This window comes from Staurois parvus, unplaced genomic scaffold, assembly GCF_062004578.1.
Source record: "Staurois parvus isolate SC_StPar_1 unplaced genomic scaffold, SC_StPar_1.0 ptg000232l, whole genome shotgun sequence".
Classification (NCBI taxonomy): Eukaryota; Metazoa; Chordata; class Amphibia; order Anura; family Ranidae; genus Staurois; species Staurois parvus.
This window is the reverse complement of record NW_028318028.1, coordinates 1282971-1571328: the sequence shown is the minus strand read 5'-3', so window position 1 is coordinate 1571328 and position 288358 is coordinate 1282971. Positions and strand designations below refer to the sequence as shown.

General features: G+C 43.3%; 3 protein-coding genes across 4 annotated transcripts; 1 reads left to right on the top strand and 2 right to left on the bottom strand.

Moving 5' to 3' along the window:
- Window positions 1–95571: 95571 nt before the first annotated feature.
- GMFG (glia maturation factor gamma) lies at window positions 95572–141028 on the bottom strand. Its single transcript, XM_089679804.1, has 7 exons — window positions 140948–141028; window positions 117825–117921; window positions 117651–117700; window positions 109384–109433; window positions 100765–100847; window positions 99402–99475; window positions 95572–96796 (listed from the first exon to the last, which is right to left on the bottom strand). Exons 1-7 carry the CDS (start codon window positions 140948–140950, stop codon window positions 96725–96727), a joined length of 429 nt encoding a protein of 142 aa, XP_089535930.1. The 5' UTR covers window positions 140951–141028; the 3' UTR covers window positions 95572–96724.
- Window positions 141029–151986: 10958 nt separating this feature from the next.
- On the top strand, window positions 151987–239156 carry SAMD4B (sterile alpha motif domain containing 4B). 2 transcript variants are annotated; one of them, XM_089679803.1, is made up of 13 exons: window positions 151987–152080; window positions 183679–184020; window positions 198751–199224; window positions 204033–204272; window positions 209454–209563; window positions 212218–212304; window positions 216481–216778; window positions 216867–216952; window positions 222251–222351; window positions 227710–227908; window positions 227991–228114; window positions 233005–233088; window positions 235608–239156. In XM_089679803.1, exons 2-13 carry the CDS (start codon window positions 183825–183827, stop codon window positions 235634–235636), a joined length of 2028 nt encoding a protein of 675 aa, XP_089535929.1. In that variant the 5' UTR covers window positions 151987–152080; window positions 183679–183824; the 3' UTR covers window positions 235637–239156. The 2 variants fall into 2 exon arrangements, with proteins under 2 accessions (XP_089535929.1, XP_089535928.1); XM_089679802.1 differs by having other exon boundaries at window positions 222251–222375.
- A 13317-nt stretch (window positions 239157–252473) lies between these two features.
- On the bottom strand, window positions 252474–270294 carry LOC149460232 (suppressor of cytokine signaling 4-like). Its single transcript, XM_089679916.1, has 3 exons — window positions 270128–270294; window positions 262629–262667; window positions 252474–256263 (listed from the first exon to the last, which is right to left on the bottom strand). The coding sequence occupies exon 3, from the start codon at window positions 256218–256220 to the stop codon at window positions 255648–255650; it is 573 nt and encodes a 190-aa protein (XP_089536042.1). The 5' UTR covers window positions 256221–256263; window positions 262629–262667; window positions 270128–270294; the 3' UTR covers window positions 252474–255647.
- Window positions 270295–288358: the final 18064 nt, after the last annotated feature.

The following is a 288358-nucleotide window of genomic DNA, read 5'->3' as shown; positions in this document are numbered from 1 at the left end:
GCAAACTGTAAAAAACAAATCAACTAATCAGTGTATTTATATGCTCATTAAATTATTAACACTTAACTGAACTTTCTACTCGCTTTGCATAAAAGCAGAAGCTGTACAAAGTCTTAAAGCTGAACCCCAGGCACCAAAACATTCATTTAAATATAATCCTCAATATAGTCCCGAGGGATATAAATCCACATTGTGTCCACCAATTGCTTTTACAAACCCAGATATAACTTTTTCAAAGTAGCAGAAAAGTAATCAAAATTAATATGTAGTCGGTACAGACAGCAGAGCTGTGAGAGGGGCAACAGTAGACCCCAACTACTACAAGGTGCTTACAAGAGAGGGGCCAGAGACAAGACCCGTCAACTTGCACAAGGAGGGAGAGCAGCTGTTTGCATGTAACTGCTCAACTGAGTGACTACATACAAATAGATCCTCTGACCGACCCTAGACTCAGACAGTGGGTGTCCAGGGACAATGTTTCTGCAGTTTCTGGTCACACATACATACTGACTACAGCGAAATGGACAGTTTGTATACTGCCATAGTATAGAGTGCAGCTGCATCCAGAGGTGAGATTTAGGGGCCCAAGAATGCAGCAAACCATCTGCCCAGGCCACCCTTGTAAATGGAACCTAAGACTTTGATTTCCTTCCTTAAAGTGTTACTATAGATCATATTTTAAAATTAAAATGATAAACATGTTATACTCACCTGCTCTGTGCAATGGTATTGCACAGAGTGGCCCCAAACCTCCCCTTCTGTGGTCCCTCACTGGCGATCATGGCTCCTCCTCTTCTTTGTGTGCCCCCATAGCAAGCTGCTTGCTATGGGGGCACACAGTGTGTGCTCGCTCCTAAGCTGTGTGTGTCTATGGAGCCGCAATCCATAGACACACACAGAACAGCTAAGCCTCACCCCCTGCTTCCTCCTCACAGCATTTGATTGACAGCAGCAGAAGCCAATGGCTCCTACTGATGTCTGAGACCCTGTGTGAAGAGGAAAAGAGGAGGGAAGAGATTCAGCACAGAACTGGATCTCTTCTCCTCTCTCTTCCTCTTCACACAAAAAGGGACGATGACAAAATGCTATAAAACTTTTTTTCACTGTAGCACTACCCCCTCAGGAACCGCTGAATTTGATTTGGGTCTCCTATGCTGTGCATGGCCAGGCAAGATGCATTTTCCACACTTTGCACACTGGAGTCAACAGTCCTTGAACTTGGTTTTGTGATTTTATTAAGGGGTTAAGAACTTGGATGGGGTTTAGGGCTATGCGGGATACCCAAGGAACTACAGAACTTGAGAACAAACTCCTTAGCAACTATGTACAAAAATGTGGATAGCAACAGTCTTTCCTTGAAGAGCTTCAAAGACTCTTTCTAGTGTACCCCCTTAGACCCCAGATGATTCCTATTCTTCACCCAGCTGCACTGAGAGTATTCTCTGGACAAGGGGGCCCAAAAGCTGTTAATTTAGAAATAGCCCCAGATGAGAAGCAAACTGGGTCTTGCACCTGACTGCCCCCTCCACTTATCCGGCCCAGGGGGTGTAAGAGTACTCACACCATCTTTTCCTATTAGCTTGGCTGGATGTTGGCTACCTTCAGGCATTATGCTGGGCTGGAGTCTTCCCTACTACACAGGCTGTCCTCCCTTGGAGATGTTAAGGCAGTGGAGATCCCCTCTTCCAGCGACCTGCCTGTAGGTGGGCTCCCATCCCTGGGGCCCCCTCCCAGGCTCCACACGCCAGCCTTCCTCACTCCATCTTCCACCCGAGACTGTACACCTCCCCCCAAGCTCTGCCACATTTGAGGGTTGCCCAGGTCACCATGCCTAGCCTCCTGCCAGGGAATTGGCCAAGGTACCTCATAGAGATCTGGGCCTCCTCCCTTCCTCCATCCCTCTTCCAGAAAGCTCTAAGGATTCTGGAGAGGTGGGAGGGCTCCAGAAGCCTTGACCTGATAATGCCTCCTAGACTGTCCTGAGGTGTACTCTTGCCTCATTCACAGGCTGACTCATCCCAGGCTGCTACTCAGCCTCTGCCTAAAAAAAAGAAAAAAGAAAACAACCTATCTAGCTAAGCTGGAGGGCATTACGTATCCTAATGCAGGAAATGCATTAAGATGAAAAGCGTTCATTAAGATGACAAACGTTTTTGCTTTAGAACCACTTGAAGCACCGAGAGTGTGTTTAACTGTTTAAACCCCAAATTTCAGTTGGGCTTTAAATGTATTTTTAAATCAAAATAATATACCTGATTATGTCTTAATAACTGCTTCGTATATTTGCCTGCAGAGCAGCACTATTAAGACTCTGATAAGTAATCCTCAGCATATCGCTTTTTTGTATGACATATGACAGGCATTGAGGAGGCAATATGCGGCCTTTCTCAGTGCTTGTTTTAACTAAAAGTTGTCATCACCACTACCCTGCAAATGCATACAAACCAGTTGTGGAGAGGCCCCATTTATTTGAATTGGTAGCATTCCGAGGTTGGTATTGCCCTATCCCCCCCCCCCCGAACCCAACAGAAAGATCATTTAACACCCCGAAATCGGTTCGCAAAACGCGGTGCGATGTGCAGACTCAGATTACATGGGTGAATGTATTGAATATGTAGTTCAGTTTTGGGCACCAATTCAGAAAAAGAACATTGGGGAATTGGACAAAGTACAGAGAAGGGCAACCAAACTGATACGAGGCATGGAGGAGCTCAGCTATGAGGAATGATCACAGGAACTGAATTTATTCTCTCTTGAGAAGAGGAGATTAAGGGCGGATATGATCAACATGTACAAATACATCAGTGGTTCATATAGTGAACTCGGTGTAGAGCTATTCACCCTGAGGTCATCACAGAGGACAAGGGGGCACTCTTTACGGCTGGAGGAAAAGAAATGTAATCTCCAAACACGGAAAGGTTTCTTCACAGTGAGAGCTGTGAAAATGTGGAATAGACTCCCTCAAGAGTTGGTTCTGGCCAGCTCAGTGGATTGCTTTAAAAAGGCCTGAATTGTTTCTTAGATACACAGAATATAACTGGATACTAAAATTTATAGGTAAAGTTGATCCAGTGAATATCCAATTTTTTCCTTGCAGGAGCAAATTGATCATGCTTTGCTGGGGGTTTTTTTGTGCCTTCCTCTGGGATTTTTTTTTGCCTTCCTCTGGATCAACTGTGGGTATAGGATTATAACTTTTTTTTAATGGTTTAACTAGATGGACTTTTGTCTTTTTTCAGCCAGGCTAACTACGTAACTATGTAAATACCCATGTGATCTGATTCTGGTGCAGGCAAAAAAAAAAAAAAAGGTCCTGCACTATATTGGTGCGGATGCTGTGCAATGTGAGCCATACAAAATGTATAGCTCAAATTGCACCTCACAGAAAATGCACATGTGAAAATCAATTGTGATGTGCCGCACCGCATCAGTGTGAACCAGAGCTTAAAGTAATTGTAAATCTCAGAGATGAAATATGAGCAAAGTATATCCCTCTATAGTATGTCCTTGTCTCAATCCAGAGCACTAAGTTTCATTTCTGTCTGATGCCTCATTCCTCAGCTATTGGCATGTATCAGGGGCGGACTGACAACTCATGGGGCCCCCGGGCAATAGGGGATCATGGGGCCCCTGTTTCCTCGCCCACACTCAAACCACACCCAAAAAAGCCTATGAAAGGTACCAGGGAAATCTACTGTCCCCGGGCCCTCGGGCAGTGCCCAAGTTCCCCAATGGTCAGTCCTCCCCTGGCATGAATCATTGGTGATGGGTTTTCCCAACACCAAGAGAAGCATGCAACTTCATCTCTCCTTCCCCTGCGTTTCAGAGCTGAGAGATCCTGTGTAAATTTTGCACTTTGAATGGATGTAGGGGAAAGATGGTTTTAGATAGACAGGTACAACTTACATAGGATGATTTGTTTCATCTCTGTGTATCACCTGAGGCCAGTCACTTCACTGGGTATATGTAAGGGGTTACAATCACTTTAAGGTGGGGGCGATAAAAACAACATTCAGCTGCCTGCTTTTACCACGCCCAACAGCAAGCGTAAATTTAGCCTTGGAGGCAGGTACAGCACCAGCAGCCAATCAGGCACATATACTTATATTCAACAGGGAACATATTGGCAGGGTAAGAGAACATAGTGAGCAGAATAATGACTCATCAGCACCTTGATTCAGCAGGCATGGGGTGTGTTCTTGAAGATGCTGTGTTGCTACTATAGTAGCGGTCCAGGACCCGGCTGTGCTACCTGTCAAGGGTGCTGGATCCTTTAACAAGTAAAACATTTCACGTGTGTATTTAAAATGCCAAACATTCATGCCTAACCGTAAATTATTTGTTGCAATTTGCACACACGCATTAATTTAACCATTTAACACCTATTTGCGTTTCTCACTAATTTCACACATTAATTGCTCACTCTGCTTACATAGTCATGGGAACCACAGTGTGAAAGGAATAATCAGCGGGCTCCATCTGCATGTGTATCAAGGCCTGTAAAGCAATCAGAGAGACTACGTGCATCGCAACGTCTGGCTCGTGTTGCTGTCAAGCTGACGCTGTGAAACATTTTAATTGGCCGCGCGGCACACCTCTGATGAAGTTATACTGCTCAGAGACAATAGGATATAATAAGTTACCGCGCCTCTTCGGAGACATTTTCTCCACAGACCGGCACGCCATCGCAGCTGCCCATATTCCTTGACCGCAATTGTTAAATGAAGCTGCTGATGTTTGTGGGTTGTTACATGAGCAGTAAGTGGAAAGAGAACAGCAGAGGACGGGGCGTAAATGCAAAATTGTGGTAACTCTTCTCTGGAACACGCTCCTGAGCCGGCCTGTTTCCAGCTATTATCCCTGACAGCTCGCTTCCCAGGCTGGCAGGACAGGCGTTCTTTCTCTTTCTCTCCGCTGCGCACAACTGACGGTTATCAGCTCTAAGACCATCTACCTTTCCCTGAGAATCATGTATTCAGCAGCCCTGGGGAAATTCAGCTTTTACTGGCATTTAAAAATTAATTTTGAAACAGATACGGATGTAACAGCTCCATTGTTCCCTTGAAAACACCAGTTAGCCGGTTACAGGACATAATATGCCTGGGATTCCGCAAGCGCTGATGCAATCTCCCACAATGCACTGTGGACACATCTTGGCTTTACTTCCTAATAGGCGCTAGAGGAGCTGGTGATGGAAGAAAAGTGACAGTTATGGCAGGCCTAGCTATTTTCAGCCCTAAGGGGAAAAGAATGCAAGTTTCACTTATGTTTACATTTTATTTAGATAGTCACAGTATTCTAAAAATAACCTTGGAATTTTATTTTTGCATATGCGTTATCTACAGCTTTCTATGAATCTGCCACTATGCTGACAAAGCAAGGCTGAAACATACAATACCTGTTTTTTTAATCATGCACTTCTTCTCCCCCGAGGATTCCGTGAGCTAAACTTTGCATGCTTGACAGTTAGGTTGGTCATACACAACAATTTTTAGCCTTCATTCATAAATTTGTCTAGACGGATCATTGCAACCTCTCTGCTATCAAAATCAGGACATGATTAGGGCCCTGTACATGCTGGTGTGTTTATCTCCAGTGAATTTGTGATCTCAGATGTTAACCTCCCTGGAGGTATTCCCGAGCAGGGGCGGACTGACAATTCATGGGGCCCCCGGGCAATAAGGGATCATGGGGCCCTTGTGTCCTTGCCCAAACTCAAAAAAGCCTATGAAAAAGGTACCAGGGGCATCTCATGGGGCCCCTTACTGACCCCGGGCCCTCGGGCAGTGCCCGAGTTTCCAAATGGTCAGTCCTCCCCTGTTCCCGAGTGTAGCTCGGGGTAAAGTTTCAGCACCACAAGCGGTAACCCCGAGCTACACTCAGGAATACCTTGCAGTATTGCTCCCTTCTGCACTTACCTTGTCCTGCGCTCCCGCGATGTCCCCCCTGCAGCGTCCATGGCCATCTCCTCCGGCCGATGCCGGCATCCGTCTTCCGGGTTCCGTTCCCTGCGACGTCGGGACGTACAGGGGACGTAACCGGCGGGAAATTTAAAAATGTCAAAAAGTGACATTCACTAAATACACTAAAATTACATAGTATAACATTACTGTATCAAAGCATTTCACATATATTTTGTCCCGAGTGCTTTGTCCTGTGCCCTGCCTGCATTTTTACTGTTCTTTCCGCCTGGAAACTGAGAAACGTCCATGGCGTCCAAAAAGCGTCCCTTTAGGTCAAAATTGGTTTTAGACCGGCTAGAGAACAGTGATAGTAAATTAGAACCACTTGCAGAATTGAGTGATAATGATTCGTGGGGAAATTCGGCATCAGACACTGAAAATGATTTTGCGACTTTGCTCAGCGATGTGCGAACTTGGCGCTATATTTCAAATTTCAGTGTTTGTTGTTTGATTATATTATTGAATTAAATTTATTATTATTATATTATTATTTTTTATGATTATTTATTAAATTATAATTTATGATTTTGTGTTTCAAATTTTATCATACCCGGGATGTTTACTAGACTCTTGTTCGGACAGATTTCAGTGAGTTATTCCTAAAAATTACAGGCCTACAATAAAAAAAACTACATATTTCCATGCAAAAAAAGTACTGCTTTGAGCACAGAAATACTGACATAATCAGACCGATAGGAAGGCTATGCAGCGTAGGAACTAGTTAGTATTTGAATGGGTGACCTTTTGGGAATACCAGGTGCTGTAGGTGCACCCAGGTTTGAAAGCCCAGAGCACAGACGTCTTGCATTCCAGGCATTCGTACCGCTTGGTGTACTGTCCAGACAGAGCTGTCAGACTTTCATAGTTTAACAAGTTTCCAGAAGTAGGGCTATTTGGTGCACTTGTACCCTCCACTCACAGCTAAACACCCAGTCTGCATGGGGCCTAAGGGCTCTTTCACATAAGTGTCATTTGTTCATAAAAAAAAAAAGAATACTGATTCAGGTTGAATATTTTTATACATTTGTCTTCGGTTCATGTCAGTTTACATCCATTTTTTTCATCAGTTTTTAACTTTCAGACAGGAATGTTTCACTTCATTCAGCAGGGGGATCCATGAGCAGATCTCATGCTGATTTGAACCTGAATGGGACAGATGTCAATTTTGTGACACCAATGCCTATTTAGTTTTTTTTCTGCATTTCGATAGTGGACTAGGTGGACACATAATGGTTCTATCAGCTGCATCTTGTAAACGGGCTTGCATCTGTTTTCAATAGCCTAACTCTGATCGGGCACATTTAGGTCTGGAAAAATGGAAAAGGACAAAGTGCTTTTCCATTTTTTGCAGAAATGGATGGACTGACAGCCTTCCCATAGAGCAAGCTATACAAAGCGTTTACAACCACCCCAAAATGTATAACTAACCTTTGCAGCATGGTACACATGGAGGGGTTTTGCACATTAGAAACAAAACATTTCCCAAAACACTTACCAACTAGCCTTGAAAATAACTCCAAATTGACCCTGTCTATCAATGCACATTAAAAACAGAGGGGTTTGTTGTCACAAAAATTAGTAAACATAAGTGAAGCCACACTGCCTTGCCAAGGCTCCTCTGCACCTCTGCTTAGTGTGATCCTAACTCTACAATCTGAGACTCTTTATGATGGAGTATATATATATATATATATATATATATATATATATATATATATATATATATTTGTGACATTAGAAGTCCAGCAAGAGCACAGTTGCAGCTGAAGTCCTTCAAAGTGTCCCCGCTCATGCGCATAGACTTGCTTGGAGCTTCCAATCAGGTCCACCTGAAAAACTGACAGGAGGACCTGATTGGAAAGTCCTTGTGAAAGGGATGTTATGCTTCATTCAGCAGGAGATCCCTTACTGAACTGGAGCAAAACAGGACAGATGTCAGTTTTGTGACATTCATGCCATTCAGCTATTGTCCGCATATTGACAGCGGACTATGACAGACTCCTGATGGCTCTGTGGGTGGTTGGGTGTAAACAAAGTTGTGTCCATTTACATCTGTCTACCTCCAATCCATCACATTTAGGTCCATCTAAATGAACAAGGACGCAGACCTGGATGGACTTGGAGGTAGGCAGATGTAAACGGAAAAAAGTCCATTTACAACCATCTAGACAGCTGCATGGAACTTCCCATTAGGTTCACCTGAAAGAATGACAGGAGGACCTTATCAGAAAACCCATGTGAAAGGGCCATAATTGTGTAGCCAACAATCTGGAGAAGGAAACATTGCCTTTTATTCTTTTCTCACTCTACTGAGATACTGATGTTATGCTGCACCATTCTCCTCTGGCCAGCAAGGGGAGAGCTAAAGCCAAGCCCATAGACTTCTATGCAGAGTCCTGAAAATCTTTTGAGTTGCAAATTGAGATGGCAGCCATATAATGGGATGAATAGACTCCTTAAACCACAGATCCCAATAGGAATTTTTCAGCAGGGGGAGTGTAGAGATGATTTTTATTAAGCTGCCCAGGAAAGTGCTTCCTCTTAGTTCTGAGGGAGTGAGAGAGAGCACCTCTGTGTGGATTTTCGCCTGCCAGCAGAAGACCATACTAGTAGAGATCCGAGCCCAAGACTGGGAGTGAAGACACCTGGGAGCAGCGCAGCACCACCCACATCACCACGCCTGCACCACTGCCACAGGGAGACTGGAGTGTTCAACTCACCGAGCAGGACCCCCTCCTTTTAAAGCAAGAGGTCATCGCAGCACCCAGGGGACTGGTGAGAGGGCTATTCACCCATTGCTGCAACTGCTAACAGGGACTGAGCCACTGAGAGCAGGACACCAAATGTACCCAATACATACTGCACTCTATAATTGGATTCCATGGCTGTGTACAAACTGCAGCTGTAACTGTAAGATGCACTAACTTTTGTATACTTGTGAGTGCAATTTTAACTTGTTTTTTTAATAAACGTGATGGTTTTCCGCTATGTATACTCTTCTATGTACCCCGAAGGAAAAGCTTGATTGGGGGATACTGATGTATGGAGCCAGCCTCTTAAAGTGGTTGAAAAGGCTGAAGGTTTTTAACCTTCATGCATTCTATGAGAGAAGGTAAAAAAAAAGCTTTCTGTGTGCTTCTCCCCCCACAGCCCCCCTACTACTCACCTGAGCCCTTCCTGATCCAGCGATGTGCATGGGAGCTTCGGCTGCCCTGGGTCCTGCTCTCCTGAAACACAGCAGTGGGAGCCGTTGGCTCCTGCTACTGTCAATTACAGGCAGTGAGCCAATGAGGAAAGAGTGAAAGGTGGGTCCAAGCCATGGCTCTGTGTGTGTTATGGAGGCATAGAGCAGGGCTCAGGAGCTAAAACACACCAGTGCCCCCATAGCAAGCGACAAGCTATTGGGGGGCACAGAGCAGAGAAGTATGAATTTATTTATTTATTTTTTTAAAAGGGACCTTTAATATCACTTTAAAATGATAACAGCCCTCTATATATACAGTTGTGTTCAAAATAATAGCAGACATCACTAACCTGATCAATCACTGTTTTTGGTAGAAATTATATTTCTACATGGCAAATAATTTACTAGCAGGTGTAGTAGAGTAATAGAAATCCAACAGACCCAACAGTCATGACATGCATTCTGCTGATTCTATGTAATTGAATCACTAATTGAAAGGGGCATGTTCAAAATAATAGCAGTGTGGAGTTCTATTAGTGAGGTCATTCATTCTTTGAAAAACAGGTGGCAATTATTGCCCTTATTTAAGGAAGGAAGACAGCAAATGTTGTACATGCTGGTTATAGTGCATTTCTCTCTGAAATTCTGAGGAAAATGGGTCGTTCCAGACATTGTTCAGAAGAACAGCGTACCTTGATTAAAAAGTTGATTGGAGAGTGGAAAACATATAAAGAAGTGCAGAAAATGATAGGCTGCTCAGCTAAAATGATCGCAGATGCTTTAAAATAGCAACCAAAACCTGAAAGACGTGGAAGAAAGCGAAAAACTACCATTCGAATGGATAGAAGAATAGCCAAAATGGCAAGGACTCAGCCAACAATCAGCTCCAGAAAGATCAAAGGTCTAAAGTTACCTGTGAGTACTGTTACAATTAGAAGATGCCTATGTGAAGCCAAGCTATCTGCAAGAAGCCCCCGCAAAGTCCCACTGTTGAAAAAAAGACGTGCTGAAGAGGTTACAATTTGCCAAAGAGCACATTGACTGGCCTAAAGAGAAATGGCGCAACATTTTGTGGAATGATGAAAGTAAGATTGTTCTTTTTGGGTCTAGTGGCCGGAGACAATTTGTCGGACGACCCCCAAACACTGAATTCAAGCCACAGTACACTGTGAAGACAGTGAAGCATGGTTGCACAAGTATCATGATATGGGGATGTTTCTCATACTACGGTGTTGGGCCTATTTATCGCATACCAGGGATCATGGATCAGTTTGAATACATCAGAATACTTGAAGAGGTCATGCTGCCTTATGCTGAAGAGGAAATGCCCTTGAAATGGGTGTTCCAACAAGACAACAACCCCAAACACACCAGTAAACGTGCAACATCTTGGTTCCAGACCAACAAGATTTACGATATGGAGTGGCCAGCCCAATCCCCGGATCCTAATCCAATAGAAAACTTGTGGGGTGACATCAAAAATGCAGTTTCTGAGGCAAAACCAAGAAATAGAGAAGAACTGTGGAATGTAGTCCAATCATCCTGGGCTGGAATACCTGTTCACAGGTGCCAGAAGTTGGTTGACTCCATGCAACACAGATGTACAGCAGTTCTCAGAAACAGTACTTATACAACGAAATATTCATTAAATGATTCAAAGAAAAGCAAAATATTCAAACATTTTTCAGTTTATATAGTGAATGTTTGAGTTTGTAAAGAAGAATACAAACACTGCTATTTTTTTGAACAGTCTAATATTCACTTTTCTTCAATTTTTTTTTAGAGGAACAACACAAATTTGATCTATTTTTCTTCATGTTTTGATTTGGAATAGAATGTGTAGTGTTCCCAATGCATTTGTGCGTATGGAAATAAAAGCTATTAGAAGGATTTTGAGCTTTATTCACTGTTTTCAACACACTGCTATTATTTTGAACACAACTGTAGTGGTGGAATCCATCATAGGAATCGTTTATTCTGTGGAGGAGTCTGTCTGGGGATACATACAGTGAGGAAAATAATTATTTGATTCCCTGAAGATTTTGTAAGTTTGCCCACTTACAAAGAAATGAAGGGTCTATAATCTTTATCACAGGTGTATTTTAAATAATAGAGACAGAATATCAACCAAAAATCCAGAAAGAAAAAATACGATACAAATGTTATAAATTGAGTTGCAATTCAGTGAGTAAAATAAGCATTTGATCCCCTACCAACCAACAATAATTCTGGCTCCCACAGACTGGCTATGTGCTCATGCGGTACACAGATTAGTCCTATCAATTTAAGAAGGTGCTCCTAACTCGTTATGTGTATAAAAGATACCTGTACAAAGAATCTCTTTCTTGGGCATCACCATGGCAAGACCAAAGAGCTGTCAAAGGATGCCAGGGACAAGATTGTAGACCTGCACAAGGCTGGAATGGGCTACAAGACCATCAGCAAGAAGCTTGGTGGGAAGGAGACAACTTTGGAGCCATTATTCACAAATGGAAGAAATACAAAATAACCATCAATCTCTCTCGGTCTGGAGCTCCATGCAAGATTTCGCCTCATGGGATAAGGATGGTCATGAGAAAAGTGAGGAATCAGCCCAGAACTACATGGGAGGAGCTTGTGAATGATCTCAAAGCAGTTGAGATCAGTCACCAAACAAACCATTGGTAACACAATACGCCTCCATGGATTGAAATCCTGCAGTGCCCGCAAGGTCCCCCTCCTCAATAAGGCACATGTTTGCCAATGAACATCTAAATGATGCAGAGAAGGATTGGGAGAAAGTGCTGATGTCAGATGAGACCAAAAGTGAGCTCTTTGGCATTAACTCGACTTGCCATGTTTGGAGGAAGAAAAATATTGACTGATGCTAAGAACACCATCCCTACAGTCAAGCACAGAGGAGGAAATATTATACCCGTTTCTCTGCTAAAGGTACAGACCGGCTTTGCCGATTGAGGGAGCCAATGAATGGGGCCATGTATTGTAAAATCTTGGATGAGAATCTTCTTCCCTCAGCCAGAACACTGAAGATGGGTTGTGGATGGGTCTTCCAGCATGACAATGACCCAAAATATACAGCCAAAGCAACAAAGCAGTGGCTCAAGAAGAAGCATATTAAGGTCATGTAGTGGACTAGCCAGTCTCCAGACCTTAATACTATAGAACATTTATGGAGGGATCTGAAACTTCAAGTTGCCAAGTTACAGCCCAGAAACCTTAAGGATTTAGAGAAGATCTATAAAGAAGAGAGGACCAAAATCCCTGCTGAGATGTACGCAAACCTGGTAAACAACTACAAGAAACGTCTTACCTCTGTACTTGTCAGCAAGGGTTTCTCCACCAAGTACTAAGTCATGTTTTGCTTGGGGATCAAATACATATTTTACTCACTGAACTGCAACTCACTTTATAACATTTGTGTCATGTGTTTTTTCTGGATTTTTGGTTGATATTCTGCCTCTATCCTTTAAAATACACCTATGATAAAGATTATAGACCCTTCATTTCTTTGTAAGTGGGCAAACTTACAAAATTTGCAGGGGATCAAATAATTATTTTCCCCACTGTACCTGGGTTGCTCATCTTCTTAAATCAATAGTTGACCTCCTAATTATTTGGTGAGGTCCACTTCAAAAGGTGAGAGCATATCCATTTAGAGTACTGGTGGTGGATGCGGGATCACTGGAAAGTGTCTTTATGATCATGGTGGAGATTATTATTATTGAAAATGGATTTATTATAGATGCTATACACTAAAAATGCTTATTTAATTGTTACATGGGATTTTGTGGCTGAATTTTATCACGTTTATTGCACTGAAAGTGTTTATTGAATTAGTGTATTGGATTTTCTCAAATGAACTTCATCACATTTATTGAATATTACATTATATAAGTGCTGTTATTGATTTATATTTACACAGTTAATGGAGGACTGAATTTGGGGAATATATATTGTATGCATTATTTTTATTTTTTATTTATTTTAACACCAGGTTATTAGGAGAGCATTACACTAATTTTACACATAGTATTTTTATTGATGTGCTGTAACCACACATTTTTGTTGTGAGCAGCTCCTGAGAACACCTCACACACATTTCTTCTAGTGTGACCTTTAGGAGTAGTGTGGGAATTTCTTTGTAATACTGTAAGATTGTACACTCAACCTGCTGTGTCAGAAGGGCCGAGGTTCTTGAGAAGGTCAAAGCAAGGGCATCACAGTGGTTAAATGTTAGCACTTCCACCTAGCAGATCTAGGATCACTGGATCAAATCCCAAACACTGCATCCCTACCTGGAGTTTGAATGGATCTCCCTGTGCCTGCGTGGGTTTCCTCTGGGTACACTGATTTCCTCCTACACTCCAAAGACATTCCGGTAGGTAAATTGGTCTGTGTATGTATGAATATGAGATAAGGACCTTAGATTGTAAGCTCCTTGAGGGCAGTGACTGATGTGAACATATAATACTTTATATGTGAAGCTCTATGTAAATTGACAGTGCTATATAGACACCTGTAATGGATAAATAAGGCAAAGAACAGAGGACCCATCCTATTCAGAACCTCCTAAGAGGGTAACCACTTGCTACCCAACAACATACCCATATGTTGTCAGATTTGAGTGGTTACACTGGGGCCATAGCTGCAGTCTAGACCCTGGTATTGTATTTTGTTCAACTGATTGTGCTGATAAATGTAAAAGCAATCCGAGCAGCTAAAAAGCTGCTGGATTGTTTTTACATGCCATATAACTCAAGACTGATGCCGGTGGTTGCACCGGCTAACCAGAGAGATGACTGGGGATCGGAACGTCCCCAATCATCTCCATGGTATAAGAATCTGGAAGCAATGAGTATTCTGTCACTTTCGGTTTCACCAGGATGTAAACAAGCCAAAACTGGAATATAAAAGCATTTGATCTTGGTCTTGGTCAGATGCTTTTAAGGCCAGAGGTGAAACCTGTGGTCTAATAGAACAACTGCTGCCCAAATACCAGGAGACATAGAAAATTTAAACACCCAACATTTTATTCTCTAGGGCCTCTGCTTAAAAATATATAAATAGAATGTTTGGGGGTTCTAAATAATTTTCTAGCAAAAAAAAAAATGTAGATTTTACATGTATGTGAGAAGTTTCAAAAACTAGTCAACAAAAGTAACAATGTTTGTTCCCTAAAAGCAGATATAAATAGAACAAACTTACAGGACAACATCCGCTTATGTCCATAAAAAGGAAAAGGACCCGGACCTTTTCATTTTTTTTTCTGTGGACATAAACTGACTCGGGTGTAGGCAGATATAAATGGACATATGTCTGTTTATAGCCACCCACCTAGGCATACATTATGGTACAGTCTGGATCCATCTGAAAAACTGACAGAAGGATCCACACTGAACGTCCGTGTGATAGGGTTCTAAATCTGTGGGTGATAGACTACTTTGATTCCTTTGGTGGATAAACCTTTGTTACAAAATTCACTTTCAATCTGAAGTTCTTGCTCACAGTACTTTTTTTTATCTGTAGATTTTCTCAGTGTAATGGCCAGCATCATTTAATCTACTTCCTCTGAGCCCAGCTCACTCTGGACCCACTACCAGCCTGTAACTGGACAGTGAAAGGAGAAGCAAAAGAATCTGTACAGGGATTGCAAGAGGCTGATTGCAGGTCATCTTCAGGTACTGCCTGCCAAATGCGACAAGGGGATTATTTTTTACAATGCTTTGGCATGTGTACACCCCCAACTGCTGCCTTTGCAGCTTAAAAGAGAAGTATGGGAATAGTTTTTTTTCTTTTGTTTTGTTTTTTTTTAAATACTTACCTAGGTGGATGCAACATCGATTTGATGCTGCATCTAACCCCCACCGGCTCTAAGGCTAAGAACTGAGCAGTCAAACACTGCTGATTACTCAGTTCTCGCCACCACTCTGAGCACAAAGCAGTGACTGTCAGTCACCAATGTCTGCTCTGCCCCCCCTCCAGTATTCATTGGGAGGCTGAGCCAGGTGCCGGTCCAGGCTCCTGGGTGGATCCTGACCTGCTCTGTGATGTCAGTCAAAATGAGTTGGCTGTCAGCTAAAAACAGGTCACAGGAGTGCAGAACAAACTGTACTCCTGTAATCCACAGGAGAGGTACAGATAGACAATCTTTAGCTGTACTTCTTTAAGAGGAGCTGTGGGGGCACTAAAAATGCAACTCAACTGCATGTTTTACCACCCCTCAACCTCAAGTGTAAACTACGCCTAAGGCAGACCTGGTTAATGAGCTCTGCCTAAATAAAGATGCTCCCCCTTAATGGAGATCCCAAGACATGCTGCTCTACCTGTGGTCAGGTGTTGGATGTCAAAGGGAGCTTAAAACAGCTGATAGATGGGTGATAAAGGAATTGATTGGGCTTTTCACTGTTTTTTTGTACTCCTTCTCCAGTATTCCCTGGACTTTAGAACTGTACCAGTGTGGGGACCCCACCTTCCCCCCAGTGGTCAAACAGGATTTTGAGCACTGAGGGTGGGGGGCCTGTACTTCTTCTGGGGTCCTGGCACTGGATTAGACCTGCAGCGAAACACCTTTGAACACTAACAACATAAATATTAGTAAATTTAGATTTAAGTCATATTTGCATGGACCTTTCTATTGTTAAGGGGTCAAAAGGTTCCCTAAAACCAGTTTACTAGGAAGAAGACGAACAGTTCTTATGGGGGACAAGTAGATGATGCATAAACCCGCAAACCTTGCAAGCACCCCCTTCTAGGCACCATGGGTGCTGAAGAGTTCAGTGCCCACCAGCATTGAGTACTAGTGCTTAGAGAGGACCCCAGTATTTTGGGAAATCATTCTCAAAGTACCCCACCACCACCACCAATGCTGAAGGGCATTTAGGATTAAGTGGAAGTGTCTTTGCAAAGGGGCCCCCCAAATCACCAATACAATGACAAGGTCATCCGGTGCCCAGGGCGAAGATGGCAAACTGCACCCCCCTCGGGTATAATGAAAGAGTCAGTGTCATTTCAAAAAAGGTAAATACTTAAAACAATACAAATTAGATTAGGCTTAACATACAAATAGAGCTTTCTTTTACTGGTATTTGATCACCATTGGGTTTTTTTTAAGTTATTATTGTAAATACACTGAACACTGGCAATTTTGAAAAAAAAACAATATTTTTTACTTTCTGCTACAAAGCATATCCAATAAAAAAAATTTAAAAATCAAATTTCTTCATAAATTTAGGCAAAAATGTACTCTGCTACATGAGTTTGGTAAAAAATCCCAATAAGTGAATACGGATTGGTTTGTATGAACGTTATACCATCTACAGGCTTGGGATATATACTGGATTTTTTTTTTTCAATATACAGTATATACTAATAATGGCGGTGATCAGCGTTTTATAGTGGGACTGTGATAGTGACAATAACTGACACTTTGTGGGATACGAATACAGTGATCAGTGCTAATACTATACACTGTCACTGTACTAATGACACTGGCTGAGAAGGAGTTAACATCAAAGGGTAACCAAAGGGTTAATTGTGTGCCTAAGTATGTGTAATGTGTGCTGATTTTTACCAAAGATTGATTTGTTTATTTTCCCTGTTTTCTAGGGAAAAGATACAGAGCAATCGTTCCCTCTGTTCAGAGCCCTGTGTTGATAGTCAACACAGAGCTCTGGGCTGTGATTGAACACAGCCGATCAGCAGGTCCCAGCCATGAATCATTGGCTGAGATCTGCTGATAGGCTCCTGCTGTGCGCAATAAAAGGGGAGTAGGTGGGCAGGGGTATGTGCATGCATCCGAAACACTGAAACAGGCAGCGCTGTACAGGTACATCGTGGTGCTTGTAGCTGCTGCCCGTTGCAGTATATGTACAGCGGCGGGTCAGCATGTGGTTAATTACCAATGGTATTTGTAATATGCAGCATGAAGAGGGTTAATGTACTGCTGCCCACTGGTTAATAATGCATGGCAGCACAGTGGCTAAATGGTTAGCACTTCCACCTGGCAGTACTAGGATCATCTGTTCGAATCCCAACCACGGAACCACCTGCCTGGAGTTTGCATGTTCTCCCTGTGCCTGCGTGTGTTTTCTCCAGTTTCCTTCCACACTCCAAAGACATGCTGGTAGGTTAATGGATCCTGTCTAAAATTGGCCCTAGCATGTGTATGTATGAATGTGAGTTAGGGACTTTAGATTGTACACCCCTTGAGGGTTAGGGACTGATGTGAATGTACAGTATATATGTAAAGCGCTGCGTAAATTGACAGCACTATATAAGTACCTGTAATAAATAAATTAAATTATTATAAATTAACCCCTTTGTGTTGCATTAGTGGCACCAGTATCAGTGTTAATTAAATCCTTTATGCTGCAGCATAACCACCCCCCCGGCCTCTCAATATTGTCACTCCGGGCAGGGACTAGGAAGCACCTGTCGGTCATAGATCGCTCCGCCTGACAGGGAAGTGAAGGGTTGGTCCTAGACTTGTGCCGGGTGCAGGAGCGCACTCGGCACAGCGTTGCAAGCTCTGGCTCTGACTGCAAGTAGCACGGCTGGCGGCCATGGTAAGCTGTGTACATTCAGTGTACTTGGCTAGCAAAGTTTTAGCAGCACCTCACCTGCGCTGCACCCCCCTTCTTCCAACGAATTGTGCCGCCCAGGGCTTTGGCCCGCTCCAACCCCCCGTGTCCCGGCCCTGCTTACCTTGCTATCACTCCCCCGTCACTCCCTTTACTGTTGCAATCAGCGACACTACTCTTCAGGTATAGGAAAGCATGCAACCTCCTCTTACAGGACAGTGCTAAGGTCTAGCAGATGGTCACATTATGGGGGAATCGATGGTGGAGAAGGATCTGGGAGTTCTGGTAGATCACAAGCTTAATAATGGCATGTAATGCCAAGCTGCGGCTTCTAAAGCGAGCAAAATCCTCTCTTGTATTAAAAGAGGTATAGACTCCAGAAAGAGATATCATATTACCCCGGTACAAATTATTAGTAAGACCTCATCTGGAATATGCAGTTCAGTTTTGGGCACCAATTTACAAAAAGAACATTGGGGGACTGGAGAAAGTACAGAGAAGGGCAACCAAACTGATAAGAGGCATGGAGGAGCTCAGCTATGAGGAAAGATTAGAGGAACTGAATTTATTCTCTCTTGAGAAGAGGAGATTAAGGGGGGATATGATCAACATGTATAAATACATCAGTGGTTCATATAATGAACTCGGTGTAGAGTTATTCACCCTGCGGTCATCACAGAGGACAAGGGGGCACTCTTTGCATCTGGTGGAAAAGAAATGTAATCTCCAAATACGGAAAGGTTTCTTCACAGTAAGAGCTGTGAAAATGTGGCTTAGACTCCCTCAAGAGTTGGTTCTGGCCAGCTCAGTGGATTGCTTTAAGAAAAGCCTGGATTCTTTCCTAGATACACAGAATATAACTGGATACTAACATTTATAGGTAAAGTTGATCCAGGGAATATCCGATTGCCTCTCGGGGGATCAGGAAGGATTTTTTTTTCCCTGCAGGAGCAAATTGGATCATGCTTTGCTGGGTTTTTTTGCCTTCCTCTGGATCAACTGTGGGTAGAGGATTATAACTTTTTTTTATGGTTGAACTGGATGGACTTTTTATTTTTTTATGGTTGAACTGGATGGACTTTTTATTTTTTTATGGTTGAACTGGATGGACTTTTTATTTTTTTATGGTTGAACTGGATGGACTTTTTATTTTTTTATGGTTGAACTGGATGGACTTTTGTATTTTTTCAGCCAGACTAACTATGTAACTATATGTCATACAGTAGGTAGTGATCCCCTAGTATCTGACACCAGCTGGCACTGTATATTAATGCACCGGAGTGAAATGGCAAGGTGGTGCAGGCAAGGTAATTATCAGTGGGTTGGGGGATCCTCATTACACAGACACTGTCACTTTGCTGAGAATAGGCATGTGACATTGTCTCTTTATGGGACACTGTATAGCTGCAATTACATGGGTCCCTGCTTGCTCTCTCTCACTTTCACTGTTCGGTACAGCGTGCACTAAACCACATTACCGTCTCCATGCATACTGGTGGATGCTGGGAGTGTGCGGCTGCTGATTAAATTAGGTCATGCAGCAGCGTTGTGAGGCGTAACAGAGAGATACCTGTGCGTTATTGAGCGTCTGTCATCCTCCACTTTGCAAAATAAAAAAATAAATAAATAAATGAAGCAGATAAATCAGATCCTCCCTCGCTACCGCCACTGAGCTCCCGTTGCCATTAATCATTGTTAGGGACCTCTGCACTGCCATGACAAGCTATGGAAATACTGGTTCATACATCACCGCAGACATTGGGACAACTCAGTTCTCTCCTAGCGTCGGCGTTCCCCGAGTCATATTCCACTGACACTCCGGAACAAAAATAATCCTTTCTTATTCTGGAAACGGAGGGAGGTGGGACGCTCGACTTCCCCTAAATAATTACCAATCTCATCTGCATCACCCCCCTCCCTGCATGGACAAGGCTGCCTGTCAATAATTAATGCTAATGAAAACCTGCAGCCAACCCTGCAGCATCAAGGCATTAGCCAATCCCCTGCCAATAATTATTATCTCCCCCGGCCTCCAAGATCTTTCTTATCCCTGATTAACAAATAATTATTTTTACATGCCGTTCTCCCCCAAGTGCTGAGCTCCGTGCCTGCTCCTGATAAATAATTATTAACACTTCACAGCCTACCCCCGAAGAGAGAGCCCCCCGAGAGCAGCTACATTAATCCCTACAACACTTGCTGAAGAGGTGATATGTCTGTCTATCCCCAAGTAATAAATAATTGCAAAGGCTTGTGTTCAAGAGTCGCGTGGGCTGGCTATCCCATGCATTTTGCATAATGTCCCACTCAGCAGCGGGGTCCGATGGTCCTAGGTTAATAAATTTTCTCCAAGAGGAAAAAAAAAGATGCATGGCCTATATCTGTGGTTCCTTTCTTTGTGGCCTTATAAATATATGAAATAAATATAAATATGGAAGGAAAACCCAAAAACAAATGACCCCTTCTTTATCAAGCCAGCTTCACAGCCAAAATGAGCTTATATCATTCAGGTCTTTATTTTTCTGGCATAGAGTGCACAAAGATTTATGTGTGATGTGTTGGTTTATTTTTGTGTTTTCTTAAAGTAGACATATCAAAATTAAGACCTCTGCTCTCTTAAAAGTGACACTTTCATTAATATATACATATACACTGTATATATACACACAACATACATACACACACATATATATATGTATATATATATATATACACACATTTTCATAAACTGGACATATCAAAATTAGGATCTCTGCTTCCTTTAACTGACTCTATTATTAATTACATTATCATACAGTATATCCAACAGTAACCAGAAACCGGCGCTCAAATCTCTCTTGCTGCACTCAAAATGGAATCTTGCACTTGCTGAGGTGCCGCCCTTGGTAGATCGGGGAATCTCGATGCTAGCAGAAAAGAACAAAACAGGGCACATTCTCCTCGTGCATTACCGTAATAATGTGAAATTTATTTAAAAAAGCAAAAACATACTCACAAGCCAAAAAGGTCATAAAAACTGAGACAAGAAGTCAAAGGATGCCAGTCAATAGACGATCTATTGCTCTGAAGAAGGGAGTTCAACTCCCGAAATGCGTTAGCACTTTACCCGATGATCCATGCTGTCCACGACTGGCATGCTTTGACTTCTTGTCTCAGTTTTTATTACCTTTTTTAGCCTGTGAGTATGTTTTTGCTTTTTTAAATACATTTCACATTATTACGGTAATGCACGAGGAGAGTGAGCCCTGTTTTGTTCTTTTCTATATGATCATATACGTAACACCCTGCTATAATGCAAGTTGCAGGATGTTAATAGAAACACAAGATGGCCGTGTCCTGCAATTCACTCGCACTCTGTAGAACAACCCCATGGACCTTGTATTCTGAACCGCAGGACTTTGCTGGCGAGCAGTGTACCACAGTGCACACTGGAGAGCAGTGTACCCCGCCCGTTTGAGCGGGGGCATTTATATACAGAAGCCCAGGAGACTGGACAGGAAATGAGGGGAGAGGGGGATGGAGAGCCGAAGGAGAGAGAGCTGTGCTGACTGCCAGAATACCGGACCAGGCCTCACAGTTAGAAAAGAGAGAGACAAGGAGGAGTTGCTGACCACCAGCCTTGCCACCCTGTTCAGCGAGACATTCTGCCAATAGGTGACTCAGAGTGCAGTGTCCAGGCGGAACGCTGCAAGTGAGATTGGAGAACCTGTGGGGGCCTCTATCTGCTGAAAGAGAGAAACCGCCAGGACCTGCTGGAAGCCACCAATCGGGTGAGAGAGTCCCACACACCAGCCAAACAAGTGAACACATTAGCAGCATAGTTCAATCATCAGACCTGACCACGGTGCACCACAGTGCATGCCTTCTGCACGCCAAACCACATCATTTTCCCTTAACCATCTGCTTACCCTCTTAAAGGAACTCTAACACCATTGCCATTAGTTACTGCAGCCCAGAAAGGAGTTGCTCTTTGCCAGCAAGTGCTTCTGCCAACTTCTGACACCTTTTTGTCTAAAATTTGCAACTTGCTCTGTGCTTTAAAGGGACACCACCCAAGTCAAGTGCCACTTAAAAGGATAGTACTTGTCCTTCCTTCATTTCCTTGTATTAATCCTTTGATGGACTGTCACCTTCATCTCTTCCCATTTAAAAGGCCTGGATCGTTGTAGTGCACCAACTGGGCCCCAACAAACATGCAGAAGATTCCTCACAGCATTTAAAGGGACGTTGACTATCGTAGTTAAAGAGCTCTTTCCAATCTCAAATTTAAACCTTGCCATTAGATCCTGGGGACCCAAAGTGAGCTAGTTCAAACTTTGATAGTTTTCCTTGCTCACTGGGGACTAGAAACACCTCAGGTTGGAGGTTTGGGTTAACTTCTGAATAGCAGACCTGCTAATATTGATTGAGATTTTGCTGTATATGTTGTTTTTTTGCTCAGAGTTGCTAAGAGTGATAATTGCCATTACATACACATTGCCATATATACCACTTTATGCTGTTTGACCAAGCTTACAGTCTAGTTTAATATAAACATCATATCCATTCACTCTAATCTGTATGTTAGTCTATTTTCATCTATTGGTCAGAAGAGTACTGTGGTGTCAGCAGGGGTTGGGCTTTCAGAGAGGGGTCCAGAACAGAACATAACTCAGCAACTCCTAAGGGGCTAGTGATATACAGTATCTCACGGAAGTGAGTACACCCCTCACATTTTTGTAGATATTTTATTCTATCTTTTCATGTGACAACACTGAAGAAATGACACTTTGCTACAATGTGACGTAGTGAGTGTACAGCTTGTATAACAGTGTAAATTTGCTGTCCCCTCAAAATAACTCAACACACAGCCATTAATGTCTAAACAACTGGCAACAAAAGTGAATACACCCCTAAGTGAAAATGTCCAAATTAGGCCCAAAGTGTAATATTTTGTGTGGCCACCATTATTTTCCAGCACTGCCTTAACCCTCTTAGGCATGGAGTTCACCAGAGCTTCACAGGTTGCCACTGGAGTCCTCTTTCACTCCTCCTCAGCTCTGAATCCCACGCCAAGATAGCGAACCAGTCTCTTGCTCTAGAATTTAGCTGCTTTCCCAGCATCCTTCTCATTCTCCAGCTTTCTGGTAGTTGTAATTCAATCAACACTCAGATATACAGTCTTTATTGGCTATAGGACCACAGGTCCCAAGATCATCAGCTGTCAAAAAAACTGCTCCACTCTGCTAACAGGAAGTGATGTAGTAGTCACAGTACTGGACACTAGGGGGGAAAAAGGATTAATCATAGTCTCATCTGTAAATGTCCCCAAATAGCATAATGATATAGTCAGCACCTGGCTACATACAGTATATATACACTGTGTATATATATATATATATATATATATATATATATATATATACACAATATTATTATTACTCAGGAGCTATATAGCGGAAACATTTTGCTCAGTGCTTTACCATCCAAAGGGAGACAGCACAGTTACACAATACAATAAAATGCAAGAGGGTTAAGATGGCCCTGCTGATAAGAGATTGCAATCTAATAGAGCGGGACAAGTGGTACAAAAGGTTATAACGGTGGGGGATAAGCTGATGGGAGAGTTAAAAGTTCAGTTATTAGTTGGCGATGATAGGCTTTCTCTGAAAAGATGAGTTTTCAGGGATTGCCTAAAGGCAATTTTATATATATATATATACAGTATATATATATATATATACACTCACCGGCCACTTTATTAGGTACACCTGTTCAATTGCTTGGTAACAAAAATTGCTAATCAGCTAATCACTAGTGATGGTCTACATGTTCGAGTCGAACGTTAGTTCGAACATGGACCATCCGTGTGTTCTGTGAACACACGAACGGCACGGTATTCTGCGGGCTGTTCTTCCGCCACGCCCCACAGTGCATTGTGATTGGTCAAAGCATAGCACTTGACTACAGGCCAATCACAGGGCATGATGATGTCACAATGGTCAGGGAGATCCCGCCCCTTGTGACATCATCACCCTATTTAAGAATTGTCATCCAATGCAGCTTTCAGATGGCGGAAGCAAGCGTTGAGAAAGGAGTGGGTTTTTTTTTTTTTCTTCTTTCTTAGCAGCGGCAACAGGCATCATGACTGACATTGGATCTACTTTGGGGGATATTTTTTTTCTCTTTTTAATAGGGGACTTGTCAAAGATTGTCTACTGTCTTATTTTACACTACACCTTTTTTTGTGAATGGGTAGCAGTACCGAGGGCACGTGGCCTGGTAAGGCCCAGGGAGGGGGGCACTCATTCAACCCCCCCCTTTCCTGGCCTGCCAAGCCTGTGCTCGGATCAAGGGTCTGGTAGGAATTTAGGGGGAGCCCCACACTTTTTTCCCTCCACTTTTTGGGAGTCAGGTTCCCCTTAAAAGTCCTACCAGGTCTAAAAATGTTTACTGCAGGGTCCCTCCTAACTTTCCTACCAGACCTACAGGGTCTGGTATAGATAAGGGGGGCCACACTGTTTGACTTTTTTTTATAAAAATTACATTTTTAATAAAAAAAAAGAAAAAAACAAGTCCTGCTGCAGCAGGTTCTTTACATTGTACAGATGTGCAACTTTGCAGGTAGTTTAAGGGGAACCCCCAGGCATCATATTTAAAGTAATTTTTTATTTTTTTTATTTTAAGCAATGAAAAATAACTGCCCCTTTAAAAACAGTACTTTTTTTAATGTTTTTTTTTCACTGATTCATGTCCCTCAGGGCAGTACCCGAGTCCCCCCTCCTTTTATGGCCAATAACGTGCATATAAGCCTTCAAAATGGGCACTTTTGAATTTACAAGTTCGAGTCCCTTAGACTTGCATTATGTTCGATGTTCGAGGTAGAACTTTCTTTAGGTTCGAATGTTCTACTGCGAACCGAACAGGAGGGTGTTCAGACCATCACTACTAATCACATGGCAGCAACTCAATGCATTTAGGCACCTAGATGTGGTGAAGATGACTTGCTGAAATTCAAACTGAGCATCAGAATGGGGAAGAAAGGGGATTTCAGTGACTTTGAACGTGGCATGGTTGTTGGTGCCAGATGGGCTGATCTGAGTATTTCAGAAACTGCTGATCTACAGGGATTTTGACGCACAACCATCTCTAGGGAAATCAAGACTCATAAGACCAGGCAATGTTATTTCAATCTTCTATTATCCAATTTTGGTGTGCCTGTGCGACTTGTAGTCTCTGTTTCCTGTTCTTAGCTGACAGGAGTGGCACCCGGTTTGGTCTTCTGCTGCTGTAGCCCATCTGCTTCAAGGTTTGACATGTTGTGCGTTCTGAGATTGTATTCTGCATACCTTGGTTGTAACAAGTGGTTATTTGAGTTACTGTTGCCTTTCTATCATCTCGAACCAGTCTGCTCATTCAGTGTTGTCCTTTAAAGGATAACAACATGCAAGAATGAAAAGGCAGTATATTGCAGTTTAAAGTCCATAGATGTGCTGGCTGCATTAGTTTTTTTTATCTTTTAAGTTGATGACATTTTCAGTAAATATGGAAAATACCTGTTGATCTAGCCAGAAATGTAATGTCCTCCCTGTGAGCTGCATTGAAGAATACTGCATCTTCCTTCCTAGCTATCTTCTGTAATCTGCCAATTGCCCTTTTCCCTATGTAATGATGATGAAGAGTTATGGATATGCTTGTAGTCTATCTCAGGAGAGCAGTGCAGGGTGAGAACCATGGCACCCTCCATAGATACAGTCCCACCCAGGGACAGGACGTGTTTTATTTGCAGAAAAAACAGGAGAAAGTAAAGTAAAAGAAGCTTAAAAAAAAGAAACTGAATGCAGCCACCATACCAAGGAGTAGTAAACTACAATAGATATAATCCAAGTTGCATGAAAGGATGCTCTAACTGCTGACCATTTTTTTTTTTTGCATTGGTACATGTCCCCCATGGCAGTGCCCAGCTCCCCATTTTTCAACAATAGCTTGCCTATTGGTCTTGAAAATTGCCAGAAATAATAACAAGCTTTGGCTCATATAGATTTCATTGGGGTTCACCGCTTAATCCAAGGCTCACAGACTTCATGCTGGATTTGCCAAACCCAGCTGAAACCAGACTGGAAATGGTTTACTCTTCCCTACCTGCACTAAATATGTAGTAAGTCAAATTGGTAAGTGTCGGTTCACATATATTTGGATTGGATAAGGTCTGAACCGCATCCAATCCGTATGACATCTGGAAAAGCATTTCTTCCTATGGTGCCTGTTAACATATGTCCGGAGCACTGGCGGTGCAGATTCAGTGCCGTTTGAAAAAGAGTCATGTCCAATTTCTGAGCAGTGTGGTTCGGTTCAGGTGCGGATTACAGGCTATCGACTTCTATGGGAACTGTTTCTAAACCGCATGTGTGAACAAGATAATATCCTGTGAGCTAATCCTGTCCTGAACCTGATGTTAACCTGACATGAACCACTAAACAACTACTGTATCAATTAGCTGTGAAACCTGAGCTTCAATCTACACTGCACATGTGTGAATCAGCTCTAATTCATTTATGAATATTTGTATACATGTTATGAGGATTGGATGCAGTTCAAACCGCAACCAATCCACATGACATGTGGAAAAACATTTCTTCCTATGGTGCCTGTTCACATATGTCTGGTGCACTGGCGGTGCAGATTCAGTGCAGATTGAAACAGAGTCCTGTACAATTTCTGAGCAGTGCATATTTAATTTATGAATATTTGCTCAGGTCTGTGACTAAGAACAAATAAAGCCTAATGATTAATAGAACAGCCAAGCAACCAGCATTTTCAGAAGAAGGTCATTGATGCCATCCATAGATGTCTCTCTCCCAATATAGGCTTCTGGATTCCTCCTCTGGATACCAGGTTCCTCCAGGTGCCTAAATTTGCTTTCAGCTCATTTGAACATTAACCCAGCAGCCTTTCATGTCCAGTCAGATCTTCCTGGATTACCTCTGAGTCTGCCTGGGTCCAAAAAAATGGAAAAGGTCTGCATCCTTTTCTGTTTTTTCAGACATAAACATGTCAGATTGGAGGCAGTCTAATGTAAACGGACACCTACACATTTACATCCCATATACCTAAGATGGGTCCAATAAGCTCAGGGAAGGGCAAAACGTAATTGACAGGAATGTCACTGAACCATTCAACTCCAACTAAGTAGGGGATCTGTACTGTACACGGATCCTCTGTTGATTGGAACAGACACAGATGGTGTGAAAGGACCTTTAAAGAAGGACTAAAGTCCATAATAAGTACCTCTTCTTCAACAGTCCAATGTCCATGAGGTCCTTTACAGATACCAGCAACTTCTCCCCAGCTTCTCCCAGGTGCCAGTCTTCAGCCATCTTGCTGAATGACACGTGATAACATCACTGCTACGCATGCATATTGGTGCAGTCAACCCTTCACACAGGCACTGTGCTGGAATATAAGCTGAGCTGTGCATGCGCATTCTACAGCCCTGCCCCACCACACTCATTTCTTCCTATTGCCAATATTATGGGTGGCATCACTGTCGAATGGTGAGGTAGACATACATAATGACCACAGAGGTTGTTTCAATCTATTGTATAGAGTACCCAGATAATTATGGCTACTTCAGCACTAGGCTAAAGTAGAACAGTTTTGTATCATTCCAATTTTTTTCCTTCAGATGTGAGTGTTGGTGACATTTAAGAAGATTTTCTGGTGCTCTGAGGGCTGAGGGTGTGGAGCTCCTGCCACTCATCGTACCAGTGAAATGTCAACCTGTAAGTTAGTTAATGAGCCCCAGCCAAGCTGATCTTCTGGGACATCTGTCATCCCACTTCTAATCAGCCTCCAAGAAAGGAAAAGGAGCAATACAGACTAGGGACCTCCATGTCCCATGCCAAGAAAGAGTGGCCAGACAGATGCCCTTTGCATAACCTGCGCCGCGATAAAGCACAGAAAGAAAAGTATAAATATCTCCTCGGCTCGACTGACCTTTTCCCGTATTTGATAAAACAAAAACCAAGGAAGGTTTTTTTCTCATGTTAACTTGTACTTGCGTCAGTCACTGGAGCACCCCAAGCAACTGTCGCCATTCACAAACCGAGCCAGCTGAATGAATGGCCTTTAAACGTTGCTGACGCCCACCTTGTTTTCTTGCAACTCCGAAAGCATGCTCTTTCTACGAGGCCAATGCTTCAACAACAACCTTAGGCAGCTGCTGTATTTATTGAAAAACAACTTGAATTCATTGTATACATTTTTTCAGATGTCATCTATTCAGCTTTCAATTCAACTAATAAAATGACCTGAAATCTGTTTTATACTAAGCTGCCATAGGCCAGCTGAAAGGAGAAATTAGGCTTTTCAGTGGGAATATCTGCTCCTTATGGGCAACAGAGGGGAGGTACTGTCACTGGACCACATGCAATGTTGTTATGTTTATGCAGCATGTAATTTATGTGACATGACTAGTGCACAAGAGATAGGCTAATCAAGACCCACTACACCACCATTTCACTCTTCACATACCACCCCTTATAAACTATCATTAAAGCACACATAACACCGATTGGAGTAAAATGGCCAACATGGTCTTTTATTAACACTTCAACTTCAAATACACAAAAACATTTCTTAAAACAGAAACACATAGTCAGAGATGTTGGTCTTCGAAGGCACCAAAACCAAACCGATATCCACCTGTGGAAAGCATATTACACTAGGCCTCCAGCAGTAACGCACCGGCTCGGAGACAACCATACCATCTGCAGTGCAGAACCACCACCTTCCAGTTAAACTTCAGTTAACTGGAATGCCCCCGGGCACACCATACCACAGATGGACCCATTTACTAAAATAAGTACCACCTCCAAAGACCAACAACCGCCACAGCACGCTGGGTAAGCCCTTACCCATGCGTGCCATGCCACCCCTGAATGGCCCGCTGTACTCCATCCTGTAGACCCAGGGACCATAAATCCGTCCCTACTGCGTTCAAGTGTACCCCATCGCTACGAAGATACCGCCATGTATCCAACTCCAACTCCAAATGCCAGACCACCAGCCCCCCATTGCGGATAAAGAACCACCCCACCTCCTTATTTACTTTTAATACGGGACTTGTTAAGCCATTCCACCGATCTAGCCAAACGTCAAGAAGTGCGGGCGACCATGTCAGACCACACAACCACCATGTCCGGAAATTCCCTACGCAACCGAAGAAAGTCCAACTTGACATCTCGCACCAGCTCCCGCATGGACCTAACCCCCAAATCGTTGCCGCCCGCATGGAGCAAAGGTACATCCGGTGACCTGTCCAAGCGAACAAAACACTGCACCTTAGAGAGCACACGACCCCACAACATACCCGGCACTTCAATCCAACGGACACAGGCTGACTGCCTAGACAACCCCAGCTGCCTGCCATTAGGCCTCACATCAGCCTGCCTGGCCCCCCAAAACACATAGGAATGACCAAGGATCCACACCAGGCACACTGCACCACCTGAAAAGAAAAAGGACAACAAATTCAACCAGAATAACACACCGGAGCGACAAACAAAAAACTCCAACCCAGCCCAAGGAAAACACGGGAACCCCCACCTAGTCCCTCAACAAATGCAGACGAATGTAAAGGCGAAATCTATGCAAATCCCACCTACCAATACGTTTCACCACGTCATCCAACAATCCCCACCGGGCAGCCTCCATAGCAGCCCCGATATGAAACGAATACGAGGCATACAATGACGCTACCAAGCCAACCGCCGCTAAACACTTTCTAAAAACTGACACAAATTGAAAGTGAGACAAGGGGGACCCATCAGCACGAAAAAGGACCCTTTCCCCACCGGACGTCGGGAGAAAAAATCTAGAACCGCACGTACCAGGCACACAGGCGAACCAGGAAGAGCAAAGATCTGAACCCGCACACCACGACCCACTCTTCAGTGCACTCAACCTTGTCCCCAAATAACCCTCCAAGAACCAATTTAGATGGACTAACAAGCTTGCCTATCCGCAATGCCCAAAAAAAGGCCACCGCAAAGGCTGCCCGAAACGAGCCCACCTTATAGTCCGAAGAACACAACGACCTCAGTTGCTCGAACAAAGTCCCCAATAACTCAAAAGACACCGGCCAGTGCAAATCCCTGCATCGATGAGCCCTACGGTAACCCCGAAGAGCCTGTCGAACCCAAAAATCCTTTGTGAAATCCCGACATCCCTGTAAGTTAAAGAAAAAGGCCAAATCGGCCAACCGGCGATCCACCGTCGCCGTCGACACACCCCGCTCAAAGTTCCTTGCCAAAAAGTACAGCACAGCAAGGCTCACCTCAGGCCCCCACGAATCAATGCCGACCCGTTGTAGCAGTTCCAGCCACTCCTGCCAGACCTTGGAGTACACAGACCACGTCCCCTCACTCACCGAACGCCGGATCCAGCCCACGACGACCCCAAGGCAATCTCCCACAGCCAGTCGGGACAAGGAACCCCGCGTTGCTCCGGGGCCGGTGCTAACTCTCGGAATTTGTCCCACTGAAAATGAGACAAAGCATCAGCCAGAACGTTATCGACACCAGGGAGATGCACAGCATAGAGAAAAACATTCAACTGAAGGCAACGCAACACTAAATGGCGAAGCATGCCAATCACTGGCTGCGAAGAAGCAGAGACCCGATTGATGACCTGAACCACCCCCAAATTATCACAGTGAAAACGAACCTTTAAATTCTGAAAACACTCCCCCCAAACTTCCACCACCAACACAACTGGAAAGAGTTCCAACAGCACCAGATTGCGAAGAAAACCCACCTCACGCCAGTAAGCAGGCCACGGAGCCGCACTCCACCGACCCCGGAAAAAACTCCATAGCCCGCGGAACCCGACGCATCCATGAACAACTCCAGATCAAAATTGCTCACCGGGCCAGGCATCCACAGAGACTGCCCATTAAAGGAATCAAAAAAACTGTGCCAGATCCGCAAGTCCTGCCGATGTTCCCAAGTCAAGTGAATAAAATGCAAAGGGGAAGTAACCTCGGCCATTGACACCAACAACCGGCGGCAGAACACCCGACCCATCGGTAGGATACGACAAGCAAAGTTAAGCTTGCCCAACAACGACTGCAAGGCCCGGAGCTGAATCTTACACTTGCCCAATACCCCAGGAATTTCAACCTGGGGGGCCAACAGCTTATCTTCCGGCAGACGGCACTCCATCGCACCCGAATCCAAAACGATGCCCAGGAAAGTCATCACCGAAGCCTGGCCCTCCGTCTTCTCCTAAGCCAGAGGAATCCTGAAACGCTCTGCAATGTCTTGCAAAGTGGCCAGCAGAACCGCACACACGTTGGGAGCTGGCGGACCCACACAGAGAAAAATCATCCAAATAATGGAAGACGGAATCCACCCCCGAGACATCCCGCACTACCCACTCCACGAACAAACTGAACGTCTCGAACAATGCGCAGATAGAACACCCCATGGGAAGGCACCGATCAACATAAAACGAGCCCTGCCAATGACAACCCAGGAAACTAAAGCTGTCAGGATGCACTGGCAGCAGCCGAAACGCTGATTCGATATCCGTTTTGGCCATGAAAGCCCCGCACCCATACCGGCGAACACAGAAAACCGCTGCATCAAATGACGTATAAGACACAGTACAAGACTCTGGATCGATAGCGTCGTTCACCGACCCCCCTTTGGGAAAGGAAAGATGATGAATCAACCGAAATGCATTGAGCTCCTTCTTGGGCACAACCCCCAAGGGAGAAACAACCAGGTCCAAAAACGGAGCGCAAGAAAACGGGCCGCCCATGCGTCCCAACCCCATTTCCTTACGCAACTTAGCCGAAACCACCTCTGAATGCTGCAAGGCAGACCGTAAGTTCCGCGCTAAGGGAGGAACCAAAGCCAAATTACAAGGGATGCGTAGCCACCCGATCTGGGTATCTATTTAGGAAAGGCCGCATCCTTTCCACCCTCACCGGCATCATCCCTCCCGCATGCTTTCCGGAAGGGCCTCTACCCTGCTTGAAACAGCGCAACAAGGAATGGGAGCCACCGCAACCGGAACATTCGTGTTTAAACTGGCAGGACCCGCCAAACCGACAGGCTCCCTCTTGAACTGCCAGCAGAAAACCCTACGTTTTGCGGCCGATTGCCCCGGGGAGAACGAACCACCGGCCCCTCCCTGAAAAAAACGGACCAGGGGCCTGCGCTGGAGTCATAATTCGCATCCAAAGGCCAATTCCTTGTGGTCCCAACGCAAAGACCAAAATAAAGCTCTATCTGTCTCAAACAAATGATAAAAATTTCATAGGGGTACAGTGTTGCATGATCGCGCAATTGTCATTCAAAGTGTGACATCGCTGAAAGCTGAAAATTGGCCTGGGCAGGAAAGGGGTATAAGTGCCCTGTAGGCAAGTGGTTAAAGGGGCATCATTAGCATGAGTCTCAGCCTACACACAGTATACACTACACACATTTGCCGCAGTCCATGTACCTTCAAAATACTCTGTAGTTACTGTGCCACAAGTGAGAGTCTTACAAACACATAAACATGAGAATAAAATATAATTTTTGAAACCTCTTCCATTACATATGGTTTTCTATCTGACCTCAGAAGAGCTTTGTTAATAAATTTGAAGACTATTTATTAACCAGCAACTGATAGAAAAATAAATCCTTTGGTCAGGTGTATGCAACATATAGCACAGCATACAGAGTACAGCGCCCCTTTAGTTTGCTGGTCAGTGGAAGGGGAAAAAATGGCCTGTTGTTGGTGGTTAATGGAAGGAAAACTTCAATCAATGGGACTGGAATGCTAATGAGAGTGACATCAATGGGAGAAAAAAGCCTGGTATCATTGTTTAGTGGGAGAAAAACTGCCCCAGCAACAGTGGGAGGAAACAAAGCCCTGAGTTTAGTGGGAGTAAAAAGGGCCCAGCATCAATAGTCAGTGGGAAGAAAAATGCTCTGACAATCATCCCTCTTTAACATTCAGATTTCAGATCAGTCCCCTTAACCTTCAAACTCTAGATAATTTTGACCCTAGATTGATCCCTCTATAACATTTAGCCCACAGATTAGTCCCTTCTAAATATTTAGTCCCCAGGTCAGTTCCCCTTGACATTCAGACCTCAGATAATTCCACCTTAACATTCAGACCTCAGATCAGCCCCTCTCAACTTTCAGACCTCAGATCATTCCCCCTGTACCATTAGACAGCAGATCAGTCAACAAAACACCCCCCCCTCCCTTAACATTCCGATCTCAATCAACCCTCCCCTTAGTGTTCAGATTTCAGATCAGTCCTTCCTTAACATTTAGACCCTACATCAGCCCCCTTTAGTCCTCTTTTAAAATTCAAACCTCATATCATTCCCCCTTAACAGTCGGACCCCAAAACAGCCCCCACCCCCTTCAGACCTCAATCAGCCTTCCACTAACATTCAGATCTCAGATCAGTCCTCATTAACATTTAGACCCCAGTTCTGTCCTTAACATTCAGACCTCAAATGAGTCCCCCTTTAACATTTAGACAACAGATCAGTCGCCCTTTAACATTCAAACCTCAGTAAGCCCTCCCCTTAACATTACAATTTCAGAGCAGTCTCTCCTTAACATTCAGACCCTAGATCGATCCCCATTACTATTCAGACCCCCATATCAGTCTCCCTTAACATTCAGATGCCAGTTCTGTCCTTCTTAACATTCAGACCTCAGATCAGTCCCCTTTAACTGTAAAACAACAAAAGGTAGTGCTATTTTCAAATTAAATATACAACTTATATTGTGATATAAAATAAATGTGAACAAAAATGTCTCTGAGATTTTTCTTATTATCAATTGTGAACGTCCATCACCAAAAATAATTGTGCAACTCCACCACCAACAGAAACAAATAAACTCACCAGAGCATATTGCCAGTTAAATTATAAACCAGCAATTGCACTTCTTTGCTCTGGGAGCAATACTCTGCAGGCAGACCCAGCGGTGACCAAATTTTCCAGTCAATTCACTCTCAGCTAATGATGCAATACTCTGCAGGCCAGGGAAACCCAGATATCCAGACACTTATTATATGTATCCTTTTTGGGAGCAATACTCTGCAGATCTATGAACTCAACAGCGAAATCCTCCAAAAGGTATTCCAAATACTTTATGCACAGGCTCAGAAGAAATAGAGAGAACAAAGCAGATGATCGTGTGATACCGTATGACACATTTATTCTTAAAAGCATCAAAATCCACTCACATGGAAAAGTGTATAGCGGACACTAGCAACAAACACATTTCGTTAAAATCATCACAGAAAGCCGGGCACGCCAACCGCTTACGGAACATAGTGACGTCAGTCCGAAGCTCCACCCTACGCGTTTCGTCACATGACGTCTTCACTTAATCGTCACACCCCAAATCAACACCCTTTAAAAATTCATACCCCAAAATTCAGCCCTTAACATTCAGACTTCAGATCAGTCCCCTTAACATTCAGATCCTAGTTCTGTCCTTCTTAACATTCAGACCTCAGTTCTGTCCTTCTTAAAATTCAGACTTCAGATCAGTACCTCCCCCTTCATCATATAGACAACATATCATTCCCCCTTTAAAATTCAGACCTCAGATCAGTCCCCCTTAACAGTCAGATCCCAAATCAGCCCTCCCCCCCCGTAACATTCAGACTCCAGATCAGTCTCAATCTCTTTAACATTTAGACAACAGATCAGTGCCCTTTAACTGTCAGAGCCCAAATCAGCCCTCCCTTAAACATTCAGATCTTAGATCAGTCCCTCCTTAACATTCAGTCTCCAGATCAGTTCCCATCAACATTTAGATCCCAGTTCTGTTGTTTTTAACATTCAGACCTCAAATTAGTCCCACCTCAACAGTCAGACCCCTAATCAGCCATCCTTTATTTAAAATTCAGACCCCAAATCAGCTCCCCCCTTAACATTCAGATCTGAATCAGCCCTCCCCTTTACATTCAGACCCCAGATCAATCCCCATTAACATTCGGACACCAGATCAGTCCCCATTAACATTCAAACCCCAAATCAGCTCCCCCTTAACATTCAGATCTCAGATCAGTTCCTCCTTGGCATTCAGGCATCAGATCAGTCCCGCCCTAACATTAAGACCACAGGTTAACCCCTTTAAACTCCCCTTCAGTCCTCAGATCAGTTCCAGACTTCTCTTGTGGCTTTGTCTCATGTACAGTATTGTAAGAAGACGTGGGGATAGGTTTTGCCCCCTCTCCTGCACGGACGGCAGTCTGATACCACCATTGGGTGTTGGAACCAGCATTCTCTTTGCAAGAAATAAGGTAAATATATTTGTTTTTTGTTCCCCCTAGACAAAATTAACATTTACTGTAACTCTTGTAGTGCAGTGAATGCCCTACTGCAAGTGTCATTTTTTTTTCCTGAAGTTCAGCTTTAAGGGCTTTGTATACACTGATGTTACCCTGTGAAGAGCGATCTGCAGTGGGCATTTGACAGGCAGTGAGACGGCATTATGTCAACAGTGTGCTTTTACTGCCCCCAACTACAATCATCAAGGCTTACAGCTGTAGAATATATACTTACAGTACACCCAGCATCCACCCAATTTGCCTAGGCAAAAGTGATGTCGTTTCAGTGAGATCCTGGGAATACTTAAGATACCAAACCTGGTAAGAGATTTGAGATCAACGTTCCCAGAATGTCACCAGGAGAATCGCGACGTCACTCTCTCCAGTGCAGAGTCTGGTGTGGAGTGCGTATATATCGGATTTTTTATGTACAGCTTTAGGCCTCATTCACACAGCTATAGAGGGCTGTACAGTGTGAAGAGGAGTGTGTTTATGTGGGTGTCAAGAACCTAGGAGTGACAGGTGTTTGCGTACAGGCTGTGGCTGTCAGAATACACTAGCAGGCAGGGGGATGATTCCATCTATCTGTTTAGAGTGGATGGGGGATCTATTGATTAACGTGCATGACTAGCCTTAGCCTTCATTAGTGCAGCCCCAGCACAGAGCTTTTTTATGAGCGGAATAATGTATTGTGTTACCTACACTTCACCCAAGATACGATGTGATCCATCATGTGACCATAATATGACCTAGATACAAAGCTATGACATGTAATCTTTTAAATATAATTTTAAAGTGTATCTAAACTCAAAAAAAAATGTATTACGAGGGGCATTCAAGTCAAACCAGGACTTTTCATTTTACAGGTATAAAAAGAAATGCTTGTGTGGCGGTACCACATGCAGTAGTAAGTGGCAAGTGTGTCCGATTACTGATAGGCGGCGCACATGCCTCTGGCCTGTCCAGAGATCGTTGATCAAGATGGCAGACAACAGTGCATGGAACAGCGTGTGGTGATGAAGTTTCTGGTAAACAAAGACTTAAACCCACAGATATCTACAGAAGACTTCAAGCAAATGTGTTGTGAGATGGGGGAAACAGCTCTCATTGTTTGGACGCTGATTGTGTGGAAGTAAATTAATGTTTTGACTGACATTCTGCGGTTTAGCCACAAGATGTCACTGTTTTTCTAACACAGCCTCAGACTGCATAGATATTTGTATATTCATGAAGAGGTGGAGTTTTCACAGAGAGTTGGAGTGAACAGGAAGAGGAGACTGCAGCCATGTTTTGAACGGTGCTGAATGAAGGGGCCGTGTGAGCTGAGAATCCGATGACATCCAGGTGTGGGAGCTTCCCTCTGTAACCAGAGCTGCGGCTAAGTGAAGCTGATCGTGTCCAAGACCCTGATCCTGTTCACAGAAAGGAAGATTGCTGCCAGTAATGCTGATGAGAGCAGAGGAACAACGCAGCATACACTGCAATATCGCAAGCTTGTTGGAGAGACATTTGTTCTGTTCAGAGTCACCGGCGGATGCAAAGCAGACCCGGGTCGGTAAGATCATTTCAGTGTTGGCACCTTGAGACTGAGTCCAGGCCTATAGTTAGTTAGTTAGGGTCTCTGTTTGTGTCAGGCCACAAGTGTTGTTACCGATTATTGGAAGGACTCCACAACTTAAAGTGACATTTCACATTGGAGAGCTGATAAAACCCTACAAACTCAAGCCAGACTGGCATTTTGCTCAGAAGGAATACTCAGGCACGTGCTACAGGACCAGTTATGGGAGGGGGAATGCTGTTGATTTGTGTAAGATCGTAAGCTGTTGTGCTGCACCGCAGGCTAGCCCATACCATACACCCATACACTGATTCCTGCTCTTTTAGGGTAATAACGGGTAAGGTGTGGCAGCTTAATTGTGCCCGCCAGTAGGTAAATTACTACACTTTCTACCTTCATCCATCAGGAGGCGCCGTGCTGTGCAGCACAAGGGTCTCAGCCTTTGGGCTGGGTGTATATAAATTTATTGTATGTTTCCAGCATTTGTGGTTGTGTTTATTTGCCACGTCTAAGTAAAACTCTGCTGTGGCAAAAGCTGGTGTTGGGGTTGCTTTCTTCGTTCGTGACTTCACTGTATACTGGGGAGCCCACCCCGGTACACGGCTTACAGTGTCTTGCCTACAGTCAAGCATGGTGGTGGGAGTGTCATGGTCTGGGGCTGCACGACCCCAAACATACCTCCAAGATGACCACTGCCTTGCTAAAGAAGCTGAAGGTAAAGGTGATGGACTGGCCAAGCATGTCTCCAGACCTAAACCCTATTGAGCATCTGTGGGGCATCCTCACACGGAAGGTGGAAGAGCGCAAGGTCTCTAACATCCACCAGCTTTGTGATGTTGTCATGGAGGAGTGGAAGAGGACTCCAATGGCAACCTGTGAAGCTCTGGTGAACTCCATGCCCAAGAGGGTTAAAGCACTGCTGGAAAATAATGGTGGCCACACAAAATATTGACACTTTGGGCCCAATTTGGACATTTTCACTTAGGAGTGTACTCACTTTTGTTGCCAGCGGTTTAGACATTAATGGCTGTGTGTTGAGTTATTTTGAAGGGACAGCAAGTTTACACTGTTATACAAGCTGTACACTCACTACGTTACATTGTAGCAAAGTGTCATTTCTTCAGTGTTGTCACATGAAAAGATAGAATAAAATACTTACAAAAATGTGAGGGGTGTACTCACTTCTGTGAGATACTGTGTATGCATGGATACAAAAAATATATAAAATTATGAATATTCAGAATATAAGTATTGATAAGGAATGGGGAAACTGATGAAATGAAGGGGATTATTAGGATATATAAAACAATGATCTATATGGGTCTGAATAAATATGAAATATCTATAATGCAGTACGGACTAAGAAATAATTCTAAAAAATCAGGCAAATGGACCAAAGTCTTCACATACAGTATGGGATTACCCATGGTAGAGGGTAAATGCAAATAAAGGGATCATAAGCTAAAGTTCTCAGTGGTGTAGGTGTATAGACCACCCAGAAGGCTAGTCAAATAGGATGCATGAGGAGGCCTAAGAAAAAAATGCAATGTCCTGTATTCCTGTGAACATTCAATGCATGGAACGCCTGATCCTGGATAATCAATACATAACCTGACGTGAAATTGCACAAGAGACTAATATTTCTGTGGGAACGGTGAACACGATGATGACAAAGTGAAGCAGGCTGTCATAGGATGGTTCAGGTCTACGGACAAATCTTTCTATGCCGAAGATATCCAGGATATGTGTATGTGACAGACCCAACCGGGACAGGGGCTTTTGGAGGGGATTAGAGGCTAGCCTTTCACCACTGATTATGGCCCATGGAGAGAGCAGATCATTCTCTAATGATAGACTACAATGTAATGAATGCTGAGAGCGAAGCTTGGATTAATTCTCTGCATAAAGACAATAAATGTTCCCTTCTGGAGTGGATGGAAAGATGTAATAATAATCTTGTGCAGGTTAATGGTCAGAGGAAATATGGTGGTCCTCATGTGGACTGGGTTGGAGAAGCTCCTCTATTTGAGACAGAAATATTTATATTGTTCATGTGGGGGCACTGCCCCTTTTTTGGGATTGTATAAAAACCTGTGTTTTCTGTTCAATAAAGAGTTCCAGTTTGGCATCTAAGCTAGTCTCATCTAATCTTGGGTGTAAGGCCCGGCTATAATACCTTGGTCCTGTGTCCCAGTAGCAAGGAAGCGTTTCTCTGATGGAATCACTCAATATGGGTGACAGGCATTCCATCACAGTGTATAAACGTAGCAGGGGAGTATGTTGAAAATAAATGCAGATTCCCCCCCTTGAATATTGTTCTTTTATTATATAAACTCAAACGTCCTGGTTTGACTTGGATGCCCCTCGTATATTGCAGCTTACGAATACTTAGTTGTGGTGGCTGCATTTGTTTTCTTTTTTAGGCATATCTTTCCTTTATTTTCACCTGCTGATCCAGGCAGTAAGACTGTTGTTTTTCAGCAGTTTTAACATCAAAACATTCATCAAAAGTGGCAGTTAGAGGGTTGAGACAAACAATTTAACATTAACGGGTGGTTAAGATGCTCGGCTTTTATTAATTTATGTAAAACCTAAAGTATCCCAAAAGGAAAAGAAACTGTTTTCTTTAACTGCTTAAAAATTGTTAATTGTACTCATGGTTTGATTTGTTAGTCACTTAAAACAGAACTATACTTGCCTTCTGTCCAGCAATGCGGCATCTCGAAGCTCCCAGCCAGCCGCTGACAACTTTGGGCGCCTGGCTTCCAGGTCTCGATCGGTCACTTTCACTGGCCAGGCCGAGATGACCTAATTCAGTCAGCTTTGCCATTGCTGAATTTGCACATGCAGCTCACTGAGCAGAGGCAGACAGGCAGAGAAGTAACTTCAATGCAGAAGAGACAAAGCATGTCATTTTATTGCTGAAGAGGCATTGTAACAATGATCGCGCCTGATCACAATTTTTTATTTTTTCCTTCAGTTCTCTTTTAAAGTGGACCTTTATGGGAAACAAGAAAAAATGGTTAAACGGCAGGATTTTGGCTCCCACTGTTGACAATCACAGCCAGTGAGCCAATCAGGAGAGGGATGGGCAGGGCTAAGCCATAGTTCTGTGTCTGAATGGAAACGCAGAGCCACAGCTCGGGAGTGCGCCTGCTCGGATGCCCCCATAGCAAGCTGCTGGCTGTGGGGGCACCCGACAAAAGGGAGTGGCCAGGAGTGCCGGCAGGGGACCTTTGAAGAAGAGGAACCAGGCTGCTCTGTGCAACACTATTACACAGAGCAGGTACATATGACATGTTTGTTATTTAAACAAAAAAAGACTTTAGCATCACTTTAACCACTTGCCCTCCAGAGGATTTCCCAATTGCGCGGTCATACAACATTGCACCCAAATTAAATTTACATCCTTTTTTCCCGAGAATAGAGCTTTTTTTTGGTGGTATTTGATCGCCTGTGCATTTTTCATTTTTGCGCCATAAAAAAAAAGGCCGACAATTTCGTGAAAAAAAAACAATATTTTTTACTTTTTGCTATTAAACATGTTGAGTAAAAAAAGTTAAAAAAACTAGTTTTATCAAAAATGTAGGCCAAAATATATTCTGCTACATGTCTTTGCTAAAAACAAATCCCCATACGTGTAAATTAACATTCTGACACTGGGGAGAACTGACTTGGTGTCACTGACATCCCCAATGACACCAATACAGTGATCAGTGCTAATAAAAAGCACTGGCACTGTACTAATGGCACTGGGCAGGAAGGGGTTAACATGTGGGATGATCGAAGGGTTAACTGTGTGCTGTTTTACTGGGGGCTGTGTTAGTGCTTTCCACTGTAAGCACACTGCTTTGCATGGCTCTGCTATGCAGAGCCATGCAAAGCAGTGTGCAGGAGCTGACAATATAGTTCTCTCCCTCCGTCGGTAATGCTCCTAGATCACCAGGTGCCGGTGATTAATTACCAGGTGGGATCCGGTGATTGACTGCAGAGGCCGCGAAAAATGGCGTGGGTAAGACGTGCACGTGGCTCACACACACCCCCTACCCGTAAATTCAAAATCACGTGTATATATAAACGTGATTTTGCGCACCCCTGCCGCCCTGTAGCAGTATATCTGCTATAGGGTGGCAGGAAAGTGGTTAAGGCTAACTAGTTGTGTCATAAAATAGTGCCGTGCATAAATCTTTATAACCTCATATAGGAATTAAAGTGTCCAAACCATGTGATTATGCAACAACGGATCCAAACCATGTGATTATGCAACAACGGATCCAAACCATGTGATTATACAACAACGGATCCAAAGCATGTGATTATGCAACAACGGATCCAAACCATATGATTATGGAACAACGGATCCAAAGCATGTGATTAAGCACCAACGGATCCAAACTATGTGATTATGGAACAATGGATCCAAACCATGTGATTATGCAACAACGGATCCATCCAAACCATGTGATTAAGCACCAATGGATCCAAACCAAGTGATTATGCAACAACAGATCCAAACTAAGTGATTATGCAACAACGGATCCAAACCATGTGATTATGCAACAACGGATCCAAAGCATGTGATTATGCAACAACGGATCCAAACCATATGATTATGGAACAACGGATCCAAAGCATGTGATTATGCAACAACAGATCCAAACCATGTGATTAAGCACCAACGGATCCAAACTATGTGATTATGGAACACTGGATCCAAACCATGTGATTATGCAACAACGGATCCATCCAAACCATGTGATTAAGCACCAATGGATCCAAACCAAGTGATTATGCAACAACAGATCCAAACTAAGTGATTATGCAACAACGGATCCAAACCATGTGATTATGCAAGAATGGATCCAAACCAAGTGATTATGCAAGAATGGATCCAAACCAAGTGATTATGCAACAACGGATCCAAACCATGTGATTATGCAACAACGGATCCAAACCAAGTGATTATGCAAGAATGGATCCAAACCATGTAATTAGGCAACAACAGATCCAAACCATGTGATTAGGCAACAACAGATCCAAACCATGTGATTAGGCAACAACGGATGCTTTAATTCATATATGAGGTTATAGAGATATATGTGTGGCACTATTTTATGACATATCTTTTGTGTGTGGAAACGCATGTAAGTGTCAGCAGCGCTGGTATACACAGGAATTTGAGGAGTTATTTGTTGTGCTGAAGTTGTATTTGTACACAAAGCTAACTAGTTGGTTGGGGTGAAATGGCCATGATACAAAGCAGCTGATCTAGGAAGGCTGTAAGCAGGGGCAGACTGACCATTTGGAATCTCGGGCACTGCCCGAGGGCCCGGGGTCAGTAAGGGACCCCATGAGATGCCCCTGGTACCTTTCATAGGCTTTTTTGGGTGTGATTTGAGTGTGGGCAAGGACACAGGTGCCCCATGATCCCCAATTGCCCGGGGGCCCCATGAGTTGTCAGTCCGCCCCTGGCTGTAAGTATATATATGACCATTTGATCAGGATGGTTACCATGCATCACAATGTACAGAATCTCACCTTCAATGGAAAACTTTGCAGCTCTGCCATATCACAGTGAGAAATCCTAATGGCACTTTATTTCCAGATTGCAAGCTTTGCAGCTCAAGCTATAAATATCTATCACTCTACACTGTGCGCAGGACAGGTCCCAGCAAGATGCTGCGATGGCACTTTTATTTCCACACATGGCACAATTAGAAGCTTGTGATGGATTCAGTACCTGGGAGAGATGTAGGCCATTGCAGTGCAGATTCTGTGGTTACTGGAGCTCTAATCTGGAAAGGGCAGTGCTGCCATCTGTCGCTCAGGCTCAGGTACCGCGTCATTGCAGTTACTGGAGAGGCAACCGGCACATAAGAGGTTAAACTGACAACGGCCCTCTTTTCTCGGCTGGAGAGAGAAAAAAAAATATATAAAAGAAAGAGACGAAAGGGGGGAATGGGAGATGGCAGGTCTATGAATGTGTTCAGTAATAAGATGAATATGTTACTTCAATTTACATGCAGCTTTTTAGAAGATGCTGGCTGGCCAACTGGCACGTTCCCTCCTTGGAATATGGTTTTTCCAGTTAATGGCCAAACGTGGCAGGAGACAAAATCAGCTCAGGCAAAAAGAGAAGGATAATGTTACTAAAATATAATCAGACTGCAGATAATATAGGAGAAAGTCCATTGGTAACAAGCTGGATTTACTGCATATCAAAATATATCATGAGCAATATTCAGGCATCGTTGCCATCTAAAGGAGAACAGAGGCAATGCAGCTGCGTGATTTGATTAATTCAGATTATAGCACGTTGCTCCCTCTGCTGCCTGTACGCGTGGAGCGGGATCAGAATAGGGAACATGCACATGGCTGTAATGAAATTACTGATCAGTTACACCGGCTCTTGATAGCAGAGGCTGTATTCTGACTCCATTTGTTGTAATAGTGACTTATCCCTTCCTCAGTTCTTTATGCCTGGCCTGAATCTAGCGGAGATGATCACTGCAGACAATCTTTATCAGATATCTGAACTCACCAAACACTTGGTATCCACAAATATCTTAACTGCATGCAGAAGAGTTCAGGCAAACAATATGATACAGTAGATGTTGATATTTGCTGTTTTTGAAGGTCAAAAGGAATATTTCTTTGCACGCCTCAATGTGCATCTTGCAGGAATAATACAGGAACTCAAAATGAGGAAGGAAGAAAGTTACATCATACAAAAAGGGGAGGCATTACAGAAAATTGAGTGTAATTAACCTCTTCACGCCGGCCTAGACGCCGAGTGGCCGCACATTTGCGTTCTATTAAAAAAGAACATATGTGCTGAGAGCGCGCGCCCTGCATGCTCCCAGCACATAGGTCCAGTACCTACGGAAAGGTCCCAATCTCCTCTTTCGATCGGGACCTTTCCCGATCCTGTGACTGCCGTGACGGCGTGTCACGGCGGTTACATGATCCTAAACCCCGCCCCACCTCCTGGCTTCTGAAACCCTTGAAGGGCTGGGAGGCACCGGCACAAAGGGGTTAAACAATGGCCTTAGGTTGGCAGCATAACCATGACTAGTTAGGCCAGCTGCTCCTAAATGTAGCTTCTGAGGCAGGGCTGGATTTAGCATATCAGATCTGGGGGTGCAGTAAAAAAAGTGAGGGGGCACAATGTCAACACTGTGTGTGAATTACTGGCAGTCTGTCACATATGGTCACAACCTGTGAAAAACTAGTATGTATTAGGCTGTTATTAGGTTATTATTATTATACAGGATTTATATAGCGCAAACAGTTTGCTCAATGCTTTACAATATAACGGGAGACAATACAGCTCAATACAGTTCAATACAAGAAGGTTAGGAGGGCCCTGCTCCTTGGAGCTTACAGTCTAAGAGGGAGGTAATACCTGTGAAGGATGAACTGTGAGGGAGAAATAGAAGATTCCATTATTAGCTGAGGGCAGGATAGGCTTCGTTGAAGAGATAGGTTTTCAGAGATCACCTAAAAGTGGGCAGAGTAGGCAATAGTCTGATAGATTGGGGTAGAGAGTTCCAGAGGATGGGGGAGGATTTGGAGAAGTCCTGGAGATGAGCATGGGAGGAGCAGACAAGGGAGCTAGAGAGCAGGAGGTTGTGCGAGGTGCAGAGAGGACGGTTTGGGTGATATTTGGAGACAAGATTGGTGATGTAATTTGGGGCAGAGTTATAAATGGCTTTATATGTTATTGTTAATGTTTTGAATATTATTCGTTGGGCAATGGGAAGCCAGTGGACGGATTGGCAGAGAGGGAACGGTTAGTAAGGTGGATGAGTCTGGCAGCAGCATTCATTATAGACTGAAGAGGGGATAGCCTGCGATTAGGAAGGCTGTTAGGGGTATTAAACAGAACCTATGCCCCCTTATATCAGGTGTCCTCATCAGAGTCCCACTTGACATTATGAGTACTCATCAGTGTTCCCCTTTACATCAGGGTTCCCATCAGAGTTCCCCTCTTACATCAGGGTCCCCATCATAGTGCCTCCCTACATCAGGGTCCCCATCATAGTGCCCCCCTACATCATGGTCCCCATCAGAGTGCTCCCTTACTTTAAGGGCCCTATCAGGGTGCCCCTTCCATCAGGTGTCCCCATCAGAGTGCTCTCTTACATCAACTGTCCCCATTCAGAGTGCCCCCTTACATCTGGTATACCCATCACTGTACCCCCTTAAATGGATTGTCCCAATCAGTGTGCCCTCTTACATCAACAGCATCACATCAGAGTGCTTTCTTATATCAATTGCTTTCAATCAAACTGTCCTATGGATCAGTGAATACACTCTCAGAGATCTAGTGGGGAGGGGCGCAGCCCACCCCAGCACCCCCCTAGATCCGGCCCTGTTTTGGCGGTTTTATGACAAAGCCCCTGAACTCAACTCTTTAAAAGCCTATGTGTCCATGCACACATGGGCTTTTACCTGAGTTTAGGAGTAGCAGAGTTTAGGGGCAGTTAAACGTTCCTCTCCTGAATGCAGAAGAATTGCATTCAGGAAAGGAATACTTTGGCCAAAAAATGCTAAATGCTAGTCGTGTTTAGCGCTTGGGCGTTTATTCATGTTAATGGAAAATACTCTGGCCAATCAAATGAATAAACGTCTAAGTGCTAACCACTCAAATGGATTGAGCTCTTCAGGACACCAGACACAATGTCCCCTTTGAACATAGCTGACTCTATCACTACAGGGATGATAACAGCACATGGTCTCTAGGATCTCTCACACCAGTATGTACTCACTAATGTCCTTGGATGATTGGCTGGCTCCTTCCAATATCTTCCAGACCAGGGGCGGACTGACCATTTGGAAACTCGGGCACTGCCCGAGGGCCCGGGGTCAGTAGGGGGCCCCATGAGATGCCCCTGGTACCTTTTTCATAGGCTTTTTTGAGTTTGGGCAAGGACACAGGGGCCCCATGATCCCCTATTGCCCAGGGGCCCCATGAGTTGTCAGTCCGCCCCTGTTCCAGACACTTTCTCTCAATGACACCAGACTAGATCCTTAGATAAAAAGCCCCTCAGTGAGCTCCAGCAACTTTCAGCAAAGTATCCTCCCCAGTTAGCCCAGCTGGGACCTCGGCGAACAGTAGACACATGGCACACTTGCCTAGGGGACAAACAGCGCTCCCAGGCTGTGATCTCCTTGGGGACTCCAGGTCTCAGAGTGTTGATACACACTTCCAGCCACCATTTGGGCAACTCCCCCTGGGGATTGTCCAGGGCTGCATACATATTCAGCTGCCACTTTGACTTTTCCAGCCCTCTATCTTCCAGAACATTTCCAAACACACATGGGGAAACAGTCAACTTCGCAGCCAGTGAAACACAAATCAGACCTAACTGATCACACGCAGCCACACTGATTGCAATGCGCCACAACTAAATTTACCTAACCTAGCACCTATCTAGGAGGGTGCAACATTGGTCTGTAGTGTTTAGCTGCAAAAAAACAAGAAAAATCTGCATCCACAGTCCAATTTAAATTTTTTTACACTGTATATAAACATTTGTGTGAATGATTTCACGTGTACAGAATTAATAGGCATGGCCATATGTATCGACAATGCCGCCTATGTAAACATAACCCATGTGTATGCAGCTGACAGAATAACATCTGCTTTCAGTCATTCTGAAGAACTGGCGGCCAAGGTGATTTTGCGCTTTTGCTTCTGCTGTCTCCTACATATTGTTGATGCTTACATTTTCCCCTGAATGAGTAATTCACATGGTGGCGGCGCAGTGCAGAATGACCTTGGCCTTCAACCATTCAGACTGACTGAAGTCTAAGGTCATTCCGTGACTGTGGTGGTGCAGGGGCAGAATGACTGTGCACAATATCCATTGCATCTCAACTCATATGGACATATGCGCAAACGACTTTTATGCAGGATCTTGCTGTCAGCAATTGTATGAGGTGCATGAGGCTTAAAGCTGAACTCTGGGGAAAAATGTATAAATACATACTGTTAATGGGAGTGAGATTTATGAAGACTTGCATGGCACTGCCAGATAACACAGCCAGGTTTGTGACCTAACTATTGCAGTTAAGCAATACAGCCTGGTCACTATCCTGCCCTCAGCCTATGATTAGACAGTGAAGGAACAGATGAGTTAAAGCAGTATTAAACATAATGCAAACAACTATTATATTGCAGCTTAACCATTCTCAGATGAGATGGCTGCATTAGTTTTCTTTTTTAGGCTTTCTTTTCATCTGGTGATCTGGCCAGTAAGTCTGTTGTTTTTCAAAAGAACATGCTCTCTTCCAGATGTATCAGTTTTCAGGGATGAGACAAACCATTCAACACTGGCAGGGGTGCTTGAAATGACCATGTTTTATTTATTCATGTAAAACCTTTATCCCAAAAAGAAAAAAAAACAGTTTTCTGTAACTGCTTATAAAGTGTAAGCTGGAGTATGGCCAGGTGTGGACTGACCATTGGGGAATTCAGGCACTGCCTGAGGGCCCGGGGTCAGTAGGGGGCCCCATGAGATGTCCCTGGTACCTTTCATAGGCTTTTGTGATTTGGGTGTGGGCGAGGACACAGGGGCCCCATGATCCCCTATTGCCCGCGGGGCCCATGAGTTGTCAGTCTGCCCCTGAGTATGACTTCAGTTTGTCAGTGTACTTAAATCTGCTACTATATCTAACACTCCCCTCCCTCCAGACTGAGAATTCTGCTGCCTGCTGTGCCCCCTGTGTTCCTTCACCTACAATGGAGGCACTCTGATACAGGAGGTGTGTTACTGGCCAGATCACCAGGTGAAAACAGAGGGAAAAGGCCTAAAAAAGAAGCCTAATGCAGCCACTACATCTAATGATTGGTAAGCTGCAATAGATTACATTTTTGGGTTTAATACCGCTTTAACCTCTTTCCTCACTCACTCATTCAGTCAGCTACATAGTTAATCTGGCTGAAAAAAGACAAAAGTCCATCCAGTTCAACCATAAAAAAAAAAAAATTTATAATCCTATACCCACAGTTGATCCAGAGGAAGGCAAAAAAATCCAGCAAAGCATGATCCAGTTTGCTTCTGCAGGGGAAAAATTTCCTTCCTGATCCCCCAAGAGGCAATCAGATATTCCCTGGATCAACTTTACCTATAAATGTTAGTATCCGGTTATATTCTGTGTATCTAGGAAAGAATCCTGGCCTTATTTAAAGCAATCCACTGAGCTGGCCAGAACCAACTCTTGAGGGAGTCTATTCCACATTTTCACAGCTCTTACTGTGAAGAAACCTTTCCGTATTTGGAGATTAAATCTGTTTTCCTCCAGATATAAAGAGTGCCCTCTTGTCCTCTGTGATGACCTCAGGGTGAATAACTCTACACCGAGTTCACTATATGAACCACTGATGTATTTATACATGTTGATCCTATCCCCCCTTAATCACCTCTTCTCAAGAGAGAATACATTCAGTTCCTCTAATCTTTCTTCATAGCTGAGCTCCTCCATGCCTCGTATCAGTTTGGCTGCCCTTCTCTGTACTTTCTCCAGTTCCCCAATGTTCTTTTTGTGAATTGGTGCCCAAAACTGAACTGCATATTCCAGATGAGGTCTTACTAATGATTTGTATCGGGGTAATATGATATCTCTCTCTCTGGAGTCTATACCTCTTTTAATACAAGAGAGGATTTTGCTCACTTTAGAAACTGCAGCTTGGCATTGCATACCATTATTAAGCTTGTGATCTACCAGAACTCCCAGATCCTTCTCCACCATTGATTCCCCCAGTTGTACCCCCCTAGTATGTATGATGCATGTATATTCTTAGCCCCCCAAGTGCATAACCTTACATTTATCAACATTAAACCTCATTTGCCACATAGTTGCCCAATTAAACAGTGCACTGAGCTTGGCTTGTAAATTGGAGACATCCTGTGAGGACGTTATTCCACTGCACAGCTTGGTGTCATCTGCAAAGACTGAAATGGGATTTTTAATCTCAGACCCTATATCGCTATATTGATGAACAAACACAAACAGGTTCCCTGTCAAGACACGTGCATGCAGGAAAGCCTGATTGGCCCCCAGCAGGAGCGAACTGGCCATTCGAGCTCTCGGCACTGCCTGAGGACCCAGGGTCAGTAATGGGCCCCATGAGATGCTCCTGCTACCTTTCATTGATTTTTTCATAGGCTTTTTTGGGTGTGGGTGAGGACACCGGGGCCCCATGATTCCCTATTGCCCGGGGGCCCCATGAGTTGTCAGTCTGCCCCTGGCCACCAGTATTTATTGCTTCCCATTCTTCACTAGTCTCTGTTTTACTGTACAGGGGATTTACAGAAGCCGCTAGCATGTCAAATTGATGTACTTACAATAGTTACCTTTAAGATGCTGTGTATTTTTTTTTTACATTCATATCCTCAGTGGCCAGAAGACATAAATACATGCATGATAAGAAAGCACTAGTTTTTCATACTCTGACTGCCTCTCTCTCATTTAAAATCCACATGGGCCATATAAATGTAGCACTACTCCCTTAGCAGCTGTAGGAATATTGTCCAGGAATACTGTCCAGTGCCTTTAGCGTAGCACAGACATTTTCCTTTGTAGCACACACCGGTAATAACCCTACCACTCCCCTGGCAGACCTCATTGGCACTCCTTGGAAATGCTTCTGCACTGGCAACAGTCTTTAGTGTAGCACAGACATTCCTCACCATGACACAACACTTCGCCATACCGATTGCCTTCCCACAATCTACACAACAACATTTACACTATCTTTTACTCTTTCCCTCCAGCCGCTGCCAGTAGCAACCACTGTGGTGTTCCAGGGAAGAATTCCGGACGAGCCCCCAAATGTAACGCTACTCCCGTAGGAGACACAGGTATACTGCCCACATGGAAGAAAATTATATTTGAAATATATTTTTTAAATATTCTTGCCAAATATATTGCTATATATTTGAAATACTACAATTTTGGTCATATTCAATATACATACATACATACATACATACATACACACACTGCATGTTGAAATGCGTTTTTATTACAAAATATATGAAAATATTTTTTAAAATACATTTCAAATATATTGAATGTCTTTAAAAATCCAAATCTACATTTTTGGAATGCATTTAAAAATATGTAAAAATATATAGTATGTTAAAATTACTTTTTTTAAAATATATTCTTCAGATTTTTTTAACATATAAAAAAGTCATTTTAACATATATTTTTATATATATTTGTAAATGCATTCCAAAAATGTAGATTTGTATTTTTAAGTACATACAGTATATTTCAAAATATTTTTTCATACATTTTGTAATAAAAACACATTTCAACATGCAGTGTATATACAGTATATACAGTGAGGAACAGAAGTATTTGAACACCCTGCGATTTTGCAAGTTCTCCCACTTAGAAATCATGGAGGGGTCTGAAATTCACATTGTAGGTGCATTCCCACTCTGAGAGACTCTGATTTTTAAAGAATTTATTTGTCTTGCACTGCTGAACATAAGTATTTGAACGCCTAAGAAACAGCAAGAATTCTGGCTCTCAAAGACCTGTTACTGTGCCTTTAAAAAGTCCACCTCTACTCCACTCATTATTCTAACTTAGTAGCACCTGTCTGAGCTCTTTAAAGACACCTGTCCACCCCACAGTCAGTCAGACACCAACTACTACCATGGGCAAGACCAAAAAGCTCTCAAAAGCACCAGAGACAAAATTGTGGACCTCCACAAGGCTGGAAAGGGCTACGGGGCAATTGCCAAGCAGCTTGGTGAAAATAGATCAACTGTTGGAGCAATTGTTAGAAAATGGAAGAGGCTAAAGACGACTGTCAGTCTCCCTCGGACTGGGGCTCCATGCAAGATCTCACCTCATGGGGTATCACTGATGATAAGAAAGGTGAGGAATCAGCCCAGAACTACAAGGGAGGAGCTGGTCAATGACATGAAGAGAGCTGGGACCACAGTTTCAAAGGTCACTGTCGGTAGAACACTACGCCGTCATGGTTTCAAATCATGCATTGCATGGAAGGTTCTCCTGCTCAAGTCATCACATGTCCAGGCCCGTCTGAAGTTTGCCAATGACCATCTGGATGATCCAGAGGAGGCATGGGAGAAAGTCATGTGGTCAGATGAAACCAAAGTAGAACTTTTTGGTCTAAACTTCACTCGTTGTGTTTGGGGGAAAAAGAAGGATAAGTTGCATCCCAAGAACACCATCCCTACTGTGAAGCATGGGGGTGGTAACGTCATGCTTTGGGGGTGCTTTTCTGCGAAGGGGACAGGATCACTGCACTGTATTAAGGAGAGGATGAATGGGGCCATTTATTGTGAGATTTTGAGCAACAACCTCCTTCCCTCAGTCAGAGCATTGAAGATGGGTCGTGGCTGGGTCTTCCAACATGACAACGACCCAAAGCACACAGCCAGGATAACCAAGTAGTGGCTCCGTAAGAAGCATATCAAGGTTCTGGAGTGGCCTAGCCAGTCTCTAGACCTAAATCCAATAGAACATCTTTGGAGGGAGCTGAAACTCCGTGTTGCTCAGCAACAGCCCCGAAACCTGACAGATCTAGAGGAGATCTGTGTGGAGGAGTGGGCCAAAATCCCTGTCACAGCTCTGGATATCCCCGGGCACAAGAGTCAGGCTCTGCATACACCATCAAGCAGCCCGCAGCCTCTCTCAGATCCTACCCGGTCCCCATGCTGTGTGTGTCTCTTCTTCCATCCCTTTTTTAGGGGGACGGCACCCCCCCCCGAAAAATGCTGCTGCCCCCCTGGTAGATGCCACCCTAGGCAGATGCCTTGTTTGCTTTGTGGTAAATAGGCCCCTGCCTGTTGCAGTGTGTGCAAACCTGTTCAAGAACTAAAGGAAACGTTTGACCTCTGGAATCGCAAACAAAGGCCAAATATTAACACTGATTTTCTCAGGTGTTCAAATACTTCTGTTCCTCACTGTATATATATATATATATATATATATATTGTAATATATTGAATCTGGACAAAATTGTAGTATTTCATATATATGGCAATATATTTGGGAAGAATATTTTTAAAATATATTTAAAATATATTTTTCTTCCATATGGTTGTCCAGGTCCTCTCCAGTTACTTTGCCCCACAGCCAGGCGCATAGGCTCATTCACACATTTCTCCAATAACTAGTCTAGGGGTGTTGTTTTTGTTGTTTTTATTTTTGGAGAATTTGGATAGGGATGAGGGAGATGAGTGGGATACCTAAAAAATAGGAACTATGTACATCAGGGGTGCTCAACCTGTGGCCAGTGGGCCACATATGGCCCTCGGAGCCCTCTGATGTGGCCCTCAACCCCAAACCAGGGAAGCGCATGCCTAGGGTCGGCAACCCATTGATCGTGATCTAGGCTTGCCGACCTGCCATCCCAAAGCATCAGCGTGCATTGAGGTGGCGCCAGTAGCAGACAAAGCAAGCAGCCGCAGAAAGACCAGGGCCACATGAGCTAATGCTTCCTCTGTAGTGACGGCTTCTGTCCCAGGCAGAATGATACCACTCTGGGACCTTTCTAGCAGCCTGGAGAGTGATTCCAGCAGAAGCTGGAAGAGGAAAAGAAGGCCAGTGTATTAAACATCACATACATTGCACTTTTACAATGTGCAGATTTTTACCAATAAAAAGGTTTAACAACTCTTAGGTTTCTTTCACACTCATCTATGGGTGCACCTCGCACCTGCGGCTTTTCTGAGGGTTAGCTGCACTGAGCCAAAGACTTCTATTATATCCTGTGAGTTTTCTGTGCAGCCTCCTTGTCAAACTCTGTTTTACACTTGGACAAGAGGGGAGGCATATAAAAGGAACCAATCATCTCCATTTTCCTCCTTCAACCACTGAAAGCCGACTTCTCCTCCTCTCCCTCCCGTCAGCATCCAGCAGCTACAGGAGCAAACATGTTCATTATACTTTTTAAAAGAAAAAAATTTCTAAATTCTGAACCATTTCTTTTCATTGCGGCCTGCGACCGGTTACCAAATCACTTAAGTGGCCTTCACTCTTTAAAGGGTTGAGCACCCCCTGATGTACATTGAGAGCTTTATCTAATCAGGATAAGCTATTTTGGAGTCCTTGCTTGAATCATACAGTGGACTTCATCTTTACAACAGTAGTAAAAAGTAGTAGTAGTAATAGTGGTGGTAGTAGTAACTTTTGTAGAGCCCCAGAGCAGTGTCCTATAAAAGGTAGGCCAGGTGAACAAAGCTGTTTGGAACACCAGTTGGTGTTTCCTTTGCTAGACCTGCAGCTGACTTCCTAGCACCAGAAGGGGTTAAACTGCACTCAGTCTCTAAGATCATTTAGGGATGTCTGTACTCAAAAGGTCCAAGAGCAGCTGGACACCTTCCTCCGTGATGCCAGATCAGATCTTCAGTAGATGGCCCCTCAATCAGAATAGCAGGATCTGGGTCTCAGCATCCAGGTTACCCACCTGAGCTTGCATGGTAGTAATTGCCTGAAAGGGAAACATGCCCTCTTCCAGACTGGAACAATCATATACAGGAAAGACCCAGAGCCCCTTGTGCTCACTGAATATATACAGTTACCCAGCATGCCATCAGAGACAGCCTCTCTGGGATAGGCTGAGGCTGTATCAATATTCATGCTGCCACTTGCATAGCTCCACACCTATTATCCAGAAACTTCTCAAATCTTCAGAGCACAGAGGGATCTATCGGGCTGGCCGCAACTGAACAAACCTACCTGAATGATCACAGTTCACCAAGTACAGTGAGCTGACTATGCTTTTGCCTAACAAATAGTTATAGCCACTCTGACTACAGAGTGACAACTAAATTTACCTATCAAAAACAAAACTAATTCTATTTATCTAATCCTAGCACCTACCTAGGAGGGTGCTACTTAACTGCACTGTGGCCGTCCAATTCTGGGAGGCCATCATATGATGTCCTCTCAGAACAAGCTCTCCTGCACGCCCCCGGGGGCAGGCCCCCGCCGATTTCTGTGATCGCTGTGAACTACAAACACAGCTGATCACGTGATGTGGTAAAAGGCCAATCACAGCGGCCTTTTATCACGTGATCAGCCATGTCCAATGACACGCTGATCACCGGGAAATGCAATTGCCGTTTCTCGGCTGCACTTTCCTCAAGCTGTCAGAGCGTGAGGAAAGTACTGCCAAGAACCGGCAGTTGTCAGAGCAGGGATCGGCACCAATCATCAGGGCACTGATGATCAGTGCCCTGATGATCGGTGCCCAGCAGTGCCACCCACCAGTTTCGCCCACAAGTGCCAAGCAGTGCCGCCCACCTATGCTCAGCAGTGCCACCCACCTGTGCCAACCAGTGTCACCCACCAGTGCCCATCAGTGCCAACCAGCAGTGCCCACCAGTGCCACCCACCAGGCCCAGCAGTGCCGCCAGTCAGTGCCCAGCAGTACCGCCAGTCAGTGCCCAGCAGTGCCGCCTATCAGTGCTGACTATCAGTACCCATCATCAGTGCCAGCCTATCAGTGCCGCCTATCAGTGCTGCCTATCAGTGCCGCCTATCCGTGCCACCTCATTAGTGCTGCCTATCAGTGCCGCCTATCAGTGCTCATCAGTGCTGCCTATAAGTGCAGCCTCATCAACGCACATCAGTGAAGGAGAGAAATTACCTGTTTGCAAAATTTTATAATAGAAACAAAGAAACTTTTTTTTTTTTAATTTTTTGCAATTTTTTTGTTTATAGTGCAAAAAATAAAACACCCAGTGGCAAGTAAATGCCACCAAAATAAAGCTCTATTTGTGGGGAAAAAAAATTATAAAAGTTTCATATGAGTACAATGTTGCATGACCGCGCAATTGTCATTCAAAGTGCGACAGCGCTGAAAGCTGAAAATTGGCCTGGTAAGTAAGGGGGTATAAGTGCCCGGTAGGCAAATGGTTAAGTTTGAAAAGAGAAAGGCAGAACAGCATGCTATTCAAAGTATAATAGCAAGTGAAGCATCATAATGGATTGAAAGGGGTGCCGTCTGCTGGCCGAAAGTGGTATTTAAAAACAAGCATAAGCAATATTTCATATTTCAAGTGGTTGTAAACCTTTAGACATAAAATATGAAAAACGCATATCCCTCTACAGTGTGTACTTGTCTGAATTAAGACCACTAAGTGTCATTTCTGTCTGCTGCTTCATTCCTCTGCTATCAGCATGAATCACTCCTTACAAGTTTTCCTGACACTAAGAGAAAAAAGGTGACAGGAGGGACCTCCAGATTGACAGCCTCAGCTCTGTTTTTGTGAGCTGTGTGAAGGGGGGGGGTGTCCCTTCTATCCAATCGGCTCTTAGAGTTTTCTCTGTTTTTGTGAGCTGTGTGAAGGGGGGAGGAGTCCCTTCTATCCAAACGGCTGTGAGCTCTGCAGTATGTAACGTCAGCCCTCCACCCCCTTTTATCTGAAATCTCAGCTTATAAATTCAGCACTTTGAACAGATGTAGGGAAAAGAAGAGGACAGACAGAACTTATATAGAAGATTTGTTTCATATCTGTGTATTACCTGAGGCCAGTCACTTCAGTGGGTATACTTAAGGGTTTATAACCACTTCTAACTGTTGAAAACAAAATGTTTAGTCCAAAATATAATGAATAAAATCATGTATTTAAAAACACTATTACATTGAGAAACCACAATAGACTCAAATGACAATAAAACCTGGGTAATAAGAGCTCACAAACCGTTACCTATCTATCTTCTACACCTTAACCCTTTTTTATGAAACAAGACTTTAAAGGTTGTAATGGAAAGAAGTAGAGGAAACTATGGGCTGGAAATGATGCATGGAAATGGGAAATGAAACGGAGGAAGCCATGAAAGAGAGCAGTGATGGGAAAAGATTAGAAAGAAGTAAGGGGTTAGATAAGGTGTTACAGAAATGAAGATGAATTGGTAAGGATAGAAAGTATTCAGGAGGAAGAAGATAACGTGAAAAAACTATGAAAAAAGTAAAGAGAGGATACAGAGAAAGAAGGAAAATGCTGGCATGTCATGTGTAAACGTGGCAGTACGTGTTCTGCTGGACATATGAGATGGCTTTAGATATAACCTGATGATGAATGCGCAGTTGATGGGACACACATGCAACTTTCACAGCTGGCATAAATTGATGAGTTGTAAAGGGAATCATATCTGCATGTAAGAAGCCTTCAAAAAGATTGCTTGCAGTGTCAAGCATCTCTCATTGTTAGCTAGCATGGGGAAAGTTTGGAAGGTATTTGAACACTGCCCATTTGTTGTCATTAATCCATCAGCCATCTGATCCTGCCATGGAATGTGCAGTTGGGCAGGCACCACTATACCCTTGGTTACAGGGCAGCTGCTAATATGCATAGAGACCAAGCCATTGCACACTCTGAATTCAAAGGAACAATAAACTCTAGCTATGGATGCTACTTTGGTTTGCCATAATGAAAAAAGTACTTTGATAATGGACGGGTGTTAGAGAGTCATAACTGCTGGACGTAAACCATTTTTTTGTTCCCAATATTTGGATAGCCAAATGGCCTGAAGCCCTTCAGTCACATTCATCAATGGACAAGGAACCATGACTGAAAGCTCTGTGGTCAAGCAAAAAAATGCATGTAGACCAAGCTTTAGCTGAGGGCCAAGTGGTGCCTCCTGCTTGTTCCTCACTGTATCAAATTTCTGAGGAGTCTGTACCTTTAAAAAGGGACTCTGCATGACCATCTATTGTAGCTGAAAAATCAAAGATAATATGTAGGTTTGCAAGATTGCAGAAGCTTCCCTTTAAAAAAATGTTTTCCAGCATCATATGTAAAGAACTGTACTTAAAGGAAAATTGTCCTTTTTATACAGTTTTTATACAAATAACCTTTAACTTAATTAATATTCCTGGCTATGTTTTCTTTCGAAGAGACAGGGTAAATAGGAAAGATGGTGATGTCTGTCTGTATGTGAGAAGTCATCTCAGAGCGAGTGTGAAAGAGGATCTAGTTGATGGAGAGTGTGATGAGGCTGAAGTATTATGGGTGGAACTGCACATGGGGGTGCGTACTACAAAGGTAATCATTGGAGTTTGTTATAGGCCTAGTGTTAATGAGGAAGTGGAGACTCAGCTCTTTACACAGATGGAAAGGGCTGCAAGGGCTGGGACAGTGTTAATGATGGGGAATTTTAATTACTTGGAAATTGACTGGAGTAATGGTACTACAGGAACAGTTAAAGGGCAAAAATGTTTAAACCTACTACAGGACAATTTTATGGTACAATTCATAGAGGCTCCAACTAGGAGTGATGTTCTGCTGGACCTGGTAATCTCAAACCATGCAGAGCTTATTAGGAATGTCCATTTAAAAGAACATCTGGGCAGCAGTGACCATAACATGATTGAATTTATTGTTAGCTATAAACAGCAAGCACATACAGGAAAAATAACAACGCTCAATTTTAAAAGAGCTAATTTTCCAAGGCTGAGAGCTGCTCCCCAAGACTTAGACTGGAAGGGAATATTGGCGTTAATGAACATAACACAGAAAAGGGAGTTCTTCAAAAAGACTGTATGTGAACACACTGCAAAATATATTCCCATGGGCAACAACTTTAAAAGGCTAAAAATCAGACCTATGTGGCATACGGCCAAAGTTAAAAAAGCTATAGATAATAGGAAAAGAGCTTTTATTAAATATAAAAATGAAGGAACGCTATCATCGTTTAAACAGTACAAAGAATATAACAGAATATGCAAAAAGGAAAAAAAAGGCCGCATTAATTGAAAATGAGCGACAGATTGCAAAAGATAGCAGGACCAACCCCAAAAAATGTTTCAAATATATTAATAGTAAGAAGGTCCGGTCCGAGCATGTAGGGCCTTTACAAAATAATCTAGAGTGGGTGACTGGGGACAAAGAGAAGGCACATTTATTAAATACCTTCTTGTCCATAATGGGCATGGTATTGACACAGCTCCAGATGATCCACATTGGCTCACAATTGATATGATCCAAAAATATTTAATAAAAGACCACTTAGATGAGTTCTTGCTGGAAAAAAATATTTTAAGCAACAGACAGCATGGATTCATGAAAGACAGAAGTTGTCAAACAAATTGAATTTCTTTTTATGAGGAGATGAGCAAAACCTTGGACAGAGGAGTGGCGGTGGACGTGGTATACTTGGATTTTGAAAAAGCATTTGACACAGTTCCCCACACATGGCTAATATGTAAGATAAAGTCTACAGGCTTGGAAAAATCTGTATGTAAATGGATAGAAAACTGCCTAAAAGATCGTATTCAGAGAGTAGTGGTTAATGATTCATACTCTGAATGGTCTAGGGGTGTCAATGGTGTACCCCAAGGTTCAGTGTTGGAACCCTTACTTTTTAATATATTTATAAACGATATAGGGTCTGGGATTAAAGATCCCATTTCAGTCTTTGCAGATGACACCAAGCTGTGCAGTGGAATAACGTCCTTACAGGATGTCTCCAATTTACAAGCCGACCTCGATGCACTGTTTAATTGGGAAACTATGTGGCAAATGAGTTTTAATGTTGATAAATGTAAAGTTCTGCACTAAGAATATGCATGCATCATACATACTAGGGGGAGTACAACTGGGGGAATCAATGGTGGAGAAGGATCTGGGAGTTCTGGTAGATCAAAAGCTTAATAATGGCATTCAATGCCAATCTGCGGTTTCTAAAGTGAGCAAAATTCTCTCTTGTATTAAAAGAGGTATAGACTCCAGAGAGAGAGATATCATATTACCCCGGTACAAATTATTAGTAAGACCTCATATGGAATATGCAGTTCAGTTTTGGGCACCAATTCACAAAAAAAACATTGGGGAACCGGAGAAAGTATAGAGAAAGGCAACCAAACTGATAAGAGGCATGAAGGAGATCAGCTATGAAGAAAGATTAGAGGAACTGAATTTATTCTCTCTTGAGAAGAGGAGATTAAGGGGGGATATGATCAACATGTATAAATACATCAGTGGTTCATATAGTGAACTCGGTGTGGAGTTATTCACCCTGAGGTCATCACAGAGGACAAGGGGGCACTCTTTGCATCTGGAGGAAAAGAAATTTAATCTCCAAACATGGAAAGGTTTCTTCACAGTAAGAGCTGTGAAAATGTGGAATAGACTCCCTCTAAGAGTTGGTTGTGGCCAGCTCAGTGGATTGCTTTAAAAAAGGCCTGGATTATTTCTTAGATATGCAGAATATTACTGGATAATAACATTTATAGGTTAAGTTGATCCAGGGAATATCAGATTGCCTCTCAGGGGATCAGGATGGAATTTTTTCCCCTGCAGGAGGAAATTGGATCATGCTTTGCTGTTTTGTTTTTTTTTTTGCCTTCCTCTGGATCTGTCAAGGTCCTACCTTTTCCCTGAAGTTTTGTTACTCCATGTGCTGGCGTCCATCTTGGATTCTGCTGTGCATGGTGGGAATCCTTTTATGCCTTCAGGTCTCTGAGGTCCATCCCCCAGAGGGGTGTGGCTGATGACATATAAGCCTGTGGCCCGCACATGCTCTTTGCACTTGTGTCTTGTGTCTTTGTCTTCCTACAGCTCTGTGTATACGCTCGTGACTCTTCTGGTATTCTGACTCGGCTTGTGATTAAGACCATTCTCTGTGTTTTCCTTCGATCTGACCTTCCGTTGCTGAACCCGGCCCGTGACCTGTGATTCTCTGTCTACTGTTCTGTACCGTTTTGTCCCGTTGTTGTCGACCCAGCTTGCCTGACTACGCTATTGTCATTCTCACCAGCTACACGCCATTGGCGGCGGCCATTACCGCCGCCGGGGTGTCTCGGGGCCGCGACCTGGTACCTGGCTGCGTCAAGTCCATCCCCACCATCAGGGGCCCTGGTGAAGGGCAGCCTGGGACTTAGACTCCGCGCCCTGAGGGACTTCGGTCTGTTGGTGGTGGTTGTCGTCAGCCAGTGTGTTACCCTGCCACTAGGCCTACCTGTCTGTTCCACAGCCCTGCCCTGACAGGATCAACTGTGGGTGTAGGATTATAACTTTTTTTTTTTATTGGTTGGACTGGATGGACTTTTGTCTTTTTTCAGCCAGATTAACTATGTAACTATATACTATGTAAGTCCACGCCCTCAACACCTCCAAAAGTCTTAAAACAACCCAGCCACCCTCTTGCCAGACCCTTGCTGTGCAGCCCACTTGGAGGTACATGGCCACCTCTGCAGACTCTCTTGGCCTATGCACAGCTAGTCAGTTAGCATTTTCCACACATCTTTCATCCACAGACAGAAATCAGGCCTTGAGTGTTGGTTTTTTTATTTTATTGAGGGGATTAAGCTTGGATAAGATAGAGGGGTGTATAGGATGCCATCTGAGAACAACTTCCTGAACAATTCACAGATGAGGGCCACGCCTGAAACGCATAATCTTGTTGACATCCAAAGCCTCAGTTCCAGCCTCTGCTTAACTTGTGGTCCATCACATCCACTCCCAATCAGCGGCATCTGCCCAGGTTGTTGACGTCACTTCTGGTGTACAGTGATTTACTTATTATCACCTGCTGTTTGGCTGGTTTTCTTTTATAGACTATATAAGGACATGTTGCATAATATCACAATCTAGCGCCTGAATGTTTTTAGTTTTATGTTTTTAGTTTTAAACCCATAAAAAGTGTTGGCGTCTGCTCAGTGGCAGGAGTGTGAAGCGTGGAAGAAGGAGAGAGGAAGATGTGAGGCTTTGAGGAATAAGGTTGCCAGGAGGCCTAGTGGGGTGGGGCCTGCCTGCAAGCCTGGAGTTGGAAAGGCAGAAAGCTTGGAACTCACTGGCCCCCTGAGTGAGGACTACCTGTATGGGAGGGAAGGATCAGCCCAGCTAGAAGGCCTGTCAGCAACAGCCAACCCACAAGCGGTACAGGAGAGGATCTGAGTGAGTACACCTACACCCCCTGGACGGACAGGGAAGGGAGCACTCTGATGGGAAACCAGATTAGTCCCCTACTAGTGACTGATCACCTATTTAAAGGAACAGGAACCGGATCCCCTGCTCAGGGATACCTCCAAATTGCTGGGTGAAGAGGAGAAGTTAATCTAGAGTCTGAGGAGGTATATGAAGGAGATGCTGGCTAACTCTCCAACAGGACTGTGCTGCAGAAAAAGCTTGTGAATAGTTCCAGGAAGTTTGTCCTCAGTTGTTGGTTCCCTTGGGTATCCTATACCCCCTTACCCTATCCCAGTTCTAAATCCTCTTAATAAATCTAAAAAACAAAGCTCAAGGACTGATTTCTGACTCTGGATGCAAGCTTGTGTGGAGAATGCAGATTGCCTGGCTGTGCAGGACTATATGGGGACCCAAATCCTTAGCAACCCCCAAGGGGGTAGTGCTACATAATGAATGTCAACTAATCCTTAAAAAAGTTATAACAAAATAAACAAATGCATTTGTCATAACATGCAATAGTATTTCGGGGCCATGGGGAAATTAATTCAATTTTCAAATTTGTTCCATAACACGGATTCAGATAACGAACGGATCCAAATTTCATTTAATTTGGATGCACATGGTGCCAGTTGAATGTCCAATCAGCTCATGCCATTTCTCTTGATGGGTTGGACTAGCGTCCAAAAATATCTAATCCATCCAATTTGATAACATAACGAATATATAGCAATCTTCCAGAACATTTGCAACTTTTTCAAATCCACACGGTCCAATTAAAATACAAAACAAGTGCCAAAGATATATAAAAAATTCCAAAAACGAATCGGGACAACATAATCAATATGACAAAACTAAATTCTTCAACAAACTAATGCATACAAAATAAAACAAAAATTTCTGGAGTGCACATGTCTACTGGTGAGTATAAAACTTTGGGGGGGTGCTGGGAGAAGTCAACTTTCATACAGTATCCTTTAAAGTGTACCTGTCTTTCATGATAAACCTTTAAAAGTGCTGCCTAAGAGCACTGCCAAAAGATGCCTGCTTGTACTTTCTTTTAGTCATCAAACCAAACCATCCAATTTTTCCACAGAGACCTGATTTCAGGACTATGCCCCATCAACCACCATTTCCAAGATGTGCCTGATGCCTGTTGACTTGAATAGTTGAAACAGTTTAGTCAGGTTTCTTGTTGGCGAGCTTAAAAGTGTGTTGGTGAACAATGTTATGTACAGTATACTGACCTGTCCATGTGCATGTCACCTTTTTTATTAGTTTTAAAATGTTTTACGATGGTTGCTATTGTTGCTTTTTGGTGTTCATTCTTTTTTTAATGACCATTAAGGGCAAACGCAGGCGTTGAGCAGGGTTGGTGTACCATCATGTTCAGTAAACTAGGTGCCAAAGTGCTGTAGAATACTTATTATGTCATTAAGTCATACAACCACTTTAGCTGTCCCGAATGATCCGAAAGCTTGACTGGTTTGCCGAATGCCCGCACAGGACAGATATGAGCATGCTAAAAGGGAGAAAATAAATGAACTTAATTATTAAAAATAAAGACAGACAGAAGACGCTCCAGTTTTGAGCTACCCGCCAGTGTGCAGGAGAAACACAAGTATAAAGAGGGGTCTCTTTCAAAATAAGTAATAGCATGTGAGTCTAGGAAGAAAGGCAATAGAAAGGGGGGAGACGTAAGAAAGGAGGAAAGGAAGGAAGAGAAGGGAAAACAGAGGAATTAAGCAGGGCAGGGAAATGGAAGAGAGAGATAACCAGGGTTACGGATTAGGAAGTGAGAAGGGTACAGATTAGTGAGGGAGCGAGAGACGAAAGCGAGGGACCAGACGGCAGAATTGAGGAACATTGCTTTTCTTATCGCCATTATGCACTGTAGATAAAATTGTCTGTTCTATAGCAGAGATCCCACAAGTGCCGCGCTCATGTAATCCATCTTCTTGAAAGGCTTATCCTGGGCTGTGTGTCCGCTCTTCTCTCTTCTTAAAGGCCTCAGCTGGGAATTTAGTTTTCAGCGGTTATTCCCATGCTCAATGTCCTTTCTAATGTGAGTGGTTTATTTTCAAAGTCTTTAAGGACTCTGTCTTATAGCCTCCACAGCTAGAGAGAAAACAAAAGTGTATATGTGTATATATATATATATATATATATATATAAAACGCTGTGTGTATATATATATATATATATATATATATATATAGTGCTCAGCATAAATGAGTACACCCCAACAGATTTGTCATAAAACCTTTGCTTTTCTTTCAGAATCAGCATTTTCTATGGGACACTATACTACAACATGCTCCCACAAATGTGAGCCATTGATTGCAAACAAGAGTTGCTTATTTGCACACACAAAAAAGTATGTTTCCTAACAAATTCATCCAAGACCATGTTGCAAAAATGAATACACTGCAATGAAAGTCTAAGGCTGGCCATAGACGGGCCGTTTATCGGCTGAAACAAAAAATCGGTTGTTGCCGTTGCCGATGCTGCCACCAATGTCTACGAAAAACGGCCATTTTTCGTGGATTTTCCAGTATAACCGATAAAAAGAAACGAGAAGATCCCCGAAAAATGGGCGATGGCATTGCCCCACTAACGGCGTGAATATCGGCCGATTTTTCGTGCGGACGAAAATTCAGCTGATAAACGACCTGTCTGTGACCTGCACTAGGAGCAAAGCTAAATTTTAGAAAACAAAATCCCAATTAACAAGAATTCAACTACAGGTGACTCTTTACCACTTGCCTACCGCCCTATAGCAGAAATACTTCTACAAGGAGGCCACTCTGCGAAAAATCATGTATATATTGTCTTGGAAATTCGCTTTAACGAATTTCTCCTTACCGTGAGTACTCGCAGTTGGATGCGCAGAAATCCCCCATAAAGCCGTGCGAATCTCGCTTACCACGACTGCAGCCAAACTACACGATTCCTGCCCATCCAAATACTTTGGCTCTGTTGAAATGTGGGGGAATTAGAGCTCTGTTACCCTAGAATGATCAAACGACACTCTCAGGATGATGGTTGCAATTCACATAAGGGCTGGTTTTAGACCCAGCTCTCTGTTTTATTAAAAATACACACATGCCCCCCACATGAATAAAGTCAATCCCCTCCCACCAAACAATGCAATGGGGAGTGCCTATACACAGGATGTATATTCCAATTGGAGCATAGCCTTTCCTATTATCTATCACTGGTCCTCCCCCATGAGTCTTCTGAGGTCAGCAGACTTCCTCCCCTTCCCCCCCATGAGCCATCTGAGGTCATATTTCCTGTCCTACTAGCTTCTATTGGTATGTCCATTCTCTGCACAAGCACTCCCTAAAAATATCAGTCTGTACCTGGATGGGCCCGGTACGATCTTTATTAAAACACATCCATCCAAGATGCAGTTCAGATTGGTAATGGGTTGTAAGATATGCATAAGCCTACACGCGGAGTTCGTACCGCTTGGCGCCTTGCGTTATGAAGCCCACGTGGTACTATGCTGCTGATATGTGGATACAGGCCCGCGGTCTACTGCCAGCGACATTCGCATCGAATGCCGTGGTGGTATACACGCCGGTCTATAAGCGCAGATCTGCCATCTCATCCATTACCAAGCTGAGTACTGTAATACATACATTGTACATGCGCATGGCCCAATTGCAGCCTTCAGAGCTTTAATTAAGCCACACGAGAGACATATGAATAACACGAATATATGACACATTTAAAGTTCGACCAACAATACAAAATTTCCATGACATTCCCTCCTGTTTTATTATATTCTCCTCGTGTCCCTTCTTGATCTTCTTCAGCTTGATGGGTGTAGTCTCAAACTTCAAAGAGTTCCTGTAGTTGTCCCTGAGAATAAAGCTCCACGGGGTACCTGAAACAACAAGACCCGACGCAGACTCGACGCAAACAGGCTTGATTGAAGCAATGATCCTCAAGAGCGTTGGAACCTTCACTACAGGAAGGCTCTTGCAAAAACCACAAACAGACTTGTGGTATGAATAAGGCTTGTGATCCCACGGTGGTCTGGGGAGATCCAGCAATAGATTCTCAAATTGCCCCTGCAGACGGGGCCACACAAGGCTGGTATCGACCCAGACGGTTTTCCAAATTGCAGACACAAACCATGATGAGGCTTGAAGCTTGCTTGAAGGTCTTGGAGAATGTGGTCTTCAGAGAGATAAATTAGAGGGAAGCCAGGATGTAATCTGTAGAGAAGGTGGATGGTTGGTGAGGTCTTCCTCCGATCAGTGGTTGGAGTGGGATCCCAGGAGCGGGCATGGAGATGTGGTCGTCTGCCCGAGCTTGGCTTACACGGTCGATGAGGCAACAGGAACATCTCACCGCGGCATATAAAAGGCAGATGAAAAAGAGAAGCATCAGGACATACACTCCCACTTCCTTCAACCAAGATCCGATGGAGAACAGGAAATCTCCCAATCCTCCCAAACCCTTGAACGGATTCCAACCCTCACTAGCTATAGCTCTAGCTTTTCCCTGTAGTTCACTAACTTTGTCCATATGGGCCTGGACCTTGTCATCGGTGTCTTCTATCCAAGTACAACAATCCTCTCCGATGAACTCACAGAACCCCCCTTTGGCGGCTAAAAGATAATCAAGGGCCATCTTCTCCTGAAGCACTAAAATTCCCATCTGCCGTTGTTCTTGGGCAATTTCTCTGACAGCCTCTACGGTCTCGTTAAACATACTATCCACGATGACAGAAAAATTGTTCAGGCGCTTCATAAGTTCTATTCCCCATCCTGTCCATGAGGGGAACCAAGCCCATGCTTGGTCGCCCTCAGAGAACAGCTCCCTGCGAACTCTCCCTGCCATCCTTACCTTCTTGTGGACCATCAACTCTTCATGATACATCACTACATAGGATGCGGGGACTAGCTTTATGAGGGCACACGAACCTTTCGCGTTCTGGGGAAATGTTCTATAGGCTGCCGAACCACACAGAAAATAGTATGGACCTGTCAGAGCAGAGCAGGAAGAGTTCCTCGTTCGGCCTCTGGCACTGAGCAACAGTTGCACAGACTGGGAGATTGCTCCCTCAGTCTGCACATCACATCCATCCTTCCAACACACGTGGTCTGGTCGGTCAGTGTGGTTACTCAGAAGGGAAGTCTGGTTAGTCAGATTGACAGTTATACCTCCCTCGCAGGTGGTAGTCCCAACAAACTTGTTACCTGTGCCAAAGCTGATGTTAAAGCACACCTGAGGGCTGCCTAGCTGCCCAGTTACCCATAATGGACTGACGAGGGTCCTACAGGAGCTAGAGCTAATATTGGTGCTAAAACTGATGTTACCTGCTAAAAATGTGTCATTAAGTTCTACCGACAAATGTCTACGTGGGGGCTGACCAGGTGTCCCTTGCTTTTTCATGCCGACGCGGATGTCATATAGGGCATGAACAGCGGCCATTGCGGACATGTGATGACTGGGTGGGGGCTTAGAGCATACCCAACAGTTGGTTTTGTTGGCGGTTCTGGCTAAACGCAGGTGCATTTTAAATAAAAGGTTGGGGTATCTGCCGTCTTTTCCTCCGTTCACACACATGTATGACATACAAACAAAAAGAAAAAGGAAAATGACACCCCTCATTCTCTGGTGTAGCTGAAAAGCTTCTTGCAGTGGCTTGCGTGCACCCAGTTGTCTCGTCCCTCGAGTTTGAGTGAGGTAGGTGTCGTCAGCTGGACTTGGTATGGTCCGGTGAACCGTGGCTCGAGTCCGGTTCTTTGATGTTTCTTTAGGACGACCCAATCACCTGGCTCAATAGAAAGAACACCAGTTATTGCATTTGGATCGGGGAGCGATTCGCGAACCCGATGGTGTATCTTCTGCAGCTCCCGTTGCAGAGATTGCACATAACCTGTAAGCTGTGAATGCAAAGACGACAACTGTTGAGGAAAGTACAACCCTGTTTTGGGAGGTCCCCCAAACAACACCTCGTAGGGTGACAGCCCATGTGGTTGCCGAGGGGCATTCCGGACGGAATAGGGGGCAATGGGGAGACACTCAGGCCAAGGTTTTTGGGTATCGGAAGACGTTCAACCTTACCGCTACTCTCGGGGTGATATGGGGTGTGTCGCTGCTGACTCCAGTTCCACCAAAGAAATGCAGTCGTGTCCTTTGGAAGAGAGATTAGTAGTGGACAAAGAAGACATGTTAGCAGAAGAGGTGTTAGTATTGTTAGTCATGTTGCAAAATTCAGCACTGTCATTGCTGTCCTCCCCCCCCCTTCTCATCTTCCGACACAGGAAGAAGAGAAGCTGGGTTAAGAATAGTGCATCGTTTGATAGTGAGGTTAGTAGGGGTTAGGAGGGCTTTCCCCTGAGAGGGGTACCTTGCCTTGGATGTCCTGTTTTCGCAGGACCGTTCTTGCTGCACTGGTGTCGGTGAGGCAAGGGAGGGGATATTTTAATTCCTCTAGAAAAAGATGGATCTGGGCCGACACTGATTTGTCAACTTCCTATGAGAATTCATAGGAGTTACTTACCATGGTGGTCATAGGGGCGGAGGACTCATCAGGAATGAACTGCCATCGACCTTTAGGTAATTGGGGACAGCTCCTCCTCATGTGCCCCGTTTGGTGGCACTGGAAGCACCTGGGTGGGGGCCTATCCTTCCTGTGACCCAGATCCCTTGGTTTTTCGTGTGGGGTCTGGGACATAAGAACTTTGGCCTTGTCTTGTTTTCTTCTATCCATTTCCCTCTCTATTGCCGCAAGAGTGGAAAGGATAGCAGGGATAGACATCTCATTATATTCGGGTCGGGCCAGAACCAGCCTTTCCCGAATTTTAATATTGATGCCTTCCAAAAATTTGGCCCGCAACAGAATGTGCGTCGCGGTCACCTTTACCCCTTCAGTTGGAGCATCAGGTCCAACTTCCAGATCCGCATCCAGTGCCGTCTGCTTGAGACGGCGCCAGAAGCAGGCGCTTTCCTCATTAGGACCCTGGGTGAGCTTCATCATGTCCGTAGTAGAGGTAGCACCATACATTTCTGGAAGCTTTGCCTTTAGCTGTGTACAGAACTCTTTGCCCCCTGAAGTCATCTCCTCATGCGTGGTTATAGAGCACCCTGCAATCACTGTACTGGCCACTTCCATGCCCACCTTAGCCCGCAGGATCTGCGCACAATCTGACCCGCTCATACCATAGCTGAACTGGTTTTGTCCAAACATTCGAGCAAATCCTCTCGGATTGACTCGATAGTCCGGGAGCTCAGCCAGAATAGTGCGGATCTCTGCCGGGGTGAAGGGGACATGCCAAACTACCCGTTCCCCTAAAGTCCGTTCCCCCTGTGCATTGGGAGGACCTTCAAATTGCTGCACTCTGACTGGATAGGCCTCGGTCCGGGAAGAGTGCAAGGGCTGACCCAGCTTCATCGGTGGGCTTAGATTAACCACCTCGCTTACTGCACCTTCAGGTTTGAGGTCCCTCAGATCAGGGTATAGCTGGGGGGCAGGGGTCTGATCAGTGGTTCGTAGCGCTTTGATGCAATCCGCCCTGTTTCTTAACTGGGTGTCTATTCCCCTTGATTCACAGATAGTCTGCAAATCGGTTGTTGAGTAGGCTTCATAGTTGGAAACAGAAGGAGCTGGGGTGAAGCAGGAAGAAGGGAGAGGTAGAGGTAGAGGCTGAGGCATAGAGACAGAAGACACGGAAGGTACATCAAGAGTGATGTCACTAACAGAAGAGACAGGTGCAGTTATACTTATCTCAGCCACTGTTGGTTGTTGGGGAACCCCAGCAGACCCTGATCCTGCCTGCCTTAGTAGAGTCAGCCCTGAAAGAGCTTCCTCCACCTCTGACACTGGATCCTCCTGTTTTATTCCCTCTGGAGGCCAGGTATACATCACCTGGTTCTTCCGGACAGACACCAGTTTATGTATGCCCTGCTTCCCTAATCGGATTGACCTGTGAAGCCATAGCTGTGCGATCTCTAGTTCTGACGCCTGCATCCGTGGTTCAAATTCAGAGATGAATTTTTCCCACCTCCATGCGTCAAATGTACCTTCCCGGGGAATTTCCCATCTGGTACCCTTCGACCATTTATTCCACCTTTTGAGGGGTTCTGTAGACTTCCCCCCCAAACTCACCTTCATCAGTTGTGCAGCTGTCCTTACCCTGAAGAGGGCTGGTTCCCCCTCTCTCTTCATGGACTGACTACTGCCCATCGTGACTAGTCACTGGTATATATCCCGCGTCCGGGTACCTGTTTACCCCCTGGAGCACTCGGTGGGATCCTACCGAGAGGCCTGATTCCACCACTTTCCCAGCACAGCGTAATTTATGTGATACTTATCGATCACCCGAAGCGCATCAAGTGGCGGTCAGACTGAGAGCACACCTCCCACTCCCACAGCGCAATTTATGTGATCCTGACCACCCGAAGTGTTTGTGGTAACCAGGCTAAGTGTTACTTCCCTGGACCGCCCACTCGCACAGCGTAATTTATGTGGTTCTCATCACCCACTGTGTTTGGCAGGCCACACCGCACAATGATGAAAGTGGCTTTTCTCTCCCTGCACACAGTAGCTAACACAAGTCAAAACAAAAAGAGGGGTTCTTGGATGTTACTTAGGGGTCACTGGTTGGCCAGAAACCTGCTAACTGACCTTTAGGAAATTTGTGTAAAGAAAAAAACTTTCCTAATACACACAGAAAAACCCTTTTTCAACCTGAAAAACTGTTAAAAAGGACAAAGTGGATCCTTATGAAAAACACGGGACATTTCACAGTAAAACAATTACACAGAGGTAAACCGAAAAACTGCACCAAAAGTAACCTTGTTGCTGACGCAAAAATCACTCCTATCAGCACCGCTAAACGATCCACGTTACACACGCAATCTTCACTGCAACCACCTAAAACCGTTTACACAAAAAGTCTGCTGGACGCGAAACACGTGACACAGCAGCTTAAAACAAACCCGCTTTACAATAAGGAACTACTTTTAACAGGAAAAACACAAGAAAAACATAATCACTATACAAGAAATCTATGTGCAAATACCCAGACTTCACCGCGCTCACTAAATGTGGAACACGTGAAGGGAAAACTCGCTTAACACACTTTAAATTGGCTGGCAATATGCAAATTTAAAGCTAAAAGCAAACAAATGAAACTGTAAAAAATTTGGATTAAAAACACAATATGGCTCAAATGCATATAGGAAACTTCATGCACATTGCATAGAGATTACTGCACATATGGTAGTCAACAAAATGGCCACCAACAGGGAAAGCACATGGTAGCCAACAAAATGGCCACCAAACAAAAGGAGTCCATGTGGTTAGTCAAGAAGATGACCCCCCACAGAGGAGCACATGGCAGATACTAGAGTGACCCCCCACAGGGAAGCACATGGTAACACTAGAATGGCCCCCCACAGAGGAGCACACGGCAGACTCTAGCCTCAAAATTGCCTCTAACCTCTTACATAAAACAGACTTTTGGACAGAACATACACTGGACAATTACACAACAATATACAGCACACATACAACACAATTTGGCACAATCACAGAACGGACATAAAACACCAACATATCACACTAACATGCACATGTAACAGAAAGGACCCCCTGCTGCATGCTTGCTGGGAGCAGTAGTACCAAACAGAAAGGACCCCCTGCTGCATGCTTGCTGGGAGCAGTAGTACCACAAAACATTGCACAGACTACATACACACAGAGATCTTACAGCAGTTAACAATTAACCTAAACCTTTCAGCACTGTAATAATTACCTCACGTGGAGGGGGGTAGAGCAATTACCACAGTACCTACAACCCGCAAATACTTACCTAACACTATGCAACAACTTTTACCCACTAAAACATATACCCGTTTAATTTTTGGTTGGAAGATTTTTAAACTTGACCAAATCCAGCCAACCAAACCCACCCCTCTGCTGCTCTCCGCAGAGACAAACCCTTGTCTTTCACCCACAAATCAAGAGTTTAGGACAAAAAACTAGGTCCTTGCCAAGCGGTAATTCTTGTTAGCTAACAGAGAGCGAAATCAGCCACACGAACACGCAAAAAGCGATCCTCTTAATGGCAGAGAGACCTGAAATGTGCCGGCATACTTTTTGCTAGTTCATGATGGCTATTCCCCCCCCCCGTTCTTGGTTAGCTATGCAAGAATACGCGTTAGTATCCACCAGGCTCGCCAAACTGTCTTGGAAATTCGCTTTAACGAATTTCTCCTTACCGTGAGTACTCGCAGTTGGATGCGCAGAAATCCCCCATAAAGCCGTGCGAATCTCGCTTACCACGACTGCAGCCAAACTACACGATTCCTGCCCATCCAAATACTTTGGCTCTGTTGAAATGTGGGGGAATTAGAGCTCTGTTACCCTAGAATGATCAAATGACACTCTCAGGATGATGGTTGCAATTCACATAAGGGCTGGTTTTAGACCCAGCTCTCTGTTTTATTAAAAATACACACATGCCCCCCACATGAATAAAGTCAATCCCCTCCCACCAAACAATGCAATGGGGAGTGCCTATACACAGGATGTATATTCCAATTGGAGCATAGCCTTTCCTATTATCTATCACTGGTCCTCCCCCATGAGTCTTCTGAGGTCAGCAGACTTCCTCCCCTTCCCCCCCATGAGCCATCTGAGGTCATATTTCCTGTCCTACTAGCTTCTATTGGTATGTCCATTCTCTGCACAAGCACTCCCTAAAAATATCAGTCTGTACCTGGATGGGCCCGATACGATCTTTATTAAAACACATCCATCCAAGATACAGTTCAGATTGGTAATGGGTTGTAAGATATGCATAAGCCTACACGCGGAGTTCGTACCGCTTGGCGCCTTGCGTTATGAAGCCCACGTGGTACTATGCTGCTGATATGTGGATACAGGCCCGCGGTCTACTGCCAGCGACATTCGCATCGAATGCCGTGGTGGTATACACGCCGGTCTATAAGCGCAGATCTGCCATCTCATCCATTACCAAGCTGAGTACTGTAATACATACATTGTACATGCGCATGGCCCAATTGCAGCCTTCAGAGCTTTAATTAAGCCACACGAGAGACATATGAATAACACGAATATATGACACATTTAAAGTTCGACCAACAATACAAAATTTCCATGACAATATATATATGTGATTTTGCAGTTCCAGGTAGTGGGCACTCACGCCGCCCTACTGGTGCTGCTATTGGTTGCAGCGGATGTCAATCACTGGGTCCCGGCCAGGGAATTCTCAGCCGGCACTCAGTGGTCGCCGCTAAAGTTGAGAGGGGAGAGATCTGTGTGTAAACAACAAAGATCTCTCTCCTGTCAGCATGGACATGCTGCTTTCTCTCTCTCTGCTAAAGCAGCATGTCTCCCTAGTAAAAAAGCACAAAGTGTAAGCAAAACACAACACACCAGTTAGCCCTTTGATTGCCCCAGATGATAACCCCTTCCTGCCCAGTGTCATTAGTACAGTGTCAGTGCTTTTCATTAGCACTGATCATTGTATTAGTGTCATTGGAGATGTCAGTGGCCGTTAGTCAGTTCCCTCCCGGTGTTAGAATGCCCGCCGCAGTCTTGCAGTCCCACTGTAAGTTACTGATCGCCACCATTACTAGTATAAAAGAAAAACCTTTTTTTAAATAAATAAAAATTCCAGTATGTATACTGCCATTTGTAGACGCTATAACTTTCATGTAACCCAATAAAGTTACACGTATTTTGTTTAGCAAAGACACGTAGCATTATACATTTTGGCCTAAATTTATATATGTATATGTTTTATAGCAAAAGTCAAAAATATAGTTATTCTTTTCAAAATTGACGGTCTTTTTTTGTTTATAGCGCAAAAAATAAAAAACCACAGAGATGATCAAATACCATAGAAAGAAAGCCCTATTTGTAGGAAACAATTACTTAAATTTCATTTATGTGTGAGATGGGGAAACAGCTCTCATTGTTTGAACACTGTTTGTGTGGAAGTAAATTAATGTTTTGACTGACATTCTGAGGTTTAGCCACAAGATGTCACTGTTTTTCTAACACAGGCTCAGACTGCATAGATATTTGTATATTCATGAAGAGGTGGGGTGAGCTGATGAGATTGCTGCCAGGAAGCTGATAAGATTGCTGGCAGGAATGCTGATGAGATTGCTGCCAGGAAGGCTGATGAGAGCAGAGCAACATATATGGCAAGACCGCATGCTTGTTGGAGAGACATTTGTTCTGTTCAGAGTCACCAGCGGATGCAAAGCAGACCTGGGTCGATAAGATCATGCACGCACCTCATTTCAGTGTTGGCGCCTTGAGACTGAGTCCAGGCCTATAGCTGGTTAGTTAGGGTCTCTGTTTGTGTCAGGCCACAAGTGCTGTTACCGATTATTGGAAGGACTCCACAACTTAAAGTGACATTTCACATTGGAGAGCTGATAAAATCCTACAAACTCAAGCCAGACTGGTGTTTTGCTCAGAAGGAATACTCAGGCACGTGCTACAGGACCAGTTATGGGAGAGGGAATACTGTAGACTTGTGTAAGATTGTAAGCTGTTGTGCTGCACCGCAGGCTAGCCCATACCGTACACATATACACTGATTCCTGCTCTTTTAGGGTAATAACAGGTAAGGTGTGGCAGCTTATTTGTGCCCTCCAGTAGGTAAATTACTACACTTTCTACCTTCATCCATCAGAAGGCACAGTGCTGTACAGCACAAGGGTCTCAGCCTTTGGGCTGGGTGTATGTAAATGTATTGTATGTTTCCAGCATTTGTGGTTGTGTTTATTTGCCACATCTAAGTAAAACTCTGTTGTGGCAAAAGCTGGTGTTGGGGTTGCTTTCCTCGTTCGTGACTTCACTGTATCCTGGGGAGCCCACCCTGGTACATGGCTTACATATGTACAGCGTTGCATGACCGCACAATTGCCAGTTAAAGTAACGCAGTGCCATATCGCAAAAAATGGCCTGGTCAGGAAGGGGGGTAATTCCTCTGCGGGACAAGTGATTAAAACAGGTGTCCAGCAGACAGATGACTATAAAATGGCCTTACTTAACAAAGAAAACCCCTTCCCATTTCATGTTGTCAGCAATGGCACCACAAGGAAGAGAAATGTCACAAGGCCTGAGAAAGAAAATTATTTCTTTACACAAGAAAGGTGAAGGCTACAAGAAGATCAGCAAAGCTTTAATTATCAGTCAGAATACTTTAGCAAAAGTGATACAAAAATACAAAAGATGGAACTGCAACCATCTCACAGAGACATCCAGGCTGTCCACGGAAGTTAATACCTCAACAGGAGTGTTTTCTGATGAGAAGAGTTGAAGAAAATCACCATGCAAGTTCACCACAGTTAGCTAATAAAGTAGAAAGCCAAACTGCGGTGATTGTTTCCCATGACACGATATGGCACACACTGCAGAGGAATGGCTGCATGACTGCTGCTGGTATCGGGGAGCTGCATTTCATTGACGCTATCATAAATTCACAGATGTATCATCACTCCGTGCCCTTGGTCGTCATGCTCTTTTCCAACATGACAGTGATCCAAAACACATATCTAAGGCCACTGTTTCATTTCTGAAGAAGAACAGGGTAAAAGTGATTCAGTGGCCAAGTATGTCTCCTGATCTGAACCTAATCAAACACCTATGGGGAATTCTGAAGAGGCAAGTTGAGCAATACTCTCCATACAGTATCCAGACTCTAACAGAAGTCGTTCTTGAAGAATGGAAAAATATAGATGTTGCAATATGTCGCCAACTTGTTCATTCCATGCATAGAAGACTTGGTGCTGTGCTTACAAATCATGGAAGTCATACAAAATACTTGATGTAGTAGTTTTTGTTGTGGGGTGTATTCATTTTTGCATCAACTAATTTGAATAAAACTGAAGATTTTGTAATCTAAGTTATATTATTAACCTTACTTCCATGAGCTAAACAAATGTTCTATAAAACTCAGTTTTGTCCAAATATTGGAATTTGTTCTTGTGTTCATTGAGATATTGATTAAAATTGTACTTGTCAAAGGGGGTGTACTCATTTATGCTGAGCACACAAAATTTGTGCAACAGTGAGAAAGAAACATCATACTCATCATGGCAATGCTCTGTACTGCAGTATACTGACCCTTACTTCTGTCTGCAGGAACAGTATCCAGTTTCTTTTCAATGGTCTGTGAACTGCAGGTCAGGTATACCAGAAATAAGAGTTAAGATGGCCATACACTTATGGATATTTTTTCTTCTTTATGCTAAATAGTGCAGATAGAAGAATTATATTACAATAGCTAGAACCAGTGGCTATCAGAACACCCAAAGACTGGCTGCATTAGATGCAGTCACTGTTCTTCCAGCAACTTTCTACCTAGTTCCTTTGACAAACATCAAAGATGTTTGGCTCATATTTTTAATGATTCCTGCTGAGTCAACCAAAACTCAAACCCTGTATGGCAGCCTTTACTCTCTGATCAGTGCTCCTTTGTAGCCCTCTTTTGGTATGTAGCACTCACCCCTAAAGGGGCTGTTGGAAATAAACCAGGTCTCCTCTACCTGTTCAGAGGCTACCAGCCCAAGTACCAGTTCCAGAGCACACTGACAAATTCCTCAGTTTAGAGGTGTTCCTTTGAATTTTTATTGCAGTAATTATAGGACACAGGTGGGTAGAGGGATGAGGGTGTAGATTACTCCAAAACACACGCAGGTATTAGAGGACAGATTCTCAAGCAAAGTTCTTCCATAGCAGCCTTAAGTAATGGTGGAGGTAGAGGGGACAGCCAGCTAGTCTGAGATTCTGTAAGAGCAGTCACAGTCCTTGTGGCAACCCATGACATCTAATCCTCAGAGCACAGGCAAACCTAAAAAGGTCCTACACATAATGTCCAGAGACAGCTCCGCAACCATCTTCCCTGCGATATTCCTCTTGTGAACATGCTGCTGCTATAAGCCATAAATAACAGCATACTAAGCTGGCAATTACAATGCCTATCCAGCTCCTCTGCACCTGCAACCCACCACCTCCATGATGTTATAGAGAGGTCCAAGTGATGTCACTGATGTTCAGGTGCCATTCTTCCTCCCAGAAGAGTATTGTAGGCCCATCTGTGGCTTCATACATTGTTACATGAAGAAAGCTGTAGAGGGATGTCAAGTTGGAAAATAGAAAATGTCTCATGGCTGCTTCTCCTTATTACTTTGGGTGAGTTATAATTTCCTTTTTTCCAACTAAGGGTCTCCCTTGGCCTCTGGAACAAGGTATATATAGATCTGGCTTGAGGTTAGTGGGTTAGTGAGACTCTGCTGCAAGCAAGAAATTCAGTAGACCCACTCTAGGACCTTATGAGGAAGCCTACTGCCTTCCATGCCATGATATGGGCAAGAGATAGACACTGCTGTTCTGCAATGGATGAGAGGACTTTTATTATTCCAATAACATTCCTGTAAACTAAAGAAAACAAAAGGACATGTTCTTTTCTCTTCTTTGCTGCTGGACAGTGTGTATGGCCCATACCTGGTGGAGTAAGCACTGAGCTCAGTCAGGAAAGGGCTGGAAGAGTTTGCGAGACAATGAGTCAGCCTGACAGGTGGCATAGCTGGGTACACTAATTGACCACTCACCCAGCACCCATGCCCCCACAGCCTTTTGGGCCAGATGTGTAGTATGACCCTGGTAACCCACAGCTAGGAATTTAAGGATGGCTATTCTATGTATCTTCCTTTGGGAGTGTAAGAGCATGTTGGACACTAAAGTAGGTTGGTGTCCTGGATGAATGTGCTGAAATAGAGTCCCAGACATGTTGCAAAGATTCTTGTAAAATGACTACAGGTGCTACAAGCCTACCCCTCTTCTTTCTGCTCCTTCTCCTCCGCTTCTTCCAAGTGGAACAGACAGCTACAACAGGTAAAACCTCTGTATTTCAGAGGTGCAAGAATTGACTTGAGGTATGAATGTGCAGGATTTAGAGCTGATCTGAAGGTGCAATAACTAAGGCTGATCTGAGTATTGAGGGTACGGGATTTAAGGCTGATCTGAGTTTTGAAGGTGTAGGGATGGAGGCAGATTTGAAGTTTGAAAGTACAGGGATTGAAGCTAATCTGAGACCTGCAGATGCAGAAATTGGGGCTGATCTGAAGTTTGAAGTTGCACGGATTGAAGCTGATCTGAAATCTGAATATCTATGAATTGGGTTCAATCCAAGGTGTGAAGGTGAAGGGGTTAAGGCTGATCTGAGGTCTGAAGGTGTAGGAATTGGGGCTGATCTGAAGCATGAAGGTACAGGAATTAGGGCTGATCTGAGGTCCATGGCATAATATGTCTAGATATTGAATTCCTAAAACAGACATAAAACCTATAAAATCTACATAGTTTTAAATCATAATACCCACTCACTGATCTGAGTTCTGAAAGTGCAGGGATGGATGCAGATCTGAGATCTGAAAGTACAGGGATGGAAGCTGATCTGAGATCTGAAGGTGCAGGAATGTGGGCTGATCTGAAATTTGTAGATGCATAGATTGAGGCTGATCTGAGATCTGAAAATGTAGGAATTTGGTCCGATCTGAGGTGTGAGGGTGGAGGAATTGGAGTTGATCTGAGGTCTGATGGTACATGAATATGGTCTGATCAGAGGTCTGAAGGTGTAGGGATTGGAGCTGACCTCATGTCTGATGGTACAGGAATTTGGCTGATCAGATGTCTGAAGGTGCAGGGATTGGGGCTGATCTGAGGTCTGAAAGTGCAGGATTGGAGCTAATATGATATCTGAAGGTACAGGAATTGGAGCTGATCTGAGGTTTGATGATGTAGGAATTGGGATTGATCTGAAGTTTGAGGGTACAGGAATTAGGGCTGATCTGAGGTCTAAATGTGCAGGAATTAGGGTTGATCTGAGGTCCATGGCATGCTATGTCTACCTTATGAATACCTAAAACAGACATAAAACCTCTAAAATCTACATTTACTAAACATCTACATTCTACGTTTTACATCATAAGACCCCTCCCCTGTCATCTTAACCTGTAACATGCTGTTAAAGGTTTTAAATACACTCACCAGCACCACTCCATACGTGGTTCATCAGCAGCTCCTAGACCCCAGCCACACATGCAGGAGGCATAGTGGACACTAGTCTAGGACCCTATAAGTGGCTCCAACTATTCCTAGTTGCTGACAGTGGTCACACAACCCACCAGTAGTGGCTTTTTCTGTCACTAGCTGTACTGAGCCTAAAGCAATCGTAAGGGGGTATATGAAAATTTCTACCAGCATTATTACAGGTTAAAGCCACAGTGATGGTAGGGGAATAAGTAAAAACCTGTATGCAATTGATACTTTACGTTCTCCTGAGCAAGAGCGGTTGGCTACATTCCTACATACAGTGGGACCATGGAGAATGAACATAGCCACCCTCTAACAGGAAGTCTGATCACAACAATGAATAAAAGCATTTTGGAGATTTGAAGAAGGCTGAAAATAATGGAGGAGACTTTGTTGAGTTAGGGATAGATACTTCAATATATATATACTGTATATAGTATATATAAAATGAAACCAGAGTTTAGTGTCACTTTACGCCCCCGTACATTTCACAAATATATGTCTTTGTCTGGATCTAACATGTGCAGAGGTCTAACATCATCTCTCCTCCCTGCTCCTGATGTTGGCACACCAACACCCATACACTGACATCCAATTTAACCTGCAATAACAGCACCCAGATTTCCTGTCTACACTCCATTTACAGCACCAACTGTAGACCGGCAAGGGAGCCGTACACAGCCAATGACACCAAGCTCACCCCCAGTAACAGCACCCCACACTCTTGTTATTACGGATAAAGTGCACCGAACATATTTCTAATTAGCCCATGCTTCCCCTCGTCTCTCCTCGTCTCTGTTTGTTTTTCTGATTCCTTTTCTAATGAAAGCAATTAAACAACAAGAACTCCAAACACATTGGAATAAAGGCCTTGCAGTATTCATCAGCTTGTTGGTTTTATTTCCAGAGGGAGCCAGAACATAACATAACACGGAATTTACTGGATGCTGAGAGCGCAGCTCATATCTGCAAACTATCCCTTCTGTCCTCATCATAAGGGATAACGCTTGTGAGATTATATAATAAGCACTTGTAGATAATCCTCCTGAAGAGGCCTTTATCACATCTTCTCCCTTTTATAAACTCACAAGAAGCTTAAATAGAAACTCCACTTTGAACTATAGAGTGGAGTAATAGGAGCTGCAAGTGTATTTTATAAATAACCTTCATAGCCATAGCAATGACTAGCTGCATTAGGCCTATGATACACAGGAGATAGGTCATGTGTGCAGCTAAAATCATTAGCGATACATTGGTAATTGAATAACAATAAGTTCATCGCTACTGCATGCTAATGGGGACATCCTTGGGTGGCAACATTAACTTTCTGTACTGTATCTGTAAGCAAGTTGAAATGCTGGTTTGTGAGATAGCTGCTGCCCCATCTGGGAGGGAAACAGTTCACATGGTTTCCCGCATTTTATGCTGAGCTCTGCCTTTCTCCCTGTGCTGATAATAAAAGGGGAAGGGCTCTGCCCAGTTACACAGTCTGCATTGAAAGAAAAGACACCGACAAGCCACAGCATGTAATCTCCAGCTGCTTACAGAGAAGAGAGAAGGAGGAGCAGTTCCACCTCAGAGAGCAAGCCTTCCGGCCATCACATCCACCATGGAGGGGGAATGCTGGGACCTGCTGTCCTCCCTGAAGAACACTGGTTCTGGAGATCTGCCACTGTGGACTCTGCTATGTAGGACTCTTGTCTGTGCGGATGCCCTGGGGCAGCCAAAAGCCTGATTTTGGGATTAGTTTAAGGAAAAGACTGTGCATTTTGTTTTAGACCTGTTATGCTGCGAGTTTCCAGTAAAGGTTTTGAAACGTTATTCTTGCCTGGTCTGAAGTTACTTAAGGGGTGTAATGTAAGTAACCAGCACACATAGTTTACAGCGTGGGTCAGCACTTTGGGGTATTAAAACAACAGTGTAAGAATTAACACATTGTGAAGAGACAACTGGTAACATAGGTTTCTGTAGCAGTCTCTCACAAGTGTGTACATGTGGCAGGTGCAATGGTGTAAGGGAATTCCTGTACAGCAACTGGCCCATAGAAATGCACATGCGTGCAACATCGCACATAGAAATGAGCAAGGGCGCATTGCTAATAAAAATGAGCACAGGCTCGCGTATGCGTGCAAGAATGCATGCACACAGGTACACGCACGTGGGAGCATGCCCACAGTTTCTGGCGCCAGATGGACTATTTAAAGGAGGCTCTTACTCTCTGTCAGTGCTGACTGGTCTTCAGCTAATTCCCTGTGTCCTGCTGTATCCTGTGTGTATCCATTACTGACCCAGCTTGCCATTGACCTGCTTTTGGATTCTGTTTATGCTTCTGCCCATTGGTTTCTAATCCTGGCTTCCTCCTGACCTCGTCCCTGTCTGATGTTCTGGTACCTCATTGCCTGCTCGTTGCTGATCCTGGCTATTACTCTGACTATGCTTCCGGCTCCAGTTTGGCTCTACAGTCCTGCCGAGTGCTTGTCCTGGCTATCCATAATATCAGCTCTGATTGTCAGGGTGTGTTCCGGCCTCACGCTTATCAGAAGTTCCAGCAAGCCACATACCCAGATATTACAGTTCCAGTGGCGTGCTTCCTTAACCTCAGCTGGCCTTTCCGGCATCTCCTCTGTTCCTGACTGGATGCCCTGCTTGATTTACCAAGGTTACACCACCAGCCACAAGTTCTGCAGTCAATATCCACAGGCACTCGTGTTTCTCCTGTCCCTCAGCACCATTTGTTCCACATTCAGTGGGGCCTGGGTTGGAGATACAAGAGAGGCTGACCTCGTCAATTCAGAGTTCTATCAGGTATGTGACAGATGGCCTCTTGCAGGAGAAGTTGTCGGCACTCTCTGCATGAGCAGGTCCATCTCCCATAGCAACAGGATCAGATCAGCACCACAGAGGTTCTCAGCCTGTGCAAAGGTACGGAAGAGGAAGAGTTAACTAAGTGCATGCATGGAGTCCAGTTTATTTGTTCAAGTGTACACAGTATACAACCATTTCTAAGTTCGAGGTCTGCCTTAAGGTTGAGTTTTTCCCCAAGAGTGGCCTCCACCTTTTCCCAGGGCATTTAAGAGCACAGCACGAGTAAAGCCACCCCATGTGCAGGGGGAGTCACAAGGTCTACAATGTCTGGCATAGCAGCCCACATATCTATGGAGGTGCAGCATTGTCACCCTAGGACAGAAAGTATGTTAGGACTACAGAACATTACCACCTTTTCTCATCTCCATAACAAGAGAGGAAGTGGCATGTAGTTTGCAGAGGTGAACTATGAGGGACCAATAACACTGCCTGATTTTTTAATGAAGCACAGGAACTCCCAAATTTACTGAAATGTTTGGCAGCATTGGCAGATAGTTTTTACATTTGTCAAATGGATATAGCAAAATGATTTGATGGTTTTGGTTTTTATTGATGTCTGTGCCCCCGTGACAGTGCTTTACCTTGTCATGGTGTCAGATGGGGTATATTTCACACAGGGTTCTTAATGGTGCAGGTTGAGGGGTTCCAGGATGGCTATTCTGAGTGGGAAAAATGGTTTTACATTTTTCTCCAGGATTGGTAGCTCCTGAATTTGGTCCTTGAGTGCAAAGGCTTTGAAGAGTCTTGGAAGAGATGAAGCATCTAACCCTATGTCCATGTACTACTGGAGACCAGCAGCCTGATGGTGCAGGTGCACACAGCCTTTAGAATCAAGGGTCGTGTGTAATTCAGGGCTCCTTTCACCTGGAAACAAGGTTCTGCACAACCAGCACATATGTAGAGAGACACCAGGAGAGTGTCTGCCCTGGCCTCAAGGAGAGGTGGCCAGATCTGACCAGGTTGTGACCTTGAAAACAGTAGTAAGGGACTGTTTGGGTAATTAGTCAGGAGCCTGTGCAGTCCAAGGTGGACAGAGTTGTGATAGCCAGGAGGCTGAGAAATGTATGTTCTGTTGTGGTGATGCTGAGTACCCATGCAAATGTAAAGTTTTGCGTTTTTGAACTTTGTTACTGAAAGGGTCAGAGCAGTGACTCCACCACCATTCTCCACAGGGCTCCCTCTGAGATTTCAGTCAGAGAGAAAGTTCTGAAAGAATAACAACTCATATAGTGCTATCTTTGTAGATAGCCTATAGATAGATAGCCTATAGTGCTCTGGGAATCCCTTGACGTGTATGTACAGTATATATCTAAAACAAAGATATTAAAAAACAGCTATAAAATTAGTTTTAAAACATATTTACTTGGATAAAAATGGAAAGAAAATAGACCAAAATCACTACAGGCTCCCTGTAAGCTTTCGAAATTGATAGGCATCATCAGTAATGGGACTTAATGGTGTTTTCGTATAAATTTTCTTTATTTGTTCTGCCCAGGACTGAAAAATAACCTTTAGAATCTTAAATTTCACCGTATGTTATGCAGGAAATACTGCACCTGAATAGTTTATATTTAGCAAGTCATGATGAGCTGTAAGCAAGAGTGGAAGCTTCCTGAATGATCATCAGAAATAAACTTGAATAGCAGGGAGGTCAGATTACACACATTGAAGGATGATTTAGATAAGCCCATTTCTCGTCTAGGATGTAGATGTTCCTCCTTTCTGATTGACCTAAAAATACCAGGGTGTATTCAATCTTGCATGAAATTCTGGGCTTTCTTAATAAGCCAAGCATGCTTTTACTAGTTTTGTGGTTACACTCTGTCTTAAATGTTTATTCCTAAAATACAGTTTGTTTGTTTAATTAATATGATTTTTAAAAAATCTTTCAAATATCCCTTTTTAAACTTGAGATTATTAACAAAATAACATACAAGTATATAGAAGCCATTATACTTTTAAATGGTTAATAGGGGATTTTTTGCGCTTTGGGCAGAATAATTAATTAGCCCCCACCCCAACCCTCCTCTATTAGGAAAAATCAGGCCATGTCCCATTTTTGCCATTTTGCATCTATTTTTACTAATTGCACATTCTTTTTGCATAAGAGATTTCCCAAGACAATGACAATTCTGGCAAGAACATACTAATTGTAATAGTCAGAATTATTTGTCAGACTCATGTACAAAGGCATTTTTAAAAAAGAATGTAATTGTTCATATAATTTCATTTTAATGTATTATATTCAGTTCTAAAAAAATAAATATGAAATACTTCATGGAAATGTTTCATATATACCACTTGCAACAAGGAGATGGCAAGCTCTATGCAAACGATCAGCTTTTTGAAGGCTCTTTTGTACAGCTATAGTGTACAAATAGACAGCTGAAAGAGTCAGAAGAGGGATATAATCCTATTCATACTGTCAGCAGAGACAGTAGAGTCTTAATGGGTATGCACAGTGATTTTGTATATATTCTCTTTATTACTGCCGGAACTAAAAAAAAGTGCAAAAACATTTTCCTTTTATGGAGGTAAATATCATATAATGAATGTCACAGATCCTGACAACAGTGACTCGTTAGTCAGGTTGAGGACCTTGTTGGGCAGAGGAGAAATGAGGAGAGAGCTTACCTTAAAGTTTTACTACACCCATGACCCTGCATTCACTATATCTGGTCTCTCACAGTACACAGAACATAGAAATGCAACTATATTAGTAAATATAAACTGCTAGATACCTTTTCTCATCAGCAGTATATAGCAGTCTTATGACTTCTATCAGTGTCCAGCTGAGCACTGGTTAAAGCTTGTAGGAGGAGTTTTCATTCTGCTCTGACTGTCCTATGAGGCTGCATAACCCCTGACCCTCTGTTTGCACTGTGCTGATTGGCCCTGTGGTGAACACATGCACTCTCCCAAAAAAAACTTTATAGCAATACACTCTAAACCGAACATGTGCAGAGTGACTCCTAGAGCTCTGTACTATCAGCAGATGGATTGGGGACAGTGGAAGAAGGAGGATCAGAGAAGACAGGATCAATAAAACATTTTTACACAATGCAGAGGATTAACCCCTTAGGTTCCACAGTGAGTATAACAAGCATGCTTTACTACATATACAGACTGATGTTGCTGTTGTGGGTTTAGTAACACTTTAACCGCTTTTCCGCCTTACTGCTACAGGGTGGCAGTGGTTTGCAAAATCATGTATATATATGTGATTTTGCATCCCCGGACAGAAAGCTAGCACCCTACCCGCGCCACCATTGGCGGCTTCACCTGTAGATCACCGGGTCCCGGCCGATGATTCCCCGCCAGAAACTGGTGGTCGCCATGTATCACCGACAAGGGGAAGACCTGTATGAAAACAATACAGATCTCTGCCCTGTCAGCTCCTGCACATAGCAGAGCAATACAAAGTACATACAATACAAAGCAGTGTGCTTACACAATAAAACACAGCACACAGTTAACCCTTTGATCACCTAGATGTTAACCCCTGCTACAAGGCGGGCACTCTATATATGTGATTTCGCAGTTCCAGGTAGTGTACGCGTGCGCCGCACTACCGGTGCTGCCATTGGTCTTTTATACAGTGTCAGTGCTTTTTATTAGCACTGATTACTGTATTGGTGTCACTGGAGATGTCAGGGACAGTCCCCCCCCCCCAGTGTCAGCATGCCCGCTGCAGTCGCCCCCAGTTGCCCGCTGCTGATCGCCGCCATTACTTTTTGTAGCAAAGACATGTAGAAAAATAAATTTTGCTCTAAATTTATGACAAACTGTGATTTTAAAATTTTTTACTGGATATGTTTAATAGCAAAAAAGTTCTCAAAATTGTCAGACATTTGTTTTTATAGTGAAAAAATAAAAACCATAGAGATGATCAAATACCACCGAAATAAAGCTCTATTTGTGGGGGAAAAAGGACATACATTTCATCTGGGTGCAGTTTTGCATGACAGTGCAATTTGTCAGTTAAAGTAATGCAGTGCCGTATCACAAAAAATGGCCTGGTCAGGAAGAGGGGGTAAATCCTCTGGACGGCAAGGGGTTAAGAAGGTAAAACCAGCTGCCATAGGTATCACAGCCTGTAGTACCTCTGGCTACTACTAGAGGGACTGACTCAAAAATCTAGCTGTCTGGCAATGGGGGGGCAATTGTTGCTGAAAGGGATCTTACTGTTGAAGGAGGAATCTATTGTTGCTGGCTGCTGAAGAGTCTGTTGATGCTGGCTGCTGGGTTATCTGTTGTTGCTGTCAGTGATCTTTTGTTGCTGGGGAGGGCCTTTTACTCCTGGCTGCGGGTTATTTAATTTACTGTTTTATTTGTTGTTAACTAACAAATTCCATACAAATTACTTAGCACCACAAAATGATACTTGGCTCTATATTCTTTAAAATGGGTGGTACTGGGAGGTGGGTAGTGGGCGGAGACAAGAAATGACTCAGAAGGAGGAGTTCCTGCACCTATTCTCTGAGAAAAAAAGTCCTGCACAAAGGTAAAAATTAAAAAAGACATTCAGAAATGTGGCTATTGGTCATAAAATACAAGAGGAGAAAAACATAATACAGAAATAAACGTATCGTCTGTGCTGGTGGGAGCATACCAAGAAAATTCAGCTTTCTGCTGTGTTCAGAACGGGCTCCATAGGAATTACAATGGTCATTTTCCTTATGCTCCATTCATTGAGGTATGGATGTGGGCTGGACTCTAACCATTGGCCAGTCACCTGTGGAAGTGTCACCTCTCCTGCTGAGAGGAGAGGTTCTGGCCTACTGAAGTGGCCTCAGGTTAAACAGACCAGCAGATTCTGATGAGTCAGGGATAGGATTTCCAACATCAGCACCTCAGCCCAATCACAAGTCTAGTCACCACATGGCTGCCACAAGCAATACCCTATACAACGGTTGTCAAAATGGTGGCCCCCCAGCTGTTGCCAAACTACAAGTCCTATGAGGCATTGCAAGACTGACAGCTACAAGCATGACTCCCAAAGGTAGAGGCATGATGGGACTTGTAGTTTCCCAACAGCGGGAGGGCTGCCCGTTTGACACCCCTGCCCTATATATGCCCTGTTGGAGCCTAGGTGATTCTGTACAACCAAGATATACAATTTTATGTGTGCACGGATCTCAAAATGTGAATATCAGGAGGAATTAGTTTCACCTCCGTAATATTGTGAATTTTATTGGAGATTAAACGTAATCCCTCTGATCTAAAGAAATGACAAATATATTTTAGACAGTGTGGAGCCTTCTATATGAGACGACCTCAGCACCATGCTAATTCCGCAGCCAACAAGTTTAAATCTTCTTCCCTTCTGCACACAAGCCTATCTGAAACATGTTGCAGGCAGCTAGGTGCAAATTTAGGTCTTCAGATTTGAACTCCTAAGAGTGATATCATACCAATTCTATATTTTAATGTCACAATAAATATTATGTAATCTTCTACACAGCAAAGGGGGGGCAATTTAGGCTCCTTTGTACGTTAGTCAGGGAATCTTTAGCTAATTTCTTGTAAAAAAGCCAGCAAAGCTCAATAGCTCAAGCTAAAGTTTTCACACAAAGGCTAATGAATCAGAGCAGCAACCCCCACCACCCCTTGGGAAGCTCACATGGGGAGGGGCTTCAGGGTTTGTGAACAATGGGGAGAAAACAAACTTTGGTTTTCTCAGATCTTATTAAGTTTGGCTACGGGTCCTGGAGCCCAGAGGCTTTGTAGAGCTATGGGTGGGAAAGGTCTCCATTCCTAGTTCCACTTCATTAGCAGACAACCAGACAGTCATTATTAGTTCCTGTGAGCTGTGTGGAGAGAGTGTGTCTGTTCCCTCCAATCAGCTGTCAGAGCTTTACTCACTGAGCTCTGCAGAATGTAATTTCAGCTCTCCACCCACTGCTTTCTGAACTGTCAGACAAACGTTACAAATTCTGCACTTTGAATGGGTGTAGAGAAGAGAAGACTGCAGATAAACAAGGACAACATATAGGAGGATTTGTTTCATCTCTGTGTATCACCAGTCACTTCACTGGGTAAATGGAAGGATTTACAACCACTTTCAGAGCTGCCATAAATCATGCAGGAATTGAAAGCAGGATGTCATGAATGCACCCTTTAATACATGTTTATTTTTTAAAAATCTTATACAATGAATTTAAAATGATTTTTAAAAAAACAGTTTATAAACATTTTAACTCACAAATATATATAAATAAAATCACTCAATAACTGTTATAATTGCCCGTGTTCTCCGTGCCCTTCACAGCTGCCTCAGCTGCCTTCCCCTAACTATATCTCTATGCAGACTTTTCTCTGCTTATTGTTCTCATGGCAAATTTGAATGCAATGCATGTCACTGTGCCTTTCGAGTTGGAAGGCATCGTCCTTAACATTGTGGTGTAAAATGTTCTTATATGCATACATTTATTCTTATAGCATCACTAGCTACTGACAGGTTTACATTATAGTATTAAAGAGCTACAAAAAGCCAGCTACTCAATCTATTTTTTATGAGCAGAGAACAACATGTTCTCTCTGCAATCTAAGGCTAGACAACAAAGAAGACATCGTTTAGAAATTCGAGTTAAAGATGTATCAAAAGCAAAGATTTGTGCGGCAGAGTTCACATTTATATAGTTAACCGGCTTTTATAATAAAAGAAAACTATGGTGGATTTTCAGTATGAACATATTTTTAAAAATTATTGTAATGTTTGCACTGAAATAATTTTTATGTCAATTTTAGATTTTTATATGCACTTTGTGCCTTCCATTACTTTATTATGTACATGGGCATCAGACCAAGAAGTCTAAGGTGGAATATTTTCAACTGCTTCTTAGCTGCTTTGCTAGGTTCTTAGTTGTTTTAAAGTGAACCTGTTGGCGCCGGCAGTACGCATATATGCAGCCTCTCGGCGGGTGGGCCTAAACATGCATATATGCGCACCAGAATGTAAACACAGCTGTGCCGAGAGCACATAAAAAAAAAAAAGATAATCAGCTCAAATACGAACACCAGATGACCAAACTGATAATAAAAGTCCATAATGTCCAAATAGATTCAAATAAGAAGGTCCATGGAGCACTTTGGGCAAGCTTCATAAAGTGCTGTAGCAGGACTCTGTGTAATAAGAAAGAAAAAGAAGCGCCTCTAAGTGCAGCAGAATCACTTTAATAAATCTCAAATGTAGGAACACTCACATGTAGTAGTAAAACAGACATGTATTAGGTAAGTATCCAGGAAAGTATGATGAACGGCTGTGTTCCAGTATCGGACATCCGCTGTCAGGGCTCCGGGAATGACCAGAGGTGTGTGGACCGACACAGGGAAACACAGACTTCAGGTATAGCGTGTAAACAAGATAATTTATTAAGGGCAACACAAACATAAACGCAGTGCAACAAACCAAACCCAAAACTAACACAAATACATACAACAAGGTGAAGCAAACCCAAACCTAAACTGATATATATATATATATATATATATATATATATATATATATATATATATATATATATATATGGAGCACAACGTAGTCAGGCGGGCCAGGTCGGTAGCTAACGGGCAAACATTGTACCAGGAGCGAGCGGAAGAGCGGTCAGGAATAGCCGAGGTCAGGACAGGCGGAGTTCATTCAGAGTCAGGATCAAAGCAGGATCAGGCAGGAAGCAGACAGGATACAGGGGCTCATGGGAAACATACACCAAGGCACTGATCACAGGCCTGGTCCTGCTTAAATACACCTCCTGCAATCAGCCTCAGGTGATGGCCTGATTGCAGGAGTGAGATTCTGGCTGCTTGGTACTGCAGCCCACAAGGCAGGTGAGTCCCACCACCATTGGCGAGTCCATTCCTGACATCCCCGTCTGCTCCCAGGAGTAGCGTGGTGACAGGAGGAAGAAGCCGGCCGGCATGTGTAACCTTCTTCCTGACGTCATCACGCCGCCGACACCAACGTCGTGCCTCAACGTGCGTTCCAGACGCCATCTTAGGGAGGTTACACAGCTTCTTCCTCCTGTCACCACGCTACTCCTGGGCGCAGATGCGGATGTCTGATACTGGAACACAGCCGTTCATCATACTTTCCTGGATACTTACCTAATACATGCCTGTTTTACTACTACTACATGTGAGTGTTCCTACATTTGAGATTTATTAAAGTGGTTCTGCTGCACTTAGAGGCACTTCTTTTTAATGCCAAGAGCACATGCCCAGAGTGCTCCTGTCACCGACAGTTACTGGCAGCAAATGGAAAGCTCCCAAACGCTACTTGTTTTCAGGAGTTTTCTGATCACAGCAGTCACATGATCAGAAACCCCGCTCCACCTCCTGGCATCAGAAGCCCCTTAAAGGGCAGGGAAGCACCAGCGCTATGGGGTTATAGAGGAATTTAACTCTGTACATTTTTTTTTATCCTCTTACCTGTACCACTGAGTGATCCACAAAAACATCCTCAACCACCTAGCAAATCCAGCACTGTTTGGTGTAACCCATATGCAGTATGTATACAAACCGGTGACTCCAAACACAATCAGGTGCTAGCTTCGAGGGTATGTCCTGCCCAATACAACCATCTATCAAAAGAGCATGGAAGCACATGGCAAGAGACTGCTTGGTCTATTGTGTAGCAGCTCAGCTTCAGCTTTGTCTCCTCCTAAGCCATACCCATCTAACGCAATTCACCCACTCACTATAATTAAGCCTGTGAGTGGATGAATTGTCTGGTGTAAGCCACTCCTCTGTCTAAGACTGCTGGGTTGTGTGCCATCATCTTCTGTGACATTACGAGGAGGCTGGCGGTCTTTTCTGGGCTCTGTGAGTTGGCCCTCTGGAAGTGCATGCGCAGTGCAGGAATTTTTTTTCCAACAGACAAAGGAAATACCGCTCAGGTAAACGATCAGCATGAAACCAAAACAGGTGCAGACGCTGGCTTGCCACCATGTATACATGCAAATAGCAAGAAGAGTTGGCCGCACACTGGAGGAATGATGGAAAACGTGCAAACGTACAACCATAAATGTGCGTCCGCTCTCACCAACCCTTGTAAAGGTTGGCGAGTTATGGTGAGAACTTAGCTCCCATCGCGGCCATGCACGTTTGGCGAAAAAACTCACCATTAAAAATAAAGAAATTATGGGTGAGCAAGTATTCTAACACATCCAAAATAAATAATTTACTAAGATTTACCAAGTTCTCACCATCACTCGCCAACCTTTACATGTATTGGTGGGAGCGGTCGCACATTTATGGGACCAGGAATCTTTTTAGGTGTTATATCAAAATGTTTTTTCAATACATTGATGATCACATATTCGTTGTGGATAAAGATTTGGGGTACTTACATTCTTTTCTTTCTTATTTGAATAATAATGACAGGAATTTGGACAATCGGACAAGAGAGATTTTCTTTCTGGACGTCCGATTAGCCGGTGAAAAACATAATTGCCACTAGTCTGTACAGGAAACCTCTTTCTGCGAATACTCTCCTGTTGGCCCAATCTGGACATCCCACACATATTAGAAAAGGATTCCTGTTGGACAATTTTTATGTATTTGCCGTATTTGCAGTGGTCAACAGGATTTTGATAAGGAGGCCTCTGTTTTATACCATTTTTTACAGAGGGGATATCCCAGATGGATGTTGGATAGAGCATATTGTATATCCAGTTCTAGACGGAGGGAAGATTTACTAAAAGACAAACTACATGGTGAGAGTGCAAGTAAGACAGATGATAGTGTTAATACAAATAATTGTAATAGAAGGAAACTTAAATTTTCCACCTCATTTAGTTTGGAATTTAATGAGATTGAGCATATTGTCACTTGTTATCTTCCTATCTTATGTGAGGACCAGATGTGTGCAGACATTCTTAAGGATGGTATCAATGTGGTCTCTAAAAGAGCTCCCACCATCTAACCCTGCTCCTGCATTACTCCATGTAGGAATTGATCAATTCCCAAGAGAATCTAGTATTATTATTATTCATATATTAGCTGCCACTAAAACCAATCTCACAAAACTATGGAATTCTACTAAAACTCCCCATTTTACTTCGCTTATAACAGATCTTGATATCCAATGCGATATGGAGAGAAGATCAGCCCTAAACAATTCCTCCTACCATAAATTTAAATTTCATTGGGCTAGATGGCTACGTAACCCGAATTGCTCTGTAAAATACTGATTAATTGAATGTATGTAACTATAAATCACTTACATTAGACTGGTATGCTGCTTTTCCCCTTCTTCCCTGTTACCCTATCCCCCTTCCCCATCCTGACCTCTATTCCTATTTTCGCTCCTTCTTCTGTTCTTCTCTCTATATATCTATGTATAGCTCACACACACAGTTATGGTTCTTTACCCAACTAGCTCTTGGGATAACTTAAATGATGTTGCATATGTCCCCAGCCAAATGGTGGGGAATGTATTTCACATACTTATTTTCCTGTTTTAAAAAAAAAAAAAAAAAAAAAAAAAAACTTGTGTTGAACCGTACTTTGATAACCTGTACTGTACTGTATAAAAATCTTCAATAAAAAAACTATTGAAAATTAAAAGAGCTCCCACCTTAGTTAATTCTCTGTCCTCCAGCTTTTATAGTGCCACACATGTTCAATCTACAATGTGGTTGCACTTTAAAGGTAACTTTCAATGTGGTGCACTCTCTTGTCCATGTTGCACACATATTTTAAAGGGCAATAACTTACATTCTAATGTTAATGATAAAGAATATAGTATCACCTCATTCTTGAATTATAATACTACTTATGTCATCTGTTTCATCACTTGTAAATATTGTTGTGTCCAGTATGTGGGATGCACAACCAGGCGGCTAAGGGATCATTTTTATGAACATCTTTATAATATTGAAAAACACCTTTCTACAAGTGTTGCCCATTGTTTTAATAACTGCCATGCAGGAGATATATCGGCAGCGCAGATACACGTTATTGAAATAATCCAATCATTAAAAAGAGGTGGTGATACTTTTTTGTGTTTGTGTAAAAAAGAGGTTTTCTGGATATTTCATTTGAATACACGTGTCCCTCAGGGTTTGAATCATGAATGGGACCTTGCATATTTCTATGAGTAGTAGTGGAGAATTTGTCCAGTGCTTTCCTTTTGCATTCCGGTGTGTACGTACGTACATGCATCCATGTTTGCATCACATTCTATATCTTATTTTATTATATGTCCTTTACACTAGGTTTATTATATATATGTGGTTGGGTGCATTATGCGTCTGTTATATATACATGTGTATATACATGTACTTGCACAGTTGTGTGTATGTGTTACACTCATGTTGTTCCTACCTAGATGGCAGATTTTTGTCTGTTGGAGTATGTCTTTTTCTCTATAACATGCTCTTATTTTGCCCTATAGGACTCCTCTCTAGGTATCGGGTGTTCTATTTTTGGAGGTAATTTTTTTGACACATATCTGTCTGAATTTGCATGGACTTTATGATTTTACTCTGAATGGACATTTTTGTATTTATGTTTATGTGTATATTTTAACAATTTATGTATGGTATCTTTGTATGTGTGCATTCTTCAGGGAATATCTATTTGCACATTTTTTATGTACTTTTTCATCTTTTACTTTCCCTTTTTTGTTTCCTTTTTTGACATAATGTTTTTATATGCTTTGCAACATTGTATTAGTAGGTGTAGCTCTGGGACTTGGGAATGCTGATTAGGGCAGGTGTTCTTTATTGATCAATGCCTATAAGAGACAGCACTTCTGATTCTCTCTTTGTTATGACTAAGCATGTGATTGTGTGAAAGCGTTAACAGCCATGCCTTTGTCCTGGTGCTTTTTGTGTCATATGGATCAATAAATCATTTGCACATTTTTCATCATTCCTCCGATGTGCAGCCAACCCTTCTTACTATTTGCTCCTATGCAGTGAGACCAAGATTGCCCAAAGCCTCCTAGTATATGTGACATCAGTATCCCAGGGGGCCTCAGGCCAAAAGACAGGTGGGTTTGTTGACATCATTCTCACCTAGGCAGGAAAGTAGGCAGTCCAGTTCTGGATCATACAGAATTCTTCTTTTCTTATTTATAAACAAGATACATGCAATTGTTACACAGTATGACCATATTGCAAAAGAAATCCTTGGATCTAAACTTCCACGTGGACATTTTGATGAGCATTTGTCTACAAGAGACTGACAGAATATCACACACTAGGGGTCAGTTTGTTACTGACATCTACAGCCCTGAAGTCAATCTCTCTTCTGCTTGGACAACATGAAATGTTCTGTAAGGCCCAGTTCACACCATAATTTCTGCCTTTTGGATGGGTTTCTGCATGCGTGGTTTTGATGATTTTTTTCCTCTTTTTTTTTCTTCATCTCAATTCAGAACATGTGAGTTGCAGAGCATTTTTCATGCATTCTGGTGTGTCTTGCCACATTCTAGATGAGTTTCATACAGAAAAAATTAAGCATGTTCTACTTGTGTTGACTGTAATGGAATTTTGCACTGCAAACTAGAACCATTGAAATACTGTGCATGTGTTTTCGATGCAGATTAAAAATGCACTGAACAAAATCTGGTGTGAACTAGCCCTAAAGTGGACCTATGCCCAAACTATGCATGCAAATGCATTTACATATCCTGAAAAAGCAGCAAAAGACAACACACAAGAGTTCATTCGCCTCTGTAGCTATAGGCATTGTGGAGAAATTCTTCTTCAAAGTTCATAATGGAGGCACTGAAATCGTAGTTGTTTTTCTTTTACTTTTTATTGCACCAGAATACTGGCAGCCTGCCAGCTCTCTAATGTAAACACATAGCAGGTGTTTCTAAGCTGTTAAAGTGGTTCTGTAGGCAGAACATTTTTAACCATAATCTATTCCCTGCATTAAGGTAAAAAATGTTCCAGTGGAAGCAACATCTTCTTACCTCCTCTTATACTTACACAAGTCATATCTCAATCCAGTGCTGTGCCTGTCTGCAGCTGGGCTGATCTCTCTCTCCTCATAGGATAAGGAGGCAGCAGTGGGAGCCATTGGCTCCTGCTGCTTTGAATCAAATCCTGTGTACCAGAGAGCTGGAGGTGGAGCTGAGCAAGTCCGCTGATGCGCCCCCATAGTACGGGGCTTTCTATTGTTGTGCACGGCGAATAAGAGGATGCCAGAGCACCGGCAGGGGACCCGGGAAGAGAAGGCTCAGGGACACTCTGTGCAGCACCACAGAGCAAGTAAGTATGAAATGTTAATTTTATTTTTTTTTAAACTGAGCCTTTACAAATGCTTTAAAGAATAATTCCAGGTATGGTATATTTTATATATAGTTGCACTGGTCCACCTTGGATTATGTAACTGTATATATACCATAGCTAGGCAATGCCACTGGTAGCTGGAAATAACTGAAGAAAACACTGCTACTCCAGTGATCTCCATATGCTTTCAGGTCCCATGCGTTTGCATTTTCTGAAAGAATCCTAAGCATTCCCTGATTGGATAAGGTGAAAGGCGTGACATCACCCCCTGGCATTTTCTTTTATTATTTTGATTCCATTTCAATTCAATATTTCAATAAATTGCATTGAAGCAGTCAAATTATTAACCAATTTTTACTTTGAAACCTACCGAATTCTGGTGGTCGATCCAACCTGGAGATAGTAGACTACTTCGTTTCTGGAAATTACTTGTGACTGTATTTGTGGTTCCCAGTAGTTTGAAGGTCAAAATTGAATGAAAATTGGCCAGCATTAGGCTGGAACACTTGGAGGATCGATTATATACTGTAGGTGCCTCTTCCTTGCCATTTTCTGACCACTAATCCAGAGAAGTCAGCTGCAGTTACTAGCACTGACCTGCCCAGGGAATGCAGGTCAACCAGTTCTTTTCAAGAATGTACACTTCTGTGATAAATAGGAACCAGAACCTCACCCTCAGGTTTCAGAGCACAGTGAGGAAGAGGCACCTATGTATCTGCCAAGTGTATGCTGGACCTTCCTTCTTCTGGGAACACTTGGGATTGTCACAGCTGATACACTTTCCTTTTGATCATTCCTACTGCATATCCCTGTGGTGGAGGAGGACAAGTGGTCATCTGGTATATTGGAAGGTCCCCTTCCGTCGGGAGGATCCTAACAGAGTGGATACTCCTCCCAGCAGTTCACAGGAGGCTAATCCATTTCAGGGGCTTGAGGAAGGAAAACACCCAAAAAGCACTTATGACCCAACTAAGCACAGGGGGCAATATATTGCGGTGAGTGAGGTTCTGGAAGGGGAGTACGAGTGACAGCATGGATCACAATTTATCTGCTAAGGTCACCGGCTATATCACCAAGTCACCATTGTATTTAAGTTGTGGAAGGTGTTGTGTAGTACCGGGACTTAATAAAGATGAACTGACACATATATTGAATTTTTGAGCATTGACCTTTTAAGGACATTTTCTAGCACAATTTTACAGTGTGTTGCATTAGTGGAAGGTGTATTGTAGCCCCTCAAGCATTATTTTGGGTTATACACCTATATATTCACATATGATTTATGTTCTTTATCATGTGTTTTTTTTATTCATTATAGAGTACTAGATAGGCATCCCCACTGAGGAGGGAGGTGCATTGTAGCACAATAACCTGTTATTGATATTTACATTTACCTTTTAGAGATGTGACCGCACATTCACTCATTGAGGAGGGAGGTGTATTGTAGCATGTCACACAAACTCAATCACGTCTGTTTTCAGAGTGGGGTTCACATATATATTTATAATGGATATACTGTCAACTGAGTTCCATTTAGATCGCAGTGCAGATGACAGATCTCCCAATCACATTCACATTACCAAACCTACCACACAATGCTTTAAAGTGAATTGCTATATACCTACAATCTTCTGTTAACGTGTAAGCATGTTTTTATTGATTTGAATAAAGAAGTGCATTATGCTCTGAGAGTTTTTCTTTTATGACTCTATCCTGGGATAGAGTTAGGAGCTTTAGGACTAGTTTTCTAGTTGTGTGTGGTTCAGCAGCCATGTACATTAAAGATACCTTCATCTACAGATATTCTCAGAAAGGTTAGTCCTTTTCTTTTTTGCTGTTTATTTGAACCAAAAATACAAAATGTTGCTTTTCCCAATATTTTGACACCAACATAAGAAAGCCATTGTGGCCACACATACAACATACATCTTCTGACGCTCAATCTTCAACAAATGCATTTCTCTGCCAATTTTGGTTGTGCAGCAAGCTCCATTGTCAGAATCAGACATCAGGTTTCCATATATATTGTCCGCCAAAATGCAGCAAGGTCCATAGTAAAATGTACATTTCCATTCTACATTTTTATCTGAAGATCTTTATATGTGTGCTCTGGTCCACAAAGGGCTGATGAACGGGAGAACTCAACAGGAATCACATGTTCTCTGCTCTCCAAGACGGAAAGATAAAACATTTCAAAGACCTGTCATGAGAGAGATATGGGCCTTACCATTGTCTGCCCTTTCCTAAAAATGCTAATTGCCTGGCTTTTATCCTGACCTATTGACTTCACTTTATCAATCACTGACCTAGACGTATGTAGAGCAGAACAGTCAGAGAAAAAGTCAGTTCTCACCTGCACCCAGGGGCGTATTTACCAAGAGGCAATCAAGGCATTTGCCTTGGGTGCCATTTTTCAGGGAGGCGGTGCCGCCTCCCAGAAGAAGGGACACACATGAGGATGGGGACCCGGTGAGGCACTGCATGAGCCCTGCTCCACCACATGGGATCCAAATGAAGCTGCATGCTGCAGGAAGGTGGCAGAGCCTGACTGTCATGCCCGGGGATGTCCATATAACTGGTTGAGCTCCCCCAGGCTTTCCTGATCATGGCTCCAGCAATATCTAGCCTTGCAGGTGAGTGCTGTAAGAACTATCTCTCTCTCTCTCTCTCTCGTGTGCCTAGGGCAGCACAAAACCTAAATACACCACTGCCTGCACCCATTTTCAAGGTCAATAAATAAAAGTATGGAAGACTTAGGTCAGGATCACTGCCAGGAAACCAACAATTTCAGGAGAGGTCAGCATTGGCAGCCCCATATTTCTCTCATTTTGGGTTTACTGTAACCTATTAACAATTATATATTTTCATGGTTATTATTCACATTGTCATCCAGACTGCAGGGGCAAACTGTTGGTGAGACTGATTTTAGGAAATTTGTGCATCTCTAGCAATTGCATCCAGATAGGTCCACTTCAACGGAAGAAAGCCAGGCGCTCCCTTAGCCATTCCTCTGTAAGGTCGCTGGTGTTTCTAATTTCAAATACCTGCAATCAGCATAGCAAGAACATTCTATTTGTTAAAGCATATCTAGACTCAGGAACAAACATTTATGCCAGTCCTTAGATGTGCTGGCTGCATTTGATTTCTTTTTTTTTCACACTTTTTTCTTTTATTTTAACCTGGTAATTCTGCCATTAACTCACTGACAACCGTACTGAACAGTGTTGTCACCCTAGCATAGGGAGTATGTGAGGACTACATAACATTGTGTTGGACTACATAACACCTTCCTCTTCATAGCGGGGATGGTGAATTTTTAGTCCACGTTGATAGCAGGGAACAATGCTAACTGATAACAGTCAAGAAGCAGAGAGTACAGGAAGTTATCAGCTCACAAGATTTCTGGCAGGATGAATAGCTATTTCTTTCTTTTTAGTGAAAAGAAACATTTACCATTGACATGGTTTCTTATAACAGAACAAGAGGGAGAAAATGAGAGAACTTTATTGTTCAAATACATCTTAAAGTGCCTGAAATAAGGGCTTTTTATAACATGTAGGCTATCACATTGGAAGCCTGTTGTTTGTTTTCCTTTAAATCATTTTGTTCCTGCTTAACTCCCTAGTTAGGGGATGCTCTATGTAGTTAGTCCCACCCTCCTCCTTTATACTGTAGCCTACATTCACCAAATCTACTGTATTCTGCTGGAGCTAAACAGTAGGATTTTTTTGACTTATCTGTTATGATCTGCACAGGTTTTTGGATTAAAGCTTTCCACAATATGCAAGATGTCATTTGGATCGAGTCACTGTCTGCTATTAAGTCTGTTAAATTGTATCTGCTACCTATAGTATAGTGTTTTAAGGAGATTGGTCATTTAGGATCTGTTAACGGGGAGAGACTTAATGAAAGTGGTTGTGGTTTGCCCAGATTTGGTCAGATTGGGCAGGGTTTGGTAGACCTGGGGTTGCAAAAAGGCATGTGGAGTTTCAGAGCCATAAACTGGTCCCTTCCTCTTCCAACATTAGTGACAAATAAAAGCTCACACTGAGCATTTTATGGTGTGCTGGTGACACTTATAATGCATTAGATATATTGACAACGATGACATTCATTGATGAGACACTACAGGGGTAGGAGGAGAAGGGGAAAAGGAGTCCCAGGTTTTTGGGGTTTTTTTCTAAACAAAGCTAATAAGGATAGCCTGGAAATTGTGTAAAGAAGCCTCCTGCTGTCTGCATTTGAAAACACAAAATACTGATATGCAATAATATCATATTTACCTCTAAAATTTGTATACTTTAACTGTTTTATTGTATTTTTAAGCTAGACATTAATAAAAAAAAATATATATAAAGTATATACAGTGATTAGCCATAACATTATGACCACTGATAGATAAAGTGAATAACACTGATTATCTGGTTACAATGGTATCTGAAAGTCGGTGGGATATATTGGGCAGCAAGTGAACATGTTGTCACTGAAGTTGATGTGTTGAAAGCAATAAAAATGAGCAAGTGTAAGGATTTGAGGGACTTTGACATGGGCCAAATTGTAATGGCTAGACGACTGGGTCAGAACAACTCCAAAACTACAGCTCTTGTGTGATGTTCCCAGTCTGCAGTGGTCAAGGCCTACCACAGTGGTCCAAGGAAGGAAAACTGGTGAACCAGTGACAGGGTCATGGGTGTCCAAGGCTCATTGATGCATGTGGGGAGCGAAGGCTGGCCCATGTAGTTTGCTCCAATAGAAGAGCTACAGTAGCTCACATTGCTGAAAAAGTTAGGCTACTTTCAAACTGATCCACTGCAAAAACACATAGGCATTTTTACCATGCTTTTGCCACGCTTTCTGAGCATTTTTAAAGGACACGTGACTTATAAACTGCACCAAAGGCACTTACCAGAGGCTTTTTTTAAACGTTTTCAAGCACTTTCCATTGATGTCAATAGGAAGAGGCATTTTTCGGGAGTTTTTTTAACTCACCAAACATGCCCCAAAGATGCTGCAAGCAGGAGGTTTTACATTGCACTGCCAGCACAACGCCTCAGTATGAAAATATACATAGATATATATTCACATACAAAGGAAAGCATTTTTCTTGAGCTTTTCAGGTGCTTTTTATAACACAAAAACGTTTCAAAAACTCCTCAATGTGAAAGTAGCCTAACTGCTGACTTTGATTTGGCGTCAGAACACACACTGCATCGCAATTTGTTGAATACAGACCTGTATAGCTGCAGACCGGTCCATGCTGAAAAATGTCCACAGCCAAAAGTGCCTACAATGGGCACGTGAGCATCAGAATTGGACCACAGAGAAGGTGATTAATTCAGTTATGATTGGAGCAACACAACAATGAGTTTGAGATGTTGACTTGGCCTCCAAACTCTCCACATCTCAATCCAATCGAGCATCTGTGGGATGTTCTTGAAAAACAAGTTCAATCTATGTAGGCCTCACCTCGCAACTTACAGGTCTTAAAGGATCCACTACTGATGGTTTGGTGCCACATACCACAGTAAACTTTAGAGGTCTAGTGGAGTCCATGCCTCTACAGGTTATGGTGGGGGGTCATAATGTTATGGCTGATCGGTGTATACTGCACATTCTCTTTAATTCGTAACTCTTTAATTGTTTGTTTACCTTAGTAAGCTCGGCGGTTTGTACCAGTCTGTTCTTACTTCCTGCGTACATCATCTGCTGCTCAGGCTTACAACCTGTTCACAGGGAAATATAATGTTGACTGTATGGGAATCACAACAGGGTCTTATTCAGTAACAGCACATTATAAAGCTAAAGATTAGAGTGGTAACTTATAGCAACCAGTCAGATTTCCCTTTCCCTAAGGATCACCATACACGTTATATTCTGACAATACAATGTTTGTACAGTCAACTTTAGAGTTACCAATTCTATGTGTAGCACCCCTCTAGTTAGCCAGGGGGAGCTAGCTAGGATTTTACCTACAGGCTGAGTAGCAGCCTGAGATGAGTCAGCCAGGTAACTTTAGGTCAGGGCTAAGGGCTCTGCAGGTCAGTTCTTAATATCTCCCCCTGCTCTAGAAGCTTGAGAAGTTTCTAGAAGGCAGTAGGTAGGGGTGAGGAGGGGGCTGATCTGCATACTCAGGGGACTCTGACCAGTCCCCAAGCAGGACACTTGTCATGGGGCCAGGGCAGCCCTTAAGATTGGGAGAGCCTCATCAGGACGTGGTCAGTGTTGGGTGGAAGATGATGTGAGAAGGCCAGAGTGTGGACCCTGGGAGGGGACCCAGGGTGGGGCCCATCTGCAGGCAGGATCTTGGAAGGAGGATCTCTCAGCCTCAACCAGCCCCTGAGAAAGGACAGCCTGGGAAATATGAAAGAAGTCAGCCCAGCATATTGCCTGAAGGAAGCCACATTTATTATCCTGCAGATTACCTTAGAAGTAATGACAGCATTCATTTTCTTTTCTAGGCTTTCTTTCCTTTATGCTGCTGATCTAACCAATAAGTCTGTTTTTAAACAAAACAAGCTCTCCAGCAAATGTAGCAGAGTGATGAGACAAACCATTGCTAGTGACAGGGGTATTTACAATGATCAGCTCATATTTATTTATATAAAACCTTTATCCCAAAAGAAAAAACAAACTTTGCTGTAACTGCACAGTGAGCTGGAGTTTGCCTTCAATTTGTTAGTGTATCTAAGTCTGCTACTACACCTAACATACCTCTCCCCCGGACTGACAATGCCGCTGTCTACTCTGCCCCTGTGCTCCTTCATTCAGAGTGGGGGCATTCTAATACAGTAGGTGTGCTACTGGCCAGATCACCAGGTGAAAACAGAGAGAAAAATAACTAAAAAATAAAATTAATGCAGGCACTTTTAATCATTGGTAATCTGCAATATATTACATTTCTGGTTTTATGTTTAATACCACTTCAACTAAGCACTTCCAGTTCTGGTCTTATAGAGGTCATAGTATACAGGTAATATGGATGTCCCACCACTGCCCAGATGTGGACACTTACCGGCTGGACTGGAGAAGACCATGCACAGTGGGTATGAGACGCGCCCATCGTCATGCTTGTACTGGTAACTGTATACCAGAAATGTGTCCTCTGGTTAAGGAAGTCAACAAACACAATACAGAGTCATTCTAGGTTCCTAGTCCCGTGTGAGCTCTGATTTGAGCAGCTTTGAGATGCAAAGAAAAGGTTTGTTCTGCTTGGCTATGGTTGCACAGATAATCCCCATAGGTATCTATGAATCAGCCTCCTGCGGCTGGAGACACTTGGAAGACTATCCTATGTGGATCGACTGCAGGCACAGCCCCTGTACCGAAAATTTTATTGTAGGACATACCTAACCAGGGTTCAATGGAACCCTAGGAATCCTCCTGAAGTTTCTAGGGTTTCTTTGAGCAGTGACAAATTAATCTGTCACCTACAATGACCACCAGTGTAAGAGGACACTTCTACATTGACCACTAATGTGAGGGGACACCACATTTTTAATTATCTCTCTGGTTTTTTTTCTTTTATTATTATTCCTTTGTATTTCAAGATATTTTTGCCCTGTGTGTCAAATATGATAGGTAGGCCACATTATTTAAGTTTTCATTTATAATTTTCAATAACCTATTGATCATGCTAATGTGCTGTCAGTTGTATGTATAATTGTTTTTTTAGCAGGAATTCCCCGAGACCTGAAAATCATATCAAGGGTTCCTCAAGGCAAATTGTTAAGAAAGGCTGGTCTAAGCGATCAACAATACAGAGGGTGGAGCCTTTAGAATTGAGGTAGGTGTTTTTAGGTCAAGTGGGTACACTAAAATAAGAGACACTGTCAATTTTACCTTTTAGGGCACCGCTGTGCTTCTGAAACTGTTGGAGCATGGGACTTCATCCCATGTCAATGCTAGGGTTACCACCTGGCCAGTATTTTAATGGCCTGGACAGTAAAACTGGGGCTTGTTGCCAATATTGTTAATAATATAGAGGTCATGAGGCCAATATTTTTCCTGGAAAGATTGCAACCTTAGACAGTGCTTGGGTCTAACAAGCAATTACTAGGTCCAAAGACACATTATGGAGGGAGTGATGTCACCGCGTCGGACACCATTCAACACTGAAGATTCGGTATCGGCTTCAATGGAGGCAAGAGTGGCTGGGGGGTGCTGACAAGGTGAGTATTATAGGATCAGGGTGCCCATTTAGAGAGGCACTATGACAGCTGTCACTTTGCCCTGAATGGAGAAGTTGACAATGGGCTCAATTCACAAAGCAGTATCTACCGCAATAAGAACTGTGGTAACTTACTTAGTTACACTTAGTGTATTTCAAAATTATTTTTGCAATTCACTAAAACAAAACTACTAAAATACGGCATGAGCCATTTTATAAAGTGATGTGACATTTTAGTAGTGAAATTCAGCAGTGTTTTAACAGCGGTGGTAGCCGGCATCCTTAGCAACCAGTAGAAAATAATTGTTAAAGCGGAGTTCCACTCAACCTATCAAAAAATAAAAGTCAGCAGCTACAAAAACTGTAGCTGCTGACTTTTAAAAAACATCCACTTACCTGTCCCTCGGTCCCGTGGTGTGTCCCCCGCAGCTCATCTCACAAGCTGTCCTGTATTCCAGGAGGCTGACATCTTCAGTGTGGGCACCCGGCTGTGATAGCTTGCGGCTTCACAGCCAGGTACCCACTGCACATGCGCGAGTAGTGCTGTGCTTCAGGAATGGTCAGATCACCTAAATATCGCATGCAATCTGCTTCAGTGAATTGAGCCCAGAATCTCTTTAACAAAAGATCTGTGGGGATGCAATTTTGTCGCTTGGTTGCTAGGCGACTGCCCTTTTCATCTTTTGTGTCAGCTTCAGCAGCTTGTCAGGTTATGCAATGGATCTGATAGTGATCATAGCATACTACTGATTTGTAGCTACATAAAGAAGCATTGAGGCCAGCTACAGCATCAATTTTATACCACCTAAAAAAAAAAAATTGCCATTAAAAATATACAGGATTTATAAAGCATTGACAGATTAGGCAGCACTTTACAGACTGGAGAGAGACAGTACAGTTACAATACAATTCAATACAAGAGGAATCAGCGGGCTCTGCTCCTTAGAGCTTACAATCTAAAAGGAAGGGTCAACTGATACAGAACAAAAAAGTAATAACTGTGAGCAGATGGAAGAAGTAAAAGTTCAGTTTGAACCCTCATGCACACTGAGTGTACGTGTATTGATAACGCTGGTAACGTTAGCAGTGTAAAGTCACGTTAAAAATGTGAGGTTTTTAGCATTTAGCTGTGTTTTGCCGTGATTAGCGACGTTTTTCTGCGTTTGTGTTTTTTTACTAAAAAAAATTCTTTGGTCAGAAAAAGTCCAAAGACACCAGTTTGCGGCATTTTACCGCATTTTTTCAGTGTTAGAGCATTTTTACAGATAAAAAACTCCTCTAGAAACCCACTAGTCCTGGGTTTTTTTTCCAGCCAAAAAACATTGATTACAGCCTATGTGTGCATGGACACATAGGATAACATGCTGGGGGGTCTACTGGCTGTAGAAAAAAACATCAAAACAGCTGCTGTAAAAATGTCCCATGTGCACGAAGTCTGATAGTTAAAGGCAGGACAGGCCTCTCTGAAGAGATGGGTTTTCAGGGATCCCCTAGAGGTGGATTGAGTTGGAGATAGCTGGACAGATTGAAGTAACGAGTTCCAGATGGTGGGAGAGGCTGTGGAGAAGTCTTGGAGGCGCGCATGAGAGAAGGTAACAAGGGAGCTGGAGTGCAGGTAGGAGGAGCAAAGAGAATGATTAACCACTTGCCGGTCACCCCACAGCAGTTTTACTGCTACAGGTGGCCGCTGTGTGCAAAATCACACATATATATATATATATAAACCGCTGAGAAAACCTGTATTTTATATATATATATATATATATATATATATATACACACACATACACATATACATATATACATACATATACACACACACACACACACATATACACACACACACATACATACATACAGTTGTGTCCAAAATTATTCAACCCCCAATGCTGTAAAGGGGTTTAGGGACTATAGTGTACATTTGGAATTGTATTCAGAATCAAATCCTACAAGGACGTTGTAACTACCCAAATGCAACTAAAATGACATCAATTGTTTATGTAATACAGTAGTAAATGGTTCTTATGTGGTTTCTTCATTGCCACAATTATTCAACCCCTTAAAGACTACCACTCTGAAGAACAGAGGTTCATACAGGTGCTTTCCATCAGGTATTGAAAACACCTGTGGATGTCACCGAGCAGCAATCAAGCATAATAAGCACCAATTAAGCAGCTTTAAAATGACTGTGATACTCAGCTCCTTCTAGACATTTACTGGTGTGGTTACAAACATGGTGAAGGCAAGAGAATGGTCCAGGAAGACAAGAGAAGAGGTGATTTCTCTTCACAGGAAGGGCAATGGCTATAAGAAGATTGCAAAGATGTTAAACATACCAAGAGACACCTTAGGAAGCATCATTCGCAAATTCAAGGCAAAGGGCACTGTTGAAACGCTACCTGGTCGTGGCAGAAAGAAGATGCTGACTTCGACTGCTGTGCGCTACCTGAAGCGTAGAGTGGAGAGAAGTCCCCGTGTGACTGCTGAGGAACTGAGAAAAGATTTGTCAGATGTGGGTACAGAAGTTTCAGCCCAGACAATAAGACGCACACTGCGTAATGAAGGCCTCCGTGCCAGAACTCCCAGGCGTACCCCCTTGCTGTCTCCAAAGAATAAGAAGAGTCGACTGCAGTATGCCAAAAGCCATGTGGACAAACCACAAAAGTTGTGGGATAGTGTTCTGTGGACTGATGAAACAAAATTAGAACTGTTTGGGCCCATGGATCAACGCTATGTTTGGAGGAGGAAGAACAAGGCCTATGATGAAAAGAACACCTTGCCTACTGTGAAGCATGGTGGAGGGTCAATCATGCTTTGGGGCTGTTTTGCTTCTGCAGGTACAGGGAAGCTTCAGCGTGTGCAAGGTACCATGAATTCTCTTCAGTACCAGGAGATATTGGATGGAAACGTGATGCAGTCCGTCACACACCTGAGGCTTGGGAGACGTTGGACCTTTCAACAGGACAATGATCCCAAGCATACCTCCAAGTCCACTAGAGCATGGTTGCAGAGGAAAGGCTGGAACATTTTGGAGTGGCCATCGCAGTCACCAGACTTAAATCCGATTGAGAACCTCTGGTGGGACTTAAAGAAAGCAGTTGCAGTGCGCAAGCCTAAGAATGTGACTGAACTGGAGGCCTTTGCCCATGAAGAATGGGCGAAGATACCCGTAGATCGCTGCAAGACACTTGTGTCAAGCTATGCTTCACGTTTAAAAGCTGTTATAACTGTAAAAGGATGCTGTACTAAGTACTAAGATTGAATGTCACTTGGGGGTTGAATAAAACTGATAATGCTGTGAGCACAGAAAAGACATTTGTGGTTATTTCATTATAACTGTTATGTTATATTTGTCTGACCTACAAGTGCCTCTTTAATGTAAATGTAAGCAAGATGACTGAATGATCAAAAGCAATGTCAAACTGGCCAAAACACTCAATTTCAGTGGGGGTTGAATAATTTTGGACACAACTGTACATACACACAAGATTTTGCACTTCTGCATTGCAGGCACGTGTGTATTGCAGCACACCGCTTTTGCTGTGATTTGTCAGCAGAAGCTGATCAGCGGGTACTGAGCAGTGGATGTCCACTGGCACTAGCCGATCGTCAAGTAGACCGACAAGGACTCAGCTCTGCCTATGTAAACAAGGCACAGTTCTGTCCTGTATGGTTACACATGGGGTAAAGGGACCAAGACAGTGGGTGTAGGAACATAAAGAAAATTTACTCAATGGTATACCATGTGTTGAAGGTAGAGGTCAGATCAAAGACCAGTTGTCCTATAACCATATATAATATAGGTGGAGGGCGCCTAAAAAATTAATTGACTTCTGCAAAAAAAGATTTACTGGTCCATATCAGTCCGGGTAAATATGTCCCATAAGATGACCAGTATGGGGCACCATCTGCTCCACAGACCTACAGTACCATAGTGACTAAGTTCATAAACAGCAATCAGTATGAATAAATAATCGACTTCTCACCAACTCTTTAGTGTTCACTGAGCTTAATTCCCGCAAGTCACAAGTAATTTTGGGACATTACCACTGGATGGAGTCAAAGTGCTTTCCATATATGCTGTACAGTATCAGCGGTGGTATAAGTCCGGTCCTCTGTAATCAGTGTACCTGGAGATGCTGGACGCCCAGACCTGTGATGGAGGACGGACGAGACAGCCGCAGAACGCGGTGACATCACGCACAGGGTGTGGGTGAGGAGCTGCAATCCGACATGTTTCGCCCAATGGGCCCTGAAGAAACCTAAGCCTATTGGGCGAAACACTGGCTAGGCACACATTTACCCTTTAATCTTTAACCCTTTCCCTACCAGTGTTATTAGTACAGTGACGGTGTTTATTTTTATCACTGATCACTGTATTAGTGTCACTGGTTCCCACAAAGTGTCAGTTAGTAAGAAATTTGATTTTTTTTTTCTTTTAATTGGATGTTTTATAGCAGAAAGAAAAAAAAACATTTTTTATTTTTTTCCAAATTTTTGGTATTTTTTTGTTTATAGCACAAAAAATTTTTAAAAAAACAGTGGTGATCAAATACCACTAAAAGGAAGCTCTATTTGTGGGAAAAAAATGACATAACTTTTATTTGGGTGCAGTGTTGCATGACCGCGCAATTGTCAGTTAAAGTAATGCAATGGCGTATCTCAAAAAATAGCTTGGTAAGGAAGGGGCCAAGTTCTGGGAGGGCGTCATATGATGTTCTCCCACAAAACGCCCTCCCGCATGCCCCCGGCGATCTCTGTGATCATAGTGTCTACGGACACAGCTGACCATGTGATGAGGTAAAAGGCTAATCACAGCGGCCTTTTACCACGTGGTCAACTGTGTCCAATGACACAGCAGATCACAGAGTAAATACAGTTGCCAGTTATCAGCAGGACTTTCCTCACGCTGTCACAGCATTAGGAAAGTACTGCCGATAATCGGCAGCTGTCAGAGGAGATTGACACTGATCATCAGGGCACGAATGATCAGTGCCTTGATGATCAGTGCCCTGCAGTGCCGCCCACCAGTGCCCAGTAGTGCCTCCCATCAGTGCTCAGTAGTGCCCCCCAGCAGTGCCTCCCATCAGTGCCGCTTATCAGTGCCATCAGTCAGGGCTGTCAGTCAGGGCCTTCATTCAGGGCCTCCCGTCAGTGTTGCCCATCAGTGCTGCCTATCAGTGCAGCATCATCAGTGCCTCATTAATGCCCACCAGTTGCGCCTCATCAGTGCAGCCTATCAGTGCTGCTTACCCGTGCCTCCTCATCAGTGCTGCCTATCAGTGCAACCTCATCAACGTACATCAGTGAAGGAGAAAAATTACCTGTTGCAATTTTTTTGTTTATAGCGTAAAAAATAAAACACCCAGTGGCGATTAAATACCACCAAAAGAAAGCTGTATTTGTGTGAAAAAAATGATAAAAATGTCATATGGATACAATGTTGCATGACCGCGCAATTGTCATTCAAAGTGTGACAGAGCTGAAAATTGGCCTGGGCAGGAAGGGGGTAGAAGTGCCCGGTAAGTAAGTGGTTAAGGAAAGTTTGAGCTGCTACAAAGTTGCTGGTGTGACATAGCTTAGGGCTTTTTCACACAGGCATTGAATTCTAATGCAGCCTTAAAGTGTTTTAACGCACCTATAGAGTTAATGAGTGGTTTGGATGTGTTGCACAGGCATTCATGCTGCATCAAGCAACACTCCTCAAACACCCTGTGAGATCTGTTTTTTTATTTTGTACAAGATTTAAATATGAAAATGATCACTTATGATGCTTTGCAACCACACCTTAAACGTACTGTAAACGCCACAGGTACATTTACAGTGCGTTGATGGTGCTCTTGTGGTGCGTTTCAAAAGAAGTGAATGGAGGCAGTTGCAAAGTGTCAATGCCTGCCAAACCCTGCAGGCAGCATTATTTTTGCCTCCCTGTAACACAAGGCAATGCTAATGCTTCAGTGTGAACACCTGCATCTGCTCCCTCTTTTAATAACTTTGAGTGGCATTGATAGGCGTTAAAAACATGACTCAACTGTCTATGTTCAACTCCTGTGTGAAAGAGCCGTAAGGACATACAGTACAATCTTATTAGGGCAAAGATGATGTTATACAGGGGACTTGGCTTCCTGATACTTTGAGGGGGTGCACGGTCACTTCGCAACCAGAACTGAACTGGTAGCAGTGGCGTCCCTAGGTGGGGTGCGCGCCACACGAGGTTACACCGGACCCTCTCCATGAAAAGGAAAGTTTAAAGTAAATCAACGATCCCCGCAAGATGGATCAGATCTGCAGATTGAGCATAATGGATTGGAGTCCGATCCATTAAGTTCCCCAATCCGCAGATCCGATCCATCCTGCGGGGATCGTCGGCTTGCAACCTATACGGGGTTAACTGATCTAGGTAAGGCTGTGCAAGATCCGGGACTTGTCTGTAACCAGGAAATGCGGCCGCGATAGCAGGAACCTCCTTCATCTGACATCACTTCTCGAGCATGTGCAGACTGGACTGGTGTTGAAAGATCAGTTAACTCCGTATAGGTTGCAAGTTGACGATCCCCGCAAGATGGATCGGATCTGCAGATTGGGGAGCATAATGGATCGGACTCCGATCCATTATGCTCAATCCGCAGATCCAATCCATCCTGCAGGGATCATCGGAGGGGGTGACTCCAAGTGTTACTGCACCGGGTGACACCAACCCTAAGGACACCACTGACAGGTAGGTAGTCCTTTGGACCACTTTACCAGGTCATGTTAAATAGTTAGTCTGGCTGAAAAAAGAAAAAAGTCGATCCAGTTAAACCAATAAAAAAAAAAGTTATAATCCTATACCCACGGTTGATCCAGAGGAAGGCAAAAAAAACCCAGCAAAGCATGATCCAATTTTCTCCTGCAGGGAAAAAAATTATTTCCCGATCCCCCGAGAGACAATCGGATATTCCCTGGATAAACTTTACCTATAAATGTTAGTATCCAGTTATATTCTGTGTATCTAAGAAAGAATCCAGGTCTTTGTTAAAGCAATCCACTGAGCTGGCCAGAACCAACTCTTGAGGGAGTCTATTCCACATTTTCACAGCTCTCACTGTGAAGAAACCTTTCCGTGTTTGGAGATTACATTTATTTTCCTCCAGACGTAAAGAGTGCCCCCTTGTCCTCTGTGATGACCTCAGGGTGAATAGCTCTACACCGAGTTCACTATATGAACCACTGATGTATTTATACATGTTGATCATATCCCCCCTTAATCTCCTCTTCTCAAGAGAGAATAAATTCAGTTCCTCTAATCTTTCCTCAAAGCTGAGCTCCTCCATGCTACCTTCCCAAGAGCCCTACCTTGGAGGATTGAATCAACAGCATTCTCAAATTCTAATATGCGCAAAGATATTTGCTCATCCCTACTTATAAAAAGCCACTGACTAATACATGCATAGCTACTACAGGTAACATGTCTGGTAAGGATATCTTGGCTGACGTTCTGGTAGTTCATTCTGTAGGTCATCAGGGGAAATATCCTGAAATAGAAATACATATTTCAGAGTAATGAAATTATCAGTAATTGCTGCACACTAGTTCTTCTGCTAGACCAATGATACTGAGGTATTGAATTACTAAAGTAAGAGAATTCTAACTCACACCTGTGAATGTGTTTACTTTGAATACCCATCATGTGCAGAGGAATTTAAAAGAATAGGATTTTCCCTTGCACATGATTGAATGATCGAAGTGTACGATGCTTCACTGAGCTACGTGAACATTGCCTCCTTTACTAAGTCTAGCCATCAAACCTTGTTATCAAAGCCTATCATGCATGTTACAGTTGGCCAGCTAAAGAGAAAATATGTATGTGGTGTATGCATTCGCTCAAATAGAAGGGAATACAAAGCCCAAGGAGGCAAAAAGAAGTAGGTAAATACATCAATCTATCCTCTATGCATATCGTAAACCACTTCATCAAGGGCATGGGCTTGCTTGTTGACTTACCTCTTTGACTGGTTAAGGGTAGCTTGAAGACTTCTTAGTAAGGTAAATAAAAAAATCAAGACATACATAAAGAGGGGGGGTTGGGGGAGTTGATCCCAGTGTTGGATTTTCATTTTTCATTCAGATGTGTAACACACCAAGCATTGGGGGGAAATTTGCCCAATTAGGCTGCAAACAACAATAAAAATATCGAAGACATCTAATCTTATGCTCTCACCAGATTCATCCAATAATCAAGAGTTGTACCAAATAAATCCTCCTCTCTTCCAATCCTCTTCTGTCTATTCTTCTGCTTTTGCTCTTAGTAGAAAAAAACACATATACTGTATATAGTATGTCTTACACATGTGAAATGTGCTCAAACTCTCAAAATATGATGTACTCCCATAAATGAACGCGGGACACCCTGGCAGCGGAACTGGACTTACTTGCCTCTTCGGAGGCTGAAAGGGCCTTGCGTTGGACCAAACATAAATTTTATACCTGTGCTAATAAACCGGGTCCGATGCTGGCTAAGAAACTCAATTCTGTGGGGAAATCCCATAAACCGGTCTGGTTGTAGCTCCCTTCAGGGGGCTGCACCTCCAATCCCCAGCAAGTCGTTTCACAGACTTCCTTTCACACTTCTTTGTCAAACCAGATCCCTTTCCTGTAGCTCAGGCGAAAGTATTCTTTCAAAATCTAAAACTCTCTGGATTGTCTGAAGCAGCGTAGGTGGCCCTTAATGCAGGTGTAACTCTATTAGAAGTACTTCAAGCTATCAAATCTTGACAGTGCACCGCAGCCCCGGATTTTCTGCCCTCTCCAGATGTGCTTAGAGCTCATATCTCAATGATTCCTAGGACAACGGAAGACGTACAGGAAGAGTGGTCAGGAATAGCCGAGGTCAGGACAAGCGGAGTTCCTTCAGAGTCAGGATCAAAGCAGAGTCAGGATCAGGCAGGAAGCAGACAGAATGCAGGTACAGGGGCTCATGGGAAACATACACCAAGGCACTGACTGCAGGTCTGGCCATTCCTTAAATACACCTCCTGCAATCAGCCTCAGGTGATGGTGCTGGCCAGCCCTGGTACTGCAGCCCACACGGCAGATGAGTCCCACCAGTAATGGTGAGTCCATTCCTGACAGTACCCCCCCCCTCAAGGAGCGGCCTCAGGATGCTCCAAAACAGTCCTTAGTGGCTGGCTGGCTGGCTTGGTTTCCTGCTGGTAGTCTTCTCCTTGTGTAGGAGCAGCCAGGAAGGCAGGTTACTTGACACAGGATCTCCAGGAGCAGGCTGGGAATCAGTTATTGGCCAGTTTAGCTAGACATCAGGGGCTGGCACATCAAGCTGGGCAGCGAGCGGAGGCACATCAGGCTGGGCAGCGGACAGAGGCACATCAGGCTGGGCAGCGGACAGAGGCACATCAGGCTGGGCAGCGGACAGAGGCACATCAGGCTGGGCAGCGGACAGAGGCACATCAGGCTGGGCAGCGGACAGAGGCACATCAGGCTGGGCAGCGGACAGAGGCACATCAGGCTGGGCAGCGGACAGAGGCACATCAGGCTGGGCAGCGGACAGAGGCACATCAGGCTGGGCAGCGGACAGAGGCACATCAGGCTGGGCAGCGGACAGAGGCACATCAGGCTGGGCAGCGGACAGAGGCACATCAGGCTGGGCAGCGGACAGAGGCACATCAAGCGAGGCAGCAGGCACCGGCCCATCAGGCGAGGCAGCAGGCACCGGCCCATCAGGCGAGGCAGCAGGCACCGGCCCATCAGGCGAGGCAGCAGGCACTGGGCCATCTAGCAGAACAGCGGGCACCGAGTCATCTGACACAACAGCGGGCACCGAGTCATCTGGCACGACAGCGGGCACCGAGTCATCTGGCACGACAGCGGGCACCGAGTCATCTGGCACGACAGCCTGACCCCCACCTCTTTGTTTGCTGCAAATTATTATCCATTGCTTTGCTGTGTCCTCCCTTATGCAGTCTTGGTAATTCCCTCACCTGTCCTGGATAAGACGGGTTAATTTGGTGAAAATTACTATCTTTCCTAAATTGTTGTATTTTTTTCGCACCCTCCCAGTGCAGGTTCTTCCTCATTTTCTCCGGTTGATTCAGGCGAGGATTATGCAATTTATCTGGGCTGACAGATGTCCCAGAGAAACACGCTTTTTGCCCATAGACTGCAGGGATATCTTGGGGCACCTAATGTGTAGTAAAGTATTACCAGGTGAGCCAGATTGCCCCCCCCCCCGTATATGTTACACGCTTCCTCTGATGTCCCTTCTCTGGGTCCTTTTGTAACTACCTAACTGTGCCCCCATTGTGACATCGACGTGTTTATGGCTCTCCCTGCCCAACGCCCGAGGAAATTGAGTCCCATTCTGCTCCATGGCCTATAAGTGTGGGATTCGGTACTCTATTCTAGTGGATTGATGTCACCCTTTCTACCCTTGCTCCCCATTGTCAACAATCCTCTTTTTCCACCGGGTTTGGATCAGCCAAGGGCGTTCTCTTGGTGAGCAGCCAATGGTTTTTCACAGGTGCGACACTTTTTGACCTCCGGATCCTTCCCCACCAGAAACTCTCTTCGGGAATCACGGGCTGTCCCTCAGGCAGAATTTTTCCATTACCTTCAATAGCGGCACTAGTTGACCTCACTGCATGGCACTACCGCCTTTTTATATCAGAAATCTGCCTTTGAACAGTCTTGCCAACAGCGTCTGGGCGCCTCGGGTCTTGTTTCCCTACTTTATGCATTCTTGAATAGGTGCTCAATGCGTACTTCTCTATCATATGTTGCCCATTGGGAGCGTGACTTGGGGGCGGTCGTGGATCTGGAGGACTGGAATAAGGCCTGGTCATTTATAGCTGAATGTTCATTTAATACAGCCACACTGGAGGTGGCATACAAAGTAGTGTTTGTATTCGGTCCAGCTCATATCGCTGCTTTCAAGGTTACAGCCATTGTGGAGATGTGTTGCATATATGGTGGTCTTGCCCAAGACTGGTTAGTTTTTGGTCTCATGTATTTGGCCTTCTTTACACCTTTTTCCATCTCTCCATACACCAGGAGGTTCGGTATGCTTTGCTTCGTTGTCCCATACTGGGTCTGTTTGCTCAACAGCAGAAGTTGGCTTCCTATTTGTTTTTGTTGGCCACTAGAACAATTGCTCGGGCCTGAAAAGGCCCGTCTGTCTCTTCAGGGGGTGCAGGACCATATGACCACTCTGATGCTCAATGAACAGATGTTGAATATCCGTAATGACTCGCAATGGAAATTTTTTAAAATATGGGAGACGTGGTTGACATATGCTTTTCCCACGCTCCCCCCGGCTAGCCTGGGTTTATGATGCTTTACGATATTGGCGTTCCAGGCTCTTCAGTATCGGAATTCATGTAAGCATATACAAGTGGTCAGCAAGCCACGGCTCGCGAGCCACATGCGGCTCTTTGCACACTTTAATGCGGCTCTTCTGTGTGCCAGGCGCCCGCTCCCCTCCCTCCTCTCGGGCGGCCGTTCCAAAAGTCAGGACTCTGCAGCTAGCCCAGCAATGGGCAAACTACGGCCCGGCGGACCTTTTAATCCGGCCCGCGGAGCATGGCAAACATTGGCTGTCAGGATGTAGGCGGGGCAGCGTGACGAACTCCTCTCCTCTCACAGTCCGCCCTGAAGACCGGAACGGCACGGGAACACGGCGAGAGGAACACGCGGAGCAAAGGTAAGTGAATTGACACAATATGGGGAATGAATTACTATAGGGGGGATGAATTACTATAGGGGGGATGAATTACTATGGGGGATGAATTACTATATGGGGGATGAATTACTATATGGGGGATGAATTACTATATGGGGGATGAATTACTATGGGGGATGAATTACTATATGGGGGATGAATTACTATATGGGGGATGAATTACTATGGGGGATGAATTACTATATGGGGGATGTATTTTCAGTTTTAAAAATGTGGCTCTCAAAATAAATTTCAATCGTGGTTTTGGCGAGATTTGGCTCAGTTGAAAAAAAAGGTTGCCCACCACTGGCATATACTCTTCAATAAAGAAGAGGTTTTTTTTGTACGGCCTCATTATGCATTTTTTTTTTAATACACATATTAGGAGCACGGAGGTTACAAGAAATGGAAGAGGAGGATTTCACTGATGCACAGATTATTAAGAAGGTGTATTTGTAATATAGAGAGGGTAAGGTGCATGACCTTATGGGGTATGGTGAAGAACTGTTGGTGGTGTGATATTCATGGTCATGGACACATGGTGGAATAATGGAGAAGACACTGGTATAGATGTTTTGCATGACAGTAATAAGGGAGGATAAGAGTATATATTATTGATGGTGATTGGGAAGAGCACAATATTTGGAATACATCATATTTTGAGAGTTTGAGCACATTTCACATGTGTAGGACATACTACACTATATTTGTTTTTTTTTCTATTTGGGAGCACAAGCAGAAGAGTAGACAGAAGAGGATTGGAGGAGATGAAGATTTATTTGATACAACGCTTGATTATAGGGTGAATCTGGTGAGAGCATAAGAGGATTAGATGTCTTGAATTGATTTTGAGGACTGATATTTCGCTGATTTGATAGTGACTGTGCTTCTGCCCAGGGGGGCAGTTATATTTCTAGCTGCAAAATTGGCATTTGACCCTTGGATCTTAGTAGCATGTAGAGCAAAAAATAAAAATATGACAGAGGTAACATTTTCCTATCCTGTCTGTAGTAAGAAAAGGAGCTGTCTACAGTACTGCTTTATTCCAATTAATAAAACTGCACAAAATAAACTTGTAAAAGTGGGAAAGTCAAATCAAAACTACTTAAGTGCAAACCTGGGCTTTGTGTGTGCACTCATTAGTGCCCCTTTACCATCAAAACATATATTTCTTTCATTGCCCACCACTCTGTTCATCTGCTGAAAATGAGGATAGAAAGCCCTGTGCAAATGTGATTTCATTAGGGCTAACCTAAAAAGCATCTGGGTTGCCACTCAGGGCCACGTATCCAAGTCCAGTAGACTCCACTGTGGGTGCCGGTTCAGTGTGAAGAGCCAGTCCCACCTCTATGTACTCAGATAGGAGAAAAGAAAGTCCCTATTCTTTAACACCAAACTCATTGGTCATGCAAGTAATAGCAGCCTCAGCCTAGCTCCATCCAGGCTGCGCCCCAATGCGTTTCATCACATCTACTGGGCTTAGTCATAGAGGGGTGAAACGCATCGATGTGCATGGCCTGGGCAGAGCTAGTCTGAGGCTGCTATCACTTGCATGGTGGTCGGGTTTGTTTGGTGTGCAGCAATCAAGTATTTCTATTCTCCTGTCTGAGTTCATTATGGCTCAGTTTAAATAACATTATTGCTCTCCTGAAAATCAATCTGTTTACAGATTGCTTTTCATTAGGTGTTTAACAGACAGCAAGGATTTGATATGATGCATCCTCACCTCTGGTTTTAAAGTGTTAATAAACCCGTGACCCTGTATTTACTATATCTGATCTCCCATAGTACACAGAACTTGGAAATGTAATTATTTTTAGTAAATATTAACTGCTAAATATTCTCATCAGCAGTTAGAGCAGTCTTGTGACTTCTATCAGTGTCCAGCAGAGCACTGGTTAAAGCTTGTACAAGGAGTTTTCATTCTCCCCTGACTGTCCTATGAGGCAACATAACCCCTGACCCTCTGTCTGGACAGTGCTGATTGGCGCTGTGCTGATCACATGCACTCTCCCAAGAAAAAAAAACCTCTCTAGCAATACACACTAAATTGAGCATGTGCAGAGTGACTCCACAGGATATGTCTTATCAGGAGATAAGAGGGGGACACTGGAAGAAGGGGAGGATCAGAGAATACAGGATCAAAGAGTGTTTTTACATAATGCGGAGGATTAACCCCTTAGGTTCCACAGTGAGTATAACAAGCATGCTTTACTGCATATATAGACTGATTTTACTTTTGTGGGTTTAGTAACACTTTAACTCTTTGATAGTAAAAACTGGAAGCGGATTGGTTTTTATGCAGAGCTGCACCAGATTTTTCACTTTCTAGTTTTAGTAAATCAATCCCCAGGTGTCTTCCTTGTTACCAGCAACTGTGAGAAGGTGAGTATGTGCAGCTGGGAAGGGGGGAAATAAAAGAAAACTTGTTTATTTGCTTGGCACTCAAAAATAGACTAAACTTTTCTTTAATATATAAAATGAATGGCAGTTATCGAAGCGTAGACCCACCATCAGACATCAAAGACTTGGGTACATGGAGATAATCTCTTTCCTTCCTCTGTCCATAACACGTTTGAGAAAGAACATTTTAGGAATCTACAGAATGCTTTTGTTTAGTTCCTTATGCAAAAAAAGGATCTACTGCAAACAATTAGCTTGCCATAAATAATCAAAAAAGTGTGAGAAAAAGACATAGCACAGGGGCGGACTGACCATTTGGAAACTCGGGCACTGCCCGAGGGCCCAGGTTCAGTAAGGGGCCCCATGAGATGCCCCTGGTACCTTTTTCATAAGCTTTTTTGAGTTTGGGCAAGGACACAGGGGCCCCATGAACCCCTATTGCCGGGGGTCCCATGAGTTGTCAGTCCGCCCCTGATAGCACCCTATGCTGCTTCCCAATGTTCATTTATGGTTGGCAATGAATTAGCTTCAAATGTGTTTTTGCATCCAGAATTCTCTAAGCCAGGGGTCTCCAAACTTTCTAAATAAAGGACCAGTATATGGTCCTTCAGAGTTTGAGGGGGGACTGACTGTGGCCAGCAGGAGTGGAAAATGCCCCACTATCAACAGTATTAAACAGTGCCCCAAGCTTGGTGGTCAATGAGAATAAAAAAATAACATAGTACCTGCGGTCAGAAAGAGGAAGAATAGTGTCCCATCATTGGTATTAGTAGGAGGAATAATGCCACATCGATGTCAGTGGGAGAAATAATGCCCTATCATTCTGGTCAGTGGAAGGAATGGTGCCCCATGGTTGGTATCAGTGGAAGGAATGGTGCCCCGTGGTTGGTATCAGTGGAAGGAATGGTGCCCCATGGTTGATGTCAGTGGGAGGAATAGTGCCTCATTTCAGTGGGAGAAATAATGCCCCATGGTTGGTGTCATTGGGAGGAATAGTGTCTTATCATTGGTGTCAGTGGGAGCAATAGTGCCCCATGGTTGTGTCACTGGGAGGAATAGTGCCCTATTGTTGGAAACAGTGAGACAAATACTGCCTCCTTATTGATGCCAGTGAGAGGAATAGTGCCCCATCATTCTTGTCAGTGGAAGGAATAGTGTGCTGTGCTTGGTGTCAGTGGGAGGAATAGTGCCCTATTGTTGGTGTTAGTGGGAGGAATAGAGCCCTATCGTTCTTGTCAGTGGAAAGAATAGTGCCCCATGGTTGGTGTCATTGAGAGAAATAGTGCCTCATATCAGTGGGAGAAATAGTGCCCAATTGTTAGTGTCAGTGGGTGGATTAGTACCTCATCTTTGGTGTCTGTGGGTAGAATAGTACCCTATGGGTGGTGTCAGTGAAATGAATAGTGCCTCATGGTTGGTGTTAGTGGGAGGAATAGTGCCCTAAGGGCCAGATAAAGGCAAGCAAAGGGCTGCATCCAGCCCACGGGCTGCAGTTTGGAGACCACTGCTATATGCTATCTTATTCTGCTTTCCATCCCTTATCCATTTATTGACAAATTCCCAATGAGGAGAGATGAAGCAGAAGATGAGTATGGTGCATGTGACATGGACAACCCACCTCAAACTCTTTTTCCAAGACCACCAGCTGTTTGTCCTTGTCAATCTTCACTAGGAAACAAATGAGAAGTGTGAGTGTGAGGGGAGAACAGACTTTGTGACCCCTCCGTATGAAACCTCCTCATGGTGGCACATAAGGTCCCAGTGTCCCGTATCCCTTTGCATGGTCACTCACTGAAGATGGCAGCATTGTTGGTCTCCTTCCTGAAACGGAATTTCCTCAGACGTTCTTTCAGCTCAGGGTCCACATCACACACCACCAACGAGTCAGACTGGAGAGAGGAAAGTAGACATAACGGTTATTTTAGTTCTAGCTAGGAAAAAACAAACCAATCAGTGATTTCCAGTCTAGATATGGGTGTAACTGAATCATGGTCAGAAAGGTGGACTTAGCTTTGTGCCGCTCTATACATCTGGATGCGCTAATAAAAGGTTATTGTGAAGTTTTATCTGCTCTCTTTGATGTAAAAAAAATCTAATCAAAGGTGCCATTTACTTCATTTATTGTATTCAAAGCAAACTCCACCCTCCATCCATATCTCCATGCTTTATTTTGCTGAGAAATCACTTTGAAAAATGACCCTTTAGCATTCCTGACCAAAGCCATCTTTAGTAAGGGCAGATGATTCATGCAGTATTCACTTCCTGGAATCCATCTGCTCTTAGGCATGCAGGCAGGAGGATGTGCTTAGCTGAGAAAACCCCTCCTCTCCTGATGACTCTTTGGATGTATGACATCATTTGCCTAGGCATGGAAACCAGGAAGCAACTGAAGAAAAGTGGAAAAAAAAAAAATTAAGAAACAAGTAAATATACATTCTGATCTATTTACTAATGCTAGCAGCTTAAGGATTAAGAATAATCAGTGTTGATTGAAAGAGTGAAGTTCTGCTTTTCAATTGATATTAAAGACAAACTTAAAAATAAACAAACAAACATGTCATACTCACCTGCTCTGTGCAGTGGTTTTGCACAGAGCAGCCACGATCTTCATCTTCTCGGGTTCCACACCAGCGTTCCTGGCCTCTCCTTCCTTCCGAGTGTCTCCAGAGCTAGCATCTTGTTGTGGCGGCACCCAATTAGGCTCACTCCTGAGCTGCTGCTCTGCATATCCATTCACGCACAGAGCAGTGGTTCAGCCCTGCCCCCTCACTCTCCTCATTGGCTCACTGGCTGCGATTGACAGCAGCGGGAGCCATTGGCTCCCGCTGCTGTCTCAGCCACTGAGGTAGAGTCCCCGGAGAGCCTAGGCTCTTGTTCACAATGCTGGATTGCGATAGGGCTCAGGTACGTTTTACAGGAGGCTGGGGGGGGGGGCGGCTGCTGCACCCGGAGGTTTTTTTACCTTCATTCATCCTTGAGCCTTTACAACAACTTTAAAGAATATGTAAACCCAACATTTCATATTGCTGATATGTGCCTGCTGTACTATGTACTTGCATGAAAAAGTCTCCTGTTCTCTTTGTATTGCTTCCTTTGTGTGAAATCCCTGCTGTTCCTGCCAGTCCCCCTGCTTTCCTTTTTAAAAACTGACCACACTATGCATGAGAGCACAGCATGATCAGTGTTCTGGCTGTGCTGGAAACTGAAAAACATCAAAAAGAAGGTGCACCAGTCTAGTGTATTACCTGCTTACACATTTATTTTACCTAAAAGCAAATCGTATACTCGGGAACAGATAGTATTTACAAGGGTTTCAGTAAAATCAATGCCATGACCACCAAATCTGCAGCACTTGACCAACTTCATGGAAAGAAGCCATTTGGGTCCAATATGGAAACGTGTTTCGTGCGGCAGCCCTCTTTGCGCACAGGAGCCGTGCTTTCAGTCTGTTTGTAAGTATATAATTTGCTTGCGTGAACAATAAATAGTAAGAATGTCATGCGCTAGGCAGATATGACCGCTTTTTGTTGTTTTCTTAGTGCTGTGCATGATGGGATACCCGAAGTTCTATGAGGGCTGCAAAGCGTGGCAGTGCCCATTCAGTCATGAGTGGAAACCTATTAGTCTGAACATCACATTTAAGTGCAGGAGGTTGTTTCTATTTTTCATTTGTATATACTGAGAACCAGGGGCGGACTGACCATTTGGAAACTCGGGCACTGCCTGAGGGCCCGGGGTCAGTAGGGGGCCCCATGAGATGCCCCTGGTACCTTTTTCATAGGCTTTTTTGAGTTTGGGCACGGACGCAGGGGCCCCGTGATCCCCTATTGCCCGGGGGCCCCATGAGTTGTCAGTCCGCCCCTGCTGAGAACTTAACATGCTCTCCTCCAATGATCAAGCTTCTGCTGCCACCTCCCCCTCACAGCCATTCAATGGGAAGACCATTGATCAAGCTTCTGTTTCTCCTCCCCCAGCTCCTTATGCAGCTGAGAACTGAAAGAATGTGATCACTTAAAAAAAAAAAAAAAAAATATCTATACACAAATGTTTGCCTTTCCTTTCCATTTTAAACTGAATGGGTTGTTGTCAGGGGCGGACTGACCATTTGGAAACTCGGGCACTGCCCGAGGGCCCGGGGTCAGTAGGGGGCCTCATGAGATGCCCCTGGTACCTTTTTCATAGGCTTTTTTGAGTTTGGGCAAGGACACAGGGGCCTCATGATCCCCTATTGCCCGGCGGCCCCATGAGTTGTCAGTCCGCCCCTGGTTGTTGTATAAGGTGGGGGTTTACATATACGTACTTTAATTACAGCTGCTGTGGCTTAGGGCTGTAATAATCGAATGGATCCTCTAGATGGTGCTAGCATTGCACTGACATGATACCTGTCTTCACCTTCTACTCATTTTAGGGCATGTAAGATCCCTATTAGTTCTGATGTCATTCATAGGCTGACAACACTGCTGTTGTCTTGTAAGGTTTGGACATACAGAGCAAACAATGCTGTTTTACTGTGAATGTTCTTGCAGTATTGACTGCAAAATCTATCCCTGCATAGAGAACTGTCATCATCTTTTACAACCTGGCCGTGTTGACTTTTCATCAAGTATGAGTTTTTCATTTATCAGTGGAAGGTGATGACAATGATCATCTAGTTTTGTTCCCTTCTATGTGTAGTCATAAGAGGATTTTTTTTTTTTACAGACTTTGCGAATACCTCTGTCCTCTCTCTGTTAGCACAATACACTGGGATTTCATAACCACTGCAGGCACAGATTACCTAAGCCAGCTCTGCAGAAGTCAAGACCACAAATGTGTTACACACAGTTACAGCAATATCATTCAAGTTTGTTAGTTCTACCAGAAAGTTTTCAAAAGGAACTGTCCAATTCCCCTGTAGTCTTGTTTAATTGGGTCTTTTGGTTTTGCCCTATTTTTAATACTTGACTACAGTAGGGCCAGCATGCATCAGTAGCATTTAAATAGTGGCCCAGGGGCCCTAAAATGTAATTTATATGATAGGTAGTTTGAAACTTTTAAAACATTATTCTTCAGACAGATATTCCAAGTGATATTAACCACTTGTAGGGCAGCACAGTGGCTAAATGGTTAGCACTTCCGCCTGGCAGCACTAGGGTCATTGGTTCGAATCCCAGCCACGGCACCACCTGCCTGGAGTTTGCATGTTCTCTCTGTGCCTGCGTGGGTTTCCTCCGGGTACTCCAGTTTCCTCCCACACTCCAAAGACATGCTGGTAGGTTAATTGGATCATGTCTAAATTGTCCCTAGTACGTGTATGAATGTAAGTTAGGGACTTTAGATTGTACACCCCTTGAGGGTTAGGGACTGATGTGAATGTACAATATATATGTAAAGCGCTGCATAAATTGACGGCACTATGTAAGTACCTGAAATAAATAAATAACTTGCCCTCCAGAGGATTTACCCCCCCCCCCCCCCCCTTCCTGATCAGGGCATTTTTTTGCGATACTGTGCTGCGTTATTTTAACTGACAATTGTGCAGTCATGCAACACTGCACCCAAATTAAATTTATATCTTTTTTTTCCCACAAATAGAGCTTTCTTTCGGTGGTATTTGATCGACTCTGCTTTTTTAAAAAAATTTTGCTGTAAACAAAAAACAACCGGCAATTTTGAAAAAAAAAAAAAATCTATATTTTTGACTTTTTGCTATTAAACACGTTCAGTAAAAAAATTTTAAAAATCAAATTTCATCATAAATTTAGACCAAAATGTATTCTGTTACATGTCTTTGCTAACAAAAAAATCTCAATACATGTAAATTAATTGGTTTGCATGAAAGTTGAAAGTTACAGCGTTTACAAATGTCGGTATGTATACTGGAATTTTATATATATATATATATATATATATAGTACCAGGGCTTTCTTTCTGCCGGAACGCGGCGGTACTGCGTTCCGCCACCTTTTTCTTCTTGTCCCCGCTCACCGACTGCCTCTGCAGAGCTGACAAGCTATGCAGAGCAGCGAAAGTGACAGGTGCCGGACGCGGCTTGTTTATGTCATGCTTGCGCGTGCCCGGCACCTGTCACTGCCGCTGCTCACAGCCGGTGAGCGGGGACATGCACGCTTCACCCCCCCCCCCTCTACCGCCAGCGTGTAAACATCGGGGGCGCGGACGATGGGCGAGGACACTATGCACGCTTCACCGCCCCCCCCCGCCGGCGTGTAAACATCGGGGGCGGCGCGGCGACATCAACGGCAGTGACAGCGTGGACGCAGGGGCCGTACAGCTTGGAGTAGGTAAGCTGCGCTCGGCTCCCTGTCACTGACTGCAGTATCATGTATTGCTCTAAATTTTTACTCTCTCCCCAGCCTGTGCCCACCTAAACTATCCCAACCACCTGTGCCCACCTAAACTATCTGAGCCCACCTAAACTATCCTCACCCACCTGAGCCCACCTAAACTATTTCAGAACGCAATTGCTCAGCGCTCAGCGGCGCCGATCGAGAGCGCCCCTCCTGTGCATGAGGAACAGGAAAGATAAATTCAGTGATGGACGGTATTTTTTGGAGGAAAAGGTGGCAACCCTAGGGGAGCCTGTAGGAGCAGGCACATCTACCAGACAGGGTACACATGCATGCTAGACTGATTTTATATCTATGCTGGACGTTTACAAACGGCCTGCCATGATTTTATATCTATGCATGTGTTCCTGGTGTCAGTACGGTACTGATTTTATATCTATGCGTGTGTTTCTGGTGTCAGTACGGTACTGATTTTATATCTATGCATGTGTTTCTGGTGTCAGTACGGTACTGATTTTATATCTATGCGTGTGTTTCTGGTGTCAGTACGGTACTGATTTTATATCTATGCATGTGTTTCTGGTGTCAGTACATTAGTCATTTTATATCTATGCATGTGTTTCTGGTGTCAGTACGGTACTGATTTTATATCTATGCGTGTGTTTCTGGTGTCAGTACGGTATTCATTTTATATCTATGCATGTGTTTCTGGTGTCAGTACATTAGTCATTTTATATCTATGCATGTGTTTCTGGTGTCAGTACATTAGTCATTTTATATCTATGCATGTGTTTCATGCAGATCATGCAAGAGGCAGCCGGGGGTCCGATGACATCATTTCCCTTATATGGTATGTACGGGAAATGATGTCATCGGAAGCCCCTCCCAAATTTTACTTGCATTCCTGTTCTCTAAAGGGGTGGTCCTAGGGTTTGATGGGGGCGTGGCCAGGTTTGGGTGGGGGAGTTCCACCACCTTTCCTCTGAGAAAAAAAGCCCTGTATAGTACTACTAATGGCGGCGATCAGCGACTTATAGTGGGACTGCGGCGGGCATTCTGACACTGGGTGGAACTGACTAACTGCCATTGACATCCACAGTGACACTAATACAGCGATCAGTGCTAATAAAAAGCACTGACGCTGTGCTAATGACACTGGGCAGGAAGGGGTTAACCTTTGGGTGATCAAAGGGTTAACTGTGTGCGGTTTTAGCTTGGAGACATGCAGTTTTGTATTTCTTTGCTGTGCAGAGGAATACAAAACAGCATGTCCTTGTGGCAAGAGAGAGACCTGTGTTGTTTACCCACGATGATCGCTGGGTGGTGGCAGGGAATCTCTGGCCGGGACCCACTTATTGACATGCCTAGCCACTAATGACGGCATGGGAATGGTGGCATGCATGCGCTTCCTACCCGGAAATGCAAATCACGTATATATACGTGATTTTGCTCAGCCCTGCAGCAGTATTTCTGCTTTAGGGCAGCGGGCAAGCTGTTAAAAGGCAGATATTTTTAATAACAAACATGTCATACTTACCTGCTCTGTGCAGTGGTTTTGCACAGAACCGCCCAAATTCTCCTCTTCTAGGATCTCCCGCCCCTCCCTTCTGCTGAGTGCCCTCACAGCAAGCAGCTTGCTATGGGGGCACCGAAGCAGGCTCGCTCCTGTGTCCATTCACACACCAGTGTAGCTCGGCCCCGCCCTCTGCTCTCTCCTCATTGGCTCACTGGCTGTGATAAGTAGTTGGAGCCAATGGCTCCTGCTGCTGTCTCAGCCAATGAGGAGGAAGAGTCCCCAGAGAGCAGCTGCTCTTGTCCACATCGCTGGATCATGATGGGGCTCAGGTAAGCATTAGGGGGGCTGCTGCACACAAAAGCTTTTGTTATCTTCACGCATAGAAGCGCTGCACTTCTATTTTGTCAATTTCAGTTGGAAAGGTTTTGTGGTTCCTTTTAGTGCATTTGTCGCTCACTGGAGTGCGCTCACTAATTTATCTACATTCACGCATAGAATGTTTACCTTCTGCATACTATCTTACAACCACTTTAAGCTGAGTCCAGTGAGATTTGAAAATTACAATTAGATGTCTGAAAATAAAATCCTTATCCTTTTGTTAAAGCAGGACTCTCCAAACTTTCAAAACAAAGGGACAAACTACTGTCCTTCAGATTTTAGGGGGCTGGACTGAGGCCAGTGGGAGTAGAAAATGCCCTGGTGTCAGTGGGCAAAAGAAAATTAATTAGTGTCTGCGGTCAGTAGTTCAGTAGAAAGAGGAATAGTGTCCCATCATTAGTGTCAGTAGAATTGATAATACCCTATTGTTGGTACTAGTGGGAGGAATAGTGCCCCATCATTGGTGTCAGTGAGGGCAATAGTGCACCATTCTTGGTATCAGTGAGGGCAATAGTGCACAATTCTTGGTATCAGTGAGAGCAATAGTGTCCCATAGTTGGTGTCAGTGGAAGGAATAGTGCTCCATCATTGGTGTAAGCGAGAGTAATAGTGCACCAACCTTGGTATCAGTGGGAGGAATAGTGTCCCATAGTTGGTGTCAGTTGAAGGAATTGTGCCTCATCATTGGTGTCAGTGGGAGAAATAGTGCCTTAATGGAGAGGTTCACCTTTCATAACATGTTACACCCATATTCAGGGTATAACATGTTATGATCAGACCAGCCCCCGCTCCCCCACTTTGACAGCTAGAGGTGGATCTTGTCCCCCCTCACTAGCTTCAAATTTTAAAAAAACATGGCCGTATGGGGCTCTACCCACCCGGCCGCATCACTCATTCACTGTGTTCTGTGAATGAGAAACAACAAATGTCGACAGCCTTTGTCGGCTAGTCGGCTTGTAGTTTTCAGTGAACTACCACGGTGCTGTGGAACGCTGTGTTAGTTCGCCGAGTCTTCCTGTCAGTATATCTGTGTCCATCTTGTACTGGCAAGCAGATATACTGACAGGTCTGCAGTTGTTCTGCATGGCACCAGTGATCTGCTGATCGCTGGTGCAATGGTTAACAGGCTCCACAAACAAAAAATAATACATGCACATTTTTTTATCTGCAAAAAAATGTGCATTTATTATTTTATGTATAAAGGTGGATTTATCCTTTAAGGGTAGGATAAATGCAAGCATAGGGCCACATTCAACCTGTTGGCTGCTGTTTGGAGACCACTATTTGAAAGCCTTGTGAACTGAGCCTATTGTATATTACTGAGAATTACAGCAACAGTAGTAATCTTGGGTACAGGGTTCACCAGCATCTGGTGCTACAGACGATCATTACTGTACATCGATGGAAGACCCAAGTCAACCGATTGCAGATTATTAAGTGAGTCGCAACTCTATTAAAGGATGCCCCTGGTACCTTTTTCTTAGGCTTTTTTTAAGTTTGGGCAAGGACACAGGGGCCCCATGATCCCCTATTGCCCGGGGGCCCCATGAGTTGTCAGTCCGCCCCTGATCAGCTGCTTCTTCTTCCGAGTGCCCCCATAGCAAGCCTTGTGCTATGGGGGCACTCATGCGAGGGGCACTCTTTAGCTGGACTGTGTGCTTCCATAGACACACACAGCACAGCTCAGCCATATTCCCTGCTCCCTCCTTACAGGATTAGGCTGACCACAGCAAAAGCCTATGGCTCCTGTTGCTCTCAGTAAAGCCTGTGAATCCAGAAAGAGCGGAGCAGCGCTGCTCTTGGGGAAAGCTCTGGATCATGAGAGATGTCATGAGAGGTGTCAGTTAGGTGTTGGGGGAGGGGGGGGCATAAAAAGTAGTGTGACGTTCTTTACCTTAATGCAGGGAATGCAGTAAAGAAAAACATTTTACTTTTATAACCACTTTAAGAAAACTGTCACAAAACTTAGCAAACAATGCAAACATAAAGGTTTTCCACTTACACGCCACCCCATAGCAGATGTATTGCTACAGGGCAGCTTCACTGGGCAAAATCACGTAAACATGCATGCATGCCATCCTACCTACGCTGCTATTGGCTCCTGAGGATGTCAATCACCGGGTCCCGGCTGGCAATTTTCAGCAGGGACTCGGTGATCGTCAGTAAAGCTGAGAGGGTAGAGATGTGTATGTAAACAACACAGATCTCTCTTCTGTCAGTATGGACATGCTGCTTTGTATCTCTGCACAGCAGTGAAAGGGAAAGCAGCCTGTATCCCTAGTGAAACAGCACATAGTTTAAGCACAACACAACACACCAGTTAACCCTTTGAGTGCCCCAGATGTTAACCCTTCCTGCTCAGTGCCATTAGTAAGTGTCAGTGCTTTTTATTAGCACTGATCACTGCATTGGTGTCACTGGGATGTCAGTGGCAGTTAGTCAGTTCCCATCCAGTGTCAGATTGCCTGCCGCAGTCCCGTAGTCCTGCTATAAGTCGCTGATCAATCACCGGGTTCTGGCCAGCAATTTTAAGCAGGGACTCGGTGATCATCAGTAGAGATGAGCGAATTATTCAAAAATTCGGTTCGGCTGATTCGCAGAATTCGCCGAATAAATTCGCTTCGAGCCGAATATATTCGCTGCGAATTTAACTTATAAAAAGGGTGTTTCTAGGCTTCAGAGAGCCTTTATATTAGTGCAGAACACTGTACCTTTAATTTAAATGCCCTTGGAGTCTGCTGGGGAAGAGAAATAATACTGTCAGTCAGTATGACATGCAGATGAGTGCCGTCGATCTTAGAATCACCGCACACTTCACTCATTTGGGCAGTCACGGGGCCAAAACCAGAGTGTGGAGCCACAGTGTGGCGGTAGAGGCAGCAGCAATGGGAGGCCATACAGCACCCTATGACAAAATGGAACCCACCAGCAGTGTGAGGAGACCTGAAAGTGGCACATGGCAGAGTGTGGCGATGGAGACAGCAGCAATGGGAGGCCGTACAGGGACCCATGACACACTCTGGACCTGGCAGCAGCATGAGGAGGCGGTACAGGGGCCCATGACAGATTACGGGCCTGGCAGCAGCATGAGGAGTCGGTACGGGGGCCCATGGCAGATTACGGGCCTGGCAGCAGCATGAGGAGGCGGTACAGGGGCCCATGGCAGAGTGGCGGAGCGTAAGCAGCTAAAATTGAAGGCCATACAGAGGCCTATGTTAAAAAGTCCCCCCAGCAGCAGCGTGGGGAGACGACTATCAAGAGTCCAATGGCAGAGTGGCGGAGCAGAAGCAGCTTCAATTGAAGGCCATACACAGGCCTAGGTTTAAAAGTCCCTCACAGTTAATTCCAATAACGAACTCTACTCCTCCGTGCAATCTACTTACGAGACCCTGGGCAGGTCTGGGTCCAATTTGTGGTAGAGACTGGTTTTGTTCAGCCATGCTTGAGCGAGTAATAACAGGTCTGTGCTGCCCTTTGGTGTCTGGCTTAATGCGCACAACACTGAACGTCCCAGCGTTTGTCAACGATTTGCCGTTAAGTGATGCAAACCCGCTGAACCACGTTCATGAGGAGCCGGTACAGGGGGCCATGAATCAGTATGGACCTGGCAGCAGCGTGAGCAGACGACAGAGGCACATGGCGCAGGGTGGCGGTGTAGGCAGCATTATTCTGAAGCCATACACAGGCCTAGGTTAAAAAGTCCCCCCAGCAGCAGTGTGGGGAGACGACTATCAAGAGTCCAATGGCTGAGTGGCGATTCGGGAAGTCAGCGTTGTGATTGCAGATGCAATGCAGAGATTCTATGAGGTGATGCCGTGGGTGCGTAGAAGATCATATACCATCGTACTTCCATCCATAAGACGGAACAACCTGCGAACCGGGAGCTTTATTGCCCTGACCCGCTGAGCAGCTTCTGGGATACCCAAGAGGCCCATGGCAGAGTGGCGGAGCGTAAGCAGCTTCAATTAAAGGCCATACAGAGGCCTATGTTAAAAAGTCCCCCCAGCAGCAGCGTGGGGAGACGACTATCAAGAGTCCAATGGCAGAGTGGCGGAGCGGAAGCAGCTTCAATTGAAGGCCATACACAGGCCTAGGTTAAAAAGTCCCCCCAGCAGCAGTGTGGGGAGACGACTATCAAGAGTCCAATGGCTGAGTGGCGATCCGGGAAGTCAGCGTTGTGCATTGCAGATGCAATGCAGAAATTTTATGAGGTAATGCCGTGGGTGCGAAGAAGATCATATACCGTCGTACTTCCATCCATAAGACGGAACAACCTGCGAACCGGGAGCTTTATTGCCCTGACCCGCTGAGCAGCTTCTGGGATACCCAAGAGTTTGGCTTCTGTGGGGAATATGGTTGAAAACTGAAACTTAAAGGCATGTTGACGGAAGGGCACCAGTGTCAGTGCTCTGGAGGGAATATAGCTTCAAAGCTGACACTTAAAGGTATATCGACGGTCAGAGACCACAGGAAGTGGAGCTTGCGTCTTAAATCGACTGAATGTGGCAGACGTGAAACGTCTACGGGCCGTATATGAAACGGGTTGTTCCTCTTTCTGGAATAAGTGTTGGAAATGGCCACTCTTTTTGGTGTGGCGTTTTGTCTATTTAATTCCGATAACGGACTCTACTCCTCCGTGCAATCTAGTTACGAGACCCTGGGCAGGTCTGGGTCCAATTTGTGGTAGAGACTGGTTTTGTTCAGCCATTCTTGAGCGAGTAATAACAGGTCTGTGCTGCCCTTTGGTGTCTGGCTTAATGCGCACAACACTGAACGTCCCAGCATTTGTCAACGATTTGCCGTTAAGTGATGCAAACCCGCTGAACCACGTTCATGAGGAGCCGGTACAGGGGGCCATGAATCAGTATGGACCTGGCAGCAGTGTGAGGAGACCCGAAAGTGGCACATGGCGCAGGGTGGCGGTGGAGGCAGCAGTATTCGGAAGACATACACAGGACTAGTTTAAAAAGTGGAAGCCGTCAGCAGTGTGAGCAGATGACAGAGGCACATGGCGCAGGGTGGCGGTGGAGGCAGCAGTATTCGGAAGCCATACACAGGCCTAGGTTTAAAACTGGAACCCAGCAGCATGAGCAGACGACAAAGACGCACATGGCAGAGGATGGATCTGGCAGCAGTATGAGAAGGCGGTACAGGGGCCCGTGGCACAGTGTGGTGATGGGGGCTACAGCAACTGGATGCCAGAAAGTGGCCGATTGGGCTATATACTGCATGGAATTATAAAGTTGTAAAGACAGTGGCCTATAAGGCTATACACACTATAACAATCATGACTTGATTGACCATTGGCCTATAAGGCTATACACAGCATGAATATCATGACTTATTCTGAGAGTGGTTTGGAAGGCTATATACAAAAAGTAATTCATGAGCTGTCCGGACAGCGGACAATAAGTACATATATACAAATCAATTCATCAGCTGTCCAGCCAGCGGCCTCAAAGGCGACACATATAGAAAGCAATTCATGAGCTGTTCAGACAGCGGCCTCTAAGGCGACAGATATACAAAGCAATTCCCGAGGTGTTCAGGGAGCGGCCTGAACGGCTAGGTTATTACTAAATATATTTTTGTGGTCAAACATCGGCCTATAAATAGATGTCTACACAGTGACAAAAAATTATGTCGCCAGACAGCGGCCCCTAAGGCGACAGATATACAAAGCAATTCCCGCGAGCGCACAGGGCCCACAGTGTCTGAGGATGGACGTTGGCGCAGAAAGGCAGAGACCAACTGACTACATAGGTGGTTTTTATAGTACTTTATTTTGGCCTCCCTCTCAGCAGGTGTGAAAAAGGCCACCATTTTTGAACGGTAGCGAGGGTCCAACAAGGTGGACAGCCAAAAGTCATCCCTCTGTCTGATGGTTATTATTCGGCTGTCGCTACGCAAGCAACCGAGCATGCTATGGGCCATTTGTGCCAAGGAATGCGAGGGACTCCCTGCCTCCATCTCCACAGCATACTGCCACGGTGCGTCTGGGTCCTCTGTCTCCTCCTCCTCCTCTACCAGATGCTCCTGCTCCTCCACTCCTGTCCGCTGAGTGGAAAAACCACCCATTTCACTCAATAATTCCTGAGCACCAATGTCCTCCTCTACCTCCTCCTCTTCTTCCTGTCCTGCCCCCACAGGGGTCATGTGGCGTTGAGATCTGTGCGCCACGTCTACCGCACCCTGACCAGCCATTGTTAACAGCATTTGTTCCAGGACGTGCAACAGAGGAATGACGTCGTTCATCCCATAGTCCTGCCAACTCACGAATAGTGTGGCCTCCTCAAAGGGCCTGAGCAAGCGGCAGGTGTCACGCATGAGCTGCCAATGGCTGACATCTAAGTTACACAGGGGAGTACCTTTATCCGCTTGTAACATCAGGCCTTTCGCTGTTCGTAAAGGCGGTCTAACATATGTAGGGTTGAATTCCACCTTGTTGCAACGTCGCAGATCAGGCGATGCTGTGGAATTCCGTTCTGCCGCTGCAGCTCAAGGAGGGTGTGCTTTGCGGTGTAGGAATGGCTGAAATGCATGCAAAGTTTACGTGACATTTTAAGGATGTCTTGCAGTGGGATGGTGGATTTTAGGAACCGCTTGACAACCAGATTGAACACGTGAGCCATGCATGGCGCATGGCACAACCTTCCTTGACGCAGAGCAGACACCATGTTCTTTCCGTTGTCGGTCAACATGGTTCCGATTTTCAGTTTGCGCGGAGACAGCCATCTGTCGATTTCTCTGTTCATTACACTCAGAAGTTCCTCCCCTGTGTGACTACGTTCGCCAAGGCATACCAGGTGCAGCACAGCGTGACACCGTTGCGCCCTGCACATGTGATATGCCGGTCGGGTAATGGGACTTGGCACGGGGGTGGCGGCTGAGGACACGGCGGAAGAAGAGGTGGTAGAGGCGGACATCTTTGCTGGACCAAGGACGTGCAAACGTGGAGGCAAAAGCGGCGTGACCTGTCCAAGTTGCTGGTGCGGCTGTGCCGGCACCACGTTCACCCAGTGGGCCGTAAATGACATGTACTGTCCCTGACCGTAGTTACAGCTCCACACGTCGGCGCTGCCGTGCACTTTGGCAGAGACCGACATGCTCAAAGACTGGCCCACCATCTCTTCTACATGTGAATGCAGGGCTGGCACTGCCTTTTTGGCGAAGAAATGCCGGCTTGGCACTCTCCACCGCGGCTCGGCACAAGCCATCATTTCTCGGAAAGGTGCTGAGTCCACCACTTGGAAAGGGAGGGACTGCAGCACCAGCAACTTGGACAGGAGGACGTTCAGCTTTTGCACCGTCGGGTGCGTGCTCGCAAACTGTTGTCTCTTGGAAACGGATTCCAAGAAAGACTGCTGACGGAATCCGTGAAGAGGAGTAGCAGGAGAAGGAGCATCTGAACGAGCGGAAGATGCCAACGAGCGACAACTCCCCTCAGCAGAGGTGTTGGAGCCTTGACTGGCTGATAGAGGGCGATTGACGTCGGGTGACGGAGCAAGTAACGGAGCGGGTGATGGAGCGGGGGCTGGGGCAGGCAGAACCGCCGTATCTTTATCACGGTTTTCCCAGGCCACCGAATGGCGACGCTGCATATGCTGACGCAACGCTGTAGTTCCAACATTGGCCCCCTGGCCACGCTTGACTTTCTGGCCACATAGTCGACATATGGCTACGTTTACTTCCTCGGGCGGCTTGACGAAAAATTGCCACACCGCCGAGTAGGAAACTTTGCCCCCGCTACTCCTCACTGGCTGACTGCTACTTCCTCCGTGCACACCGGCACCACTACTGGCCGTGGTGGTAGGCTGCAGTGGAGCTGGTGCTCTACTCCGTGGCCGTTTGGCTCCACTGACACTGCTGCGACCCTGCGGCCTCCTGGGCAACCCACCGACTGTTTTGCTCGCTGGCAAGCTGGCACCCTCTTCTCCTGATGATGCGGAAGCAATAGCCTGATGACGACGAGGCTGCCAAGTGCGATCAGCCTCATCATCATCAATTAGGGTCTCCGCGTCACTACTAGCCCCCTCGGCTGCGTGTGGGTCAGGAGACAGACCTGTCTCTAGACCGGCTACCGAGCCACTCTCCTCGCCAGTACTTCTTCGCCTGGCTGCTGAAGAGGTGGATGTCTCCCCCCGTTCCTGACCGCCCTCTGTTAGCTCTTCCTCACTGTACAGTGGGGCTGAGCCCACAGCATGCGATACTTCGCTTGGTGAGGGAACACCAAAGGACAGGGGCAGGTCGAGGACACGTGATTTCAGTGGGCTTGCTCCCGGGCCATGCCAACTAACGGTTGTGTCTGACGTACCCACCGACCGTTGGCTGTAGGTGTCAGAGGTGACCTGGGAAGAGGAAGACGACCGAGTCAACCAATCGATGACGGCAGGGTTGTCGGTGGAGACACGACCGCTGGATGACACCGGGAGCACTGGCCTCTGGCTGCGACTAGTGCTGCCTCGACCCCTTCCTCTGCTGCCACGTCTGCTCGCTCCTGAAACATTGCCTCCTCTGCCACTCCTCTGCGTGTTGTCTGACATACTCTTTAATTCAATAAGCACCCCAAAAATAAAACCGGATTTAACTCTTTGAACATACAATAGTGGTTGTGAAGCAGAAAGTCAGTTTATTTAGCACAATCGGTCAATTGCAGCTTGCCGTTGGCTGGAAACTGTACGTTTAGGTCACTGGAATGCACTAATCACCCAAAAAATATTACCGCCACCCGGCGTGTAAATGGATCTAACTCTTTGAACGTACAATAGTGGTTGTGAAGCAGAAAGTCAGTTTATTTAGCACAATCGGTCAATTGCAGCTTGCCGTTGGCTGGAAACTGTACGTTTATGTCACTGGAATGCACTAATCACCCAAAAAATATTACCGCCACCCGGCGTGTAAATGGATCTAACTCTTTGAACGTACAATAGTGGTTGTGAAGCAGAAAGTCAGTTTATTTAGCACAATCGGCAAACTGCAGCACCAACTGTGCACGACAGCCACCAAAAAAAAAAAGGGTGTATGTCACTTTAAATTTTCGATTCTTTGATAGCTGTGGCCCTAAGTAACGATTCTGTGTCCCTGAGTAACGATTCTGTGTCCCTGAGTAACGATTCTGTGTCCCTGAGCAACGATTCTGTGTCCCTGAGTAACGATTCTGTGGCCCTAAAGTCTCTGTGGCCCTAACTCTGTCCCTTAATACACACAGGTCTGTCTCTCTTGAATGACCGGAGGCTAATGGAGAATTCTAAGATGGCCGCGATTTATAGTGCTGGCTGGCTGCTGATTGGCTAATGCGATCACATGTCATGAATGCATTATGGGTCAGCGCGCCTTGTCTGCGCGCCTTCCCAGAGATCCCCGCCCCATCTTTTCTGTCCATTTTCTCCGTGGCCACACATGTCGCCGCCATTTTTGGGAAAATTCGATTCGTGCATCCGAAGTTTGCTAATCTTCGGATTCGTCGCGAATAGAATTTTTCCAAATCTTCGGAACGAATTCCACTTCGTCATGTTCGATTCGCTCATCTCTAATCATCAGTATAGCTGAGAGGGGAGAGATCTGTATGTAAACAACGCAGATCTCTATTCTGTCAGCATGGACATTACTGGTACAAAAATAAATATTCCAGTATATATACCGCCATTTGTAGACACTATAACTTTCACATAAAGCAGTTAATATACACTTATTGGGATTTTTGTTAACAAAGACATGTAGCAGAATACATCTTGGCCTAAATTTATGATGGCAATTTTTTATTGGATATGTTTTATAGCAAAAAGTCAAAAATATTTTTCAAAATTGTCATTCTTTGTTTATAACTCAAAAAATAAAAACTGCAGAGATGATCAAATCCCACCGAAAGAAAACTATTTGTGGGGAGAAAAAATTACATGAATTTTATTCATGTACAGCATTGCAGCAGCGCAATTGTCAGTTAAAGTATTGCAGCGCCATATCACAAAAAAAGGCCTGGTCAGGAAGGGGACCAGAATAAAAGAGATACAGTATCTCACAGAAGTGAGTACATCCCTCACATTTTTGTAAATATTTTATTATATCTTTTCATGTGACAACACTGAAGAAATGACACTTTGCTACAATGTAAAGTAGTGAGTGTACAGCTGGAGGGCAAGTGGTTAAGTGAAAATTACATTTTAAAATGATCAGAAGATCCAGAAACACAGGGGTCACTTTACCAAGAGATAAATATCGCATTCATTTTTGAGTTGAAAGAACTCATGCGGTATTTATTTCAAAAGTAGTCAATTCACTATAAAACTGCGTTGTTTACCGAACGTATTAAATATTTATGCATTGCAATATTTATAGTTTAAATTTAGCGTTATTTTTGGCGTGGGGTTTTTTTTTGCAATTTTTTTTTCTACATAAATACTAATACTGCACCAGAGGAAGAAATATATGCACACAAAAATATTATGAAACTGTGAAAACATTCTAGTGTGCTTTCATTCAATTAATTTTCATTCCTGAGCTCCGGGAAGAACATTTCCACACTGACACATTATATACTTTTAATTTACTGGCCAGAGCAGCGCTCCTCTCATTGTTAGTATGTATATTGCTAAAATACCGGCTGCCTATTGCCAGATAATAAATAACAACTGTGTGTGTTCTTTAGCCCTGGTTCACACCAATGCGGCTTTGAAATCGTGCTACTTCAGTGTGAAAGCCACCGATCAGTGAAATTTTGACATACTATTTCATTGAGGCTTGCGATTCCATTTAACAGAAGTCAATGCAAGTCGCAATGAAATCACAGGAAAGTAGTGCAGGAACCTTTTTCAAAGTCGCCGTAACTTGAATTGCAACGATTTGAACGGTTCTGTCGCAAATAGGGTGCGAATTGTCATGCGATTTTGAACTGTCAAATTGCATGACAAATCACATTGTTGTGAACCAGGGCTTAGTGAACTAATTTTAATGACTTATCTCTTATTCTGGTCCCCTTCCTGACCAGGCTATTTTTTGAGATACGGCGCTGCGATACTTTGACAATTGCGCAGTCATGCAATGCTGTACATAAATGAAATGTACCTCACATTTGATATTTTACTTTGATGAATTGACTCTTTTATTATCTCATGTGATATTTGTGAAAAATAGGGCACATGACCTTTATATCGTATGCAAAATCCTTTGGTGAATCGACCCCATAAGCAGGTAAAGTTACTTGCAACATTTCAAGTTTTCCTGCAAAAGTTAAGCTTGGCCCTGTTGCCCACCAATGTAACAGTCAGCAACACCGACCAATAATAAGACAGAAGGGGGTATGACCATGCTCAATTTATATAGCAAAGTTAAGATCTTTAAATTACTAAAAGCTACCTATATCTATTGTTCTAGTTATCATTTTGACTTGCAGCTTGGTTTGTCTGAGTTTATCATAGGAGTATTTTGTTTAAAGTAGACCTATAGGCAAAACTTTTTTTTTTTTTTATTTTGGATAGAGCAAAGGATAGTTATAACCCATGTGAAACTTTTTTTCGCCCCATCTAAGTCTCATTGCGAAGATTTACTTTCACTTCACAAATTTGTTTGGAGACCCCAAGGTCACCAGCGATAGTGTCCCAATTGTGAGATTTCTCCTCTGCTCTGGGGACAACCCAAAATTTGGGTCTTTGTTTTATTTTCACTTTCAATGATAATGGTAAACAGGACATATAGAGAGGGTTAATCTACTTAATGGGGGCACAGAGAGCAATCAAAAACCTAACGTGTTATAATCCTTCTCCACTCCAAAAAAAAAAAAGTTTTGCCTTTAATTATAATTTAACTGACTTTTACTGTGTAGTCACCCTGCCTTAAATAGGAGTTACTGTCTTAATTACGACTTGCTAGGTGACCAATAGCCCAAGCTAATTTATATTGTTGCACTCATTTGATTGCCTCTAATCTCATTGTTGCTGTTGCTTCTGCCTGCTGCCAGTAGGTCTCGCTGATACCTCTATCAATAGAGTGAGTATTCACAGTAGCACTAGGTTATGGATATTTAGGTTCCTTCTGGCCAACCACTAGGAGGTTTATTTTCAGTGGTGCATGCTGGGGAGGACATACACATTTGGGGGAGGCAAATCTAGTGAGCTCTTTTCCCCCCCCAGGTATGGCCTGGGAAGCGTGTATATGCTCTGTGTTTCAGCTAAGCTTGTGGCCGAGGAGGTCTGATACTTGGTGCAGACTGGAAGCATGTTAATGGACACTTTCCTATTCACCCTGGCGCTTTCCTATTCAAAAGGCCTCAGAGAGGATGGACGTCTAGATGGTGGAAGTAGATACCTGAACCAAAGGTGAATGGAGTTGCTGGAGATCCTGGGTACAAGGAAGTCAAAGAGAGACTAAAGATTCATCTGGAGGATCTAGGGTTGCCACCTCATGCCTTTAAAACCAAACAGCAGCAGCTCATTGATCCTCCTATGGTTGCCACCTCATCCCTGTAAAACCAAACAGCAGCAGCAGCAGCCTCATTGACCCTCCTATGGTTGCCACCTCATCCCTTTAAAACCAAACACATATTAGTTACACAGCTTCTGAGGCTAATTTAATGCAGATAAGGCACTAAGTGAGTTTATTCACCACCTTAATCAGCCACAGAACTTGTGTGAATAATATCTGTTTGGTTTTAAAGGCATGAGGAGGCAACCATAGGAGGATCAATGAGGCTGTTGCTGCTGCTAGAGAAAGTAAAGCATGCTTTTTTTTCAGCTTAACCAGTTCCTGACCGCGCTACAGCCAAAAGACTGCTACAGTCGGCTAGTTCTGGGAGGGCGTCCATAGATGTCCTCCCAGAAGCAAAAGTGGTGATTAAATACCACCAAAAGAAATCTCTATTTGTTTCAAAAAAATTATAAAAATTTAGTTTGGGTACAGTGTTGCATGACTGCACAATTGTCATTCAAAGTACGAGAGCGCTGAAAGCTGGTCTGGGCAGGAAGGGGTTAAAGGCACTTTTTGCCTGTACTGAACTGAAGGGATGGAGTCTGCAACACATTACTCCTCTCTCCCTGTAAATTCCTCTTTGTGGAATAAAATCCTTAAAAATGCATTAAATAGAGGACTGAACACTCAGCACTTAGGAGGGAACGCAAACCCTGTATTATGGCTACTAAATGACCTAGATATTACTTGACTGAGAAAGCTCACATTTGAACAGAAAATACATTTGAGTAACTCTTTGTAAAGCCCAGAAAGAATATGGGGTTGATTTACTAAAACTGGAGAGTACAAAATCTGGTGCAGCTCTGCATAGGAACCAATCAGCTTCCAAGTTTTACTGTCAACGCTGAAGTTAGAAGCTAATTTGGCTACCATGCACAGCTGAACGAGATTTTGCATTCTTCAGTTTTACACCCCGGTCACATCGGGTGCGACTTCGCATGCGATTTGCAAATTGTATGCCAAGTCGCATCCTATTATCCGCAATTACAGCGGTCAAATCGGTGCATCTCCGACTTGGTCAGAGCCGCACTGATTTCTAAAGTAGTACATGTACTACTTTTGTTGCGATTGGCATCATGGGAAAGACTGCTGACCTGACAGTTGTGCAGAAAACCATCATTGACACCCTCCATAAGGAGGGAAAGCCTCAAAAGGTAATTGCAAAAAGAAGTTGGATGTTCCCAAAGTGCTGTATCAAAGCACATTAATAGAAAGTTATGTGGAAGGGAAAAGTGTGGAAGAAAAAGGTGCACAAGCAGCAGGGATGACCGCAACCTGGAGAGGATTGTCAGGAAAAGGACATTCAAAAGTGTTGGGGACTTTCACAAGGAGTGGACTGAGGCTGGAGTCAGTGCATCAAGAGCCACCACACACAGACGGATCCTGGACATGGGCTTCAAATGTCGTATTCCTCTTGTCAAGCCGCTCCTGAACAACAAAGAACGTCAGAAGCATCTTACCTGGGCTAAAGAAAAACAGACCTGGTCTGTTGCTCAGTGATCCAAAGTCCTCTTTTCTGATGAGAGCAACTTTTGCATCTCATTTGGAAACCAAGGACCCAGAGTATGGAGGAAGAATGGAGAGGCACACACTGCAAGATGCTTGAAGTCCAGTGTGAAGTTTCCACAGTCTGTGTTGATTTGGGGAGCCATGTCATCTGCTGGTGTTGGTCCACTGTGCTTCATTAAGTCCAGGGTCAACGCAGCCGTCTACCAGGAGATTTTGGAGCACTTCATGCTTTCTTCCACAGACGAGCTTTATGGGGATGCGGACTTCATTTTCCAGCAGGACTTGGCACCTGCCCACACTGCCAAAAGCACCAAAACCTGGTTCAAATTACCGTGGGATTACTGTGCTTGATTGGCCAGCAAATTCGCCTGACATGAACCCCATAGAGAATCTATGGGGCATTGCCAAGAGAAAGATGAGAGACAAGAGACCAAACAATGCAGAAGAGCTGAAGGCCGCTATTGAAGCATCCTGGTTTTCCATAACACCTCAGCAGTGCCACAGGCTGATAGCTTCCATGCCACGCCGCATTGAGGCAGTAATTGCTGCAAAAGGGGCCCAAACCAAGTACTGAGTACATATGCATGCTTATACTTTTCAGAGGTCCGATATTGTTCTATGTACAATCTTTGTTTTATTGATTGCATGTAATATTCTAATTTTCTGAGATTGTCGATTTGGGGTTTTCATGAGTTTTAAGCCAGAATCATCACAATTATGACAAATCACAGCTTGAACTATCTTGCTTTGCATGTAATGAGTCTATCTCATATATTAGCTTCACCCTTTAAGTTACATTACTGAAATAAATGAACTTTTGCACGATATTCAAATTTTTCGAGTTTCACCTGTATGTTAAAAATGCATTAAAATGACTGGTCCACAATGGTTACACATCTCCATTTTCAGCCAAGGACTGAAAAGCCCTGTCTTTGGGGGTCCCTCATGTGTTTTGGCGGGTCAGAGGGTGCTACAAGTTGTACTTTAAATTTAAGGCTACATTCACATGGGGGACATCGTTTTCTGAATTAAGTCTATGTCCATACCTAAGCGTTTTCCGCAGCGTTTTGCAGAAACGCACTACAGTCCATTTAACATGACTTCCTATGGGACATGTTCACATCTCTGCATTCTCACCTTGTGCGTTTTTTGGGAAGGGTCAGGGACTTTTTTAAACGTAAAAAGTTGCATTTTTGTTTCTATAGACTTCAATGGAGATGCTGCAGAAAAGCATGTAGTGCATTTTTGACGCATTTTGCATTTTAATCTGCCTAGCAACAAGAAAAAAATATGCAAAATGCATCACAAAAAGCACTGCAGAAATGGATCAAATGCAAACTGCATAGGTGTGAACCTAGCTTCAGAGGCAGCCAAACTCCACCTGTGATGCAACACTCTGGCAAACTGGCAACTTAGCTGTGGTGAGAATGCTGGATGCACACTGTCCGCATGCGTAGTCAGTTGGAGGCTCTATTTGCATGTAACTGCCTAAGCCCTGGTTCACATATATGCGGCCGTGCAGGCCACGTTTTGCATGGGCACGAGAGCCCATTCATTTGAGTAGACTCCCGTGCCCTGGGGCAAACGCAGGGAAGAAGTCCCTGCACTTCTTTGGAAACTGCAGCCCGCATGGGAACCTCGGTTCCCAGTGCGGTTGCGATTTCGAGTGCGGGCGGCGTGCCATTAGAACTAATGGCACCCACCCGTGGGTCCGCATTCCTCTGTGCGGGTGGTGCGGCTGCACGGATTTTCGTGCGGATCCACAGCGGCACCACCCACAGAGATGTGAACCTAGACTAAATGAACACTTTCATGTGACACAGCACCGATGCTATCCATTGATTTGTGCAAAGTACAAAACTGGCACATGGGCTGCTGGTAGTACATAGTGGGGTAGATTTACTAAAACTGGAGCACTCAGAATCTGGTGCAGCTGTGCATGAGGGTAGCCAATCAGCTTCTAACTTCAACTTGTTCAAATTAGGCTTGGCAATTATTATTATTATACAGGATTTATATAGCGCCAACAGTTTGCTCAGCACTTTACAATAGAACGGGAGACAATACAGCAACAATACAGTTCAATACAAGAGGGAAAGGAGGTCCCTGCTCCTTGGAGCTTACAATCTAGGAATGAAAGCTGTACAGCCATATGACTCCTCATGCACACCGAACGTTTTTACAGCTGCTGTTTTTGGCTTTTGACATTTTTGTTCTACAGCCAGTAAACCCCCCCAGCATGTTATCCTATGTTTCCATGCACACATAGACTGTAATCGTTTTCTTGGCTGGGATGTTTTTTGGCTGGAAAAAAAAGAGTTTTTTAGCTATAAAGACGCTCTAACGCTGAACAACGTGGTAAAACGCCACAAACCAGCATTTTGGGCTTTTTTTTTTACAAAAAAAAATTATTATTTTTTAGTAAAAAAAAAACCGCTACAAAATGCAAACACGGAAAAACGCCGCTAAACACTAATGCAAAAACACTAATAAAAGCTGAAAAACTCACGTTTTTAACGTGATTTTACACAGCTAATGTTACCAGCGTTATCAAAACGTCCCGTGTGCATGGAGCCTGAAGGTAGAAATGCAATATGTGCAGTAATCTATAGTAACCAATCACTGATCCAACTGCAGAAACCTGAAATCTGTGTTTTCTAATTATTGCACTTTGCTCATTGTCAGTTTTAATTCAACTGAATAACTCTGCAAAGCTACCATTTTTTGCAATAAGTAACTCAGCAAGACCAGATAAAAGCATCTTACCATCCTGCAGGGCGTTTCCTCTATGACAAGGTTCCTGTCTGCCTATTTTGTACCTCTTGCCTGGATGACAGCAGGATGTAAGGGGCAGGAGGAGGAGGAAAGGGGTGCACAGCAAAGTACTGTCTCTGCAGCTGCTCGGAACATGCGTCCTCTGACCACATCCTGTTATCACAGCCATAGTTAGCTGCGATTTAGCTGACTAGGAACAAACATAGTTAGAAAACGGCAGAGAGGAGATTTTGGAGGAGATTTACTAAAATTGGTGTACTCTGAATCTGGTGCAGCTGTGTATAGTAACCAATCAGCTTCTAACTTCAGATTGTTCAATTAAGCTTTGCCAATGAAACCTGGAAGCTGATTGGTTTCTATGCTGAGATGGACCAGAATTTGCACTCTCCAGCTGTAGTAAATAATCTCCTTTGTGTTTGGTGATGCAGAAATCCAGCTTTTCCTCTCATTTCTCTGGCTAGGTTCGCATCTGTGCGGGTGGTGCCGCTGTGGATCCGCACGCAAATCCGCACGCAAATCCATGCAGCCGCACCACCCACACAGAAGAATGCGGACCCACAGGCGGGTGCCATTAGTTCTATGTGAACCAGGGGGAAGAGTTAAAGGGGAACTAAACTTACAAAAAAAAAAAACAATTGCAGACAGGCAATATCTTTATTTCAGAAGAGACGGCGCAGGGTACCTGGATGAATGAATGATAATGAACTTCTATGCATGTCCAGGAGGTACATCATCCTACGCTGGCCAATCAGGACGGCTGAAGATCCGTCATCCAGAGGCAGCCAGGAAGAAGGTGTCAGCACTGCCAAGGAACCTCTTGGATGTTGGATCATTGCGGAGAGAAATGATTAAGTGTTTTCTGGTAGTACCATGTAATCTCATGATCTAGTCAAACTACGATCAAATTCATGAACAAAGTATCTCAGTGCTGCTGATCGATGCAACACAATGGCTAATCAAATCCGATTTGACTCTGATTAACATCAATGGGAATTGGAGTTATGGCTATTTTATTTTATGCTGTTTTCTTTGTTTTGATCAAGTCACATGTAAATCAGATAACGGAATGAAAGCAAGTACGGCTGCCATAAGTGTAGTAAAAACAAATGAGATTGCCTTTTCCGCACTCTCCCAATCCCTTCCTTCTCTATTTAATCCTTTTAAAATCATGTCATATCCTTTTTTTGCCATAAACACCCACCGAGAATTCCCAGGAGAACCTTGTATATACATAAACATCAAGGTCTAGGCATTCCCAGTTTCTTAAAGTACTATCAAGCTGCCCAAATCACTCTACTTGTTGCTCTGTAAACAGTCAATGAGGCTCCTTTGTGGGTAGAATTGGAAGCTACCTCCTGTGGTCCTATAAAGTTAAAATCGTTAACCTGGATCCTTCTTCACCTGGACTCCACTGGAGTGGTGATATGCATCAAAGAGGGTTGGTTTTTGGGTGGAGACATCACTGTATGCAGTCAATTCACTGACTGTTAAAAAATACAGTAAAAGGAGCTAAGTGGAGTGCAGCTGACATTTTCATATTTTCAATGGAAAGTAGAGACGAACTATAATGGCCAGCACCCAAGTTGTCCATGTACAAGAGAGGCCAGTCTTGAGTGGAGCTATAAATCTGTGTGTGTTTCCGAACTAACTAGTATTCTCACAAACAGACATAATACATTTTTAAAGATCTGGAACCCATGGATGGACATATCATCTAACTCTTCCTATACGTAGCCTAACCACCCAGGTTGTCCATGTACAAGAGAGGCCAGTCTTGAGTGGAGCTATGGATCTGTGTGTGTTACTGAACTAACTAGTATTCTCACAAACAGTCATAATACATATTTCAAGATCTGGAACCCATGGATGGACATATCGTCTAACTTTTTCTATACATAGCCTAACCACCCAGGTTGTCCATGTACAAGAGAGGCTGATCTTGAGTGGAGATATGGATCTGTGTGTGTTTCTGAACTAACTAGTATTCTCACAAACAGTCATAATACATTTTTCAAGATCTGGGACCCATGGATGGACATATCATCTAACTATTTCTATACATAGCCTAACCACCCAGGTTGTCCATGTACAAGAGAGGCTGATCTTGAGTGGAGATATGGATCTGTGTGTGTTTCTGAACTAACTAGTATTCTCACAAACAGTCATAATACATTTTTCAAGATCCAGGACCCATGGATGGACATATCATTACCTAACTCTTTCTCTGCATAGCCTAACCACTGTATGAATTGGTTGTGTGATGGCTGGGATTTTTCTACATTGTACTTCCCCTCCCATCCCCCTCCCTCAACCCCTTTCTTCTCACCCACTGCTTTTCCTCCTTGCCCCTTTCTTTTCTATCTCAATTTTTTTCTCTCAGCCTTATGCTTGGAGCAAGTGTTGATATCAGATTCTAGAATCCTATATGATATTGGTTTGGACTACATATTGCATTCTACTTTTTATTTTTATTGAACATTTGCCTTTTGCAAACTGGTTTATGAAACCTTTTTTATATGTATCATTTCCTGTTTTTCTAAGATAAGAATCAATAAATGTATTGATGTAGCTCTTACCCCCCAGGGGAGTTACTTGGTATGACGGGTTCTCTGTTCTTTGCCACAACTCTGAGAACTGCTTTGTCCCCTCTGACATAGCTGGTTCAGTAATGAGATACTGCAAACACCTATGGGCTAAACTACTAACAAACTACCCACAACTATACATATTAGCATGTAAGAAATAGGCACCAGGCTACTTAGCTGTGAATAAATTAAGTATATTATCACAAGGCAAAATTAATGGAAATGCCCAAAAATTAATGAACAGGTAAATTATTTATCTTGAATACAACAAGCTAACTGCACAGTGGTTAGCACTTCCACCTGGCAGTACTAGGGTCATTGGTTTGAATCCCAACCATGGCACCACCTGCCTGGAGTTTGCATGTTCTCCCTGTGCCTGCGTGGGTTTCCTCTGGGTACTCTGGTTTCCTCCCACACTTTAAAGACATGCTGGTAGGTTAATTGAATCCTGTCTAAATTGGCCCTATTATGTGTATGTATAAATGTGAGTTAGGAACCTTAGATTGTTAGCCCCTTGAGGGTTAGGGACTGATGTGAATGTACATAAGTACCTCAAATAAATAAATAAATAACTGACATGATTATTAGGCTATAGTTTGGCAGTTGATCTACAACATAGATCATCATGGTACTAAGCAAAATTAACCCAGTATCAGCAGCACTGGTATAGAACAGCATAAACAGTGAGTAGTATAAACAGTGAACAGTATAAACATTAAAGCAGAGCTCCACCCAAACAGGGAAGTTCCAAAAATAAAATTAAATTAAACAAAAACAAAATAATAAAATAAATAAATAAATAAAATCAAATAAATAAATAGTGCACTTTCCGTGAACTTCTAGAGCTGAAATACATACAATTACCCTCTCAAAGTGATAACACATCACTTTGAGAGGGTAATTGTATACATTTCAGCTCTAGAAGTGTTCACGGAAAGTGCACTATTTATTTATTTGATTTTATTTATTTATTTATTTTATTATTTTGTTTATTTTTATTTTATTTATTTATACTTTTGAGTGTACACTGATTGTTCACGTTTATTTATATATGTAAGGTGTACACTGAGTGATTTCACGATTCACGTGTTGCTCACGATTTGAATCTTGTTTATTTTTGCACGCAATTGTGTTTAGTATATACTTATTGTTTATTTAAAGTATATACTAGCTGTTATCAAAGGTAATGCACTATGTAGTATTTTATTTATTTTTTTGAAGTACACACTGGATTTATGTGGAGGTGGAAAATGGACACAGAAGAAGAATTTTTTTGTAATTATTTTTGTGAACTATTTTGCATTTCAGTTTATTGACTGGCACAAAAAAGGTTTTTTATTTTATTCTAGTGAAAAACTAGCCTGGGTGAGGACGACGCTGGATCCTGGGACAAGAAAGTGTCCATTTATTAAAAGTCAGTACCTATAGAATTTGTAGCTGCTGACTTTAATTTTTTTTCTTTTTACAGACTGAAGCTCTGCTTTAAGGAAAATTCTTACAGCAAACATTCTGCAATAAATCAGAAACAAGTGGATCAGAGTGCACTTTGTGGATATCCCTGATAGTACGCATGTATATTTCCTGAAAGTGGTACCCCGGGAGATGGTTGTAAAGTATCTGGTGCCCGACTGGCAAACTCCAGCCGGATAACAGTGGGACCCAATGCGTATGTGGTGCACTTTGATTACCGTCTCTTTAAGGCTGCATGTAGTGATCAGTTTTGGAGCTATAGGCAAACAGGCAGTCCCCTCTGGTACTGAACTGCTAAACAGTGGCATTGTAAGCACATCCACAACCACTCACCAGTTCTGGCACCCAACAAACCTTGTCCTGGACATTCTGACTCTGGTCCTCAGGTACCCGATCCTTGGTGACCCAGTCCTTGCAATCCAGTCCTCAATGCTCAGTTCTAGCACTCCAGGTTTGATTCCCCACACTCCAGTCCTCAGTAGCTGTCTCTGCAGCCACAGCAACAGGTCTGCCCAGCTGCAATAATCTCTCTGTGTCTCAAAGCCAGGGAAAAAATCCCTGCTCTCCCCTCCTCTCACAGTTGTTCTTGTGACTCTTGTAGTTCACTCCTGCATTCAACTCCACAGTGCAGCTCCCCTCGCAAACTACATTTCCCAAGGTTCCATGCGGCTGCATCATAGTCATTCTACTCCTTTATGTCTAACCAGCTCCCCCTAGTGTGTGGAGGTGAGACAGCATGGTAAGTGGATAGAGGGATGTAAGCCAGCAGAAGACAGCAGCAGTGTCTGTATAGCTTAGCCACTACAATGTCTGCACTTGGCTACATTGGACTGAAAAAAATTAGATTTATCTCATTTGCAGCACTTTGACAATCATTATTGATTACCAAAAATACAGCTGTGTCTACATGTAAAAATATATGCTCCATTTAGCCTCACACAAAAAAGTAGGACACTGCTGTGTCCATGGCCACGCAGATCTGCAGATTTTATGTGTGCATACATGCATAAAGGCATATAAACGTGTACATATACATGCGTAAGCCAATGGTACTTTAGGCACGTATATTACACATGATCTTCTACTAGCACTTACTAGTCAGTAAGAACCTGCATTTTGTGCAGCAAATATGCATATGCCCATGTTAATGAAGCCCAAAACCTAAACAAAATTGCTGCCAGGTAGAACTTTTTATGACAGAAGAGACCCTATTAGCCCCCCTGTCTCCCCCCTCAACCCTTCTCCCTGCCCATCATTGTTTATGTGAGCAGGAGTGACTTCATCGCAGCCTAGCCAACCAAATGACCAAAAAGTTGGAACTTGGAAGGAAGACTTGGAGATAATAGAGGTGCAGAGTTGGAAAGGATCGCTTGCCGGGTAAGACTGCCATAATGTGTTAATATGTGGTGCATATTAAAGCAGAGCTCCACCCAAAAGGGGAAGTTCTGCTTTAAGCGGTGGGTAAGCGGGTTCCTGAATTTGACAGGTACCCGCTCCTACTTCCGCTGCAATCGCCTAGGCAATCAAAAGTGGAAGTCGTCCTCTCCCCCTCCCTCCCCATAGTCTTCGGGGACACGTGACAGGCCCCAGAAGACTAAGGGGCCATTCGCTAAGCGCAGCGCTTCTTGTGCATGTGTAGTGGGCACCCGGCTGTGAAGCCGCAAGCTGTCACAGCCGAGTACCCACACTGAAGATGCCGGTTCCAGGGAGAGAAGACAGCCGGTGAAACCAGCGGTGATGAGGACAGCGCTGGACCAAGGGACATGTATGTGGCTGTATTTTAAAAGTCAGCAGCTACAGTTTTTGTAGCTGCTGACTTATATTTATTTTTTTTCAGGTGGAACTCCGCTTTAAGCTCCTGGGGCTCAATTTTAAAAAATGGTGGCAGAGACTTAATTTTGTTTTAATTTGATGGGTTTAAATCTGCTTTAAAATAACACAAAGATGTACACGTGCCCTAGCTGCAGAAAAAATTATACCCCCTGTAGCGGCCGGTGGGTTTTACAGCTGCCAAACGTGACCCATTTAAAGTGTTCGTTCACCTTTCGCCCTTTCAGAAAAACTGAAAAGGTGAACTAACACTGGACACCACCCCCTATACCCCTCTCCCTGTCTTACCTCTGGGGATACTGAGCATTCAGTGCCCACCCAGCCAGTTCAGTGGTCTGAGGATTTGAAATCCCCACTCTTCTCCCTCTTCACTGTGTAGCACTTCAGGATTGATCAGAGAAGTTCACTGTGCAGGCACTGACCAATCAGAATTGCTCTGCTCTGTCCTGGAAGCCCTGCACAGAAAAGAGGGAGTACAGCAGGGATTTCAAATTGTCAGACCACTAGATTGGCTGCGTGGCACTAACAGCTCAGCATTCCTGGAAGTCAGTATAGCAAAGACTAGGTAACAGGGGGGAAGTAGAGGGTGTATGATATTAGGCTAGGTTAACACCTATACAGGTTGGTTTGATGCGTTTCTGCATTGCGTTCTGCGTTTTTTGCACTTGTGTTTTTGATGCCTTTTGAGTTTTTTTTTTTTTTTCTATTTTTCTTGTTGCTAGGCAGATTTTAAACACAACATGGCAAAATTAGGGAACAAACCGCAACAAAAATGCAAAACATGCTTTTCTGTAGCGTTCCCATTGAAATCTATACAACCAAAAACACAACATTTTGTGTTCAAAAAATTCCCTGACCCTTTCCAAAACATGCACTGGGTGAAAACGCAGAGATGTGAACCTGTCCCATAAGAAATCATGTTAAATAGACTATACTGCATTTCTGCAAAACGCTGCAGAAAAGGCATAGGTGTGAACCTAGGGTTAGTTCACCTTTTTAATTTTTTCTGAAAAGGTTAAATGGGTGTGAACCAGGACTAAAAGTATAACTAAACAAAAAAAAAATGCTGGAATTTCTAATTATCACATCTCCTTCTGTTCTCAACCAAACTGTCAAATCATCAAATGGCTGAGGTGATAACTGATCACATGTATAGCATCATAGCAGTTGTAGATCAAACAGGTTAAGTCCCAGTCACACAGGGTATGACTTGGCATGCGATTTGCAAATCGAATGGCACGTCGCACCTTATTGTCCACAATTACAGCGTTCATATCAGTGCGGTTCCAACTTGGTCGGAGCTGCACCGATTTCTAAAGTAGCGCATGCACTATACGGTCAGAAATAGTGTCGCACTCCACTACCAATTGCAATAATAAAATTGAGAATAAATAAATATTAAATAAATAATTGTCCAGCATCAAAAGAATATTTATCAATATCACTGCAATTATATTAATGCTGCAAACATGTCCTTATTAAGTCTGTGACTTTCATACTTCTGTGATACGAAATAAGAACCGTGCAGTCCACCGATCATAGAAAATATTATACCCCTTCCCCAGCTGTGCGCTCACCTGGTATATATGACCAAACCATTAAGTGAGGTCATAAAACGCTTGTGTCCCTTTAATTGGACTTAGTGGTACAGTAATACCTCTGTTTACAAACGCCTCAGTTAACGAAATTTTACAAATGAAAATCCACTGAAAATAATGCCTTGGTTTACAAATTTTTTACAATTTTTTTTTTTGCAATACGAAGTGTATGTCGGTGACGATTTTTTAATGCAATTGCCGGCTTTTTTTTTCTTCACAATAGCTCACAGGATTAGCTGTCACTTTCCCCAGAGTTTTAATAAACTAAAAGGAAACATTGTTTCTCTTAACTCGGGGAAATAAGCTAAAAGAAAACTTTCTCTCTTTTAGCTGGAGGGAAAGGGACAGCTGAATTTCTGAGCTATAGCGAAGAAAAAAAAGCTATAATTACATTTAAAAACTTGCACCATAATAAATAAAAAAATGGCGTGGGGTCCCCCCTCCCGTCCATACCAAGCCCTTTGGGTCTGGTATGGATTTTGAGGGGAATTCCCACACCAAAACTTAAAACAAAAAGGCTTGTGGGTCCCCCCCAAATCCTTACCAGACCCTTATCCGAGCATGCAGCCTGGCAGGTCAGGAAAGGGGGGGGGACGAGCGAGCGTGACTTTGATTCTTCTGATACCCCCCTCCAAAGCACCTTGTCCCCATGTAGATGGTAACAAGGGCTTCTTCCCCACAACCCTGGCCGGTGGTTGTGGGGGTCTGTGGGCGGGGGGCTTATTGGAATCTGGAAGCCGCCAGATCCCAGCCCGCCCCATGTGAATGAGTATAGGGTACATGGTACACCTACACATTCACAAAAAACAAAAAGTGTAGTGTGAAAAAAGACAGGACATGGTCTTTGACAAGTCCTTTATTAAAAGAAAAAACAAAAAAAATGCCCCCCGCTGTAGATCCAATGTGAATCACGATGCCCGCCACCTCCCTGAAAAAAAGATTAAAAGAAAAGAAACTCTGCTCCCGACGATGGCTTCCAGCCGTCTACCTGCTCCGGTGGTTTGACAATGATGTCACATGGGGTGGGGTCACTCAGGTGATGTCCCCGGGTGGCCCCGCCCCTTACATATTTAAGAACTGTCAAGCCACCTCAGAAGCAGACGGCTGGAAGCCATCATCTTGAGCAGAGCCTTTTTTCAATATTCTTTTTTTGGGTCGCCGGCGGCTTACATCGTGATTGACGTTGGATCTACTGAGGGGGACATTCTTTTAGTTTTTTCTTTTAATAAAGGACTTGTCAAAGACAATGTCCTGTCTTTTTTTCACACTATACTTTTTGTTTTTTGTGAATGTGTAGGGGTACCATGTACCCCATACTAATTCACATGGGGGGGGCCGGGATCTGGGGGCCCCCTTGTTAAAGGGGGCTTCCAGATTCCGATAAGCCTCCTGCCTGCAGACCCCCACAACCACCAGCAAGGGTTGTGGAGAAGAGGCCCTTGTCTCCATCAACATGTTGAGGGCATGTGGCCTGGAAGGGTCAAGGAGAGGGGGGCTGTTCACTCGTTCCCCCCCTATCCTGACCTGCCAGGCTGCATGCTTGGATAAGGGTCTGGTATGGATTTTGGGGGGGACCCCCACACCATTTTTTTTTAACTTTGGCTTGGGAGTTCCCTTCAAAATCCATACCAGACCCGCAGGTCTTGGTATGGATTGGAGGGGGGACCCCAGGTCGTTTTTAAATTTTTTTTTAATTGCCAGCAATTCTTTTATATGCAGCTGTCAGTAGGGAACCCCGCTGACAGGTGAAACATTAACACATGGTTGTCACTACTAAAATACCGTATGACTTGATAAAGTACCTCATGCTATATTTTAGTAGCGTTTTAATGACCTCAAGAACGGATTATTTGGTTTTCAATGCATTCCTATGGGAAACAGCGTTTTGGTTTACGAATTTTTCGCTATACGAAAGGTCCTGCAGAACTAATTAAATTTGTAAACTGAGGTATTACTGTATATGGATAGGATGATCCTTCTTTTCTTGGGATGGATGAACAGAGTGTTCCCTCTTCCTATCAGGGGGTCCCCTTGCTTCCTTATGGATTTTCCTGTAGCCGAATGAATGGACGAAAATATCCCTCTTCCCACTGGGGGGTTTCCTTGCTTCCTTAGGGATTTCTCTCCATAGGTGTAATAACCATGAAATGTAATAAAAAAAACATAGTGCCTTATCCTCTTTAAAATTAATTTATTAAATAAAATGATGCACTCACATGTGTTACAAGTTAAAAATGCATTAAAATGTTGAAATCTGAATCCACAGTATAGTATTTCAATGTTGCTGAATACTTGCTGTATATTGCTTTAAGCATTGTGACGTCACAGCCCCTCCCCTACGCGTTACGCCACCGGGTCACGTGGCTTCATCAGCAAGTGCCAGCGCTTATCCATTGGCTGGCACCTGTTGATCGGCTTCTGCTGTGTCCAATCACAGCAGAAGTGTGCGCCCCCTACGGCAGAAGTAGAATAGAAAAAATAGAACAGAATAGAAAATAAAATTACAAAATAGAAAAGAATAGAGTAAAACAGAATAGAATACAAGAGAATAGAATAGAAAATAAAAGAATAGAATTAAATTGAATTGAAAATAAGGGAATAGAATAGAGTAGAATAGGGAACCATAGAACAGAAAGTAAAAGAATAGAATAGAAAATAACTCAATAGAAAAAAAAAATAGAATATTATAGCAGCCTTCTGAATTTGAAAACAATAGAAGAAAACAGAATAGAATGGAATAGAAAAGAATAGAGCAGAATAGAATAAAATAGAAAATAAAGGCGCAGAATAGAATAGAAAATAAAAAAATAGAAAAGAATAGAAAAAAACAACAGAATAGAAAGAATATAACCGTCTTCCGAAATTCGAATTTCTAATAGAATAAATTCAAATCTGAATGCTAATTCAATACTTTTCGATTTTGTCGAATTGAATTTGAAAATGAATAATCGCAACGAAAGTGAATGAATCCCAAAAACAAAAATAAACGGATTTAACGACAAAATAATTTAAATAACGAATTGAAGTAATTTGTTCGTTCTGCGCGTCTAGTTGTCACCGTGAGACAGGAAGTGTGTAAATGGCAGGATCTACAGGTGAAAAGAACTAACAAAGAAAACCAAAGCAGCCAACACCTCTATCAGGACTGCTCAGCTGCAATCTATTGTAGTTTTTGGGGAGATGTTTTCATTCTGGAGCAGACGTGGTGCAGTTTCCCATAGTAACCAAGTTCACGTTGACGTATAAGGGGAGCTTCTCATGTGTCTCGGCGCCAATGTCCCTACGGCCTGGCCTGTCATCTACAACCATCATTCACATCCCTGCCATCTACATGACATTTCTCCCTCTGCAGTACTCTTCACGCCACGCCCTCCTGCATTGTTCTCCTCCTGTCAATTAAACCCTCCACGGCCAATCGCGGCGCGCTGTTTCTGTCACAGGCGTGGCTTGGAGGCGGGTTCATCGGCGCAGCTGTCAATCACAGACATGGGTCGACCAATCCGCAATCGGAGGCGTTTTCTGTGCGGGGCCCCGACGTGCGCGGTGACGTCAGTCTCCAACGCAGAGCGTAACGTGCGACGTGCTGGCGGCGGCGGTTGCCTGTGTGGCTCCCCGGGGGAGTGCAACGGCCTGAGCGGGCGGTAAGTGTGGACTGGAGCGGAGGGAAGGGGTCCAGGAGCGGGTGGAGGGACTGGAGACTTCTCCGGTGCTGAAGGGGAGCGGCAATGAAAAAGGGGTGGTGGACAGAGGAGTCACCCCAACTCATCTCCATAGCAACCGACATGGGGTTGTGCTGTGAGGTAAAGGGGAGCTGGGGGTGAGGGATGGTATAATGGGGGGATGTGTGTGTCCTGTACAGCCCTGTCACTGCCAATGGGCCAATAGCACAGCTCCTATGTGTGTCCTCTACACTCCACTCATGTGAGGGCAGAACTACTTCATATACAGCTGTGTGTGGAGTAGTGGGAGGTTACAGACCCTGGCAGGTTCTTTTTTTGGGGGGGAGGGGGTGTCTCTCTATTTGTCCTGGTGCACTATTGGCTCAGGATGTGGTGGGAAAATCCCACAGGTTGTCACCAGAACAGGAAATCTACCTATAGGCCCCATTCACTCCAGTGCAACTGCATGGGGCAGACCTTTAACTTGAAGCGGCCGCTGTGTGCGTGACAAACTCGCACGTTTTTGTACCGGCCGCTGTGTGCGTGACAAACTCGCACGTTGTACCGGCCACTGTGTGCGTGATAAACTCGCACGTTTTTGTACCGGCCACTGTGTGCGTGATAAACTCGCACGTTTTTGTACCGGCCGCTGCGTGCGTGATAAACTCGCACGTTTTTGTACCGGCCACTGTGTGCGTGATAAACTCGCACGTTTTTGTACCGGCCACTGTGTGCGTGATCAACTCGCACGCTTTTGTACCGGCCGCTGCGTGCGTGATAAACTCGCACGTTTTTATACCGGACGCTGCGTGCGTGATAAACTCGCACGTTTTTGTACCGGCCGCTGCGTGCGTGATAAACTCGCACGTTTTTGGACCGGCCGCTGCGTGCGTGATAAACTCGCACGTTGTTGTACCGGCCGCTACGTGCTTGACAAATTCGCACGTTGTTGTACCGGCCGCTGTGTGCGTGACAGACTCGCACGCTTTTGTACCGGCCGCTGTGTGCATGAGAGACTCGCACGTTTTTGTACCGGCCGCTGTGTGCGTGATAAACTCGCACATTTTTGTACCGCACTCACCTAAAAACTACTTTTTTCTCCATCAGCCCCCCCCCCCCCACAATTATTACCTTTTGTATCTCTTGACCCTCCCTCTTAGATTGTAAGCTCTAAGGACCCGCAGGGCCCTCTGATTCCTCCTGTACTAAATTGTATGGTAACTGTCTGCCTGCGTGTTGTGAAGCACTGCGCAAACTGTTTTGTGCTCTATAAATGTGGGCAGCACAGTGGCTAAATGGTTAGTCCAGGGGTGTCAAACTGGTCTCCCTCCAGCTGTTGCGAAACTACAAGTCCCATCATGCCTCTGACTTTGGAAGTCATGCTCGTAACTCTCAATCTTGCAATGCCTCATGGGACTTTTAGTTTGGCAACAGCTGGAGGGCCGCCAGGTTGATACCCGTGGGTTAGCACTTCCACCTGGCAGTACTAGGGTCATTGGTTCAAATCCCAACCACAGCACCACCTGCCTGGAGTTTGCATGTTCTCCCTGTGCCTGCGTGGGTTTCCTCCGGGTACTCCAGGTTTTTTCCCACACTCCAAAGACATGCTTGTAGGTTAATTGTCCCTAGTATGTGTATGTATGAATGTGATTTAGGGACCATAGATTGTACTCTCCTTGAGGGTTAGGGACTGATGTGAATGTACAATATATGTATGTAAAGTGCTGAGTAAATTGATGGCACTATAGTACCTGAAATTAATCCTGTATAATAAGGTGCGTTTTTTTGCGGTGACAAAATGCACGTCTGCGATTGGGGTGTCAAAAGAATTATGGGGCTTTGAAAAAAAAAAACCATACGTAGTCACCTAGGTGGACGCAGCAGCTGTCCCCCGCTGCTTCTTAAGACCGAGCACCAAGCGAACGAAGACCGGCAATAGCCCAGTTCTTGGTCTTCAGAAAGCTGTGATGGTCAGTCTCCGGCTCACTGCTCTACCCCTCCAATGCTCACTGGAGCACCAGGCTGTGGATAGGTGGGAAAAGCTGGCTCAGGCATCTGGGTGAATCTTGACATTTAAGTCGGAATCCTTCCAGAGCCCGGACCAGCTGAGTGACATCATCCAAGCACAGATTTTAGCCCACTGTCAGCTGAATCTGTCTCACAATAATACAAAATGAAGTGCATTCCTGTGGCCTACAGAAGAAGCCGTGCCAAACGTCTCCTTTAGTCCTGGGTAACACTAGTGCGGCTTCAAAATCATGCTACTTCTGCATGATTTCAAAGCTGCAGATCAGTCCAATTTGTGCCACCGCTGCTTGTGACTTCATTGAAAAGAGGTCTATGCAAGTCACGATGAAATCATGGAAAAAAGTAGTGCAGGAACCTTTTTCATAATCACAGCCACATGAACGGTTCCATTGCTGGAAATAGGGTTTGACTTGTCATGTGGTTCCAAATCGCAATAAAAGAATGATGGCTTAAAGTGTTATTAAAGGTTCGGCTTTTTTTTTTTTTTTTTAAATAACAAACACATAATTTTTAGCTGCTCTGTGAAGTGGTTTTGCATAGAACAGCCCCATTCTCAGGTCATCTGCCAGTGCTTGCTGCAGAGGTGCTGGTGCGTGTGCGCTCCTGAGCCCTGCTTTGTGTCCATAAGACACAGAGCCGTGGCTTGGCCCCACCCACACTATCTTGAGTGGCTCATTGAATGTGAACATCTCAGCCAACGAGGAGAGGGAGTCTTGGGACAGCCAAAGCTCTCATGCACATCGCTAGATCGAGAGGGGGCTCAGGCGAGTATTGGGGAGCAGGACACGGAAGGTTTTGTTAACCTTCATGCATAGAATGTATGAAGATAAAAAACCTTCAGCCTTTACAACCACTTTAACTGCTTCCCCTCCGCCCTATAGCAGAAATGCTGCTACAGGGTGTGCAAAATTACTTATATATACGTGATTTTGTATTTCAGGGTAGGGTGCGTGCAAGCCGCGTGCGCTTCCTACCTGCTCCACCATTCGTGACCTCGGCTGTCAATCAAGGGTCCCGGCAGGTGATTACTGGCTTGGACCAGGTGATCTCCAAGAATCTCTGATGGGAGAGACCTGTATGTAAACAATACAGATCTCTCTCCTGTTGGCTCCTGCACACTGCTTTGTATGGCTCTGCAGTGTGCTTACAGTGAAGCACATACACAGCCCACATAGTGAAACCGCACACAATTAACCCTTTGATCGCCCCAGATGTTAACCCCTTCCTGCCCAGTGGCATTAGCACATTATCAATGCTTTTTATTAGCACTGATCACTGTATTGGTGTCACTGGGGATGTCATTGACACCAAGTCAGTTCTCCCCAGTGTCAGAACGCCCGCCACAGTCCCGCTATAAGTCGCTGATCGCTGCCAATACTAGTAAAAAAAATTAAAAAATTCCAGTATATATACCGCCATTTGTAAACGCTATAACTTTCACATAAACCAATTTACACATATTGGGATTTTTTTTTTTCTTAGCAGTCATGTAGCAGAATACATTTTGGCCTAAATGTATGACTAAATTTGATTTTTAAAATTTTTTTACTGAACGTGTTTAATAACACAAAGTCAAAAATATTCTTTTTTTTTTTCCTCAAAATTGTCTTTATTTATAGTGCAAAAAAATAAAAAATGCACAGGTGACCAAATACCACTGAAAGAAAGCTCTATTTGTGGGGAAAAAAGTACGTAAATTTAATTTGGGTGCAGCGTTGCATGACCATGCAATTGTTAGTTAAAGTAACAGCGCCGTATTGCAAAAAATGGCCTGGTCAGGAAGGGGGGTAAATCCTCTGGAGGGCAAGTGGTTAAAGTATTTGTAAACCCTCACCTTGTAAAACAGCCAATTCAGTTTAAAGTAAAACTTTCGGCAAAACTTAATTTTTTTAGTTTGGTTAGAGTAAGGAAGGGTTATAACCCCTGTCAGGTGCAGATTTCCCTTAATTTCCTGTTCCATAGCCAGAACAGGAAGTGAGAGGAAACGCCTGCAAATTAAGGGAGTTCCTTGGGGACTCCCAGGTCACCAGAACCAGTGACCCCATTTAAAGATTTTCTTCCATATTCTATTACTTTTCAGGGCACAGCCCAAAAGTTTGGATTTTTTTTTTACTTTTACTTTCACTTTAAGTGATAATGGTAAATAGGACAAATGGCAAACAGGATCTCAATAACAACTGACAGGTATTTAATCCCTCTCCACTCTATCCAAAACTTAAAAAGAAAAGTTTTCCTTTAGTTCTACTTTAACCCTTTCACTGCCAGAGCTGTTTTTGCATACTGTTTAAAAAATCTTTTTAGGCCTGAAGATCACATATAACCCCCCAAATATATATTTTATAAAAGCGGACACCCTAGAGAATAAAATAGTGGTAGTTCTGTTTTTGTATGTCATACAATATTACCGCAAAGGTGTAGGAATTGTAAAATATCTGTAAAAACTATACTAATGTTAAGTTTAGGGCACACAAACACAATTAATTACCCAATTTTGTGGTAAAATATAAAAGATAAGGCTGCACTGAGTAAATACAGTAAATAGATACCAAACATGTCAAATCTTACATTTTTGTGCACCTGTGAAATGGAGGCAAACTTCAGTACCTTATATTTTCCATAGGCGACCCTTTAAAAGCCCCTTCTAGGTCACTAGTTTAGTGTTATGGAGGTGGTCTGTTCTAGAAATATTGCTCACACCCTGTTGTGTGCGGCAATCTGTATATCGAAATTGATGCATACAGTTATGTTCATATGTGTGGGGGTGGGCCTCACTTTTTTTGTGTAGGGGGATTTTGTGCTTGTGTGTAACTTTAATTTTTTACTGTTCATTTTTTTTTTTTCTTTTTTACTTCATTACGTGTTGACTTTTTTTTTGGTGACAGGTTCTCTTTAATTAGACATCCAGAGTCTAAAATCTTTTTAGACCCTGGGTGTCTCCCGTGTGATCCACTGAATGTAAAGGAATGAAGATAGCATTACATTCTTTCCTGGCTATGCTGGCCAGGGTCCCAGAAATTACGTTTTACACGCCCCTTCCTGGTCAGCAACAAGAAGGGGAGGAGAGCGGATGTGTGTCTGTTCTGCTCCCTCCCCTTTACCTGGCGGCACCCACTATGCCAGTCACTGGCCCACAGATACAGTAATACCTCGGTTTACGAATTGAATTAATTCTGCAGAACTTTTCATATAGCGAAAAATTCGTAAACGGAAACGTTTCCAATAGGAATGCATTGAAAACCAATTAATCCGTTCCGGAGGTTAGAAAAAAAGTAAACGCTACTAAAATACTGCATGGGTTATTTTATCAAGTCATGCGGTATGTTAGTAGTGACAACCATGTGTTAATGTTTCAACTGTCAGCGGGGTTCCCCACTGACAGCTGAATGTAAAAGAATTGCCGGCAATTAAAAAAAATAATTTAAAAAATGGTGTGGGGTCCCCCCTCTCATCCATACCAAGCCCTTCAGGTCTGGTATGGATTTAAGGGGAACTCCCGCGCCAAAATAAAAAAAAAAATGGCGTGCCCCCCCAAATCCGTACCAGACCCTTATCCGAACGTGCATCCCGGCAGGTCAGGAAAGGGAGGGGACGGACGAGTGAGCATCCCCCCCCACCCTCCTGTACCATACCATACCAGGCCCCCCCATGTGAATGAGTATGGGGTACATGGTCCCGATTACTCATTCACAAAAAACAAAAAATATAGTGTTAAAAAAGACAGGACATGGTCTTTGACAAGTCCTTTATTAATTGAAAAAACTAACAGAATGTCCTCTGCAGTAGATCCAACGTCAAGCACGATGCCCGCCGCCGACCCGAAAAAAGAAAAAAAAAGTTCCGTTCCTGACGATGGCTGCCCCAGCCCTCTGCATGCTTGGATAAGGATCTGGTATTTTTTTTTTTTTATTTTAATTCTGGTGTGGGAGTTCCCCTCAAAATCCTTACCAGACCCGAAGGTCTTGGTATGGATGGGAGGGGGGGACCCCGCACCGGTTTTTAAAATGTATTTTGGTGCTGGTTTTTAAACGTAATTGTTTTTTTGTTTTTTGTTTTGTTTGTTTTTCTTCATTATAGATCAGAAATGCAGCTGTCACTTTTAGTTTAGAGAAATAATGTTTCCTTTTAGTTTCTTAAAAGAAACAAAGTTCCCGTTAATTCTGTGGAAAGTGACAGCTAATTCTGCGAGCTATAGTGACGAAAAAAAAGCCGGCAATTGCATTTAAAAATCAGCACTGACATACACTTTGTATTGCGAAAAAAATTTGTAAAAAATTTGTAAACCAAGGCATTATTTTCAATGGATTTTCATTCGTAAACCTAAAATTATGTTAACCGAGGTACCACTGTATATCAAAAATGCCAGAGGCACATTTTGGTGCACTGCAGTTGAATTCATTGGTGGCGGCAGGTTGTGGCAACGCCTAGAGAATGTGACATGCAATTAGGTTGGATTTACATCTATTCAGTGTGCCAACACATGTGCGTTGCTGCATGTTTTTATTGCAATAGGGCAGCCTATCCATTTGAATGAACCACAACCATCTAAATTGATCCACAGAAGTGCACTTTTTTTAAATTGCACCACACTATGACACATGGTACTAAGTGCACGCACATGCGATGGCTGGGTGCATTAGGTTGCCGTTAAATAGTCATCACAATAGATAATATACTGTAACACTCCTGCACAATGCAGGGCAAGTTCCCACATCGCAGATATCTAAACGGAGCCTCACAAAAGCACCAATAATGCACTGGTGTATACTGTCTGGTCAGCCTACTATTGTTTTAATTGTATAGTGAGTTGGCAGGCAGTAAGCGAACGATAAAAACACAACTAAAATACTGCATCTCTAAGCCAATGTGAAAGGCCTGTCAGGAGTCGCCGCGACACACGGCTCGGCGCAGGCGCAGTGTGCCCGTTCACGCTGGTGTACGGGCACTAGGTCCTGGCCGGCCGCGGCGGAGACGGAACCTGCACATGCACACTCGGAGCTGCGGGTGCGCGCCTGGCACCAATGACAGCGCTGGGCGCGGTATTTAAATCCGCCCTGCACTGACATTAATTGCCATTTGGTCTCTCTGTGTTCCTGCTCCTGCATACTCGTGATTCTTGATTGTTGCTGACCCGGATTGTCCCTGACTGTGCTGTACTCTCCTGCTCTGACCCCTGGCTTGTCTGACCTCCCTCCTGGATGCCCCCTATTGGATCTGATCTTCTGTTGCTGACCTGGCGTGTGACCCGACCATTCTCTGCCCGCTGCTTTGTACCGCACTGCTCCCACGGCTACCGACTTGGCTTGTCTGACCACGTTCCTACTCATCCATCCATCCACCTTGCTCTGGCACATCCGCCTCCTCACATCAGGCTCTCACCCTGCAGATACCTCTGGTGGATCCCTCTACCACCGGTAGGTGTACTCAGGGGCCGCGACCTGGTCTCGGTTCGCTCCAAGTCCATCCCCACCATCAGGGACCCTGGTGAACAAGCAGACCGGGACTTAGACTCCACGCTCTGGGGAATCCTAACCGGTGGGTTGCTAGAGGTACCGCTAGGCGGTTCATTACAGTACCAAACGGCCATGACAGAGTCTGGAAGAGGACCATCCCCACTGGAGGACATATGCCAGCACCTGGCGGCCCTGACCCAAGCCGTTAAGACGCTGCAGGATGGATACACCCATCTGGAAAGCCGCATCCAGATGTTGACTGCACCTGTCACCACCTCCCAGGGTCCGGCCTCCCCTGCCCCGTCCGGGGAATCTCCAGGACCATCTACGGGAGCTTTAGCCGCACTGCCTACTCCCGAACCACGCGTTCCTCTACCAGAACGCTTCCGCGGGGACCGAGCACGCTTCAGGGCCTTCCGGAACGCATGCCTCCTTTATTTCAAGCCACGCACGTTTTCCACGGAGTCAGTCAAGGTAGGATTCATAGTATCCCTGCTCCAGGAAAAACCCCAGGATTGGGCTCACCGATTGATGGAGAACCACGATTCCCACCTAGAGACAGTAACAGATTTTTTTGAGGCAATGGCCATACTATATGATGACCCGCAGCAGGCAGCCTCCGCAGAATCTGCCCTATACTCCCTTAGACAGGGCTGCCGGGCAGCGGAGGAATATGCGTCGAAATTTAGACGGTGGATGGGAGATAACCGGTGGAACGACGCCGCCTTACGCCACCAATTCCGCGTAGGGCTCTCCGAGGCTCTTAAAGACTAGCTAGCCCGGGTAGGTTTACCCGAATCCTTGGAGGATCTTATTGTCTTGGCCATTCAGATAGACCATAGGCTGCGGGAACGCAGGTTTGAAAGAACCAGCCAGGGTCAGAGAACAACATGGGCACCCCCCGGGGAGCAGTCCAACCTACGCTAGAGGGGAACCGGACTCCAGAACCTGAAGATACCCACGAGCCCATGCAGCTGGGACTGGCTCGGCCGTCACTATCGTCTGAGGAACGCCAGAGGAGGCGGTCCAAAAACCTCTGCCTGTACTGTGGAGAAGCCGGTCATATGGTGCGTTCCTGTCTGCTGAAAGCAAGTAAGTCTGCCTCTATTTTTTCTTCTATATCTGCTGAAAGTATTAAACAGTCCAGTTACTTAGCCATACCTATTTCCTTCCAGCTCCTAGGAAGAACCGTGGAGGTGACGGCTATAATTGATTCCGGAGCATGCAGTTGCTTCGTGGACTTAAACTTTGCCCATCAGCAGAAAATTCCCCTCCAGACTAGAGAACAGGGCCTTAACATATTTTTGGCCGACGGGTTACGAATTAAGTTGGGGTTGGATCAGTAAACTCCTCCTATGTTTACTACGGTAGCGGGTCATCATCGGGAGTTCCTCCGACTAGACGCTATAGCCTCCCCTCTTTTCCCAGTCATTCTGGGGCTTCCTTGGTTGCGGGCCCATAATCCCCAGATTGATTGGGAAACCGGTTCCATTCAGTTCCTATTTCCATATTGTCAGGAAAACTGCCACGCCTTGGGCCCCGCAGCTCCCCAATTCCTCCTATGCTTGGATGGAGACTCCAATCTAAGGCAGGTCGTCCCTCCGGCCTACCACAGTTTCTTGGACGTCATCAGCAAACGGGGGGGCAGACGTCCTTCCTCCATACCGAACATATGACTGCCCCATTGACCTTCTACCTGGCTCAGAGATTTCGTTAGGTCGGATTTTTCCCCTGTCCGAGCTAGAATTAGGGGTTCTCATGGAGTACATTGATGAGAACCTCCAAAAAGGGTTCATTCACCCCTCCACTTCACCAGCAGGGTCCGGAATCTTCTTTGTAGAAAAAAAGGATAAGTCCCTAAGACCCTGCATAGATTATCGTGAGCTAAACAAGGTCACGATAAATAATTGCTTCCCACTGCCCCTGGTCCCAGAACTCTTCCAGAGACTGAAATCTGCAGCCATCTTTACAGAACTAGATTTAAGGGGTGCATATAATCTGGTCCGTATAAGGGAGGGGGATGAGTGGAAAACGGCGTTTCGTACTCTATTTGGCCATTTCGAGTATTTGGTCATGCCATTCGGACTCTGCAATGCCCCGGCCACGTTCCAACATTTCATTAATGATGTATTCAGAGATTATCTTGATGTTTTCGTGGTTGTCTTTTTGGACGACAAATTAATATTCTTTTCCATACTCGAAGCTCAGGGGACATGTGACAAGTGTATTGGAACGATTACGCCAACACGGTCTGTATGCCAAAGCTGACAAGTGCAGCTTCAAGCAGCACAGTATTGCATTCCTGGGGCTGATCATCTCCACCACGGGGGTCGCGATGGATCCTCAGAAGGTCTTGGTGATCTTGGACTGGCCAGTACCCACGGATAAGAAGGGCATACAACGCTTTATTGGGTTTGCTAACTTTTATAGAAAGTTTATCAGGAACTTCTCTGGTCTGGTCTCCCCCATTACCCAGTTGACCAAACAAGGGGTCCGCTTCAAATGGACGCCTGAGGCTCAAGCAGCATTCGAGTCTCTAAAGAAATTATTCACCACCGCTCCCATTCTCAGTCATCCTGATTCCTCTCTGCCTTATGTTCTGGAAGTGGATGCCTCAGAAAATGCAGTAGGGGCCGTCCTGTCCCAGAGAAAGGGCACCAAAGAACTTCTGCACCCAGTGGCGTTCTTCTCGAGGAAACCTTCACCGGCAGAAAGGAACTACGATATTGGAGATCGAGAACTGTTGGCCATAAAGACCGCATTAGAGGAGTGGAGATACCTGCTGGAAGAACAACTTGAGGCCATGTATAGAAAATTTGTGGAAAGAGGTTATCCTACTTGAGTACTTGACCAGGCATTAGCCAGAGCTATGGCAGATTTTGAAGGCAGCCGTAGGGCGGCCAACAGGCCGCTCTTTATACACGGCTTCAATCAGGCATCTGAGCGTATTAAACAAGCGGTCATGCGTAACATGAACATCCTTAGAGCTGATGACACTCTATCACCCGACTTAAAGAATCCACCATTGATGGCGCATAAGCGAGGTAGATCCCTACGTGACTTCTTAGTTCAAGCGGGCCCTAGGACCAAATATGCTAAGGCAGTATTTAAGTTCTCAGAAAGACAGGGTTGCTATGAGTGTGACAATTGTAATGTATGCAACTCATTGATCTGTGGGGAATATTTCACACATCCCCACAGTGGGGAACGTTACCAGATACAGGGTTACCTGAACTGTAACACCGATCACTGCGTTTATATTCTGAAATGCCCCTGCTCACTAGTTTATGTGGGCAAAACAAAAGGTCCCTTTAAGCGAAGATTTCAGAAACACAATAGTGACATTAAGACAGCTCTAGTCAAGAGTACCAAAGGTGAACCCATTGATTTGAGCAAACCCGTAGCAGTCCATTTTGTTTTGGCAGGACACCAGGTATATGAATTGAGGGGCATGACCATCAAACACGTCAGTCGATCGGCGAGAGGAGGAGATCGTGACAACTTACTCCTCCGTTGTGAAGCTTATTGGATCCATACCCTCGACACAACACAACCGAGGGGACTTAATACTAACACATCATATTTGTGCTTTTTGGATCACAGATCAACTTTGGTTATGATGATTCCTCATGATTGAAGTGTATATAGTTTTGTAGATAATTTTTGGTTTAGATTTTTTACATTTGCACTATTCACAGTGGTTTCTCTTTCTCCCTGCAAGCAGGTGAGCTGTGTCACCCCTACACATTCCTTTTTTCCTTTTTTTCCATGTCTAGCCTCTTTTCCATTTTATCACTCCCTTTTCTTCCACTTCTACCCAGCTCCATTCATGGACTGATTATCATCATTCTCAGGGCTGGTTCACACTATGAATACGTAGTCGTGATGCGTTCTGGATGCGTCTGCCTGTGCGTTTTGACACGTTTTTTGGCATACTGGTGCGTTTTTGATGCATTCCAAAGTATTTTTTATACATTCTAGTCCGTTTTTTTTCCCCTCTCTTTTTTTCATTTGAGATGGGGACATGTGTAATACGGCACATTTTTGGTGCACTCCGGTATGTTTTGATGCGTTTTGCAGCATTCCAGTGCAGCTCTGTACGAGTGAGATGCGGCGTGTTATGCTTTTTATCTGCAGCTGGAACGCCCTGGAACTACGAACACTGATGTGAACTATGACATTGACAACCATGTATAGTATACTACTTTATCTTTGGATGCAGATGAAAAGTAACTGAAATGCATGTGGTGTGAACTAGCCCTCAATCTGTTTTCTTTGTGTTCTTTTTTTCTTCACAGCTCATCTCTGCAACCTTGCCCACCCACTGGTTTGTGTGGCGTCGGCGCCATATGTTCCTATGACGCCAGCGACTTGCCTCCGCCTTGTCCTTCCCAGCGCCAACATCATGGGTTTCCATGATGATGGCGACCGGTGCAGGAATGTCTTTGAGCACATGTGTGAGTAGTAAACGCTCATGGTGCATGCAGGTGACATGCGTCGCTATGAAACTGTCGGCCGCTGCACTAATAGGACCACTGTAGGTGTGTCCCCATTTCAGCTCACTTGGCAATCGGAGACAACCCTCCCATATTTCTAGGTAACAGTCTTTATCTTCTGTCAGGGACATATATGCTGCTGGTCGTTGTTTCTAGAACCCAGCGCTGCTTTCAGCTGACTCTGAAATGTTGCCTTGCTGTAACTATGTGATGGTTTATTAAAACCTTTGGACCATATTGGTGATCCTCGGTGTGCTAGTGACATTTTTTTCTGATTTTGTTCGGTTCCAGCCGACGGTCACTGCAGCACCCACTTATACACACAGCCATTTTTAACGCAGGAACGTGTGCGTTTGGATCATACACTTACCTGCTGGAAGGAGCCACGCATCCTATTCTGATTTTCAACAACCACAAAAATCTAGAGTATTTGAGAACGGCAAAACGTTTACGACCACACCAAGCGAGGTGGGCGCTCCTTTTTTTTTTTTTTTTTTCCCTCCCGGTTCTCCTTCCACATTATGTACAGACCAGGCTCCAAAAACACGAAGCCCGATGCCCTTTCACGTATGAGGATCCTGAGGAAGTTTCGAAGCCAGATACCATCTTGTCCTCGGGAAACTTTCTTGCCCTCCAGACGGAGCTACGTTCTAGGCTGCAGGATGCATCCATGGGCATGCCAACCCTACCTGGGGTGTCCCTCCAGAGCAAGGGAGGGCTCATATGGAAGGAAGGACTAATCGTGGTGCCAGAAGATGTCCGAACATTGGTCCTGGGACACTGCCACGATCATCCGATGGCAGGTCATTTCGGGCTGGCGAAGACTCTCGAATTGCTTCAGCGCACGTTCTGGTGGCCAAGCATGATCAAAGATTGTGAACTCTACGTTAAGTCCTGCGCCATTTGTCAGAGGAACAAGCCGTCTAGGAGCAAGGCCTGGGGTTTGCTACGCCCACTACCTATACCCAATCGACCGTGGCAAATGATTGCGATCGACTTTATAGTAGAGCTTCCTCTGTCCCAGGGCCACACCGCGATCTTCGTGATTGTGGACCAATTGTCAAAAATGGCCCACTTTCTACCCTTGAAGAATACGCCATCAGCTCTTGAAACCAAGCAAATCTTCATACGAGAAGTAGTGAGGCTGCAAGGAGTCCCTGAAGACATCGTCTCGGATCGAGGAGTTCAGTTTACCTCGAAGTTCTGGAGGGCATTATGTGAAGCATTGGGTATCCGATTGTCCCTTTCCTCCGCTTACCACCCACAGACTAATGGGCAGACGGAGAGGACAAACCAAACATTGGAGCAGTATTTGAGATGCTACACGTCCTTCCTGCAGGATGATTGAATGGCACTCCTACCACTAGCAGAATTTGCCTACAATAACGCGAACCATTCAGCCACGGGGCAATCTCCGTTTCTTGCAAACTACGGGTTCCATCCCACATTCCTGCCCGATCTGGTTGCCGAAAGTTCAGTTCCTGCCACTCAAAGCACGCTCAATTTTTTTTCTACCAACAACAAGGTGCTTCAGGAAGCTATTACAAGAGCTCAAGAAGACAAGAAAGCCTTCGATAGGAAGCGAAGGGGGGAACTAGTGTTGCAACCTGGGGATCAGGTCTGGTTGGCAACAACAAATCTGAAAATGTCTTGTCCATCGAAGAAACTGGGACCGAAGTTTGTGGGACCATTCCGAGTGAAGCGAATGATTAACAAGGTGGCGAATGAACTTGTTCATCCGGAGACTTTCAAAATCCACCCAGTTTTTCATGTGTCACTTCTGAAGCCAGCTGTGCCAGACTCCTTCCCGGATCGGGAGTCCAGACCTCCAGAGGATATAACCATTGAGCAGGAGGAATTTGAGGTGGAAGCAATCCTGAACTGCCGGAAAAGGGGGGGCCAGACTCAGTTCCTGATCAAATGGAAGGGTTATGGTCCCGAGGAGAACTCATGGGAACCAGCCCAAAATGTTCATGCCCCCAGGATTATCCGGGAGTTCTATCGTAGTCACCCACGGTGGACAGTTCAGTTGGGCACTCGGAGGTTGCCCGTGGGGGGGGCAATGTCAGGAGCCGCTGCGACGCACAGCTCGGCATAGGCGCAGTGTGCCTGTTCACGCTGGTGTACGGGAACTAGGTCCGGGCCGGCCACGGCGGAGACGGAACCCGCGCATGCGCGCGCTTGGCACCAATGACCGCACAGGGCGCTGTATTTAAATCCGCCCTGCACTGACATGAATTGCTGTTTGGTCTCTCTGTGTTCCTGATCCTGCATACTCGTGATTCTTGATTGTTGCTGACCCGAATTGTCCCTGACTGTACTGTACTCTCCTGCTCTGACCCCTGGCTTGCTTGACCTCCCTCCTGGATGCCCCTTATTGGATCTGATCTTCTGTTGCTGACCTGGCGTGTGACCCGACCATTCTTTGCCCGCTGCTTTGTACCGCACTGCTCCCATGGCTACCGACTTAGCTTGTCTGATCACGTTCCTGCTCATCCATCCACCTTGCTCTGGCACATCCACCTCTTCACATCAGGCTCTCACCCTGCAGATACCTCTGGCGGATCCCTCTACCACGGGTAGGTGTATTCGGGCCGCGACCTGGTCTCGGTTCGCTCCAAGTCCATCCCCCCCCATCAGGGGCCCTGGTGAACAAGCAGACCTGGACTTAGACTCTGCGCTCTGGGGAATCCTAACCGGTGGGTTGCTAGAGGTACTGCCAGGCGGTTCTTTACAAGGCCTAAGGGCATTCCCTCACATTGGAGATCTTTCTCGTTACTTAAAGTGGAGCTTCACTCAAACAGTGATGTGCCACTGGTTTGCGCACTCCACTTCCCCCCAGCCTGTAAGAGTTGGCTGGTGTGCCACCACTTCCTGTAAGACTTGCCTATTGAAGTCAGTGGGACCTACCTAAAAGTTACCGTCTAGCTGGAAGGGGACTTGCACTTTCTGCAATACTTTGTCTTCACCATCATGGCAAATTCAAAGTAGAAATAAAGGCAAAAATTATTTTTTACATTGATACGTGGAACAGCCAGGCATAATCATGTACATATGCTGTCTGCACATCAGCGTGCTGCTCCTGTGACCACTGTGTCCACCGGACTGCATTACTGGTACCCAGCTGCTATGAGTGGCTGGGGTATCATGTTATTGCTATGATTAGTCATAGCGATCACATGATTACAGTGTAAATAAAACAGTCATGAATTCCATTCATTACTGTGTTCTTAGTGTCGTGAAGCTGTGATTGGCTCACAGCTGTCACATGGTACCTCGCTACCTGTACCATGTGATTAGCTGTAACTAATTACATCATGTAAACAGTAACCCATTCATGGACAACTTATGCTTATAACAGTGAACTTCACTGTTATAAGCAATACAAAAAAAAAGCCCCGAAAAGCCCCCAGAGTAGTACATTGTCACTATGGTGACACTAAACTACTCTGATGACAGGGTTAAAAAAAAAAGTGGGAAAAAAACACATTTTATTTTGTTTTCCAAAAAAATTGTAACAAAATAATTACAACTTCAAATACTCACCATGACTCTCAGATTGTCTACTTTCCAAAAAGGGTACAATTGAGGGATGTTTGTACTGTTCTGACATTTTAGGGCCTCAAGAAATATGATATGCCACCAATACATCAGGGTTGATCAATTTTCAACAGTGGCTATAAAAAAGAATCACCCCCCTTTCAAAATAATCACATTTTGTTGCCTTGCAACCTGAAATGAAGCAGGTTTTGTTTTTTTCAGCTGTATGTACTCAGTGCAACGTAAAAAATCCAAGTGAAAGATATAACAACATGTCAGAAAAAAATAAGAAAACATTCAAAAACAGAATCACTGAGTAGGAAAAAGGATCCCCCCTTCTACGAATGACTTGTAAACTTAATCAGGTGTAGCTAATCACACAGACATTTGACTTTCAACTGTGATCAGCTGTGGTCATTTTGATCAGCTCAGTATGAAAAGCTTTCCTGGAGCATATCAGTCCCTAGCAGGGTGGATTTGATTTAAATCCTAGTTTTCTACATTATGACTAATTCTTGCTGGTATAACTTTAATATGCAAGTAGATGAAGATTTTTAGAACAACAACTTTTCATATTAGTTTTTTTATCCCCAGTTTAATAGGTTAATCATTCATATTTGGACAAATTTTCTGTTGTACTTAGGAAGGAGAAAAATAATCAATTACCTTAATAACAATTTAAATAGATTTATTCATCTGAAACAATAACATTACAGCATATGTTATTTGCTTAAACAAACATCCATGTTTGTTAACTAATTTGGCTAAACAAAATATATATATTTTAAGAAACTTAGACTGTCAGCCCCTTCCTCCTCACACTTATGCAGGCCATAGATGGGGAGAAAAACTGCAGATTTTTCTTTTAAAAAACGAAAAATCGGTTGTTCAAGTGGCCGACGTTACCATCAATGGTAAAAAAAAATCAGCCGATTTTCTACCCGTCTAGAGCCGGCAAAAAGTGTCCCTGCAGAGAGCTCTGCTATTTCTCTGACAGTTCCTTGACATTTATAGAAGTTGCAACATTGTATCTATTTGTTTCCATTTAGGATACAGATGTTTTTATTCAGAAACAAATAGATACAATGTTTCAACCGCTGTAAATGTCAAGTTTCTGTCAGAGAACTGTCAGAAATAGCGGAGCTCTCTGCAGAGACACTTTTTGCTGGACTGGAATTCTTCTTATTTTCATCCTTCTTCTTCTTCTGCTTCATCCTCATCCTCTTCTTCTTCTTCTTCTTCTTCTTCTTCATCCTCATCCTCTTCTTCTTCTTCTTCTTCTTCATCCTCATCCTCTTCTTCTTCATCCTCATCCTCTTCTTCTTCTTCATCTTCATCCTCATCCTCTTCTTCATCCCCATCCTCTTCTTCTTCATACTCATCCTCTTCTTCTTCTTCTTCTTCTTCTTCATCCTCATCCTCTTCTTCTTCATCATCCTCCTCCTCCTCCTTCTTCTTCTTCTTCCTCATCCTCATTTTCTTCTTCGTCATCATCCTCATCCTCTTCTTCTTCTTCTTCTTCTTCATCCTCATCTTCTTCTTCTTCATCCTCATCTTCTTCTTCTTCTTTTTCTTTATCCTCATCCTCTTCTTCATCATCATCCTCCTCCTCCTCCTCTTCTTCTTCATCATCCTCCTCCTCCTCTTCTTCTTCTTCTTCTTCCTCACCCTCTTCTTCTTCTTCCTCTTCTTCATCCTCATCCTCTTCTTCTTCATCATCCTCCTCCTCCTCTTCTTCTTCTTCTTCATCCTCTTCTTCTTCTTCATCCTCTTCTTCTTCTTCCTCATCCTCATCCTCTTCTTCTTCCTCATCCTCACCCTCTTCTTCTTCTTCATCATCCTCATCCTCTTCTTCTTCATCATCATCCTCATCCTCTTCTTCCTCTTCTTCTTCATCCTCATCTTCTTCTTCATCACCCTCTTCTTCATCCTCATCCTCTTCTTCTTCATCCTCATCCTCTTCTTCTTCTTCATCCTCTTCTTCCTCTTCTTCTTCTTCATCCTCTTCTTCATCCTCTTCCTCTTCTTCTTTTTCTTCTTTTTGTCTTCCTCTTGCAGGTCACTGCTCATGCGCAGATTTTTTATCGGTAAAAAATCGGCCGATTTGCCCACTAATTGCCGCGAAAATCGGCCGATCGGCAAAATCGGCCGATTTTTTTTCCAACTTTACCGAAAAACAAAAACGGCCAAAATACCGAAAAACGGCCGACCAAATCGCCCACTAACGATCCGAAAATCGGCCGATTTTATTTTCGGCCGAAAAATCGGCCGATTTTCGACCCGTCTATGGCCTGCATTAGTTTCACTTTCTTCTTGTGCAGATCTATTCCACTCCAAACAATCAGAAAAATATTGTTTCTATTCACTGAACTTCTTGAAACTTAGCAGTGAAGGGGTTGATTCTGTATTCATAGGTTTGTAGAAGTTAGGATGAAGGTCTTTTTCTTAACTCTGTTCATGTTATAACATTTTTGCTGTGAAGAAGAGGCATGTGATCTCCGCTGAGTCAAATTCTGTTTTGAGAACTGCAAAAGTAAACCAAGCATCTGTGATAATATCTTGTAGGCAGAGAAACTGCCCAATAATCTTACAAAAACCTCTGGAAGAGCATGACATTGTGAATGGATTAATGGAATTTATTTACCCAAAAAAATTGAACATATACAGCCTTATTCTACATAATTTAAAAACAAATCTTTATTTCATGATGGAATAACCTTTGGATGGTAAGATATATTTTCCTCAAAAAGCATTTTTTTAAAAAAAATCCGATTTAAATAAAAAAAATCCGATTTAAATAAAAAAAATCTGATTTTTTTAAAAAAATTTTTAAAAAATCATTGATTTTTATCCACCCTGGTCCCTAGTAGTGCAAGTGAAGTAAACAATCGACTATGGGTGGCAAGGTACTGTTAAAAGATCTCTGGCATAAAGTCGTGGACAGGCACAAGTCAGGAGATGGACACAAAAACATTTCAAAGGGTTTATCAATGCCTAGAAGCATAGTTAAGTCTATTAAGAAGTGGAAGGTATTTGGTACAACACAGACCCTCCCTGGATCAGGACATTGCTCCAATCTGGATGAAAAAGCACAAATGTGGATTGTATGGCAGGGTTGCAAAAAAAAAAAAAAGCCACTCCTCAAAGGCCACATGCAGTCATGAGTTTGCCAAAATGCACCTTGAAGATTCTGAGGCCAAATGGAAAAAGGTATTCTGGCCAGATGAGACTAAATTTGTATAATCTGGCTTCAACACTAAATCTGTCTGGCGGAAATCTAGTGCAGCTCAGCATACAAATAACACCATTCCTACAGTAAAGCATGGAGGTGGTAATATCTGTAGCAGGGACTGGAGCACTTGTCAGGGCAGAAGGAAAAATAGATGGGGCAAAATTCTTGCAGAAAATCTGCTGCTCTCTGCCAGAAAGTTGTCAATGGGAACAAGTTTTATATTCCAACATTACAATGACCCAAAGCACACAGAAAAAATGACCACTCAGTGGTTGAAGAAGAAAAAGGTGAATGTTCTTGCATGGCCTAGTCAGAGCCCAGACTCAGCCTCCATTGAAAATCTGTGGAATGACTTGAAGACTGCAGTCCACAAACGCTCACCATTAAATTTAAGTGAACTTGACCAGTTCTGCAAAGAAGAGCGGGCAAATATTGCAAAGTCTAGATCTGCAAAGTTAGTAGAAACATATCCCAGCAGACTAAAGGCTGGAATTGAAGCAAAAGGTGCCTCAACAAAATACTGACACAAGGGGTGTGATCATTTTTCCAACTCGGTGATTGTTTTTGATTTTTTTTTTTGTTTGACATGTTGGTGTTACTGTATATCTTTCACTTGGATTTTTTAAGTTGCACTGAATAAATACAGCTGGATAAAGCAAAAACCGTGTCTTCATTTCAGGCTGCAAAGCAACAAAATGTGATTATTTTAAGGGGAGGGGGGAGAGTGGAGAAGGATTAGAACACCTGTTAGGTTTTTATTCCTGAGGTTTATTGATTTGGGGGACCACTGTATACCTTCTCTGCCATTGTGCTATTGCTGGGTGTCCAGTACAATCCTATACCTTTAATTAGGGCTGGGCTCCCTTCAGGCATACCTGCCCTCAATCTATCCATTATCATATACAGTATGTGCTTCAACTTTGGAGACTCTCAAAATTTAGTTAGGATCGCAGTACATTGAGGTGCCGTGACACACACACGTATTTGCAAAGGTATACAAACTAAATCCCTTGTTTTAATGTGAACTGTTAGATGGGGTTAATTTGGTGTTGCTGGCTGGTAAGTAAGCTGGTAGTTTTTGTTGTTTTTTGACGCATCGTCCTTCCATGTTCTCCTTGCTGCAAATTCCAGCTGTTATAGGTTGGGGTGGTCGCCATTTGTTTGTACTGGGTTTTTGTTGCTGTCTGTTCCCCCTTTAGGGAGATTCACCCTCTCTATTTTTGTCCTGTTTACCATCATCACTGTTGGTGAAAGAAAATCTCAAATATTGGGTTAACACCAGAACAGAAATGGAGGGAAAATCTCTCAGTGGAAAGCTAGTTTTGGTGACAACTAGGGATTCACTCACTGTGCAGGGATTTCCTCTCACTTTCTGTTTGGCTATGGGACATGGAGTGAAGGGAAATCTCCCTAATGGGGCACAGAAGGGGGGGGGGAAACTGACAGGGATTATAACCCTCCCTTGATCCATCCAGAATGAAAACAAAGTTTTGCCTTTTACTTCTGCTTTAATAAAGGAAAAGTGCTGATTTAACCACATCGTCAAAATCGAAATTATCAGCAACTTTGTTAACATAAAGCTGTCCGTTCCTGGATCGAAACTTGTCTTGTTTAGTGCGGGCCAGCAGAATTCAGACCCAGGTATGGGCACTGTGGTTATACAAAGGTTGATCTACTAATTGAATTTTGTACAACCTCCCTGTTGGGTTTCCCCGCTCAATCATTGCTGCAAGCTATATCATGCAATGTTGATCAGTGTATTCTGACGGTTGGGAAGTCTCCCTGCTGTCAGAATACAAAAGCACGGTGGGGAGTATTCCCCTTCCACCTCGAATGTGTGGATGGGGAAATTGGGTCTTTTTTTTTTTTTTTTTTGGATGAAAAAAATGGACTCGTCTATGGGGTGCTTAGTTCTCAATTACCCTTAATTTGAATATGATGGAGCTTACACTGGTCATGGTGTTATTTCAAGCCTCTGGCTCTTTCAGCCTTGCCCGCAGTCTAGTGCCAGCCCCAGAAGACTCCAGAGGATAACATGGTCATCTGTGTCTTCAAGTCAGCACATGTGACCATTGTTATTTTTTCTTAAACTTCATATTACCTCCTAGGCAGTATGATCTTTATGGTCTTCATGTTTTACCATAATTATTTAGAAAGTTAGTGAGGGCGGGGCCAGAACTTCAGTGGAGCAGTTTAAAAGATGCATTTCTAACCTTTTGAATAAGAGCCATTTAGAAAAATAAAATAAATTTTGTCTGTTTTTAAGGTGCTTGTAGAATTGAGATAATTATCACCTGATCTTGCAGATTTGACGTCTGTGGGAACATGGAGACACCACTGGCTGGGAGATTTCATGAGAGAGTAGTAATCGGATAGGTTCCACAATCATGTACTGTAGCTGTTTATGGATCATTGGAAGAGCCTGCATATACTCTACTATCCTCACTCCATAGCATAAACATATGCATTTGGGTAACTGAAGAATGGTACATAGAGCTAGACTGAAATATGTATTCAAGACAGTTTGAGTGTGCCTGCATGCTCAACTGTCCTCTACTGTGGCCAGCTTTATGTTAGGTCAACTTTAATTTCTATCACGCCATCAAACACCATGCACTTGGAACTCTGTCGCCATGGACTTTTAAATTTTTAGCGTATATCTGTGTGAAAAATATCCGTACATATTTACAATACGTGCATACTTTCCATTTAAGGAAAAAAAAAAAAAACTCTGCAAGTGCAGAAAATTACTTTTTTTTTTTTCTTTAGTCATCTTCCAGGACAGCTTCACATGAGAGGCTCCTCCCAGGAAACACCTGATCCACCTACTTTTCCTATAAGTAGCCTCTCTCCCTGGGGGACCCTCAGTATTAGTGTTTTTTACGGACCAGGAAGAACTGCTCTCGTTTTTTTTTTTTTTTTTTTTTTTTAATGGTCTTCTGGCAGGGTACAGAGGCCGCCTGGATGGGGCTACCCCCACTAGGTTTAGCAAGGCAGGGGCCTTGCGGGGTAGCCTCTCCAGTATTCCCTGCAAAAGCACCTTTCCTCCGGGGGTTGGGGGTTACAGTACCCTCCTTTTTGGTCCAGCGGGCTCTCCAGGGGTGAGAGCCCGCTCCACTGGCTTACCGGGAGGGCCCGCTACCCTGTGAGGTAAGGAACAGCCTACCTTGCTCTGCTCTATGCTGACATCCCGGCGTGGAGCCGCGGGCGAATGACGTCACGGCTGGGATCAACACTTTTGGCGCTCGAACAGGAAGAGGCTCCACCGCCATCTTAAGTATGGGCGGAAAGCCTCGATTTTGCCCAAGCCACGGCCGCTTCAGCCACAACAGCCGTGAGGGGAAGCCAGCATGCCAGGACCTGAGGGAAGGGGCGGAGCCCTTCTACCCTTGAAAGTCAGCCGAGGGCGGGAAAGCATGCTGCCCTGGATCTTGGGAATGGAGGCAGATCTGTCAGAGCTGGGGGAGGCCAGCTGTGAGGTAGGAGCCTGTGGGCTGCCATACCCCTCCCCCCCCCCCCCGTGTCATTCTCTCTATACATCTTGCTGCCCTGGATCCTGGGGGGGTATAGCCCCCACCCTCCTTTTTCTTTCTTCAGCACCTTGGGGGTGTCTTTTCTTGGGACTGCAGTGGGTGCACATTAGGGGGTGTCCTTAGGGCCCTAGCATTACAGCGAGCCTACACCTTGTGTCTCGTCTCCCTGTCCCTAGATGGGCCCACAGGAGGAAGAGAGGAGAGACAAGGAGGTCCTCTGTGAAGCCAAGAGGAAATGCGCTTCCTGCAAGAGGAGGCTTGGTAGCGTTTGGAAAAAATCGCTATGCCAAGAGTGCATTGACAAGCTGATTAAAAAAGAGTCGGGGTCACTCTTTAAAGATTTTCTACAAAATATGACACCGGAAATGTCTAAAACTTTTCAAAATTTCAGAGAGCAAATGCAGGACCCGGGCCTGGACGAGCCCCAACCAGGCACCTCAGGCGTTTCCCTGCCGGCTAAGAGGAGACAGGACCCGGGCAACGTTACGGTCCAAGAGGACGAACTTTCCGGTACTTCCGACTCGGAGGAAGGCGAGACGGAAGAACAGGATTTCAGGTCACAGATTCCTTTTTTCGGTAGAGGATACAGAAGGTCTCCTGAAGGTAAATTACGATACCATGGACTTAGAAGAGGAACGACCAGATCTCTCTCTACATGACCAACTTTATGCGGGGCTACAGAAGAAAAGCGGCTGCACATTCCCGGTCCACTCCACCCTGTGGCCTACCTGGAACGCATTCATCCTATACACAATTCGCAATGGCTACAGGATAGAGTTTTGAAGACTCCCCCCTCTGAGGTTTTTCGCAACCCCCTTACCAGGGGACAAGGAAAAGGCAGACGCACTGGTGAACCTCCTGGAAGGGATGCTCCAACAGAACGTGGTCTGTCAGCTGGAGGAGGAAGAGAGGGACAGGGGATTCTACTCCCATATTTTTCTAAGAAGAAAGGCATCTGGAAGTTACAGAATGATACTCAACCTGAAGAAGGTGAGCAATTTCATAAAACCCAAAAAATTCCGCATGGAAATCCCACGTAGAGCACACAATATCCTTCCTGGAAAACCTAGGGTGGTTAATAAACATGGAGAAATCACAGCTAGTCCCTTCCAGGAGGATCACGTATTTGGGATACATTCTGGATGCCACAAATGCTTGCTTACAACTGACCGCAGAAAAAGCGCTCAAACTACAACAAGACACAGAAACCTTCCGGGGGATGGCGACCTGCACAGTCAGAAATGCCATGAAGCTTGTCGGGCGCATGACAGCCGCCATACCTGGGGTACAATAAGCACAACTACACTCCAGAACGATGCAGAACCACGTCTTCTCCCAATGGGATGGCAGCCAAGCATCCCTAGATTCCAGGATCTGCCTCACGCACAAAGTGAGAGAATCACTGGAGTGGTGGGGGAACATCCACACTCTAAAGGCGGGAAGGAAGTGGAAGCAAGTCAACCCAATAAGAATCGCCACAGACGCAAGCATGTGGGGGTGGGGCGTGCATATGGAGGATTGCCTGACCCAGGGCAAGTGGGACCCAGAGATCTCGGGGAGGTCATCAAACTTCAGAGAATTATTGGCAATTTTCAGAGATCTCACAGCTTTTCAGAAGAAGATAGAAGGGAAAGAGGTTCAGATCTTGTCCGACAACACAACGGCAGTCGCATACATAAACAGGCAAGGAGGCACGAGGTCCCCAAAACTGATGGAGCTAGCGGAAATCCTCCTGAGCTGGGCAGAAAGGAACCTAAAATCCATCACAGCGTTACACCTGAAAGGAGATCTAAATCAGCTGGCGGACCAGTTGAGCCGGGAGGAAGTCAACCTGTCAGAGTGGTGCCTCAGCTATACAACGTTTGACAAAAGCTGCACCAGATGGGGTACTCCCTCCATAGACCTTTTCGCCAACAGAACGCAAAACTCGAGAAGTACTTCTGCTTGCAAAAGGACCCAAGGAGCGCAGGGACAGACGCACTAGCCCAACAATGGGAAGGAGACCTTCTCTACGCTTTCCCACCGTTCAGATTGCTACCAAGAGTGATACAGAATATAGTCATCTCAAGCCAGGGTCATCCTGATTGCTCCACTCTGGCCCAAAAAATCATGGTTCTCCATGCTGAAGAAACTGAGCCTAACGGACCCGTGGATGATATCGCCCACGCACGACTTACTCGCACAATGGGCAATGGTACACCCACACCCGGAAAAGCTATCCCTGACAGCTTGGCTTCTGAGCGGGACAGGCTAGCTGGAAAGGGGTTATTAGAGTAGTCGCAACCATCTTAGACAACCTCCAGTCGACAAACTCCATATGTGACAAAATCTGGAGAGAATTTTCCTTCTGGAGAAGCAGGAACAAGTCGTCAGAGGCCCCCATCCTGAATACAGTACTCAAATTTCTTCCAGCCGGGGCAGACAAGAACCTGGCCGCCAGGGCAGTCGGGATGTGGTTAATGCAAAAAAAAAAACACACAATATATACCCAATTTTTTGGTGAAATATAAAAGATTTTATGTCAAATAATTAGATACCTAAAACATGTCATGCTTTAAAATTGTGCACACACGCAGAATGGTGACAAACTCCAAATATTAAAAATCTGTATAGGTTCAATTCCGGGATTGAGGGTGGGAGCTTTGGAGGAGAAGCTGTCCCTATAGGCAGATGATGCCCTTTTTTATATTTACTTGACGTGGGTCCATCGCTCACTGCGGCTCTAGAGCTATTTGATACCTACGGCTTTTTTTTTGTCAGCTGTACAGATCAATTGGGGTAAATCCCTGCTTTTTGCTCTTAACGACAATGCCCGTGCTGGGGCTAGCCCCTCTCAGCTTTCCTGGGTAGAGGATTTTCCGATTATCTGGGAGTCTAGGTAACCAGGGATGAGAACTATTTATTATGCCGCAACCTCCTTTCCCTCCTGTGATAGTGGTGTCAGAATTGGTCAGCTGTTCCTTTTTTAAATTTAAAAGGACGTATTTATTTAAGATGATGATCCTGCCAAAGTTCAGCTATAACTTTCGTAACTGCCCAGTTCGGATCCCTGGATCCTTTTTCAGGGGATAGATTCCTGTGCCCCCCTTATCTAGAAAGGTGCCCTTCCCCGCCTAACTCCCTGCCACTATGGGGGGTCTTGCCCTCCCAAGCTTTCAAACATACTATTGGGTGGCGATGCTGGTGTCAGTTTATTGGTGGTTTGGGGGCTTTAGGTTCAATGCTGCTCTCTGTTTTAGAAGCAGCCTGCTTAGGATCCCTAGCTGATCTTCATAACATACCTTGCTGGGGATGTAGAGCTTATAATACTATACCAGGACTAACATAAGCTACGTTACGAACATGGGCATCGGCTAGACAGCGATTTTTTGCAACATGACCATATTTCCCCAACTCAGTCTTTTTGGGAGAATCCTAAATTTACTCCCGTTCCGTTCCTGACCCGTGCCTCTGGCGAGATATAGTAATAGGACCCTAGTTGATGTTTATACCATTCTCGCAGTTATCCCAGAAATTCAATCTCCCATGGGGGATGCTCTTCCGGTACTCCCAACTGCTGCCAGGGCTCAGTTCCCTCGATCTCTTATCCTCCAGGAGGACCCCATTGAGGTGCTGCTGACTGAGGGCGACTTAAAAAAAAAAAAAAACATTGTCTATCCTCTATGGAACATTGCTTGGTGTTAATTCCCCCAAGTTCAAGAAGTTGCGGGCTACATGGAGGGAAGATATCCCTTCTAAATGAGGAGGACTGGATGGAGGATATAATACAGGGTCCCAAGTTGGTTATTTCTTCTAGGGATAAACTTATACAGGTCAAGTTCTTACATAGGGTTTATTACACCCCCTTGAGGATTTATCCAGAACGAGATCCTATTTGCCCTCGTTGCTGGCTACATGCGGGAACCTTTTTACACATGCTCTGGACATGCCCTAGAATTTTTCCCTTTGTTGGTCTCATGTTTTTGATTTCATCAATGTACGGTGATAGCTGTCCCTGCCCCTTTCACCTGTCTTCGTGTTGCTGGGGCTTCATGATGATGTGCAACGGTCCCACCACTTGAAATTGTTAATGTCTTATCTCCTGTATGATGCCAAAAAAGAGATTCTATTAAAGCGCAATTCTGGGGACCCTCCTGTGACATTGTCCTGGGAATCAGCCGTAGCTGCGGCCCTTCCAGTGTACAAGCTTGCCTATGTTAATAGGCACTGTCCCTGGAAATACAATAAGGTATGGCTCCCCTGGACATCTCGCCAAGGGTCTACAATGGGAACATTTTGCCCACTGCCCTCTGGTGTGATCTTTAAGTGGGGGTTTATGGTAGCATCTCCTTCTTTCCTTCCTCTCCCTTCCCTCCCCCCTTTGTTCTTCCCTTCCTTTCCCCCTGCTCCCCCTTTCCTTCTTCTCCTTTCCCTTAATTTTTTACTTGTCTGTTTTTGATGTGTTCCCTACACCCTGGATCTCACCCTTGAATTGACTCAGATGGGGTACTATTAGGTTATTGTTTGTAACTACTGTGTTTTTTTTTTTTTTTTTTCTTCCCTCTTGATTTATATTGGATGTTGTGCAACTTACTGCTATTGTACATTCGTATTGTACTATGTCTACCATGTCAAACAATCGTATTGTGTTTCAACTGTAATGTTCTTTCATTTTCCTTCTACAATAAACATCCTGTCTTGTAAAAGAAGTCTCTATAGGAGATGCTTTAAAAATATTTACAGGTTACCAGTTTAGAGTTACAAAGAAGGTCTGGCACAAGAGCTATTGCTCTCGCTATAACTTTCGAGGCAGTACCTCATGTGTGGTGCGAATGTAGTTTTACATATGCGCGCAGGCCCATATATGTGTTCACCTTTGTGCGCAAGCATGGGGAACTGGGGGCACTTTAAAAAAAAGTTATTTTTTTTATTTTTACATTGTTCATTTATTTTTTTTCACTTTTATTCTATTGCAAGAAATGTAAACATCCCCTGTGATTAGTGGTGCACCGAAATGAAAATTCTGGTGCTAAAACTGAAAATTCAGGATGCACTTCACCGAAAATCAATATGGACAGTTTTTAAAACTACCCTTGAGATTAAAAAAAAAAAAAAAAATCTGCTTTGCCAAAAAAATAAATAAAATAAGGCGGTGTTTACATTTGCACTAACTGGAAGTGACAAAAATGCTTGTTACTTTCAGTCTCCTAGACCAGCATTCTTCAACCAGGGTGCCTTCAGGTCTTTTCAGGGGTGCCTTGGTAAAATACCTAAAAATTTCCCAAAAAATTGTATGCAAGCCATTGCAGGGATGAAGCCTGCCTCTTAGTTACACAAAGCCGCCAGTTTTCATTGTGCACTATTACAACCTTCCAGTCACTAGCGTTCTAACAGCCACTGACATAGGTTGATGAAAAAGATGTTAAGCTCCCACACAGCATCGTTGTTTGCCCCTCTCCATCAGCATTGGGTTTACATTAGCTGAGTGAGGGAGAGAAACTGAGAGAAGAGAAACATTTGAATACTAGTCAGTACCAGTGTGCAAAGGTGTATGTGTGCATTGGAAGAATAAGTCACCTCCTAACATTGTGTGTCCTACTTGTGTGGATGTTGCTGCATTATGTAAAACTATTTTTGTTTTTTACATTTTAGAATGGGATAACTCGAGATTGTGTACAATTTTAAAGGGTGTCTTGACTGAGAAACACTGTCCTAGACCAGTGGTGGGCAACCTTTTTTTTCAACTGAGCCAAATCTCGCCAAAACCAGGATTGAAATTTATTTTGAGAGCCACATTTTTAAAACTGAAAATACATAGGATGGTACACTGTTTTTAGTTTCAATAAGTTTTTATAGTAATTCATCCCCGCTATAGTAATTAATCCCCCCTATAGTAATTCATCCCCCATATAGTAATTAATCCCCCATATAGTAATTAATCCCCCATATAGTAATTAATCCCCCCTATAGTAATCATCCCCCCTATAGTAATCATCCCCCCTATAGTAATTCATCCCCCCTATAGTAATTCATCCCCCATATAGTAATTCCTTCCCCATAGTAATTCATCCCCCATAGTAATTCATCCCCCATAGTAATTCATCCCCCATAGTAATTCATCCCCCATATAGTAATTCATCCCCCATATAGTAATTCATCCCCCATATAGTAATTCATCCCCCATATAGTAATTCATCCCCCATATAGTAATTTATCCCCCATAGAGTAATTTATCCCCCATAGAGTAATTTATCCCCCATATTAATTCATCCCCCATAGAGTAATTCACCCCCCATAGAGTAATTCACCCCCCATAGAGTAATTCACCCCCCATAGAGTAATTCACCCCCCATAGAGTAATTCATCCCCCCATATAGTAATTCATCCCCCATATAGTAATTCATCCCTCATATAGTAGTAGTAAGTAAGTAGCAAGTAGTAAGCCAAGTCCCCCCTGTGTCAATTCACTTACCTTTGCTCCGCGCGTTCCTCTCGCCGTGTTCCCGCGCCGTTCCGGTCTTCAGGGCGGACTGAGAGGAGCCTAGCTCCTCTCACGTTCGTCACGCTGCCCCGCCTACACACATCCTGACAGCCAATCACTGGCTATCAGGATGTGAGTGGCAGCGAGACTGGCCAATCATTGCATTTGAGCGCGCTGCCCTGGCTGTTTTTTTTTTTTGGATCACGCTGCAGAGTCCCTGCCGCCCGAGAGGAGGGAGGGGAGCGGGCGCCCGGCACACAAGAGCCGCATTAAAGCGTGTAAAGAGCCGCATGTGGCTCGCGAGCCGCGGCTTGCCGACCACTGTCCTAGACCATAGAGGTGATTGGAGACGATCCGGTCTCCAGTCACCGCTTATCCGTCATTGGCCACTACTGCTGGAATTGGATCCTGGGCTCCCCAATGCGTCTGAAAACAAGGTACAGGCACCGTGGGTGGTGGTTGACTCTTCCCGCTGCTTCTAAAAGTGATCCAGCAGCTAATCAGCCGCTCTCATAACTCTTATGGGTTATGGTATTGCTGGCTGAGAATTTTGATGGGGGGGCTGGGGTATGGCTGACAGCTGCAGCCATAACCTCTGGAACACAATTGCATCCATATATGTGATTTGGTGGCAAGTGGATAGTGTTTTCTCTTAAACCATCCTTTTTGGTAAGATAAGATGGGGTCAGCAGAATTATACTGCAAACCATAAAAACAAGGTTGCTGAAAAAAAAAAAAAAAACAATTTAGGAAATTCTCTGTAAAGCGTGCCTATACTTTGGCCATGCTTGGCAAAGTCACAAGTTAGATGCATAGGAGAAATTGAGTAGGCTGTACTTGCCTTCCTGTGCCACCAGTAACCTGAGGGAAGTTTCTGGTACGGGGTTCTTATGACGCTGTGTGCCTCCATAATTTTATGCTCCGTGTTTGAACGGCCAGTCGCAAGACCCAGACACCGGCACGTTGCGGGGGAGTGTACATAGCCCTGTTAATGGTTTTGGTTTTACTTTAAAGTGGTCCTAAAGGCTCAAGGTTTTTTACCTTAATGCATTTTAGCATGCCCCCTTCCAGCTCCACCTAACAGTGAGCTGTGTGTGTGTGAATGGACACGATAAGCTGCAACTCGGGAGCACGCCTGTTTAGGTGCCCCCAGAGCAAACTGCTTGCCATGGGGGCACCCAACAGGAGGAAGGGGCCAGGAGCCCCAGGGGGGCACCCTAGAAGAGGAGGATGGTGGTTGCTTTGTGCAAAAACACTGCACGGAGCAGATAAGTATGACATGCTTGTTATTTAAAAAAGACTTTATTTTTGCTTTAAAAAAAGTTCCTATTCTGCAAATATCTCTATTTAAATAATAAATATATGGAAATGAGTATCTTAAAAATGATTGCAAACATTATTTAAACACTGTTACACTTCTATGTAATATCATCATTAAAGGATATTTTGTGTTTTGTTCTAAATATGGATGTTTTATTTTCAAAGCGATACATTTTTACTGCGTTTTTCTAAACCTTGGATGTATCTGCAATGTAGATGTTTGGACATTGTCGGAAAAGATTAAATGTTGCCATTTAACGTGGCTCCTAACTGTCGGCTTATTTCTAGGCCCACTAAAGTAATGCCAGACTAGAGGTTTTTTTTTTCCTAATTTAATTCAGAATAGCTGCAAAACAAAATTGTCTGCTTCATCTCATTATCTATAGGAAGTGCTGTCCAACCTGTCACATTGTTTTACAAGCATGTATTAATTTGTACATTTAACCTGTTAAGAATTCTAGTGTTTTCATTTCTGCTGATATAAAAATTAGATGATCTTAACCAGTCACCCAAAATTATTTTGACAAGTAAGTGGGGGGCCTTATGTTCAGGGCATCATTATGACCAGTTAAAGTGGTTTCAAAGGCATAAGGTTTTGCTTCCCTTAATGCATCTTCTGCATTAAGGTAAAAAAACTTCCAATATCTGCTACCTCCAGCCCCGTAAACACTTACCTGGATCCTCTTTCTGCAGCAGTGCTGTTCTTCTCCCTCTTCTTGTAGGACACAGAGACAGCATTTGGAGCCATTGCCTTCTGCTTCTAGCTATTGCTTTTATCACTCAAATCCTCTGAGGATGGGGTGGGGCTGAGCTGTCATGTGTGTGTCTATGGATGCACACAGTCCAGCTCGGGAGCATTGGTCCTGCATGCACACAAATGGCAATCGTCCAACACGTGAGGTATCCCTGCAAACATCAGATTATAGGCAGTATTTCTAGCTAGCACTAGACCTCCTCTGTAAATCTTAAGTGGTAACATGTAAAGGCTTTTAAAGCGTCGCCTGTGGATAGTAAAATTTACATTGTTTGACTCTATTGCATGGACGTGCGCAATGTTTGGTATCATCTTTTATATTTTATAAAAAATTGGGTTATATATTGTATTTTTAATTAAAATTTTCAGAAGTGTGTCTTTTCCAAAAAACGCTTTGGAAAAACCGCTGCACAGATACTGTGACATAAATTGCAAAACCCACCAATTCTCTAAGGCATCTGCTTTCAAAAAATATATAATGTTGGGAGGTCAAGTGGTAAAGAATAACATTTCTACTTGAGCTCTGTTACACAAGAGGAAGGATTTTCCCAAGCTCAGATACAGGAACATGCAGAATTGTTGGGAATTCTTCAGCCTGGCGGCCATACCGTGCAGCTTAAGGGGGAAGCCAAGCATTAGCTGATAGTGGGGCTCCCATTAAAATGCATCTTGTGCTTTACAGTGCATGGGCAAAGCACAAGTTAACTTTAAACATGTACATATTATATTGTGTTATAATTCTAATTTTTTTTTTGTTTTTTTTCCAGTTTTAGGATTTTGTGGTGAATACGTGGCTGTCCATAGATCCCCCCCATGTGCCATCCTGTGGTTAGGCCACCCCTTTACACAGTTTTGTGTGCCATGTCATAGAATTGCTCCCGTGCTTGTGGTTGTTGATTTTCTCACCTGCATCATGAAATTCAGAGACCAGGTGAGCACATTATCCGAGTGGTTCAAGGGCTGGAACGAATGTGAGCAGACAGTGGCTCTTCTGTCTCTGCTGAAGAGGATCACTAGGACACAGGCTCGTTTCCTGCAACTGTGTTTGGAGCACTCGCTTTCAGATTGCACCGAGATACACATCCTGGAGACGGAGGCCAACAGTGCTGGTGAGTGCAATCCTCCATTCTATATCCCCTTATTGTTTGCTTTTAGCATCTGGTGGCAAATTATCCACCACCAAGAAATAAATGACAGGACAGGTAGCAGTTCAGTAGATGAAGTAACATATTTCAACTATGTGTTATAAATTAAAGAACAACAAAAGGTTCCTGTGTGACAGCCTAAACAAGTCATAAATCTAGTTACTATGTGATGCAAAAGCCCCATAAATGTAACAAAACTTTATTTTTCCTGAGAGAGCCGAATTCTCCATTTGTGTCTCACTGGTTCCCCCTCCCACACACTGCAGCGCACACACAGCTGGCAATAAAAATCTAAAATCTGCTCTACAGCATTGTAATATTGCTTCACCTCTGACAGGTTCTTGTTAAAGGAAACCTGAATTATCATCTTGGCTCACTAATTTTACATGTGGAATAATCATTGTGTTTTTTTTCTATACCAGTATAATGCATAGATCATGGTTTATTTGTATGGCTTTTGTCCATTAAAGGATAAGTTCACCTTTGGATAAATAAATGCAAATTTTTTTTGCAGGGGGAAAAAAAATGTGCATTTATTATTTTTTTTGCTAGGAGTGTGTAAAGCTTTGCTCCCAAGATTAGTAGATCGTGGGTGAAATCTCAAGGTCCTGCCACTGCCAGTGTAGCTGTCTGCTGGTACCTTATACCAGCAGACAGTTCTGAATGATGGGAAGCATCAATGAACTACCGAGCATGCTCATCGGTGCCCTGGTAGTTCATTGAGAACTACCCAAGTTGTCAGCCCCAATGGCTGACGGAAGTTGTAGTTCTGCCATTCACAGAACTCTTGTGAATGAAGGACATGGCCGAGTGAGTGGAGCCCCACACGGACGCATTTTTTAAAAATGGTGACAGTGGGTTTGGCCCACTGTCTCAGTGGGAAATTTCGAAGGGGGGGGGGTGCCACAGTACCATCTTACATAAAAAAAAATATGAACTTATCCTTTAAAAGGTCAAGATATTATATACTATGGCAGTCTCTGGTTTAGTACTTTCAAAGCCACTGCACTGCAAACAACTAAGTCTGAACTCTTATTCTACATATTTGTTGTGGGTTGGTGATTAAAGTATTGAGTTGCAAGGTCAGCATAAATCTTAAATAACTTGAGGAGGCTGGCAGCCACAATCTGCTTAGTTCTGAGGTTTTTTTTTTTTTAATTAATGTCTTGGATTCTGGAGCTGATATAAAGCTGGCAGGGGTTTCCCTGGTCTGGGTCCTGCTCAATAATTGTTTGCATTTGGGTTTCTCAGTGACTGATTCGTCAGACTATAAATTATGTAGCTCTTAGGGCACAACAGCTTTTTTTAGTTACATAGTTAGTCTGGCTGAAAAAATACAAAAGTCCATCCAGTTCAACCATTAAAAAAAAAAAAAAAGTTATAATCCTATACCCACGGTTGATCCAGAGGAAGGCAAAAAAAACCCAGCAAAGCATGATCCAATTTGCCCCTGCAGGGGAAAAAATTCCTTCCTGATCCTCTGAGAGGATATTCCCTTTATCAACTTTACCTATAAATGTTTGTATCCAGTTATATTCTGTGTATCTAAGAAAGAATCCAGGCCTTATTTAAAGCAATCCACTGAACTGGCCAGAACCAACTCTTGAGGGAGTCTATTCCACATTTTCACAGCTCTCACTGTGAAGAAACCTTTCCGTGTTTGGAGATTAAATGTCTTTTTCTCTAGACGTAAAGAGCGCCCCCTTGTCTCTCTGATGACCTCAGGGTGAATAGCTCTACACCAAGTTCATTATATGAACCACTGATGTATTATACATGTTGATCATATCCCCCCTTAATCTGCTCTTCTCAGAGAATAAATTCAGTTCCTCTAATCTTTCCTCATAGCTGAGCTCCTCCATGCCTCTTATAAGTTTGGTTGCCCTTCTCTGTACTTTCTCCGGTTCCCCAATGTTCTTTTTATGAATTGGTGCCCAAAACTGAACTGCATATTCCAGATGAGGTCTTACTAATGATTTGTACCGGGGTAATATGATATCTCTCTCTCTGGAGTCTATACCTCTTTTAATACAAGAGAGGATTTTGCTCGCTTTAGAAACCGCAGCTTGGCATTGCATGCCATTATTAAGCTTGTGATCTACCAGAACTCCCAGATCCTTCTCCACCATTGATTCCCCCAGTTGTACCCCCCTAGTATGTATGATGCATGCATATTCTTAGCCCCTAAGTGCAGAACCTTACATTTATCAACATTAAACCTCATTTGCCACGTAGTTGCTCAATTAAACAGTGCATTGAGGTTGGCTTGTAAGTTGGAGACATCCTGTAAGGACGTTATTCCACTGCACAGCTTGGTGTCATCTGCAAAGACTGAAATAGTATTTTTAATCCCAGACTCTATATCATTTATAAATATATTAAAAAGTAAGGGTTCCAACACTGAATCTTGGGATACACCACTGACAAGACCATTCAGAGTTTGAATCATTAACCACTACTCTTTTGAATGTGCTCTTTTAGCCAGTTTTCTATTCATTTGCATACAGATTTTTCCAAACCCGTAGACTTTACCTTACACATTAGCCGTGTGTGGGGAACTGTGTCAAATGCTTTTGCAAAATCCAAGTATACCACGTCCACCGCCACCCCTCTGTTCAAGTATACCACGTCCACCGCCACCCCTCTGTCCAAGTATACCACGTCCACCGCCACCCCTCTGTCCAAGTATACCACGTCCACCGCCACCCCTCTGTCCAAGGTTTTGCTCACCTCATAAAAAGAAATCAGATTTGTTTGACAACTTCTGTCTTTCATGAATACATGCTGTCTGTTGCTTAAAATATTTTTTTCCAGCAAGAACTCATCTATGTGGTCTTTTATTAAACTCTCCAGTATCTTCCCAACTTTAGAAGTTAAACTAACAGGTCTATAATTACTTGGTAAAGATTTTGACCCCTTTTTAAATATTGTCATCTCATTGGCCTTACGCCAATCCAGTGGTACTATGTCAGTCATTAAAGAGTCAATAATTAGAAACCATGGTTTTGAAATGACAGAGCTCAATTCTTTAACGACCCGTGGGTGTATGCCATCTGATCCAGGTGCTTTTCACCTTTATTCTGTCTAAATATTTCTGGATCATATCAATTGTGAGCCAATGTAGATCACCTGGAGCTGTGTCAATACCATGGCCATTATGGACAAGAGCTCCCCCATACTCCTTTGTATACACAGCTGAAGAAGGTATTTAATAAATTTGCCTTCTCTTTGTCCCCAGTCACCCACTCTAGATTATTATTATTATGTAAAGGGCCTACATGCTTGGACCGAACCTTTTTACTATTTAATATATTTGAAGAATTCTTTGGGGTTGGTCCTGCTATCTTTTGCAATCTGTCGTTCGTTTTCAATTTTTCCGGCCTTTATTTCCTTTTTTGCATATTCTTTTATATTCATTGTAATGTTTAAACGATGATAGCGTTCCTTCATTTTTATATTTAATAAAAGCTCTTATTATCTATAGCTTTATTAACTTTGGCCGTAAGCCACATAGGTTTGATTTTTAGCCTTTTAAACTTGTTGCCCATGGGAATATATTTTACAGTGTATTCACATACAGTCTTTTTGAAGAACTCCGATTTCTGTGTTGTGTTCATTGATGCCAATATTCCCTCCCAGTCTAAGTCTTGGAGAGCAGCTCTGTCTTGGAGAATTAGCTCTCTTAAAATTGAGCGTTTTTATTTTTCCCATGTGCTTGCTGTTTACAGCTAACAATAAATGAAATCATGTTATGGTCACTGCTACCCAAATGTTTTTATATGGACATTCGTAATAAGCTCTGCATGGTTTGAGATTACCAAGTCCAGCAGAGCATCATTCCTAGTTGGGGCCTTTATGAACTGTAACGTAAAATTGTCCTGTAGTAGGTTTAAAGATTTTTGCCCGTTAACTGTTCCTGCAGTACCATTACTCCAGTCAATTTCCAGGTAGTTAAAATCCCCCGTTATTACTGTCCCAGCCCTCACAGCCCTTTCGATCTGTGCAAAGAGCTGAGTCTCCACCTCCTCATTAACAGTGGGAGGCCTATAACAAACTCCAATGACTACCTTTTGTAGTACGCACCCCCATGTGCAGTTCCACCCATAATACTTCAGCCTCATCGCACTCTCCATCAACTAGATCCTCTTTCACACTCGCTCTGAGATCACTTCTCACATAGAGACAGACACCACCACCTCTCCAATTTACTCTGTCTCTCCGAAAGAGAACATAGCCAGGAATATTAATTAAGTTAAAGGATAACTGTATAAAAAGGACAGTTTTCCTTGAACTACAGTTCTTTACATATGATGCTGGAAAACTTTTTTTAAAGATAGCCAGGAATATTAATGGCCCAGTCATGTGAAGAATGAAGTCAAGATTCCGCAATACAAATTAAATCATTGTTCTCTTCATGCACCAAAGTTTCCAACTCCCCTATTTTGCTTGGCAGACTTCTGGCATTGGTGAACAAGCACTTTAATCCATTGACACCTTGTTCACACGTATTTTGCATATTTTTTCTTTTCATACAAATGATACCAATTCCACTGGTTGGCTGAGACATGGGAACCTTCTTATCTGCCATAGCCTTCCCTCATCTGTCCCCATTCCACCCACCAATAAGTACTGACCCCTGTCTGATCTGTCTACCCCGTTATAATCTAATTCTCCCCTTCCTAAATACTCCTCCAGCCTTCCCATAAACCTCTCCCCTAGCACAGCAGACCCCCTTCCATTTAGGTGCAAAAACCATCTCTAGCATATAGGTTGCACCCCAGTGAAAAGTCAACCCAGTGCTCTAGAAACCCAAATCCTTCCCTCTTACACCAGGTCTTCAGCCACGCATTGAGTTCTCTAATCTGCTGCTGTCTTTCCTGAGTTGCGCATTGGCAAAAGTAATATTTCAGAGAATATCGCCTTGGAGGTCCTTCCCGTCAGCTTGCAGCCTAGTTCTTTAAATTGATTCTTAAGGAACCTTCCATGTATTCTGTCATTGATTCCAACATGAACCAAGACAGCTGGGTCATGCCCAGCCCCTCACAGTAATTTATCAACCCGGTCCACCACATGCCGAACCCTGGCATGCCTCTTCTAAAAAATGCAAAAGGCTTGTTGGATTGGGGTTCCAAGCACAGAGCCCCTTACTAGTATGCATAAGGCCACAAGTTGAGGGTTTTTTCCTGCTGAATGTAAAAACCTTTCATGGAAGAACAGGAACTTCCAAGTTATTTAAAGGATAATTTCACCTTTCGTTACATGTTACACCCATATTCCTGGTGTAACATGCTATGAAAGGGCCGGCCCCTGCTCCCTCTCGATTCCCTGTTTTGACAACTTCTTCCTCTGCTAGCTGTCACAATTTAAAGAAAAACATGGCTGTGCAGGGATCCACGTGCCTGGCTGCATCACTCATTCACATTATTCTATGAAATGGTAAAACTACAAGTTCCAACAGCCTTTGCAGCTGTCAGCTTGTAGTTCTCAGTGAACAACCACAGCACTGTTGAGCACTGTGGTAGTTCATTGATTCTTCTTGTCCGTGTATCTGCTTACCCATACGAGTTATGAGCACACAGATACACTGACAGGTCTGTAGGAATCCTGCATGGCACCAGCGATCTGCTGATCACTGGTTCAATGTTTTACAGGCTCCCAAATTAAATAAGTGGTTGTAAATGCTGAAGGTTTTTTGCCTTAACACATTCTCTGCATTGGCTGCCGTTGTCAATCAGATCCAGCGTTGAGAGGTGGGGGCCGGGGCTGAGCCTTACTGTGTGTGTAAATGGGGGACACCGTGGCTCAGGATCGAGCCTGCATGTGTGCCACCATAGACAGGGCTTCCTATGGTGACACACGAGAAGAGGAGCACTAGCATGGGACCCCAGTAGAGGATCAGGGCTGCTCTTTGCAAAACCATGAAATGTTTTTAATTAAGATACATTTACTTTACAATCACTTTAATGCAAGGATTGCATTAAGATGAAAAACTTTTACTCTTTAGAACCACTTTAAGCTGGCCATAGAGTATCTGTTCAGTGGACTTAACAAAAAAAGGAAAAGGAACAGATTTCTCCAAGCGAGGTGGATAGAATCTACCCTGCTGGGGCACTGTACTCTGACAGTGGGACTCTCCCTGGCTGATTGAAAAAAACAATTTCAGTCGAACAGGCATGACACCCATAGATTAAAATTTGCCTGGTCTCTTCTTAACCAGCTAAATTTCCAAAGTCGTCTTCCAGGATAGCCCACGAGACGTAGAGCTCCCACGGGACAGGAAACACATTACCCCACAGAGAATAAAAGGTGGTCCTCAAGGCCCAAGCCTCAGTTTTTAGTGAAATATAAATAATACTTGTGAGCTAAAATGTGGTATTCCCTCCTGTGAAAAAAATCTTATGAAGATGTAAATTCAAATTAAATTGACATATCAATGAAATATTGGTGCAGCAACATTTAAACACATACTCATAAACTGTGCAAAAATAAAAATATAACTATGTGTCGCACTCTACAGTATATATAAAATATCAAAAAAATATAGAATGTATACCATATAATGATGTGAGAAATACAAAAATCATCAATTAACTTATATATCCAAAGAAAGCAGTGGTGCAAGAAAAAATGCTTCAAACAGTGCAAAAATTGTGCAAAAATACATATAAAATATTAAATATCAAAAAGTCCAATCTGTGCTTGCAATCTTGCTAGTGCCAATATAAGTGCCGTGCAACAACTCTCGGTTGCCACTGGCAATCATATATAAGATCTGACATGCTGGTTGTACCATTGATGTACGATCAATGGATTGACTTGGGTACAATTAGCCTGGCCATAGATGGAACAAATCTCGACCGGTCCCTGCTTAACCAGCAAAGATTCAAACTATTTACTGTATAGCCAGCTTTAGATATGGTCTCCAGAGAGCACACTTGTCCCTCTTTCCTATAATACCACGACTCCCCAATAGCCCACACTACATCATCACGATTCAGAGCTCTGGGAAAGAAAGCCTCAGGAATAACAGATCAAAGTATCTATTTTTAGTTATGTTGCTTGTCACTAATAATGTATTTGGTGACTCAGCAGGATGCTGATACACTGACTGCTAAACAAATTCCTAGAGATAAGGATTTTGTGGGTTATTTTCTTCTTATCCCCTTACCAGTACACCACGACAAACCTGTGCAATTCAAACGAAGTATATTGTAAAAACTGCATGTCAAACAACCAGACCATAGGCAGTTGAGTCAACATACAAATCCTGAGTTTCCTGTAGGGGAAGCTGTCCCCGCCAGGAGAATAGTGCTTAATACTAGCGGCTATAGTAGTACATGGTTTAAATCTCGGTCAGTCCCTGCTGAACCCACCAAGATTCGAACTGTCTGTAGCCGGATTTTCTCCGCTGCCCCCATAGTGTTCCCCTAATGTGTATCAAACAATTAGGAGACAGGAGGGTTAGCTCCAATCTCAAATTAACCATTCAATTGCTCCTGAAACCCCATGAGAAGGCATCTGTCGATATCCTCTGGGAAACCGGCCAGATCCACTCTAGCCCCGTGGAAAGATGAGCCTCCGTTCTCCACCACCACCGAGACCACCTGACCCTCTGAGGAATGAGAACCCTGAGCTCTAGGTTGTCCCTCGCCTCATCCCAGTCCCTTAGCAGAAAGTGCTGTAGAGGCCTCTGGTGAAAATGGCCCAAGGAACCGCTGGGAAACAAGCAATCATGAGACCTAAAACTACAGGGATCTCCCTCAGGGAAACTGGAATATTTGACTGCAACCGTGTTACCCGGTACCTGACTTTTCTAGTTTGTCTGCGGGAAGAAAACACCTTTTGAACTGTCGAATCTATAATGTACCCCAGGAATCTTATCAACGGAGATGAAACCAGATTAAACGGATTACCCATCCCAGTGATTGAAGGTGGCTCTGGGTAAACCTTAGATCTTTCTGCAACTGCTGTTCAGAGGGAGCAGCTAAAAGGAGATCATCTAAATCAGTAACTATTAGAATGCCCTTTAGCCTCAATGGAGCCAGAGCTTCTCCCAGGACCTTGGAGAAAATCCTTGGAGCCAAAGATAGTCCGAAAGTGAGTGCGCTGTACTGCAAGTGTTGAACATTCTCCCCTAACTTGATGGCCATTCTCAAGTACTTTTGATGAGAAGGATGAATGGGTAAATGAAGGTATGCATCCTTCACATCTTGTGTCCCCATAAAACACTCCTGACGCAGGATATACCCGAGAGAATATTGACTCCATACGAAAATATTTGTACTTTATTGACTTGTTGAGAGGTCGCAAATTCAGAATCAAACGGAATTTGCCTGAGGGGTTTTTCACCACAAAAATGAGAGAACAGAAACCCTGACCCCTTTCTTCCACCTGAACTGTGATCAAAACCTTCTGATCTACCATCTCTCCTATCTGCAGGCACAATGTGCTTGCTTTTTCCTGATTCTGAGGAAGATCTGCGATCAAAAACCTTTGGCGGGGGAGGATGAATGGATTTGGAGGTGGACTCCCAAACTGGGAGGAAGACCTCTAATCTTCCTCCCACTGGGAGGAAGGAGTCAATGGGTTTTGGGGGAGGGTTGAGGAGGATTAAGCAAGATTCTTCCTTTACCCTTACCTTTGTTACCTGCCCAACGTTTACTTGGCCTGGCCTCTTTACCTTGGTTGGCTTGTTATCTTTGGCCATGAAAAAGACAACTAAAACCCAAAGTCCTTTTCTTTTCTGGAAAGGCCTTTTCCTTATCTGTGTGCTCTAGTCCTGTAATCCGGGGCCGAAAAGGACAAGGTGCACAACTGCACTTTAGAAGCGGAATCGCCAGACCACATCTTTAGCTAAAGTGATCTCCTAGCCTAATTTACCAGAGCTGACAATATAGCTACCATTCTAACTGCTTCGGCTGAAGAATCCACCAAAAACTGTACAGCTTTAAAAAGCATAGGGAATTATTTTAAAATTTCTTCTCTAGATGTTCCACCAACTACATGAGACTTCAGCTGAGACAACCAAAAATCCAAACTTCTGGCTACACATGTAGAAGCAAAGACTGGTTTGAGACTATTTATAGTAGAACCCAAGGCACTCTTGAGGAAGAAATGCCCCTTTAGCCATAGTGTCCCTAAGGTTCCCATGTCCTCGAATGTATTTTAGGCACTGAATATATAATTGGCAATTTGCAAACAGATGGTACGAGATATTTTTCTTCTTTATTGTTCAACACTCCCTTTTTACTTCCATACTGAATTAATGTAACTAGTTCTTTTTTTTATACAGCTTAGTAGGGTCTCTGGTAAGTTTCTCATATGTGTTTGGATCATCCAACATTTCTTCCATGGTGGCCTCATATTGGCCAATTGCCAATTATATATTCAGTGCCTAAAATACATAAAGACAGTATCAACCCACCAGGACGGCCCATTATAAATGGTATAGAATCAATGTCATCTAGACTAGGAGAATACATTGATAGTTTTCTACAACCATTAGTAGAAAGTACCCCCCTGTATTTACAAGACACAAAACATGTCATACAGTTAACCCAAGATATACATTTACATGCCAATACAATAATGAGTACTGCCGATGTCTCCTCACGATATACTAACCTTAACCATGAAGGAGCAATAGAGGCAGTAAAGTGGGCTCTTAACAAATATTCTAATATTCCTAATAAACACAAAAAATTCATTTATTAAATGTTTGAAATTTTGTTTACACCACAACTACTTCTGGTATATTAAAGAGTACTACCTACAGGTTAGAGGAGTAGCAATGGACGCTAAGTTCGCCCCTAGTGTGGCTAATTTGTACATGTCGAAGTGGGAAGAGGAATTCATTTACAAAAACCCCAGGAAAGAAATAAGACTTTATAATAGATACATTGATGACATTGTTATAATATGGGATAGCAACATAGAAAGTTTAGAATTATTTTATGAAAATTTAAATAATACAGATATTAGTTTTAAGTTGGAATATTAGTGAAGAGGAAATTAATTGTTTAGATATTTTAATTAAAACGGAAGGTCATTTGTTCTATACAAAACTTTTTTTCAAAAACACTGACCGTAATGCTTATATTCCAACAACCAGTTGTCATCATCAACCATGGATAAATAACATCCCAAAGGGCCAGTTCATTAGGTTGAAAAAAAATTGTAGTAAAGATATTGATTATAGGGCACAAAGTGGAATTTTAAAAAATAGATTTATATCCAAATGATATGATCCGGATAGAATAGAAAAAGAGAGAAATATTGTGTGACAAATGGATAGAGATATTATGTTGATAGATAAACCCAAGGAAAATAAGGAAGAGTTTGAAGTACCTATAGTGTTAGGTTACAATAGACAATATAAAGCGGTACAGAAGATTTTTTCCAAGCATTGGAAAGTACTGAAATTAGACAAACATCTTAAGAGCATTATTCCCAATACACCTAAATTTGTATATAAAAAAGCACCTAATTTAAGTGATAAATTGATAAAAAACATACTGGAACCACCAAAATTAAACAATAATTTGACCTTTTTTCAGGGTAAAGGGTTCTATGCATGTGGTAGGTGTTACAGCTGTAAGAGTTAAAAATAACCCCAGACGCAGATTTACATTTTTTAACACACATGATAAAGAATACAAGATCAAACAATTTATTTCTTGTGAAACAAAAGGGTTTATTTACGCCTTAAAGTATCCATGTAACCTAATCTATATAGGCAGAAAAAAAAAAAGCACTGAAAGAACGTATTAAGGAACATGTGTATAATATTAATAGAGGGTACAATTATCACCATGTTTCAGGTCACTTCCGACAATTCCACAATAAGGACGCTTCGGTGTTGCAGTTTTGGGGAATTGAAAAACACCGACATTGGAGAGGAGATAATCTGGTAAAAGAGATTAGTAAAAAGGAATCCAAGTGGATCCATGAAATGAGGTGTTTAGCCCCCCTAGGTTTAAACAAGGAATTTGATTTGACTTGTTTTATTAGTAATAACTAATATTTTTACATTCTTCTAGGTATATTTTATGTTCTTTTTAAAAAAAGTTTTTATGTATTTTAATTTATTAATGATTGTAATAGTAATCATGATTTATTTAAATTACGTATAGATTATTTTAAATTAATAATACACCATGATTAAACCATAAATTATATGATAAATCATTACTATATGATTCATTTAAATGTATTTTAAATTAATAACACACTACATTTAATTAGACACAGATGCACTTAAGGAGCAGTGGTAATGTCATCTGACTCTAGGTGTATATATAAATTTTTATTTAGACATAATATAGATTGATTTTTTACAGGTTGGTTTAAATTAAAAACTTCTTAATTATGTTTTATTAAATATTTTGATAGAAAATATTTTTATTAAAATATTTTATTAAAGTTTTGTATTCAGGGGACCTATAATAAAATAATATAATATCTGAAGGTCTTATTTCATAGGTAGGGGACCCGGTACTTATAATATAGTTAGATTAGTTGGTAACAATAAAGGCATGTATGCTATATATACATATACATTTTTATATTATTGTTAATTATGTTTTATTATTTATTTGTATAGTTTCAGTGATGCCAAGTCCACATCTGTCGGTACTAGTGACAATATAGTCAGAGAATAGAAGGTCTATAATACCCAGCGAGTTGAGTAACAGACAAGCACAATGCATATTTCTAATGCATTGTTGGTAATTATATAGCAGTAACTGACCCCATAAAGATGGCCGCGCACATGCGGACTTCGGGAAAATGGCGCCTGGATGGCCTATATAAAGAGTACAGCGTTGTGGCGTCCAATTGATTCCCTCAGATAAAGCCACGTGACCCTGTGGCGTAACGCGTAGGGGAGGGGCTCTGACATCACGACAACATTGCGGATCACGGCGAGTACAGACAGAGGATCTGGGCACACTATATAGCTTGTAATTGTATTATGTGTGAGTGCGCATTTTTATTTTAATAAAAGCACCATCATTTTAAAAAGGATAAGGCATTAGTTACACTTCCTTTTGCATGACGTCCCAAAACTTCGAGAGGTGGAGGCAGTACATAGACCCGTACAGAAAGAGGGGAGGCTTTCCGCATCCATCCACTAAGGCACAGTGTGGCTAGAAAGGAGTGAGGGAGACCCCCAGTGGGAGAAAGTTGGCAGTACAGCACATTCATCTCAACTTGGAAACATCTGCTCAGCATGGAAAATACCATTCAGTCCTAATAGGACTGTTGGAAAGTAGCACAAGTGTCCTCCTTTACCCCTGGCTATTCCTTCAACATTGTTGCTTAATAGTGGATTTTAATCTTTTCCATTACTTTTAATAGCAGAAGTAATGCAAGGACTGTTCTACAAAACTGGTTTATTATTCGCAGACTGTGAATGACATAAAGTGCCCCAGTAATGTCTGAGCAGTAGCGTTCAAGCGTCAATCTCTCATTCTGATATGTAAAAAGACCCTGCTCATAGTCATTACAACTTGTTTAGTATATTTGTTATGCATTTTTCTGCTGTATATGCTCTTTCTCATACATATACTCAGGAATGTTCAGAAAATGAGGCGGAGATGAAAATTAGTCAGTCTGCTTGGATGCTTTGGCTGCTTGGTGCATTTAACCTGAACCTGTACTTTGCAAACAAAATTCATGCTAACACATAGACTGTGCAAGCTACCTAAGGTTGCTTACTTCTTCTGTGCCACCTTCAGCAGTGGAGCGCCTCCTGCCTCCCACAATGCATTGATTAGTGCTGTAGTGGCCAGTTGCCAGCTCCAAGCTCAGTCAAATGCATGGAGCATATGCCTACTGTTAGGAAAATGTCAACTTTCAGAAAGAAATTTCAGGGGACTGTAGTAGTGGTATGGGCATGGTGAAGTGCAAGAATCTAATGTCTGTGTTTTTTGTAGAATTGAAAATCACCAATTTCAAAAATTGCAGATAAAGCACATTAAAAATCAAGTATTCTAAATGCATACTTACAACCTTTTTTTCCTTTTCCATAAACATTGAATTATTCACTTGTAATGTGCCTTTGAAATTGATGGCAAATGGTGACTTGTTCACAAATAGTCCACAACTCTTTTTGCATGTCATAACCTTTTCTGCATGCGTCTGATTATTGTGTGTGCTGGTCTAGCTTCTCTGCCCCTTCCCTTACCCCTATACATACAGGCTACCTAAAAGGTTATGTAGAGAGGTGAGGGGAGGACATGCTGGGGCCAGCACAGACAGAAATTAGACATTCCCAGGAGAGGAAAGGGCTATAATGTGTGAGGTAGGGGGCTGTGCTGGGGAATTGACTCTCCTGCAGTAGTCACATTTAGGCTTCATGCACACTAGCAGGTTTTTGTTTTTTTTTTTTTTAAGCTCAAAAAATGCTGGTAATAGCAGTTTTAGAAGCATTTTGTAGCCGTCACTTTTTATTAGTGTTTTTACAGTACATGTAAATAAAAAAAAAAGCTAGAAAAAGCTGTTGGGAGCGTTTTTAGTAGCATTTAGCAGTGTTTAGTGTTTTTTTTTTTCTGCTGGAAAAATGCTCCAAAAAACTCTATAAAAACAATTATTTTTCTGCTCCTAGATGCTGAAGCTCAAAAAATGCTAATAGCCTAAAGTAGTGTGCATGGACACATAGGATAACACTATTTAGCTTCTAGGAGCAGAAAAAAAATGCTCATAGCTTCTAGGAGCTTAAAATAATATTAGTGTGTATGGAGCCTCACTAACAAGTTCAAAGGCAGGTTGCAGGTGAATAAAAATGTATAAAGGGAAAACACTGCAAAAAAGCACTTAAAGTCTTTTTCGTTTTTTACCTGCAGTTTGCATTTGTCACCAGGGTCTTTACCATGAAATGTTACATTTCAGAAGCATTGGGAGTCAGTGGGAGAAAGTCTATGGCCACCCCAATTATCAATAGCTATATGGTTATTTTAGATGATTGAATTATTAATTGTTTAGCTAACAGCATTAAATTGGAACTTTACCAATAACAACTTGATAAAAAAAATCTTCTTTAGCAAGGAACATACATTCCACATTAATAATTATGCTACCAAAATTAGTGTGTGCTGTAAATTGCCTCCAGTATTGTTCCTGTTCCTTCTTGCTGGAGGCTGCCATTTCGCTGAAGCCCAGGGCCCCTGAACAGAAGTAGATCATGAAGAAGAACTAAACCCATCGATTTTAACGGTTCAAAAAACAGCAATTCCAGCATTCTGGGAATGTGACTAACTTTAACTTTTGCTTGTGCTGTTAGCCAAACTGTTAAACCTTCAAATAGATGGTGTCACATGTGCAGCATCATGGCAGTTGCAGATCAAACAGAAGTAGCGTCCTTGACTGTAATGGATGGGAGGGTTTGATTTCTCTTTAAGGGTATCAGCAGATCCACCTCTAGAAATTCGTCAGTGCCTAAAAATGCCTAAACATTGAGAGCAACTGAGTATGTGCAGAGCAGGGTGAGAGCGTGTTACTGGATTTTAAACACTTAAGCACTTATTTTTATTGTTTTACATAGCTATACCTGCAAAAGGATCCAGCATGAAGTGATGTAGCAGGACTTCATTTTCTGACTAAAGTTCCACTTTTAATTGTCAAAGTTTTGTCCCCTATTGTGGATCATGTTGAAGAATTGGTACATATTTATATAATTTTCTTGCCATTTTGCAGCTCTGATAAGTCAGTGGCATCAAGAGTCCAAGGAGAAGGTGATCTCTCTGCTTTTGTCCCACCTGCCCCTACTGCAGCCCCGGAACACAGAAGCAAAATGCGAGTACATGAAATTGCTGCAGAAGGTGCTGGCATACACCACAGAGAGCAACCAGTACATAGAGGAGAGCCGGCAGCTTTTGTCCTATGCACTAATCCACCCAGCCACCACTCTGGATGACCGCAACTCTCTGGCATTGTGGCTTAATCATCTGGAAGAACGCCTTTCCACAGGTTACAGCCGACATGGCAGACCAGAAGTTCCTGCTACACACTTACGGCAAGGCTCTGACGAGTGGCAGGCCGCAGGAGAGCTTGGCATGGGAGATTCTGGACATAATTGGCAAGAAAAGCCACTGAGAGAAAATGGACTGATGCCCTTTCATTCATCCAGTTCAGTGCCCTCCGCTATCCAGAGTGTTGGCAGTAGTACAGGTAGGTGTTGGTAGAAACACCATGGCTTCTTTCTTAATAAAAATGAGCTGTGGGGCTTTCAAGACCTTTAGTTTTGATGTGCCTGTTTTTGTTTTTCAACTGGTTTAAATATATAGAATATAAATATGTAAGAGGCCGTTTCAGGTCTGTTTTTTTTTAAGATGCATGTTGTCTTGATTCTGCATTTACTGATGAGCATGAAGTCTGCTCTCTCATTCATCTTGCTTGTTTCAGGTGCTTGTTTCAGTCTGGAATTTGGGCAAAATAAATCTCCTGGCAAACACTCAGATCTTTGCATACCTTTTCAGGGATTTACCATTTTATTTATTTCTTTTAAATTATTGTAGGTGTCATAATATGAACTTTATAGATTACACAATTTATTTTTGATTCAGGACATAAAAATTGTCTCTTGGTTCCTTGGCTGGGGTTCCCTAGTTCTGGGTGATTTCTCCCACCTCTCAATATGTGTATTTGTCAGATATTGTAATGCTGCTTTGTAGTGATGTGCCGAAAATAGGATTATTGGCGTTTTGCAAAAAAAAGAGATAATGCAATTTTTTTTTTTTTTTTAAGGACAAGTTCACCTTTCATAAGATGTTACATGTTACACCCATATTCAGGGTGTAACATGTTATGAAAGGACTGGCCCCGTTCCTCCCCACTTCCCCTGCTTTGACAGCTAGCTGGGGATCTTCTCAGCCTGCTAGCTGTCAAAAGTTAAAAAAAAAAAAAAAAAAAACGCGGCTGCGTGGGTCTCCGCCCACCCACGTCACTCATTCACAGTATTATGTGAATGAGAAAACTACCAGTCCCGATAGTCTTAGCAGCTATTGGCTTATAGTTCTCAGTGAACTGCTATGTACGGAATGCACAGTTATACAGATATATTGACAGGTCAAGGAGAGTCCTGCAGGGCACTAATGATCTGCTGGTGCAATGCTTTATAGGCTCCTTTAAGAAAAAATAATAAATGCACACTTTTTTTACCTGCCAAAAAATGTTTTTATTTTATTTTTTTATTTTAATTATTAACATTCCTCCCACATTCCAAAGACATGCTGGTACGTTAATTGGATCCTATCTAAATTGTCCCTAGTATGTGTATGTATGAATGTGAGGGACCTTAGATTGTACACCCCTTGAGGGTCAGGGACTGATGTGAATGTACAATATATATGTAAAAGCACTGCGTAAATTGACAGCGCTATATAAGTACCTGAAATAAAATATATATATATATATATATATATATATATATATATATATATATATATATATATATATATATATATTGTGTGTGTGAGAGACACACACATTTATTATTATAATTTAATTTTTTTTTTTTGGTTTTCGGTCAAGTGCATCCTCATTTTCAGTTTCAGTCCAGAATTTTCAATTCGGTGCACCACTACTGCTTTATATTTAGTTTTTTATAGCTCTGCTAAGAACATTGGTGATTTTACACTAAAGATTTGCTTTTAATAATAAAGGGTGCATCAGTGACTATATTGTACAAGTACAGAACCAAAGAGAATCTACAATGCCTTAAAGTGATATTAAAGCTTAATGTTTTTCTTTTTAATAACAAACATATCATACTTACCTGCTCTGGGCAATGGTGTTGCATAGAGCAACTCCGATCCTCTTCCTCTCGGGTCCCCTGCCGTCTCTCTTGGCTCTTTCCCCTTGACCAGCGTCCCCAATAGCCAGCTGCTTGTTATGGGGGCACTGGAGCATGCTTGCTTCCTAGCCCCACTATATGCATTGAAACGATGACATAGAGCCTCAGAGAGACCCGGGCAGCCAAGGTCCTCGTGCACATCGCTGGTTCAAAACGAGTCTTAGGTAATTATTGGGGGGGAGGGCTGTGTGGGTAGCAGAAGGTTTTTTACCTTCATGCATAGAATGTATGAAGGTAGAAACCTTCAGCCTTTACAACCACTATAATTTAGGGTTTACATTTAAGAGAACTTGTCACCAGTTTAAAAAACTTGTAGGTAAAAGCACAGTATTTTAAATGCTTTCCTGCAGTTTTTTTTTATTTTCCATAAATACTTTTTTATTAACGTGTAATATGCCTTTGAACTTGCTTGAAAATTATATTACTTCAGAAAGTCCATTCCTAGCACACCCCTCTCGGTCCTTGCAAGCCATAGTTCTCATTTCTTCTGAGAGTGTCTAATTATTGTGTATTCTGGCCCAGCTCCTCCTCCCCTTACCTCCCTACATAACCTCTTATGTAATTGGCAGGGGGAAAGCGACGAACAATACTATACTATAATTTATATGACAATTCTGCTGTAATCACATCCAAGATGGCAGCACCCAGCAGCAGTCTCTGGATATCTACAGAAGGGAGTTTTTTGGGGGGGTTTTTACAAGCAAATAATATGCACAAAAATGTATATTCTTATGTGATGGTGTTTGCTGAAATAAATGGTTTATCAATAGCATCTCTTTATTCCTGGTATTCGCTAATATTCTCATTCTATTTGCAGTGTAATGGAGTAAAACGTATAATCCCATGTACAGGCGTGCATCCGTTTACAATATTTAATGCATTCTGTGGGACTTTTTGTATTGTGAAAAAGTCGTAAACAGAAACTCGGTTTCCCATAGGAATGCATTGAAAACCAGTTAATCCGTTCCGGAGGTCAGAAAAAAGTAAAAAAAAAATTCTTATCTGTTAAAAACTCTTTATAAAGTGCACCTTAAAGGCATAAATACTGTACAGGGCCATGAATAAAAATTAATTTGTAAATGCATTGAAAACCAATTCATTCATATTGTGAAAAAAATTTGTAAATGCATTGAAAACCAATTAACTTGTTCCGGAGGTCAGAAAAAAGTAAAAAAAAGTCTCATCTGTTCAAAACTCTTTATAAAGTGCACTTTAAAAGGATAGTACTGTACAGTGACGTGAATAAAAAAAAAAAATGTAAATGCATTGGGGTTGGGGTTCGTGGGCTGCTCAGTTAGTAACATGTTACACCGTAAATATGGGTGTGACATGTTTCTAAAGGTGAACTTATCCTTTAAAACCTTTATCCCAAAGGAAGAAACTGTTTCAGTACCTAACTAAAAAAGTTTTAGCTGCAGGTCAGCTGTAATTCGTTAGTCTCATATGCAGAGTTTTTCTAAATCTACTAGTCCATCTAATGCTATCCTCCCCAGACAGTACTGCTGTTCAAGGTTGTCTCCATTGCTCCTCTATAGACAGAAGAGGTGCTCTAAGACAGGAAGTTTATTGGTTGGTTCACCAGGTTAAAATAAAGAGAATAATAATTAAAAGAAAAACTAATGCAGCCATGACATCAAAGGATTGGTAAGCTGAAATATATACAATTTTTGTTATGTTTATTACTACTTTAACCCTTCCCCCTTCTGAAACTCTTCTAGCTGGTTCCACTAAGTGCCAAAAACAACTAGATACAATTTAAAAATGTTCAGGATTGGTTTTACCAAGAACTTTCAAGTGGTTTCACTGGCTAAATTGAGAGAATTTTTTTTTTTTTTTTAAATCAGATTGAGCAATAGAAGTACAGACTTCTGATACATTAGTCAGTTCTTACTGTCTATTTTCAAGCAGCATTTCTTCCTTTGTGCTAAAATTGATGTGCCCTGGACAGCCAAATCCTCTATAGTGAAGTTAGTATGTGCAATAGTTCAGAGAACTTGAGAACACTGCAGGATATCCAATATGTCTGGGTCTGCGCAGAGAGAGCTGTGACTTGTCTACATCCCATTTTCTGCTTTAGAGCTCCATTCACATCTATGCAGGTTATGATGGAGTCACACATTCTTATAGCATGTTGCATTTTGGGCAGCCCATTGATTTTGGTAGGCTGCCTTACATGGAAAAAAAAGTTGCTAAAGAAATGCATGACCTATTTGAAAAATTGTGCTGCACCAAAATGCATGGTACTTTGCTATCATGTGTTTTGATACACGCATTTCTGGATGTGTGAAGGTGCCTTTTTAAGAATTGATAGCTCCATGGCTCATCTGCATAAGGCTCAATTCACACTAGCTTTGTCAGCAGGCATTAGACAGACTTTTGGGAAGCGTTTTTAACACTTCTCAAACTCCTATGAAAATTCTGCTCATGGCAGCACACAGTGCTGTAAATACTAAAGCGTCAAGTTGCGTCGCTGCTAAACTGACACTTCGTGTTGAGTCAGGAGGAGTTGAAGCCTTCCATTCAAGTCTATGGTGCCGCTCCGCAAAAGCCTGGCAGCCGATTGTGGCGCAGTTGCGGAGCGTTAATACCATTATAGGCGTTTGTTGTTCGGTTTTAACACTTGGCAAACGCCTATCAACTGCCTCAAAACTGCGCATAGGGCGTTTTGGGGAGCATTTGAGGAGCGTTAAAAACGCTTTCCTAACTCCTGTCAAATGCTATAGGGGCATATGGCAAGAGTTAGAAATAAAGTCAAGTGTGAATGAGCCCTAAGGGCTGCATATTTTTCATGTGAATCTAGCCTTGGGGTTCATTGACTCTTACCCTTAGTACTCTCAAGGTGTACCCTCCTTAACCCAGTGGAAAACATCTAAATAGGTATGGGTCCCACTGAGATGATTTGTGGCGCACTTAGCAAAGCAATGTGTATCCTTGGGAGCACTGTTTACAACATTCAGTAACAAGACTATCTTATTACATATTATAAGGGAATAAGAGAGCATCTGTGATTCCTTCTCCCCAGTATCCTCAGTGTAAAAGGAGAAAAATATCATAATTTTGTTGGTAAGGTTATCTGAGTATGTATCTGCTCCAGTGATAATTAGTTTTGCTCTCTGGTTTTCAGTGCTTCCCTGCCAAATGCATCCCAGCCCCCTGAAACGCTCCATGTCCCTGATTCCCACCTCCCAGCAGACGTCCAATGAATGGATGGGGTCAGATGAGGTTTCTGGACGTTCTGTCTTCCTCACTGCAGACCATGCTCCCCTCTCCCCTCAGAGCAGTGTGGCCTCATCGGGTAGCGAACAGACAGAGGAGATCATCTCTGGACGCAACTCCTTCCAGGAAGATGGCAGTGGAATGAAAGGTAGGAATAACCGTAATGCACATTATTGTAATGGGTGTTCTGATGTATTCTTATTGTCTGATATGCTGTGTTTGTGTTGAAAAGCCATGAAGTAAAGTGCCTAAAAGGAAGGCATTTTTGTAGTTCAAAATGCATATAGCCGTTCACACCACAGTGACATCACTACTTTCTAGTTAAGTGATATATGTTGTAGGATGTATTTTTGGTTTACTGGCCCAGAAAATACTACCTCACCTGTGTTTTGCATAACTATTTAGCCCTCCTGGTTGTTTCCTCTAATTCCAGGGTGTAACCGCACAAAGTAAAGGAAATCTATAATGGTTTGGGCAGTCGCATCACTATAGGGGTGCAGCTTGCACCTGGTTGACACCTGCCAGAGGGTTGACAACTTGTCACAGACTTGTCAATTTTCAAAGCCCACAGACATGTCAATTATTAGGGTCTAATAAAATAATCTTGATGGTTTTAAAACAATCAAATGCACACTCATTAATATTATTATATTATGCTGTTTAACCGCTCCCTGCCTGCCCGCCATGTACTGCGGCAGAGTGGGAGTTACAGGCAAAGCGACGTTACCCGTACGTCGCTCTGGCTGTACTAACACAGTGGGGCGCACAGCACTCCCCTTCATGACTGCTGTGTCCAGCAGAATGAAGATCCTGGTAAACTGGACCCGCCGATCATGTGATCGCTATGTTAGCAAAGCTGTTATGAATCAATGTCATTCATAACAGCTCTGCTTCTCTTCCTAGTAAGCTGTGATTGGCCCACAGCTGTCACATGTTACTTGGGGACAATCACAGCACCCTGTACCATGTGACCAGCTTCAGCCAATCACAGATCGCTATCCTGAGCTGTCAAAACTTAACTCATCCATGACAGTTCGTGAATGAGTTAGGTTCTGACAGCAAGCTTTGCATTGCAGGAGAAATTATCTTTATTTCTCCTGCAAAGCGTAAAAGAAAAAAAAAAATCCCTGAACTCACACCCCCCCAGTAGTACAATGTTACTATGGTAACATGGTACTATTCTGATAAAAGTATTAAAAAAATTATAATTAAAAACATGTTTTTAAAAAAAAAAAAAAAATTAAGAATTTTTTTTTTCCAACTGCTTACCTGCATTTTGTGGGCGAGCAGCAGCTCTTGGCAAAGCGACGTAATCTTGCGTTGCTTCCTATTTTGGGGTGTGAATGCACCTGTGCCCCCCGCTGCCCCAACCCCCCCCCCCCCCCCCTACCCGTTGGTCCAGGGAGAGAAGCGAGTAAAAGCACCACTACATTTTACACACACATTAGATTAGCACATTTAACCCTTTGATCGCCCCTATTAACCCTTTGATCACCCAGTCACCCAACTAGTGACATTAGTACAGTGTCAGTGTATAGAATGTTTCACTGATCACTGCATTCCTGCCACTAGCGACATCATATAACGTCAGGGTTAGCTGGCGCCCCACCCAGCCAGGGTCAGCTAGCGTTAGGTTGCGCTATAGGTCGCTGATCATCGCCATTACTAGTATAGTGTTTGTACGGGTCAAGATATTGATCACGAACAGAACTATACTAGTGCCTCCTTTTTGTATATTGTCCCCAAAATGTAGAGTTAGCAGGATCGGCCCGTTCACTGCCAGCATTAGTGTTTAGCCCCTCCTCTGTTTTTCACGGAAGATTTGTACTAATTTAATTGTGGACCAAGGCAATTTATACGCACAACAATACATGGCCGCCCACCCACATTCAGCTCTTGCCAGACAATTCGCATGGAAATCTATCACGGTTTCTGAATTTAAAACTCTTTTCGGCCTAACCCTCAACATGGGCATTACAGAAAAGAATGAATTGCGGTCATGGTTGATCCACAGAGGCAATTCATCGTATGCCTGTGTTCTCTGCTGTTACATACAGTTGTGACCAAAATTATTCAACCCCCAATGCTGTAAAGGGGTTTAGGGACTATAGTGTACATTTGGAATTGTATTCAGAATCAAATCCTACAAGGACGTTGTAACTACCCAAATGCAACTAAAATGACATCAATTGTTTATGTAATACAGTAGTAAATGGTTCTTATGTGGTTTCTTCATTGCCACAATTATTCAACCCCTTAAAGACTACCACTCTGAAGAACAGAGGTTCATACAGGTGCTTTCCATCAGGTATTGAAAACACCTGTGGATGTCACCGAGCAGCAATCAAGCATAATAAGCACCAATTAGGCAGCTTTAAAATGACTGTGATACTCAGCTCCTTCTAGACATTTACTGGTGTGGTTACAAACATGGTGAAGGCAAGAGAATGGTCCAGGAAGACAAGAGAAGAGGTGATTTCTCTTCACAGGAAGGGCAATGGCTATAAGAAGATTGCAAAGATGTTAAACATACCAAGAGACACCTTAGGAAGCATCATTCGCAAATTCAAGGCAAAGGGCACTGTTGAAACGCTACCTGGTCGTGGCAGAAAGAAGATGCTGACTTCGACTGCTGTGCGCTACCTGAAGCGTAGAGTGGAGAGAAGTCCCCGTGTGACTGCTGAGGAACTGAGAAAAGATTTGTCAGATGTGGGTACAGAAGTTTCAGCCCAGACAATAAGACGCACACTGCGTAATGAAGGCCTCCGTGCCAGAACTCCCAGGCGTACCCCCTTGCTGTCTCCAAAGAATAAGAAGAGTCGACTGCAGTATGCCAAAAGCCATGTGGACAAACCACAAAAGTTGTGGGATAGTGTTCTGTGGACTGATGAAACAAAATTAGAACTGTTTGGGCCCATGGATCAACGCTATGTTTGGAGGAGGAAGAACAAGGCCTATGATGAAAAGAACACCTTGCCTACTGTGAAGCATGGTGGAGGGTCAATCATGCTTTGGGGCTGTTTTGCTTCTGCAGGTACAGGGAAGCTTCAGCGTGTGCAAGGTACCATGAATTCTCTTCAGTACCAGGAGATATTGGATGGAAACGTGATGCAGTCCGTCACACACCTGAGGCTTGGGAGACGTTGGACCTTTCAACAGGACAATGATCCCAAGCATACCTCCAAGTCCACTAGAGCATGGTTGCAGAGGAAAGGCTGGAACATTTTGGAGTGGCCATCGCAGTCACCAGACTTAAATCCGATTGAGAACCTCTGGTGGGACTTAAAGAAAGCAGTTGCAGTGCGCAAGCCTAAGAATGTGACTGAACTGGAGGCCTTTGCCCATGAAGAATGGGCGAAGATACCCGTAGATCGCTGCAAGACACTTGTGTCAAGCTATGCTTCACGTTTAAAAGCTGTTATAACTGTAAAAGGATGCTGTACTAAGTACTAAGATTGAATGTCACTTGGGGGTTGAATAAAACTGATAATGCTGTGAGCACAGAAAAGACATTTGTGGTTATTTCATTATAACTGTTATGTTATATTTGTCTGACCTACAAGTGCCTCTTTAATGTAAATGTAAGCAAGATGACTGAATGATCAAAAGCAATGTCAAACTGGCCAAAACACTCAATTTCAGTGGGGGTTGAATAATTTTGGTCACAACTGTATATGACCAACATGGACCAGCAATTTACTGGTATATTGGTCGACTTTAAGCGGTTATACCGGGATGATGCCTGCAGCTACAGTAATCATTCTGGTACCTTTTTTTTTTTTCAGCTGGCAGATGGCTTGTAAAAGCGAGCAGCGGGAAGGGACATTCCACCCCCCCGCCATCCACAGTTTTCTTGGGCTCTCCTGTCCCACAGGGGAATCGGGGAATGCAGCTGGCAGTTCTGCCAGCTGACCATAGAGCTGATCAGAGATCAGAATAGCTCCAATCATCTCTATAGTCTAAGAGACCAGAAGCTATGAGCATATCATCACTTCAGTTTTGCAGGTTATAAACCGCGCCATTTGTAAATTGGGAAAGCATCTGCTCACACAAAACTTGGTGAAATTAGATAATGTAAGCGCAGAGGCAATATCTAGAGTCTGATAGACCCCAGATTTCTCAAAAAATATGACAATGCCCATTGAAGTTATAGGGGATATTTGCATTCCCTGTGATAGCATTAGAAGTGATAAAAAAAAAAAAAAACCAAATGAAAGGGACAGTGTAAAAATAATTAAAATATCAAAATAACTAAAAAAAAGGAAAAAAAATAGCACCCTTGCCTTCCTGCATGTGCACAAGCGTTGACCTCGTGCTGGTATGTAAACAGCGGTTACACCATGCATGTGAGGTATTGCCGTGAACATCAGATTAAGGGCAGTAATTCTAGCACTAGACCTCCTGTGTAAATATAAATTGGTGAACTGTAAAGGCTTTTAAAGCGTCGCCTATCCATAATAAAGTATATACTTTGTTGCCATTGCACGGGCATGTGTAATTTTAAAGCATGGCATGTTTGGTATCTATTTATTCAGCATAACATCATCTTTTATATTTTATCAAACAATTGGGCAATATATTGTGTTTTACCGATCCAGGTGACACCATCCCTAGTAACGTCACTGAGTTTTTATTATACTGCAAGTGTGCATTTAAATTGATATTCTTTATAAAGCTGTAAAGAGCAGGAAGAGAGGAGAGAGTTATTCATCTGGCTCGTTCAGATATGCATAGAATATGAGCTCCTGGGGTCCTCATTATGTGTGAGCTCAGGCAGGTTCGGACATAAGTCCGAACCCATCTGGGCTATTCCGCCAAGACGCTGTCAAAGCTGCAGAGGTATGTCTCACCCTGCAGCCATGTATATACATGCAGCTGCGTGGCATGTCTCTGTCGCTTATGATTGGCTGTTCGTTTGACTTCTTCCTGTCCGAACTCTTCCTGTCCGAACTCTTCCTGGCAGAACCGCTCAGGTGAGTTAGGACTTGTCTCCGGTCCCCCCTGAGCTCATTCCTGGTCCTCATCTGTCAAGCACCTTAAGAAAGAGAATGTTCCACAGCATATATGTGTCCAGCATTAGAGGGATGCCACCAGTAGCAATAATAAATAAGCAGCACAAATAGCATACCCTTCTTCAGCACAGGCATTTAAAAAGATATTCATATATTATATCCATACAAAAAAAAAATTAAAGTTTGTAAAGAAAGGTACAAAAGAGGTTTTCACATGGTCGCAGCTTATGTTTGTCAAATTGATATATCTAAGTTATACTCTTTACCTGATGTTTTCATGTCTAATAATACATCCTGTGTCCCTGAATCCTGTGCAGACGTGCCGACCTGGCTGAAGAGTTTACGCCTACACAAATATGCATCACTCTTCTCACAAATGACCTATGAGGAGATGATGACACTGACAGAGCAGCATCTGGAGTCACAGGTGATTGGTTGCACTATTTTCTGTCTTCATATACTGTAACCATTTTTCTGATATTCGTGATAAAAGAAACTGTACAAGGTAAAGTATCATTTTAGTAAAACCTACATTTAATAAATGAGAACACCAATCCTTTTCTATATTCTGTAAAGGAGACTGGTTCACATCAATGACATTATTTGAGTTTCTTAAGGCAGGATTGCATCTGATATGGAAGTAAGGTTATCTCTTAAAGGAGCCTGTCAGGATACAAATAGGAGGATTTGTTTTGAAGGTAAAGGTCCAGAGCTTTCATCTCGTGTCAATTTATTGACCATTGGGTCAGGGGCCTAGAATTAACTTGCATACAGTGATGTGCTTGGTACCTCATATGCCTTATTTTCAGTGACTCGAGGTCAGACTTGGATGACAGCCCTATAGTAATTCTTAAAGCAAAATGTTACCTTTTTGAAATTGGTTGTAAAATATTCACATCCCCTCTGTCTACCCTTTTTTAATCCATTCATTAGTGTGCCAGTTACTATTGTCCACGCTAAACTTCCGTCACTGCATTTGAGAGCTTTGGCTGAGGTGAAGCAGATTTGTTTTTTTTTTCTTTTCCTTTCCTCTGCCCTTGTGTATGCAGAACATATCTTGTATTCTGTTTACAGAATACATGGCATTTTGTGAATGGACAAGGGGAGAGAAAAAATTGAGACCGGCAACTCTCATACTCTCATTCATGCAGTGCTGACAAATAGTATCTTGGCACACTAGTGAATGGAGTATAGGTTTAACAGAGGCAATGTAAACATTTTTACAAAAGGTAGCTTTGTCTCTTCCATTCTTTGAGGGACACAGCTCAGATCTTGAAATCTTGACCATAGGGTTTAGTGCCACCTTCAAGTGGTTCTAAAACTTTAAGGAATTTTTATCTTAATGCATTCTCTGCATTAACGTAAAAAACACTTTCTCCAGGATTCTCCACCCCCTTCCCCCCATTTATACTTAGCCGAACCCGATCTTGATCCAGCGCTGTGCACAAGAGCACCAACTCTCTCCGCTCTTTCCATCCTCACAGGGCAGAGTCAATCAAATCCTGTGACGAGGGAGCGGAGGGAGGTGCAAGCCGCTCTGTATGTGTCTATGGATACAGGCAGTGGGGTTCAGGAGTGGGCCCACTTGAATGCCCCCATAGGAAGCCGCTTCCTGTGGGTGTCACTCACCGAACAGGAGGAGCAAGGAATGCCCACAGGGGACCCCAGAAAAGGAGGATCAGGCTGCTCACACAAGGGCTCAAAGCCATTCAAGACTACGTCTTCTGGTGAACCTAAGCATCTTTAGCAACACGAGCCAACCAAGCAGTCAGAGAAGTCCTTTACCACAAACTTTTCCTTCCCACGTGTCAAGAGGTGTTTTGGAGGTGTGTGGTATAGGGAAACAACTTGCAAATCTTTGGATTTTCACATCTCGGACAACTGGGTCCACAAACTGGTAGTTTCCAGCTACAAAATAGACTTTCATTCCTATCAGCCAATCACATTCTTTTCTTCCAATCTCAGCTTTTCTCTGTGAACTTTGGCTGGCAGTTGAGGGTTTTAGTAAGGAAACCACTCTAATTCTCTCCTCTGATCTACACAGATTCGGAGATTTCTATTCCAAACAATTTTCAAGGAGGTCAGTGCCTTTTGTTAATGTCTGCAATTTAAAGATGGAGTCCATTCATACTCTGGTAGCATCTCTATCAGTAGAACTCATGGATGCATATGTAAATGTCCCATCTTGTGCATTTCACCGATGGTTTCTGCTATTTGCCATAGGGAACTAGGATTTCCAGGTTTTTCCCTCCCATTCAGGTAGCCTCAGCCCCTCAGGTCCTTATTAAGTGCCAGCCCTTGTCCTAGCATTACTGAGACAATGCAGGAACTCCATACTGGGTTACTTGGACAAGTCTCTTCTCCACACGCTCGTTCTTTCCACATATAAACAAAAAGTGTCAGAATAGGCCTGGTCTTCAAGTGAATAAAGAAAATATGTGGTGGAAACCTTTAGGATGTATTGAAATCGGAGACCGTCAGGAGGCTAGCAATTTCAGTAGGAGTCCAGCAAGGAGAGTCTACGTAGTTTAATACAGTAAAGAATTGCTAGAAAAGACTAAATATGTCTAAAGTTTGCACAGTTGTATGTCCTTTTTATAGGAGAATATGCTGTACTGGAAGGCCAATCTAGAGACATATACAAGAGCCTGGGGAGAAAATTAGTATTTTTTCCTCTCCTGTTTGCTCTGGATTTTGCTGATGTAAACTGTAAAAACCAACACAAGATCAAGTTCTGATTGCACATTCTGATTGTCGCACTCTTTACCTCAAGGAAATTTCTCTGTAGTAGAACTTTACATATTTAGTCTTCTCTTGCCGTGAACCAGCTACAACATTCTTGGTTCTATTTTTGGTGAATGTCACTATGGGTTTATTTTGCAAGAGCTTCTGTGTACTAGGAAAACCGCTTAAACTTGCTGCAGCTGAGTCACGTCTGACAGCTCACTGCCATGTTTTCAGCCAGCTAGGAAAAATGCAAAGTATGGCCGTACAGATACAGCGGGGTTCATGGCCTTGGAAGGATAACGGTTATTGACCATGGGATCCTCTCTAATTGTTTTTTGTTTTTGTCCATGGCAGAACGTTACCAAAGGTGCAAGACACAAAATAGCTCTAAGTATCCAGAAACTGAGGGAAAGACAGAGTGTGCTTCGTGCTCTGGAGAAGGTAAGCAGAAATCTATAGTTCAGGCAAGTTTTAGAACAGACATGGACCTTTATTTAAAAGGAGCTGGAACTGGAGCATCCTTTCATGGCCTGATTGGCCTACTGTGGTGTTGTAAATTACCCACACATCACTTCTTTTTACTTTGTGTCATTAAAGCTGATCTATGGACCTCATTTGCTGCCCACTAGCTAATCACCACATTGATTTAAAGAACATTCTGATCCAAAGAGCCCCCCTAACTTAAGTCCATTATCATGCGACATGTCTTCAAGGGTCCTTTGGGTGCCCATGTCACTACTTTGGTCACGTGAACACTTTCTGTTGGCTGTCCAATGGTGAGGGTCCTGACGGCAGCACCATGTTGTCATAGTAATGGGACCGGACAGTAAGAGCACAGACTGCAGCACTGAATCGCAGGGCTTTGCTCCTGAAAGAGGTGCTTGCTGGAAATATGTGAATAAACAAGGGGTTTTAAAAATCGTATTAAAAAGAAAAATGGAGAAAGGAGGGTTGGACTATTTTTGTGAAGATGGGCTTTATGGAAAACATGTTATGTGTAGGATGCTGTTGCTGATCTCTCTTGGAAATGCTAGTTGCCTGGCTATCCTTATTATTCTTCAATACTTCGAATCACTAACAAATATGCGGGTTGAGAGTTCTGAACATGTAGCTATGGAATATCAGCCAGTCGACTATTATTTTCAAAAGGAAATTAGAATTGGCACGCCCTTGTTTTTTCTTCTGATTTGTTTACTTTAACCGCTTTAATGCCGCCGTATAGCAGAAATACTGCTACAGGGCGGCAGGGGAGCGCAAAATCACATATAGGGGACACACGCGAGCCCTACCTGCACCGCCATTCGCAGCCTTGGCTGTCAACCACTGGGCCCCAGCCAGCGATTGCCGAGTAATACCAACAGGGGGAGTGAACTGTATGTAAACAATACAGTTCTCTCCCCTGTCAGCTCCAGCACACTGCCTTGTATGGCTCTGTATAGCACAGCCATACAAAGCAGTGTGCTTACAGTGGAAAGCACAGACACAGCCCCATAGTAAAAAAACACACAGCGCACAGTTAACACTTTGATCGCCCCAGATGTTAACCCCTTATTGCCCAGTGCCAATAGTACAGTGTCAGTGCTTTTTATTAGCACTGATTATTGTATTGGTGTCATTGGAGATGTCGGTTCCCCCCAGTGTCAGAATGCCTGTCGCAGTCCCGCTATAAGTCACTGATCACCGCAATTACTATTAAAAAAAAATAAAAAAATCCCAGTATATATATATCGCCATTTGTAAACGCTGTAACTTTCACATTAACCAATTAATTTACACGTATTGGGATTTTTTTTTTTTTTGCGAAGACATGTATCAGAATACATTTTGCCCTACATTTTTGACGAAACTTGATTTTTTTAACATTTTTTGTATTGGACATGTTTAATAGCAAAAAGTCAAAAATAGTTTGTTTTTTTCTCAAAATTGTCAGTCTTTTTTTGTTTATAGCGCACAAAATAAAAACCGCAGAGGCGATCAAATACCACCGAAAGAAAGCTCTATTTGTGGGAAAAAAAGGACATAAATTTAATTTGGCTGCAGCGTTGCATGACTGGTGCAATTGTCAAAGTAATGCAACACAGTAATGCACAGTAAAAATAGCCTGGTCAGGAAAGGGGGTAAATCCTCTGGAGGGCAAGTGGTTAAAGTATCTACTGAAAATAATGTTGTGGGTACCTTTTTAGATATATGCTTCCTCTTACAATAAAATGTCCTCATTGAAGTCCTGCTTATGATGTTCACTTTTCAAATGTTTATTTCTGTAAAGCATGGTATTGCACATTAAAACAATTTCATAACATATACAGTTGTGTTCAACATAACAGCAGTGTGTTGAAAAAAGTGAATAAAGCTCAAAATCCTTCTAATAGCTTTGATTTCCATACACACAAATGCATTGGGAACACTACACATTCTATTCCAAATCAAAACATGAAGAAAAATATATCAAATTTGTGTTGTTCCTCTAAAAACAATAGAAGAAAAGTGAATATTAGACTGTTCAAAAAAAATATCAGTGTTTGTATTCTTCTTTGCAAACTCAAACATTCACTATATAAACTGAAAAATGTATGAAGATTTTGCTTTCCTTTGAATCACTAGCAGGTGTAGTAGAGTAATAGAAATCCAACAGACTCAACAGTCATGACATGCATGCTGTACAGGTATTCCAGCCCAGGATGATTGGACTACGTTCCACAGTTCTTCTCTATTTCTTGGTTTTGCCTCAGAAACTGCATTTTTGATGTCACCCCACAAGTTTTCTATTGGATTAAGATCCAGGGACTGGGCTGGCCACTCCATAACGTCAATCTTGATGGTCTGGAACCAAGATGTTGCATGTTTACTGGTGTGTTTGGGGTCGTGTCTTGTTGGAACACCCATTTCAAGGACATTTCCTCTTCAGCATAAGGCAGCATGACCTCTTCAAGTATTCTGATGTATTCAAACTGATCCATGATCCCTGGTATGCGATAAATAGGCCCAACACCGTAGTATGAGAAACATCCCCATATCATGATGCTTGCACAACCATGCTTCCCTGTCTTCACAGTGTACTGTGGCTTGAATTCAGTGTTTGGGGGTCGTCTGACAAACTGTCTCTGGCCACTAGACCCAAAAAGAACAATCTTACTTTCATCAGTCCACAAAATGTTGCGCCATTTCTCTTTAGGCCAGTCAATGTGCTCTTTGGCAAATTGTAACCTCTTCAGCACATGTCTTTTTTTCAACAGTGGGACTTTGCGGGGGCTTCTTGCAGATAGCTTGGCTTCACATAGGCGTCTTCTAATTGTAACAGTACTCACAGGTAACTTTACACCTTCTTTGATCTTCCTGGAGCTGATTGTTGGCTGAGTCCTTGCCATTTTGGCTATTCTTCTATCCATTCGAATGGTAGTTTTTTGCTTTCTTCCACGTCTTTCAGGTTTTGGTTGCCATTTTAAAGCATTTGCGATCATTTTAGCTGAGCAGCCTATCATTTTCTGCACTTCTTTATATGTTTTCCCCTCTCCAATCAACTTTTTAATCAAGGTACGCTGTTCTTCTGAACAATGTCTGGAACGACCCATTTTCCTCAGAATTTCAGAGAGAAATGCACTGTAACCAGCATGTACAACATTTGCTGCCTTCCTTCCTTAAATAAGGGCAATAATTGCCACCTGTTTTTCAAAGAATGAATGACCTCACTAATAGAACTCCACACTGCTATTATTTTGAACATGCCCCTTTCAATTAGTGATTCAATTACACAGAATCAGCAGCATGCATGTCATGACTGTTGGGTCTGTTGGATTTCTATTACTCTACTACACCTGCTAGTAAATTATTTGCCATGTAGAAATATCATTTCTACCAAAAACAGTGATTGATCAGGTTAGTGATGTCTGACTGCTATTATTTTGAACACAACTGTATTTGTGAAACCTACAAAATGCAAAGTCTAAATGTTTGGATAATTGTATCTGGCTGTGCAATTGTCTGGGGTTTGTTTCTCAACAGGTGCTGTTTTCTCTGTTTCTGGTGTTATGTTGGTTTTGATACTTTATTGCATGAGGCTTCAGGATTCTGCACTGTGTGTGGCTTACAGTTACAGTATGAGGTAGTTATTCTGGCTCATTTGTGACCAGATCATTCATGGCATCTAGGTCGTGTACCGCTTGATGGGAAACTAATGAAAAGAGGAAAGTAGGTAATGAAAATTGAAAAACAATTGATAAATGGTGGAAATATAGAAAATGTTGAGATTTGGAATTGATTTTTGTAAATCACACTGCCCCAGTACTGCTGGATTGTTCTCTGTGTCCCTTTTATGGTCTGTAGCAAATCTTGTCACTTCTACCTCTCAGGTGGAACCTATAGAAGTCAGTTAAAACGCTTCTGGGGCTCATTGAAGGGTTGTTGAACCCATTGAGTATAGTGCGGAATCCTAGCTTGATATTGGGGGGGGGGGGGGGTTTAGAAGCAGTTTTTATTAACTGTAGTAGGAAAATGATCTAAAATGACTTTTAAACTTTGAAAGTTGGAAAAGTAAAATAAAATTGACCAGCTATCATTTATCTAAGGTACTCTGCGATGACGACAATTTTACAAACCTAACATTTTTTGTTGTTTAAATAGGACATCTTAGAGGGAGGAAATGTACGCAATGCTCTTCAGGAGCTTCAGCAGATCATTATCACACCCATCAAGTACTATAGGCCCAATCAGACAGAGACGGTGAACAGTGAACAGTCTTCCCAGCATAGGCCTGTTCATGATTCATCTAGCAAAAACCCAGATGAGAACGAGCCGCCCACTGGACTAACAGCTGATGGATTTCAGCAGCAGAGCGATCCAAGGTGTGACTTGGAAACATCAGTGCCACCCATAGCAGATGGGGACATACCAGGACAACTGACAAGAGTGCTGGGCAAAGGTGAGCAAGCAGGTTTCATTTTGTTGTCTTTGTGCACATTGTACATCCAATCTGAGCATATGGCTGATTCTCACATTTCTCTCTACAGTGTGCACACAGCTGCTTGTCTCCCGGCCAGATGAGGAGAATATCACTTGCTATTTACAACTCTTAGAGAAGTGCCTGACACATGAGGTAATTGATCAGTGGCCAGCTATGCTTTTAGAGAAATAATAATAAAAAAAAAAAATTTAAAGTCATCTAAATGGGATTGTATCCCTGTAAAATTAAACTACTCATACCTTTCTTTGTGGTCTAGCTTTGTATAGAGTGTTAAATGAGTTGGGCTTTTATTGCGGTCTGTGTTCTGTTAGAACTAGATTCACTCTCCCCCTTTTTTTTTTTTCCTTTCTGCTCATCATTGTCACAAGGACAAAAAGAGAATTGAAATCTAAAGTTGTACTTTTGTCACTGAACAGAGGTTAACATTGAAGTTTCTTTAGTAAAAACTGTCAAAGGTTGGATGTCTCCTTTCTTTAAAAAGATTATGCCTTGCTTCCTGCTGTGTCCACTTTCCCTTTCTCCCATCATACTGAACCTGTATTCTTTTGTCTTTGTATTCTCTGCAAGCAACATTCTTGCAGAATTTTGTAGTAGGTTCTTCTCAAGATAAGCAGTGGGTAGCTGCATATATGTGAGGGTGATTTAGGACCTTCTAGAGGTCACCGGATATGCTATTCTATTTTAATATGGATGTATGTTTCACTACTTTTTTAAGGAAGCGCTGAGCTTTGATATGCACCTGCTAGTTGTCATTCTTTGATAAGATATGACAAAAAGAAAAAAGAATTTCAGCAATTATATGGTTAGTGTATCTAGCCAAGATGTTTTCTCTAACCATCATTGAAGGACACTGAATTTCTCACAGATGATGGCATTTATTCTTATCACAGGACATAGAGAGATTAAAATTCATGACGACAAAGGTTATTCTGCCACCTTTAGGTAAATGGACATGGGCCAAAAAATAATCAGGAATTCTTTGCCAAGCAAAATACCTCCCAGCTCAGCTGAATCTGTTTTTAGCTAATGTCCAAAGCTGATCGATGGGTTTCGCTGTTTCTCTCTGAAGATCTCTTGTGGGCTTTGTTCCTTTTATATTTGACCTGTTCCTTTATCCACTGGTGAGCTTTATCCGGTTCAGTCACTTTTGTATTTGATAAATGGCCGTGCTAATATTGTGTGAGATTAAACAAAAATTGCAATAGCCACTATTGTTCTCCAAGTCCTTTACTTTCAGAAAATATATAATGTTTGGGAGTTCCAAGTAATTTTTTTGTTTAAAAAAAAAATAAAAAAAAATGCGGAGTTTAGCATATATGTGAAAAACATCAAAATTGCCCCAGACGGCAAGCAGCCAAAGATGCCATGGGTAAGAGGTTGGAGGCCCTCTTTAAGGCATCCCTGTCTGACAGGAGCAGTATGAGTTTGCCAAGCCCTTAAAATATGGGCCGAGCACATGCTCCATTCCAGAGAATTAGATCAATATTATCCTGCCATTTGGTAGCTTCCAGAAGACTTTCCAAGAGCCTTCAGTTACTCTGTGGATGCCGTGGAAGGACTCCATAGGGCATCTTTTACAGGAGGGCACTATGTCTGTCCTGTGGCTCAAGTATTGGTTGGCAGAACTTCTCTGCAAGAAACAAATTGAGAAGCTGCCCTTTTGAGGGTGAATGTTTGCTTGGACTATGCTGGGATGCCTTCAGTCAGAAGGTGACATGACATGAGTCCTCAGATCTCTCAATGCATCTAACATCCAGAACAAGGTCAGCTCTGGAATGGTGGATATCCATGGAGGTGCTGGATACAGGAAAATACTTCCTTGTGATAAACTGCAAGGTTTTGACAATGGATGGCAACTTGTTTGGCTAGGGAGGTGTTCTGGAGAAAACGTGTCTTAGCAACTTCCTTTGGATCAGCTTTCTTGATCTTATGCCTTCCCTCCACTCTAGCGCATGATAAAGGTGAATGGCATTCTTCTGCTTCTAATCATACTACAGTGCCTTGAAAAAGTATTCATACCCCTTGAAGTTTTTCACATTTTATTATGTTACAACCAAAAACATAAATGTATTTTATTGGGATTTTATGTGATGGACCAACAAAGTGGCACATAATTGTGAAGTGGAAGAAAAATGATAAATGGGTTTTCAAAATGTTTTACAAATATCTGTAAAGTGTGGCGTGCATTTGTATTTGGCCCCCGAGTCAATACTTTGTAGAACCCCAAGTTTTGCACATCTAGAGTGACATTTTTGCCGATTTTTTGCAAATTAGCTCAAGCTCGGTCAGATTGGATGAGAGCATCTATGAACAGCAATTTTCACGTCTTGCCACAGATTCTCAATTGGATTTAGGTCTGGACTCTGACTGGGCCATTCTAACTCTTGAATATGCTTTGATCTAAACTATTCCATTGTAGCTCTGGCAGTATGTTTAGGGTCGTTGTCCTGCTGAAAGGTGAACCTTTGTCACAGTCTCAAGTTTTTTGCAGATTCTAACAGGTTTTCTTCTAAGATTGTCCTGTATTTGCCTCCATCCGTCTTCCCACCAATTCTGACCAGCTTCCCTGTCCCGGCTGAAGAAAAGCATCTCCACAACATGATGCTGCCACAACCACCATGTTTCACGGTGGAGATGGTGTGTTCAGGGTGATGTGCAGTGTTAGTTTTCTGCCACACATAGCGTTTTGCTTTTAGGCCAAAAAGTTCAATTCAGGTCCCATCTCACCAGAGCACCTTCTTTCACATGTTTGCCGTGTCCCCCATATGGCTTCTCGCAAACTGCAAACAGGACTTCTTATGGCTTTCTTTCAACAATTGCTTTATTCCTGCCACTCTTCCATAAAGGCCAGATTTGTGGAGTGCATAACTAATAGTTGTCCTGTGGACAGATTCTCCCACCTGAGCTGTGGATCTCTGCAGCTCCTCCAGAGTTACCATGGGACTCTTGGCTGCTTCACTGATTAGTGCTCTCCATGCCCGGCCTGTCAGTTTAGGTGGACGGCCATGTCTTGGTAGGTTTGCAGTTGTGCCATATGCTTTCCATTTTCAGATGATGGATTGAACAGTGCTCCGTGAGATGTTTAAAGCAATGTTAAGTTTTAATAAAAAAAAAACTAAGCTTTGAACTTCTCCACAACTTTATCCCTGAGCTGTCTGGTGTATTCCTTGGCCTTCATGATGCTGTTTGTTCACTAATGTTGTCTAACAAACCTCTGAGGGCTTCACAGAACAGCTGTATTTATACTGAGATTAAATTACACACAGGTGGACTCTCTTTACTAATTAGGTGACTTCTGAAGGCAATTGGTTCCACTAGATTTTAGTTAGGGGTTGCAGAGTAAAGGGGGCTGAATGCAAATGCACGCCACATTTTTCAGATATTTATTTGTAAAAACAATTTGAAAACCATTTATCATTTTCCTTCCGCCTCACAATTATGTGTCACTTTGTGTTGGTCTATCACATAAAATACATTTGTTTTTGATTGTAACATTACAAAATGTGGAAAATTGAAAGGGGTATGAATACTTTCAAGGCACTGTATCTTGACCAAAAAGAACCTGGTATGCAGACATCGTAAGTTTCTTGGCAGATGAATTGTGGGCTCTTACAGATCAACCAGGCGTACTGCTACAAGGTCCAATATTCCATACTGTCTTACAGTCGCTGGCTTTGATGCATGGCTGTTGAAACCCAAGTTCTGAGGGATAGGGGAGACTGTTTCTGTAATCCATCCCCTTTTTAAGAGTAGATAGTCCACCTCCAGGAAAATGTGCTATTGTACATGAAAGGTTTATTTCGCCTGATGTTAAACTCAAAACTTTTATCCCTGACAGTATGTTGTGGAGCTTAATTTCACTCTTCTCCAGTCTGGTGTGGAGGTATCTTTGGCTTTGAGTACCATTAAGGGACAAAACTTGTGTTGGCCGTACTTTTTCAGAGACCTATCTCATCTCATTTATTAAAGCATTTGTTCAGGATGTGGAATGGATTGTTTCACCTTTGAAGTCCTAACTTTGTCTTGTCTGTCTTGCATTCTTCTCATTTTGAACTTCTCAGATTTCCTCATCGCCCCTTACACACAGGTTGAGTTTTCTATGGCCATTACCTTGGTTCGCAGGGTTTTTGAGTTGGCTGCGCTTTTTAGCAAGGAACCCTTCAAAGTTCTTCACTATGATAAGGTGGTGTTGAAGCCTTGGTTTCTTTCTTGCCTAAAGTGATTCTTCATTCCACCTGACTCTGGATCTTGTTCTGATCCTTTTGTCCTGATCCTAACAAGAAGGTTTGGACAGGATGTTCTAACTGTCCAAGATCTAAAGCCTACAGCTTTATTTCAGCAATATGATTCCCTGTTGGTTTGCCTGAAGGTCCCCACAAGGGTCAGGCTGCTTCTCAATCCACTATTTCTAGGTGGATTTGTCCACTTATTTTTCAAGCCTATGGTATTAAGGGCAGGGTTCCTCCTCTCCTGGTTCAGGCCCATTCCACTTCCTGGGCTAATCGGCATCAAACGACTGTTAACGTTTGTAAGACTGCTACCTGATCTTCTCTTCATATATTTATTACATTTTACCATGTAGATGTTTATGCCTCTGCTGATGCTAGCTTTGGGTGAAAGGACTTTCAGTCGGCTTTGCAGTAGGGGTGGCCCCCTGTTCTGTTTCTGGGTTTTGTTGCATTGTTGTGTATGTACACCGCACAAGTATATTATCTGTAAGTCTTTTTGTACCCAATCAACTTTTTAAAGTTTATCAGAAGTCATTGGAGATCTCCCTAGTGGAGATACAGACTTAAAAAAAAAATCAGATGGAGAAATTCTAACCATTTGCCAATCTTTCCCAAAATATAAATACAAATTTTGCCTGTAGTTCCACTTGAAGGGAAACAAAGCTGTATTTTTGAAAGCACATTTTGAGCATTTGCTGTAACATTTTGTGTAAAAGCAATTTTTTAGATTGGGTTGATGGTAAGGGTGCCTGTATTGGCTACTGAAATGCAAGAATCTGTGGATAGCTGCAGTATAACATACATCAGCAGTCATGTTACCCTGTTCCAGTGCAACTAAAGACTGCCATACATAGTTTAATTTTCTCTCAGCCAGCACACTAAATTGCAGAAAATAAATGGAATCCCCCATCTGCAGTCAATCTGTAAATCTGCTTTTGTCGAGGCAGGTGGTGTTTACAGGGATCTGCCAAAATTTGAGTTGTCTATGGGGTCTTAAGAAAGTGATTATTCTTGGGTTTTATTGTCAGAACAGAATTAGTTTGTGCTGCCATTTGTTGATAGTATATCTTTATTTAACATCTAGCTGACTTTTAATAAAATATAAACTAAATTATCTAAATAGTAGCAGCCCTGTAGGTGTTGTAAAAAGTGTACCATCTGCACAAGCTTGCTAATGATATATTTCTCCATCTTTCTGCAGGCATTTACTGAGACACAGAAGAAAAGAATACTCTCCTGGAAGCAGCAAGTTTTGAAACTGCTCCGAACGTTTCCTCGCAAGGCGTTACTGGAAATGCAGGGGTACAGGCAACAGAAGGGGTGCAGGTGGGCTGTGTATGGTGGGGCATGCAAGACATGGCTAAGAAATGGGCTTCTTTAATAAAAAAGGGACCGATTGGATGCAGCTAAATTGTTGTAGTGAGACGTATTGTCAACAGGCCAGACCTCAGTGAGGATTGTGGGTATTGGACAGTAGGGTGGGAGGGGGTGCCCCTTATATCTAGTATTAAAGATCCAAAGCTGTTAGTCATTTAAAAACCTGACATGTTCTTTCCCATTCTTTCCAAAAATGGAGGATTTGGTTTTTTTTTTAAGTGGAAGTAAACCCACTTTTGTATCTCTTTACCTACATGTAAACAAGTGCTCTGAAGTAAAGGAATACCCGTGCTGTTCCTGCAGAGCACTGTGCCGTGGCCCAAGACAATGCATACTAGCACACTATGACATTACCTTGCAGGGAATGTTTTTTTTTTTTTTTCCCTCCAAGCTGCGGTTTACTACTGCTTTTAAAGGATAAGTTCACCTTTTAGAACATATTACATACTAAAACCTGTAATTAGGGTGTAACATGTTCTAGTTCCCCCTTTTCCCCCCGTTCAGTGCTCCCCTTCCTCCGCTGTCACTTTATGAAAACAGTCCGCCCGCACAGCTGCGTCATTCACTCACAGGAATCTAAAGAAACTGCCGAGTACTGAACAGCATGCTCATTCACATTGCCTACAGTTCTGAATATGACAGCCCATACAGAGATACGGCCACAAAGCTGTAGGCAGTGTGTGCAGGAGCCTGACATTGCACCTGTGATCTGCTGATTGTGGGTGCAATACTTTGCAGGTTCCTGTTTTTAAAAAATAATAAATGCTAATTTTTTTAGCAGCAAAAATATGTGAATTTATTACTTTTTAAGGAGAACTTAACCTTTAATGCTGACTGTGTTCCACGGGGAAGGTTAACTCCTTTTTATGTTTTAACTGGTTATCATTGTCAGTGAGACAAAAGTAACCTGAAATTTTAAAATTTTTGCTGAAAGAGGAGTAAAGGAAAAATGTTTTTTGAAAATTGGGATCACTTTGGGAAATTTCAACTTTAAAATTCCTGATCCCGTTCTGTCTATGGCACATGTCTATGGGGGGGCAACCTTTAATTTCAGATCGCCGTGGCACATCTGACCGTGAGCCAGTACTTGTCAAATACATTTACCCGCTCCCCCCAAAAAGTGCCAAATTTGGCAGTGGAGGGGGGGTATGAGGATGCAAAAAATGTTCCCCTTTCAGGTTAAGTTCCGTTTTAAGATGTCTGGGCTTGCCAGTTCTACTTTGATGTACCCTGAATTTTGATCAAAAGTTAGTTTCCAGTGGATCAAACTGCTGTTTGTGCTACTGCAGAGGTTGTTGATTTGCTTGTAAACATTACTTTAACCATTTGCAGGGACTTTCATATGATTTGTAAATATATTTCTATGGTGGTTGCTCTGGAAAGCAGATGCTTACAGCATTTATACATCTAGGTCTCCTCAGTGGATGCTTTATAGGTGTATGTGGGCAGGGGCATGTTATCTTGAAAGTACAAGCTCATCCTGTATCACACATGCCAGGCTGTGAAAATACAATGTCATAGTCACACAGTATGGTGGGCAGGCTTTTTAATCATTACGACTAGGTTATATGCAGCTACCTTTAAGTGACTGGCAAAAAAAAAATTCTGCAAAGACATCCCCCTATATACCCATTCCCACTCCCAACTAGAGTCAGTTTTTTGCTAATGCTCTTCTTTAAAGCTCTTTTTTTCCTTTGCCATCACTACCATGCAACCTGCAGTTTCTTCTGTGGCAGTCTGACAGATGATTATCCAAGCGCATGGCCCATAATCCCTAGTTCCATCGATTTGGATGCCTCTGCCCATAGTCAGAACTTTGACCTACAATATTAAGCAACTGCAAGTAAGGCTTGGCAGATACACTCCCACGAAGTTCCAATGCAAGAAATGTTTTGAACCCTTTGATGGCAATAGTCTGTCCCTCCTTGGATAAATACATCAAGGAGACCACATGGTATAAGTGTACTCCTCTCCCCCAGAGAAAAAAAAAAGGCTCCTTCATCAACCAGTTCTTTTACTGCTGAGGTTAGGAAGGGTTCCTTTCTTCCCTCCCAGTCCTCCAATGCCAAGTCTAAGACTGGAACATATTTTTGTAAGTAATCAAATAAATATAAATGCAGCGCTAAAATGGCAATATTAAAATGATAATCAATAATGATAAAAATAATAAAAAAATATTAGTAATGTGGGCGCTGTAGAGTGCTAAAAGTGGTACAAATTTAAATGTTGAGCTGTCATGGAAAGACGCATGCGACTAATAAAGGCAACTGGTATAAGGTGACTGAAGTGCGTTTTTAAAATACACAAAAGTCCAAATTTCAGGGTGATCCGTGCTGGTGATCTCTGTCATGTGGGCCAGTAGTGTGAATGCACTCACCAGAAGCGCAAAAAATATATGCGCATGTGTGTATACCATAGGCACACAAGGCAACTCCAATCACTAACAGGACACTCTCAGCTCACAGGGACAGCTCCAGGTAAGTGTCAGACCACTGGATTAGATTTCATAAAGAAACAGGAGTTTTTCCACCTTTTGAGGCTCGTATAAACCAAGTCAGAGACATATGAAGCACTAATAGTGTAGTATTTTTTTATTAATCCGGAAGAATCAATTGTATAAAAATGAAGATTTAGCACTCACATGTTAACAGATATATTAAAATGGCCGCCGGCTTTCCATGCGGCCGTCTGCGGAGTGACATCACTATGGCAGGCTCCTCTATGACGCGTTTCGTGCCCGAGCACGTTATCAAAGGGATCCCTTGACTTTTGTCTTTTTTTTTCAGCCAGACTATGTATGTAAACAACTGGGCCCATTCTGGATTTGAAGATTCTCACCTTGTTCCTACAGGTTTAAGGTTCATTGTGGTAGCTGCCGGGTGACTTTCTGCCCTTAATAGACATCCAGACCGCTTACACAGTCCCATCTTTCTAACTTATCAGTACTATCTGTGATTTATTTTTGGGCAATCAGTAATACCAATTTGTTGCTCTTCCCTTTGGCCCGTCCACACAAAACACAGGTTTTCACCAATGTGCCTACCCCGTTCTTGGCTCTGCTGCATCCTCAGAGGATTCATGTTGTGGGGTATCCTGACAGCCTCCTGTTAAAAGGATCAGTCATTCCTGTTAGCCAGCAGACAGGGCACACACTGCACAGCGTCAGTTGGATCCTCAAAGGAAGTCACTGCTGGACCCATTTCATAGATTGGAGTGTTGGACATTGCCCTGTCCAGAATCTTATCACCTTAGCTCAAAACTCTGTATCTTAGCTTTCATGCCGTTGAAATGCAACATCCTGGCAATGTGAGACAAATGGACTTGGCCTTTGAACCACCTCATGCAACTGACCACCAAGACCAGACTTTCCCTAGACTGGTTTATTTGCAACATGGTGCTGGAGAAGCCCTTTTCTTAATAGACGTTGAAGGGTCCCACAACTGATGTCGGCCTGTGGAGCAGTCTTGGATGCCCTCTTAATGCAGGAAACTCAGTGAAAGATTGCCTTCCCATCAGCATTCTAGAACTCAGGGTGACTTGGTTGTCCCTTAAACACTCAACTCCTTTATTGCAAGGACACCCATCAAGAATCCAAATGCACAGTGCCACGAATATGGCCTACATCATTCATAAAGGAGACACCAGAAATCAAATCACCCAAAGGGAAAGGATTTGATCCTGTCTTGAGCAGAACTTGAAAGTTTCAGCCCTGACAAATGTCCACATCCCAGATGTTAGATCCAATGATTCTCATTGCATCACAATAACTCCGTAGGACGTGGCACTCAGACATACTAGGGAGATGGCAGATGCTTTTTGGGTCCTTCTGGCTTGTCCAGGCCTTCTGTCCAAAGGGTCAGTGTTCCATCCTGCTTCTTGGTCACTGGATTTAAAGTGTCAGTTCATAGAAAGAAAAACCCACTATGCCGTTGTAACCCAATGAATAGTACATACCATAGCTTCTCCTGTTGGAAATTGTAATGATCCTTCCATTACAGATACAGCTGTAAGATACACATGGGGGCCCTTGCCTGAAAAAGTGCAGGCCGCTAATATACAGTAGGCCATGCTGGATTTCATAACCGTGCGCCCCCTAGCGACTTCTCCTGGCTCCAGCCCAGCTTAGTAGTGGCTGCTCCAGGCTGTTCAAGCTCCACTTGTGTGTAACCTGCACAGCTAGAAAAGGAGACCATACACTATGCATTTGTAGCATTTGAAGAGTGTATAGCAGCTACTACTAAGCTGGAGCTGTGGGAGGTTACACTGCACATGCATGCCGTTTCCAGGGCCCGGAGAGGCCACTGGGAAAGGGGTTGCATTGTTGTAAAATTCTGCCCGTCCTGCAGATAGCAGGATGGGAGGTCAGTTCTTTTTCTGAGGTGGACCTCCAACAGCTGCAGATATAATGGGGAGGACAGTCGCTATTTCCAACAGAAGCAGCTGTGGTATTGTCTGTATTCATTGGCTTTAGAATTGTATAGGGGGATTTTCTGAATATCTTCCTGAAATGTGAACTTATACTTTAACAGCATGGCTGTTGAAGCCATGGTGCTGAGGGATAGGGGCCTTTTGGATTTGTTTATACTTGAAATCCTGTAAGTAGATTTCTGTCAAGACCTGGAAGACTTGTTTTGCTTGTTGCGAGACGAGGAACACTCATCCTAGAAAGTACTCTGTGGGGCATATCTCTCCTGTCTAGTCTGGATCAGCATCTGACTTTGAGTGCCATCAGAGGACAAATGGCAGCCTTGGTCATTCTTCTTCAGAGATCTTTGTCCTTTAATTTCTCAGTTAAGGCCTTTGCTTAGGGCACAGCTCAAAAGTATGACTAAGAAAAAAAGGTTTTTGACTTCTGGTGAATCTTTTTCCAGGAGTGTAGTTTGGGAAAACAAGCCCCTACCCTCTGTTATTATTATGATCTCATTATTGCTTGCTACAAAGATGAGAATAGCAGGGAGTGGGAGGGATTATATAGCAGGATGTCCCTGCAGCCTTCCATTTTTGCGTCCAGTTGTGTGAAAGTAGCAGAATAAAACCCAGTTATAAAGATTAAAGAGCCTGTGTATTGAACTGAACTTCAGGAATCCGATTTTACTGGTTAGTAAAAAATGTTCTTTTGTCTTGTATTTGTTGGTGGCCTCTTATACATGAGGATCAAGATGATGCATTCAATCAAAGCCCAGAGGCAGAATTGTTATCAGTACCACTAATGTTGTGTTGGCTACTTCTCTCACCCTGGGTTTAGGTATACTATGTGCTAAAGTTGGCTGTCTTTCTCTGCAGCTGGGCATTTGCATCAAACTCTCTCCCCATAGCTGGATCTGTGGGTGCCTCCGTAACACGAAGGGGTCAGCGCCCATTTCAGATGCCTCCTAGGGCTGTGCCGCCTTCTAGGATTGGCGTAATGAGTCCTGGATCAATTGGGGGTGTCTCTCCTCGTCATGCACTTACCAGCCCTAGCACTGGGAGCCAGGGACGGCAGGTTAGTGATTTTTTTTCCTTTATAATCTGCTATTTGTAAATGAACTGCTGATTTGTAAATGTCTGCATTTGTTTTCCTACAGAATCTCTGGTTTGCCAATCCAGGAGGTAGTAACAGTATGCCATGTCAAAGTCACAGCTCAGTGCAGCGTACCCATTCACTGCCCGTACATACTTCGCCGCAGAGCATTCTCAAGTTTCCTCCTGGTAAGGTTTTTTTTTATTATCGTCTCAGCTGGGTTTCTGCAGGCACCCGTTATCAGCCTGCCCAGTGGCATCAGTATCTTCCAGCTGTATCTAATGTCTCCACATAAAGCAAACCACCAAAAACATGCGAGACTGTCGTGAAAATTGTCCTTTGAAGAGGTTTGATCAGAAGCTGACACTTCCTGGAGTGTTTATCTCCTGCTGTCGATCACGTCGATCACAGCACTCACTGACTCAACAGTGATGATGAAGTCAGTGGGGAGAACCATAAAGCACTGCAGGGGGACACAGGAGATTGTCACTCCTGGGAGTATCTGTTTCTGCACAGACTTCAGCCAGCAATTCTTAATCAGATCAGCATGGGAAGGTGAGTTTTTATGCTCTCCTTTTGTGGCTACCACTGTTACTGGAATTGATTTTTCTAACAGGGTCCCTTCAAAATGAAGCGAAGTCTCAAATCATTACTGAATGCTCAACTTTTCCAAAGACATATGACACAATTTTAAGAGAGAATGTCAGACTGAGGGCATGATGCAACAGGCATGCACCTATTCATGTACATTGCTTTTATCAGGAACCTTGCAGCCCCCACTTTAATTTCTAGATTTAATCGGGAATCCATGTATAAATAAGTGACACATTGGTATTGCATTCCCTCCCTTCTACATTCTATTTGCCCTTGTGGCACAGAAACGCAAGACATGCTCCATATCTTCTGGTCTTGCCCAATACTACAGACCTTCTGGACTCTGGTACACACAACTGTACAAATGTTACAGTATCCAAAAACCCCACATATTTTCACTTACACCGCAAGCAGGTGCCTTTGCAAATCTTCAAAAAATCAGTACGTTCCTGCATCCCTCCGCTCTGGAAGTCTTGCACTCTACCGACAGTAGCACAGTTTTTATACCGTGTTAACGATATCAGACTGATGGTAGACATGAACAGCTCAATTAAAGGCCTAAATGCCAAATTTAGAAACATTTGGTTCTATTGACTGGAGTTTACGTTCACCGACAAGTACGAACAACTAAACTCAGGTCTACAGACCTCTCAACTCCTACACACACAGACCTTTGGCTTAGACCCATCACTCTTATTTAAACCATCTCTCTATTCTTTTATATATTTATCCCTATCTGTAGTTAGGGGGATCTTTTCTCTTGTTGTGAGTTCAATTTTTCTTTTCCCTGGACTGCATATTTATGTAGCTCATAAGGTGATCATTTTTAGCACACATCGGTCTGGGATCAATGTGAACTTCAACACCTGCTTATTCATGTAAAAATATGTAACCGTGTTTTACCTATTTTTTTTTTTTTTACCTTCCAAGAATGGTATGGCAGTTAACATGAGTATACTGTGTTTTTGATACGATTAAGTAGTTGTAAAGCATGAAGGTGTTTTTTTTTTACCGTCATGCACTCCATGAAGGTAAAAAAACTTTTCAGTGTGCAGCTCCTCCCCCCCCCCCCCCCCCCCAATATTTTCCCGATGCAGCGATGTGCACAAGAGTGCCTGCTGTCTCATTGGCTCAGAAATGGCAGCGGGATCCATTGGTTCCCGCTGCTTTCAATCACATCCAGTGAGGAGGATCCAGGGGTGAGGCCGAGCCCTGTTCTGTGTGTCCTATGTCCTACGCATAAGTGCCCCTAGAGCAAGCTGTTTGCTCTCAGGAACACTCATTATGGGGAATGAGGCCAGAGCACCAGTGGGGGACTTCAGAAGAGAAGGATCTGCACTACTCTCTGCAAAACCCTTGCATAGAGCAGGTACGTATGACATGTTATATTAAAAAGAAAAAAACTTAAGCCTTTAGTATCACTTCAGCTATGTACAATTCCATGACATTATACACCAGGAAACCTAAACATTGCATTTCTTTTTTTTCCTGTCAGTCTACACTTTCTCAAGCATATGCTTGGTTTTGGTAAACTGCATTGTGTTGCAGTATGTACTTCTACTGTTGTGTCTGACCTGATATTTTGAAAAACCACAGCTAAATCTTAAAGGGACTTTAATTATGCTTGTCCCCTTCAATGCTATAAGGTAAGAAAGGCCTAAGTGTTGGTCATGTGCTTTTGGCTAGTATGGGAAATCTATTAATTTAAAGTCCTGTGACCCTTCCCTTCAAAAGAGATTTCCTGACCAAGTGCCTAGGCCTTCAGACATGTGATAAGCATTGAAAAGCAGTGTTTGCTTTTTCAGAAAAAATTTATCCCTCCCAAATTTTTTTTTGTTTTGTTTTTTTTAACTGATTTAAATTGTAAGCATTAGGCTCCATGCACACTAGCTAGAAAAAAAGTTGGATGAAAAATGCTAAGGATAAAGTTTATTTTTTTTTTTTGTGCCGACTTGTAGTAGTGTTTAGAAGCGTTAGCATTTTATTAGCATTTTTACAGTACTTGTAGGAAGAAAAAAAATAGCTAGAAAAAAAGCTGTTAGAGTTTTAGCAGTGTTTAGGAGCATTCAGCTCCAAAAAACTCTATAAAAAACCTTTTTTTTTTCCCTGCTCCTAAATGCTGAAGTTTGAAAAACGCTACTAGCCTAAATTAGTGTGCATGGACATATAGAGTAACACTATTTAGCTTCTAGGCGCAGGAAAAAAATGTTGATAACAGCTAGTGTACATGGAGCCTTAATGAGGAGGACCCGTTGATTCCTTCTATATTGAGGTTGTGCCCATGAAAGTTCAGATTTACAGAAAGTGGATTAAATTGTCCAAAACAGCAGTGCTGGACCTCGGAGCAGTCTGCTTAGGGGGTACAGCACTAACACTGGAGACAAATATTGCAGTGCAAGCTACTTTTTTTTTATTTTAACACATGCTTGGCAAATAATTTTTTTTAAAGCGGAACTAAACCCTCCCATTCTTTTCAGCCAAGCATGTTGCCATTTTAGCCTCTTTTTGATCTGCAACTGCCATGGTGCTGCACATGTGATCAGTTATGATACCAGCCACATTCACACCTAAGCATCACGTTTTTTCAAGTTTTTTTTCAAGCATTTTGTGAGCTTTTTTTTTTTTTTGCTGCAGAATTGCACATTTTTTGCAGCTTTTGACAGGAGTTTTTCCACTAAAAGGTGTGGGTTCTGCTGAAAAAGGGATGGAGAGCTCCTGTTTGGACAGAAAATGTGCAAAAAATGTGCAGGACGCTCAGATGTGAATAAGGGCTATAGAAAGCAATAGGTCTTTGCTTGTTGAGTGTTTTGTAGCTTGTAGCCTGAAGTTCAAAATTGCTCAAGTGTGAACGGGCCTAACTGTTTCTTGAAACTGTTAAATTGATGGGTTTCGTTCTGCTTTAATTTGATTTTCTAGCTAATATTTGGCTTTAAGTATATCTTTCTTTTCCCACACACACCCAAGACCGTTTTTATTCAAGCCACTGCTGTCTCCTTAAATAGGCTTCGTTCACACAGGGGGTTTAAAAATAGGCTGTCTGACCAACTAAAAGAGAACATGCAGCTGCTTGTGGGTCTTACACATTCCACAAAATAGAGCATTGCAGGTGTGGCAAAAATTATACCCCATGTTACAATTGGCAGGCAGTACAACTGGCAGAAACAAACCATTCAAGTGAATAGGACTGCTCTGCAACTGCGAGTCAGGCCACCATTTCAGTGCCTGATAGCTACTGTTTTATCACCCTCTGACCAACCGTGGGTCACTTTTCAGAGGAATGATAGTGTTTACCATGTGAATGACTCATTTTAAATAGTTTACCTCCTCTTGTAACTGGTAGCAATCACATAATTGAAAGGAGTAAGAAATAATTACCACCTGTAAAGTATCTCCCATCCTTTATGCAGGCCATAGGGAAAAAAACGACCAATTTTTAAACAAAAAAACTATAAATCGGACGTTCAATAGGCCGACATTACCACCAACAGTAAAAAAATCGGCCGATTTTCTTCCTGTCTACGGCCGGCATTTAATTACTTCTGTCCCTGCAGAGAGCCCCGCTATTATATTTGACATTAAAAAGTATTGCGGTTGCAACATTGTATCTATTTGTATCCATTTCGGATACAGATGGGTTTTTTCGGATACAAATAGATACATTGTTGCAACAGCAATACTTTTTCATGTCAAATATAATAGCGGACTGGAATTCTTCTTCTTTCTCCTCTTCTTCTTTCTCCTCTTCTTCTTTCTCCTCTTTTTCTTCTTTTTCTTCTTCTTCTTCTTCTTCCTCTTCTTCCTCTTCTTCCTCTTCTTCCTCTTCTTCCTCTTCTTCCTCCTCTTCCTCCTCTTCCTCCTCTTCCTCCTCTTCCTCCTCTTCCTCTTCCTCTTCTTCTTCCTCCTCTTCTTCTTCCTAGTCTTCGTCCTCGTCTTCGTCCTCTGCCTCGTCTTCGTCCTCTGCCTCGTCTTCGTCCTCTGCCTCGTCTTCGTCCTCTGCCTCGTCTTCGTCCTCTGCCTCGTCTTCGTCCTCTGCCTCGTCTTCGTCCTCTGCCTCGTCTTCGTCCTCTGCCTCGTCTTCGTCCTCTGCCTCGTCTTCGTCTTTCTGTTCCTCTTTCTCTTCTTCTTCCAGGTCACGGCTCATGTGCAGATTTTTTATCTGTAAAAAGATCAGCCGATTTGCCCATCATTGCCGCGAAAATCGGACGATTTTTTTTCCAACTTCACCGATCAAAAAAATTTGACAAAATCCAGAAAAACAGCCAACCAAGTAATCCATTAACGGTGCGAAAATCGGCCGATTTTTTTTTTTTTTTTTTTTTCCTCGGCCAAAAAATCGGCCAATTTTCGACCCATCTATGGCCTGCATTAGTCGATGTATCAACTAGGTGTGATTATTTACCCAGCAGTGCCTTTCGATAAACCAAGCTTGTTATTGTGGTTTCACTGACCATGTGCAAATGTTTTTGTTTTTTTTCCTACCACAGACTGCCAGGTTCCTGGAGCTGACTTGGAGATTAATCCCCGGCTGGAGTCCTTGTGCCTGAGTATGACAGAGCATGCATTGGAGGGTGAGACACAAACACTTGATCAGTGATATTCAGAGTTTAAGGATAAGTTCACCTTTTGGACAAAAATAATAAACGCACATTTTTTTGCAGCTAAAAAAAAAAAACATTTAATATTTTTGTCAAAAGGAGCCTGGAAAGCATTGTAACAGCAATCAGTAGATCGCTGATGCCATGCACATCTGTAGACCTGTCAGAATATCTGTTTGCCTTTTCGGGATATACAAGCAAGCAGATATATGGACAGGTAGCTTCAATGAACTGCCACGGCACTGGTGAAAACTACAAGCCGACAGCCACTAAGGCTGTCGGGACTTACAGTTCATTTTTTCTCTCACGGAAGTCTGTGATGGAGTGACGTGGCTGTGTGGGCGAAGCCCCACATGGTCACGCTGTTTTCAAATCTGACAGATTAGTACAGGGAGACTTCTCCCCATGCTATCTGTCAGAGGGAGGGGGGCGTTGATGTTTTCAATTAAGAGTTGCACATACAGTGCATTCATAAAATATTCAGACCCTCTTCACTTTTTTCAATTTTGTTATGTTGGAGCCTGATACTACAGTTGTTTAAATTTATTTTTGCTCATTAATCTACACTCAGTATCCCATAATGACAAAGTGAAAGAATATTAGAAATGTTTGTAGGTGTATGAAAAAGGAAAAACTGATATATTACATTGACATAAGTAATCAGACCCTTTGCAGCAACACTTTAAATTTAGCTCAGGTGCCTCCCATTTCTCTTGATCGTTGCTGAGATGTTTCTGCACCTTGATTGGAGTCCACCTATAGTAAATTAAATTGATTGGACATAATTTGGAAAGGCACTCACCCTTCTATAAAAGGCCTCACAGCTGACAATGCCTACTTTATCAGAGCAAAAGCCATGATATCAAGGAAACTGCCTGCGGAACTCAGACACAGGATTATTACAAGGCACAGATCTGGGAAAGGCTACAAAAACTGTCTGCTGCACTGAAGGTTCCCAAGAGCACAGTCTCCTCCATAATTCTCAAATGGAAGAAGTTTGGCACAACCATACTGATCATTCGGGGACGAAGGACCTTAGTAAGAGAGGTGACCAAGAACCAGATGGTCACTTTGACTGAGCTCTAGTGGTCCTGTGTGGAGGATGGGACAAAGTTCCAGAAGGACAACCATCACGGAAGCTCACCACCGATCGGGGCTTTATGGCAGAGTGGCTAAGACGGAAGCCTCTCCTCTCCTGTGCAAAACACATGAAAACCCACTTGGACTTTGCAAAAAAACACCTGAAGGACTCTGACTGGCTGAGGAACAAGATTCTTTGGTGTGATGAAACCAAGATTGAACTGTTTGGCCTCAATTCTAAATGTTATATCTGGAGGAAACCAGGCACCGCTCATCACATGCATAATACCATCCCAACAGTGAAGCATGGTGATGGCAGAATCATGCTGTGGAGGTGTTTTTCAGCAGCAGTGATGAGAGACTGGTCAGGGTTGAGGGAAAGTTGAATGGAGCAAAGTACAGAGATGCTCTCAATCAAAAACTGTTCTACAGCGCTCCAGACCTGAGACTGGGCCGAAGGTTCACTTTCAAACATGACAACGATCCTAAGCACACAGCCAATACTACACAGGATTGGTTTAGGGACAAATCTGAATGTCCTTGAATGGGTCAGCCAGAGCTCTGACTTGAACCCTATTGAACATCTCTGGAGAGACCTGAAAATGACTGTCCATCGATGGTCCCCTTGATTGAGCTTGAGAGGATTTTAAAGAAGATTAGTGGAAAATCCTTCAATCCAGGTGTGCAAAGCATGTCGCGTCATACCCAGAAAGACTCAAGGCTGTAATTGTTGCCAAAGGTGCTTCAACAAAGTGCTTAGAAAATGGTTTTAATACTTATGCCAATGTGATATTTAAATGTTTTCTTTTTAATAAATTCACGGGCCTTTCTAAAATCCTGTTTCACTTTCTCATTATGGGGTACTAAGTGTAGATTATTGAGAAAAAAATGAACAAGGCTGCAACAAACTAAAATTGAAAAAAGAGGAGGGGGCTGAATACTTTCTTAATACACTATACAATAATGCCTATGCATATTACAAATAAAGGTGACAGTGTGTGGTAAACCAGAGACATGACTACTGGCAGAGCATTTTGTGTTTGGTATGAAACGTGAGCTGAAATATGACTTTCAGTGGGAATTCCTGCTTTGTAAATTGGTGATAGGGGAAAGTGGAATGCTCAGAAGGGACAAAATTATAGTGAGTAGATGTTCCTTTCAGTCCACAGAGCAGGCTTGAGGCAGGGAAGTGGCACAGTCTACAGAACTGCTTCCTCTGGAAAAGTGGTGTTGCCTTCTGTTGCTCAACAGGGGTGATTGGCTCAGGATAGTATGGGCAATGCTTCACACATCTGTTTCAATTTTAAGTTGAAATTGGACAAAATTCACAATGTGGAACTGTTTTTTCACTTGCTATCTAAAGAAGACCCTTATGTGGTTTTGTTTCAATAATTTATTTATTTTTCTTACAGAGGGGACAGACAAAACATCGACCATTTGACCGTGTGCTTGGCAAACACTTCTCCCCAAGGGGCGCCATTTTCTATCCCTTCCCATGACCTTGGCCAGGGAAGCGACAACGCCTTTTTCCCCGCCAGTACCCCCTGAGGCCGTCACTACATCATCCACCCACTGCGTTCTAATACTCGTTTCAGCTATCATAACTTTTTAACTTTGGTTTAATATCCAGATACACACAGCACTGCTAAGAGTTCATGTTGAGGAAGGAGCTTTTTTTTTTATTTTATTTTTTCTCTTTTTGTCTGCCCGAATACCAAGACATGTAACACTGGGGGAGCTTAGTGAAGAGTCTCTGCTGGTGCACACAGCTTCACCCACCATGCACTTGGAAGGGTTACAGAGGCACAGAGCCCTGGTGGAGGTGAGCAGGAAGGAGCAAGCTCCTCCAGGACGTGGAAAAGCTGGACAGGCAAGGTGTGCTGTTTCATTGAGGAGCCAGGTGCTCCAGAGAAGGAAGGAGCCTCTGTCGGGCAAACACACTAAGCTAAGGAACAGCAGTTGTTCCCACTACAAGGACTGGCATCTGTCAGACAGGACACTGCCCTGTGCAGTTACTGGCCCACCGATGAACAGAGGAGGGACGGCACAGCATAGAAATTGATAAAATTTAGTCTATAAAGTGCTACTTGGGGAAATACACATTATTTATGAAGGTACCCAGAAGGCAGGAGTACTGTCTTGTTTTTTTTTTTTTTCACTTGGGAGACTTAGCTTATGTTGGGTGCATGAATAACAAAGAAAGCTGAAAGAATCCCGCCTCCACCTTCTCCTCAGGTTGTCCTGGCTAGGAGGTAGCATCCTATATTCTTGGCTTTCTTCTTTGTGCCAATTATACCTGAGTTGGAGATTTTGTGATCCACCTGTTCTGGCAGAAAGGAAAGGGAATCTTTTTCATGTGATTTTGCCTGTCTACCTCCCAACATGGGACATACTCTTCTGTCTGGCTTTTGCTTGCACAATGCCAGAGCTCAAATGCCAGGATTTGTAGACAACATGCACAGTGCAGCTGGTGTTGTGTTTTTGTTTTGTTTTTTGTTTCCTCTACTTTCTGTACCTAGCAATTGGTGTTGCTTTGGGGAAGCCAGTTAGATAAACTGAGGCACAGGATCAGTCCTTGCCAAGTTCAGGATGCAGCAAGAATCAAATATTTCACAGGCCAGCATTCTTTGTTGGCCAAGCGCTTCTTTGGCCCCGGTGGTTGGAGAGCATTTGGCACACATAGAAACATGGGATCTTTACGCAGCATGATGTCTCTCACGCAATCCTGGCCTATATGCTTTCCTTGAGGATGGGTACATCTCTGGTTTGTTGGGAGGATGGATATTATGTGTGTGGTAGCCACTAGTGAGATGTGGACTTGCAGCCTCCTGATTTTCAATAAGCTTGTGCAGATGAGTCTCTGCAGATGACCGACGTTCTGCATCTCTTCCTGTCACATTTATTGGGCATTATTGGAGTGATATCCATGTTACTTTGTATTATTATTACTGAACAGAGCTGACTGGACTTCACAGATGGCTGTAGTGTGGAAAGGCACTTGGTTTCAGTGCAGAGCACCTGTCAATAGGACCATTGACTTGTTTTTGTCACTGATGCAAAATTGATGCCTGCATTAAGTAGCACAACCCATGGTTTTTGCCAGACTCCTTTCCTAGTCTGCATGCTCACCAAGCCAAATACAAAATAAGATGTGTGCATTGAAAAGGCCTGTGTGAACAAGTTTTGCGAAGGAAAGGTTGAGATTATGGATGCACGATGCAAAGTGATACAGCATCACTTCTGTGGCAAACTGCTTCAGAGCTAGTATGCAAGCTGGCAGTTCTAGTGCCAGCTACCATCAAAGGCTTCTCTGAATAATAGCTCGACAGGTTCTTCTCTCTGCTTCCAAGTTTAACCCAAGCTTTGAGAATTCAAAAATACCTTGCAGCATGGATATATAAAAACTGCTATTTCAAACTTTTTTTTTTTGTTAAACTATTCTGTGGCTGTCATCCTTTCTAGCTTTGTTCCTTAGGGTAAATGTACACATTAAAATATTAAGGCCTTTGCGGATGGGCTTTTGTTTGCTTCAGATGCATTCTTTTACAAATCTATATAGGAATGCAAAATCTGCTTGAAGCAAATCACAATGCAGGTCAGAAGGAGATCAACTGAAGGTTACATGCACCTGTCAGTGAATTCTGAATGGTCTCAGAAGTATCTCAAACTGATTCCATCAGCATAGGCCTTTACAACCTCCCATGTGCACTCTCAATTAGATCTGTCAACAGCTATAATACAAGGCCCTGCACAATGGGATATAGATTGCTTGTCTGTCCTCATTACATACAATTGGTAAATTTGAAGGATACTGTATGCTCTGATTGTAATATGTATGCTTACCCTTAGTATGTCACAGGCCCATAAGAAGCATGCAGCCAGTGAAGTTTTCTGCTGTCAACTTACATACTTTTCCAGATCTATGACTTTCAGTTCTGAAGCATGGTTTACAATGACAGTCCCTGAGCTTGCACTTTAAATAAACATATGGACAGCCCCCCATATTACTATTCCTACAGGTCATCTTTAATGCCAAGTACACACAAGCACAGTACACCCAGCACTTGTGTTTTGTGACCTGACCCGTGCTAACTGTGATGTAATGTCTGTCCTAGACAGATGGGTAGAGGACCTGAAATTAGCCTTTCTGTTGCTCCTTGGAGTGTTCTCTGAGCACTCAGTGAGGTGATCTTCACTAGGTACTCCTATGGATTTTGCAGTTTGGCTAAGTAAAACTTTTAGAACCAGACATTCTGAGGAGTGTTCAGTGAATGTTAGAAATGGTCTGCAGGCTGCGCTTTGACAACTTAGTGGAGCCTGTTTTGTAAGTTAGTAGCATCAACTACAGAGTTCAATTTTTGTTATTTTTCTGTTTTTTTTTTAATTTAAATTGTTGAATGCAAGTTCATTGACCACTGCAAAAAGGACAGTGGTTGTAGATAGTAAAGGACCCACATGGAAGGGTGCCATTTAATGGTTTTCATTTTTCTTATCCCCTTTAAGTATGGTAGAACATTGACTCAATAATGAGCTGTTTTTCCATTTTATCTACACTAACATGAAATGAATAGAGTTTATGGTTGGTCAACTCTTTATTAACTAGATGACCTCCTTTTATCTACTGTGCTTTACACCCCATGTATGTATTCCTCGTTATTTGCTGTCTGTTTGGCCGTCACCTGCCTCCTCTGTCAACGGTGGACTTGGAACTGCCCCTGTACCCACACGCAGCGCGTAGAGGTCAGGAGCTGGGCAAAGCCTGCCAAGACCGCCTTGTGGCCACCTTCTCCAAAGTATTTTCAGAATAGCGCTAACTATTTATTTCTAACATTGAAAGACAGCTCCTTTTCTGATAGAAAACAAAATTGTTATTTTAGATACATTTTATTATGAATAACTTTTGTTATGACTATGGCTGGTAACCATGAGTACAAAATTATTAAAAGAAAATATAAAAATAAGAGTGTATTTGTTCTTTCTTGTCTGTCTGTTATTCTGATTTAACCATGGTCAATGTACTTCTATTTCTTTTTTGTGAGGAGCACTAGAAGGCTTTGACCTACGGGCTATAATGCTGCCTTAAAGAATTTTTTTTTTTTTTTTTTTTTCTAATAGGACTATTCTCTACATCACTGCTGGAGCCTCACCTCTTTAACCACTTGACCTTTTTAAGGTTTTACCCCCTTCATGACCAGGGCATTTTTTTTGCTATTCTGCACTGTTCTACTTTAACTGGCAATTATGTCATGCAGCACTGTACCCAAATTAAATTAACATCATTTTTTCACACAAATAGAGATTTCTTTTGGTGGTATTTGATCACCACTGGGGTTTTTATTATACAAACGGGGGGAAAAAAAATCAAATTTCTTTAAATCAAATTTAGGCCAAAATGTATTCTGCTGCTTATCTTTGGGTTTAAAAAATCCCAATAAGTGCACATTAATTGGTTTGTGTGAAAGTTATAGCGTCTGCAAACTATGGTATATAATACTGGCATTTAGGCAGCTATGGCACTGTACTGGTAATGGCGGTGATCAGTGATTTATAGTGGGGCTATGATGGTGCAGCAGGAAATCTGGCGCTAACAGACCCTCGCAGGGTCAATATATTGATCAGATGAAATAATACTGTACACAGTACTAATGAGATGGGCTGGAAAGGGGTTACGTTTGTGCCTAACAAATGTAATATGTGCTGCTTTTACTAAAAAATCTGGCTACAGCCAGATCGATGCTCTGTATGCAGAGTCCTATGTGTTTGTAAACACAAGACTCTGCTGTGATTAGACACAGCTGATCAGTAGGTCTCAGCCATAATCCATTGGCTGCAACCTGTTGACAAAATCTGTTTGGGGTGCGCATCCCCTGCTGATCTGGGCTGTGGTTGGACACAGCCCAGGTCAGCAAGGGATGTGCACCCCAAACCTAGAAGCAGGCAGCAACGTTTATTTACATGTCTGAGCCTGCAGCTGCCGCTCGGTCACAGTAAATCTACTGTGACCAAGTAGCAAGTGGTCATTTCAGCTTTCTGGTGAGGTTGTCTGGCTTTTGGAATACCGCGTCCAAACCACACTGGACTGGTCATTTGGTGCTAGCCTGAAAGTGACCTTTGGGTGCTAGGTTCAGTTTAGGGCTCTTTCTAGGTACCATTTTGATTAAAGTGGGCTCTGAAGCTCTTTCGATGTTCAGAGCTGTTGCCATCGCCTTAGTGCTTGACCAGTCTCTGACGTCTTATTGATTAGGTCAGTTTGACCATGTACTGGGAACTACCTCAATTACTTTGGTTGTTGGATGCCCTAATTCCCTGTTCCTGATTTTTTTTTTTTTTGTGGTGGAAGACTTTGACGCTCTAGGACTGGGCGCTGAAATCTGAGTGTAGTAGTGTGCACACTCTTCTTTCTTGCCATACACCATTGAGGAAGCATTTCTTCCTGTTTGAAGAGAGTCACAAAGGACTTGGAACATCAGTCCATTTTTGCTGCCCACCTACAGTCACTTTGGTTATCTCCTTCTATCTGTCCCTTACCCACAACCAGCTGTCCAGGATTTGTGAGTACCAGAGGCCTTGCATCTAACCCTGCTCCTACAGTGCCTTAAAGTATTCATACCCCTTGAAATTTTCCACATTTTGCCATGTTACAACCAAAAACGTAAATGTATTTTATTGGGATTGTATGTGATAGACCAACACAAAGTGACACAAAATTGTGAACCTGAAGGAAAATGATAAATGGTTTTCAAAATTTTTTACAAATAAATATCTGAAAAGTGTGGCGTGCATTTGTATTCAGCCTCCTTTACTCTGAAACCCCTAACTAAAATCTAGTGGAACCAATTGCCTTCAGAAGTCACCTAATTAGTAATGAGTCCACCTGTGTTTAATTTAATCTCAGTATAAATACAGCTGTTCTGTGAAGCCCTCAGAAGTTTGTTAGAGAACATTAGTGAACAAACAGTATCATGAAGGCCAAGGAACACACCAGATTGCTCAGGGATAAAGTTGTGGAGAAGTTTAAAGCAGGGTTAAGTTATAAAAAAAACAAAAAAGCTTTGAACATCTCACAGAGCACTGTTCGATTCATCATCTGAAAATGGAAAGCGTATGGCACAACTGCAAACCTACCAAGACATGACCATCGTCTTAAACTGACAGGCCAGGCAAGGAGAGCATTAATCAGCGAAGCAGCCAAGAGTCCCATGGTAACTCTGCAGGAGCTGCAGAGATCAGCTCAGGTGGGAGAATCTGTCTACAGGACAACTATTAGTCGTGCACTCCACAAATCTGGCCTTTATGGAAGAGTGGCAAGAAGAAAGCCATAAGAAGTCCTGGTTGCAGTTTGCAGGAAGCTATGTGGGGGACACAGCAAACGTGGAAGGTGCTCTGGTTAGATGGGACCAACATTGAACTTTTTGTGCTAAAAGCAAAACGCTATGTGTGGCAAAAAACACTGCACATCACCCTGAACACACCATCCCCACTGTGATACATAGTGGTGGCAGCATCACGTGGGGATGCTTTTCTTCAGCCGGGACAGGGAATCTGGTCAGAGTTGATGGGAAGATGGATGGAGCCAAATACAAGGCAATCTTAGAAGAAAACCTGTTAAGACTTGAGACTGGGGCGGAGGTTCACCTTCCAGCAGGACAACGACCCTGAACTTACAGCCAGAGCAACAATGGAATGGTTTAGATCAAAGCATATTCATGTGTTAGAATGGCCCAGTCAAAGTCCAGACTTAAATCCAATTGAGAATCTGTGGCAAGACTTGAAAATTGCTGTTCACAGACGCTCTCCATCCAGTCTGATCGAGCTTGAGCTATTTTGCAAAGAAAAATAGGCAAAAATGTCACTCTAGATGTGCAAAACTGATAGAGACATCCCCAAAAAGACTTTCAGCTGTAATTGCAGCAAAAAGTGATTCTACAAAGTATTGACTCGGGGATGGGGGCTGAATACAAATGCACGCCACACTTTTCAGATATTTATTTGTAAAAAATATTTTTAAATTTTAGCTGCAACATGTCTAATTCTAGACATGGGGTGTGGACAGTCCTGCTGTACCGCTTGTCCTTAGAACACATTTCAGTAACAGTTCTGGAGCTGCTTGTATGTCCTCAACTTTCAGTACATCACCGATCCAGTACTAGCACTGCTATATTAATGGCATCACCATTGTGTGGGATATTTAAATGCGAACAAGCTCTGTTAAGACAGCAGTCAGTGTGGATTCACCCGTCAATTCAATTCCAAACCTTCAAAAATCGTCACAGGAACAGACTTGTGATTTGAAGTAGCTTGATGTACCCTGGACACATATCGGGAGAATCTTTTGACACTTCAGTCCCAGATTATATCTCTCCAGTCTATAGCTGTCTGACTCTCCTTTTGCATGAGTCATAGTCCTGATGGTAGTCTTTTGAGGCAGCTTATTTGCACAGTTTCACTCCACACTTCTACAAAGCAATGATATTTCCTCTTGGGACAAGTTTACTCAGTCTCTGAACAGACCAATCATTCTGGCATTAATGATGCACATCAGCCAGCCTGTTGGGCTAGAGCGTGACCATGGACACTGTCAGTGCATTAGACTTGGTGGTCAGAGGAGTCTCATCTCCCGATCAACATCGTGGTTGTCTCTGCAGTGTCGTTCCATTCTACTTAAGTGTCATCTTATTCTGGTACAGTCGGACAAAGCCATGACATTGATGTACATCAGTCATCGGGGAAGAACCAAAAGACTTACTGCAGCAAGAAATTTAGATTGGATCCTATCCTGGGTGTATCTTCATGTTCCAACCTTGTCAGCTATGTTCTGTCCAGGCATTAACAAAGTGACAGGCAGACTTACCTGAGAGTGATTTGTACAACCAGAAGTATTCCTGGATCTGTGTTTGATGTGAATCTCCTGGCCTGCTTTTGAAAAACAAATTGGACAGATACTGTATGTCTCCAGGTACAGGAATCCTCTAGCAGAACTAGTGGGTGATGTGTTGGCTCTGTGATCTATGTTCTCCAGTATCTTGGACTGGCTCCAGTTCACCATAAGGAAATTTTCCTTCATTGGATGCAGTTTTGACTACGACAGTCTCCTTTCTCCAGCCCTTGCTTTCTTTTTAATCCCCAATAGCCAATCCCCAATAATAAGGGTGTTCCAGCTTTTTGTACCACAATCTCTAGCTAAATTACAGACTGTCATCCATGCCCAATGTTTGAGTTCTACTCCATCCTGTCAAGGCACACTCTGCAAATCTGGAAAATAGTTGCTTAATGTCAAAGCCCAAGAAATGCTCACAGATCAAGCAATGTTGCCACATGGTCAACCAAGTGGATGTTGCGGCCTCATCTTATTCCAGCTTTGGGTGTAAGGTCCTTGAGGTGACTTGATCTGCATGCATTTTCTAGTTCTGATTTCTTGGTTCTATTGCCATTTGCTTTGTTACCCACCCTTCAGTTGGGCTTTCTTTGGACATCTGAAAGGTAAAGTGGAATTTCACAAACTCCACCCCCCGAGTAAAATGTTTCCTTTGTTCTCCTCTTGGTTTCTGGGGTTATCCTCAGAACACACACAGCCAGTGAATCCAGTGTTGTCCTGCTATAATAAGCTGCACACCAGATCCCATGTCGCCATTTTCTTTACATCATTGGGAGTTGGTTGTCTCTTCCAGATTCTTGCTGCCAGTCCCCTAATGACATGGTGCATGCACAGTGTGTTTAGATTGCCCCAATGTCTTCAGGGATGTGTGACAGAAGTATCTCAGGTGGCTTTGGACCGCTGTGGACATCATTTGGAGTGGGCTGCGATCCAAGAAAAAAGGGAGGTAGTTTTTTGAGAAAAAATATATCTGCAATTTTGTAAAAAGAGAAATATTCTTGAGAGAAATCAAAGGGGATGAAGTCTGCTTTAAAGACTGCCTGTGTCCTTTAATCGTCAAGAAAGAAAATAGGAATTTTGTACTCCCTGTAAAATTCCTTTTTTGGAGTCCATTGAGGGGCACACTTTGCACCCCTCTGTGTTTTTTGACTAAGCTCTTGGTACTGTGTTGCTACAAAAACTGTTACTTGCTGATAGTGGGAAATGTTACCCTGGGCTGACCTACAGTTTGTTTGCCAGGAGTACAAGAAGAGGATTTTACGCTCAGTACAAAGATCCTATTTCTAAATTGTACGTTACAGGACACACAATATGTATTTGAAAACACTGGATTATACTGCTGTCTTTTGGTGATTTGCTGTAGCGACAGCAAAGTATTCACTCCTCCCAGTCCTAGTATCTGATTTTTGCTAGTGTCCTAGAAGAACAGATGTCTTCTCTGATAGAAACCTTATTAGGGCTACAGCTAACTATTATTTTCTTAATCAATTAGTTGGTAAAAATTTGTTTTGATTAATCATCTAATCAGATAAATCCTCAATGTGAAATTTAGAATTTTTGCTAGTTTGAATGCACCCTAAAAGGATGTTTTTGTACACCGATTAGTCTCACCCTGACAAGCTGTTCATTCTGCCAAAAAGGTTTGCTTAGCAATACCCCCTTGAGCTCACTAAGTAATGGAGTAGGCCTTCACTGAATGCTACAGTTTTTTTTCAATAAGACCCTGTTGTGTCCAGTGTCCTTTGCTTTTGGAGACCAATGTGTCTCCTATGGTGTATACTCTGGAGAGGTTTGGTTGGGTTATGAACATACAGGAGTGGGCCTTAATCCTATCTCATAGGTTGGAATACTTAGTCTTGACCCTGGATACAAGCAAGAGTGATCATCCCTGCAAGAAATATGTCTTGCTTTGAGGACTCAAAACTAATTAAGGAATAATGGCACCCAAAAGCTTATTCTGCCGTGGTTTGGGATCGCGGGTAGAATCAAGACGATTCTGGCTGCGACCGCAGGCAGTGCTTTTCAATTTGAAACCGTATCAGCAAAAAAACTTCAACTTAAGGGCCCATTCACACTAGGAACTTAATGTGAATTGCACTGGAAAGCTGTGCAATTCACATGCACAATCCTGTGCAGTGCGATTTCAACCCATTCATTTTGATTGGGCTGAAATTGCACTGCACCAAAAGTAGTGCATGCTCTACTTTTTGGAAATGTTCCACAACCGGATTGCATAGTACTTTTGTAGCATGCAATCCAGTATTGGCAACCGCACTGCGTTTGCGGCGGTGTTAACCTTTCAGAGTGAGTGTGTCCAAATTTGGGTGAAGGAGTATTGGTGTGGAGTCTTTGCTGGAAGTTTCTCAGTGTAATTTAATGCTGGGACATTTATTACTGCTTTATTTACTAATTTATACATTGGATGCTATATTCTCATTATTAGCTTATTATTTTTGGAGGCTGTGTAACACATACTAACACTGGGTGCTGTGTTAAACTAGAATACATTTTAATGATATTTTTTTTTTTTTGGCTTTTTATATGTAATTGCAATTATGCCAATGTCTGGTTTTTGTACTAGGTAGTGTTCTTCTAATATAGGTAAGAACCTCAGTAAAACCAAAGAAATTCAAAATTAGCTTAAGCCCATTAGAGTAATATGCTGTTATGAGGTGTGGCTAAAGCAGCAGGCGGAGGCTCAGTTGTAGGGATGCTGGTGGTCCTAGCATCGAACGATGTACAATGACCAAATTTAGAGAACCTACGCAAAAGACTGTGCCAAACGTGGTGCCCGACCCCTGCCCTTCTCACCAACTTTCAATCAAAGGACCGGCCAATCTCAGACCGGGCTGTCACTCGCGTAACAATGCCACTACCAGCAGCCTGAGAGCGATTGTCACTGGGTTAGGTTAATTATGCCATTAACCCTCCAAACTGCCACCAGATAGCTTTGAATTATCAACCCTTCACAATGTTAGCAAGAACAAATTTGAACAATAAACGTGTGTAACACACACTGTCACCACAGACAGGTATATTCAGAGGATTATTATATACAGTAGCACTCTTCAAGAGACAGGGATTCTTTAGTTTGCATTAAAAGTCTTAGAGATAATTTTAACACTTTTCAAAATAGTTTATTAATTAAAAGGTCAAGTGGTGCAATTAAAATATTTACGGAAAGGGATGTTTCAAATAAATAAAGAGAACAATAAAGCAACAGAGAAATAAAAGAAAGGAGTTAAGGCAGAATACTTGCAAAGTCCAATTGTCTGAGCAAAAACATTGCCGTGGCTCTCTTTGGGTGGTCCTTTGGTTGATGGTAAAATGAGATCTCCCTTACTAGAGCTGGTCAGTCCCTTTTATGTGATTTCAAAGGGGTGTCACCAGAGGCCAAATGACCAATAATCCGGTTTAAGGGATGGGTGCTAGGAGGCCACCATGTGTACAACCAATTCCCAAATACAGTTTTATACTAATACCTTCCAATACATGCATGTGGTATTCTAGAGAATGGCAGATTAATATTCAGAATTATATTTTGAACCCAGGAATACCAAACACTGCATACCCAGGCAGGAGGAGACTGCTTTCTCCCTTTTGTATATGCTAGGGGAGTAATGTATGACCTTGATTTGTTCGGTATGATATTCCCCATTCAAAAGGTTCGTGGAAACAGACATTCTGCCAGGATTAGCTAGCTATTTACACCTCTGGCCAGGTCTGCACACTGCGTCTGTTTTTGTTTTAATTAAGATGAGGTTTTTTTTAAGTTTGTTAAAAGTTACAGCTACAAATTCCATAGTTTGCAAAGGGGGGGAGGGGAATAGGAACACTGCTCATGAGACCTTAACAAGATGGCTGCCTCTTACCTCTTCCATGCCTCTTTTGCGTACACTCACTACAAAGAACAGGAAATAGGGACAGGGCATTGGATCATTTACACTCTAGTTGTGAGTCAGAAATCTTGCAGCATTTCTCATTGTTGCCCATTTGTCCCCCATAGTGTGAGCTCTTTTGTAATCACTTACTATTATAAAAGCATTTTGTACAGTATATATGTTCCTCTAATTGTAGCATTGAATAAGGTTATTTAAGGCTAAGATCTGCAAGACCACAGCACTGAAAGATTTTAAGAGATCAGAGGTTCTGCAACTAATCCTGATTTCTCATGGGTATCCAGTTTAATTCCAGACTTGTCTGTGCCTCTTCTTTACCTGCTGTATTGACCCTGGCTTGTTCTTCTACTAGAACGCCTGCCTGCCTCTCTAGTACCCTGTCTGCTGAAATGGCAGTCTTGCCCAGCTGGACTAACAAAATGTGCTTCATAAATACACTTGCTGGAATTCATAGTGTGTCATAGACACACTTTAGAATTCTGCTGGGCCACTGAATCCCAATTGTCAGTTTTTGTGACAGATTCATGTACGTTGGCATAACATGCCTCCCTCACCTTCGTCTTTCAAGTCTAATGGAAAGTGCAGGGCCAACTGCGACACCGTATAAATCTTTAAACAATGGCCAGCACACCAAAAAGATTAGATCTGAAATTTTTAGTGAGATTTCAGCAGCAAAACTTAGCTCATGCAATAGAAGCAGAGGACAGGTGTTTTATTGCATGAGCTATATTTTGCTACTGCCATCTTTTGGTGTGCTGGCTATTTTTGTTTATAGGGTTATATACTTATCAGAAACGGGTACATAAATCTGTCACATGAAGTCTGGCACTGGGGTTGGAATGTCTGTACTGGACAGTAATGTGAGCTCCCAACCCAGCCACTGCACCTGTCAAAGAGAATTTTTTTGTGGGGTGGGCAGAGTCTGATTGGGAACTGTAAGAGACTTTTCCCTCAGCAGGTCCACCTTGCTTGTAGTTGATAGTGGACGGTAGTGGCTGTATTCCATAATCTCTGTTGGACTTATATGAACCAGCTGGGGAACTTGTCTTAGAATTTCCTAATACCCTACACCCCCCTGTAGGCAGGATGCTTAGTCTGAGTTCTTGTATTCGGTCATTATGCTTGTCCAGCATTTCAGTTCCTGCATTTTTTTTGTCTTGGGCCAGCCTTCCACCTGGTGTGATATGAAAATATGGGGAAGGTCTGGAGTGATGCGCCCGGAAGATCTTGAGGTAAAAGAAAGACATACAAGGAACTCAGGAGCACTAGGCCCAGTATGTGATCCGTTCAAGATCCCAGGGATACCAGTCATGGGACTCACCAGCTCTAGACTTACACCTGCAAAGGTATGCCTGGGCAACCCTCTCTATTACTCAGTTTAGGGTCTGTTCTTCCATGGAAAATTGCAGTAAAGTTTCATTAAAAGCTTCAAGGCTGGTCTGAAGTTATTCTAAAGGGGTGCATATGATGGTCTCTGTATAAAGAGCAGGGTCAGTAAAGCACACGGGGTATGAAGCAAGACCACTACAAAAAGGGTATAGTCCGCAAGACAAGTGGAGGAAGAATATAGTTGCTATGAATAACCATGAGTCGGTGGTAAGTGTACAGCAGATTGTCATGAAGCTTTGCACCTGGCATGGTGGAGAGTTCTCCAGTAGCAAGGGAGTCTGTAAGCTGGCTTCTTACCCAGCAGCTAGTTTACCAAAAGTATCTTGGAACCGAACCTGCATTATAGAGACTCTGTGCCCTAGCTGATTGGGGCAGGAGAGCACATGTATGAAGTCCATGCTATGTGCTTTGCGGGACTCCATTCTGTCACAGGGAGTGAAGTGGCAGAGGTACCCTGGACAGCTGGAGAGGACGTGGGCTCAACAATGTCCCTCCAAAATGCAACATATTACAAAAAAGGTGTATAGTGACACAGGATGGAAGGCTTTACAAAGGAACTGTGCATGTTATATGACTACACACAGTGCATGGCTTATCTCTAAGCTGGGATACTGCCATAGTATTTGACTCACATTAATGTGGTCCCCTCCTGGGCATTGCTGAGCATGTGCAGGGTGAGTGGCCACATCCACACACCAAAAAGACCCACTAGCGGGTGTGGTGTTAACCCCACACACACAAAAAAGTGGAATTCCCCTAGAAATGCATACCAAAACCTTACCCTTGACTCTGATATGGATGTTAAGGGGGGGGGGGGACCCCATGCAAAGAAAGCAGAAAAAAACCCTCCTTTTGAGTCTGGTATGGGTTTTCTGAGGGAAATCCATGCATGAAAAGGGGTGTGGGGGGAGAAAGCATGACTCCACCTTGCCTTAACCATGTCTTTGACATGGGGAGTGCTACCCTTCCATGGGGTTCCGCTGGGAAAGCATGTTGATGAGAACAAGGGCCTCTTCCCAACAACCCTGATCTGGTGGTTGTGGGGGTCTGTGGGTGGGAAGCTTATTGGAATCTGGAAACATCCCATAATGTAAATCCATTGTCAATCATATTGTCCAACGATGCAGACCCTTGAACAACGCCCTCCGAATTGCCGGGGAAAAAAAAATCTTCCAATCAATGGACCCATCATCATCATCACTAAAAAGAAAAGGGGTCGGTTATACCCAGTGATGTCATTGAGCAAATTTGGCCATGAAAGTTTTTGACTTTATCAGGTAGTCCTGACTGATTCTCTTTAAAGTTTGCTCTGGGCATGTGGTTTTTAAAGACTGTTACCTCAACATTTCCTATTCCTCGTATGTGGCTGTCGTACCATGTATTTGTGTTAGAAAGAATCCTGTTTGTATTTCTTCCTTTGTGTGAAATACCTGGTGATCCTGCCAGTCTCCCAGCTTTTCGATTTCAAACTGGCCACACTAGGCATAATAGTACACTCTTCAAAGTGTGGTCAGTTTTCTGGCCTTGCTGGTAGAGCAGCCTGTCTGTAATACCATCACAGAGGCTTGTGCTGACACCCACCCCCCCCCCCCCAACAGCCATTCACTAGGAGGTTCAGTGTGCTGCTATTTCTCCACCCATAGCTCTCCAAGCCTCTTATGCAGCTGAGAACAGAGGTTATCTAATATGTATGTATATATACAGTTGTGTTCAAAATAATAGCAGTCAGACATCACTTACCTGATCAATCGCTGTTTTTGGTAGAAATTATATTTCTACATGGCAAATAATTTACTAGCATGTGTAGTAGAATAATAGAAATCCAACAGACCCAACAGTCATGACATGCATGCTGCTGATTCTGTGTAATTGAATCACTAGTTGAAAGGGGCATGTTCAAAATAATAGCAGTGAGGAGTTCTATTAGTGAGGTCACTTTGAACACAACTGTGTGTGTGTGTGTGTGTGTGTGTGTGTATGTATGTGTGTATATATATATATATATATATATATATACAGTTGTGTTCAAAATAATAGTGTGTTGAAAAAAGTGAATAAAGCTCAAAATCCTTCTAATAGCTTTGATTTCCATACACACAAATGCATTGGGAACACTACACATTCTATTCCAAATCAAAACATGAAGAAAAATAGATCAAATTTGTGTTGTTCCTCTAAAAAAAATTGAAGAAAAGTGAATATTAGACTGTTCAAAAAAATAGCAGTGTTTGTATTCTTTACAAACCCAAACATTCACTATATAAACTTAAAAATGTTTGAAGATTTTTCTTTCCTTTGAATCACTTAATTGATATTTTGTTGTATAAGCACTGTTTCTGAGAACTGCTGTACATCTGTGTTGCATGGAGTCAACCAACTTCTGGCACCTGTGAACAGGTATTCCAGCCCAGGATGATTGGACTACATTCCACAGTTCTTCTCTAGTTCTTGGTTTTGCCTCAGAAACTGCATTTTTGATGTCACCCCACAAGTTTTCTATTGGATTAAGATCCGGGGATTGGGCTGGCCACTCCATAACGTCAACCTTGTTGGTCTGGAACCAAGATGTTGCACGTTTACTGGTGTGTTTGGGGTTGTTGTCTTGTTGGAACACCCATTTCAAGGGCATTTGCTCTTCCGCATAAGGCAGCATGACCTCTTCAAGTATTCTGATGTATTCAAACTGATCCATGATCCCTGGTATAGGATAAATAGGCCCAACACCGTAGTATGAGAAACATCCCCATATCATGATGCTTGTGCAACCATGCTTCACTGTCTTCACTGTTTACTGTGGTTTGAATTCAGTGTTTGGGGGTCGTCTGACAAACTGTCTCCGGCCACTAGACCCAAAAAGAACAATCTTACTTTCATCAGTCCACAAAATGTTGCGCCATTTCTCTTTAGGCAATCAATGTGCTATTTGGCAAATTGTAACCTCTTCATCACGTCTTTTTTTCAACAGTGGGACTTTGCGGGGGCTTCTTGCAGATAGCTTGGCTTCACATAGGCATCTTCTAATTGTAACAGTACTCACAGGTAACTTTACACCTTCTTTGATCTTCCCGGAGCTGATTGTTGGCTGAGTCCTTGCCATTTTGGCTATTCTATCCATTCGAATGGTAGTTTTTTGCTTTCCTCCACATCTTTCATGTTTTGGTTGCCATTTTAAAGCATTTGTGATCATTTTAGCTGAGCAGCCTATCATTTTCTGCACTTCTTTATATGTTTTCCCCTCTCCAATCAACTTTTTAATCAAGGTACGCTGTTCTTCTGAACAATGTCTGGAACGACCCATTTTCCTCAGAATTTCAGAGAGAAATGCACTGGAACCAGCATGTACAACATTTGCTGCCTTCCTTCCTTAAATAAGGGCAATAATTGCCACCTGTTTTTCAAAGAATGAATGATCTCACTAATAGAACTCCACACTGCTATTATTTTGAACATGCCCCTTTCAATTAGTGATTCAATTACACAGAATCAGCAGCATGCATGTCATGACTGTTGGGTCTGTTGGATTTCTATTACTCTACTACACCTGCTAGTAAATTATTTGCCATGTAGAAATATCATTTCTACCAAAAACAGTGATTGATCAGGTTAGTGATGTCTGACTGCTATTATTTTGAACACAACTGTGTGTGTATACACATGTTTTTCACACTCCTCTGGCAATGACTCTAAATAAGAAAGTTATTTATAACAAGAACAATATGTGGCTATCAATTCAACTTCCTCTAATGTCAGCCTACACAAAAGAGCCAGAATGGTGTGTCAGTACTACTGGAGATTCTTGGTGTGGCACAACACGGACGAGCCAAAGCCATGGCATCATACACTGACACACGTGTCATCCCTCATCCTAGTGAGTGTGTGCGTGTCACACCCAGGTCATATGGCACTCGCCAAGAACATCAATATTTATGTGCAGGGCTCAGAGTGTTGCCAATCCCTCCCAAGTTATGTAACAGAATGTCCTGGTTGTATGTAACATAATAAGCTGGAAGTATGGCTGCAATTATTTTGTACTTCCAGTGCTTGAATAGGGCTCATCAGTCTGTTTTTCCTGGCACGTTGTTCTTATAAATGAACCAGTCCAGGTAACAACAATGTTCATAATACATAAAGGTTTATTACAGTCTGCCATTGTTTTATTCAGAAAAAAATCTTTAAATGTTTACAAGTGTTAAAAACGTCAGTTTATGTGAATTTGTTAGAAAAGTGCTGAAGTATTTTGTTTAAATAAATTCACTTTAGGTCATTGAGCCTCCATTTAAAATAGTCTGAAAACGTAGACATTTGAAAGACCCCTCCTCCTCAGCATGTCATAGATTAAGGGGGAGGGGGGGGGGGTAAGCACATTATTAAAGCAGAACACCAGCCAAAATGAAAAACAAAATTACTAGTCCTTCAAAAGAGAAAATGACAGAACCAGCTTTTGCTGAAAGTTTGACTTACTTTACGTTTTACTCTAGAGTTTTTCCCCACAGTACTTATTTCTGCCTCCTAGATGTCATCAATTTGCTGGCCAGCATCAATTAACCCATTTCCTCTAAGCCCAGGTCATCCTGGATCTGCCCCAGCCTGTGACTGGACAGTGAAAAGAGAAGCAGTACAGTGATGAGCTCATATTTCTATCAGTCTGCTCTCCCCTCCTATCGGCATTCTTCTCGACACGTAAATTAATTGGCTCATTGTACTGTTTCTTCCTTCATACTTCACTTCTGCTGTACTTGGGCTGCATACCAGTTCAAATTCAGTTACTTACATTGCTTATACTTTATAAAAATACATTTAATGGTGTATTAATAGTTACAGAGCTACATTGATTTAAGTCTTTTATATATGGCTGGAGTTAAGCTGTAAAATAGAATAAAATGTATCTATAGCCATTTTTTTTTCTGGATAAAAATAATAAAACCCATTTTTTTCTGCTGTGTTCATTGGGTAGATTTGAACGCACCACACATGGTAGATACGAAACAGGCAGTGCCAGGAATTATCCCTGAAGTGAAGGGAAATGTCTTATGTCACTGGAACAGGCAGTACCGTGACAGGTTCATTCAGCGCCCTGGGCAAGGATGTGGAATTGTGCTCTCTCCCTTTGCCTATTCCCTGCCCCATTGCACCAGCTGTCTATGGTTGGCATGAAGTGTACACTTTATGTTTATGGCCGTTTTTCATAATTTTTGCAGCAATAGCTGTCAAACCAGACACAAAGCTTCGGCCTGGCGCTGTTTACTAACCACTGTTCTAGAGCTTGGGTGCAGTTGCTCCCTGGGTAGCTTCCCCTCTTGCCCACACCTTGCCCTGGGAACGGGTATCCCCTCACCCAAAATCCCACTGCCCAACTCTACATGTTTTGGGTTTCCCATCACTTTCTGTCCTAACAGTCACCAGGACGAATAAGAGGGTATATTGTATATCTCTATTGGGGAGACAGTGATAAAACCAAATGTGTTCTAATTCTTCTGCACTCCATCCAAAACTAAATAAAAAAGTTTGGGTTCTAATTGAACCTTAATGACTATTAACAGGCTACATTCATAGACCAAAAAAGCTTTGATGTAAGCTATAGAAATGTATTTGTTTAGACCAGAATTTGCTCTAATGTAATGCTACATTGAGCTATTATTTATCTCCGCATAGCATCTAAAGTTTTCAATCAGGCTATCAAAGGAAATGTGTGCTTTGGCTATTCAGCTTCAAGACAAGGAACAGGACAGAAGTAACTGACTGTATTCTCCCTTTAGCTATGGTTGTGTCATAATGGGGCAGATATATAGAGAGCACGTAAAAGGTCTGAAAGGTTTAGATCCCTAAAACCTTTGAGATGTGGTGGTGGGGTATTAGTCTTCAGGGAAAAGCAACCACGAAGAACACAGGGGACTGGCTATGCAGCTGTACAGAATAAACAAAATGATTTGAGCATGTGAATCAGTGCTTAAAAGTGTATTTCATATATGAGGCAACTCTTTCAAAGTGAAGCTTAAGTGTATCAAACTAAAAAAACACTATTTTAATTCATTGTTAATATTCAAAGCAAACTGAGCCATCCATCCATGTCTCTATGCGTTATTTTGGTGAGAAATCACTTTCAAAACACCCCGTAGCATTTCTAGCAGCGGTCATCTTGAGCAAGGGCAGGTTTCTTGTAGCATTTACTTCCTGTAGCATATATTCCTATTTGCCCTTAGCTCAGGCAAGCAGACAGGAGGGTGTGCATAGGAGATAAACCCCTCTTCCCCTCCTCCAGACAAAAGGGAAACAAAATGCCCATGAAGACTCCTGGGATGTAATTACATTATTTTGGCCTAGGCCGAAAACCTGGAAGCCACCAAAGAAATGTAAAAAAAAAAAAAAGTTGAAAACAAGTAAATATTTACCTGTCTATTTACTAATGCTAGCAGCTTAAGAATTAAAATTTAGTTAATGTTGATTGATAGTGTAGTTCCACTTTATGGAAGTTTCCCTTGCTTATTTTGAAAAGATTTAGCCTATTTTTTCCATAGAGAATAAATACACATAATAAATCAGGCTGTTCCACTTAGTGACGTTTACAATTTTTTTGAAGGATCATAAATGGACGGAGAGGGCAGCTTGAAACTACAAATCCGTCTTTGGTATGTATTTCTTCACCACCTTTCGACTTCATTTTTGTAACATATAAACTTCAACTTTGGGTTTTTTTGTGTGTGTTTAAATATGGTATAATTTGACATTTCCCTCCAAAACATTCTGGCTTTCCATATTATTTTAACACAGTTGAGTACTGTCCGTGATTTTTTTTTTTTCCACCATTTCATTTTATAATAAGGTTTTGGGGGGTATACTCTCTCCTTCTAGGGTCCAGCCTTAGAGGAGGGAGATATACCCTGAGTTTTTAAAGTGACACTAAAGCTAAAAACGCACAGCTCAGGAGGGAGCACACACCATGTGTCGCCATAGCAAACAACTTGCTATGGAGGCACACGAAGAAGAGGAGGATCAGGACCAACTGTATGCAATACTGCTGCATAGAGCAGATGAGTTTGACATATTTGCTGTTTTTTGTTTATATAACTAAGATCATCCCATTAACAGAACCAAAACGAAAAAAAGCCCTTTAGGCAAAGCCTGGAATTGTCTGAAATGTACTTCATTGGATGTCATGATGTGAAGACTGTCAGTTCTGCCCATCCTTTCCGATTCCCGTTTCACAAATAATTAGGCAAAATCGAAAAACTTTCAACACAATGCAGTTCATATTACTGAAATACCATTTATCAAAATCCTTCAGTTGTAAGTTATAAGGAATCTTCTTCGTTTCCTGAAAGTATATCCTTGTAGTGAAAGTCAAGCAAGTAATGCTTCATAGCTTCTGGCAGTGGAAGTTGACTTATGGTGTTGAAGGGTATGGCAGCGTTGACTGTTGCCCGGCAAAGTTCTTGTAGGCTTAAAGCTGTAGTGCGATTTAGAGGCTTGGCTAGAAGAGGTTCAAAGAATGTACATGTTTTGGGGTCATTGTACTGCTTCAACAGGTTATCAATTGTAGGAGAGTGGAAGCTCCCCCATGGAAAGCTGAAATACTTTTCTCTGTACTGAACACGAGCATGGCGGGTGCGTCCTCTTCTGCGGAAAGTGACTGCAAAGGCGCAGCCTTCTTGGGATGAATTTCGAAGGAGAAACGTGCCATCAGGATGCCCTAGTAACAAAATTTCTGCTTGGTACTTGTCCAGATTTCCCCAGTAACAAGGCAATCTAGTCACCTCCCAAAGGTCTTCTATGAGGGAACACCTAACAGGAAGAACTGAATATGGGTAGTGATCACGATGGTCTTCATGCATCTCTCCATATCGGTCAGATGCTGGAGGGAACATGCTGACCTGGGGCCTTCAATCAGGGTTCTCTTTCCAGCCAGATCTTCATTGTCGTTTTATGAAAAAAAAAAAAAAAAGTATCAAATCAGATCCACAATTAAATTAGAGATGGCATATTTTTTTTCATTGTTGATTGTTTTAGATCCAAATCTTATCTAGATGACTTTTTTTTTTTTTTTCAGGATATACAGTTTTACCTTTTTTTTTTTCTTTTCATCTCAGTGCTGATTTTCTCCTACAGCCTCTTTGCAATGACATCCTGACCAGGGGCGGACTGACCATTTGGAAACTCAGGCACTGCCCGAGGGCCCGGGGTCAGTAGGGGGCCCCATGAGATGCTGCTGGTACCTTTTTCATAGGCTTTTTTGAGTTTGGGCAAGGACACAGTGGCCCCATGATCCCCTATTGCCCGGGGCCCCATGAGTTGTCAGTCCGCCCCTGATCCTGACTACATGCACTTGCTGCAATGGCAGCTGTAGTCATTGATCAGGGTGGGCTTACTGACGGTGGCAATAGTGAAGCGTGCTTGTGCAATGAGTTCAACACAACCACTTATAGCCTCTATTGGGAAGTGCATGTGACAGGCTGACATTGCAGGAGTGTAGTTGGAAGGCAAGAACAGCAAGTGCCAGAGCAAGACCACCAGGTATTATTTTAAAGAAAACTACAGATTTGAAAAGAGGACATTAATATTTGTAAATGTATTCATTTAATAAAGACTATAAGAGATTTTAGTGAATGGTAGACGGTAATGTCATGGAAGTCAACAGGAGGAACCAGTCAGAGATGGGGGGGTGAGATGAGGGAGATCAACGCTGCCAGTAGCTGAGTTCATCCTTTCATTTTCTAACCTGTACTTCTAGACAAACATGAACTATGATGGTGATTATGTAATGTACATTCTGTGCCCATAATCCCAACCCTAACGTACTGGATTGCAACAGAAAATTGGGCAACATGCAAATTTCTTGCAGAGCTACAGTTTCCTGTGTTCACTGTAAAACTGGATATACACGCATAGGTTTCCCATCCATGCTAGTAGTGCGGAGGGATGAATCTGCAGTGCCAGCTATTGTATGCTGAGAGCTGACTTCCATTGCTGTCAGAATACCTGAACAGTGCCTGCAATGTGATTGGATGCAGTTGCTGTTAGGCTGACACTTTTGTATCCATTTTCTTCTACAAACGCAACTGAACAATCGACTTTTAACGAGCCAGGTAGTGCTGACAGGGGGACTCACAGCTCGAACTTCAGCTTATTCAGCTGGAAATGAAAGCAGACTGACATTCGAGCTGTGCATGGCAGCCTTAAAGCCCCACTCTGGGATAAAACAACATTTTTACTACCCCCCTCTAAACTAGGATGACAGTATTTTTTGTCACCTTACCTTGTGAAGCCAGCAATGCTCACCCAAACCCAGTTAAGGTCCTTTATTGCAGCTGATTCTGAAATGGAGGGCCTCTAATCCAGCTCTGTGATGGAGCCCTGGGGTAACCAGGCCCCTGCCGTCCTCCTGAGATGACTTTGGCCCTCTTCGAGGATGCCGCTGGTGGCCATCCAATCAGAAGTGTCCACTTCACACATACAGTGATGTGAACACCTAAAAGACCCCAAGCAGTAAACAGTAGAGAAGACTTGGGGCTGTGGCACCACATGACTGTGTGTTAAGGTAAGTAAAAAAGGGCAATTTATTTTTCCCAGCGATCACAGTGGGGGTTACGTTGATTCCAGAGTGGAACTTTAACAGACTTATGGAAAGCATGTTGTCAATACTGTCAGCTGGGACAACCCCTGAAAAGAAGAAAATGTTTCCACCTGCAAGTGTCCCTGATTTTCAGTGATGACCAACACCATCTTTCAATAATTCTGGGTCTTTTGAAGATCAGGCCTCATTCATACAGGTGTACTTAAGCGTACCCCCCTGTGTTTGCCCACACATGATGCACAGATGTTCCCTGCATCTAGTCCCATTCATGTCAATTGGGAAGGGACACAGCTGCTGCTCCCAATTTGAAATTCCTGTGGGTACAAGTTTGTGTTCCAAATATGCATCCTATGGAGTCAAAACATAGATCATACAGGGGTATACACTTAAGAACAAGGTAATATGTTTTACATTTTTAGTGAGGACATATTCTTATTTATTTTAAAATTCATGATTGGGTGTTTAATATTCAGTGTTCTGTTAGAACCATATTTTGCATTATAACATTATAAAGATGCAGTGAGGTTGACTTTAAGGGACAGAGGCTGCTCACTAATCAACGTAAAATTTAGTTTTAAACTGTGTTTTCACTTTACAAAGTGGCTATTCAAAGTGAACATACACTATATTGCCAAAAGTACAGGGCCAGCCCTCCAAATCATTGGATTCAGGTGGTCCAATCCCCTCCATGGCCACAGGTGTATAAAATCAAGCACCTAAGCATGCAGACTGCTTCTACAAACATTTGTGAAAGAATAGGTCTCTCTCAGGAGCTCAGTGAAATCAAGCGTGGTCCTGTGATAGGTCGTCACCTGTGCAATAAGTTCATCCATGAAATTTCCTTGCTGCTAAATATTCCATGGTCAACTGTTAGTGGTATTATAACAAAGTGAAAGCAACTGGGAATAACAGCATCTCAGCCACAAAGTGGTAGGCCACCTAAAATGACAGAGCGGGTCAGCGCATGCTGAAGTGCACAGAAGTCGCCAACTGTCTGCACAGTCAATAGCTAAACCTCATGTGGCCTTCAGATTAGAACAACAGTGTGTAGAGAGCTTCATGGAATGGGTTTCCATGGCCGAGCAGCTGCATCCAAGCCTTACATCACCAAGTGCAATGCAAAGCGTCGGATGCTGTGGTATAAACTAAAAAGCATGCCGCCACTGGACTCTAGAGCAGTGGAGACGTGTTCTCTGGAGTGACAAATCACGCTTCTCTGTCTGGCAATCCGATGGACGTGTCTGGGTTTGGCAGTTGCCAGGAGAATACTTGCCTGACTGCATTGTGCCAAGTGTAAAGTTTGGTGGAAGGGGGATTATGGTGTAAGGTTGTTTTTCAGGGGTTGAGCTTGGCCCCTTAGTTCCAGTGAAGGGAACTCTTTAGGTGTCAGCATACAAGACATTTTGGACAATTTCATGTTCCCAACTTTGTGGGAACAGTTTGGGGATGGACCCTTCCTGTTCCAACATGACTGCACACCAGTGCACAAAGCAAGGTCCCCAAAGACCTGGATGAGTGAGTTTGGGGTAAAGGAACTTTATTGACCTGCACAGAGTCCTGACCTCAACCTGATAGAACACCTTTGGGATGAATTAGAGTGGAGACTGCGAGCCAGGCCTTCTCATCCGACATCAGTGCCTGACCTCACAAATTCGCTTTTGGAAGAATGGTCAAACATTCCCATAGACACACTCCTAAACCTTGTGGACAGCCTTCCCAGAAGAGTTGACGCTGTTATAGCTGCAAAGGGTGGGCCAACTCAATATTGAACCCTACGGACTAGGACGCCATTAAAGTTCATGTGCGTGTAAAGGCAGGCATCCCAATACTTTTGGCAATATAGTGTAGCTTCACCTCATTAATGAACATTCAATTTTGAATCGTGATTTCCCTGAAGTGCCAAACGTATCCACCCATCACCCTTTTCTGCCAATCCTTTCACTAGCTACCGCTCACCTGACAACTAAATTTCAAAATACTAAAAATATGCAAAACCATCTGCAACTCTTCCCCAAGCTACATCTCAAATACCAACCAAACCACCGCTTCACTCCTCCCAAAACCAACTGCTCTCTATTTCTATTGTCACCTCCTCCCAGAACTCCTCTAGAGCTTCTCCCTTCCTTTCAAACTCTCTCCTCATTCCGGCTATACCCTGCTCTGTCTGCCATCAGGTGCACGCTTAAAACTCATCTCTTCAGGAAAGCCTATCCCGCCTCCAGCTAAAGGCCAGACTTTTATTTTCTTTATCAACGCTTCCCCCACAGTTATTACCCTTTTCATTTCTTGCCCCTCCCTTTTTAGATTGTAAGCTGTCACGAGCAGGGCCCTCCTTACCCTCTTATCCTAACTTGTATTGTAACTGTCATGTGTCCCTTTTTATATTGCAAAGTGCTGTGCAAGCTGTTGGTACTATATAAATTCTGTATGATAATCATAAAGCTTCAATATTCTCTTTGCTAAATGAGCAACCTTTACTCCTTTAGGAAATAAACCTCTTTGGCTCAGTAGAAACGACTTTCTGGAAAGAATTTTGAAATGGTTGGCAGCTATGGATTTAGTAATTTTGTGGAGAGGGAGAGGTTATGGGCTCCTTAAAGTGACCCATTCACCCCAAGGTCACTTTTACTTATCATGCCACCAGCTGTAAAATAAATGATATACCTAAATCTGAACTTCACCCTAAAGGGTGTCCCCCTCCACCCTCCTCTAACATTTTTGGCACATTATATTTGGGGAGGGGGTACCCAGATTTGGCAGGTTTCGTCTAGGAGATTCCACCAGAAACCCCCCCACACCCATCCTTGCCCACAACCTCTTGGGACATGTCTCAGGAGGCTGCAGGACCATACACAAAGCACAGTGCCACTTGAAGTCAGCTGCAAAGCAGTAAGTGGAGAGTCACCGCCAGCTTCCCACAGTAAACCCAAAGATTGGTGAAGAACCAACTTGGGTGCAGACGATACTGGACCCCTGGACAGGTGAGTGTCCGTTTTGTTAAAAGTCAGCAGCTACAGTATTTGTATTTCTTGCAAACTGAAGATGCTCTTTAATGTTCTGCCATAATGAATAGTCACTGTTCTCTGCTCCCCAGCTGCTGCATGTATTCTTTCTATCTGAGAGTGGCTGCTGTGGTTTCTCCCATGAGCTGGTATATCCTGTATTGGTGGAACTAAAGTGGCAAGCAGAAGCTGGTATTCAACTCATTCAGCAGTCAAACACCTACAAAGGCTGGGGAGTAGAGATTTGGTGGCTTTTCAATATACATATTATACAATATACAATATGTCTCATTCTGCTCTGCACATGCTTAGTTGCTCTTCATTTTTAGGCACTGCCGAATTTGTAGAGGCCGATCTGCTGAGAGCCTTGAAGTGAAATTAAACCATCCCGTCCATTACAGCCATGGAAGCTGCTTCTCTTTAATCTGCAACTGCCGTGATGCTGCACATGTGACCAGTTATGACGCCAGCCATTTGGCAGTTTGGTGGAGGACACAAGCAAATATGACAGTTAGGAATCCCGACATTAGAGGAATGTGGTTTTTTTGAAACTACTAAATTGATGGGTTTAGTTATGCTTTATGATTTGCTGCTGTTCAGGGGCTCTGGGCTTCAGCAAAATGGCAGCCTCCAGCAAGAATAAACAGGAGCAATGCTGGAGGCAAATTACAGCATACACTAATTTTGGTAGCATAATTATTAATGTGGAATGTATGTTCCTTGATAAAGAACATTATTTTTTAGTAAGTTGTTATGGGTAAAGTTCCACTTTAAACCAAAATGACACAATACAAGGCATCTGAGGCTAATGTGAGAATCCCCTAAAATGATCCCTGGTCACAGAGTATGAGTGTACCCACTACCCTGCTGGTCTGCACTCACTTTGTTCCGGGCCTGAGCTCGCTTACATCATCCTCTTTGACATCCAGGCCAGAATGATTGCTGCTTCTATGTTCTGTGAATGCTCAGTCATCCATGAGAGTTCTGTAATCAGGCCCAGCAACCACAACTAAGCATGCCATGCCATGGTACAACTATGCCCCAGATTACCTCTTTCAAGTGGGCCAGGACACAAGTCCCAGGTACAGGGTGATAACACTACTGAAGTGAACTAGACTTTGGGGTAGTGGCGGACTGACCATGTGAGAACTCAGGCACTGCCCGAGGGCCCGGGGTCAGTAGGGGGCCCCATGAGATGCCCCTGGTACCTTTCATAGGCTTTTTTGGGTGTGGTTTGAGTGTGGGTGAGGACACAGGCGCCCCATGGTCCCCTATTTCCCGGGGGCCCCATGAGTTGTCAGTCCGCCCCTGCTTTGGGGATCAAACATGCTCATGTATTGTCCTATACCTTCAGAGCTGCAGAGACACAGTGATCTGGTGGCCTGGGAGGTAAGTAGAATTGTAATTTGGGAGGCATGGGCATCTCAGAAGCGTCAGATGCTGAAGATACTAATGGTAGTTCTAGATGTACAAAGGAGCAGAGACTATTGCCAACAGTGCCGCAAATGGTGTTCTATATTTATATATAGCGCTGTATTTGCTTAATCCTTTTCAGTAGTTGACTAGTGCTAAGTCTTAAGCATATCTAAACCCAAAAGACTAAAGTATTATACTTTGCAGCTTACCAGTCCTTTTGATGTGGTGGCTGCTTTAGTTTTTATTTACAGGTTAAGAACATTTATAGAAAGTACAGAAAATACCTGTTGTTCTTGCCAGAAATGCTGTGTCCTTGTCTCTTCCTATGAGCCGAAAAGAAAGCACAAAGCAGTTTATCTTTACTGTGTAAATTACTAGTCGCATCATTCCACTACGGCTTCTTTCATAGGTACAGTGGAACAATTAGTGTAGCCAGGAAAGGACAGGAAGTGTTATTGACAGGATTACAAGGTTAATTTAAAAAAAAATAGAGAAAATAAGCCAGAAAAAGGAAGATAAATGCAACCACCAAGGTAGCCATTTTGGGATGCAGATTTGCTATAAATAGCACAATCTTCATAACCAAGTGGTCCTGGTTTGGAAAATGTGAGTTAGTCACAGGAACCTGTCTTATCAGGAGTAAATAGGGTCTGGACTGGGCTTCGCCCTGCAGATGGAGAGTTTGGGAGCCAGGTGACTCAGACAGCAAAAAATAAGGACCCCTCTCACCGACACAAGGTACATCACTGCCAAAGTTGCAAGGCCCCCCCCCAATTCTGTCCATGTGAAGCCTTAGTGCCCAAAGAGTCCCATTTTTTAAGTAGTCTCTAGGGAAACTCAGTACTTTACAGGGAATTAGAGATTAAGGGATGCATTCTTTGCTTAATCTCATTGTTCTGTCAGCGTTGAAGATCTGTAAACTGAACCCGTGGTACCCGTACTTATTGGTAAATGTCCTTTACTCCCTGCAAAACTAAACTAGGAGGTTTCTCTACTTAAAGTTCTGTATATTCTGGTCTTCTAGATTAATAGTAGTTTGTCTGAACTCTGCTATATGGGGCAGCAAGCTTCTTTTGACACTCTACAAGCATGCATATATAATGAAAAAATATTACATACGCATACAGTTAGGTTCATATATATTTGGACACAGGCACAATTTTCATACTTTTGGTTCTGAATGCCACCAGAATAAATTAAAATGAAACAATCCAAATGAATTTGAAGTGCAGACTTTCAGCTTTAATTCAAGGGGTTGAACATAAATATCAAGTACAAATTTTAGGATCTGCAACCATTTTTATACACAGTCCCTCCATTTTCAGGGGTTCAAATGTAATTAGACAAATGAATCTAATAAATAAAATGTTCATTTTGGATATTTTGTTGATAATCCTTTACTGACAATGACTGTCTGAAGTCTGGAACCCATGGACATTACCAAAGACTGGGTTTCCCCCATTCTGATGCTTTGCCAGGTTCTAACTGCAGCTGTCCTCAGTGTTCTTTGTTTGTGGGTCTTTCTGCCTTTAGTTTTGCCTGCAACAAGTGAAATGCATGCTCAACTGGGTTGAGATCAGGTGATTGACTTAGCCATTGCAGAATATTCCACTTCTTTTCCTTCAAAAGCGCCCTGGGTTGCTTTTGTAGTGTGTTTTAGATCATTGTCCATCTGTACTGTGTAGGGCTGTCCAATCAACTTTACTTCATTTGGCTGAATCTGGGCTGACCGTATATCTCTAAACACTGCAGAATTCATCCAGCTGCTTCTGTCTTCTGTCACATCATCAATAAACACCAATGACCCAGTGCCACTGGAAGCCATGCATGCCCATGCCATCACACTGCCTCCACCATATTTTTTTTTAGATGATGTTGTGTACTTTGGATCATGAGCTGTTCCAAGCCTTCTCCACATTTTTTTTCTTCTCGTCATTCTGGTACAGATTAATCCTAGTTTCATCCGTCCAAAGAATGCTTTTCCAGAACTGGTCTGGATTTTTTAGATGTTTTTTGGCAAAGTCTAATCTGGCTTTTCTATTCTTCAGGCTTATGAATGGTTTGCACCTTGTGGTGAACCCTCTGTATTTGCTCTCGTGAAGTCTTCTCTTGATTGTAGACTTTGACAATGATACCCCCACCTCCTGGAGAGTGTCCTTCACTTGTCTGGATGTTGTGAATGGTTTTTTCTTTACCATAGAGAGGATCCTGCGATCATCCACCACTGTTGTCTTCCATGGACGTCCATGCCTTTTCATGTTGCTGAGCTCACCAGTGCTTTTTTCTTTCCTCAGAATGTACCAAACTGTTTATTTGGCCACTCCTAATGTTGCTGCTATCTCTCTGATGGATTTATTTCATTTTCTAAGCCTTACAATGGCCTGTTTCACTTGCATAGACTGCTCCTTTGAACGCATGATGTAGGTTCACAGCAATAGATTCCAAATGCAAATGCCACATTTAGAATCAACTTCAGACCTTTTATCTGCTTGATTGATGAAGAAATAAAGGAGTAGCCCACAGCTGGACATGAAACAGCTTTTGATTCAATTGTCCAATTACTTTTGGTCCCTTGAAAAAAGGGGGGATGACTACTCTTTAACCACTTCCATACCTGGTACTTTTACCCCCTTCCTGCCCAGGCCAATTTTCAGCGCTCTCACACTTTGAATGACAATTGCGCAGTCATACAACATTGTACCCAAACTAAAATTTTATCATTTTCTTCACACAACTAGAGCTTTCTTTTGGTGGTATTTAATCACTGCCGGGGTTTTTATTTTTTGCTAAATTAACAAAAAAAGACCAAACATTTTGGGGGAAAAAAAAACACATTTTCTTTGTTTCTGTTAAAAGTTTGCAAATAAATAATTGTTCTTCATAAATTTAGGCCAAAATGTATTCTACTACATGTCTTTGGTGAAAATAACCCAAATTAGTATTTATTATTTAGTCTGTAGGAAAGTTATAGAGTTCACAAACTATGGTATATATCTGAAAATTGATCAATCCTGAAGTACTGACAGCCAATCTAATTTCTTGAGGTCCAAGAATGTCCGAACAGTACAGATATCCCCAAATGACCCCTTTTTGCAAAGTAGACAGTCCGACATATTTCATAACAAGCATGGCGAGTTTTTTGAAGTTGTAATTTTTTTGTCATTTTTTGGAAATGAAGAAATAAAAAATGATTTTCACTATTTTTTTTTTTTACATACTGTTACCAGTGCAGTACAGTGTCATCATATAACTGGCATGGCCGTGATCAGGGACACTGACTGGTGATAGTACGAAAACATTTTTTATTACATTTTTTTTCTCTTTTTAAGATTTTTTTTTTTGTTCATATTTTTCGCTATGACCAAAGTAGTATAATGTTACCATAGTAACATTTTACTACTTTGGGGAAGTGATCTTTTTTTTTTTTTTTTTTTTTACACAATTTGCTTATAGCAAAGAATTACTTTGCTATAAGCAAGCATTTACCTGAATGAAATCGATACATTCAGGATTTTTTTTCCTTAACTGTGATTTGGCCACAGCTAATCACATGACACAGCTGGGCTGTGATTGGCCCAGCTTGTGCATGTGATCGCTGTGACCATTCTTAGCTAGCCACACTTGTATACAATGGATGGCATGATAGGAAGCCATCCATTGTCTACAACTGTCATGTGACCTGCTGTGATTGGTCACAGCAGGTCACATGGTACCGGGGATGGTACTCAGATATGTCATTGGCCGTTCCAAGGTACACGGCCGGTGACAGATTGCGCCGCTGCATGGCTCTGCGGGCATGTACACTGCGCATGCCTGAAAAGACGCCATTTGGCGTCCACCCGGAGCGGTGAGGGGTTTTGCCGGCCGCCATTCGGCCATAGGCCGGGTGGGGACCGGTTAAGAGCTCTAATTCCTAAACCCTTCCTCCAATTTGGATGTACATACCCTCAAATTAAACCTGAGAGTGTGCACTCTCAGCCCATATCCATTATATAACTATAGCTTGAATGTGTTTTGGTAAATACCTGAAAAAAACTAAAATTGTGCCTGTGTCCAAATATATATAGACCTAACTGTATGTGATGAGAAAATATTACACACATATAAATATCACATTTTTAGAAAAATATTTATAAAATTATTTACTTTAAACTGTCAAGGGCGTGCATGAACTAAAGCTTCACCTTCATACCAGGACTTAGTCACTTAAATGACATGTAACATGCTGTCTGCCATTACCCAGGAAATAAGAGGATTAAAGGAGAACCACAGCCAAAGCTCTTTTTGTTTTACTTCTCTGCTGTATCACAGGAGTGCAGTTCATTCTGCACTCCTGTGACCCTTTTTCAGCTGACAGCGGGCTAAAGCCTGCTGTCTGCTGACATCACAGAGTTCAGGCTGGGGAAAAATTGTGACTATATAGTCGGTATCCACCCGGGAGCCTGGGCTGGCTCAGACTCTGAGCTGCTGAGAGCCTGGGCCAGCTCCTCTCTTCCCCACCACAGCCCAGCACTACAGTGAGTGCTGGAGGGGCAGAGCAGACAGCAGTGACTGACAGTCACCACTCTCTGCTCACAGTGGCAGGGAGAACTGAGCGATCAGTGGTGTTTGATTACTGAGTTCTACTTTAAAGCCAGCGGGGACAGATACTGCACTGGATTAATGTTGCATCCACCTAGGTAAGTGTGAATTTATGCAAAAAATCCAATACTGCTCTTTTAAGTCTGAAAAGTCATCTTAAAAATATTCTTGCTCAACCAATCATCTTCCAACTATTGTGCCTACAGTCCAGTCTGACAAAGCAAGAAACCTGGTAGGTATGAGCAATCAGCTATTTTCTTGCTGATACATTTTCATACATAAGCACTGGAAAGCCTTAGTCCCTTCCAGTGGTATGTTCCACTTGAACATTTTATGTTCAGATATTTTCTTCAATCCTTCTCACTCTGTTCAATAAATGCATACCTCCAAGGTAAAGCAACAGGTTGGCTTTAAACACCTCCTTCCTCCCCCATACATCCTGGGCTCCTAGGAAGTGGGCTGGATGATCTTAGGCATCATTCACCCTGGTAGAGGACCGGAGCAGTGAATCTGCTTCGACTATGGATGAAGGTGAACCTTATGGCAAACGGCTTAATACACTGATGACATATATAAATATGTAATTTGTATTTCAGTCCATCCAGTCCTGAGATTTACACAGCTCTGCTACACAGCATAGCTTTGTCTGGCAGGGTAGGAGGCCTGACTTTGCTGTTGCAGTTAAGTAACACATACTTAATTACTCTTGTAATACCCTGAGCCTCTGACTGAACATGAAAAGAGAAGCAACATACTGACGGGCTAATCTTAGTTACTCTACTTCCACCTCCTGTCAGCATGTTTTGTGTTAGCACATGAGCACAACTGCCTGGTTACTTGTCCATCTTCTCCCTCTCTGTTTGAGCTCTGCTGTATATTGACTGCAAGAGGCTGAAACCAGATCATAATCATGTACTTACACTGCTTGCATATAAAGAAAAAACATTAAATGTAATGATATACACTGCTCAAAAAAATTAAAGTAACACTGAAAACACATCAGATCTCAATGGGGAAAAATCTCCTGTTGGATATCTATACTTATATGGATGGGGTAATGTGTTAGGAATGTAAGGGTGCCCATCATTTGATGGAAATGAAAATTAACCTACAGAGGACTGAATTCAAAGACACCCCGAAAATCAAAGTGAAAAAATGAAGCGGCAGGCTCGTCCATTTTGCTGAAATTTCATTGCAGTAGCTCAAAATGGTACTCAGTAGTTTGTATGCCCCCTCCATGCATGCCTGACAACGTTGGGGCATGCTCCTAATGAGATGACGGATGGTGTCTTGGGGTATTTCCTCCCAGATCTGGACCAGGGAATCACTGAGCTCCTGGACCGTCTCAGGTGCAACCTGGTGGCATTGGATGGATCGAAACATGATATCCCAGAGGTGTTCTATTGGATTTAGGTCAGGCGAGCGTGGGGGCCATTCAGTGGTATCAATTCCTTCATCCTCCAGGAACTGCCTGCATACTCTTGCCACATGAGGCCAGGCATTGTCATGCACCAGGAGGAACCCGGGACCCACTGCACCAGTGTAGGGTCTGACAATGGGTCCAAGGATTTCATCCCGATACCTAATGGCAGTCAGGGTGCCATTGTCTAGCCTGTAGAGGTCTGTGCATCCCTCCATGGATATGCCTCCTAGACCATCACTGACCCACCACCAAAATGGTCATACTGAGCGATGTTACAGGCAGCATAACGCTCTCCATGGCTTCTCCAGACCCTTTCAGGTCTGTCACATGTGCTCAGGATGAACCTGCTCTCATCTGTAAAAGCACAGGGTGCCCGTGACAGACCTGCCAATTCTGGTTTTAATGGCAAATGCCAATTGAGCTCTATGGGGCCAGGCAGTGAGCACAGGGCCCATTAGAGTACGTAGGGCCCTCAGGCCACCCTCATGAAGTCTGTTTCTGATTATTTGGTCAGAGACATTCACACCAGTGGCCTGCTGGAGGTCATTTTGTAGGGCTCTGGCAGTGCTCATCCTGTTCCTCCTTGCTGGGTTAAGTACCTTCTATGGTCCTGTCCAACAGTCCTAGAGTAACTGCCTGTCGCCTGAAGTCTCCTCCATGCTCTTGAGACTGTGCTGGGAGACACAGCAATCCTTCTGGCAACGGCACGCATTGATAATGCAATCCTGGAGGAGTTGGACTGCCTGTGCAACCTCTGTAGGGTCCAGGTATCGCCTCATGCTGCCAGCAGTGACACTGACCCTAGCCAAATGCAAAACTAGTGAAAAACAAAAAAGATGAGTAGGGAAAAAAATGTCAGGGGCCTCCACCTGTAAAACTATTCCTGTTTTGTGGGTCGTCTCATTGTTGCCCATCTAGTGCACCTGTATATAATTTCATTAACACCAAAACAACTGAAACTGATTAACAACCCCCTCTGCTACTTAACTGCCCAGATCAATATCTCAGGAGTTTCATTGACTTGATGCTATACTCTGATTAAAAAGTGTTCCTTTAATTTTTTTGAGCAGTGTAATAATGCAGGCAATGCTGCATTCATATTTTTCATATCTGCCCGGAGTTCAGCTTTTAAAGCTTTTCAGCTTTTTGTTTTTTTTTTTCAGAAATCCATACTTATTTAGGTGGATGCAGCATTGGTCTGATGCTGCACCTGTCCCCCACCAGCTCTAAGACTGAGAGCTGAGCGATCAACGCCACTGATCGCTCCGTTCTCAGGGCTTTGTGAGCAGAATGCTGGTCAGTCATCGCTGTCTGCTCTGCCCCCTCTTCCCAACTGGAGCATGTGGAGGGGGTGGAAATGGCTGGCTCAGGCTCTGCGCAGATCACTGAGAGGCTGAGCTAGGTGCTGCTCCAGACACTGGGGTGGATCCTGACTTTAAAGTTGGGATCTTTCCCCAGCCTGGACCTGCCGAGTGACGTCAGTTGATGGTGGACTTTAGCCCACTGTCAGCTGAAAATAGATCACAGGAGTGCAGAATAAACTACACTCCTGTGATCCACAGAAGTACAGCCAAACCAGCTTTGACTGTACATCTCCTTTAAATCAAAGCTGAAGTGTTGCTTTAATTGGCTTTCTTTCAGAATTGTCCTTCCCACAGCGGGTAAGTACTATATCAATAAATATGAAAAATAATAATAGATTGTCCTTTTCTAATAAAAGCAAATGCAAAACTGACCACCACCCCCTCCCCTATTCCCCAACATATCCCTTTAGCTTACCTCCAGTCCAGCGTCTGTTGGAACTTATACCGGCAGGAGAAGTAGAATCAACACATCCACAGGCAGGACGACTCTTCATCCGCACAGTCCTGCCAAGTAATGAACTGATTCAGCAAGTGCTCAGGTTTTGAGTAGGTAATTATTATTATTATTATGAGTAAGCTGTCTCTCTGATAAAATGACTGGGAGGGCGGGAGCCGTGTGTGTAACAATGTACTATACTGGCAACGTGTCCTCTGTACTCACTGTACTCACTGTACACTCTGATCCAATGATCTGCCTTGTAGCCTGTCCTGCTGCTAGTCTATTTATTGTCTGAGCTGACTGGACGGGCGTGCTGCTTTCTGTTCCAGGTATATACAATGAAACTTTTTACTGGATTCACATGTGAAGACAGCAGCTTGTGTGCCACGGTTTCAGCATTCTACAGGTATACACGTGGGGCAATAACTTTGTATAAACACAATCCCTAAAATCTCATATAAGCTTTAATGTTGATGGAATTTCAAAAGTCGATTGCAATATATTTTTAAGCTGAATCTGTCATTAAAATAATAAAGATGATCATAACATGAAGGTTTTTTGTTTGGGAACCTCCTGTCATAATGTTCTGTTCTGTCTCCCAGCTGTGCTCCTGGCTTGTCATCCGTGCCTGTTTTAACACACGTTACACAGACATGGTCTATGTCCTGTTGTCACCATCATGAAGCCCACCCTATCATGCAGCTATCGCTACAGTGCATTTAGATAGCAAATGGCTACAAAGAGGCTGCAGGAGATCAACATCACTGAGATGCAGCATAGGGTTAAAATGGTATTGATCAGTTCACATGCTTTAGGTGGAGCAGTGCTCAAGGCTCAGAAAGAGTCATAACTTGGGGCACATGGGGTGTCAAAGAGGACATCCTAAAGGTGCCATATGTCTATGCACTACTCCATGCTGGCATTTTATTTCCAGAACCTGCTAATATCAAGAAGGATTTTGTTTCCCTGCAGGAGCACATTGGATCATGCTTTGCTGTTTTGTTTTGTTTTTTGCCTTCCTCTGGATCAACTGTGGGTATATGATTATAACTTTTTTTTTGTTTTTTTATTATTATTATTGTTGTTGAACTAGATGGACTTTTGTCTTTTTTCAGCCAGACTAACTATATAACTATGTAATACCACAGTGGCACTGATGGGTGAACTTTAAAGCTGAATTTCAGTTTTTGTTTACATAGTTACATTCCTTGACCTTGGACCAATGTAGGTATGCATATGCCATACCTGGCCGATCCCTGTGGAAGCTGAGAATCACTGTGATAGCCATCACTACTACAGTGATCCTCGCTGTCTAAGTCCCTTGCCAAGTGGCAGTCCTGCTGCAGAAATGAAGGGGTCGCCTGCTTGTCATGGCTGCCATAAAAGAACGATTGGACATCACAATCCTCACCTAATCCAATCTCTTTTCCTTGTCCAGTCAGAGAACACTTTACATTCGTTGAGAAAAATGAGGCGTTCTCATAGGGCTTGTTCACAGCAGTTGCAATGTGAGAGTGCTCATTGTCCTACACTTCATAGAAACACGCTGTCTTTTGCAGGCACGCATGGGAAGCAGTTAGAGAGTATATTGGCCAGGAGAGGTGGTTATGGATATTTTAGTCCCGTGGGTAATAGGGAAAAAAAGGAAGTTCAACTGTGGGGATATTTAGAGTCTCTCCATAGAAGGGTTAAATTGTTGGCGCATATAGCGATGAGCTTTTTGCTGGAGAGATGGGGATAATACGGTGCAATCACATAGGTAGTTCTGGGAGGGGGGGGTGATGTTAAAGCTGTAAGGTATGGCACAATCGTGAGCAGCACCCTCTAGAGTTAAGCGGAACTCTGTAATGGGAGATAAGAGGAGAGAGAGGAGCGCCAGACTAAGTGCACTACTACACTTAGCCTGGCGCTCCTCTCTCTCCTCATCACACATGGGAACTATTAGTTCTTAAAGGTACCTCTATGCATCTAGCTAATGTGTGTGCATGTGCAGGCACCAAAAGCATGGTATGGCAAGATTTTAAAAGTCTTGCCTGCACTACTTTTTGGTGTATTGCACAAAAAAAAACCAAAATGCTAAAAAAAAATAGCAAAAGATTCAAGATATGAGGTTAATCGGGCAGCACAGAGACTAGGACAGGGCCATGATAATCCAGAATACTCTACTGACTTCATCAAGAAATATCGAAGAGCCATATTACTGTCTTCCGCTGAGAGAACGTTTGTTTTGGAAATAATTATTGGCCTTCAAAGAAAGAAAACCTCAGACTTTGAGGTGGTAGATTTTCATGGATTTAAAAAAAAAAAAAAAAAAAAAGCATGGAACGGAAGACTGCCAGTGCTTTGTTGCTTGGCTTTCAAACTCTCTGGTTTCTATACTTTGACCCACTGAAATGGTCTGTATAGTAGGAGGTCATCACAGCTGTACTCACAGTACAGAAAATCTTTCACAATATATGAAGTGTCACCGGTAAAGACATCATACACTGCACAATATCCAGAAATTATTATTAAATTATATTCTCCTGAATGGGAAAAGTGTTGGTTTGGCTACTGCTTGTACCAGGAGAAATGCCCTCTATAGACTTTATTGTAATGGGTTGTCTACCTGAAAAATTCTTAAGTGACTCTGTCAGGTCAAAGATAAGAGGTCCCTGTAGAAGAAGCTTTTATGCTCATCTCTTCCTTGTGTCTTCTACCTTCCCTCAGTTCCAGTGCTGCAGCTTCTGCATAACTCTTTAGTCTCCGATACTTCCAGAAGTGTTGGATGCTTGTGTCCCCTGCCATTCAATGTGGTTTCATCCTCTGACCCAGGGGCGGACTGACCATTTGGAAACTCGGGCACTGCCCAAGGGCCTGGGGTCAGTAGGGGGCTCCATGAGATGCCCCTGGTACCTTTTTCATAGGCTTTTTTGAGTTTGGGCAAGGATACAGTGGCCCCATGATCCCCTATTGCCCGGGGACACCATGAGTTGTCAGTTCACCCCTGCTCTGACCCCTACTCCACTTCAGAGGGGTCAACAGATAGAACCAGGGTGAGTGGCAGGGAACACAGGCATTCAACTCTCCTTGATATGGAAATTGCTGAAAACATTGATGAATGTTGCAGTGCTAGAACAGAGGGAAGTCCTATGGCCCCCATGTCCATTATACTGACACTGTGGCCCTCCCTATTTTAGTTTCTGTACTGGTGTGTTAAACACGAAGTGCACTTCTGTGATTGCTTTGTCAGGTAAGAAGGTTCCTTCTGCAATGCACAGATCAAATAACAAAGTTATGTCACAAACCTGCTCTGTGGCTAAGCCACATGGAATTACTTTAATTGACATCTTTTCTTTTTTAAAGCTCTTCCAACAGATCTCCTCCCTCCTCCTCTTCCTCACATAAGATTCTTCATAGAAGAGTCACTGCCCATTAACATCGACACTACAGCTTAGTTACAAATAGCATGAAGAAGAAAAATATTGGTGATACCCATAGTAACCAGATTCCAGATTTCTTGTTTACTACACAGGCTAGGCAACAAAAACAAACGTATGATCCTGACCTTACTTCTACGTTCCCTACTTCCTAAACAGTCTATTTAGTAGATTCTCCCCTAAAATTCCTAGAGTCTGGCCTGTGAGGAACACAACCCCTGCCCTTCTCACCAAAGACTGGCCAATCTCACGCCACAGACTGAGAGTGATGGTCAATGGGTTAAGTTATTTAGGCAATTAACCCTTTAAAGTCCAAACTGCCACCAGTTAGCTTTGGGCCTCTCAACCCTTCACAATATTAGCAAGAACATGTATAAAAATAAACGTCTGTACGCACACTTTCACCACAGACCGGTACTCAGGTATTCAGAGATTTATCATATACAGTAGCACTTTCTAAGAGACAGAGTTTCTTTTAGTTTGCATTAGAGCGCTTAGGCCCCTTTCAGACGGGGCGGACCAGTCAGGAGATCCATCTGCTCAGCAGGGGATCTCTCAGCTGATCCCCGCTGGGCAGGTGGATGACAGGTCTGTGACCGCTCTTCTGCTGCAGAGCGCACAGAGCCCACTGATTCTATGGGGTGGTCGGATGTCAACAGACCCCTTGTCCGTTTCCACTCAACTGTCATCCGCTCTGCTGGACGGATGGGGAATGGATCCCCATCCATCTGTTTTTGGCGTACAGGATTGGATCAGATGCTGACGGGTATCAGCGGACAGCCGCCAGCCAGTCCATAGAGGTATATGGATGGTCCAATCGGTCCACCTGAAAAACTGACAGGCAGACCTGATCGGACAGTCAGTGTGAAAGGGGCCTTAGAGAAAATTTCAACGCTTTGCAGAATAGAGTTTAATAATGAAAAGGTCAAAATGGTGCAAAAAAATATATTTAAAGAAAAAAGGTTATTACAAGAAAAAAACCAGACAATGAAGCAACATAGAGTTGAACATGAAGAGTGCTTGCAAAGTCCTTGGTTTTAGCAGTTTAGTCAATAAGTAAGGTGTTATCGGCTCTCATAACGTGACAGATGTTCCTTCCTTGATGGTACATGAGAGCTGTCAAAAGGTCCTGACATTCCCTTTTTTCTGTGGTATCCAAATGGTGTTGACAGATACCATCCGACCAATCATCCAGCTTAACTAACATTTTGTGGATTGTATGAGCTGAAAGGAGGTGGGAGTGAGAGAGAGGAAAAGGTCACTGTGGCCATTTCTATCTTTGGACAAAATGGTATGGAAGACTTGTGACCTGAACAAGATGGTTGTCACCTACAGCTTTCATGTGCCTAATCCAGACAACCATTACACAGCCCCATCCCAGGGTATGGCCAAAGGCTGACATAGTTGGTCACAATTTGCATAAAAGAGCCCTCTTGGTGATCAATGTACTTTGCAAGAATTTTAACAAACTTTATTGCAGAACCTGTTTGTTGCTGTGAAAGAAATGCTGAGTCCATGTGCACAATGAATGTGAATGATTATTAATCAGCTGCTGCTCTTGCAGGATTCTAATTTGGACAGATATATATTCAGAGACTATACATCTAAGTTTAATTTATTATGCACACTTATTGATTTCAATGGTTGGTGCAATATAGATGTATAATACACCAAAAAAATTAAATGTTTGCTGCAGAGGATGCCTAAAATCTGCAGACTTCTGGGAAAATCAGTGAGCCAATCACACAACCAGGAAATGACATTTCTGGAGGTGTTCTACACACCATATTGCATTGAATTTTAGAGAAACTTACATTGCTGCAGGTTGAAAAGGTAATTATTTTTTATTAAATCCCAACTCCAGGTATATTTTTTCCCATGCAGTGGGGCTGTGCCTGCACTTCATGGGTTAACTGCTTATTTTGTCTAGGGATGAACACAGAGCCTCTACTTACCTGATTCATCAATTCACTGGAAAATGGTGCTCCCCCTTGTCCATTAGTGGATTGTTCCTGGCGTCTTCACGTGCGTGGTGATGTCAGGAACAGTCCAACGCACAAGCTCGCTAGACTTCAGGGAGGGAAGGATGGGGGGGGAGCAGGGACCGGTCTTGCGCTGGGAGGATTGGAGAATTAGGTAAGTACAGTGGGGATCGAAAGTTTGGGCACCCCAGCTAAAAATTTGTATTAACCACTTGCCTACCAGGCACTTATACCCCCTTCCTTACCAGGCCAATTTTCAGCTTTCAGCGCTGCCGCACTTTGATTGACAATTGCGCGGTCATGCAACATTGTACCCATATGAAATTTTGATCATTTTTTTCTCACAAATAGAGCTTTCTTTTGGTGGTATTTAATCGCCACTGGGCGCTTTACTTTTTGCGCTATAAATTAAAAAAAGTGCAAAAAATTTGAAAAAAAAAAAAAAGTTTATTTGTTTCTTTTATAAAATTTTTCAAACAGGTATTTTTTCTCCTTCACTGATTTGCGTTGATGAGGCGGCACTGATGGGCACTGATAGGCGGCACTGATGGGCACTGATAGGCAGCACTAAAGGGCACTGATAGGCAGTACTAATGAGGTGGCACGGATAGGCGGCACTGATAGACAGCACTAATTAGGGGTCACGGATAGGCGGCACTGATATGCAGCACTGATAGGCGGCACTGATAGGTGACACTGATGATGGGTACTGATAGACGGCACTGACTGGCATCACTTCTGGGCACTGACTGGCGGCACTGACTGGCACAACCCCTGGGCACTGACTGGTGGCACTGACTGGCAGCACTGGTGGACGGCACAGGTGGGTGGGCACAGGTGGGTGGCACTGGTGGGTGGGCACAGGTGGGTGGCACTGGTGGGCACAGGTGGGTGGCGCTGGTGGGCACAGGTGGGTGGGCACAGGTGGGTGGCACTGCTGGGCACATGTAGGTGGCACTGCTGGGCACAGGTAGGTGGCACTGCAGAGTGGCACAGGTGGGGGCACTGCTGGGCACAGGTGGGGGCACTGCTGGGCACAGGTGGGGGCACCGCTGGGAATGGGTGGGCGGGGCTAGTGGGCGCACAGCTGATCGGAACTTGCGGGGGTCACTGCTGGGCACCGATCATCAGGGCACTGATCATCAGTGCCCTGATGATCGGTGCCGATCCCCGCTCTGACAACTGCCGGTTCTCGGCAGTACTTTCCTCACGATCTGACAGCGTGAGGAAAGTGCAGCCGAGAACCGGCACTTGCATTTTCCTGTGATCAGCGTGTCATTGGACACCGCTGATCACGTGGTAAAAGGCCGGTGGGATCGGCCTTTCACCACATCTCGTGATCAGCTGTGTCCGTAGGACACAGCGATCACGGAGATCGCCGGGTGCGCGCCCCCTGGGGCGCGCAGGAGAGCGCGTTCTGGGAGGACGTCATATGACGTCCACTCAGAACTGGCCGGCCGCGGTGAAGCCGTCATTCGGCTATGCGCGGTCGGCAAGTGGTTAATGTGCATAAAGAAGCCAAGGAAAGATGGAAAAATCTCCAAAAGGCATCAAATTACAGATTAGACATTCTTATAATATGTCAACAAAAGTTAGATTTTATTTCCATCATTTTACACTTTCAAAATAACAGAAAAAAAAAAATGGCGTCTGCAAAAGTTTGGGCACCCTGCAGAATTTATAGCACGCACTGCCCCCTTTGCAAAGCTGAGACCTGCCAGTGTCATGGATTGTTCTCAATCATCGTCTGGGAAGACCAGATGATGTCAATCTCAAAGGTTTTAAATGCCCAGACTCATCTGACTTTCAATCCCCACTGTATATCTCTGCTCTCCATTCGCCTAAGCAAAAACGGGCAGTTAATCCATGTAGTCCACTTTAGGGGACTCCTGGGGTATTTTAGGACGACATTGACACTATGCACAGGCACTGACAGGTGCTTGCTATTGCATGCAGCTATACCTTGAGCATATTTGCTGATTGTCTATCATATCTATTCCCCACACCCCAACTTGCCAACTGGGCTGGAATACAATAAAGTCCAATAAATGCTACTATCAGATGTGAAATCACTAAATAAAGTTTTAGAGTACACATCACGGTAAGGCCTGTATAACAAATTTAACAGCTTTTAGATAATAGAATACTGGAAGGAGATAAAAAAAAAAAAAATGTAATGTATTACCCATTTGCTGACCGCCCTAAATCAGCTTTACTTCTACGGGGCAGCCGTTTTGTGCAGAATCACATGTATACACACTATATTGCTAATAGTATTGGGCCTCCTGCCTTTACACGTACATGAACTTTAATGGCATCCCACTCCTAGTCCATAGGATTCAATATTGAGTTGGCCCACCCTTTGCAGCTATAACAGCTTCAACTCTTCTGGGAAGGCTGTCCACAAGGTTTAGGAGGGTGTCTATGGGAATGTTTGACCATTCTTCCAGAAGCACATTTGTGAGGTCAGGCACTGATGTCGGATGAGAAGGCCTGGCTTGCAGTCTCCACTCTAATTCATCCCAAAGATGTTCTGTCGGGTTGAAGTCAGGACTCTGTGCAGGCAAGTCAAGTTCCTCCACCTCAAACGTGCTCATCCATGTCTTTATGGACCTAGCTTTGTGAACTGTGTGCATTTACAATGGATCTAAAAAGTCTACACACCCTTGTTAAAATGTCAGATTTCTCTGATGTAAAAAAATGAGACAAAGATAAGTCATTTCAGAACTTTTTCCACCTTTAATGTAACCTATAAACTGTACAACTCAGTTGAACAACAAAGTGAAATCTTTTAGAAGGAGGGAAGTAAAAATAAAAAACTAAAATAATATGGTTGCATAAGTGTACACACCCTTAAACTAATACTTTGTTGAAGCACCCTTTGATTTTGTTACAGCGCTTAGTCTTTTTGGGTATGAGTCTATCAGCATGGCACATCTTGACTTGGCAATATTTGCCCATTCTTTCTTACAAAAACACTCCAAATCAGATTGCGAGGGCATCTCCTGTACACAGCTCTCTTCAGATCATCCCACAGATTTCCGATAAGATTCAGGTCTGGGCTCTGGCTGGGCCATTCAAAAACTGTAATTTTCTTCTAGTGAAGAAGCCATTCCTTTGTTGATTTGGATGTATGCTTTGGGTCATTGTCATGCTGAAAGATGAAGTTCCTCTTCATGTTCAGCTTTCTAGCAGAAGCCTGAAGGTTTTGTGCCAATATTGACTGGTATTTGGAACTGTTCATAATTCCCTCTACCTTGACTAAGCCCCAGTTCCAGCTGAAGAAAAACAGCCCCAAAGCATAATGCTACCACCACCATGCTTCACTGTGGGTTTGGTGTTCTTTTGGTGGTGTGCAGTGTTGTTTTTGCGCCAAACATATCTTTTGGAATTATGGCCCAAAAGAATGTGGGAAAATGTGTTATGGTCTGATGAAACCAAGGTTGAACTTTTTGGAGACTTCAGATGTGTTTTTGCAAACTTTAGGCAGTCTTCGATGTTTTTCTTTGTAAGAAAGGGCTTTCCTCTTGCCACTCTACCCCATAGCCCATACATATGAAGAATACGGGAGATTGTTGTCACATGTACCACACAGCCAGTACTTGCCAGGTATTCCTGCAGCCCCTTTAATGTTGCTGTAGGCCTCTTGACAGCCTCCCAGACCAGTTTTCATCTCATCTTTTCATCAATTTTGGAGGGACGTCCAGTTCTTGGTAATGTCACTGTTGCGCCATATTTTCTCCATTTTGATGACTATCTTCACTGTGTTCCATGGTATATGTAATACCTTGGAAATATTTTTGTACTATTCTCCTGACTAATACCTTTAAACACTGAGATCTCTCGGAAGCTTTGGAAGCTCTCTGCGGACCATGGCTTTTGCTGTAGGATGCGACTAAGAAAATGTCAGGAAAGACTTCAGAACAGCTGAACTTTATTTGGGGTTAATCAGTGGCACTTTAAATGATGGCAGGTGTGTACTGACTCCTATTTGACATGATTTTGAATGCAATTGCTTAATTCTGAACACAGCTACATCCCTAGTTATAAGAGGGTGTGCACACTTATGCAACCACATTAGTTTAGGTTTTTTTATGTTTACTTCACCCTCCCTAAAAGATTTCAGTTTGTTTTTCAATTGAGTTGAACAGTTTATAGGCCACATTAAAGGTGGAAAAAGTTCTGAAAAGATTCATCTAATTTTTTTACATTACAGAAACTTGACATTTTAACAGGGGTGTGTAGACTTTTTATATCAGGCAAGTGCTGTTCTCCTGGCAACCGCCAAACCCAGACATGTCCATTGGCTTGCCAGAGAAGCATACTTCATCACTCCAGCAAACACGTCTCCACTGCTCTAGAGTCCAGTGGCGGCGTGCTTTACACCACTGCATCCGCTGCTTTGCATTGCACTTGGTGATGTAAGGCTTGGATGCAGCTTGGAATCCATTCCATGAAGCTCTGTTGTTGTACTAATCTGAAGGCCACACGAAGGTTGGAGGTCTTTAGCTATTGACTCTGCAGACGGTGACTTCTGCGCACTGTGCGCTTCAGCAGGCGCTGACCCCGCTCTTTCATTTTATGTGGCCTACCATTTTGTGTGAGTTGTTGTTATTCCCACTTTGTTATAATACCACTAACAGTTGACTGTGGAATATTTAGTAGCAAGAAAATTTCATGGCTGGACTTATTGCACAGGTGACAACCTATCACAGTACCACACTTGAATTCACTGAGCTCCATTATTTCTCAAATGTTTGTAGAAGCAGTCTGCATGCCTAGGTGCTTGATTTTATACACCTGTAACCATGGAGGTGACTGGAACACCTGAATCCAATGATTTGGAGGGGTGTCACAATATCTTTGACAATATAGTGCAGGGGTGGCCAACCTGCGGCTCTCCAGCTGCTGCAGGACTACAAGTTCCATCATGCCTCTGCAAGTCAGTAACTTCCCATCTTTGCAATGCCTCATGGGAAATGTAGTTCCACAACAGCTGGAGAGTCACAGGTTAGCCACCCCTGATATAGTGCATATGTGATTCTGCATTTCTGGGTAGGGGGTGCCCACCTACCCATGCTTAGATGTCAGTCACCGGGTCCCAGCCAGCGATTCATGGCCGGGACCCAGCGATCGGCAAAGCAACTGGCAGTAGAGAGATCTGTGAATGTAATTTAATGTACACTGCTAAAGGAACACTTTTTAATCAGAGTATAGCATCAAGTCAATTAACAATCCCTTCTCCTATTTAACTGACCAGATCAATATCCCTGGAGTTTAATCAGTTTCACCTGCTTTGGTTAATTGATTTGTTAATGAAATTAACAGGTGCACTAGATAGGCAACAATGTGACAGCCCCAAAACAGGAATGGTTTTTTACAGGTGAGGCCACTGACACTTTTTTCCCTATTCATCTTTTCTGTTTTTCACTAGTTTTGCATTTGGCTAGGGTCAGTGTCACTAATGGTAGCATGGACTCTACAGAGGTTGCATAGGCAGTCCATCTCCTCCAGGATGGCACATCAATACGTGTCACTGCTAGAAAGTTTGCTGCATCTCCCAGCACAGTCTCAAGAGCATGGAGGAGATTCTAGGAGACAGGAAGTTACTCTAGTAGAGCTGGATAGGGCCATAGAAGGTCCTTAACCCATCAGCAAAACTGGTATCTGCTCCTTTGTGCAAGGAGTAATAGGATGAGCACTGCCAAAGCCCTACAAAATGACCTCCAGCAGCCCACTGCTGTGAATGTCTGACCAATCACAAAGACTTCATGAGGGGGGCCTGAAGTCCTCTAGTTGGCCCTGTGCTCACTGCCCGGCACCGTAGAGCTCGACTGGCATTTGCCATTGAACACCAGAATTGGAAAGTCTGCCACTGGTGCCCTGTGCTTTTCACAGATGAGAACAGGTTCACCCTGAGCACATGTGACAGACTTCGCAAGCCATGGAGAAAGTTATGCTGAACCATGTTACAGGCAGCATGACTGTTTTGGTGGTGGGTCAGTGATGGTCTGAGAGGCATATCCATGAAGGGACGCACAGACCTCTACAAGCCAGACAATGGCACCCTGACTGCCATTAGGTATCGGGATGAAATTCTTGGACCCATTTTCAGACCCTACACTGGTGCAGTGGGTCCCGGGTTCCTGCTGGTGCACAACAATGCCTGGCCTCATGTGGTGAGAGTATGCAGGCAGTTCCTGGAGGATGAAGGAATTGATACCATTGAATGGCCCCCACGCTAACCTGACCTAAATATAAAAGAACACCTCTGGAATATCATGTTTCAGTCCATCCGATGCCGCCAGGTTGCACCTCACTGTCCAGGAGCTCAGGGATGCCCTGGTCCATATCTGGGAGGAAATTCCCCAGGACACCACCCGTTGTCTCATTAGGAGCATGCCCCAACATTGTCAGGCATGTATACAAGCACATAGGGGCCATACAAACTACTGAGGACAATTTTGAGTTGCTGCAATGAAATGTCAGCAAAATGGACTAGCCTGCTGCATCATTTATTCACTTTGATTTTCAGGGTGTCTTTGATGGAAATGAAAATTATCAACCTACAGAGGACTGAATTCAAACGATGGGGCATCCTTACGTTCCTAACGCATAACCCAGCCCATCTCAGTATAGATATCCAGTATGATATTTTTCCTCATTGAGATCTGAGACATTTTCAAAGTGTTCCTTTAATTTTTTTTGAGCAGTGTAGTTTAGGTAATAAAAAAAATGAATGAAATACTGAGTGCCAATCGTGTCTGCCATTGCACACGTGGCTTGTAAATATCAATGGTTGGAAGTCATCACAAGGCAATAAAGTGTAGTGAATATAGTTGCTGTCCTAGGGCTAGACACACGATGGCTGATGCCTGGCACAATGTGGTATTTATATGGTTGGCCAGTAAAGAGAGGCTTGATACAAGTGTCAGTGATGTGTTAATGTGTCAGAGCATATTGCTTTATAAGCATACTTAAAGCGGAATTCCTGCCTAACACTGCCTAATCTTAGAAGTGTCCCCTGCCCCCTCCTGCTATTTATGTTGACTAACCTGTGTAAAAAAAAAAAAAGTGTATGTCTACCTACTTTCAGCATGCTTCAGTCATGTAATCTCATGTCAGTGAGCGGTAGTTGCAGGGGAGAGGAGAAGAGAGCATTCAACAACTGGAAAATCTGGGAGCAGTGACTCCCCCATCGGCTCCTTTGCCCCAGCTATTGACAGCGCTCCCCCTACAGCTGTTAACTGACACAAGAGAGCCAGATCACATGACCAGACCTGGAATGAACTAAAAATAGGTAAGTATACAAGATTGTTCCTTTTTTTTTTTTTTTTGGCAAGGGTAGCGGGGGGCTTTTTTTTTTTTTTAAATACTAGCTAGCATTGGGCATGAATTCTACTTTCATTGCTTGTTCTACAACCCTGTACTACATATTAAACTAGATTACAATATAATAAATACTGTACCTATGCAGTGTTATCTGGTCATTTGTGGCTGCTCCCTGGAGTGTCAGTATGAGATGCTTTACAGTGGTAACATGTCACTGCAATACCAAAGTGACTGGCTTGTGAAATATTTACAGACCACTAATTAGATGTTTTGGATTATTCTGCTTACCAAGCAAGAATAGGCGCGTGTCTGTTTTACATATTCGAATACAGCAGTGAAGAAGTTATAATTGTCAGTTTACTTTTTGTTTTCCTTGTCCAGTGAGGGAAATTCTCACTCACTTCCTATCCTAGAAATGTAAAAGATTATCAAGTGAATATACAGTGAAGGAAATAAGTATTTGATCCCCTGCTGATTTTGAATGTTTGCCCACTCACAAAGAAATGATCAGTCTTAAAAATCAAATGGTAAGTGTATTGTAACACTGAGAGACAGAATAGCAACAAAAAATTCAAAAGAAATGCATGTCTAACAACTTATGAACTGATTTGCATGTTCATGAGGGAAATAAGTATTTGATCCCCTATCATTCAGCAGGATTTCTGGCTACCAGGTGTCTTTCATACAGATAACAACCTGAGATTAGAAGCAGTCTCTTAAAGGGAGTGCTGCTAATCTCATTTATAAAAGACACAGGAGCAATCAGATTCCAAACTCTCCACCATGGCAAAGGCGAAAGCGCTGTCCAAGGATGTCAGGGACAAGATTGTAGACCTACACAAGGCTGGACTGGGCTACCAAACTAATCGCCAAGCAGCTTGGTGAGAAGGTGACAACAGTTGGTGCAATCATTCGCAAATGGAAGAAACACAAAACAACTGTCAGCCTCCCTAGGTCTGGTGCACCATGCAAGATCTCACCTCGTGGAGTGTCAATGATCACGAGAACAGTGAGAAATCATCCCAGAACTACACATGGTAACACACTACACCGACAAGGATTGAAATCCTCCAGTGCCCGCAAGGTCCCTCTGCTCAAGAAAGCACATGTCCAGGCCCGTCTGAAGTTTGCCACTGAACATCTGAATGACGTAGAGCAGGGGTCCTCAAACCTTTTAAACAGGGGGCCAGTTCACTGTCCCTCAGACCGTTTGAGGGCCAGACTATAGTTAAAAAAAAAAAATAAACTATGAACAAATGCGGACACTGTACAGGAAATGACCAGAGACTGCGGACATACAACGGCAGCGGGAATACTGGGCCAGCCGCTCCATAAGACACACAGACATTTCCCCCCAAGTGTGTCTTATGGAGCAAAATAGTGCCCCGTCCTTGGTGTCAGTGGGAGGAATCGTGCCCAGTCAGTGGGAGGAAACGATTCGTGCCCCGTCGTCGGTGTCAGTGGGAAGAAACGTGCCCCGTCGTTGGTGTCAGTAGGGGAAGGGGATAGTGTCCCAGCATTGGTGTCAGTGGGAGGAATAGTGCCCCGTCGTTAGTGTCAGTGGGGGGAGGAAAAGTGCCCCGTCGTTGGCGTCAGTGGGGGGAGGAATAGTGCCCCGTCGTTGGCGTCAGTGGGGGGAGGAATAGTGCCCCGTCGTTGGCGTCAGTGGGGGGAGGAATAGTGCCCCGTCGTTGGCGTCAGTGGGGGGAGGAATAGTGCCCCGTCGTTGGCGTCAGTGGGGGGAGGAATAGTGCCCCGTCGTTGGCGTCAGTGGGGGGAGGAATAGTGCCCCGTCGTTGGCGTCAGTGGGGGGAGGAATAGTGCCCCGTCGTTGGCGTCAGTGGGGGGAGGAATAGTGCCCCGTCGTTGGCGTCAGTGGGGGGGAGGAATAGTGCCCCGTCGTTGGCGTCAGTGGGGGGGAGGAATAGTGCCCCGTCGTTGGTGTCAGTGGGGGGGATAGTGCCCCGTCATTGGTGTCAGTGGGGGGGATAGTGTCCCAACATTTGTGTCAGTGGGAGGAATAGTACCCCATCATTGATGTCAGTGGGGGGGGAGGAATAGTGCCCCATCATTGGTGTCAGTGGGAGGAATAATGCCCCATCATTAGTATCAGTGACACCAATGATGGGGCACTATTCCTCCCACTGACACCAATAACACTTAACTTGCTGACCCCTGTTCCAGCATGGTGCTGGTGTAGTCAGCATACCTGGTTGCAGCAGCACCATCAGCACGGCACACTTACCTGTCAGCTGTCCTTCACTCTGGCCTCTCCCTCACTTGATGTTTGCGGGGCCGCTCGGCTCCACCTCCTTGCAGGTGATTGGCCGCCTGTGTGCCTTTCCTGAGCTACAGTTTTAGCGCCCAATCACCGGTGAGGAGGCGGAGCCGAGCGGCAGGAGTGAGGGAGTGGCCGGAGTGAATGAAGCAGCAGCGCTTCTTGGACTGGATCGTCGTGGGACTGGGACCGGATCCAGGTAAGGTACAGCAGCCCCCTACCCACCCCTGTACTTAGTGTCCCTTCCTCGCGGAAAATACGCCCCTCCCGGCGGGCCGGATAAATGGCCTCGGCAGGCTGTAGTTTGAGGACCCCTGACGTAGAGGAAGACTGGTTAAAAGTGTTGTGGTCAAATGAGACCAAAATCAAGCTCTTTGGCATCAACTCAACTCGGAGGAGGAATACTGCCTATGACCCCCAAGAACACCATCCCAACTGTCAAACATGGTGGTGGAAACATTCTGCTTTGGGGGTGTTTTTCTGCTAAGGGTACAGGACAACTGCACCGCATCAAAGAGACGATGGATGGGGCAAAGTACCGTCAAATCTTGGGTGAGAACCTTCTTCCCTCAGCCAGGGTATTGAAAATGGGTCATGGATGGGTGTTCCAGCATGACAATGACCCAAAACACACGGCCAAGGCAACAAAATAGTGGCTCAAGAAGAAGCACATTAAGGTCCTGGAGTGGCCTAGCCAATCTCCAGACCTTAATCCCATTGAAAATGTGTGCAAAGAGCTGAAAGTTCACGTTTCCAAACATCAGCCACCAAACCTTAATGACTTGGAGAGGATCTGTCAAGAGGAGTGGGCCAAAATCCCTCCTGAGATGTGTGCAAACCTGGTGGCCAACAACAGGAAACGTCTAATCTCTGATTGCCAACAAGGGATTTGCCACCAAGTACTAAGTCATGTTTTGTGAAGGGGAACAAATACTTATTTCCCTCATGAACATGCAAATCAGTGCATTATTTGTTAGACAAGCATTTCTTTTGAATTTTTGGTTGCTTTTCTGTCTCTCAGTGTTACAATACACATACCATTCCATTTTTAGACTGATCCTTTCTTTGTGAGTGGGCAAACATTCAAAATCAGCCGGGGATCAAATACTTATTTCCTTCACTGTAGGGGAATTCTCCTCTCAGACAGTTATCACTGGAAGATGTGCCCCGACTGGAAGATTTCTCCTCTCCTCCTGTCTTACTGACAACTGTAAAATGTTGATCATTAAGAAGCATAGAAATAATCGAACGTTAAGTCTGGGTTTGCACCTATGCCTGTGAATGGCGCCTGTAGGGCAGCCCATTCATTTCAATGAGCTGCCCTAGTCGCAAGAAACACGGGGAAGGAAGTCTCAGACCCTTTTTTTTTAAATAAAAAATCTTGGTGCACCATGCGGTTTGCCATTAATGGAAGAGCTGGACCTAGACAGGCTCAGGTGACATTATCCACCATCGTACGCTGATCTGAGTGGGCGACTTCATACCTTGCCCTGTGTGCCACCCTTGGGGTGTACATAATGGGCAGGGTAATCCATCTGATGGACCAATAAAGGCCAGGTTGTTGCCCCAGGAGGTTGTGGGACCAACAGGTTACATGAAGCATCACCGCTCCATATAGGTAAACTTGACTAAACTAACTTTGAGGTATCTACAATTGGCTTGCTTATTAGTCTGGGCCTTCTTTTAGGACCCTTCTTGATACACGATAGGTCTCTTCTTGATACATTATCAATAATGGGCGGGGCTTGGTATGCCACACCATTCACCCCCTGCTTTTGTACTTGTATTATAAAAGTACTTTTGGAATAAGTTTGTGGTATTTATTTACATTTATAGTTAGCCTCGTTCACTTGTAGTTAGCATGTATCCTGATCTCTTAGTTATTTTGTCATTTAATGTTCATTTATTTGAGGTACTTATACAGCACCAATTCACGCAGGGCGTTACAGATACATTGTTCATTCACCTCAGTCCCTGCCCTCAAGAAGTTTAAAATCTAAGGTCCCTAAACCCACATACATACACATACTAGGGTCAGTTTTAGACAGGAGTCAGTTACCTTACCAGCATGTCTTTGGAGTGTGGAAGGAAACCAGAATACCTGAAGGAAACCCACACAGGCACATGGAGACCCCAATCAGAGGCCTTCTCTTTTGCCTCCCTGCTCATGTACAAATGGGGCTCAAATAATCTCTAATTGATTAAGTGTATTTCTATCCATCGTTTCTAGTTGCTGCCCCCCCCAGTCTGGCTGCCATGTTTACAGCCTAGAAGCCCAAACATCTGTCTTTAGAGGGGATTTTTCTCCTATGTGGACAACACCTTGGTATGGCTATATACGCCATATGCCAATTCTGAATATATGAATACTATTGTGATGGATAATTCTTCATGTACGGTTTGTTTTCTTTTATTATTCTAGTTTACACCCATCATACTCCTGAAGAAATGAATACATACCAGGAAATGTGTTGAGAACACCTGCCTATCCTGCACCATATACTAGCTGTAATTTTGGAATGAACACTAAAGATATGTCTTTCATTGAAGGAGAGCACACTGAGTTCCCAGCACAGCTAGAGAACTGACCACGCTGTGCTCTCCTGTCTAGTGCGGTCAGTTTTTAATAGGAAAGCAGAAGGAATGGCAGGAACACCAGGGATTTCACACATAGGAAGCAATACAAAGAGAATAAGATACTTTTTCCTACAAGTACATGGTACAGCAAGTACATATCAGAAATAATGAAATGTTGGGTTTACATTTTTTTTTTTTAAACACTTTCTATGCTTTTTTTTTTTTTTTTTCTTTTCTACAACAGACTTGCTTTCAGATGGGACACCATGATTTCAGCCCATACATGTAAGATAACTGTAAAATGTTGGATTTTACCATTGTTGCCTGTGAAGTAAAATCGCATCTGACATAATTCTCCATTATTTCAAGTATTCATAATTATACCGGTCTCTTCTTGGGAAATGTTACTGATTGGCTGGTCCCCAAACCTGATTTACCTGTTCTAGTATATATTAAATTCATGTGTCTATTGATCACATATCCTCAGCAAACCACAGGAATTCACTGCTTCACTTCTGTTTTTGGCTTAACACAATGGACCAATTCTTCTGCCATTCACAAAGGGTGTGGATTTGACCTGCACCCCTAATGAGCATCTAGTCAGTTTCTTTTTTTTTTT

Coding starts and splice junctions, on each gene's coding strand:
- SAMD4B (XM_089679802.1), top strand. CDS start 183,825: ATGAAATTCAGAGACCAGGTGAGCACATTATCCGAGTGGTTCAAGGGC. Junction 204,273..209,453: donor AGATGGCAGTGGAATGAAAG/GTAGGAATAACC, acceptor AATCCTGTGCAG/ACGTGCCGACCTGGCTGAAG. Junction 209,564..212,217: donor AGCAGCATCTGGAGTCACAG/GTGATTGGTTGC, acceptor TGTCCATGGCAG/AACGTTACCAAAGGTGCAAG.
- GMFG (XM_089679804.1), bottom strand. Junction 109,434..117,650: donor TCTTGGAAAAAGAGTTTGAG/GTGGGTTGTCCA, acceptor TTTCTATTTCAG/GATATTTCCCCTGATGACCT. Junction 99,476..100,764: donor GGTCTTCTCCAGTCCAGCCG/GTAAGTGTCCAC, acceptor CCCTGTGAACAG/GTTGTAAGCCTGAGCAGCAG.
- LOC149460232 (XM_089679916.1), bottom strand. CDS start 256,220: ATGTTCCCTCCAGCATCTGACCGATATGGAGAGATGCATGAAGACCAT.